Below are 288,358 nucleotides of genomic sequence, written 5' to 3' on the forward strand. Positions count from 1 at the left end.
TGCCACAGCTGTAGCAATGCAATATCCTTACCCCACCACGCCATAGCAGGAACTCTAATTTTTAATTTTTTTGGCTATACTCATGACCTGCAGAAGGTCCTGGGCCAGGGATTGAAACTGTGCCACAGCAATAACCCGAGCCACAGCAGTGACAGTGCTGTGTCCTTAACTAACAGGTCATGAAGGCACTCCGGTATTTTTACTTTTTAAGAAAGTCTGTTTGGCTCTTTTTAAATCCCAGTTTTTTTTTTTTTGAGGGGGTTGACATTTATACAAAGCTTAAAGGAATTAAAAAAAACTAATACTGGATTTTTTATTGTTACTTTTATACAAAATATGAATGTAAAACATTAAATAAAAGTAAACGTGTAGCAACATTAAGGGAAATGATAACCCAGAGTTTCTGGGCAGTGATTGCCTCCTGGGTGGAGGAGGAGGCAGAGATGAGGGAAGGACTCTCCTTAAGTATTCAGCAGTAGTATTACATTGAATTTCTTCAGCCAGATATATGGGTGTTGGTGTAAATAAAGAGATTTTAAAAATATAGTTTTCTACAAACTCCTTTCAATAGTTCTATTTCTGCCTTTTAAAATATGGAGATATGGAGTTCCCACTGTGGCTCAGCAGGTTAAGAATCCCTACTAGCATCCGTGAGGATGTGAGTTTGATCCCTGGCCTAGCTCAGTGGGTTGAGGATCTGGCATTGCCACAAGCTGCCGCTTAAGTCACAGATGTGGCTCAAATCTGGCACTGCTGTGGCTGTGGTGTAGCCTGGGAACTTTCAATTGCTGCAGGTGTGGCTGTAAAAAGAAAAATTAAAAAAAATACTGAGATATGCATTGTTCCAAGACCTTTATTCTTTTTCAAATTTCTGACTTTGCTAGTCTCATCTCACTTAGCAGGTATCCCAGCTTGTTGACCTCACAGAGAAAAATGTGTTCTGACATATGCTAATAACTTCTTTCTCTATTAATAACCTTCAACTTCCAATTTCTTCACCCATTCTTGCCTCTTTTATGTTGGTAGAGATATCCTTATTTCTTTGTAATATGTAATCAACGGACTATATATATTCAACCATGACCTTTTTTTTTCGGATTTCATCTTCTACAACAAGGACTGCCAAACTTTCTGGTAAAGAGCCAGATAGAAAATATTTTTTACTTTGCAGGACACACAGTCTCTGACACAACTGTTCAACTCTGCCACTGCATCACGAAGTCGGCCCAGGATAATACGTAACTGAATGAGTGTAGCTGTGCTGCAGTAAAACTTTATTTACAAAACCAGATGGCGGCCTGGTCTGGCCCATGGGCCATAGCTTGCTGATTCCTATTCTACAACATCCAAAAGGTCACTCTGCTAATTAATGGCTTCTTTTTGCTGTCAGCAGTCTCTTTTCACTGTCCTCAGTCTCTCACTCAATACGTGATTCTATTTCTTCTTGATTTTTCTGCAGGGTTTTACATTGTTGAACACTCCTTATATTCATTTCTGATTAGTTTAAGTTTTTATCTTCATCATCTCTATCTACCCAATTATTTGGATTCTTCTTGGTATTTTTTCCCTTTGTATGGCGTTAAATTTAGAAAATTTCCTGTGGAGATTTAAAAACATATACAAAAGGGGAAAGACTAGTATAATGAATCCCTTTGTATCTATCTCTGTGCTTCAACACTATCAATAAAGAGCCAAGCTTCTTTCACATACTCCTCCATTTTTTTTTTTTTTTGGCTTTAGTATTTTTTAAAGGTGTCATATAGTTAACTTTATCTAACATTTAGCATACATTAAAAATCCCTAATTTTCCCCCAAATATTATTTTATTATTGATTTATTGTCCCACTTTTAGTGATGACTGAGGTGTAGGGAGCATTATCCTGATTCCTCCAATATAAAGTTTCCCCATCAGCTATTCTCCTAGTAGTCTTAGTAGCTATCTATGATTTTTGCCCAAGGCCATTGTTTTATTAAGGGATGCAATATGATGATTTCCTAGTTCTATCATTCCTTCTGTATTTGTTAGGTAGAATTCTTCTCAATGGTCTACAGGAAAAAATACCTGTCTTTCGATTCATATATATTACTACCACCCTCACAACATTTCTGATACCAAATGTGTCATATTCCCCCCCCACCACCAGCCAATTCTCTGACACCAGTTGGATGTCCTATGATTCAATTCCATTCTGACACTATCTACCTGCAATTAAGATCAGATCCCATAGATCAGGGGATCAGTCACACAAGACTGGTCCTACTTCAGATGTCAATTCCAAGTCCCATGTTATCACCTGTGCTTCTGACTGAATGGCTATAAATTATGGTTCCCATGATCCTCCTTGGGTTGGATAATACTTTTTTTTTTTTTTTGGCTTTTTGGGACTGCACCCACAGCATATGGAGGTTCCCAGGCTAGGGGTCGAATTGGAGCTACAGCTGCCAGCCTGCGCCACAGCCACTTGGGATCTGAGCCGAGTCTGTGACCTACACCACAGCTCATGGCAATGCCGGATCCTTAACCCACTGAGCAAGGCAAGGAATCAAACCTGCATTCTCATGGATGCTAGTCAGATTCGTTAACCACTGAGCCATGACAGGAACTCCTGGATAATATTCTAGAATGGCTCACAGAACTCAGGGAAATACTGACAGTTATCAGTTTGTTATATGAGGTTACGATGAAGGATAGAGATGAGCATCCAGACAGAAGTAACATCCAGACAGGGTAAGGTAAGGGAGGGAAGAGGCACCGATACAGAGCTTCCACGGCCTCTTTTGGGGTGCCGCCCTCCCAGGACCTCCATGTACTCAGTATCCCAGAAGCTCTCCAAGCTCCGTACTTACGGAATTTTTATGGAGGCTTCATTATGTAGGCACACTCGGTCATTAACTCAATCTCCAGCCCTTCTTCCTGTCTCTGGGGGAAGCAGCAGATCTCTATGGTCTGTGGTGGCCATCAAAATGCACCATTCTTTCCTCATATCTCTACCAAGTATGAATGCACCAGAAGAAAATATAGGAGGATTAAAAATAAAGAAATCCAGAGTACGGAAAAGCCACATGTGACATGTAACTTTGAAGCCATAAAATAAAAACTGATGAATTCAACTATATAAAACAAATTCCGCATGGAAAAAGGTTTCATACAAGTCAAAAGATAAAAAAAACACACACTGGAACTCATATCACAAAGGTCTGAATTCTTTAATATATGTGAAGAACTCCTAAATCAGTAAGAAAAAATACCAATAGTATCAGTCTTGATGGATAGTGACAAAACGCTCCAAAATCTAAATGGTTTCACCCAGAAAAGTTTATGTCTTATATGTGCTTTGTGTTCATCATGGGTCAGTTGGGTCTCTTTCCCACGTTTTCCTCATTGTAGGACTTATGCTGATGAGCAGCTGTCTCTTGATGTATTTCTGGTAATTGCACAGAAGGAAAGAGACTCTGGAGGGTGTTACACTGGCAACTGAACATGGGCCTGAAAGTGATACTCATCAATTCCTCTCAACAGATCACTGGCCAGAACCAGTCCCAGCCCCACCTAAACCCGACGGGACCAGGCTGTGCCGTAATCCATGGGCCTGGAAGGAGAGGAGTGCCTGGCACTGGTGGGCAGCACTAAGTCGTCCTTACCACTCCAGATTGTCTATGGCTTATTTGGCTTCTCAGTTGAAGGTCTTGTCAAAGAAAGACGATGGCATATTTCATTACATTCCACATGCTGGTTATTAAAAAAGTAAAATATTCCTCTCTTTCCAAAATTGGTAGTGACATCTTTCTGATCAACTGAGTGAATCTGGGGATCTGTGAGGTAGATGAGACCTTTTCCATTACCAGTCACCCAGCCTAAAAAAGAAATCAACATGTCTGGGAATTAAATCCTCTGCAAATATAAGCAAAGTGCTTTATATATATACACTTTAAGAACTGGGTCATCCTGTGGTTTATGATTACTGTATTTCTGTTAAGGGATTCAGTGTTGCATATTCCAATTATTGGCTTAAGAAGAAGAATTGGGAGTTCTCGTTGCAGTGCATCAGGTTAAGAACCTGACATAATGTCCATGAAGATGCAGGTTTGATCCCTGACTTCTCTCTGTGGGCTAAGGATCTGGCATTGCCACAAGCTGCACACAGGTTGCAGATGGGGCTCGGATCCAGTGGTGCTATGGCTGTGGCACAGGCCAGCAGCTGCAGCTCTGATTCGAGCCCTAGCCTGGGAACTTCCATTTGCTGCAGGTGGGGTTGTAAAAAGAAAAAAAAAATAAAAAGAATAACTGAACATTGAGTAGCTAAATTTGCCAAATATGATATACCCAAATCACCAAATTTCAAGGAATTAGAGAGCAATAACATGCATTTAGTATAATTACTAAATAACAATATTTTTCATGATTCAGAAGTTTCTTTAATGTCTTATTCATTTATGTATTCCTCTGTTCATTTAACAAATATTTATTGAGTGTATATACTGTACAAAGCACTATTTTGGGCGCTGAAGATGTAGCAGTGAACAGCCTAGCAAAAAAAAAAAATCTCTGTACTCATTGATGTAACATTCTTGTGAAGGGGACAGATTGATAAACAATATGCATAAGTATCATTTATAATATGAAAGATGATAAATGCCATGGAAGGGGGATAGAAAAGATCTTGGAGGATGCTCATAGAATCATTACTAGAAATAATTATAATAAAACTCACTTATCATTTAAATGAAGTATAGAATAATGGATAGTAATTCCGATAACTAAAACAAACTGAAACAAAATTTAAAAAAATTTTTTAAATTAAAATGTTAATACAGATTTTAAAGGAAGTCAGATTTAAGTACACACAACTTTCTGTTCCCTAATGATTCAAATTATGAAACTCAATATCACACCTGAAATAAAGGTAAAGGGCTGGCGGAAAGAAAGTGTGGAAAGATTAAAATATGCAATCAAATCTATTTGAATGAAATTTAAAAAAAGGTTTCTCTAGAATTAAGCCCAATAGAATGTGAGCCAAATCTTCTCACTAATTATTTGACACCTTAGACACTTGTAGAAGCTTTATACATTTTTTTTCAGGCATCATTTGCTACCTAACAGCAACACTGAGTAATTCTAAATAGTAGTCTAGGCACTGAACAATCTATTAAATAATGATTGGTAGAACCAATTACAAAATCTCACATTTACGTATAAATAATACTAAAAATAAAAGGTGATTTTGAGTTTCACATACCTTGTAAATCGACCACAACATCTCTATGATTGGAAAACTCATAAGAAAAGTGGCCATAAGCCAAGCCATATTCTGTGGCTTTGTACTCTGTTTTCACCACTTTTGTGTTATTTGATAACTTTACAAATTCTCCCAGTATGTAAGGTTCCACACTGATGCATCCTTTTATTGTCTTGCCCTCTAAAATCTGAAAAACCAGAAACAGGAGACGGTATAACATAATGGTGAAGCTGTGGGCTTTGAGATCAGTAGATCTTGTGTTGAACCTGGGCTTTGCCATTTAGCTTTGTAAATTCTCTAGATTTCAGTTTCCTTAGTTGTAAAGTGGGTGTAATAATAGCTACCTTACAGGACTATTAAAAGGATTGTGGTTCAGTGGGTTAAGAACCTGACATAGTGTCCATGAGGATACGGGTTCGATCCCCAGCCTCGCTCACTGGGTTAAGGGTCTGGGATGCGGTGTAGGTCGCAGATGCTGCTAAGAACCTGCGTTGCTGTGGATTGTAAAAGATGATGCATGTAAAGTGCTTAACATGCATGTGGCATATAATAGAAGCTAAAATTTTTACTCTTTTTTAGTTAAAGTGTGCACATAAAAATTAGGCCATGAGGGCACATGGGTAGATTATGCACTGGAACTCTGGGCTGGATTATCAGCTTAAGCATTTCTATACAACACGATCTACTTTGTAGAATTGTTTCAAAGGTTAGAGTTAATGTTCATTTGTTAAATGCTCGGCATAGTGCTTCACATAAAGAAAGTGAAAAATAGAAGAGAGCTATTACTAAATAAGTAATAAAACATGAGTCTAAAAATATCTCTGGCCAAAGTAAAAAAAAATCTCTTAAGTGTGAATGAGCTAAATCCAACATCTTTGGGAAAGCAAGGTATTCTTTTTTTTTTTTAATTTAACTTTACTGATGTATAGTTGACTTGCAATGTTGTATTAGTTTCAGGTGTACAGTAACGTCAATCAGTCATCCATATAAATACATCCATTCTTTTTTCCCATATAGGTTATTACACCATCTTGAGGACATTTTCTTGTGCTATGCAGTAATTCTTGTTGAAACAGCATATTCTTAATCCAAAGAAAAGTCAGTGGGGATGGTTGCCTTTACATATTTAAATAGATAGCCTAGTGAAGACAGATGGGTCTCATGATCCCAGAAGGCAGAGCTATAATCCAGGCAGAAATTAGAAGACAAATTTGGGGCAACTTTCTTTCTTTTTTTTTTTTTTTTTTTGTCTTTCTAGGGCTGCACCCATGGCATATGGAGGTCCCCAGGCTAGGGGTCTAATCAAAGCTATAGCCACCAGCCTACACCACAGCCACAGCAACGTGGGAATCCAAGCCTCGACTGAGACCTACACCACAGCTCACGTCAATGTTGGATCCTTAACCCACTGAGTGAGGCCAGGGATCGAACCTGAAACCTCATGGTTCCTAGTCGGATTTGTTAACCACTGAGCCACGATGGGAACTCCTGGGCAACTTTCTAACAATTAGAATTATTTGAAGATAAAAAAACAATTAACTGTTTTTTTTTCATACTGAATGTGTTTACGCTACGGCTTAGTTATCAGTTGATTCCAAGGGGTGGGGTGGGGTTCAATGGATATAAACCAGGATCTATATATCATGTTGAGAGAATAGTTGATATTAGATATGACCTTTAGGGTCCTTCCCTCTCTCTAAAAGTACAAAGACCACACACACAGGGAAAGTATGCTAAAAATGCTAACCTGACCTTGTGGAACCAGATACTGGGATCAATAGATTTCTAAGTGTGACCTGGAGGACCCAAATGATGCTTTCAGGGTACAGAGGTCATATTTCCTACATATCTTATAAGCAGAAGCAGCTGATGAAGGAGGCTGGTAACTAAGCTTATTGAATTTTACCTGAAAGATGGTGGAGGTAGATGAATGGGAGGTTGGCAATAGAAAACTAACCTAATATATATTTATGGACCTATTTAATCAAACCTTTGATTTCTTTAATCTTACCAGTAATATTGTAGATGGTATGTAGAATATCTGTGTATGAATCTTTTGCTCATAAAGTCTCTTGTTAAATTCTGTCACATAGTGCTGTGCTGTCATCTGCCTCTCCACATCGATGAAGTGGTGCCAGAGCCCCTTCTGCTCCTTATATTCTTTCCCAACATACCTAAGAATGGAGAAAGCCACACAAAGAAATGCAAAGTGACGCTACTATAGAGTGAGGTGCAAAAATGCTTGAAAGATGTTACCCTTTCTCTGTCGTAGACAGCATTAATTATCTTATCTTGCGACTCAAATAATTTTGTAACAGTCACCTGAACAATGGAACACTATTCATTCTAGCTGACTGAAGGTTAATTTATGTGTCATTTTTTTAATTACTCAAATGAATTTATCACATCTGTAGTTGTATAATGATCATAACAATCTGATTTCACAGGATTTCTATCCCACAGTCCAAGCACATCCCCCACCCCCCAAACTGTCTCCTCCAGAGACCATAAGTTTTTCAATGTCTGTGGTCAGTATCTGTTCTCCAAAGAAGTTCATTGTGTCCTTTTTCAGATTCCATATGTCAGTGAAAACATTTGATGTTGGTGTCTCATTGTATGGCTGACTTCACTTAGCATGATCGTTTCTAGGTCCATCCATGTTGCAAAAAATGCTGGTATTTCGTTCTTTTAATGGCTAAGTAATATCCATTGTGTATATATACCACATCTTCTTGATCTACTCCTCTGTCGATGGACATTTAGGTTGTTTCCATGTCCTGGCTATTGTAAATAGTGCTACAATGAACATCGAGTACATGTGTCTTTGCAAGTCATGGATTTCTCTGGATAGATGCCCAGGAGTGGGATTGCTGGATTAAATGGTAGTTCTATGTTTAGTTTTCTGAGGCATCTCCACACTGTTTTCCACAGTGGTTGCACCCATTTACAATCCCACCACCAGTGTATGAGGGTTCCCTTTGCTTCACACCCTCTCTAGCACTTATTGTTTGTAGACTTTTGGATGATGGCCATTCTGGCTGGTGTAAGGTGGTACCTCAGAGTGGTTTTGATTTGCATTTCTCTAAATAATGAGTGATGTTGAACATGTTTTCATGTGTTTTTTTGGCCATCTGTATGTCTTCTTTGGAGAACTGTCTGTTTAGATCTTCTGCCCATTTTGTGATGGGGTTGTTTGTTTTTTTGGTATGGAGCTGTAGAAGGTGTTTATAAATTTTGGAGATGAATCCCTTGCAAAGATTTTCTCCCATTCTGTGGGCTGTCTTTTCATTTTGTTTAGGGTTTCTTTTGCTGTGCAGAAACTTTGAAGTTTGATTAGGTCCCATTTATTTATTTTTGTTTTTGTTGTCATGCTCTGAGAGGTGGATCTGAGAAGATGTTGCTGTCATTTATGTCAGAGAGTGTTTGGCCTATGTTTTCCTCTAAGAGCTTTATAGTGTCTGGTCTTATATCTAGGTCTTTAATCCATTTGGAGTTTATTTTTGTGTATGGTGTTAGGGAGTATTCTGATTTCATTCTTTTCCATGTGGCTGTCCAGTTTTCCCAGCACCACTTATTGAACAAGCTGTCCTTTCTTCATTATATGTTCTTGCCTCCTTTGTCATAGATTAGTTGGCTGTAGGCACGTGGGTTTAATTCTGGGCTTTCTATCCTGTTCCACTGATCTATATTTCTGCTTTGTGCCAGTACCATATGGTTTTGATGATTGTTGCTTTGTAGTATAGTCTGAAGTCCAGGAGCCTGATTCCTCCAGCTCCGTTTTTCTTTTTCAGGATGTCTTTGGCTCTTCTGGGTCTTTTGCGCTTAACAAATGTTCAAATACTTTGTTTGAGTTCTGTGAAAAATGTCCTTGGTAATTTGATAGGGATTGCATTGAATCTGTAGATTGCCTTAGGTAGTATAGTCATTTTGATAATATTAACTCTTCCAATACCAAAGCATGGTATATCTTTCCATCTATTTGTGTCATCTTTGATTTCTTTCATCAGTGGCTTATAGTTTTCAGAATACAGGTCTTTTGTCGCTTTAGGTAGGTTTACTCCTAGGTATTTTATTCTTTTGGATGTGATGGTAAGTGGGATTGCTTCCCTAATTTCTCTTTCTGCTCTTTCATTGTTAGTGTATAGAAATGCTGTTGATTTCTGTGTATTATTTTGTATCTGCAACTTTGCCAAATTCGTGGATGAGCTCTAACAGTTTTCTGGTAGAGTCTTTAGAATTCTCTAGGTATAGTATCATGTCATCTGCAAATAGGAATAGTTTTACTTCTTCCTTTCCAATTTGGATTCCTTTTATTTCTTTTACTTCTCTGACGGCTGTGGCCAGGACTTCCAAAACTATGTTGAAGAGTAGTGGCAAGAGCATACATCCTTGTCTTGTTCCTGATCTCAGTGGGAATTCTTTCAGCTTTTCACCATTGAGAATGATGTTCGCTGTGGGGTTGTCGTATATGGCCTTTATCATGTTGAGGTAGCTTCCTGTTATGCCCACTTTCTGAAGGGTTTTTAATCAGAAATGGGTGTTGGATTTTGTCAAAGGCTTTTTCCGCATCTATTGAGAGGATCATATGGTTTTTATTCTTCAGTTTGTTAACGTGGTGTATCACACTGACGGATTTGTGTATATTGAAGAACTCTTGCATCCCTGGGATAAATCTCACTTGATCATGATGTACAGTCCTTTTAATGTATTGTTGGATGCGGTTTGCTAGTATTTTGTTGAGGATTTTTGCATCGATGTTCATCAGTGAAATTGGTCTGTAATTTTCTTTTTTTGTGGAATCTTTGTCTGGTTTTAGTACCAGGGTGATGGTGGCCTCATAGAATGAGCTTTGGAGTATCCCTTCTCTGCAATCTTTTGAAATAGTTTCAGAAGGAGAGGTGTTAGCTCTTCTCTAAATGTTTGATAGAATTCACCTGTGAAGCCATCTGGTCCTGGACTTTTGTTTGTTGGAAGTTTTTTAATCATAGTTTCAATTTCAGTTCTTGTGATTGGTCCATTCATCTTTTCTGTTTCTTCTTGGTTTAGTCTTGGAAGATTGTATTTTTCTAAGAATTTATCCATTTCTTCTAGGTTTTCCATTTTATTGGCATATAGTTGCAATAGTAGTCTCTTATGATCCTTTGTATTTCTGTGATGTCGTTGTTACTTCTCCTTCTTCATTTCTAATTTTATTGATTTGAGTCCTCTCTCTTTTTTGCTTGATAAGTCTGGCTAGGGGGTTATCAATTTTGTTGATCTTTTCAAAGAACCAGCTTTTCGTTTCATTGAGCTTTTCTATGGTTTTCTTTGTTTCTATTTCATTGATTTCTGCTCTGATCTTTATGATTTCTTTCCTTCTACTAACTTTAGGTCTTGTCTGTTCTCTCTCGAGCTGCTTTAGATGTAAAGTTGGCTTGTTTATTTGAGCTTTTTCTTATTTCCTGAGGTGGCTTGTGTTGCTATAAACTTTCCTCTTAGAATGGCTTTTGCTGCATCCTGTAGGTTTTGGAGTGTCGTATCTTTGTTGTCATTTGCTTCTAGGTATTTTTTAATTCCTCTTTGATTTCTTCAGTGATCATTGGTCTTAATCCCGTCTCCATGAGTATAACTCTTAAATGTTTCTTGGAGTTAGGTGTCAGTAAATACAGAAAAACAAATGTGAAATATTTGAGAATAAATATTTCAGTGACAGGGAGTTCCTTCTTGGCTCAGTGGTTAACAAACCTGACGAGGATTCATGAGGATGCAGGTTCAATCCCTGGCCTTGCTCAGTGGGCCAAGAATCCCGTGGTGCCGTGAGCTGTGGTATAGGTCATAGACTCGGCTCGGATCCCCTTTATGTGTCATTTTGATTTGGCCACAGGGTACCCAGATATTTGGTCGAACATTATTCTGGGTGTTTCTGTGGGCATGTGTCTGGATGTGTTCAATATTTAAACTAATGGACTGAGTAGAGCAGATCTCCCTCCCTAGTGTGGGTGAGTCTTGTGCAATCAGTTGAAGGGCCAAATGGAACAAAAGGCTGAACTTCTTTCAAGTAAAGAATTTTTCTTGCCTGACTGCCTTTGAGCTGGGACATTGGTTTTTTTCCTGCTTTTGGACTTGAGCTGAAACATCATCTCCTCCTGGGTCTTGAAGCCTGCCGGCCTTTGGATGAGAACAACACCATCAGCTCTCTTGGGTCTCCAGCTTGCCAGCTGCAGATGCTGAGACTTGTCAGCCTCCATAATTATGCGAGTTAATTCTTAATAATAAATCTCTGGTTATATGTACATACATCCTACTGGTTCTATTTTTCTGGAGAATCCTAACATACTGACTCAGGATGATACTGTTATAAAGGGAAAATGTCCACTTTACGTAGCAGTTCACCAGACTTCTTTGGTAAGTTAAGGGAACCAGCTCGGATACTGGAAAGTGCATGATTCTGGAACTAGATCTTTTACCAACTGCAGCATGACCTTATACAGGTCAATTATCAATCTGAAGCCTTCCTCTATCCCTTCCTTTTATGATTACTTCATCTCTACTAAATTTGTTTTCAAATTTTGGCACCTATTATACGCACAACATTGTGCTGGTTCTGATTGTTTTAAAGAAAGTGAGAGACATGATTTGTACAGTTCAACAGCTTATGTATAGCTAGAGACAGAGGACACAGATAGTAAATGATTATGTTGAAAGGAGTGAAACAGCAAGTACTACGTTTTACTGTATTTATGTTTGCTATAAACTGGGGTGAATTTCTGAGTGATTCACACATCCAGAATGACCACCAAAAATCAAAGGGAATTATTAGAGTCATAGACTTCAACCAGAGTCAATTCTCTGTAGAAGTTACTTTTTTTTTCCTTTCTGGCTGCACCTACAGCATGCAGAAATTCCAGGGCCAGGGACTGAACCCATGCCACAGCAGTGACCTGAGCCAGAGCAGCGACAATGCTGGATCCTGAACTTGCGGTGCCACCTGGGAACACCTCTCTCCAGAAATTTCTGAGTCCAAAGTGATAACAGAATCCAAGCTGGCTGCAGTTTTGGCCGTTCGGTTTCCTGAGAATCAGAAAGGCAATCTGATGGTGGAGGCTGCAGAGCAGCACACATGGCAACAGAAGGCAGCCTGCAGAGGGGGGGTTGTCATAACAGGGGCATTCTGCTAGTGCTTCAGGCATTTCTGGTATGGAGACACCTCTGCGCCTGCAGAGGCTTTGGACAGGCTTAGAACTGTGGGCAAACTCTGTGATGCTGGCACTGGAGCATTTCCTGAACATTCGGCCAAAGGACCTCCAGCCCAACATAGAGAAGCATCAGTCTGGGAACAGAGACCCATTCCTTCTGGTATCTTAGACCATTTTTGAGGGGATCATTCTTCTTTAGTAAAGATTTGTTAGCAGTAAACTCTCTCTTTTTTTTGCTTTTAAGACTGTTTCTTTGTCCTTGGTGTTCTGAAGTTTGTCACATACTGGAAGTAGACTTATGTTGCCTGTCTGCCTTCTTTCTTTGCTTCCTTTTTCTTTCCTTCTAGTTTCTTTTTTCTGCCCCTTTTTATTCTACTTGGGATTCATTGTGATTCTTGTATTTGAAGATGAATGTATTTTGGCAGTTCTGAAAAACTGTCAGAAATTATCTATTGAAACAGTTAATTCTTTTCTATTTGCTCTGTTATCTTTTTCTGATCAGGTGTATGTTGGACCTTTTCACTCCATCTTCCTTGTCTCTTCTTCTCTCTTTTATTGCCCATCTCAGATCCTCCGATGATATATCCTGGTGTCTTAATTGCTTAGAACAATGATAACAAAGTGCCACAAACTAGGTGGCTTAAACAAGAGAAACAGATTCCCTCACAGTTCTAGAGTCTCTAAGTCTGAGATGAAGGTGTCAGCAGAGCGATGCTCTCTTTGAAGGCACTAGGAAGGGTCTTTTCCAGGCTTCTCTCCTAGCTTCTGATAGTTCCTGCTTTGTGGCAGCATTAACGACAATTTTCACATGCATCTTGTGTGTGTGTCTATCTCCAAATTTCCTCTTTTCATAAAGATACCAGTCATAGTGGATTATGGGCTTACCTTACTCCAATATGATCTCTTCTTAATTAATTCTGCAATGACTCCATTTCTAAAGATCACGGTCTGAGGTGCTTGGGGTTATAACTTCAACTTGAATTTGGGGTGGGGGACACAATTATACCCATAACCCCTGGCTCCACCACTTTGATGTGTGAAGCGGGGGAGGTTTCTTAACATCTCTTGGTTTCAGTTCCCTCATCTGTAAAATGGGGATAATAATAATATCTACCTCATAGGGTTTTGTAAGGATTAATTAAATTACTACATAAATGACTTAAAATAGGGCTTGTCGCAGAGTAAGAAATTTACGTTTACTATTATTATTATCAACAACATTTTCAAGAAATGTACTTCGACTATTTAAGAGTTACCCAATTTCTCTCTTTTTCCTCGTCCTTTTTATTACTTACATTTTTTTGGAACAAGAACAAGGTCTACTTTAAATTAAAAATCTTGCCTTGTAGGCCCTTTAAAATACACATATGGGAGTTCCCGTTGTGGTGCAGCAGAAACGAATCTGACTAGGAACCATGAGGTTGCGGGTTCGATCCATGGCCTCGCTCAGTGGGTTAAGGATCTGGCATTGCTATGAGCTGTGGTGTAGGTTGCAGACGCGGCTTGGATCTGGAGTTGCTGTGGCTGTGGCACAGGCTGGCAGCTACAGCTCTGATTAGATCCCTAGCCTGGGAACCTCCATATGCCATGGGTACGGTCCTTAAAAAATAAAATGAAATAAAATAAAATACACATATGGTGTAAAATTAGGCCTTAAACCCAATGAGAACCACTTATGATCACTAATTTTCTGGTGAGTTTTTGCTTAAAGTGGTCATCAGAAATCAAGGCCCAACAAAAAACTTTCCAGGTTATTTGCCTCAGTGGAGTGAGATTTTTTTTTTTTTTAAAGTAACCTTTTTTGAGGATGTAGCCATTCCTGAGTCCATGCTTTATATCGATGGTCTCTAATCTAAACTCATTCTCTTCCAGTTTTGTCACTGGCTGCTTCCTTACCCCTCCCCGGCCTAAAACTTTTATGGAAGGTGTCTTAAGAATTCAGTATTCACTCACATCCTGGATATGCTTCATCCCTGGCCTCAGATTTTTCTGCCTTTTTACAGGCTTGCCCATTTATTCCAAAGTGTGGCTGTCATAGTTTAGCCTTTTTTTTTTTCCTCCTTTCTCATTTTAGGGCTGCACCTGCGGCACGTGGAAGTTCCCAGGCTAGTAAATGGAGCTACCGCCGCCAGCCTACGCCACAGCCACAACAATGTGGGATCTGAGCCGTGTCTGCAACCTACACCACAGCTCACGGCAATGCCGGACCCTTAATCCACTGAGCAAGGCCAGGGATTGAACCTGCATCCTCATGGATGCTAGTGGTTCATTAACCATTGAGCCACGACAGGAACGCCAGTTTAGCCTTTTTTTTGGCCGGCATTTTTAATGAGAATGTTTAAGACTCTCTGGCTTGTCGTGTGGCCAAGAAGTCTATTTTTCTTATCTGTATTGATGCTCCCTGGTGGGTTGAAAATCATGTATATAAAACACTCAGTCTAGGAGTTCCCTTGTGGCTCAGTGGGTTGAGGACCCAGTGTTGTTACTGTTGGTGTAGGTTTGTTCCCTGGCCTGGGAAATTCCACATGCTGTGAGTGTGGCCAAGCAAACAAACAAATCCAGTCCAATGGCTGAGGTGATGTGGGTAACTGTTATGAATTAACTAATGAGGAGGAAAAAGGAGTTGAATTCTGAAAATAAACTTTTTAGCCATTTTTTCCCAGCCTTTCAAAATCTTATAGTACTTCACAGAAGGGGAAAATTAGCCCATTTTACATGAGTAAAATAGATACTTTTAAGCAATACCTCCCCAGAGTTTCTTCTTGGTGAAGATGATGAACCCAAAATGCATTTCTTTGTCTGCCTTTCTTCTTCACATTCAGATAATCCCCCAAATACACCACAGTTTCCTGGGCTGTCCACAGTCCAGATTTCTTGGAATATTTTAACAAAAGAGCATCTGGAAAAAGAAGATGAATATTATTTTTCAAAAAGATCTTACAATTTAAGCATAAAATTGAAGTAACACAGTTCCCAATCCAGCTCATTTGAAATCTTCAACTTTTTAATGTATTTTCTCAAATTTTATCCTCTTCTATGACTTTTTACTGAAAGGTTACTCAAGTACAAGAAAAAGACAAATCTTGAGAAATCACAGTGAAGAACAGCCTTTGGTTCACAAAATCTCTTCTTTTTGATGGCAAGATATTAAAGCCAGGGCTTCTGTATGAAAGTAATGGAAAATAAAAGGGCTTTTTAAACAGCAAAACCCCAGAGACCATCTTGGAATAAGGGATATGTATGTGCATCTTCTAATTATCTGGGGAACCTCAAACAATAGAGGCTGTGACGTATGTCTGATTACACAGATAGAAAGAAATTGAATAATTTTACCCTAGAGATTCCTGGCAACTCCAGGGATCCTAGATTACACATGAAAGCAAATTCTATTTTTCTCTTACATATTTTAAGTTGGGAAAGTCCAAGAATTACTGAGAAAATACAGTTACTGTACAAAGATGTGAACTCAAATGAAACAGGAAAAGATAAGAGGAAAAGATAAGGGTTGCTCCTACCTTAAAGAAAGGAAGACCAGTGCTAGCAAGAAAGCATCTCTTCTTTTTAGGAGGAAGACCAACATGAACCCTCACGGGGAAACATTTTGGGATCCAAGTTAAAATGAAGTGAATGAGGACCACCTGTGTCTAGGTTGTGATAACAAGTGCCTACGTTGTGAGTCTGTTACGAGTCCTGTTAGGAGACTTGGGAGAGAAAATACTTAAAGTGAGATAAACCCACAGGTCTGGGTTCAGGGGAGGGAGATGACAGGGGTTGGGGGTCATGGTGATCAGGGTTGGGTGACTCAATCAGAGAAGCTGGGGAAGGAAATGGAAGGGGAATTGCTTGCACACACAAGTAGAAAGAGCAGTGAACTGATGGCAGAAGCAAGGAGAGAATGCATAACTTGGTCAGTTTCTACAACTTTGGGCCTTGCTTCCTCCGATGTGTTTTTTTCGCCCATAAATTGACACACAAAGACAATAAAGAGCTACCTAACTCTCAGAAACGTGATTGTGAAACTGCACAATCTCACGGTAAGGAGGGAAACCCTCATAGTATTAGAAAGTGTGCTTCCTTTGGCAACAACCTGATCTGTCGGTGGCAGGCAAAACATTGAAGTGCTCTGGAGCAGAAGTTCTTAACGTTGGCTTTACCCAAGTCACTGGAGAGCTCTTAAAAATATGAATGCCTGGATCCACACCACAGACCCATCAGACTGGAATCTCTGGGGTGAGGCACTGGAAGTTTTCGAAAGCTAAAATGCCCCTCAAGGGATTCTCATGTGGTACCAGTGGTGAGAACTACTAATTTAGTATACAGCATTTAGCAATCCACAGTTTGTTTCCTCTGAAATGCATTTTTTTTGAAATAGTTTTTTTCTCATTCAAGTAATTCTTCAGTACTGTGGAGGGTATTATAATGTGATCCTCTGGGCTAAGAGAATATATTTTTGGTCTTCTTTCCAGCTTCTCCAACCTTTTTTTTTTTTTTTTTTTTTTTTTTTTTGCTTTTTAGGGTGGCACCTGGGCATATGGAGGTTCCCAGGCTAGGGGTTGAATTGGAGCTACAGCTGCTGGCCTATATGGCACACTCACAGCAACACAGGATCTGAGCTGCATCTGTGACCTACACCACAGTTCACAGCAATGCCGGATCCTTAACCCACTGAGCAAGGCCAGGGACTGAAACTGCAACTTCATGGTTCCTAGCAGATTTGTTGTCACTGCGCCACAACGGGAACTCCCATCCAGCTTCTCCGTCACTTCTAAACCGTGTTAGACACGCTGACTTATGAGTGGCCCCAGCCCAGACTCCCTGCTATGGGAAGAGACCTTGGACTGTTCCTTAAGCAGGGACAGCTGCTCATTGCAACAGTGGGCACCTGATCAATCCCTTGGCTAGCAAGAAACCACTGGCATGAAAATCTCTGCCCACTGGAAGGATGTGCAACTGGGTCAAACTCTATCCCACAAGGATCTGAATGAGAATAATAGAGAAAAGTCAGTGGGTAGGTAATAAGAAGATAGATGCTGCATTTATGTAGCATCTGGAGCTTTTTTTTTTAAAAGATTTTAATTTTTTTTGTCTTTTTGCCTTTTCTAGGGCCGCTTCTGAGGCATATGGAGGTTCCCAGGCTAGGGGTCAAATCGGAGCTGTAGCCACCAGCCTATGCCAGAGCCACAGCAACGTGGGATCCGAGCCGCATCTGGGACCCACACCACAGCTCACGGCAATGCCGGATCCTTAACCCATTGAGCAAGGCCAGGGATCGAACCCGCAACCTCATGGTTCCTAGTCGGATTCGTTAACCACTGTGCCATGATGGGAACTCCAAGATTTTAATTTTTTAAATGATAGTAGATTTACAATTTCTGTAAATTTCTGCTGTACAGCAAAGTAACCCAGCCATATATATACACACACACACACACATTATTTTTGTTACATTATCCTTCATCGTGTTCCATCACAAGTGACCAGATATAGTTCCCTATGCTATAGAGCAGGATCTCATTGCTCATCCACTCCAAATGCAATAGTTTGCATCTACTAACCCCACTCCCAGTCTATCCCACTCCCTCCCCCTCCCCTTTGGCAACCACAAAGTCTGTTCCCGGAGCTGTTTTAAATCCTCACTGATGACTGCTCCTGAGTCCTGTAAGATTCTCCTTTACTGCCTGGTGTGTCTTTAGAGCAAACCTGACCCAACGCATGAGGTGGCTTGAGTGAGCCTCTATTCTCTGCAAACTTTAGAGTCCATCACACAAAGAGTAAAGGAGGCTCCTGATCTACCATTTCTCTATATATTCACAAGCATATCAAGGTGCTAGATCTTTCATGAGCTTTAAGTGATCTGTATAACAAGAGCTGCAGAGGGCCCCAACATACAGAGATGTGTACTGAAATGTACTTACTTTGTGCTCCGTGGAGTTGACTAGACTTAAAAACTCCAGTATTCTCCAGCCTCTGGAACAGCCAATCATGCCTCACCCCTGCCAAGAGTTTTTCAAAGTCATCAGGCTTCAGGGTGCGAGCCTCAAGGATCTCCTGCCTCATCATTCCTGGTAATGAAACAAAAGAACTTCCACTGGAATTCAGAAAGGACCATGGGTTTTCACCCTCAGAAGAACCACTGGAAATTGCAGGTGATTTCGACCACCATGCCAAGGATGAGCTGGAGCTCTGGCTGCAGTTTAGCAGCTTTCCAGGTTCATCTGCTTCCTCTGTGGTAGTGCAGTCCTTGATGAGGACAGGGGTGAAAATGTTACAGCTTCCCGAGGAACTGGGGCTCTCGGCCTCCTGGCCACACAGCTGCCCCAAAGCACATGGTCTATGAGAGCCCCATGTGCTAGTGGTGTGAACGTCCTTGATGTCCAGCTGTTGGCTCTCCTCATCGACTGTGGAGGCATCAGGGTCAATGTCCCACTCTTTGACTGAATGACTGCTTTTTCTTGAGTCAGGATTTTGAACAGGGCAATGAGGGGCAAACGAATTATGTGTTATCATGAAACGTTTGCCCAAAGAATCATCCATGGCCATGTGGAAGTCTACAGGCATGTCTTCTGTTCTTTCTGCCGTTTCTCCTTCTGGGTCAACCCAGCACAGGCTATGTTAAATGCAGGGCCTGTGTCTTCTTTGATTTCCTCTCTCTTCTCTTCTTCATGCCTATTTTTGGCATCACAGCCAATTTCTGGAAACTTATCAATTATTTCAAAGGTTTCTTCTTCTTGGATCGAAGGATATGTGGCCATATCCTTGGGCCAACCAGAGACAGAAGACCAAGAAGCAGAACCAAATGAGGGTCTGGGATGAGCAGAAGTGTTTCCAGACCCCATAGTTTTGACTTTCTGAATACTTTCTGGAGCTCCTTTTAACAACCCTCCTCCGGAGACCAACAATGGGCCTGTTGTGTTACGAGGAGAAAAGGTTGTCAAGGGTATGTCTTTGTGGAGTTGGCTTTGAGAACTGTCATCCTTGGACACCTGGAGAGAGAGACCCTGGAGCTCTGAAGACAATGGATGTACAGCTCTGCTTTCCTCATCAATCTCTAGCTCTTCCGACAGGGCAGTAGAACACCGAGTGTCCACAAGATGCTCTTTCTTGCTCGTCTCTCTTTTGGCTGACCTATCATCACCATGATAATTCAATTCTTCCCAGCTTGTAGATGAACTAAATGCTGATAACTTGCTCCAAGAACTGGAGCTCTGGCTGTCACTCAGAGACTTGTTCAAGATAGCTCCCGCTCCATGACTGTGGTCTGGTGACTCGGCCTCAGTCTCTGCATCTTCATCCAAAGAGACTCGAAATGCATCAGAATGGGCCCAGTTCCTCTTTCCTACCCTCCTGAGTTTCTCCAGACCACTCTTAGCCATTTGGGAGGAAGATACTACCATGCCTTTTTTGGAATGTGGTTTGTCTTCAATAATACTCACAGTATCTATGTTTTTTGTTTCTGTTTTTAGATCGGTGATACAGACTCCTGTTTTGGTATCTTTCTGTTTATTTTTGTTGTATCCACAAGTGCTTTCAAATATTTCACACACCGAAGTGTGGTGCTGTGAATAGGTTTCAAGAAGTTTTTGGAAATCTATTTGTCCATGCATGATGAGTTTCTCCAACCCACACTTGAAACCCTCTGGAACATAAGACTTATCGTCTAACTTAAAGAAGCTTTGAACTTGTAAATGTTCCTTCACCCGGCTGATAACAGACATGATTTCCTGAGAGACAGCTTCTCTTTCCTGACTTTTGGAGGAAGTACTGAAAGTGTACAGCTTTCCCATCGCTTCACTACAGAGCTGACTGGCTGCAAGGACCGTCTCCTTCTCCCCATAAAGTCTTTGGTGCACTGTGGTGAGACCGAAAGCAGCTTTGAGAAAACTATGGAGTTCCTGTTTTCCAGTAACTGGTTCATCACATTTCTTGGTGAGGAGACCAATTTCAAAGGCTTCTTTGGCTTCACACAGATACAAATTTTTCATTCCTGGAGGACAGTCATTAGAACTACTATAGGACAACAGGCATGTGCCACGAATATTCTGGGGAAAATACCAAACGCAAAATCAGACACTAAATTAGAAGCTAGAGGTGAATCAGAAAAAACATTTCATTCCTGGAGGACATTAGGAATATCATTTTAAAAAATAAGCGTGTTCCATGGGCATTCTAAAAAAAAAAAAAATACACATTGAGTCAAGGACCTGAGGTCTTTTTGATGACTCAAGAGAAGGGACTATGATATATGCAACTGGTTGCATGAAGGGGTAAGAATTAGTTTTAGCTACCATCCTACTGCAGCCCTGACACTTTTTGATCAAAGATGGTAAGATTTGTTGTTGCTACTGTTAGTTTTTAGCAAACATGGGATGTGGATCTGATAATTTTACTACATACAAACACATCGTTTATGCACTAACAGTCAAAACATTAGTGGCTTCCAAACCCCTCTGTACATGTGAATCACCTGGGCAGTATTTCATAATGGAAGATTTCTGGGTACGAATCCCAGGGATTTTATGAATCTAAGGTAGAGCCCAGGAATATACAGTTTGAACAGGTTTTAGGTAATTCTTTTGTGCTTGGGAACCGTTCTTCTAGAGCAGGTATCATATCCTCCAGCTGCATGAACTTAGCTCCCACCAGGATGTCCCCAATCTGACTGGCAAAACCTTTCCATACGTGAAGTCTGATCACAATTACCTAAGATACACAAATCTATTTTAAGGTTGCATCCTTCCCTCCCACTGGTTAGGTCTATCCCCGGGCAGAGGAGCAGCGAGGGCTGCACTCTGTTTACCATAGCTGTGAGCACGAAGAGTGGCGTGTAAGAAGTGAAGGCAGCAGCCAGCTTGCAGGCTTCCGCGGCTGACAGCAAATGGTGGTCAGACTCCTTCAGCAAGCCCTGTGAGAAAACAGGAGGCCAAGTGTACTGATGACAATTATTTCTCCATTAGCCAAAGCAGGCTTGAAAATTCCTTTGCTTTTCTTCAAGATTCTGAGGGATGCCCTGTGCCTCATCACAACTATTCTGAACAGTGCCAACAAAGAGCAAGTGGGTCAAAAGACCCCAGGGCACTGAAATGTCCTTTCCCCCACACCATCCATTCCCACTCTTTCCACAGAGGAAGTCTAGCATGTGCAAACATTCACAATACCTGCCTATGCAAAGCTATTCACATAAGGTTTTTTTTTTTTTTTTAGGATTGTGCAGCTCTTTGTTCACAGAACTCTGTACATTTTGCAGTCAGGTTCACCGATGATTTTTGCATTTTTCATGGCAAAGAACCCTTTAATATATGATTTCACAGCAATTAAGAGTCATTCATTCTAGAAATATGCACTGAGTATCTCCAAGGGCCAGCCACTGTTCTAGCCATGAAGAAGAGAGCACACAGTGAACCTACAAAGAGCTTGTTTTCTGCTGAGGGGAGAAGATCATTCAATACACAAAACATGTAAAATGGATAGTATCTGAGATGGTGGTAAGTGTTCCAGAGAAAAATAAGGTAGGAAGGGGTCAAGGAGGTTCGGGGTGGAAGGACAGTTTGCAATGTTAAACATCATCAGAGGCAATTTCACTGAACAAGGGACTTAACCTTTTCCTGTGTTTGGTTTGTCTGACAGCAAAAGCAGTATTTTGCTAAGATTCAGATTGCCAGCAGCAAGCTAGATGTGCTCTTATGCTGCACTAATTAAGTACAGTTACTACTGTTGCTTTGGTATTTTTAAAAAAGGCAATATTGATACTATTAAAAATCTCAAATTGCAGTACAGTCAGGAGAGCAGTCAATGTCTGTACAAAGGCGCTGGACTGCTGAGAGACCTGGCTTCTGCTTCCAGTTCTCTTGCTCACTCATTGTACAAACTGCAGAGGTCACTTAGTTTCTCTGGACCTTAGTTTATTTTTCTTTAAAATGGGAGTGATACATTTTGCTCTATCTACATCATAGGTAGTAGATGTGATATATGTGGATCATATACATCTATATACACACTTTTGGAGTCATAAGGCAATATGTAAATATTCATAATCATTATTATTATAGATAAGGCCTGGACAGGTGACTGATGCTCTGATTTGAACAGATGGTAATTAAAGTTTTAAAATGTTACACCTTTACTTGGTCACTGAGAGAGCCCAAGTGTGAAAATTGAATTTTGTGATAATTTGAAGGAAATCATGGGGTTCAAAGCATTTATCAATTTGATTTCATTTATTCATTCACTCCTACATCAGTCACTTTTTTCAGTACCCTCTATAAGTCTGGTCTGTGGTAGGTGCTGGGATAGTAAAGTTAAACAGGACACTGGAGGAACTGTCCCTAGTTCCTACTTTACTCAAACAGAGGAAACACTGTGCTCTCTGATTCCTGGAGAGAGAATTAATTAAGCATCAAAAATAACACTGGCAGGAGTTCCCATTGTGGCTCATTGGGTTAAAGACCCAGTGTAGTCTCTGTGAGGATGTGGCTTCAATTCCTGGCTTCATTCAGTGGGTTAAGGATCTGGCATTGCTGAAAGCTGTGATGTAGGTCACATATGCAGCTTAATTCCCTGTTGCCATGTCTGTAGCATAGGCCACAGTGTAGCTCTGATTCGACCCCTAGCCCAGGAACTTCCATATGCTGCACATTCGGTCATAAAAAGAAAAAAAGTGTTACAGTTTTGTAGGTGATACCACGCTGCACCATGATTTTGATAAGTGACAATTACCAAGTTAATTTCAGGATTGTTTTTAAACTTTTCATAATCTTTCTTGCTCATGGAAACAAAGATATCTGCCAATATACCTAGTGATGTGGAAATGCCCTGTAAAAAAAATAAAAAACACAGATTAGGAACTCACAGTTGATTGCTGCTCTAATCTCAAGGCTTAGAGTTAATGATTAGCCTCCATATGAATTACTACTACTTATTATTATTATTGTTACTGTTATTATGGCCCCATAGATACATCTCAACTGGATGCCACTGGGCTTGTAAGACCATTGTACTGAGGACATGGGCATAACGTATATTCAGCTATTTCTTAGTTGGGCTTCATTGGACTGTCAACACTAACTTGTCCATAGTGCTAGGCGTGAAGAAGTGGCCCAAGCAAGAGTCCCCACACCCTACTCCATTTGTGTTGTTAAAAGGATCGTAGGCAGCAGCACTGTTGACACAGCTCAGGTAAATGTATAACCCAATGCTTTAGTTAAGGAGGAGAATATTCTCACAGAGTCACAGAGAATGAAAACATCAAGTAAACACTGCTTCTCAATTTCTTGAATCAAGACGTTATGTGAACAGTTAAACAAAGTCTTTTCCCACTCAGCTCAAGAAGGTGATTTTACATATAGGTAACTTGACCATCTCAATTTTGCTGAGGAATCAGGTAAAGGATAAATACATAATCAAACAGAAATAAATGGATTGGTAGAAATAAATATACAAATAGAGAGTTAAAATATGTATAGAAACACTCAATATATACCAGGGGTCTAGCTGTGAGTGGGAACAAGAAAGACACAGATGGAAGTTACCAAATGATCCTGGTCTTATGCCCATGTCGAATCACAGATGTGAAAATCTTCAGCAAAATACTAGCAAACCGCATCCAACAATACATTAAAAGGGCTGTACATCATGATCAAGTGGGATTTATCCCAGGGATGCAAGGGTTCTTCAATATACACAAATCCATCAGAGTGATACACCACATTAACAAACTGAAGAATAAAAACCATATATACGATCCTCTCAATAGACGCAGAAAAAGCCTTTGACAAAATCCAACACCCATTTCTGATTAAAAACCCTTCAGAAAGTGGGCATAGAGGAACCTACCTCAACATAATAAAGGCCATATATGACAACCCCACAGCGAACATCATTCTCAATGGTGAAAAGCTGAAAGAATTCCCACTGAGATCAGGAACAAGACAAGGATGTCCGCTCTCACCACTACTCTTCAACATAGTTTTGGAAGTCCTGGCCACAGCAATCAGAGAAGTAAAAGAAATAAAAGGAATCCAAATTGGAAAGGAAGAAGTAAAACTATTCCTATTTGCAGATGACATGATACATACCTAGAGAATCTAAGACTCTACCAGAAAACTGTTAGAGCCCATCCATGAATTTGGCAAAGTCGCAGGATGCAAAATCAATACACAGAAATCGACAGCATTTCTATACACTAACAATGAAAGAGCAGAAAGAGAAATTAGGGAAGCAATCCCACTTACCATCACATCCAAAAGAATAAAATACCTAGCAGTAAACCTACCTAAAGAAACAAAAGACCTGTATTCTGAACACTATGAGACACTGATGAAAGAAATCAAAGATGACACAAATAGATGGAAAGATATACCATGCTTTGGTATTGGAAGAGTTAATATTATCAAAATGACTATACTACCTAAGGCAATCTACAGATTCAATGCAATCCCTATCAAACTACCAAGGACATTTTTCACAGAACTCAAACAAAATATTTGAACATTTGTTTGGAAGCGCAAAAGACCCAGAAGAGCCAAAGACATCCTGAAAAAGAAAAACGGAGCTGGAGGAATCAGGATCCTGGACTTCAGACTATACTACAAAGCAACAATCATCAAAACCATATGGTACTGGCACAAAGCAGAAATATAGATCAGTGGAACAGGATAGAAAGCCCAGAATTAAACCCACATGCCTACAGCAACTAATCTATGACAAAGGAGGCAAGAACATACAATGAAGAAAAGACAACCTATTCAATAAGTGGTGCTGGGAAAACTGGACAGCCACACGTAAAAGAATGAAATCAGAACATTCCCTAACACCATACACAAAAATAAACTCCAAATGGATTAAAGACCTAGATATAAGACCAGGAATTCCTGTCGTGGCTCAGTGGTTAACAAATCCAACTAGGAACCATGAGGTTGTGGGTTTGATCCCTGGCCTTGCTCAGTGGGTTAAGGATCCAGCATTGCCATGAGCTGTGGTGTAGGTTGCAGACTCGGCTCAGATCCCGCATTGCTGTGGCTCTGGCGTAGGCTGGTGGCTATAGCTCCATTCGACCCCTAGCCTGGGAACCTCCATATGCCACGGGAGTGGCCCAAAAAAATGGCAAAAAGACAAAAAAAAAAAAAAAAAAAAAAAACCTAGATATAAGACCAGACACTATAAAACTCTTAGCGGAAAACATAGGCCAAACTCTCTGACATAAACGACAGCAACATCTTCTCAGATCACCTCTTAGAGTCATGACAGTAAAAACAAAAATAACAAGTGGGACTTAATTAAACATAAAAGTTTATGCACAGCAAAAGAAACCCTAAACAAAATGAAAAGACAACCCACAGAATGGGAGAAAATCTTTGCAAGTGAATGATTGACAAGGGGTTAATCTCCAAAATTTATAAACACCTCCGACTGCTCAATACCAAAAAAACAACCCCATCAAAAATGGGCAGAAGATCTAAACAGACAGTTCTCCAAAGAAGACATACAGATGGCCAAAAAACACATGAAAACATGTTCAACATCACTCATTATTTAGAGAAATGCAAATCAAAACCACTATGAGGTACCACCTTACACCAGCCAGAATGGCCATCATCCAAAAGTCTACAAACAGTAAGTGCTAGAGAGGGTGTGGAGCAAAGGGAACCCTCATACACTGGTGGTGGGATTGTAAATTGGTGCAACCACTGTGGAAAGCAGTATGGAGATATCTCAGAAAACTAAACATACAACTACCATTTAATCCAACAATCCCACTCCTGGGCATCTATCCAGAGAAAACCATGACTTGCAAAGACACATGTACTACAATGTTCATTGTAGCACTATTTCAATAGCCAGACATGGAAACAACCTAAATGTCCCTTGACAGAGAAGTGGGTGAAGTAGATGTGGTATATATACACAATGGAATATTACTCAGCCATTAAAAGGAATGAAATACCAGCATTTTTTGCAACATGGATGGACCTAGAAACGATCATGCTAAGTGAAGTCAGCCAGACAATGAGAAACCAACATCAAATGTTACCACTGACATATGGAATCTGAAAAAGGACACAATGAACTTCTTTGCAGACTTTGAAAAACGTATGGTTTCCAAAGAGACAGTTTGGGGCGGGGGGATGTGCTGGGGGTGTGGGATGGAAACCCTATAAAATTGGATTGTGATGATCATTGTATAACTATAAATGTAATAAATTCATTGAGTAATAAAAAATAAAAATAGGACCAATAAAATTGATAAATGTAAACTAATTATGGCATAAGGAAATAATTTTCCAAAGACAAATATAGGAAACAAGAAAATAAGCACAAGACAACCTTTTTATCTGGCTGAGGAAGTGTCAGATATCCTATGATTGATGCCCATATTAACTCTGCTGCTTCGTACCACATCCCTGAAAAAGAAGGGAAATGGGACAAGCTGCCAGTATTGTGCTCTTGTGTCAGAAAGTACTTTTAAAAACTAATACAGAAAAAGATTTGTTAGATTTTGTTAAGAAAATTCATGACTAGATTAGATAGACAGCAATCAGTAGATAGCAATCTGCTGGAAAAACATTAATCTGTTTTTATATAGATACTTTTTCCTTTTCACAGGGGAACAGTAGAATCATAATATATTACATGTATACATATATATATTAATACATAACAAATAACTCCACTATTTATAAGACAATTTCTATGCTCCGTTAAAAATTTTCAAATACATTAGTTTGCATTTTAAAGTATAATTAGGGCACTATAAACTTTGCTTGTAAAACTCAGGAATACCCTCCAAGGAACAACAAATGGGTAAGGTGTTAGGGTGGGTTTAGAATAAGGTGTCACTATATCACTTGGAACCCTGCCGAGCTGAGAGCCAGATGCCAGAAATAATACAGAGAACTCTGCCGTTACGGTCACAATATACAACCATAAATTTCTTTAACAAAACTCAATGGAAAAATATTTTGTTTTGTTAATAACAAAATATTTTATCTTGTTCATAACACTCCTGGCATCTTAAATGTCATTCTCGATGAGGAAATCAAGGGTAGTGAGGAACAACTATATCAACTAGAAACAATGAGAAAAGTCTGCAGTAAAATCTGGTAGCAAGACTTGGTTAAATGAGCCTTGGCAGAGCAAGTGCTTGACGACCATACCCAGCTTCTGCAGAATCTGTCCTCTGATCTGGATGCAGACCGACTGTACGAGGACCTTGTCACTTTCATTTCTGTACAGCCAGGTACCTACAATAAAAGGGGGAAAAAGAAAAGCATTTTTGGCCTTTAATTATTAAAAAGATAGTCTGCTGAAAAAAAATTTTTTTCATAGAAGACTTCATGAACACATAGGATGCAGATCTGGGAGACAATCTCTTCTCCGTATTTAGAATAAGATCCCAACTCCTTGCTTTGGAACTTCACAAGGCTTCACAGGAACTGACCCACAAGGCTTCACAGGAACTGACTCCTGCCTGGTCTCCACCTCTCCCCCCTACCAGCTGGGCTCTGCCATGCAGCTTCATCTGTGTGCCTTATAACAGCAGCCGTCTCTTGCTTCATGGTATCTGCACTTGCCATTCTCTTTACCTGGGATCCACCTCCCTCTGGCTCCTACTTCAGGGTTCATCCTCAATGGTACTGCCTCCAAGGCTTCCCCAGGTTAATTAACTATTGGAAATGTCTGAAAGTTTCAAGGAGCTTGGGATCCTATATCCAATGATATTATATCCTTATATCCAAGCATATTGAGCTTAAAAGTACTGGGAATTGTGTTGAACTTATTGGGAACTTGTTGACTTAAGTACCCAGAAATTCAGATAAGATATCTGAGGTTAAATTATTTATTACCTACCTAGTAGGACTTGCTTCTTTTTATGTATGATCAAATATCAAAAGAAATCCATTTCAAACAAAATTTTTGGGGGGTCTTTTTGTCTTTTTAGGGCCACACCTGCAGCCTATGGAAGTTCCCAGGCCGGGGGTCAAATCAGAGCTGCAGCTGCCAGCCTGCACTATAGCCACAGAAACACAGGATCTGAGCCATGTCTGCGACCTACACCACAGCTCATGGCAATGCTGGAGCCTTAACCCACTGAGCAAGGTCAGGGATCAAACCCTCATCCTCACGAATGCTAGTCAGGTTCACCATGAAGGGAATTCCCAAAATCTTTTTATTAAAGATTCTCAGTAGCAAAATAAAATCTATTTTCCAAGCCATTTAAACATAAAGCCATAAGCGTATTCTTCTGAATTGTCAACTTCCATTGCTAGACATTTCTAGGAAGATATACAGATGCCGACAAGCACATGAAAAAATGCTCGACATCACTGATTAGTAGAGAAATGCAAATCAAAACTACCATGAGGTACCACCTCACACCAGTCAGAATGGCCACAAATAACAAATGCTGGAGGGGGTGTGGAGAAAAGGGAACCTTCCTGCACTGTTGGTGGGAACGTAAATTGGTACAACCACAATGGAGAACAGTACGGAGGTACCTTAGAAAACTATGCATAGAACTACCATATGAACCAGCAATCCCACTCTTGGGCATATATCCGGACAAAACTTTCCTTGAAAAAGACACATGCACCTGCATGTTCATTGCAACACTATTCACAATAGCCAAAACATGGAAACAACCTAAATGTCCATCGACAGATGATTGGATTAAGATGTCGTATGGAGTTCCTGTCGTGGCACAGTGGTTAACGAATCCGACTAGGAACCATGAGGTTGCGGGTTCGATCCCTGGCCTTGCTCAGTGGGTTAAGGACCCGGCGTTGCCGTGAGCTGTGGTGTAGGTTGCAGACGCGGCTCAGATCCTGCATTGCTGTGGCTCTGGCGTAGGCTGGTGGCTACAACTCTGATTTGACCCCTAGCCTGGGAACCTCCATGTGCTACGGGAGCAGCCCTAGAAAAGGCAAAAAGACCCCCCCCAAAAAACCCCAAAAAAACCCAAATCCGACTAGGAACCATGAAGTTGCAGGTTTGATCCCTGGACTCACTCACTGGGTTAAGGATCTGGCGTTGCCATGAGCTGTGGTGTAGGTCGAAGATGTGGCTCGAATCTGGCATTGCTATGGTGATGGCATAGGATGGCACAGCAACAGCTCTGTTTAGACTCCTAGCCTGGGAACCTCCATGTGCCACAGGTGCGGCTCTAAAAGGACAAAAGACAAAAAAATACATATATATATGGCATATATGCACAATGGAATACTACTCAGCCATAAAAAGAACAAAATAATGCCATTTGCAGCAACATGGACGGAACTAGAGACTCTCATACTAAGTGAAGTAGGTCAGAAAGAGAAAGACAAATACCATATGAATATCACTTATATCTGGAATCTAATATAGGGCACAAATGAACCTTTCCACAGAAAAGAAAATCATGGACATGGAGAACAGACTTGTAGTTGCCAAGGGGGAGGAGGAGGGAGTGGAATGGATTGGCAATTTGGGGTTAATAGATGCAAACTATTGCCTTGGAATGGACAAGCAATGAGATCCTGCTGCATAGCACTGGGAACTATGTCTGGCACTTATGATGGAGCATGATAATGTGAGAAAAAAGAATATATACATGTATGTGTAACTGGGTCACCATGCTGTACAGTAGAAAATCAACAGAACACTGTAAACCAGCTATAACGGAAAAAATAAAAATCATTATAAATGAAAAAATAAAATAAAATGGCCAAGTGTGGGAAAAAAATATTTCCACTCACGATTCTTTTCAAAGCTGTGGCTGAGCCCTTTCTGAGGCCCAGGATATTACTTATTTTCAGTTATTATTGATTAGATAACACGCTCTACAATAAAGCAGGGAAATATTAGAAGACTTGGGTGGGTTGCTTTGTTCTTGCTTTTTTCTTTATCGAAAACGGAAACATACAGCAGTAAGCTGCTTAGCCAAACCACTTCATCAGTGGCAGAGCCAGTCCTAGGTGGTTTTGGGAATGTCTAGTGTGTGGTAACTATCAGGTCATTAAGTTGTTTTAAAACTAGACCTGTGGTAGGGAAGGAGGTGAAGGTCATTGTGAAGACAGGAAAGCACCTTACCTGTTGCTCCACTGTTGCTTATGAGACTGCTCAGGATATATTCTGCTTTTAAAAGCTTCCCTGAAAAGAAGCAAAGAAATGCCACATAATTGTTCTGAAGACATGCTTTAAATACTATTGCTCTTCATGCTCTAAGGTTAACATGTTATAACAGTGGCCATAACCCCTCTTGAAAACATTCTGTTTTAAAATTTAAAATCGATAACCCCATCATATATAAAAGTAAAAAGGAAGAGGAAGTTTCAGAAATTGGTAAGGTGAGAAGTTGCAGAGCATCTAAAACTGCAATTAGATTCATATATATATATACACACACACATACTCATGCATTCATTCACATGAATGAATAATATATTCATAGACAGTAAGGCTTGAGAAGTAAAGGAAAACCTCTCTCAAAAGTTGTGCCTCTTTCTGTGAAAACCACGCCTCCAGAAGTGGAGTAGAATTGCCTGTGAATAGGACCATTTACAGAATTATCAGGAAGAGATTTTTTAGGTTGTGGGTAGGGAGGTTCACTTATCTTGTTAACACCACCCAGGAGGGGACTAACCTGTGGACAACTGTTTTTCTTTTAAGTAGGAAATGCAATCATTTAGCCTTTGATCCTTTTCTTCTAGGAGCTTCTATGCCCTATGTCCTGGCCCCTGGGACTTCTTTGACCCAATCTCTAGCATTCTTTTCCTCACCATCACTCCTACTTTGGTTCAGTGGCCTCCTGACTGTCCCTTGAACCTGTCAGGCTTGTTCCCATGTCAAAGTTGTTGTACTTAAAATTATTTCAGTCTGGAATTTATTTATCCCAGATATATCCAAAGCTTGCTCTCTTCTCCTTCAGGTCTTTGCTCAAATGTCACTTCACTGTCTCATAAGGTCTTCCCTGACCACCCTATTTCAAAGCGCACACACAGACATATCCTGCCTGTGGTTGACTGCGTTCCCACGGGAGGTCACAACAATGTCTTCCGTCCCATATGCTCTTCTGCAACGTGACCTTGCCATTCCTCCATCAAAAAGTGGAATCTAGAATTCTTCCCTTCTCCTTGTATCTGAACTGGCCCTATGACCTGCTGTGACCAATGGCAGTGATAGAACTGACACGTGTACCTGTCTAGTCTGGGCATTGAGAGATGCTTCTGGAGTGTGGATGTTTCTCTAGACATAATTTAGTACGTCATCTTTTGCTAGGCCCCAGGAATTTCAGACCTGAATTAGTTTTTCTTAATTACTTGGTGGAGGATTCCCTCTCTTGCAGGTAAATTCAAACTCTTATTTCTTTTGGGAGGTTTTTTTGTTTGTTTGTTTGTTTTTGCCTCCTCCTCAGAGAGAAGCTTCCTCACCACTTTCTCTGGGTTGGTGGAGCTGTTTAGTCCCATTTCACAGGGGTGCAAACATTTCAGAATTCTAGCTTTATGCAAATATTTCACTCCACATAGGTCAAGGCCCTGTCTCTTGTTCCTACACCAGAAATAAAATGGCAGCTCTGGAGTTCCCGTCATGGATCAGTGGTTAGCGAATCCAACTAGGAACCATGAGGTTGTGGGTTCGATCCCTGGCCTTGCTCAGTGGGTTAAGGATCCGGCGTTGCCGTGAGCTGTGGTGTAGGTTGCAGACACGGCTCGGATCCTGAGTTGCTGCGGCTCTGGCGTAGGCCGGTGGCTACAGCTCCGATTAGACCCCTAGCCTGGGAACCTCCATATGCCGTGGAAGTGGCCCAAGACATGGCAAAAAGACAAAAAAAAAAAAAAAAAAAAAAAAAAAAAAGGCAATTCCTTCTCTTAGGACCATATCTAAGTTTAAAACCCCTTTGGCTACAGTGTCAGGAACAGTAGTCTACTGTTCTGACTTTGAACATCTTTAAACATATTTTGGGCATTAAAAATTTTTTTTAATTCACCTTATTTATGTCATGGGAGAAGACTGTACGCTTGCTCAATCCTCCGTGTTGATGGAACTGGAAGTCTGGATCTTTATCTCTAACTGTGGCTTGAAAGGTTTTGTATCCTAATTTTTGGCAAGAGTGAGCTGGGCAGGCCCAGGGCATCCTTTCCTGTCTGTGAAATCCCAGGATACTGAATTCTTGGACCTTTGGAATGGGTTCTGGGTGGATGCCAGGAAGAGCTGGTCACAAGGGCAAGTCCAGAAGACTGTGCTGTCCCCTCGTATTATCCTTAATCCTTTTCCTTACCCCTCATAATTCATATCCACCTCTCCTTTCTCCATCCCAGGAGATTCTCAAATGCTGAGGATCCAGACCCTGTTTCACTGTACCTTCTCTTTCTAGGACACCAGCCCTGCTCTAAGTCCCTTTTCTCTCTGAGAAACCCAGTGTTGGTAGAGGCTCAAAAATGTTTGGGGGCAGAAGTTTACAAATAAGCACTTAACTCTGAGGCTGTTTGTTTTCTTGTGACATTTCCGGTAGCATCTTTGAGGTAAAGACAACCCCAACTGTTGGGGAATATGATCTATGACTTTCACTTCAGACATGAGATGTGTGGGCAAAGGAGCGTGCTGCTCATGATGGTATCAAGGCTCAGTTGTCGTCAGGAGAAAAACTCTACCTTGGTTAGAGGCATGATAGAAACAACCAAGCAAAGAAACAAGTGAAAAGATGATTTCACTTATTGCCTGCTTACCATCTGACCTTGATTCCCAAGTCACACTAGCAGCAAATCCGTTTATAGCAAACTTGCCTTGTTAACTCTGTTCCAAGTTCTACACGATAAGAACCAACATTAGCACGCTCTCTGCGCATGCCCAGCCCCCCACAGGATGCTCTGCTCACACATCACTGCCACCTGATGCCGTCAGAAGGAATATTAGTGACTAGGTTTCTTTCATACACTAAACAATATAAACCCCCAACATTATAAAATGTCCCAAATCATGGACATTTGAAGAAAGAATTTTTTCTTAAGTTCAACTCTGTTGATGCAGTTACTCTAGAAAAATACAAAATAAAACGTGGGTACAATTTATGCACAGCTGCAAGAACCTGAGAGTGCATGAACTTGGGCTTTTGAAAAGTTAACCTCCACAAGCCCATTTCTCTCATGCCCTTTTATCTCTGTCCCTCTCGGTATTCAGCCACTGTCCCATTCAGTGTAGTTTTAGTACAGTTCCTTTGCAAAGGAAATGAAGTAGTGAAAAGATATTTTAACCTCTTCGAGGCCAGAGTTATTAAAACAATAGCAACAGCTAAACCCAATTTAAAAAACGAGCCAGTCCTGTCTCTGGGAGAGGCAACTTGCCTTCTATTTTCATCCTTTGTTCTTTCTCTCTTGGAAATGAGAACAGTAGGCTACGGGTTTCTAAACCTCATGGTTATCAGTAATTTAAATAATTCAAGAATTCTATGGAAGTGAACTTCGCTGGAACACATAGCAGGCCCCTCTCCCCTCCAACCCCCCTCTACATTACAGGCTAAGTTAGAATGTTGGCCTCATTTTTCATTTCACTCAAAGTGACAGAGGGGGAAAAAAAAGATACTTTAAGGCCTAATCAGGTACTGTACCGGTGTTCCCAGCGATAGAAAAAAACTCAAATTACTTCAGTGGGTTTGTCAGCTCCATTGTGAGCATAGTCAAGTGGCCCTACAGAAAGGAGACAGGAGAGCTACGAGAAAATAGGAGAATTCTAATCTGCTTTTTAAAGGCTCTTGGTCAGAAGTATAGCAATTCAGATACCCCTGTTTGAAAGCAGCAGGACAGATTTGTTAGACGACAAAAGCTCCAATTAGTATTTTCCACCCCCTTTCACAATTTTCTCTATTGCTTTTGGCTCTGAAACTCTTTATCCCAGGGCCTTTGTGCTGACAAGCGTGGGCTGGGCGGGAGCACCGGGCGGCTGCAAAAGAAGGCCTGTGGGCCCCTGTGCCCACTGTCCCCTGCAGAAGTCAAGGAGCTGGGAGAGAAGGCGAGCCCCAGCCGGGCCGACTCCAGGACGAGGAGGGCCAGCAGGAGAAAGCCTACCTGAGTGCATCGAGACTCGGGCTTGCCGAATAACCACCTGGGGGGCAATTGGCGTTGCTGGCTGCAGCTTGTGCAGCCCTTTGGCGACCCGCAGGAGCTCACTGGAGACATCAAGCCCGTACAGGAACCGGTCGCTCAGGAACACAATGGCAGAGGCGGTGGCGCAGTCCCGGACCAGGATGGAGGCTTTCAGGGATGCCTGGGGGAACATCAGTGGAACACTGAACTGGACAGAAAGAGCGCCCGGCAGAAAAGAAGGCAGTCTTGGCGCCAGGCTAGCCTTCTACACGTCTTTATCAAAACAAGAACAACAAAACCCAGAGCTGGAAGAAACAAGAGGCGACTGAACCAAAAGACAGCAATAACTGCTGCTGTTGTTATTTAATAAAGAAAACTCTGATTCATTTGCGGAATAAAGTATTTCTTTCATTCCATTTCCCTGTTACATTCTGGCATTGTCACTGCTGTGGCTTGGGTTCCACCCCTGGCCCATGAACTTCAGCATGCTGGGGAGAGGCCAAAAAAAGTGTCCCTTTGTTTTCCAACTCCTTACCTTATCTTTTTCCCTTCCTCTCATCAATTTCATTCTCATTCTTCCTGACGGTGGTTTCCCAGAGAGCCTTCTAGAACTTCCTCCACCCTTTTATGTATATAAACACATAACTGGTTACCTGGCTTGCTCTTCCTTTTCCCTCTCTTTCTCCTTCCCCTCTTTTTCCTTTTCTTCCTTCCTTTCTCTCTCCCTCCCTTTCTTCCTTCCATAAACAAGATCACATTTAGCCAAGTTGTTCCACATCAGTTCATAATACTCTCTGCCTCATTTATTGCCTACTTTTTTTTTTTTTTTAGGGCCGCACCCGTGGCATATGGAGGTTCCCAGGCTAGGGGTCTAATCGGAGCTGTGGCCACTGGAGTACACCACAGCCACAGCAATGCCAGATCTGGGCCACGTCTGGGACCTATACCACAGCTCACGGCAATGCCAGATCCTTAACCCACTGAGTGAGGCCAGGGATCAAACCCGAGTCCTCATGGATTCTAGTCGGATTCATTTCCACTGAGCCACGACGGGAACGTCAATTGCATACATTTTAATTAAGAAATATAGAAATTCATATTTGATTTATGTGTTAAATAAAATGATCAGTAACATTCATATTTATGTTAGTTAATAAATGAAATAGTAATATTCATATTTATGTTAATTAAATAAAATGAATAGTTAATGAATAAAATAAGAAACAGACATTAAAGTATAACATAGAGAGAAGTAGAGATAAATGAGGCAAACTTTTATGGAAAAACATTATCTTTTGGTCTCTTAAGGTATCATATTAAAGACATTCAGGAGTTCCCGTTGTGGCACAGTGGTTAACAAATCCGACTAGGAACCATGAGGTTGAGGGTTTGATCCCAGGCCTTGCTCAGTGGGTTAAGGATCGGGTGTTGCCATGAACTGTGGTGTGGGTATCAGATGCGGCTCAGATCCTTCGTTGCTGTGACTCTGGTGTAGGCCGGTGGCTACAGCTCTGATTAGACCCCTAGCCTGGGAATCTCCATATGCCACAGGAGCAGCTCAAGAAAAGGCAAAAAGATAACAACAACAACAAAAAAAGGCATTCAAAGTCAGCAGCTGATAGCATAAACGAGCTTACCACCCAGTAGTATTTTCTCTATTTGCTAAACTAAATCAAGCAGAATGTTTTCTGGGTGTGCTAACTCACATATGAAGCCTAGAAAGCATTGTAAGCACTGCCCATTTTCCTACCACAATCTTATCACACATACTTTCTTCATCACATTAAATACTAACACTTATTGGGTAAAACTAGGTACCAGACACCTTGCTAAGAGCTTTATATATACTAATTTATTCAATCCTTACAACAATCCTAAGAGGAAGATTCTATTTATTTAAAGGCCAAAACCTACATTCCAATAACATTTTTAAAAATTAAAAGAATTAGGGAGTTCCCGTAGTGGCGCCGCAGAAAAGAATCCCACTAGGAACCATGAAGTTTCTGGTTTGATCCCTGGCCTCACTCAGTGGATTAAGGATCCAGTGTTGCCCTGAACTGTGGTTTAGGTCACAGACAAAGCTGGGATCTGGCATTGCTCTGGCTGTGGTATAGGCCAGCATCTGTAGCTCCGATTAGACCCCTAGCCTGGAAACCTCCATATGCCTCGGGTGCGGCCCTAAAAAGCAAAAAAAAAAAAAAAAAAAAAAAAAAAAAAAAAGAAAAAAAAAGAGAGAGAGAGAGAGAAAGAGAATTATACTACAAAAAAAAAAATAAATAAATAAAGGTCAAAACCAATATTTTAATCATCTAGTTGAGGAATTCCTCTCATTCTGAGTCCTAGAATCCTATTTCTTTGCATGTACACCTTGCCTGCCAAGAACCAGAACAATAATCCTTCGCTTTTCATATTGACACTTTAAGGCTTTAAAACTACCTATCACTGTTTTTTTAGTTTGAAAAGTGATAATGTGCTCTCATATTTATCCTTTTGTTCTGAGTTGGTCACTACTGAGACTGTGATACAGATGCCAACTATCAGGGGGAACGTTTCTTTCCATGGGAAGGGAGCTCAATTACTGCAGCACTCCTGGCCTCTCTGCTCCTTCACCCACTCTGCCCCAGGAGAGGTGGATGACTCTGGGAAATTTGGGAAGAAGAAACTGGGCATGCATGGCTTAGCTCCGCTCTTATTTTCTTGGGGAACAAGGTGTCTAAAGGAAACAGGGATTCTTCTCTGGTCTTCTCTATCATGTCTTATCTAGAAAGTCACACTATATGGGGTTCTGCTTAGCTCAGTAATTTCTCTGACTGCATGGGGGAAGTCAAAAGAATTCTGGGGTTCATCTAGCAGACCCCCATGCTCCAACATCAAGCTAGATATTCCAATGTAGTCTTTGTCAAAATTAAAGGTAATATATAATCTCTTGTCTTCCAAACTCTTTTGCTTCTCGGTTCGCTCAGAATTCAGGAGGGGAAGAGAGGTGTAATTTCTTGGATCCTCCCAAAACCCCAACATTAATCACTGCCTGACACACCATAATCATTTTTTTTTTTTTTTGGTCTTTTTGTCTTTTTGCCTTTTCTAGGGCTACTTCCTGCGGCATATGGAGGTTCCCAGGCTAGGGGTCCAATTGGAGCTGTAGCCGCCAGCCTACACCATCAGTCACAGCAACTTGGGATCCGAGCCGTGTCTGCAACCTACACCACAGCTCATGACAATGCCAGATCCTTAACCCACTGAGCAAGGGCAGGGACCGAACCCGCAACCTCCTGGTTCCTAGTCGGATTCGTTAACCACTGCGCCACGACGGGAACTTCACCATGATCATTTCTAAGGAAACTGCTCTGCTCGCAGTCTCTGTTTTTGAGGCAGCAATGTATTCTGCTACTTGACCTTGATCCCCTCTCCCCATCTTACTACCACCAGCTCAAGGCTAACCCAAGAGTACCCACCTGATACCTGGCCCACGACTCTGTGGCCTGGTTTGAAAAATGACATTATTAATCTGAACCATGAAACACAGAGTTTTCTAGTTGTTGCAGGACTGGAAGAAGCAGAGAGTAGACTGTAGCTAAACTACACTTATGGGCAGCACTAGAGGGAAGATCCAGACACATGACTCTGAATCTAAAGCCACCTTTTCACACAAGTGCTGTTCTTAGAGTTACAGGTTTCCTTTATTATCCCATATGTATCTTTATAAAAATGTTTGCCTCGTTTTGTGAGTTTGCTTGTGTGAACTTCTGTTTCATCCCACCAAAAAAGCCTAACTAAAACTGAGATGCTCAAAACTTATTGAGGTTTGTCAAACCATCAATCTGAAAAACACAAGTTTTAAAATGAGAACAAGGAGTACCCGTTGTGGCACAGTGGTTAACGAATCCACTGCAAGGAACCATGAGGTTGTGGGTTCAATCCCTGGTCTTGCTCAGTGGGTTAAGGATCCAGCTTTGCCGTGAGCTGTGGTGTAGGTTGCAGATGCGGCTAGGATCCCGCGTTGCTGTGGTTCTGGCGTAGGCTGGCCGCTACAGCTCCGATTGGACCCCCAGCCTGGGAACCTCCATATGCCGAAGGAAGTGGCCCTAGAAAAGGCAAAGAGACAAAAAAAAAAGAGAGAGAGAGAGAGAGAGAACAAGTTAGCCATTTGACATTCATAAAATGTAAATTTAAGAGTGGATGAAGAAACTGATGACTTCATGTGTGCACAGTTCCGTCTGATAAGGACAGTCTCTGATCAAGAGTCCTTTCTATGGGGGAGTTCCCATCGTGGCTCAGTGGCAACGAATCTGACTAGCATCCATGAGGATACAGGTTCGATCCCTAGCCTTGTTCAGTAGGTTAAGGATCCGGTGTTGCCGTGAGCTCTGGTGTATGTTGTAGAAGCAGCTTGGATCTGGTGTTGCTATTGCTGTGGTATAGGCCAGCAGCTACAGCTCTGATTCAACCCCTAGCCTGGGAACCTCCAAATCTGCGGGTGTGGCCTTAAAAAAAGACCCCCCACCCCCAAAAATGGAGTCCTTTCTATGCTAGGAACACATTAATATAGTCCTTTGGTTTGCAACCTCAGATGCTATCTGCACAACTTGCAGCTTTTGCCACTGCCAGCCTCCTTTAAACTTTTGCTTTAAAACAGAAGCTCTACTCCTGACACCCTGCCCATGACTATGTACCTGTGGAGGGGACTCAGTAAGACACAGAGAGTCCCCTCTCTTTGAGGGCACACTTAATGTTTAGTTCTGCTCTCCATTCTCAGAGGTGCCTCAATTCAGTTTTGGGGTAACTGAGTACCTACTTAGGATGCAATGTTTAGAGGCAGATTTATTCTCCAGGGGGGATTCTCTACTCTTTCCTCCTTGATGGTTTCCACCTGTGTGGTACCATCTAGTTTATCAAAAATGTTTACACAAATGATCTCATTTAAATTTACAGTAACTATAAAATCTAAGTAAGACAAGGAAACCAAGACGTTCCCTTGTAGCTTGGCAGGTTGCAGATCCGGCTTTGTCACTGCCGTGGCTTGGGTTTGATGCCTGGTCCTGGAACTTCCACATGCTGTGGGTGTGGTAAAAAAAACAAACAAACAAACAAAAACCAAAAAAACAAAAAACAAAAAACCGCTGAGGCTGAGAGGTTGGCTTTCCAAAGTTACTAAGTCAAAAGGGTCAGGGGCAGGTAAGAACTCAAATTTCTTTTTTTTCTTCTTTTTTATCGTGGTAAAAAGCTCAGAACATAAATTTCACCATCTTAGCTTTTTTTAAAGCATGGTGTTCAGTAGTGTTAAATACATTCACATTGTTATGAATTAGATCTTCCGAACTTTTTTATCCTGCAAATGCAAAACTCTATACCCACCGAACAACAAACCTGTCTTTCTCCCTTCTCCCTAGCCCCTGTTAACTACCATTTTACTTTCTGTTTCTATGAATTTGACTATTCTATGTACCTCATGTAAGTGGAATCGTACAGTTTTTGTCTTTTTGTGACTGGCTTATATGGCTTAGCATAAAGTTCTTGAGGTTCATCCATGTTGCAGCATGTGACAAAACTTCTCCTTTTTAAAGGGTAATATTCCACTGCATGTACAAATGTTGTTTATCCATTCATCTGTCAATTGACATTTGGATGGCTTCAATGGCTTGGCTATTGTGAACAGTGCTGCTATGAACGTGGGTGTGCAAATATCTCTTTGAGGCCCTGCTTTCAATTCTTTTGGATATATAAATGCAGAAGGAGAATGGCTAGATTAAATGGTAGTTACAGTTTTAATTTTTTGAGGAACCTCTATACTATTTTCCATAGAGTTTACACCATTTTATAATACTACCAGCAGCGCACAGAGTTTTAGTTCTCCACATCCTCAGCTAACACTTGAGCAACTCAGGTCTCTTGAGTCTCAGTTTTCCTTCTGCTTTCCTCTGTGTCTGATCAAGGTGATTTTGAGAGGGGCCTAATCTGGGCATAGGAATTTGGCTCTTTGGAATGAGGACTGAATTCACCACTCACTGAGTTCAAACAGTGGCTTTAAGGAAACTGTACCCTTTATCATGATGAGAAAATACTAAGAAAAAAAAAAAAAAAACCCAAAACAAAACAGGGACAACTAAAAATAAATACAATTGCAAAGAGTGTCCTGATTATGTATTTAAAAATAAGAGAAATAAAATTTTATGGGACATGGCCTTTCATTTCAATAATGTGAAATTCTCAAGTGAAAGTTTGTGGCCATGAGAACAAATGCTAATTTGGTGATTACCTGGGGATAACTCCCACTGGGCATCTCTCGCACAGAGCTGAAAGGATGCTCTACAAGTCCAGTGGGTTCCTCCGTGAGCTGGTCTTCCTGAGTGGAGGAGACGGAGCTTCTAGAAGTCTACAGAGGCCAAGGTGGCCAGAGTTCACAAGGTGGAGTAACCAGAAGGAGAGAGCTGCACAAAGCGTGAAATCCAGAGCTCTGCAGAGGGTCCCCGTGGAGTCTTCAGCAGAACACTACCGACCAGCTCATGTACAGAAAGACACCACCCAACACTGAGGAAAGAATCACCTGGAGCAGAGGAAGCAATCCCCAGGCTTCAGGCAGCTGTTTACACCAGCCAGAGTAGGCAATCAACTGTTGTTCACGGGTATGGGATAGAGTATTTAGAAAGTATTGCTTCAGTAGTGAGATGAAATGAACCTCAGAGGGAGAAGGCTCTTGGCCCACTCTGAAAGTTTAGGAGCAAGCCTGGAATAGATCAAACTATTTCCTAACTTGGTGTTTCAGAACAAAGTTCAAGGATATTTATAGGCACAAAAATTGCCTGCCATCTTAAAAGGTGAAATTTATGTCTGTCATCCAGTCAAAAATTACGAGGCAGAAAGAAGCCCACACTAAAGAGAAAAAGAAATCAACAGAAATCGAACCCCAAATGACAGTTATTATAACTGTATTTCATAAGTTCAAGAAGGTAGGGTAAAACTCAGGTAGAATCGGGGACACTGGAGATATTAAAAATCATCCAAATCAAACATCTAGAGATTAAAGAAAAATGTCTGTGGAGTTCCCATCGTGGCACAGTGGAAAAGAATCCAACTAGGAACCATGAGGTTTCGGGTTCAATCCCTGGCCTCGCTCAGTGGGTTAAGGATCCGGTGTTGCCGTGAGCTGTGGTGTAGGTTGCAGACTCGGCTCAGATCTGGAGTTGCTGTGGCTGTGGCGTAGGCCAGCAGCTACAGCTCTGATTAGACCCCTAGCCTGGGAACCTCCATATGCTGTGGATGTGGCCCTAAAAGGACAAAAAGACAAAAACAAACATGGAAACAAAACTCTTACATTTGCTTGCCCCAAGTTACTTAATCTCTCCAAGACTCAATTTCCTCATCTGTGAAATATGGATAATACCTTTTTCAGTGCTGTTTTAGAGTTAGAGGAAAAGGTCAAATGCTCAGCGGTAACGAATCCGACTAGTATCCATGAGGATGAAGGTTTGATCTCGGGCCTCGCTCAGTGGGTTAAGGATCTGGCATTGCCATGAGCTGTGGTGTGGGTTGCAGACACAGATCGGATCTAGCATTGCTGTGGCTCTGGTGTAGGCTGGCAGCTGCAGCTCCAATTCTATCCCTCGCCTGAAACTTCCACAGGCCACATCTGCAGCCCTAAAAAGCAAACTAAAATAAACAAATAAGAAAAAAAAAAAAAACCAATATAAATGCTCTGCACAGAGCCTGGTACATTGTGGGTGTTTAATAAATGAAGGGCAACACTATGGAAAAAATAGGAAAAAGAACTCAGTTCACGTGCTCCCATTCTCCTGTATGACAAAATCCCAACAACCAAAGAAGGCTCCCAAATAGACGTCGGTGGAATAGTCAATAGAGTAAAAAGGAAACAACAGATCATGCACATAACATCTGGAAGGCTTATCTCAGAAAATGGCAAAACATCTCATTGAACTTCTTTCTTCTCTTTGCCAAATCTAAGGAGCGATGTTCCTGGAAACTGAAAGGGTGAAAAAAAAAAAAAAAAAAAAAAAAAGGGGAAGTGAGCAGGCTCTATGGCAGTTGGTGAAGGAAAGCTGGTTCTTGAAAGGCAGCCTTCCCGGCATGCACGTGCGGGTTGCTTTCGGCTGTTGCCAATGGAGGAATCCCTCCCGAGCACCTGTAAACGGATGCTGCAAACACTCCATTCTGCATCACTCATGAGCACGCCGTATATTTGAGCAGAGAACATTGTCTCATCTATTTTTCCCCCTTCTACTCTTAATAGTTTGGAGCACAAAAGCCTGAGAGAGGGTGACCTGCCAGACAAAGGCCCTTTGAGTTCCTTGGAAAAGGAGACTTGGAGGAGGATGGAAGGAATCCAAGTGGCCCTATTATTTCCACTTGCACTAATTAGACATTTTTCTGTCAGCTATTGAGCACTGCTGAGAGGCCAAACTCACTGAATTCATTTCTAAAGTGTTTACAGAAGTTTGCATCTGTTTGTGTCTCTTCAGGAGGAAAATAAGCACTTCAATAGCATTGTGGAACATCTAAACGAAGCATCCTATTCTGGGGGACCTGGCATCCCCGCAGCCGCATAATTTAACTCTCTTCGGGGCCTGAACCTCTTGCATCTCTCTCCAAAACCTGACGACACAAAATGCAGAGAAGTCAACTCAGGAGAATCTGTTCTTTCTTGTCATTGTCTTTTCTCTCCTGCTTTTGAAACGGCGACACGCTGTGCATTACATACAGATTTGGGTGGGTCTCATTCTTGCGGCCCCGCTCTCGTGCTTCTACCAGCACTCTGAGAAATTAATACCCACTTTCATTTGCTGCCAAGGGAGGGGATAGTAAATTCCTCAGCAGCAAAGCAGAATACATCACCACCCTGGGAATCTTCCCCCAAATGTACGCCGAGGGAGCGCTCTGACTTCAGAAGTAGAGGAATGAAAGGAGGCCCGAGTGTGTGGTAGGGAAGGACACGAAAGAGAAAGTTTCCCTACATGTGCCTGGGTTCGGCACAATTAGATTAACATGAAAGAGAGTCCCCTTCCCTCCCCCACTCCTCCAAAAAAGAAAGAAAAAGAAAACAACACAAAAACCCTAACCCTCGGACGACGTGGCAGCGCCTTTGAAATGCATATTGGTCTACGAGGAATTTGATTCAGGATGCTTTTTGTTTGGGTTTTTAGGCCCACAACTGACCTGCCATCACAGAGGACTCGAAGATGCAATCTTTCTAGATGGTGTCACAGTCACTGAATTTTAGGGATGGAGCTGACACAGGATAACTCGAGATAAAAAATAAACGGGAATTCTGTTCTTTAAATCTTTCCTCAGAGGCTGACTTAAGAGGAAGCTTGTCCAAACAGCTACCAAATTGTGATTTTCTTGTTGAGAGAGCCTGTTTAAATAAAAGTATATGGATGTAGATAAGGGAGTGTGCATGCTGGATTTCTAAAGAGACAGGCTCATAAATGCATGCACGTGAACACACACACACACACACACACACACACACACCCTACAGTTCTTTCACATCTGTTTTCAGGATGGGAAATATGGGGTTCTAATTGAGTTTACAGCACAAAGGGAACTTCATGGCGAGGAGGCTGAGTCAGGTGGTAAAGGAATTAAATTCCACAATGAGATTTCAATACACTGATGATTGAGAAAATGCTAAAGAGCCTTTTCTAAGGGCTTTTGCTGAACAGCAGCAAGGAAAAGTGTGTGCTGTTTTCATGGTTCCGTGCATTAGCACTAGCCCCTCCCAATGCTGAGCAGCAAGTTTGGGTCCCAGCTACGGGTTCAAAGCCACGATGTGTTCACAGCAATGACAATGGCAGCTGTTCTCAAGGGGGGCTGGGTGAGGGGACTCAGAACCGAAGCCATCTGGCATTGCAATTGGCAGGAGCAGCGTAAAGGGAAATTATTGCTGCATAGCAAATTGGGAGACAGGAAAAAGGCAGGGGAAAGGGAGGGGGGGAAATGTCCCGAGGTGAGGAATTAGCAGAATAAACAAATGAAAAGTGATTGACGCCTGCATAGTTATGCATCAACAATAAAAGCAGCGTAAGAGTCAACTGCTCCAACTGGACTACTCAAGGTCAAGGGGAGACCAGGCGCGGCATGCTCCATGTTTTTCCTCCCACTGAAATGGGACAAGGAGGAGGAGAGAAAAAAACTGAACTTCCTTACAGTTTATGCCCAGGGCCTGTTAACATTGTATCAGCCTTTCCTTGTTTTACCAGTGGAACATAAAGATTCAAGCCCTTTTGGGAAATAGCTATAATCGTCTCCTCAGTCTCCATACCTAAAGATAACATTTCAGATCATCTATCCCTGCTTTCTTACCCTCCCCCTGGCAAATCGACTGTGAATGGAGATGGCTGTCTGTTAAAAGAAAAAGCCAGCAGTATCAGAACAGACACCACTTAACCAAGATGCTGGGGAATCTCACAGCCCCCAGGGAGGGGACCTTTGTACCTTACCTCTCTTCTGGACTCCAGGTTGCTACAGCCACCAAGACTCCAGTTATCCTTCTTGGTGATTTCAACATCCACATTCACGATTCACCCAGCACACTGGTCTTTCTTGTCATGGCCTCTTTAGCTCCAATGATCCTGTTCTGCACTCAGCCTTAGTCACATACGCCCGTGATCAGTCATACCCTAGAAACTGCCATTGTGGCAGCATCAGTCAGAAGCCGAACTCAAGCATTTGATTTTCTGATCTTCATCTCCTTTTCTCCCAGCTCCCAGCTCCAGTAATTCTGCAACCCTTCAAGACATCCACACTCTCTGCTGACCCTACTGCTTTTTTGTTATTTGTTTTTGGCTATACTGTCAATCCGTCATGTCCTCACCTAACTCTTAAATTCCATGGTGCATCAATGAAACAGGTTTTTTTTTTTTTTTTTTTTTAAATAAGCATTCTCGATTCCTTTGCTGCTATTTCTATCATATTTGTCTGGCAATTCTAACCATGTTTCTTGTTAACGGAAAAATGTTGGCCTTCTATTAGAATCACCTGGGGAAGCTTTTAAAAAGCCAGATGCCCAGAAGGTGCCCCAGCCCTGTTAAATCAGAATCTTTGGAAGTGTACCCAGGCATCAGTGACTCTTAACAATGCCCAGGTGATACCAATGATCTCCAGGTAATTCCAATGATTTCAGAGTCTCCAGCCCCCCAGAGCCAGCCTGACCCCCACCTCTTCCCCCACCCCACACTCCCTCCTCCCTGCTGGAGGTGGAATGAGTTTTCTTTTTTTGTCTTTTGTCTTTTCAGGGCCACACTCATAGCATATGGAGGTTCCCAGACTAGGGGTCTAATTGAAGCTGTTGCTGTTTGCTGGTCTACACCACAGCCACAGCAATGCCAGATCGAGCTTTATCTGCGACCTACACCACAGCTCAAGGCAACCCACTGAGCAGGGCCAGGGATCGAACCCACAACCCCATGGTTCCTAGGCGGATTTGTTTCCTCTGCACCACAACGGGAATTCCTGGAATGAGTTTTCTGATAGAAATGGCATACCTGACTCAGATCTTCCTCTTCTCTTTCTTCAAATCTTCCTCTCTATTCTACTGTAAGGGAAGGGGCCTGCCAGCAACAAGATGACTCCGGAGGAGAGAATTTTCCAAACCGCTTGTCTGAAAACCTAACTGCACTCTCCTGTTTTAGAATAATAAAGGTTCTTTTTTTTTTTTTTTTTTTTTTTTTTTAATGGCTGCACCCACAGCACATAGAAGTTCCTGACCTGGGGATTGAGTCAGATCTGCAGCTGCTCCCTACGCCACAGCAGGAACTCCAAAGGTTGCTCTTTTGCGTCTTTCAGTTGGTTCTGAACACAGGAGGGAAGATGAATACTATTGTCACTTCATGTTTTCAAAGTCTATCTAATTCTCTGCCTAACCTGAGCTTCTACCCAAGCAAGTGAATGTGGCTGGAGAAAACACACAACCATAACACTCTACATTTATGATCCTAACCTGAAGTTGGCCCTCAGCATGGCCTGCCAATCCAGCTACACTTACACCTTTGCTTTCCGCTCAAGCTGTCACTGCCCTTTGAACCTCCTCGCACTCCACTGATGATGACCCGGCTTCTTATTTTACTAAGAAAATAGTCAGCAAGACAAGATCTTCCTTACCCTCTTACCCAAATTTGCTAGCCCTCTTGTGCTGTAACCCATGTGCTCTGCCTACTTCTCTATTGGCATGGATAAGACCAACCCCCACCTCCCCACTTAGATGCTCAATTCTATCCTGCCTTCTTTACCCTAGGACATTTGGCCATAAACACCTTCTTTCACTTCTGCATCATTAATTTCCTCATCTCTACTGGGTCGTTCTCAGCAGCATACAAACACATCATAATATCTTCTATCTGAAAGCATCCTCTTTTAACCATGTATCTCTTAGTCCTCTGAGGCTGCCTTAACAAACATGCTATAAACTGGGCGGCTTACAAGCAACAGAAAGTTCTCTCTAGGGGCTGGGAAGTCCAAGCTGAAGGGATCTATTGACTTGACGTCTGGTGAGGGCCTGCTTCCCAGTTCACAGATGGCCTCTTTTCTCTGCATCTCTCTGGCACCTCCATTATAAGGGCAGGAATCCCATTCATGAGGACTCTGTCTTCAAGGCCTAATCACCTTATCCGCAAATGCCCTCTCCAAAACCAGCACCTGGAGGGTGAGGATTTTAACATGAATTTGGGGGTTAGGGCACAAATTTTCCATCTACAGCATTTTTCCTTCAGCACCTGTCCCATTTCTCAGTCCCTCTTTACAGCCAATCTCAGAAGAGTTGTCCAAACCACCGTCTTTGCTTCCTCACCTCCCACTCTTTCTTAAATCTATAGCTCTCATCTCCAACCCTCCGTTGAACTCACTCTTTTCAAGACAACCTCCAAACCCAATGACCATTTATTAATCTTCATCTTATTCAAACTCCTAGAAACACGTGGCTGTGAAAATCACTTCCTCCTTTTTCATGCCGGGGACTTCCGGCATTTCACAATTTCTGGTTTTCTTTCTACTTCACTGGCTACTTTTCCTCACTTCACTATACTTCCTTTCCAGCCTCTAAATGTCGAAGGCCCTAGGGCTCAGTCCAAACACTGCTTCCCTTCTCTAGCTACACTGAGACTGTCTCATGGCCTCAAATATCACGTCTGTTGATAATCCTAAATTTAAATATCATCTTGAGTCTCTTTCCTTCACGGCTGCCTGGTGTACGAAATTGCCCAGACAATAAATAGTCCATTGTGGATGTCAGTTAGGTACCTCAAACCTAACGTGTTTAAAAGAAAACTTTATTTTCTCTTCTATGCTTGCTTCTCCAATACAGTAATGATAACTTGTCCATTCATTTGCTGAGGACAAAACTTTAGAGGGTTTTTTAAAAAATTATTATTATTATTTTTTGTCTTTTGCCTTTTTAGGGCCACACCTGCGGCATATGGAGGTTCCCAGGCTAGGGGTCGAATTGAGCTACAGCTGCCAGCCTACACCACAGCCACAGCAACATGGGATCCGAGCCGCATCTGTGACCTATCCCACAGCTCACGGCAAGGCTGGATCCTTAACCCACTGAGCGAGGCCAGGGATCAAACCCGCAACCTCATGGTTACTAATCCGGTTTGTCAACCATTGAGCCACGATGGGAACTCCAAAACTTTAGAGTTTTGACTCTCAGTTTGTGATTCTTATTTTCTCATAATCCACATCTAATCCATCGCCAATGTTGTTGGCTCTACCTTTAAAATAGGCACAAGATCTGACCACGTTTCATCTCCTCTAGAGCAACCACTTTAGTTGAACCTATTATTGTAAACTTGCTTGGATACAAGCAACAGCTTCCTACCTAGAATCCCTCCATTTGCCATCCAAGTTCTCACTCTCTTCTCCCCACATTCCTCACACAGTGACCAGAGTGAAACTTTTAAAATGTAAATCAAAGAATAACGTTGATTCTTTACTCAGCGTCAACATGACTTCCCATGACACTTAAAATCAAATTTAAAACTGTTTTCTTGGTCAACAAGGCCCTATATGATAGTGCCTCTAGTTCACTGACCTAGTTCCTCTCACTCTTATTACTTCTCAGTGTTCTGCAGCCTCCCTGCTCACCCTCCAAGTCAAGCATGTGCCTCTGGGCCTTTGAACTTCTCGTCCCCTCTGGAATGCTCTTCCCTCGGCTATCTGCAAGGCTCCCCCAGTCAGATCTGGACTCCAGTTATCCTTTCAAAGATGCGTCTCTGTCCATTACTCTAAAATAACAGTATCTATATTTACTTGCCATTCTTTCCTTGAATCAGCTTTGTTTTCAAAGCACTTACCCTCCAATATTAAATTATATGTATTTTTATGTTTAGCTGTATATTTCCTATCTTCCCACCAAAATGTAAGCTTTCCATTTACATTGAATGTCAATCCCCGGGCACTTTGTCTTGCTTACTGCTGTAGACTCAGTGTCTTGAAAAGTGGCTCAGTAAGTAATTAGTTCATGGCTCTCTAGTTGTTTCCCTGATTCCTTTGTTTTTTATATGCATGCAGAGCTGCCTTAGTGCTACTTCAGATTTTAGATCATGATTTATTTGCTATATGAGGCATAAGTGAAAATACCGATAGAGCAAAGTTGGTTTTTTTTCTCTTTTTTTTCAGGGAGTAAAACACCAAATAATTAGAGAAGATCAAAACATGCAAAAGGAATACAAAGAGGTTTTATTTTACAAGCTAGATGGCCTCAAAAATATAATTTTATCTCTGGGTATAAAGTCCTTTTTTTTTTTTTTTTCCTTCCCTTTTCTTTTTCTGCTACACCTGCAGCATATGGAAGTTCCCAGGCCAGGCCTCAAATCTGAGCTGCAGCTGAGACCTATACCACAGCTGCAGCAGTGCGGTGATCCTTAACCCACTGTGCCTGGCAATGCCACAGAGACAAGCTGGATCATTAACCCACTGTGCCACAACAGGAACTCCTGTAAAGTCCAGATTTTTATGAAAATATTTATTGGTGATGCCAGTGTCATGATTATATGCAGTGATAAAGAAACGTTAGAGAAGCCTGAGAAATTGAGATTCTTCTTTCTTTTCTAACTATGAAAATGCCTATAAAACCACAGTAAAACTATACTCTCTCAAAGGGCCCTTTCACTAGAAATAACCATAAAATGAAAATCAGAATCACAAGTCCAAATTAGGTGACAGAACACTTTACTGTGGACAGAACTAACTGATTTGGGGCCCCTGAACTTAATCTCAAAAAACAAGAGAAAACTCATCACTGCAATACGCTCTATTAATAGGGGAAAACTTTGCACCTGCAGCTTTATAGTGTAGAAAATGATTCTTGGCATATGGTTTAGGGGGATTTATTTAGTCAACAAAATATTTATTGAGTATCTCATAGATGCATCTGAGAGACACTGGAAAAACAATAATGAGAAAGACAGACATGGTGTTAGCTGATCTGTGAATATTTCGAAGACGAAAATTCCTACTTAAGTGGATTGGGTGGGGTGACTTATAGAAAATATAGAACAAATGAATATCAGAATTGGAGATTAAAACTTAATATTTAGACTACAACTTAGGATTCTGAGTTAATGCATTAACTGCAAGCTCCCCAAAATAAGGGCCCCCAGAGGAAGAGTTATCTGATGAAAAGGAGGATGCATTCTTCTCCTAAACTACTGGGATTCTGGGGACATGCCCCTCCTCCCCGAAGAGTACAAGTCAGGTCAAATGTCAAAGTCTTTCTTAACTGAGATGGAATTGGAAGACCTTTGTATCTGATGGTGAGGTGGTACTTTGTTTCCTGGAACCATATATTAGAATAGCGGCAGATACATAGTGCAAAGAGAATGGTTTAGACCCCACTGTCCCTAGGGCTTTTTACTTGTGCTTAAAGTAATAATTACCACTGAAAGGTTTGAGAGCTTAATTGTGCCTGTTGCAAATTTAACAGCTATGCATGAGTAGAGAAAGAAATAGACTGATTTGTCACTTTAGAATCCTATTACCCAAGAGAATCACATTTACATAAGCAAATCAGAAATAAATGTTTTAACAATAAGGGTTAGCCTTGCTGTAATAAAACCTCATTAATCTCAAACTATTAAACTAGGAAGTGTTAATTTAAGGAATGGTTATTCACTAAATCAGAATCTCTGGGTAGTAGGACTTGTGCATATGTATATATAAATCTATGTGTGTACATATATATGCATATGTGTGTGTGCATATATATATATACGTATGTATATATACATTTATTTAGGGCCACAGCCATGGCATATGGAGGTTCCCAGGTTAGGGGTTGAATCAGAGCTGTGGCTGCTGGCCTACACCACAGCCACAGCAATGCCAAATCCAAGCTGCGTCTGTGACCTACACCACAGCTCATAGCAACACCAGATCCTTAACCCACTGAGCAAGGCCAGGGGTCAAACCTGCATCCTCATGGATACTAGTCAGACTCGTTTCTGCTGAGCCACACGGGAACTCCAGGAATATATATTTTTAAGGAGTCTTACTTTTCCCCAGTCTTCCTCTCCCACTCCAACTAATGTACATGCGTGTACACACACACACACACACACACACACACACACACACACGCACACCAGGTAATCCTGATTCAGTCCCCCCTGAGCAGTTTTTGGATTCTCAAACATAAATCATTAAAGTCATGAGCAAGACTAAATTACGTGCATGTTAAGTATACAGGGCAAAGATTTGGCCTTATACAAAGAGTGAGTAGAAGCTGCCATAGTCTTCTATTCAAAGTAATAAAATGGGAGAGTTTCTGAGAAAGAATGGTAGGAGTCTGATCCCCAAGCCCTTTTAACTTTCTACCTGGCAATGACTCCAGAGGCCCAGAGATTTCGATTTCATATACAATGACAGTGAAAATAATTTATGCCTACTATGATAGGAGGATTTCAATACCAATGAAAGAAACTTATTTTGCTTTCCGTCTTTACATGGTGAAGAAATATAAAAAGTCCTAGAATTAAGTTAGTAATACTTTCAAAATGTGGTAGATTATACCTATGTATGGAAAAGAAGCCAATCTGTTTGAGACTATTATCAGGAGGAAGTGAGTCCAATCAGTTACTAGAGGGAGATACTGTGAGAAAGTGCAAAAAAAATGGGGCTCGAATTGCACTGAGGCATTGCTTGATTAGGGGTAAGTTACTTAACTTTTAAATTTTAACTTCTTTATATTTAAAAATCAGTCCCTGAGATACCAAAATATAAAGAAAAATTTAAAAGTTTCCACCAAAGTTTACCAACGAGAAAGAAATCAAGCTTTACTAACATTGAAAAAACTGGGCAGACCCCAGCCCCTTACTTTGCCTCTGTCAGATGGTGACTCATCACAGATGGTACACGAGGAATTCCTCATCTTGGAGAGGCTGATGATGAGGACGTGCCCATGGACTGTTTTCAGCTTACTGTACCACAGTTTATTTACACCAGGTTAAGTAGATTTATAGGTTATATTATCACAAATCATAGATACTTTAGAATAATTCATAACGAGAGGGAGAAAGACGACAAAGCTATCAAGGCGAAGTTCTTTAAAGAACAGTCAAATGTTAAAAAGAGTCTGGACATTTTTCTTTTGTAAACAGACAAGTGCTAGTTTTGTGCTTTGGTAGTATCATAGCCAATAAGTTTTATCCAAGGTATGATTACCGCTAATTGAAACAGACAAGTGCTCCATATTTGCCAACCTTTTCTTTGGTGACAAGTAGCTGACAATAGTATGTTATATCCAAAAAGTATTCTGAAAATATTTTTCAGACGATGAAACTGGAAGTGTTTTCATCATTGAGATTTTCATACTAAAGTATCATGTACCAAAAAAACCCTTACACAAATGGGAAACTCAATCTGTTGAAAAATCTTCCACATGAAGAGTTTGAATGGGTTGTGACATCTTTGCTAAGACAAAATGTCTTCTCATACAGATGGCCAAAAGGCACATGAAAAAGATGTTCAACATTGTTAATTATAGGAGAAATGCAAATAAAAACAACAATGAAGTATCATCTCACTGGTCAGAATGGATATCATCAAAAAATCTACAAATAATGAATGCTGGAGAGGGTGTAGAGAAAAAGGAACCCTGAGAATGTAAACTGGTACAGCCAATTTACATGAAGAATAGTACGGAGGTTCCTTAAAAAACTAAAAATAGAAGTTGCATATGATCCTGCAATCCCACTCCTGGGCATCTATCTGGAGAAAACCATAATTCAAAAAGATAAACACACCCCCAACGTTCATTGCAGTGCTATTTACAATAGTCAAGACATTGAAACAACCTAAATGTCCATCAACAGACAAATGGATAAAGAAGATACAGTATATATACATAAAGAAATACTACTCAGCCATAAAAAAGAATGAAATAATGCCATTTGCAGCAATATAGACAGTCCTAGAGATTATCATATTAAGTGAAGTAAGCCAGAGAAAGAAAAATATAATAGGGTATCACTTACATGTGGAATCTAAAAAGAAATGAAGCAAATGAACTTATTTACAAAACAGAAATAGACCCACAAACATAGAAAACAACTTATGGTTACCAAAGGGGGAAGGGATAAATTAGGAGTTTAGGATTAACATATATACGATATTATGTATAACCAATATTTTATAATAATCTATAAGGGAAAAGAATCTGAAAAAAAAAGATACATCTGTATGCATTACTGAATCACTTTGAAACTCTGAAACTAATACAATACTGTAAATCAACTATACTTCAATAAAAATAAAACACAATAAATGTAACATCTGATTACCCTGTAGAAACACACAACTGACAGTAAGGAAAGAGGAAATTTGCTAGCTGAATTTCAAAAAATGATTTTTCATAATCAGTGGCTGGACTGAAATAGAAGTAGCATGAGTTAATCTCAGTCTACCTCTTTCATTTGGATCTACATTTCTTTGAGACAAAATTTTTTCAACTATTACAGTCATTTGAAGTGCTGAAATAAACTGTGCTAGCCATATCTTCAAAGCACAGTGCTAAGCCAAGATTTTAAAACATAAACATATTCAACTACAATTTTAACAAAACAAGTTAAATGCAATAATGCAATTTCAAAAATTATTTTAAAAGATGCATTTAACCTTTGTTCTTAAATTTCTACCCTACAGAAATATATACATACAACATAGTAATGCATAACATACTTACAGATAAATAAATAAATAAATAAATGCATATCTGGGTACCTGCTCAAAAGTTTTTACTGATAAGCAATAAAAAATTAAAGACAACTGATTCAGAATTCATTATCAGTGGGATAACGAAAATCTTTCTTTTTTCTTTACAAACAGGTGATGAAAGAAAGAACCAATCCAAATATCTATGAATTCGTTGAACTTAAAAATGTTTGGTTTCTGCCCTCTGAGGCAAATTGTTTTAATAATCAGGACAGGTGTTTCCACATCATGGAAGGATGGTGGCAAGTAGAGAAGGTGGCACACAGGGGCGGCCTGGGGTCACATCCCAGCTTACCCACACCTTGTCGTGTGGATTGGGAACATCGCTCAAGCTCTCTGAGCCAATCACCTTTTCTGAAAAATGGGCACAATCAGTTCTTTTTTGCAGGCTTGTCGTCAAGATTATGTCAAGAGCATATTATAAGGAAGCATGTGAAATTGTCAGTATTTAGTGTTCACTGACAACAGCACTGTGGTTCAGCTAATATAAAGTGTCAGATTTGTGTGTGTGTATATAGATATATAGACATATATATAGAGAGATTATTTAAGCTCCTTATTTACTTAACATGTAAAACATGGGAGGTGATGCTCTTCTTGATAAGACTTATTGAATAAGCACATCCCCAGGATTGATCTTTTCTGCAGGTCATCTCTTTCTTCTTCCTGCCCAACACTTCAATCTGTTCATTTTCTGCATTTCAATTTGGAGCTGGGCTGCCCAGCCCACTTGTCTAAGTTTGAACAACTCTTCGGAGACTTGGCTTAGCTTTTGGGCCTCATTATGGTAAGACATGAAATCCATGCCACAGGGTTAGTCTTCATCAAAGGGATAACTCGCATGCCTGATTCTGTGGCAACCGAAGTTTCATTGGTAGAATTTTAAGGACAGGTCACCATTTTAATTTATCTTCCATTGAAACTTGAAAGTACTGTATTAAAAGGGGCAGTGTTTTGGCACAGTTTTAGAGCAGGGTTTAAATCCTTGGTGATTTTAATCATACTCTATCTTTAAGTCTGAATACACATAGGCCCTGGAGCTAATATTTATCCTCCGAAGGCTCCATTCTCTTGGTGTCTAATTTTTACTTATTAGATGCAGTTTGGTTTTGATGGATCTGAACCTTTTGTCTGGCTTCTTTTCAAAAGAAGACATATAATGTTCAGCTAAGGAAACAAGTTTTAAATGTTGATAATTGGAAACTGCATAATTTCTGTCTGCCTTAATTCTGCTCTGAGTTATAAACTCAAATCATATTAACAGCGCAGAGGGCAGGTTACAGGACAGCAGAAAAGACAGGAATGCACCAGAGAAAGGCTGCCCCAGTTCTACAACAGCCCTGTGTGAAGAATGGGGTTGTACAGACTCAGGGAGGACACCCCAGGCTCAGGCTAGGAAACCTAGGTGCTGCTGCTCCCACTGATGGGCTGTGCAACTTACAGCAAGTCACTTCTCATTCTCTCTGGCTCCCCCTCTATCAAATGATGGGCTTGAAACAGACAATCTCCAAATTTCCCTCCAGGTGTGGTTTTCTATCACTTGATACAGAAATAAATGAATAACTTGTATTCATGAATATCAATTATATAGATGTACATGTATGTATGTATATTCCATAGGTGTGTGTATATGTGTGCTAAAATGATCTCCAAAATCTTAACAGGAGAATAATGATACTTAGCTAAGAGGAAGGTATCAAATGGAAAAAAAAAAGATTCAGCAACAAGACCACTGTGTTTTGAATCCTCACTTTATCAGTGAAAGATGCATGGTTAAAATCATTTGATTAATGACATTAGCTCCTCCATTAGCATATGAGCAGTTCAGTATTTGTCCTCGCTCTTAGAGAAGTGATGCTGCATAACCTTACTATCCTCACTTAGGTTTTTGAACATTTGACCTATTTAGACTTAAGGGCAACTGAACAACAGATGCTCCTCTCTTTTTCTCAACCCTCTTCCTTTTTAAAAAATAAGGCTAAGAGATGTTTATTACAGAATCAAAGAACTATAAAGAATAAAAGCGACTTGTAATCCTACCACTTTAATAAAAATGTTCAAATTTATTTAGATATTTAAGAGGAAAATTAGTAGGGCTTGATAACCAATAAGATATGAGGGTTGAGGCGGAAGACAGAATTGAAGATGATTCCCATGTCTCCATTTGGGTAACTGGGTGATTCATGATACCATTTAATGACACTATGATCACTGGAAGAGGACAAAGTGTGACTGGTGGAGGGGCAAGGAACTGGGAGATGATGAGTTCAGGTTTGGACCCAATGGACTTGAGATGTTCTGGGACCCCCAAAGGGAGGTGTTTAGTGGGCTGTGGTTTCACAGCTCAAAAGTGAATAAAGTAGGAAGAGTGATATGTTTTCTCCAATCTACTTTCTCTAGTTATGTGTAAGGACAAACTAATACATTAGATACTAGAACCTGTAAGCAAGCAACCTTTAGAGAGCAACCTTTAGTGGTCCTTCTCAGCCACCAGTCAGCACTGCAGTGGGTCCTTCCCCCAAGCAAGTGACAGTGAGTGAGTGACTGCTGGCCCCTCCACTCCCCTTCCTCTTATAAAAGGAGCTGAACTTGGACTGAGGAAGATAGCTTTTTGAGACACTAGCCTGCCATCTTCTCCGTCTGCTAGCTTTCCTATTAAAGTCCTTGCCCCAACAACTCTTCTCTGAATTGACTGGCCTGTTGTGCAGTGAGAAGAGCAAACTTGGGTTTGGATCAATTGTACCAACTTTTTTTTCCCTTGTAGAAACTGTTTTTGTTGAAAGGTTCTTTGGAACAAATTCTGTTCTTGACTGGACTTGGTTTAATCTGCCTTCCTCTCTGTAAGGGAATAGGACCACAGGCAAAGAATCATTTGAGAGCTTTCTTGCTTATTCCACATGAGCATAATCCAGCTTTCACTTGGTGTTAGTTTCCTGTGGCTGACATAATGAAGTACCACAAATGGGGTGGCTGGAAACATAGAAAGATATTGTTTCAAAGTTCTGGAGGCTGGAAATCTGAAATCAAAGTGTCAGTAGGTCGTGCTCTCTTTAAGGTTCCATGCCATTCTCTTAGCTTCTAGTGTTGCCAGAAATTGTTGCTGTTTCTTGGCCCATAGCTGCGTGATTTCAGCCTCTACCACATGGCCTTCTCTCTGTGTCTTCACATGGCCCTCCTCCTATAAGGCCCTCAGATTGGACTAAGGGTTCACCCTGCTTCAGTATGACTTCATCTTAACGAACGTCTGCAATGGTCCTATTTTCAGATAAAGTCACATTCTGAGGCACTGAGGGTTAGGACGTCAATGTATTTTGATGAGGGAACAAATCAACCCATAACACTTGGTAAAACTATGATAACCCCCAAATTGCAGTGCCTTTAATGACAGAGTTTTTGGTGGTTGTTCATATTTCCCACTGGGTGCAGTTTAGATGCAATTCTGAGGCTCTGCTCCATGTATGGTGCCCTTTCCAGGATCCAGGCTGGAATCTTATTCATGAGGCAAAAGAAAACTTCCAATTGCTTAACTATGCAATGGTTTATAAAGCTTCTGCTTGGGACTGACATGTGCGACTTCTAATCACCTTTCACTTGGTTGTGTGGCCAAGTCTGTAGGAATTAGAAAAGTTCCTATGTATTGAGTACCTGCCACATATGAGGTGGTCAAGAAGTGGAAGGAACCATTTGAATAAGCAGGCCTTTGACAAAGGGTTGCCCCAGCTCTTCATTTTGGTAGTTTTTCTGGAACATGAAGTAGGCCTTCTATAACTCTTGCATTTCTCTCAGTGCTCCGTAACAAATGCCTGGCACAAGGTAACACTCAATAGTTTTGCTGAATGAATGAATAAATACAGTTTGTACTCACTTTGCTTTTGCATCCTGATGAAAAAGATTTCAATTGTTAAAGCCCCAAAGGGCATAAAGATGAAAACCTCATTTGAGAAAATCAGTTGCTGAACAAATCAAAATCCCCAAAGCATCTATTACTGCTTTTTTTTTTTTTTTTTTTTTTTTTTTTTTTAACAGCCAAACCTGTGGCATATGGAAGTTCCTGGGCCAGGGCTTGAATCACAGCTGCAGCTGAGGCCTACACCACAGCTCACGGCAATGCCAGATCCTTGACCCACTGAGCAAGGCCAGGGATTGAACCCGCATCCTCATGAATACTAGTCAGATTCGTTTCCACTGTGCCACAATGGGAACTCTCCAACTCTCCTCCCATATTTTTCTTTGACCTGACATTTCATTTCCTGATAAATTCATGTTAGTTATCTTTTGCTAAAAGCTCTTTCCTCCTCTCTGTCCCCAGGTTACTCGCATTAGACATTTAAAAATATTATTTGCCTGCGCTCTTGCAGTAAGCAATTCTTATACTTATTATTTTTTTTGTTTAAATTCTTGATCCTTTAATATTTTAAGTAGTTCAAAAATAAAAATAACAACAATTTAAAGGTACCTGGATTATCTAAAAGAGATATATTAGAAAAAATATTCTAAAAGCTAAATTTATCAAACTCCATTCATAAACATTTTAAAACATATTAGCATAAGAAAACAACAAATTATCCTTTCGCTATCTCTTGAAATCATTGCAAGTTAGCACAGGTTCTCACCCAAAAGTATGCTGAATAAAGGTTATCAGCAGATTACTTTTTTTTTTACTTTTTAGGGCTGCACTCTCAGCATATGGAAATTCCCAGGCTAGGGGTTGAATCAGAGCAGGCCAGGGATTGAACCTGCATCCTCATGGGTACTAGTTGGGTTCATAACCCGCTTAGCCACAACAGGAACTCCTAGATTACCTATTATCAAGGCTGAAAAGTTAAAAAGGAAATGGGAAAAAAAATCTTCATTCTGAGTCTGCTTCATATCCTTGTACTATAGTTAGCCAACCTATAAAGATTACAGTATTATCTCTTTACAGAGGTACCACACAAATTCAGATTTCTTGCCCCCTTATAAACAGGGTTGGGGAGAGGCCGGTTCCTCCCAGCATCAGGACCCCTCAATCTGCAGGGAATGCTCAAAACCACTGTCTATGAAACAATTCTTGGCCTTGCAACCCTGTCTGCTACTGACATGCAAATTCAAACATGCCCTTTATCTCCCTTTCAAAAGTTCCCATTTTTTTCTCTTCCCTCCCTTCCCTCCCTCCTTTCTTTCTCTCCTTCCCTCCCTTCCTTCCTCCCTCCCTCCTTCTCAGCTGCACTCATGGAATATGGAAATTCCCGGGCCAGGGATCAAATTTGAGCTGCATCTGTGATCTACACCAGATCCTTAACCTACTGCATCAACACCAGATCCTTAACCTACTGCTCCAGGCCTGGGGATTGAACTGGTAGTGCCACAGAGACAAGCCAGATCATTAACCCCCTGCACCACAGTGGGAAGTCCTCATATTTTCTTTTCATCATGTAGAAATCACACTTTTCAGGAGAGTGAAAGTTACTGAAGAAATCACAAAAGTTGGCAATCACACTGAGGCCAATGCCTTCGTGTCCACACCTCACAAGCAAGGACAATTTTACTGTTAGAACTCTACTGCGTCTGCCCCGAACCAAGCTAAACAGAAAGCTAACGCTAAACGCTTTCAATACTTTTTGAAAAATCCATCAAAGGTTTTGCTGAATGATATTTATAAGGGCCTTACTGTTCTCTTTCAAAACTGAAATGCCCTTCTCCCACACTTGAAAAAAATTGCTTGTGCTTTTCATCTTTCCCTCTCAGAGTGTAAACATTGTTTTGAGTGAAAAGAGCTCAAGGAGCGCTTACTTTCCCTTGAAATTTTATTTTTAAATAAGAGAGGGGGAAAATCCTTTTTCTGACTAATACTAATAATATGGGTCAAAGTGTCAGGCGATATACAATTAAATGGAAAACAAAAAAGTTCCCCCTCTTTTTCCCACAGTACAATGGCACTGGAATATAAATTACCGATGAAGATGAAATAATACTTCAAAGCTTGTAGGGCAGGGCAGGGCAGTGTTTACAAAGTATTTTCTACGGCACGCCGAGACTTTCAAGATGATGGTAACCCATGGACTTGAGGGTGTTGCTGAATAGTCTAAAACTAGCATGAGGCAGGATTTTAGGTCCCTATAGCCTGTGACCCCATGATACGCTTTGTTTCACAAGGGCAGCTGCAGTTATCAACAGATGTTTCAGCAATAAATAATTGGTATCATCTCGGAAAAGACTCATCTACCTGGGGAGAGGGCATAATACCCAAAACACTGCCCAGCTATTACAGCCACATTAATCTCCCATCTCTCCGGGTTTCTTGGGGAGCATACTGCAGGTGTTTTTTCTGGGAGAGAGCGGACAAACTCTCTCAAGTCAGCAAGCTTTGTGTGGAGTGTAAAGGAGGTTGGCCCCTGCCATAAATTTCTGTCTGTGGCCACACACCAAAAGAGAAAAGATTGGGGGGCGGGGGCAGGAGGAAAGGAGGAGAGGGAGAAAACGGGGGAGGCTGCGGAGAACAGAAAGCAAAGCACAAAACACGTATGATGTTTAGAATCAGCCTAAGAGAGTAACATTAGAAAGGACCCTTCATTTTACCAACTCAGGCACTCAGCACAATTCTATGCTTGCATTTGCTCTGTTACATGTGGAATTAACCTAAAGACAGTGTTTATACTGCAAGTATAATGCTAGTTTTTACAATGGAGGGGAACCTTTTTCATGGGAAGGATTCATTTTAAGGTGAAAAAAATCATGGAAATTTAAATTAGGAAAAACACCTATAAGAAGAGATAACTGAAATGACAAACTCAGCAGCCTTTAACTATTTTTATGTAAGGAGGGAATTTCACAATTAATTGTTTATTAAAACATGGCTATCCGGCTTCAGTAAAGTATAATACTGAAACCAATGGATAATGAAACAGAAACAAATCATGGAATTTCCTGACAAGCTAAGATATTAAAAGTAGCACGAGTTCATAGGAAGCTGTAGTTCTCTGTACTTATAAAACACAGTGGTTTGCAATTGTGCACTTGGGGTCTGACACAATGGAAAAGCATCCCAAGAGTCTTTAGGAGGTGTGGTTGGTTAATTTACAGCTTGCTGGGAAAGCTAAAGAAAATGATGCTCAGAGTTCAAAAAGCTCCCAGGTTAAACACATTACAGGCTAAAGTAGCCTAATGCACTGATTCTTAGAGCTGCCTCTGAGTGATTTTGTGAGCTGGGCACAAACTTCTTAAATTCTCTATGCCTGTGCTTCCCCTCAACTGAGACATCTGTGACATACGAGGGAAAAATAGAAGGAATAATGAATAGGCTCCTGAAACAGTCTCAAAATTATGATCAGTTTGTCTCTCAACTCATCTTAACCCCCAAATGCAGCAAGACCTGAAGTTTTTGTTGTTTTGTTTTGTTCTTTGTCTTTTTAGGGCCGTACCAGCAGCATATGGAGGTTCGCAGGCCACGGGCTGAATCGGAGCTACAGCTACCGGCCTACGCCACAGCCACAGCAACGCAAGATCTGAGATGCAACTGCGACCTACACCATAGCTCACAGCAACGCCGGATCCTTAACCCACTGAGCGAGGCCAGGGATCGAACTCGAGTCCTCATGGATGCTAGTCGGGTTCATTAACCACTGAGCCACGATGGGAACTCCTTTGGCTGTTGTTGTTTTGTTTTTTAAGACCTGAAGTTTTTAAAACACCATTTTAAGTTTTTCAGCCTATGTCGCTATCAGCTTTGAATGCAGTGCGGGGGATCTAGTAAATGAGGGATGAACTGAAAGGAGTGAAACCCTGGTTATAGTGACCGTGCTGCACCTCAGTTTCTCAGCCTATATTGGAAATTCAGAGGAGCTTTCTAAGCCCCAAAGGTCAAAGCAGGGGTCACTCTCTCTGTGAGGCCATCCTGCTCTCACCTTCCTTGGAAGCCATATAAAGCTCTTATAAGCCACCGGCTGAATCACGCAGAGCTTTCCAAGCCCTTCTCCACGCACATCCCTGTTCAGGTTCTCCACCTTTCCCCTTCAATCGCCACCCTAGGTTTTTTGCAACAGTGGTTCTCAAAATCTAACATGCATCAGAATCATCTGGAGGGCTTGTTAATGCTAATTCCTAGGCTCTCACTCCCAGAGTTTCTGATTTCGGTAAAACTAATGTGGGGCCCAAAAACCCGAGTCAGTTTCCAGGTGATGCTAGTGCTATTGCTGGGAGGTCTAACGTTAAGCACCACTACTTTAGAGTTGAACTGGCCAATTAAATGGTAGCCCTAGCTACCTGTGACTATTTACATAGAAATTAATTTTATTATTATTTTGGCTACACCTGCAGCATGTGGCAGTTTCCAGGCCAGCGGTGGAACCCATGCCACAGTTCTGCGCCATAGCTGCAGCAAAAGATCCTTTTTTTTTTTGTCTTTTCTAGGGCCACACCCATGGCATATGGAGGTTCCCAGGCTAGGGATTGAATGAGAGCTACAGCTGCTGGCCACAGCCACAGCAATGCGGGATCTGAGCCTTGTCTGCAACCTACATCACAGCTCACGACAATACCGGATCCTTAACCCACTGAGCAAGACCAGGGATCGAACCTGCAACCTCATGGTTCCTAGTAGGACTCATTAACCACTGAGCCACAACAGGAACTCCAAAACTGGATCCTTAAGCTGATGTGCCACAAGGGAACTTCCAGAAGTTCATTTTAAAAATTCAATGAAACTGAAATTCAGTTCTTCGGTCAAGCTAGACACATTTTTAGGTACTTAAGAGCCATGTACATAGCCAGGGCCTAATGTATTGGGCAACGGAGATAGAGGACATTTCCATCACTGCAGAAAGTTCTACTGGACAGCCTACGGGTTGCATTAAACAAGTCTCAGGCTTCTACTTTCTCAAGTTCATCCCTTGGGGCTTCTAGAGGGAGAACTGGAGCAGGATGGAGGAAGGGGCTGTGAGTCTTAGCTCCACCACTCACTGGTCTGTTCCCCTGGGCAAGTTAATCTCCCTGCACCTTAATTTTGTCATCTGCAAAATGGGGATTATGATGGTAATCATCACTGAGGGCTATTTTGAAAATCAAATGAGACGACACATGTGTGAGCATTTTGTAAACCCTGTAGTTTTTGTTCCATTCCACTTCTCCACTAATAACAAGCGTGCTTATTTTAAACATGCTCTACACCGAATGTCTTCTAAGTCATCCCTTTCCTTTGCCTATAGTCCCCAGTCTGCCTAACCTCAGTCTGGTTTTTTTTTTTTTTTTTTGGAAGGTGGGAAAGGTGTGGGAGGGATTACTATTTCTATTACGTCTCCAACAATGCTGTTATGTGTCTATAGATTTTTGCTTTGCTAGGTAAAGACAATGTCCATGTAATTATTTGGGAATGACCCCAAAGCATATTTCCATGTAAACCAATAAAATAAAATTTTTAGGATACTATCATTGCTTGTAATTCCTGGTCTCCAGACAAATGTATGTATTTTATGTGAGAAAAATACAAGCTAATAGACTTTCATCTTTGATAATTATCTAAGAGAATATGGGGCGCGGGGGGGAGGCAACTACAAAAAAGGAAAATGGCACACCTAGTAGCATCCCCAGTATCTCAAGCTGAAATCTGAGCTCAAACTTAAGTTCATGTGTTCTTCTTGAGGCGCTCTCCTATTTGGGGTGGAGGTATCTGTTTGCCTCATTTCCAATAACTGAGCTGAAGAATGGACATGTCAATGACTTTGGCCCCAAACTACTTGAATAGCCTGAAGCATGAGGAGATAAGGGAGTGAATTTATCCTGGGTGGGGCTCAGGAAAGAGACCTGCCAGACCAACAGCTTATGACAGCAAGTCACATGGATGGAATAGAGGTGAATTTATTTCTTTAAGCTACCCAACTTTTAGAAAAATGCTATGAGGCATGGTAGAATCAAAACTACTGCTTCTGGCCCACCAAGGATATGCAAATATTTTGGCAGGACAGGGTCTCATTGGGCCCACTAGCTACCCTTCACTTTTACTTGATGTGGCTTTCCAACAGAAGATCTTACAGGCAAGTGAAGCTTTTCTAAAAGCTCCCCCCCGCCCCCGCCGCAATAGTCAGTCTGGCAGAGCTGACCATAACAGTAGGGGCTGTCTTACGCTTCTAAGAAATTTAATCTATTGGCCCACTTAGAGGCTAAATGCCTCACTTGGGGCTGGGGTGTTAGAGGAACAGGTGGTGTGGTTCTTCCTACCAGTAACTGCTGCAACCCGGCGCCAATCACATCCTGCAGGTTTGTTTTGTCCTCTGGGCCCACGGCTTGTTTGTACTGCCACTTTTCAGGCACGAAGGGCCACTTCATTTCCTTTGCCTCCTGGATCAGGGTTCTTAACTCGCTGGGGAGTGAAGCTGAAAAGGTCAGAGTTCAGGTAAGGAAATTGCAGTCAAAGAAAAGGCTGTTGAGTTACCAATGTTATGATGAAGCACCTCAGTGGCAAACTTCTTTTCTTCCCCCCTCTTGCTGGCTGGCCTAAGCTGGTGGTTCTGACTCAAAGAATAATAGCAAAAAGCTATCTGTCAGGGGTGGCCCTGGTGTACTTTGCCCTACAGGTAAACTGGGGTAGTCAGGCATTAAGAAAGGTTTTTAGCAGGAAGTGAAGCACTTCAGTGACTATCTCTGCATGAAGAATCAGAGAAAGGAATGAAGGAAATATTATTTTCTCTGTAAAGTGAGAAAGGGACTGAGATGGAATGGCCTTTGGGGCTTGTGGCAGCTGGGTAATGCAAAGAATCAGTTTGTACGACATCTTTCTTACTTCTCTGAGACCTCACCTCAACTCAGACTTTCACTGTGGACGACATTTGAATATAGACAATGAATACAAAAAATACCAATTTAATATGAAATGGCTTTGTTTCCCATTGGGGATATATTTAATCTCTTAATAGACATCAAACCTAATTAATTACAGAAGTCAACAATCTCCTGTACAAATTTGGGAAACCCAGAAAGCTCTGGAAACCAGAAGGTGTTTTGTTTTGTTTAAGTTCAGTACCCAAACCAGACTTGACTTGACCAGAGGCTACTTATAATCCTACTTAGTGAGATTAGTTATTTTGCTCTGAAAATTTTAATGTTTGACTGTAGATTCTAGCCCAGCTTCTACTGGAGGGTTGATATAACACAGTATATGCACTATACTACCCTTTCCAACTTTTGAAAAAAAATTCTCAATTGTGAAGCACAATTCTCAATTTTGAAAAAAATTCTCAATTTTGGGAGTTCCTGTCGTGGCGCAGTGGTTAACGAATCCGACTAGGAACCATGAGGTTGCAGGCTCGGTCCCTGGCCTTGCTCAGTGGGTTAAGGATCCAGCGTTGCTGTGAGCTATGGTGTAGGTTGCAGACGCGGCTCGGATTCCTCATTGCTGTGGCTCTGGCTTAGGCCGGTGGCTACAGCTCCGATTCGACTCCTGGCCTGGGAACTTCCATATGCCGAGGGAGTGGCCCTAGAAAAGGAAAAAAGACTGGGAAAAAAAAAAAAAGCTTCTCAATTCTGAAGCACACGTGACCCCCCCAGGACTCTGAATAAGGGATCATGGACTTGTATATGTGACTGCCAGCTCTAAATCTCTATGTGCTTGTCTTGCAGACATCTCAGACTCAACATATCTAAAACTAAACTCCTCACCTTTCCCTCCCTCTCTATTCTCTCTTTTGAGGAATGCTACTACCACTCACTGAGGTGCCCATGTCTGAAACCCAGAAGTTAGTACTTTTTGTCCTCTGTTCCTCCCTGAATCTAACTGGTTATGAAATTCTGTGGATCCTAAGATAGATTTCCTCTTTTTTACTATCAGTAATTCTTGCCTGAATCACTTCGTCTGTTTCATCTTTCCTACTGTCCATCCCTGCTTTGCTAAAAACAAGATGGACCAGGCCACTGCCCTGGAGAAAATTCTTGAATGCTTATGCACATCCTGTCCTCACTGTTTGCATTGCTCTCCCTCAATTATTTCATGACTAAGCCAGGCCCACTGACCTCATTCAGCATTCAGTGCAAACACTGCCACTTCTCATCAGCCCACCATGATCTCCTAGTGGAATAGAGCTGCCCTTCATAAGTGCTCCCAAACCCACCTTGCTCTCTAGCCACATCTGTCCTCTCATTGGACAGTGGATCGTGAGCTCCCTGAACACAGGCATCATGTCCTATCACTTCTATACATCACACCATGATGGTTAAAAGAAAGATTTGTTTACATGAGACACGCTAAATAGGACAAAAGAGATACAACACAGAAAGGGGGGTGGGGGAGAAGAGGAAGAGAAAGAACACCACCTAACTCTGACGTCATGTTCATGACGTCCTTGCCACCAGCTGGGCAAATGTAAGGAAGTCTCTCGATGGGGAAGGACTGCTTGCTTTTAAGGGGATAACGCACGGACCATGACAAGGGATGATTGATCTGGACCAGCTACTAGGGATGACTTACAAATATCACACTAAAACCATTGTTCCTCACCTCCTTCCCCATCCAGTAATCCAGAACTACTGAGCACCCTCTGTGCAATGGAACTCCCCCAGCGAAAGCAAAACCACGAAGCTGGGAACCTATGTGGTCACAATCTCCTCCTACCACCACCGACATCACTTCAACCTCTGAAAATGTTTTCAATATACATGTAGAGAAAATTCTTTCTTTCTTTTTTTGGGGGGAGGGGTCTTTTTAGGGCCACACCTGTGGCATATGGAAGTTCCTAGCTAGAGGTGGAATCGGAATTGCCGGCCCACACCACAGCCACTACAGGATCCAAGCCCCGTTTGTGACCTACACCACAGCTCATGGCAGTGCCAGATCTTTAACCCACTGAGCGAGGCCAGGGATTGAACCTGCATCCTCATGGATACTAGTCGGGTTCATCACTGTGGAGCCATGATGGGAGTTCTGAGAAAATCTCTTAAAAGATACTTCTAAATAGTCATGAATAGGATGACTATACAGTTCTGTTTGCTTAGGACAGTCCTACGTAATCACAGAGTACTTCTTAGCAGCACCTGCTCACTCTCAGAAGTATTTCGGGTTGGGAGTTCCCATTGTGGTGCAGCAGAAATGAATCCCACTAGTATCCATGAGGATGCAGGTTCAATCCCTGCCTCACCCAGTGGGTTGGGGATGCAGCATTGTCGCAAGCTCTGGTGTTGCTGTGGCTCTGGCATAGGCTGGCGGCTACAGTTCCAAATTGACCCCTGGCCTGGGAATTTCCACAGGCCGTGGGTGTGGCCCTTAAAAAAAGGGAAGTATTTCAATTTGACTGATAAATTATTTGGACACTCTATCCATGAGCATTGAGCTCAGGCATCAAAGGAGCAGTTAAATGACAAGAGAAATGTCATTTTTGGATTCACAGAACTGCACTCTATTTTGGTACTAAATAGCTTTAAATATTTTCAACCTTTCTTCATGAGGATAATCTTTTTTTTTTTTTTTTTTCTTTTTTGGCCATATCCATTGCATATGGAAGTTCCTGGGCCGGGGATCAAATCTAAGCCACAGCTGCCACAACATGGATCCTTAACCCACTGAGCCAGGCTCAAACCCGTGCCTCAGCAGCAACCTGGGCCTCTACAGAGATGATGCTGGATCCTTAACCCACTGTGCCATAGCAGGAACTCTGAGCAAATCTATTTTTCACAAGTCATTTTTGCCTCCTCTTACCAGCCTTTCCCTACAGATCATGCCAAACATGGACAGTCCAGTGGGACTACTGAAATAAAAGATGCCTCTGAAATATGTTTTAAAAATATATAAAATAGATCTCGTTTGGATTTCAGTTCTTTCTCTATCTCAGTGTGGTTGCTGGGGCTAGTCACTCATGTTGATTAGGACAATTTCGAAGGGAAAAGGATGCTGCTGAGAGGAGGAGGGAAAAGAATAAAACCCACAGTGTTCATGTTCGAGTCCGCCGGCTGGCCCTGTCGCCTGAAGTGACCCTGTATTAATGCCTTTCTCTGGGAGCACATGCGGGTGACGACATCAGTGGTGGTGGGGCAGCCTGACCCACGAGCTAAAGCTGCTCAGAAACCACCTGCCTAGGGACGGGCTCTGTGTTCAGACTGCAGCCAACCATGTGGATGGTGCTCGGTGGACCCCGCAGCAGCAGTGGCCATCAGCAAATGCTGAGTTTGGCACAACTCGGCACACAGTGCCCCCCCCCTCCCACATTGGTTTATCAGATTCAACCCACCCCAGCAGTCAGCCCCTGACGGAGCAGTAGCCTGCCTCTCTGATCACTTACTTCCCCAAGCAGCTTCCCTGAAGGGCCATGGCTAATTAAGTGATTTTGCAGTCATGATGTGCCTTATCTGGAATTAAAGTGATTTTTTCTTTTTCTCCTATTCTGAGGTACTTGGGAAGAAAAAGAAACAGAAAATGTTTCCCAATTGGGGGCTCACTAGGAAGCTTAAAGGAATGTGGGCTGAAGAAACAAAGGGCACGATGTAGTAAAAGGACAAGAGAAAAAAACTGAGGAGAAAGAACAGAACACACTGTCTCTGCGGAGAACTAGCACCAACCCTGCAGCAAGCCAAGCCAGACACTGATGTATCTGGCGAGCAAAGAAAGAGAACACAAACTAAGGTTGTGAAACAACTGGACACGAGGCATTTGGTCTTGAAAAGAGCACGGATGACAGGTTACAAAAAAAATCAGACTTCTAAAGGCACCCCAAAGCTCCCCTGTAAAAATGCATGTGCCTATACAGGAAAATGTGGAGAAGAGATGCTTCTAGAACCTTTCCCCATTACATAATCAACAACAACAAGAGATGGGGAATTATGGGAATCTTATTTCTGTAAGGAAGAGCACATCACTAAAAAAAAAGAAAACTATTAAAAGCAAAAAGGGACACAATTGACAGAAATGAAGGAAAATTTATGTGAATGCTAAAGAGAAATCCAAGGTAAGTAGGCTGCCACTCCAAAACAGGGTAAAGAAAAAATTAGAGTTGCTTTAACATTGTGATTGAAACTTCCCAAATAAAGACTCATCTAAAACTATGAATGGCATAAACTATGAATGAGCAGAAAAGCCAAATGCGTAAATCCTGATAATGATACAGTACGTACTTAGTGTGAGTGGATTTATTTTACAAATGACATGTAAATAAAACAAGAGAAATGTACTGATGATCAAAAAAGGGAGATGGAACTTAAGAGATGACATATTTGTGGAAACTGTAGAAGTCTATGGAAACTGATGAGGCACAAAAGCCTAGTTTGAAAAAAAGTATGTGCCACCATTCAGAAGTTGCTTCAATTTTTTAATAAGTGAAATTTACGTGCATCAGCCCACTTGGACCCTTTGTTCTTCTTGAACTAAACTGTTTCTTGTAGCCTCATGTTTACTGAAGCTTAAAATTAGAACTGACAGCAATTCACTGCAACAAAGTGGGCTTCCTCCCCTGCCCGTCCACCCGCAGCCCATGTCCCATTCATGCCCTAGAAATCCACTCATCTCTCGGTGGTCATCTGCCAAGAGAAGAAAAATAGGGCAGAGATGAGAACGTGTCATTCAGGCAGGGGAAAGGAGAGCAAACCTGCTGCTCCCTCCTCCCCCCAGCGCCTCCCGTCAGGACCTCACCTCTGCACCGCTGGTCCTCCCTCTTGTCCTCCTCCGACACATCTGACGCCTCCAACAAGAGCTGGTCCAGCACTTGCTTGCACTCCTGCAGTAGCGCAGCTACAGCTTTTTGATTATTCATGATGATCACCCTCCCTCAATGATGAGTCGAGTGTCCCTGGGCCTACAGTGATCAATTACCCAGGAGAAGACATCGATCCTCAATAAAAGAGCCCCTTCAAGGCTGAGGTACCTGGTGAACAAAAGAGGGGGAAAGATGATTAACTGAAGCATCATCAATTATCTGTAAGACTCAAGCAGGGAGGGATAATAGAGCAAACACATGAAAATACATGACAGCCCCTGAGGACTTTATTAGGGGTGTGTGTGAAATTACTGCAGGGCCTGGTCTAGATGGGCAGCACCTCGAAGGCATCAGAGAACAGAAGGGAGAGGGTCCTGGTGCAGACCCCAGTTACCCACCATGAAGTCAGTGGAATCACACGGAGCCAAATGAAATGAATATAGCCTGTGATTTATGGATCTTCTGCACATGTACCATCGGTGCCTCTGGATCCCAATGGCACCACACTTTCTGCCTCTCTGGAAGTCTACAGGAAGCATCTGGCTAACAGCTCTAATATTCAGACGTAAGCACAGGGTAATATGAAGTTTACCACTCTCATAACCCACTGCTGATTTCCCCTGTGCAGTATTCTTTATGGTATTTAGGATCATATAATTTAGACCAAAATAAGCAATGACAGATGCCAAATTTAAAGCTCTTCACTGCCAGGCACATTGCCAAATAAAACCGGGAAATTAAATCTCAGAACACCCAATTTCCTAGACCCATCATATGGACGGATGGATCTACTTATATCCCATTTAACACACAGAGAGTTGAGAGATTTCTTATGTAAATATATCATAATGAGTTACCGCAGTCTAGGTAATTTCAAGAACAAAACAACTCGCTGACAGTACAAAAATGTCTGATAAATAAATACTAAAAAAAAAAAATCACTTAATTAGCAACATTTTAAAGTTTGAGAATAGCTGATTTACAACGCTGTGTTAGTTTCTGGTGTGCAGCAAAGTCCTTTTCCATTATGATTTCTTACAGGATACTGAATATAGTTCCCTGGGCTATACAGTAGGAACTATATATATGTTTATTTTATGTATAGTGCCCTAACAAATCTTTTTGTTTGTTCTCCTTTCATTAGCGAGTATACACTGTATACAAAACCAAGGAAGTTATTCTCTTTCTGGGTTTGCCAGATCAGATAGTAGAGCCGCTGTCTGCTGTCTGGCTTAGACACTCTTACATGGGGTCAAAGGAAGAGAATGTGGAAAGGAAAAAAATGCAACAGATATGTGGATGATGCTACTCCCTCTGTTGCCTAGCAAATCATGCAACACAATAATTTACTGCTTTAGTAATCATTGAGAATATTAAAACGTGAATTATTGTGTTGGTGTTAGGGAAAATGTACTCCACTACCCCATGGCTTCACTTTAAGAAGATGGTTTCGAAGTTGAAATAGCAAGAAAATATTTTTCTATCTTCTTTCTATTCTATGACTTTATAGGAACAAAAAAATGAGGGATGAGCTGTGTAATCTAAATTTTGTAATTCTCATTCTATCCTAACTAATATACTCTCCATGTTTTAGGTTTTAAAATATACACACACACACACCACAGACAGAATTGCCAAAGCAAAGTTTTAGGATGTGACAGACTTGTTTCACTGAAACAGTCATGTATTTGTTAATGAAGAACATGAGTTCTTCACACAACATTCTTGTTACTTGACAGAGCATCACATAAGTGAATCATGAAATAAGTGAGGTCATGAAATTAGTTACTGGAAGTATTGAAACATAAAATTTTTTTGGTCTTTTGTCTTTTTAGGGCTGCACCCACGGCATATGGAGGTTCGCAGGCTAGGGGTTGAATTGGAGCTGTAGCTGCCAGCCTACACCACAGCCACAGCAACTCGGGACCCGAGCCAGGTCTGCGACCCACGTCACAGCTCATGGCAACAATGGATCCTTAACCCACTGAGCAAGGCCAGGGATTGAATGTGCATCCTCATGGATACCAGTCAGGTTCGTTAACCACTGAGCCATGACGGGAACTCCCATAAATATAAATTTAATCTCTTCTGTTTAAGATGTTTCAGAAAATATTCCTGCATAGACTGGGTTGTTGGACTAAATGGTTGTCAATGTTCCCTTTAGCTCAAGTGTTTATAAGCCAATGTTTTATGGTATTAGCTGGCCATTAGTGCTCCTTTTTTTTTTGTCTTTTTGCCATTCTCTTGGGCTGCTCTCGTGGCATATGGAGGTTCCCAGGCTAGGGGTCGAATCGGAGCTGTAGCCACCAGCCTATGCCAGAGCCACAACAACGCTGGATCCGAGCTGCGTCTGTGACCTACACCACATCTCGCGGCAACGCCGGATCGTTAACCCACTGAGCAAGGGCAGGGATCGAACCTGCAACCTCATGGTTCTAGTCGGATTCGTTAACCACTGCGCCACGAGGGGAACTCCTAGTGCTCCTTTTTATGAAAAGAACTAAACAGTAAAGCTGGTTAAAGAGTTAATTAGTAGGCTAGAGGGAACAACAGGCCATAGCAATGATATCCCCCATTCCCACCATTCTCTGAAAAAGGGATATGGTGGTTATAAGAGGAGGTTAGTATGGAGTCTGAGAAATGCAGTTGGTGGATGAGAAGGTTAAGAACAAACTTTCCTGGGAATGAGTTATGGGTGAGTAGGGCACTTGACTTTCTTCAAGTCTTAAATTAAATCAAGAAGGGGGTTCTCTTTCCCAGGATCCTTTTTTAGGATTTCAGGTAGAAAGAGAGTGCAATGAGAAAATATCAAGAGCTCATGCACAAGAAAATAAAACTGCACTATAATATAACTTCAATAGCATATCACCCCTTTGTCTAAAGGCTTCTAGGAATGTTTTACTGGTGCTATATCATCCTCTTAGGATAGACAGTCTTCCACTAGATTAGCCAACTCAAATGAATTTAATTGCTTTGTTTCTATTAGTATTTTAAGCAGAGAGGGTATGTATTAAAAAAAAAAATAGGAGAACTAGTATACATGATGTTGTTCAATGACTAATTCCACCCCATTCTCTACCATTAACTATTTGTGAGACCTCTGAGAGTCACTTTTGAGATTCATTTTTCTCATCTGTATTTTGAGGTGATTGGTTGGGAACAACTGTTAAAAATCTTTCTAGGTCTTAAATTACATACTTAGCAGGCGTCTAGACAGACCAGATTGTCTATTGCTAAAGAATATCTGATATTTATTTACTGAAAAGTTCCCAGCCCTTTTCAGAACCCTTAAGTATAATATTTTTATGTATACTTTTCTCTGTGGTTTAGAAGTATTGCCTTGAGTCTTAGAAGAGGATTATTAAATAGTCTGCTTTGCTTTGGTTTCCTCACTTGAAACCCTAATTCCTGATACACAGGATCATAAATCTCTTCCTTTTGTCTAAGTGCTATGAAAGAGAGATAAGATACATGGTTTTGTGACGGCAAACAACAGGACTTGACCTAATCATCGGGGTAAAGCTGGTTTAGGTCAAGGGGGGCTTCCTCGAGGATGTGATGCCTGAATTCAGCTCTGAAAGAGGATCAGGGCTTAATGAAGTTAGAGGGTAGGAAACAGCCCTAACATAGAAGGAACTATGGAGGGAATGAAAGAAGGCCAGGTTGGCTGAACTAGACATAAAAGGAGAAAGTTGATATGAAGTGATGCTAAGAGAGGTAAGCAGGGACTGTGCAGGTAGGCCCTTGTGCACCAGGTAAGGAATTTTTGTTTACTCTAAGAATCACAGAAAATTACTGGTAGCAGTAGGAACACAACTGGATTTGCATTTGGAAAAGGTCATTCTGTTTTGACCATTGTCTATTAAGGTCAGGGAGGAAGAGGGTGACTGAAGGTAGATCAGTTATGTACTTATTGCAATAATCCAGGTCAGAGATATATCAGGACTTTGGACCAGAGCGATGGTATCAGACATATAGAAAATTGGACAGATCCAAGACCTGTTTAGGGAGTAGATCCAGTACTGATGTTGGATGGATATGAATGGTCTTAAGGATGAGTCCCAAATGTCTGCCTCACTGACTGGACAATATTACCATACTTTGAAACAGGGAGCATGGAAGAGACAAGACATAAATACACCTTCTATTTCTAATAATAAAGATAGTAAGGAAGATAAATCATACTGTCCAATATAAGCAATCAGATTTTAACCAAGAAAGAATCTCTAAAAAGGAATAAGAGATTTCCAAGATAATATTTATTATGTGTTACTTCTCAAAATGTACTGAAGATTTTCTTTATACTTTTTGAAAGTTATAGCATTTCCCCTTTCTTCTGTGGAATTCAGGAGAGACAATAGGAAGAAAATACTGTAACATGAGAAATACTTTGGAATCCAACCATCTGTCTAGGCTTGTATGGTTCATTGTTAGGCATAACAGAGGTTGGAGCCCAGGAACTTTTCCTTCAGGCAACAGTCCTGCTGGAAATTTTGGTCAGCTTCATTTATAAAAGAATCGTTTTCAATTTAAACACATTAATTTTGCCCCCCTGAACTCTGGTACTATGTGAGCTATACATTATTTCTGAATTGGAAAATAGATGGTTCCTAATATTTTTTGTTATCTGTGGATTATTTTTTCTATTTTAATGTCACCCATATATTTTTCCTTCAAAATCAAACAGAAAGAGGCCATAAAAAGCAATCAAATATGCAAACAGATAATTCTAGAATAACACCAGATACCCAACAAAGTTAGAATCATACACCCTAAGTCACACATGCACACACATAACCGAAAGGTCATGTATTCATATATTCTGTGTTTGATTTTGGCATATAGGTAGATACTTTAGTTCTTTTGATGACTAATAATTTAGCTGAGTGGTTGAGTTATATTATAGAATAATTGGCAAGTCAGCCATCATTAAAAAGATGCAAATCAGTGGATTAGTCAAAGCCCCACTTCTTTTGCAATTGTGTTTGAGTCTTTTCTGCTGCTCAATCGGTATCTTTCTTAGAGGATAAATTAAGGAAAATAAAAGAACTTCAAAGGTATTCCATGGTTTACTGGTTGCCACCTCCGTAATAATCCACCAGCGAGTTAGTGAGAATCCTTAGGTCTGAACATGTGGGAAAGCATAAAGAAATAAAAAGGGATGATCTCTACAGTCAGGGAGTTTATAATATAATTAGAGGAATAAGACATAAATACATAAAAAATGAACTATACAAAGCATATCACACATGATTATATTCCCAATACGTAACTTAAATTATCTTTGTTGGAATTCAACTGATGGGTGGTTAAATTTATAAGGAAGCTAACAGAGCTCATTTAATTTATATGCACATGAATTATTATACTACAAATACTTTTTCATCTCCAAATTATTTATCGTATTGTTTTTACGAGGAAACGTACTTTGGTTTCCAACATAGAACAACAAGAATAAGTTTCTCCAATCAAGCACCAATAATGATAATCCAGCCTTTCCCACTCTTTCACTCTCTTCTGAGCAACCCCACACATCAACTCTGACCATATTACCTCTCATACTGATTAGTGGTGAAAATGCCTAAATAAAAGGAGAGAAAGAAATCTGATTGGATCACAACTGTGGGGCTTGGTTAGATATGTTTGTTTGCATTCTATTGTATTATTATTATTATTTTGCCTTTTTTTTTTTTTAAGGGCCTCATCTGTGGCATATGAAAGTTCCCAGGCTAGGGGTCGAATTGGAGTTGCAGCTGCCAGCCTATGCCACAACCACAGCAATGTGGGATCCGAGCTGCGTCTGAGACCTATACCACAGCTCACAACAATGCTGGATCCTTAACCCACTGAGTAAAGCCAGGGATCCAACTCACATCCTCATGGACACCAGTCAGCTATTTAACCCTAGGAGCCACAACAGGAACTCCTGATATGTTAGCATTTTAAAACTGCATAAAAAAGGAGAAGGCAACTTCTAAACCACTAAAAATCTAAAGAGTAGACTTTTATTTATGCTCTGACCAACATTCCTGCTGAAAACTAAAAATGCTGGAAAACCAAGTTAAAAAAAATGGCAAGAAAGGAAGGACTACTCAGAAGACAAAAATCAAGTAAAAGCTGTAACCCAGAAAGTTATCATAGAAGCTAGTCTTTGCTTTGAGTGCATTTGCCAAACACTGAGCTGAAACTGGTTTTCACTGTCTTGGACCATGAAGAATAGGAAATAAAACCAAAAACCTACCCAAGTGGAAAGTATAAGAGAAAACTGCCCCCTGCATAAAACTGACATCCTAAGATGTTGCACCTTTAGGGTAAGGGTGAGCTAAATATACATTCTCATCTTCATCCCCTACTTCCCAGGAAAATTGTCTGTTGCAAAACATGCTGCTTCATGGAAAAGAACAAAAATTTTTCCTTTGAGAATTTGAAGCCACAGATCCACAAAACCTCTAGCTGATACTTATTTTTAAATAAGTTATATAAAAATGATCCTAGATTGGTGGTTTTCTCAGAGAAGGCAACTTCTGGAATGAAATATAATCTTCTCTAGAGGAATCTGATTTCAATCCAAGTTTCAAAGAATTCTCACCTATAAAATGCCAAGGAATACAAGCTCCTGGTCAAAGTTCACAAAATGCATAAAATAAAAAAGAAACAATGACTGAAAGCAGAAACAACAGACAGTAAAATTAGACCCACAAAGACTTCAGAAAATAGAATTATCAGATAAGGACTACAAAATACATGTTTAAAGAACTGAAAGAGTATGCTGAGTGTATGAGTAAAAAAGAAACTATAAAAAGGTACAAGCAGATTCAAAAAGCATCAAATAAAATTTCTAGAAACAATAATTAAAAATTTTAAACTCAATGAACTGGATATATTTGATAAAATATTAGCTATGGCTGAAGATAGACTGTTTAACTGAATGATTCGCCAGAACATATCACCTAGATTGCAACAGGAAAAGACAAAGGAATGGAAAATACGAGGTTAAGAAACACTTAGGATTGATGGAAAATCTGTAATATGTCTATTCAGAGTCCTAGATGGGAAGAAGCAGAAGAAGCAGAGACATTTGGAGAGATAATGACTAACAACTTTTAGACCAGGAGAAAGAAAATAATCAAAATGTCCACAATTCTCAAGCAGACTAAATAAACAAAAATTCACACCAAGAAATATCACAGCGAAACTAGGTAACACAAAAGACATAGAGAAGATCTTTAAAATGGCCAGAGAGAAAAGACAGATATCTTCAAAGAAATCAAAATGAATTTATAGATGCCTATCTAAAATCAACAATGAAAACTAGAAGACAGTGAAAGGATAGATTTAATATGCCAGGAAGCATATTAAAATATTTAAAAGTAAACATCAACAGTTCCTTACCAAACATACCACTAGAGTATGTAGTTTAGATAGAAACAAAGTGATCACTTATGAAGGGCCTGAGATTCAATAATAAGCATAAAAGTGCTAAGTTATTGGCTAAGTACAAAGAAACATTCATTAAGTTTCTGTCATGGCTCAACGGTTAATGAACCTGATTAGTACCCAGGAGGACGAGGGTTCAATCGCTGGGTTAAGGATCCAGTGTTCCTGTGAGCTGCAGTGTATAGGCTGCAGAAGTGGCTCAGATCTGATGTTGCTGTGGCTGTGGTGTAGGCCAGCAGCTACAGCTCTGATTACACCCCTAGCCTGAGAACTTCCATATGCCTTGGGTGTGGCCCTCAAAAGACAAAAAAAAAAAAAAAAAAAAGAAAGAAAGAAAAGAAAGAAACACTGATTTTATAAAGCTACAACAATGTCTTGTGGGTGAAAAAATAGAAAAATACACATATAAACACAAATAGTGTATATGTTAGGAAGAGAGTTTGTTCAGGAAGAGTGGAGACATTAACTTTAGACTCTGATTAAAATTACTAAGATAAACCCCCAAAGTTAAAATAAAACACAGGGAATTCCCATTGTGGTTCAACAGTAACAAACCGACTAGTATCCTTGAGGATGTGAGTTCGATCCTTTGTTGCTGCAGCTGTGGCACAGGCCAGCAGCTATAGCTCCAATTTGACTCCTAGCCTAGGTACTTTCATATGCCCCAAGTGCAGTCCTAAAAAGACAAATAAAATAAAATAAAACAAAACATATAATTTTGAAACTAGTAGAAGGAAAAAATTGAAAGAAAATCTAAAAGATGGTAAGAAATAAAGAAAATTAAGAAATATACTTCTAAATGACTCACAGGTCAAAGAAGTCATTATTATGGAAATTAGAAAATACTATAATAGAATGATAAATACTACATAACAAACTGTGTGGAATTCAGTCAGAATGGGATGTAACCATGTCAATGCCTCCAATAAATATAAATGAACTAAATATTGCAGTAAAATGATAAACACATTTAGACTAGATTAAAAAATAGCTACATGGATTTATTTAAAGCATAAGAATATAGAAATGTTAAAAGTAATAAGATGGGAAAAGATATACTAGAAAAATACTAACTAAAAGAAAGTTGATATACCTATATTAATATCAGATAAAATAGACTTTAAGGCAAAAAGCATTAGTAGAGATAAAAAGGTCACTTCACAATGATACATAGTACAGTTCACAAAAAAGATATAACACTTCTAACCTTATATATATCCAGTACCATAAGTTCAATATACATGAAATAAAAATTGAAAGAACATAAAGAAAAATATGCAAATACATAACCGATAGTGGGAAAATACAGCACACTTCTCTTAGAAACTAATATATTAAGCAGATGAAAGTCAGTGATGGTATAACTGATTTGATTAACACAATTAACAACTGATCTAATAGATATTTATGAAACAATATATCCAACAACAATAACAGAATACACATTATTTTGAAGCATATCTGGAACATTTACAAGAATTTAACACCTACTGTGTTGTAAAAGAAATCTCAACACATTTCAAAGGATTAATGTCATGCAGATGACCAAAATGCAATTAAGTTGGTAATCAATAACAAAAAGATGATTAGATAAAAACCTTTATATAGAAGAAAACTAAGAAATATGCTTCTAAATAACTCACATATGTCTAGATAAGAACCTTTATACAGATGAAAATTAGAAACATGCTTCTAAATAACTCACAGTTCAAAGAAGCCACCATTATGAAAATTAGAAAATATTATAATGGAATGATAAACTCTTCAATCAAAATATGTGGCATTCAGTCAAAGTTGAATGTAGATGGAAATTTATAGCCTAAATACTTATAACAGAAAAAAAAGAACTATGGAAAATTAAAGAGTTAAGCTTACATAACCAAAAAAAAAAAAAAAAAAAAAGGAAATGGATAGAAAAGATAAAAAGAAAGTAGAAGAAAAAATATCAGAACAGAAATTAATGAAATAAAAAAAACACCCATAGGAAATTCAACAAAACAGAATTATTTCAAAAGACTACTACTGGCAAACTTAATTGGACCAATAAATCTAATCTTATGCAAAGTATACTTTAAGTCAGCAACAAATGGTTAGAAAAGGTAAATTAATAAAAATATACTATTTACAGAAGTTCCTTCTTGGCACAGCAGGTTAAGGATCTGGCATTGCCGCTGCAGCTGTGGCACAGGCTTGCAAGTGTGCTGTGGGTCCCTGGCCTAGGAACTTCCACAGGCTGTGTGTGTGGCCCCAAAAAAATAAATAAATAAAAATACACCATTTACAATGACATAAAAATATGTAAGTTATAATAGAAATAATACATGTGTGTATATAAAGTACCTAAGAATAATTCTAACAGTAAATATGCCAAGACTTTTAGAGAGAAATTATAAAACTTACTTCACTAAAAGACATTAATGAAAATCTAAACACATGAGGATATCCCATATTACTGATGTAGAAAACTCAATATTATCAAGACATCGATTTCAGCAAATTAATCTAAATATCTAAATGCCAAACAAAACAACTCTGTGTGTGTTTGTGTGCAACTTCACAAGATGGTTCTAAAATTTATGTGGGAGAACAAAGTTCAAGAATAATCAAGATACTCAATGAAAAATAACAAGGGAGGAGAGGGTGTGTCATACAGATGTCAATAACTAATATAAAATTACATTAAATGATACAAAAATTACTGGCAGTAGGACAAATTGATCTAAATAAAATCGGAAGTCTGACAAAAGAACCACATGCATATGAAAACTTGATTTATCAAAGAGCTCAATACATCACACTGAGCTAACTGGTTTCTTAAATCAAGCCAGATTAAAGACCTAAATGGGAAAGACAAAACCAAGCAACCTCTAAAAGAAAATACCTAAGAGAGAAAATATCTTTCTAACTGTTGCTTAGGAAAGAATTTCTTAAACACTTGCCAAAAAAAACAAATAATAAAGGAAAAGATAGATACATTAATTTATTGGAAAGACGAACATCTGACTAGTAAAAAGACATCACAAAGAAAGTGAAAAGACAAGGCACAAACTGGGAGAAAGTAATTATAATACAGGTAACTGACAAGGATTTCCACCCAGAATACATAAAGACTTCCCATAAATCAATGAGAAATGGACCAACCACATAGTATCAAAAGAATGAGCAAAAAAGCAACAGATACTTCACACAAGGAAACATGAATGGCCAATGAACTTATGAAAAGTATCCAACTTCATTAGTAAGTAGGAAATATAAATTCCAAACTACAATGAAAAAACATTCACAACTCCTTGACTGAAAAAAAATTTAGGCTGAACATGAGTTGTCAGTTATTCCTATCCACCACTGTTTGATGTTATCCAGTAAAATCAAAGATGTACACACATTGTGACCCAATATTCTCTCTTAGTGTCCACTCGTTTAGGGAAGCTCTTGGACCTGTGTCTAGGAAACAGGTATAAGAATGTTCACCGTGACACAGTTTATAATAGCAGACAAACAAAGGAAACATATGTCCATCAACATAAGAATGAATTAGAAAACTGAAGTATATTTATACACTGGAATGTAATAAGCAAATGAATGAATTACAGTTACAACATGCATGGGGCTTAGAAATATAAACAGGAAATCACAGATGAATACACACAGAAAATCTATCAACACAGCAAAATAATATATTAATATATAGATACAAATATGTAAGGTAAAATGACAAAAAAAAAAAAAGCCAGCCAAAGAAGAAAAGTGATTTTTAGTAAACTAGAAATTCAGAACAGTGGATTTACTGAGGGGAGAGTGAAGGTGGGAAGTAAGTGTACAAACCCAGGCGATTTCAAACAAAGTAACTGGTTCTTTTACTTAAATTGGTTGTTTCACCCATAGGTATTCATTGTGTTCGGTGTATATTGCACCTATTTTATAATTTTTGATACCTATTTGACATTTAATGAAAAAGTTAAAAATAATAAAATGGAAATCCAAATCTAGGAAAATTGCATAGGCAATAAATCAGTTCCTGCCCTTAGGGCTAGAGCCTGTGTTTCCACTGAAAGACTGTGAAGACACAGCCTTTCAGAGCAAGGAGGGGCACCTGCACAGGGATTTCTCAAGGGTAGGATTTGGAATAGCTGAAGACAGAAGAGAAGAAAAGAAATGTAGTTGGGGAATGAAATGAACAGAGACTTCAGGGGAGGGATCCTCATCTTGGGGTGGGATGCCGCGAGTAAGCACAGGCTATTGAAATAACTGATGAGGCAGGCAGGTTGAACCACTAGTTTAACAAACACTGCGGTGCCAAGAAATTCAATTTATCTGTCATTCCATCTATAAAGAAAATGAGGGGTGTGCTGTGATTTTTTTTTTTTTTTAAGAAGTAAGATAGATTTTAGAAAATTCTGTAAGTGGAAAATGCTATGGCTCTTTTATAGCAAGATTTCTAGCCTGAGAGCCATACCTTCTTAAAATGGGAGACTAGAGGCCAAGGCTGCCTCTTCCTTCTTTCTCCCTTGCTCTTGTGCCCCACCTTCTCCAAGTTCCCTGCAGCTGAATGTGTTTATCAAACTTGACTGCGCAGGAAAGTGCAATAAGAGTGTTCCGGGTCACAAACTGGTTACCTGCCAGCCTCAGGAAGAAAGAAGAGGAAAAAGAAAAGGCCATTGTTGCAAGGTCTGCGGCTCATACTCTTGGGCTACAGTTACCCACTCCATCAGCCACAGTGACACCAGACTAACTATTAGCCTAGCCCCCACGGCTAGAAGAGCGACATTCCAGGTCAAGGTAAGTCAGGCCTGCCATCTGGTTCTGCTCAGGGCCCCTGTGCTTATGACTTCCAAATGGTCCTGCTAGGATAGTTTTCTTTGTATTTCTGCTCCCCAAATAAGAGAAGACCACTCCCCTATACTGATTCTGTGTCTTCCCAAATCCAGAGCTGCCATGATACTGGGAGCTATTCACAGAGTAGGAAGAATTATTTTATAAATTTTCAAGGGCCTTCAATCTGAGGCATATCCTCTAGGAAGCAGATATTGTCTGCTCAAACTCTTGGTAAAGAATTTGATCCATGAGAGGGGTGAAGAGGCAGAAGGAAGTCAAGTAACTTGCCCAAAGCCCCAATCAAAGATCAGCATAAGAATCTAGAAGGCTGACAGGTACATGAACAGATGCTCAATACAGTTAATTATTATAGAAATGCAAATCAAAACCACAATAAGGAATCACCTCACACCAGTCAGAATGGCTCCCTTAAAAAGTCTATAAATTGGAATTCCTGCTGTGGTGCAGTGCGTAAATGATCCAGCTTGTTTCTGTGGCATTGCCAGTTCGATCCCTAGCCCAGAGCAGTGGGTTAAGGATCTGGTATTATCATAGCTGTGGCATAGGTTGCAGATGCAGTTCAGATTCGATCCCTGGCCCAGGGACTTACATGTGCCACGGGTGTGGCTGAAAAAAGAAAAAAGTCTGTAAATAATAAATGTTGGAAAGGGTGTGGAGAAAAAGAATCCCTTGTACACTGTTGGTGGGAATGTAAACTGGTACAACCACTATGGAAAACAGTATGGAGGTTCCTTAAAAAACTAAAAATAGGCGTTCCCATCTTGGCTCAGTGGGTTAAGAACCCACATAGTATCCATAAGGATGTGGGTTCGATCCCTGGCCTCACTCAGTGGGTTAATGATTCAGCACTGCCACAAGCTGCAGCATAGGTTGCAGCTGCGGCTTGGATCCTGATGTGGCGTAGGCTGGCAGCTGCAGCTCTGATTCAGCTCCTAGCCTGGGAACTTCCATATGCCATAGATGCAGCCCTAGAAAGAAAAAAAAAACACAAAAATAAAGTTATCATATGATCCTATAGTCCCACTCCTGGGCATATATCTGGAAAAAACTCTAATTTGAAAAGATACATATACCTCAATGTTCACAGCAATACTATTCACAATATCCAAGACATGGAAAAAAACCTAAATGTCCATCAACAGATGTATGGATAAAGATGTGGCATATATACACAATGCAATATTACTCAGCCATAAAAAGAGTGAAATAATGCCATTTGCAACAACATGGATGAACCTAGAGATTATCATACTAAGAGAAGGAGACCAAAGACAAATATCACACGATATTGCTTATAGGAGGAATCTAAAAAAAATGATAAATGAACTTATTTACAAAACAAACAGCCCCGCAGACATAGAAAACAAATTTATGGTTAACAAAGAGGAAGGGGGGATAAATGAGATTAGGAGTTTGGGATTAACATATACACACAATTATATACAAAATAGGTAGACAACAATGACCTACCATATAGCATGGGAAACTATATTCGATGTCTTATCATAACCTATAATGGAAAAGACTCTGAAAAAGAACACATATATATATACACAACACACATATATATATACACACACATACACAACACATATATTTAAGTCATTTTGCTATAAACCTGAAACTAACACACATTGTAAATTAACTATCCTTTGATTAAAAAAAATTCAGGAGTTTTAGATTGTCTTCGAAACATACTTTGCCTCCCTTTAAAGAGATATTAGCGTTCTGGAGAAAAAAGAAGCAAATGTAATTTGCTAGAAGGGAAACAGTTCTCTTTTGAAAGAGAAATTTCCTTGAAAGAAGAAATGGAGTGTCTGCTGAGGTAAATGAGGCAACTGAAATGATCTGTTTACTCCTACAGCATCCGAATGGCAAAGTCTCCAGGGAAGGAACAGGCGCAAAGTCCAAGTGACGGTGTGGTATGCATGTGGAAATGGCATGAGGCAGACTATGATGTACCACTGCAAGGGCTGCGAAGCTTATATACTTTTAATGAGGCCAGCAAATGCAGGGATTAAGGTTAATCGTGCAACAAAGTATTTTCAAATCTGTGTAATTCTCATAGCCAAGAGAATTATTTTGCAAAGAACCATGTGGATTCTGAAGTTAGAGATAGCTCACAAAGGAGCAGTCTGTATTGAAGAAAAGAGATGAGGGGGCTCTGAAATTGTTGGAGCAGAAACATGAAGGTAATGAAATGAACTGCAGTTGCACTGCGTTAAGTCATCAATAGGCAGCCAAATGAAGCACTTGCACTTTGCAGTCAGGGTTCTTGGGTTTAAATTTCAGCTCTGCCACTTGCTACCTAAGCAGCCTTAGGCAAATCATGTCTCAGTTTCCTCATCTCTGAAAACAGGGTAATAGCAGGCCAAACAATTGGGTTAACACGTTGTAAAACACAAAGAACATCGCCTAGCACGTAACAAGTGCTTTGTTGGTATCAGTCATCATTGTCCATAAAATTTTCAAGAAATAAAGTTTCATTTTTTTAAAAGGTCACCCAATTTCTCCTTACTTTACCTTTTCTTAGATTTGGTTTCCTTTTTGGCTTCATCAGCATTTATGGTTTTGAAATAGAAAATTGCTTTGACTATGCAAAGTCTTTAGGTTCTCGATATTTTTCCCAGTATAAAGCCACGTAACAATGGGGTTATCCCCCAAATAATTTTCTTTTCTTTTTTTTTTTTTTTGTCTTTTTGCTATTTCTTGGGCCGCTCCTGCGGCATATGGAGGTTCCAAGGCTAGGGGTCAAATCGGAGCTGTAGCCACCGGCCTACGCCAGAGCCACAGCAACGCGGGATCCGAGCCACGTCTGCAACCTACACCGTAGCTCACAGCAATGCCGGATCGTTAACCCACTGAGCAAGGGCAGGGACCGAACCCGCAACCTCATGGTTCCTAGTCGGATTCGTTAACCACTGCGCCACGACGGGAACTCCCCCAAAATAATTTTCAAATCCATGTTCAATTACAAATAGAAATTCTGTTAGAGAACTGAAATGTTAAAGACCAGACATCTTTAGGAAGAAAGATACAAGTTTCATTTGCTTAAAAAAAAAAAAAAAAAAAAAAACCAAAACCCTAAACCCAGCCCACTTGGTTTAATCAGCTGTTTGCCTCCATCCCTGAACTGCTCCTCAGTTTGGGGTGTCGAAAAAGTGAGTTCTGAAGTGGCTAAGGGAAAGAGTGTCCATCAGATTACAGATCAGACAGATACACTCCTAGCCTCTCATCTTCTTCTTCGTTCTGACATATGCAAAGCTTTTTATTTTACACTTGAAATGTCAAAGGCGCCTGGGGGTGGGCCTCTGGACTGGAGATTGGTGGACCACACTCCTGGGCAGATATAAAAAAAGTCTACCATACAGCTGCGTGATTCACACAGCTTGTGCACATCACCAGCAACCAATGGGGCTTGGCAGAGAGCTTCCTACTGGCCTGGAAACAAGTATGGACTTGCATTTCCTCCAGTGGCAAGAGACTGGGATGGAAAGCCACTCGGATATACACACACTTTGAGGGCCCAAAGGCAAAAGCATTGCTCAGTGGAGCAAACATCCACAGGCCAAATACTTCCACACAGTGACAATCAAGCAGAGCCCAGAAGCAAGGGGGTCTGTAGGGCAAGGAGTTTACAGCAGGATTTTACTACTCTTGTGCGATGGTATAGGAAAAAGAAGTGTCTAAAAAGGAAAGACAGCATGTTTAATTTTTTTGTTTATTTGCCTCCTGTGGCAGGCATCCCACTGCATATGCAAAAGTTACACAGAGTCCTCAGCGTGGCTCATCTTAGCCAAAAAGGCTCAAGAAGAAAACCAGGCCTGCTCTGCTCTCTCTGCAGCTGCAGAGAACCCCTAGGCCCTCCCTTTATCAGACTGACTTGGAAAATGAGTACAGTCTTAGAATTTCAGGATTCTATGCTTTCTATAAGAGTTCTGCTACCAAGCAAAATGCAGCTCAGTCACAAAACAAATGTGCTCAGTGCGTCAATCACCTGATTTGGGGGGACAACTTGATTGTTTTTGAGCCACTCCACTCACTTTCTTTGGTAGCTCCTCAAGCGGAAGAACTCTCATTTTCTCTTTTCTCTCATAAAGAGGACAGAGATCTGAGAGTGTTCATTCTATTCTTTGCTTTTGGCTAATGAAGGAATATTTGCAAGTACAGAATTAATATCGATACAGAAAATTCTTTTAAAAATGAGTAAATCAAAGAAGGCAAGTGAAACGAAACACATCAGCTTTTTACATAATCTATTACTGGCAAAAAAATTTTGTTTCCTACTGTTTCCTTAATGCTTGGTTTTAATAGCTAATTTAGAGGTTTAAAACATAAAATAATACACACTGACTGTATTTGCAAACCCCTGAATGGTAGTTAAACATTTATTGAGTATCCATTCTCTAATATACTTCAAATTTTTGAAGGGTACCAAGAAATAGAATAAACATTTCCAACCCTCAAAGACAACCTCATTGGGGAAGTAAAATGAATACATATAATTCAACTTATGAAAAATCCCAAAGCAATGTTCTGACCCACAGGATGTATTTACTTTAATTTAGACAAGTTGGAGAATTCTTTCTATCTTTCCCACTATTATAGAAGAAAAGGCATTTCATATTAAATCTTGACATAAGGAAAGACAAGAATTGGGCTGATTATTTTACTTTTATAAGATTACAAAGAGGTAGGTAACAAGTAACATGTGCCGGTCTGAAGATAAAGTCAGAAGTTCAGTGATTTGCCCAAGGTCTAGTGGCAACTCACTGGGATTATGTGCAGGAGTTAGACACAAACTTTTAAACATCCAATCCACTTTGCTTTTACATGAGACTACTCTGTGTCCTGGCTTTTGCGGGGAAGAAAACAATAAACATACTGAAAAAAGGGTGTATTATTTTGGTAGATTGTTGATTCTATGACCAATACATATAAGGCATTCTGTTTAAAGAAAGAGGCTTGATCCTTAAATCGTAAAGCACTGACCTAACAACCGCTGTGTTTTTTTCTTGGGAAAAAGTATTCTAATTTGGCCTTATTCAGACAGTTATATAACTCCAAGGGGACCAATGAAGAGAAAGGAAAGAACTGATGAGGTCTAAGTGGTGACTGCATTTATAGATTAATCCTGACAGGGAGCAAATGCGTCTCCTCCCAGGAGGCCCCAATATAGCCAACTGAGAAGTGGGGTCATTATTTACAAGCACAGTGGATTTTCTGATTACAATAAACATTTTAATTACTTTAAGTGAAACTTAAAAATTAAGCACTTTTATTGTCTTTTTTTTTTTTTTTTTTTTGGTCATATTGGCTACACAGGCAATCCTCTCTTATTCTTTACACTGCTTCACATAGCAATTCATCTGCTCTGAAAACAAAATGGGAAAATGGTAATATATTTGTTTAAAAAAGCACTCATGTACCAAAACCTGCAAGATCTCACACGGGGAAAGAATGGGCCAAATGAGTGGTAAGCAGCATAGCCCCAGAGCAGTTTTATTTCCATTCATGTTCCGCAGTGGCCTTTCTCACGTAATTTCGTTTGAAGTTAATAAATTTGGAAAATACTTACCCAAATGAATTAACGAAGGTGGGGTAGGAGTAGAATAATGATTCAATTTTTATTTTTCAATAAGATGATAAATGCTAGGAAGATACTACCACATACTGGAGAACACACCAACTACACATCCACAATGAAAGTCATTATGAAAGAGTATTCATGAAACCGTGGTATCATAGAAACAAAACAACTAATTTGGAACATGAGAGCCAAATAATCAAATTCCTTTGGGGGGAGGTGTTTTCTGACTGGTAATATTGTCACAGGAAGTGATATTACAGAATTGGTATTAACTTTTAAGGTGAGACAATAGTACTGTGGTTGTGTTAAAAAGAAGTTCATATCTTTTAAGGAAACACTCTGAAATATTTACAGATGAAGCTGTATGAAGTCTGAGATGGAGGGCACAGTATTTAAATTAGGCAAGATGGGCTACAGGTTATTAAATGTTGAGGCAGAATCAAGGCACATCGGATTTCATATACTGCCCCCGCCACTTTGGTACGCATTTGAAATTTTTCATAATGAAATTTTTAAAACATTCTGTTTTGTGGAGTATAAGCAGGAAGGAATGATTCTGATGAACTCTGAGAAACAGCAAAAGATCTTTCTGAAATTATCTTAATTCCTCCTAGACCCTGCTTTAGGAGCCAACAAAATTGGGCTTTAACCTCCTTAATGTGAAGTAAGGCTCTGTAAAGTGAGGCTAAAGTTTCATCCAATTCTATAATTAAGCCCAGACTGGGACTATGTACACTTGGAGTGTCTGCCTAATGAGTTACCAACAACACATTTGTTTTTTTGTTTTTTTTTAATCAAGGCTCCATTCCACCTACACACCCATCATATAATATTTCTAGGATACTCTGTTGCATTTCCCTCTTAGTTTGTGCTTGGAAATCACACCTAAATTTTAATAGTATCTTAAGCAAAATATAAACAAAAAGTTAAATGTGGTGCAAAAATAATCATACCAAGTACTTCAAAGCCGTCAGCACGGGTAAATGAGCTCTGTCTACAAAAACACAAGAAGCACGCCCCTTATTAACACTGTCTTGGGAAATCAGAGGCTACGAGACTATGAATGAGTAGAGAGGACATGCCTGCTTTTACCAAAACTAGGTGACACGCTTCTATTCAAAAATCAAAAAGTTATATAACTTAAAACAGAAACTTGCCATTTTTTTTAAATATGAAAAATTAGTCTGATGATTCGACTGTTTAGAGTATTTGAACTAGTATTTTTAGTCCACAGTTTGCAGTCACAGATTCCAGCAAAAGGCAGGGTGGAGAGGGAATTTTTCAATGGTTGAATCCTTTCTATCCTTTAGGTCCTGTGTACCTCAGACACAGATCCTTATGATGTAGGCTTTATTATTCCCACTTTAGAGATGAGAAAGTTGAGGGTCATGGAGGTTAAGTCACATACTGAAGAAGGGGTATATTCAAACGTTCCAGAAGATTTTGACCCCAGGAGCATTTTTAAAACTATTTGCCTTCTAGCTTACTGACATAGTCCTGAATATTTCTAAATGTTTTCAGTACATAGAAAGATAGAATTAGTCTTTCTCAGGACTCTTATTAGACTTCCAATAAAATAATTCTATAAATCGATATGTCTATCACATGTGTATTCTTCATTTTACTAATGAATCAATCTCTACCCAGCCTGGTCCAAAGAAAGTTAATCTAATTCCACAATTTCCTCTAAACATCCTAGAGACAGCTGAAAAGCCAGAGGCTCATTCAACTGGTCACTCCTACTATTTTCACATTGGAAAGACAATTGCTTACAACTGAATTTGCTCTAGACTTCAACCAGCAGTAATTCAGGCCAGAACACGCTCTCCTGTCACACTCTATCTTCTCCAAGTCCAGGGAGTTTTGTCTCATAAAGATAATTAAAGACAGGGCAGTGCCATTTGCTAGGATTTCTCGCTTTCTCTTTTACCTATTATAAAAGAAGAAACTTTAAAGATTAGATTTTGCTTTTGCTTTTTCTAAAGCTGGGTATACCAACTGGCATGGGCTGTATTAAAATCAGGGAAACCTCAATCAAAAAGCCCCTCTAGGAAGGCAGGCTTTCTTGTTAATATGCACCAACATGAAAGGCTTTCTTTTCATCCTATACAACTACAGTGTGTGTAAATTGCAGGGGGCTCATTGGCATAAATCTCGGCTGCGACCTCTGAGGTAAACTGGATTTACATTACTTTCTGACAAGAATTAAATGAAGGCCTTGTGGATATATGAACAGCCTTCTAGGCTGCAACAGATGGGCATGAATGTGCTCCCTAGGAAAACTATCAGTGACATCTGTGTCCTCCAAATTCTGGTGGTCTCAGCCAATTAACAGGGGGGAAGAAAAGGTGGGGGTTGGGAGGCCACTGCACAGCCCCCAGCCAAAACCCAGGCAGAAGTGTTTGTGTTTGGAGATGGGATCAGGCTGGCCCGAAGCAGCGAGGTTAGCACTTTATTGTTATCATTCAAATGGAGAATGTGGCTTACAAGCTATTTGTATACCACAGTGAGGATAATATGATTTTTCTCATTTGACCGGAGGAGATGGCCCTCTCTTGCAGCTGATATCATATTTCAGTGCAATCTCTTTGAGATGGGTGTTTACTTTTGTCTCTTCCGAGGCAAGCTGATGGTCTTGCTGTCTGCCAGTTTATGCGGTGCGTTCACGTGTCACAAAGCAGGTGAACTCTAAGACAAAACAGAGATCTTTCCCCAAAACACTCTTCCTCAAGACCTATTTTTTTTCTTCCTCCAAAGGAGCATTTATTGATTTCACAAGGAAGTCAAAAATCAGGGTTTTCTGGTTAAAACAAAGTCAAGAGAAATTATATGAGAGAACTTTAATGAAGTGATTGAGGATTCCTTGAAAAGATAGCAAAATGAACCATGAAGGCTACTGTCTGGATTTATCAGCTTTTGGCATGCCAATCCCCCTGTGTTTAACATGCGGGTTAAAGAAAAAATAGGTGAACCTAGGCAGAGGATGTTTCCTCTTGCGTACTCTCATCTCATTTCTTTGGATTGCATGGAGCCAATGACCAGGACTAAAGGGATGGCAGGGGAGATGAAAACTTAACATTTACTTGTTCAAACCAGAAGGAATTAGGAGACAATTATTTCGATATTCCAGGTCCTGTGTACTCTAGGCCCAAGCATTAAGAGCTCTGGACCCAAACTACCCACATCTGGCTCCATCACTTCCTGGATATGACCCAATGGGCAAGTTACTTTTGTGCCTCTGTTTCCTCATTTGTAAAATCAAGCTAATAATCATATCTGCCTCTTAATGAGGATAAAATAACCTAACACAAGGAAAATGCTTCTGATGTTGTTTGAGGGCTATTTTTATCCTTACTTTTTGGAGAATACTGATGACCCATGGTAGAGTCCTTAACCTCTAAACTAGTTTTTCAAAATGAAGGCATTATGTTCTACTTGTTTTTAGAAATTCTGAAAACTGACTTACCAAAAGAAACAATTTATATTGCTTTTAGAATTTAAGGTCATGCTTTAAAATTACACATTGCCTTTAGTGTATAAGATTTTGAAATTATGATTTTCTAAAATGAACTTACTAATTATCAGTAGCATACAGATATTGCTAAATTATAAAATAGTTTGTCAAGAGGCTAATAAAATAATGTATTTACCCCCCACACAAATTTAAGCCATTTGTTTTAATTCTCTTTTCCTAGTTGTCGAAATGGAAGTGAGTAGCTTGTGCTGCCATAAATTGAGGTTATTGTAAGTGAAGTTTTAGAAGACAATAATGGTTGTGATAGTTTGGATTTAAATTATTTACCCCTTTGTCATAGTGTTACTCAAAATAATAATTCCAGGGAGTTCCCGTTGTGGTTCAGTGCTAACGAATCCTACTAGAATCCAAGAGGACGCAGGGTTTGATCCCTGGCCTCGTTCGGTGGGTTAAGGATCTGGCATTGCCATGAGCTGTGGTGAAGACTGCAGATATTACTCAGATCTGGCGTTGCTGTGGCTGTGGCACAGGTCGGCAGCTGTAGCTCCAATGCAACCCCAAGCCTGGGAACTTCCCTATGCCACAGGTGCAGCCCTAAAAAAGACAAAAAAAAAAAAAAATTCCGTATCATAATTATTAAGAACAGCAACAAAAAAAGGAGGGCACAAAGGGTAAGTGGACCTTCCAAACCACAATCTAGCTGCTCATAGTGCTGTGTTTCTATAGTAAACTTTCACTTGCGAATTCTTAGCCTCTTATTTTCTGCTCTGGATGACTTTCTAATTGATCCAGTTATGAGAATCTGAGCAAGCGAAGCCTCTCAGCATAATGTAGGGTTACTTTTAGCGGAAGCCAAATTATTGGTCCACAAAGAAGTTACTTGCTCTTTCTCCATTACTCACTTGCTGGCTTTCAAAACCCATGGACTCGATGGTGAGGATGAAGACAATTGTGGACACAATTTTTATACAAATTGAGAAGTTTCAAAAATCTTTATTAGGCTGCAATGCCAAAGATAATTTTATTCTGTTGGTATAATATCTTCATGTTTATCTATAGACAGCAGAGGGGCCTTTGTCTGCAGAGAGATTCAGACGAGAATTGACACTAAACAAAAGCACCTGTTGTTTCGTTCTTATAATGGCCTCAGAAGTGACCAGTTGGCTACATTTTCCCTGCACTCCTCCTTAGGCTTTCCCCAACACTACCATCTCACACATCATTACTGGACGTAAAAGGAGAATAATTGAGGAGAAGATCAATAAATTTAAAAGCTCTTTAAGGAAAGACATAATGAATTTGGTACAGCACATATTTTTAGATCAAAGATGCCTTTGAAGTGACAAAACCCTAATCCATAAACTACTGAAGCACTTCCTTTCTCTCCCAAACTGCTTGTTGTCAAATAAAATGGAAGTTAAGGAAATTATCTTTATCTGAAAATGGCCAAAAGAAGCCATCACCTAATGACAGCCTTGTCACAAATGACAATTGGGGAAATTGTCAGGAAGGCAAGGCCTAACAAGCAGAGGAGTGGGCTTGCTGTTTGCACTAATCTGGCCATGCAGCCCCCCCACACAATCCCAGTCAGCTTGCTGTGTGAAACAGCTAAGGCTTTGTCAGTGGTGGCAAGGACTGGAAAGAGTGCTCTTTCATGAATATGTATTACCATCCCTCCATGTCTACAGAGACAAACCCTTCAAAACTGAGATATAAAACACACACACGCACCTCCCACCAACAAAAACCAAGAAAACCTAAGCTACTTGGTTGAGTGTAGTGAAATGCTAGTAACTAATGAAAGATCACGCATTGGAAATCGAGCCACAGGCACTCAGTTCCATGCGTTTGCAGGATCTTTGTTTCCCAGCAATTGAGATGAAATCTTTTGGGGGCTTTCAATCTTTGGGAACCATGTGTATGGATTCCAAGATGCTACACAGAGTTACATGGTTTGCAAATCATACGTCTTAAAATAAATTCACCTTTCCAATGACAAATGTGTTCTGAAATTCTAAACATGTGAAAATAACTTTCATATTAATTGAGTACATGTGCTGTTTTAAGAAGCTGATCAAATCTCACATTTACTTCCTATTAAGTAGTAGAAACACGACATGGCCAATCGTGATAAAGATACATTTGTCCAATATTAAGCAGAAAGATATTGTGCAGCAAAAAGTAAAAACGGCAAATGAGAAATTTAAAGTAAAATGGGGAAAGACCCACTCTGCAACTCCTCTATGTTAAAATGTTTTTTAAAATTTAGATTATATGTATATCGTATATCTTTTTCTACAAGGGAATTATTTTGCATTCATCTCTGGACATAGATCTAGTAGTATGTTTTTGAATGACTGAACACTGGTTTTTCTACTGACGTCAATTTAATTTAAATATGAATAAATATGAATATATATTTAAATTCACTTTTCATAGCAGCAGATGCATAAGGCAGAAAAGTATAAGGTTGTTTCTCTTTTACTTTTTCTTCTGATATGATAAAGTTTGGTTTCCCACTGTGCAAGAAACAAAGCTCAGTTTTGAAGGTTTTCAATATTACGCAATGTTTGCCATAGACATTTACATTTCATTAGCATATTCTACTCTACATGAAATCCAGTGTTGAATGCTCCCAGCACACTAAAGCTAATCCTCTTTAAAGAGCTACAGGCTATATTACATGTGGCCACAGCAGCAGCCGTGCCATCACTGCATCACTTTGAAGACGATGAACAGAGTTCTCTTGTGCGTCTGTCTGTACCCAGCCTCATAAACCACTGCTTTCTGTGCTGTGAAATCCCTCTGTTTTCATCAAGAAGAATTACAAGGAGGCCAAAATCCACGTTACCACTCTGAAAGCTGGACTGTACTTGAAGACGAGATAGTATGCTGATTTCACTTTTCCCTAAGTGTCTATCCACAATCTTTTCAAGTAAGATTAAAATGAACTATATCCAAGTATTTTTGGTCCTTTGATTAGGATCAAGTGCTAACCACCACATCTTCTATCTAGGGAATCTGATCCTGGAAAACCAGAGGAAAGAGACTCAGTGATGCCACAGGTTTTTGTGGGGTTTTTTTTTACCCTTATTTTTAGAGGATAACATTAAAAATTTGCAGTAATTTGTAGTAGCCCACTTTCCTACAAAGATGAATTAGCTGGCATTATCTATGCAGCAGATAGAAAATCCAGTATCCAATTTGAACAAATATAACAAAAATTGTACAATATTGCAGAAAATGTAATTTTTTAGCTAAAAACTAAGTGAATATATACTTCTATTGGTGATATTCCCTTACTAATGCTTAGATTATGTTATAAATAAAATTGACCTTATTTATTATTTATTATAATTAATTTGTTTAAAAAGTGGTTTATAAATTGTAATTTTGAAAATAATTATTTGGTAAAAATTGCCATTGAAGATGCCCATTATACTGCTTAATGTTATTTTACTTCATATCCCACATGGTAAATTCTCCTATGATTAAAACAGGAGACACTTCGATTTTCATGCAAAATCAAATGTCTTTTTATTAATTATGAGTATCTAAACCTCATCAGATTGTCCCTTTTCACCTTTACTCCCAGGAAACTCCAGTTTTGTGATCAGTTTCATGTTGTCCTTCACTTAGATAATCTTGTATAAACCATCTAACTCAGATCTTTTGCTACTTGGTTCCACACTCTTTACCAATGGCTTAGTAGTTCTATACATAGTATGTGTCTCTTTATAGGTAATAGCAAATATTTTTGAACATGTGTGCAAGTTAAAATATATTTCACAACAGTATTCCTTATTTAATTTGGCCATTTTCTTCAAAAGCATTTGCCAGAAAGGCTTTATGGAACAAGAGAAAGAACTCAGCATTTGGAGTGAAACAGCCCTGAATTTGCTGTATATCTTCAATGTGGCAGGAATTATTTGCTTGCTCTTCTGGGGTGACTGAACTGAGGTAGTTGACCAATTATTTCTCTTCCTGTGGGCAACTTTGGCAGTAAAGAAAACTTTGCTATGAGTTTTCATGCTGTACCCCTCTTTAATCCTAGCAATACCTAAATTCAGACTGAAGTCTCATTTATAATTAGTATACTTCTTTGCTTATTCTTATATTCCAGAATATGACACGATTATATTGCAGTCTAGACATTTGCAAATACCTTTCCTAGGTGTGTGCCTCCTTCTGTGTCTGTACTACTTTATTTATTTTTATTTTTATTTATTTATTTTTTGTCTTTTTGCTATTTCTTTGGGCCACTCCCGCGGCATATGGAGGTTCCCAGGCTAGGGGTTGAATCGGAGCTGTAGCCACTGGCCTACGCCAGAGCCACAGCAACACAGGATCCGAGCCGCATCTGCAACCTACACCACAGCTCAGGGCAACGCCGGATCGTTAACCCACTGAGCAAGGTCAGGGACCGAACCCGCAACCCCATGGTTCCTAGTCAGATTCATTAACCACTGCGCCACGACGGGAACTCCTGTACCACTTTAAAGTTCAAGGAATCTCTTCCCTGTGATTTTCCTATTCTCTCTTACATCTCTTCCTGAGTGTCACCATCTTCCAACACTTCTAATTTAGACAAAGGAGGAAAAGAAGTGGAAAACTGGTATATTTAAAATTGTTTGATATTTCCTCAAAAACTACCTTCTTAGAAAAAACCACTAAGTATGAAAGCACTTAAAAATAAACAAAATGACAGGCATTCCCATCGTGGCTCAGTGGTTAACAAACCTGACTAGTATCCATGAGGATGCTGGTTCGATCCCTGGCCTTGCTCAGTGGGTTAAGGATCCGGCATTGCCATGAGCTTTGGTGTAGATCACAGACATGGCTTGGATCCAGCATTGCTGTGGCTGTGGCACAGGCCAGCAGCTGTAGCTCCTATTCAACCCCTAGCCTGGGAACCTCCATAAATCCATGGGTGCAGCCCTAAAAAGACAAAAGATAAAACAATAAAATAAAATAAATTTTAAAATGACATAAAATAGTTTATTAAAATGATTTAAAGAATGTAATAAACCCTTCCCTATTATTAAAATGTCTGTATTTAAATGTGTTACTGCTGAACATTTATAAAAATTGATAATATAGTAGGCTCAAAAAGAAACTTCATAAATCCCCAAAAGGAAAAATATATTTGACCACAATTCATAAAAGGTCTAAATTATTAACAAAAATTTAAATTTATAATTGGCTTACTTGGAAACTTCACAAGTCATCTCACTCTCATTTTCTGATACATTTTCAAACTCAAGGGATGCAACCAAAATTTACTCAAAATAAAGTCAATAGCTTGATAATCTTTTAAAATAAAAATGAAGAAACAAACTGTGTTTTCATCTTAAAGTAAAGGAATAACAAACGAAGCCTTAGGGAAGCAGGAGGAATGAACAAATATAAAATGTTTTAAAATAATTATATATAAGAGTAAGTGAATCAAAATAGTGGTTATTTGAAAAGCCAGTAAGTTGGCTTTCAGGAAAATCTAATGAAAAAAAGAAGAGAGAATCTTTTCAGATTGAGAAAAGCAGAACAAACTTTAGAAGTATATGAGACTATTATGTACAAATCCACTTAAAATACGTGAACATGTGCATACAGTATATATTTTCTAGGACAATTTTGATATACTATTAGAGAAAAAGATCCAAGATCTAATTAGGACTAATAATAAGTGAAAAAATTCTCTTACTTCCAAGAAAGGTGTCAGGTTCAGATGATATCAATTTCCACCAAATCTTTCAGATTTTATAAATGATTTCCAGCATATTTACATTATTACAGAGGACAGAAAAGTATAAAACACATTTCCAGTTCATTTCATGAGGCTGATTGAACACTTATCAACATCGGACCAATGCAATGAAAAAAATAAAAAGATAACTATAGTAGACAAAGCTGTTGCCCATCTATACCTCCAAAATATAAACTGCCAAATATAAATTTAATACGAAGTGAATTTGAGCCCTGAGAGGAAAGAAAGCTTTGCTGAGGTGAAGAGAAGAACAACAACCAAGTAATATTTGAGGATTCAAAGCCTAGTATTTTAAAGGTGTCATATTCTCCAAAATCATCTATACTTTTAATAATTTAAAAATCTTCAACAGGATAAATTTAGAGCCAGTAAATATTTAACTGTTTTCACAGTTAACCAATTATTTGGGGCACAGGGGGGAATCCCTCTGATTTGCAGCATTTGCTGATCTCTATGGTGTAAATATTTTGACCATGGCTGATTTTATGCTCTCAATATGAGATCACTGAAAACAGAGTTGGGAAGAAATATGCAGTAGCTCACCTTTATGTAGTGTGTCCATCATGTAAGTGCAACAGACACAAGTGACCTTGAAAGCATAAATAACAGTAAAACAACAGGAAAATAACTAGGAAATACCTTTTGCCTTTAAGAAATTTATTAAGTTTATAAGTTTAATTTGTAATGATGGTATGTTTAACAAATGGCTGATCAAATTTGTTAAAATTTAATAATTGGCTCTCTTGAGACAGTAGCATAAGACCTCCAGTAGGCCACTGAGAGGGATTATGAAAAGTTCTAATAGAAGAGGGCCTAAAAATATTGAGCTTTAGGAAGACTAATATGATGGCAGTGAATTAGTTTTTGCTTCAAGTTTTTTAAATCCATTCCAAAATTTTTTTATGACCCCAGTCATATCTTAGCTGTCAGCATTTTATTGGTGATGAAGCTGGTGTATATAAACACAAGTGATTGTTTTTTCTTCATAAAATTACTTCACTATAGTCAAGAAAGGCAGAAAATGACAAAATGTGTCAAGAATACAGGAAAACGTATCCTTATAATATAAAGAAACTTGATAATTTCTTTAAAAATTAAAAAATTTAACATAAAAACCCGTAATTCAACTTACCCAAGAGAAATTAAAGGTATTTACCTAAGATAAATGAAAACACATCCACCTTAAGACTTGCCCACGAATATTCATAGCAGCATTACTCATAATAGCCAAAAAGTAGAAATAACCCCAATGTCCAATAGCTGATGAAAAGATAAACAAAATCTAGTATAACCATATGACAGAATATTATTCAGCAGTAAAAAGGATCTTGCTACAATATAGATGAACCTCAAAAATATACTACATGAAAGAAGTCAGACACAAAAGACCACATATTTTGTGATTCCACTTATAAGAAATTTTAAGAGAAGGCAAATCAAGAGATATAGAAAGCAAATTGATGGGGTAGAACAAGGGCTGGGATGGGAACAAGGATTAAATGTAAATGAGCATGAGGGATCTTATTTGGGTGATTAAAATGTTCTAAGACTGGATTTTAGCGATATTTGCATAACTTGTTAAATTTACTAAGAAAAATTTAAATGTACTGTTACAATGAGTAAATTGCATGGTATATACATTACATCTGAATAAAAATGTTAAAAATTGCATTTAGCTAGGTTTCATTCATTAATTTTGGGTCAAGTCTACAAAAGAGGCAAACGAGACTCAAGGAAATTAAGTAACTTGATGGCTGTTAAAGCTTTTTGTTTTACACATTAGAATCCACACCTTAAATTGTAATTTTTGTCTGTCCTCCCCTGATTGAATGCCAGAAGACGTCTATCTGAACCTCATTCTACTCTATTAGTGAATCTATTTTCCATTATGCAGGGCACTTCCTTATCTATCCTCACTGTATGCTGGTTACAATGATCTATATATGTATTAAAATTATAAAATAAAGACCAAACTAAGGGTCAACTGTACTGTATGTTAAAAAATAAAACAAAAGAAAATAAAGTCAATTTAAGTTGTTTTCCAAAAGAAGTAGGAAAGGAAGGAAGGAAAAAGAAAAGAAAGGAAAGAGGAAGGGAACGGAAGGAAAAATAATGTTTTACCTTTTGAAACTGAAAGGCTTAACAGTATAGAGGTTCCTCTGAAAACTACAGAACTACTATATGACCCAACAATCCCACTCTTGGGCATATATCTGGACAAAACTATAATTCAAAAAGATACGTGCACCCCTATGTTCATAGTATCACTATTCACAATAACTAAGACACAGAAACAACCTAAATGTCCATTCACAGATAAATGAATTAAGAAGTTGTGGTACTTATATACAATGGAATACTACTCAGCCATAAAAAGAAGGAAATGATGCCATTTGCAGTGACATGGATGCAACTAGAGATTCTCATCCTAAGTGAAGTAAGTCAGAAAGAGAAAGAGAAATACCGTATGATATCACTTATATGTGGAATCTAAAATATGGCACAAATGAACCTATCTACAAAACAGAAACAGACTCACAGACATGAAGAACAAACTTGTGGCTGCCCAGGGGGTGGACAGTGGGTAGGGATGGACTAGGAGTTTGGGGTTAGTGGATGCAAGCCATTACATTTAGAATGGATAAGCAATAAGGCCCTACTGTACAGCACAGAGAACTGTATCTAATCTCTTAGGATAGAACATGCTGGAATATGAGAAAAGGAAAAAAATATATTTCTGTACAGCAGAAATTGACACTTCGTCATAAATCAACTAAAATTTTTTTTTTTTTTTTTTTTTTTTTTTTTTTTTGTTGTTTTTTTTCCTCGCATATAGTTCCAGCTATTGAATCGAGTTGTAGCACCAGCTACGCAAGCCAAGCAACGTGGATGTGAGCCGCGTCTGCAACCTACACCACAGCTCACGCACCCGAATCGTTAACCACTGACAAGGCAGACCGAACCGCAACCTCATGTTCTATTGATCGTTAACCACTGCGCACACGGAATCTAAAATTTTTTTAAAAGAAATAAAAAAGAGACAGCAGAGCTGAGGAAAGACAGTCTGACCAAGTTACATCTGGAAGAGTGGGCTTACAAACCAAAAAAAAAAAAAAAAATTGTATGATTTTTTTCTAATTTAATTCAGCAGAAACCAGGGGCATATGTGTGAAAATAAATTCTATCATGCTACACTAAGGACGAAGGAAGAAACATAGCTTCCTTGGGTCAAAATGTTAACATGGGTACATGTATCAGAGATTCCAGATTCATTGTGCTATTCCAAAAGGTGGCATTGGTTAGCACAACTTAGAAAGTAGAAAATACATGAGACACATATATAACTGAGGATAAGAGATAAATTCCATGAGAGTTCAGAGATCTACTAATTCACTGATGTTTCTGGAAGCCTAGGGATCTGGGATATACTGAGATATCCCTTCCAAACTAAAAGACAATTTATTGCACACTGTATCCAGTTGCACAAAGAGGCACACACATTTGGTGGGATGTTAGTATAAAAGAGGAAAAATAATATTACCTTGCTGTTGCTTCTTCCTACTTACTGAATAAACCATAAGGCTTTACTTAGGGAAGGCCCAAAGCAAAAAATATTCTTCAGCCAGTTCGGTTTTGTTTATTTGCTTTTTGCCACACTTAAGGCATATAGAAATTACTGTGCCAGGGACAGAAACCAAGCTACAGCAGTGACAATGTGCCAGATCCTTAACTGTCAGGCTATCAGGGAATTTCCAGCCAGTTTAAAGAATAGCAACTCTTGCCCCTTGATCTTGTGATCCAGGAAATCTAATGTACACAACATTCTGGGGCAGACCACTGAGTCAATGGAATTTCCAAATAAGACAATAGTAGCACAGCCCCTGGAATTGAGAGCAGTACCTCCTTGACAAACAACACTTTCCTTGAGAAATACCTCCTGGTTTTTGCTGCTAGGTTCTGATAGAGACTGGCCATGGGAAATGAACTGATTGTGAGTCCTGAGCTGTGCCTCCAAATTAGATGTTTTTGGTGGACCTGCTGTTAAATTTGGATGTGCAGAGCAGCTCTCCATCATCAAGCTGAAGTGACATGTACAAAATCACCTGCAACCAAGTTCAAGAGACACTGGAAACTTTCACCAGCAAGTGGCTCCAACTCTCGTGGCACTGAATCCTGCCACAATGCCACCTCTCCTTGAACCCACACCTATAGGGGGTTTCCCCATGGACAGGGAAGAAATGGTTCAAGACTAATTTACTAATGATTCTACACAATATACTGGCACCACCCATAAATAAATTGATGCAGCATTAGAGTTCTCCACACTGTGGGCCATGAAGGACAAGTAGGATAAATCTTCACAATAACCAGAACTTTGAGAAGTACATCTAATCGCACATTTTGCTGAGAAAGGAAGATCACCATAGTGAATATTTATACATGGATCCTAAGGGTTTGTGTTGATGATGAGCAAGCTGGCAGGAACAAGACTGGATAACGAGGAGATTTAGGGTGGAGGTACTTGCATGGGCCTCTCAAAATAGGCTCATGGTGTGAGAGTACTGTGCCCCATGGGAATGCTCAGCAAAGGGCTCTCACTACAGAGGAGACTCAACAATCAGAGGCTTGGGAAGATCAGTACTACAAATGTCAGCTGTCCTCCTTCTCCAGAATCACTGCTATTCCTCAGGAGGTTCAAAAACAAAGTGGCCATGGTGACAGAGATGGAGGTTATCCTTGGGCTCCACCATAAATCTCCTTAACAAGACAGATCTGGCTACTACCAAAACTGAATACTTAAAATGCCAGCGGCAGAGACCCCTGCCAAGCCGTCCACGCAGCTCCAAGTGTGGGGAGTGGGAGTGGCGTGGCCAGCCTCCTGTTTACTGATCATACTGAACCTATTTCACGGTGGGCTTGGTAGCACTTTTTCTCACTAGCATGGATAGATCTTCCACATACAGATTTCACTTCCCTGCTATGTTTCTACTAGCAATACCTTCTGTGGACTTACTGAAAGCTTATTTCACCCACAGCAATCCATATAACATTGCTTCTGGCCAAGGACCTTACTGGATCCCACAGGATTCATTGTTTTACCATAACCCAGGAGCAGCTGGCCTTGTAGAGTAGTGCAACAGTCCATTGAAGACTCAGTTGCAGAGCCAACCGGAGGACATCTTATGAAGTGCGGGTACTGGTCTAGAGAAAATGGTCTATGCTCCAAGTCAATAACCAACATACAGTGTGTTTCGGTCCAGGACAGATCACCAGTGTCCAGAGATTATTGGGAAGAAGCTGCGGTAGAACCTCTGTCTACCCTCCTCCCCACCCTCGCCTCCTTACTGAAACTACATTAAGGAAGTTATACACCCAGCCTCATAATCAGATGTAAAAACAGGGGTGTGGTCAACATGTATATTTTCTTGCTTGTGTGGGAGCGTATATGTTCATAATTACTCTATTTTTCCCCCCTCTCCTTTTCACATAGAGTATTGTGGTAGTGGTTACCTTTATAGATTAGTCCACAAATAAGATGTGCGTAGCTTTTACAAAACTCATCAAACATCCTCTTCTTTCTCTTATTTAAGTGTCTACATGATAAATTATTTCTAGGATTAAGTTCTAAGAATGAGTTTGCATTTCCAGATGAATTTAAACACTTTCCTTTACTGGCTGATGAGAACTATACAGTCGAGCATGTTTCTCTTTTAAACTGGCTGTCTGAAAGCTCAGAGCTTCCTATAAGCTCCACTGCACTAATCCACTCATTTCAGGTTTCCAGACGTCGTGTCCTTCCTTTTTTCTAAATAGTTTCTGATCAGTGCTTTTCACTTTAATTTTTCCTGCACTGGTATACACCCATTTTAATGCTGCATGTCACTTCAATTTTTTTCTTTATGTGTTTTTTTGTTTTTTGTTTTTTTTTGCCATTTCTTGGGCTGCTCCAGCGGCATATGGAGGTTCCCAGGCTAGGGGTTGAATTGGAGCTGTAGCCGCCGGCCTACGCCAGAGCCACAGTGACGCGGGATCAGAGCTGCATCTGCAACCTACACCACAGCTCATGGTAATGTGGGATCCTCAATCCACTGAGCAAGGCCAGGGATTGAACCCACAACCTCATGGTTCCTAGCCAGATTCATTAACCACTGAGCCACGACGGGAACTCCCAATTCTTTTTTATGTTGTATATTTTAATTTTTTTTTTTTTTTGGTCTTTTAAGGGCCGCACCCGTGGCATATGGAGGTTCCCAGGCTAGTGGTGGAATTGGAGCTGTAGCTGCCAGCCTACACCACAGCCACAGCAACACAGGATCCGAGCTGTGTCCGCAACCCATACCACAGCTCATGGCACTGAGTGAGGCCAGGGATTGAACCCTCATCCTCATGGATGCTAGCTGGGTTCGTTAACCACAGAGCCACAACAGGAACTCCCATCAATTCTTTTTTATATGTACTTAAGTAAAAACATAAGTAGATAAACCCTGTCTGCAGTTACCTCAGTAAAGCTCGGCCACACAACAGCCTGTTCATCCAACCAGCATTTTCTGAGTGCTTACCATGTGCAGATGTGACAGTCCTATGCTTTCCACCACTGTGCACAGCCCTCATATGTCCTCGACTATCCTTATTATTTCATGTCAGATGCCCACTGTCAATTCCATGGGCAACACTTGGGTGATGAGTGGCTCCTTTTGTTTGGGCTGTCCTTCAGAGTCTATTTCTTTCTTTCTTTCTGCTTTTTAGGGTTGCAAATGCAGCATATGGATGTTCTCAGGCTAGGGGTTGAATCAGAGCTACAGCTGCAGCCTACGCCACAGCCACAGCAATGCCAGATCTGAGCTGCATCTGTGACCTACATCACAGTTCACAGCAGCACTGGACGCTTAACCTACTGAGTGAGGCCAGGGATTGAACTGCATCCTCGTGGATACCAGTCAGGTTCATTAACCGCTGAGCCATGAAGGGAACTCCCCACAGTCTGTTTGATTGTTCCTCACTCCCACTCTCTAAGGGTCTTTTACCAGTGGGTGCCTTTAGCTCCAAATCCACTCTTAGATAAGATCTTACGAGCCTGAATTTTCTTTCTCTTTTTTTTAAGGACCACACTTAGAGGCACATGGAAGTTCCCAGGCTAGGGGCTGAACAGGAGCTGCTGCAGCTGCCGGCCTATGCCACAGCCACAGCAATGCCAGATCTGACCTGTGTTCTGTGATCTACACTGTAGTTCTGAGCAACACTGGATCCTTAACCCACTGAGCAGAACCAAGGATCAAACCTATGGCCTCAGAGTTACTAGCTAGGTTCGTTACTGCTGAGCCACAATGGGAACTCCTTATAAATCTGTATTTTTGGATAACTTCTCTATTTACCATGGCTTATATTAACTGCAACCTTTTAGAGCTTTCAGAAGCTACCTGAAAACCAGAATGGCCTCATCCTGAGATGGACTTTCTTCCTTTTGAAGTAAATGAAGATGTAAAATGACATCAAATGACACAAACACTACAGTCTCTGGAGAGATGTGTTCTCCACTGGAAAGTGTGAACTGGGACATTAGCATCTAAGTCAATCTCTTGAGGGTTTGTTTAGTAAAAATAAATGGATTAGGCTGCATGCACTCTGCTGCTCTTTTCTCTTTTTCTATTCTTTAGAAATAATATTTGCCTAACATAGGTAAAATCCTCATGGGAAGGTGGTCTATTTCCCCTTTTTTTCCCCTCTAAATTGACCTTTCCTCCTCCTTGCTCCTTGTTCCTCCCCCAGCACACATATTTATTCTTTAATTCATTCGAAATTTTCATAAGTACCTACTATGTGCCAGACACAAACTATTTAAGGATAAAGAGATGAATATGGTACTGTTTCTGGACTCCATATGAACATAGTTGTGCAGACAATAACGCAGCCTCATGATAAACGACAGTGCAGAGGCACTACAGAAGTCTACAGCTGTCCTTTCACCTGACCCGCAAGCTGAGAGGCGCTTTGGGGACAGTGACCCTGCTTTATAATGCAGAAAAATGTCATCAATCTGTCATGTTGGGTGAGTTGCTGAGCTTTTCACAACTGAACGAACCAACAAAACAGCTCAGGCCACGGCAGGAGCAGACAGTTTTGGAAAGTCACACTAATTTTCCCACAAACTAACATGTCACATATAGTTGTAATCTGGGATAGTAAAACATGTACCCTAAAGCAGAATTTTGAGGGGAACATAAACCCCAGGTTTCTCCAGCAGGAAGGGCCCATGGATTGTACAAAGCTACAGAGCTCCATTAGGAGTCCTGAAAGCCCAGCGTGGTACTCTAGAAATCTCCTTCGGCCAGTGAAATGATGTCAATAAAGGATGGTAATTGGTCCCTAAAGGACTGCCTTGGGGAGGGTACAAAACCAATGCCCGACAGTGGCAATAAACGGAGCAAGGGAGGATATCATTATTTATACAGATCAAAAGATATGGATACTTTGGACATGTACAGTGGGTTCAGATAATTAAATAGTGTTACATTGGATATTCTGAGAGGGTAGCATTTCTGTCCACCCTATTCATGCTCCCTCCTTGATACTCCTTTTCCTTGTATCAGTGACAAGTAACTGCATGAATATTCAACCAAAATATTTCTATCAGAAGCAAATGCAGTCTTGTCCTTCAACAGCACATACGACTGAGGGTGGACTCACCCTGACAGACGGACTGATGGTCCCCTTGGAAGAAGGAACCCAATGTGCCAGCAAAGGATGCTCTGGGCTCAGTTTCAGCTTACAGCCTTCACTAATGTATCCACTTTACTTAGTCCTCCCTTCAACAAAACAAAAACTACTGCTTTCTTTTCCGGTAGGCGCTGCTTAAGATTCACCCTATCCAAGTTCGCCATCTACAGGTCATACAGTTTACAATTGCTTTTAGGATCTTGAGAAGATTGTATGTGAGGATTCACATGTGCCTTTGCGGGGGGGGGGGGGTAGTTTATACTGCTGTTGATTGACACCACAACTGATGGCTATTTACTGCATAACTAGTGTGTTGTCAGGTACTTCCTAGACCTTACAACTGTCTACCACTCAAGGATTTATGGGAGTTCCTGTTGTGGCTCAGCAGTTATGAATCTGACTAGTAGTATCCACGAGGATGCGGGCTTGATCCCTGGCCTCGCTCAGTGGGTTAAGGAATTGGCATTGCCATGAGCTGTGGTGTAGGTCACAGATGTGGCTTGGATCCGGTGTTGCTGTGGCTGCGGCACAGACCAGCAGCTGCAGTTCCCATTTGACCCCTAGCCTGGGAATTCCCATATGTTGCAAGTGCGGTCCTAAAATGCAAAAAAAAAAAAAAAAAAAAAAAAAAAAAGTAACTATGAAATACATGTTCCAGTGTCATATTTCTCACCTTTAAAGAGAGCAATCTCCCTTGTGGGTAACATAAAAAGAGCACACTTTCCTTAATGCTTATATCACAGACCACTAACAATCCTAATCATCCACGCCATCACTGAGCACTTAGCTTGGTACTGCTGCCCTAGGAACTTACATTATCAAATTTAATACTTACAGCATGTTTATGAAGTATTTCCGTTCTCATTTTGTAGGTGAGAAATCTGAGGCTCTAAGAGGTTAGGCAGCTTAGCCAAAGACAAAGAGTTACTTAATAAGTTGGAGAATTGGTTTTGGATATCTGCCTCACTTCAAACCTGTGCCCTTGAAATACCCACCATATTGCCTCTAAGTATTTCCTTTTTCTGTTTCAAGCCTACAATGATCACCTATGAATTTTTCTTTTTTTTTTTTTTTTTTTTTGTCTTTTTGCCTTTTCTAGGGCCACTCCCGCGGCATATGGAGGTTCCCAGGCTACGGGTCTAATTGGAGCTGCAGCTGCCAGCCTGCACCAGAGCCACAGCAACACGGGATCCAAGCCACATCTGCAACCTACACCACAGCTCATGGCAATGCCGGATCCTTAACCCACTGATCAAGGCCAGGGATGGAACCTGCAACCTCGTGGTCCTAGTCTGATTCATTAACCACTGTGCCATGACGGGAACTCCGCCTATGGATTTTTCAACTACTCCTCCATCTCTGAGGTTTACATTTGTCCTCCCAGGTAGGGAGCAGGAAAGAATAACTGTTTCCCTCAGCGTGTGGCAAAATAGCAACAATACCACCAGAAACTGCAAAGCCTCCTGCATCACCACGTTAGTCCAGGAGCATTCTAGAAGCCTGGGGTGAACCTCTGACCTCACTCTTCTTTCTCCTTCTAGGGTTGGCAAGCGTGTCCTGATCATGTCTGACCGTCCCCACTGACTTTATTTTTTTTTAATTTTTTTGTTTTTGTTTCAGGCCATGTCTGTGGCATGTAGAAGTTCCCAGGCCAGGTATCAAACCTGTGCCACAGCAGTAACCTGAGCCACAGCACAACAACGGCAGATCCTTAACTTGCTGAGCCACCAGGGAACTCTCTCAGACCTCAAATAAAGTTCAAGTTCAATCAACTTTCAATTGAACAATCAACTTTTAATCAACAATGCCTAAGGCCTGACTCTCTCTCCAAAAGGATTCTCAACTTGGAGTTTCTGCCATATCTTTCTTCAGAAGTTGCCTTTTAAGAAGATCAACAAGCTTTATTTTGTAAGGTATTTTCTTTATTTTCAGTTGAATTTGGGTTTCTACTCTTTTCTGTCTCCAAAAGGTGAGGTTCACTTAGGCAAAGTGGAGGCATACCCACTCCTGGGATTCAGTTATTTCTGGACAGATCACTGAAATTTTGGTTTGCATGAGGAACCACAGTTTCTTGGGAATGAGAAGACCTAAAGACTGAATGATGAGGAGTTCCCGTCATGGCACAGTGGTTAACGAATCCGACTAGGAACCATGAGGTTGCGGGTTTGGTCCCTGCCCTTGCTCAGTGGGTTAAACGATCCGGCGTTGCCGTGACCTGTGGTGTAGGTTGCAGACGCGGCTCGGATCCCGCATTGCTGTGGCTCTGGCATAGGCTGGTGGCTACAGCTCCGATTAGACCCATAGCCTGGGAACCTCCATATGCCGCGGAAGCGGTCCAAGAAATAGCGAATAGACAAAAAAAAAAAAAAAAAAAAAAAAAAAAGACTGAATGATGAGATTCTTAGGTTTAATTTAGCTGCAAGGAACAGAATACACCCAAACTAGCTATAATATTAAGGGGAAATTATTGGACATAGGGATATTTTATGGACATAAAGACAGAAAAATACAGATAGTTGGAGTTCCCGTCATTGCTCAGCAGTAACGAACCTGACTAGCATCCATGAGGATGCATGTTGGATCCCCTCTGTGGGTTAAGGTTCTGGCGTTGCTGTGAGCTGTGGTGTAGGTCACAGATGTGGCTCAGATCCCGAGTTGCTGTGACTATGGTGTACACTGGCAGCTGTAGCTCTGGTTCGACCCCTAGCCTGGCAACTTGCATATGCCATGGGTGTGGCCCTAAAAAGGCCAAAAGAAAAAAAAATGCAGGTAATCTTCATGAGGAATTAGAATCCGGAAATGGAAAGCTGTTGGGGGCAGACACAATCTCTCTCTCTTTTGCTCTCTCTGTCCCTTTCTCATGCTCCCACAGTCTGTTTTATTCATTCCACCAAAACTTACTGAAAGCCCACCATGTCAGGCACCATTCTAGGTGGTAAGGGCACAGTGGTGAACAGAACGGACAAGGCCTGCTTTATTCCTCTCTGTAGTCCATCCTTTTTTCCCTTTTCTTTTTTGGCTGCACTCATGGCCTATGGAAGTTCCCAGGCCAGGGACTGAATCCCAGCTGCAGCTGTGACCCAAGCTGCTCCAGAGACAATGACAGATCTTTAACCCACTGTGCCACAGTGGGAACTCCTGTAGTCCATCCTTATCTGATGCAATTTCCCTGGCTTTGCAAGGCCTCCCGATTCAAGCCCTCAACAGAAACTGACTCATTCTCAGCATCCTCAGGGCAAAGGCAAAATCTTAGTGCAACATGGCTGTTACCTTAGCATCAGCTGTCCACCCCTGGTCCAAACGGGGCAGAGCAACAACGACTCTGGTAGGGAGGAGGGGGTTGCATGGGACAATCTCGGCAGTCGGGGAAGAACAGAGCAAAGTGTGTGAAAGTGGGGTGTGGGTAAGGAGGATGTGCCTCTACCATCTCTACTGCAGAGATTTTCAAAGGCAAAAGGATGATGAAAATTTCTATCAACTTGAGGAAAGAAAAAGAAAGACTGAAAACTTGCCGTGAGGTATGGAAGGGTTCCCAGACACAAGTTTGAGTTTGAGTGGAAGGCTCTGCGTGAAGAATGGGCTACTCAAAAGCTCTCTAACCCCACCTTAGGGGGAACCTGGGGACTTTCCTTGGGAGGGAAGAGGAAAGAGGAGGGGAATTACTGATCTTAAAAACAAGGCCTTCCTTGAAAAGTCTGAAAAACTTGTGGTTGCTTCGAAGTTCAAATTATCTAAGGTTGCCTGAAACATGTGTGAACCCTGGAGGCAGGCAATCTCCAATTTTGAGAGCAGCAGATGAAGAACAGGGACACTGCCGCAGTAGCTTCTGAAGATTAGAAAGCAAACAAAATGGGGAGTGGGGAGGCTAAAAGTGGAAATTGCAAGAAAAAAAAAATTCTGTGACTGTAGCTGGAGTGTTTTAGTCACTGCAGACAATATGGCCTCAGGAAAGAAGTTAAACCATCGGTGTAAACACCAACTCCCCTCATACATCTGGTTGCCAGCTTGCATGTCTCAAAGACCTCACTTCTATATGCTGACAAGTATTTCCAGTTAATTTCTTTGCTTCAAGAGAATCTTGAGAGGACAAGAGAGTTCACTTGCTCAGCTACAAATTTCTGAGGAAGTATTTAAAGTCTGTTGAAACTTACTGGACTCCTCTACTTGGACCTGTAGCCAACTTACCGTTTTGAGAAAGTAAAAATCATGTCTGGCGGATGTTCCCAAATGAGTAAAGTCTCTATACTAGTCCTTTAAATCTACTACTGAAATTCAGTGTATGGAAAAATGCTGCAGATGTAAAGAACTATAGTTGCTGCAATACTAACAGCAAGCTATAGATACTGCCTTAGTTTGCTGGGACTTAATCAATGGGTATTTTGTATATAAGCCATTGACTCACTTCCTATGAGGTAAGGTGTTTAGAAATTTTATTTATTATACAACCAGGTAGTTCTCAAAGCCTTATTCTCATTAGCCTCTGATTTTGTTCCTTCTAATCAGGTCTGAAATCTAGAGATGTTTTCTCAAAGGAGGTTCATTCGAAATAGGGCACTCTATTTGCTTTTTTTTAGTTCCTTGGTGGTTCCCCTTCTTCTCATTAATTTGATTCAACAAAATTTTATTAAGCCCCTCTGATGTGACAGGATAACCACAATCTTTATTATCACAGAATGATCTGGGGAGAGGCAATCCACTATAGACTGTGGATATGTCTGCAAGTTCTGGCTGGGTATGTTAAGAATGCCAGACCAATTTCTCCTTGCCTGGGCTACTTCTCAGGATTGTTTTTGTAGCAGCCTTGAAGGATGAGGTAATGTCTCCCTCTGAACCAAAAAGTAGGCTTGCTACAAAATCAGTGGATTTCCCAAGCTCAATGTTCCTTGGCTGCTACACAAACCCACCTCCATGCACCTGATACTCAGTAATCACTGCTTTGGGACTAGGAGGACATGAGCAACTGATGTCAACATGATGCTTATGCTGCTTGCTGTGCTCTGACTGGTAAAGTCCTTTGTCTTTGACCCAAGAGTCTCATTTCTTTTGCTAGCATCCATGGAACAGTGGCAGGCTAAATTAGTAACTGTAGGGAGAATAAAATAAAATCCCAGACCCTGAAACATAATCTTAATTTCCAAGAATTTTATCATCCCTAAGTAAGCCTCTTGCAGGGTAAAATGCCCTAAAAATCTATCTTAACCTGACATAGGACAAAGGCCAAAATGTCAACTTTATTCAATATAAATTTGCTTTCATATTTCCTACATTCTCCCAAATTTGTAGCCTGAATATTACAAATTCCATGTTCTTTAAAAACAACAATTCTTAAAATTTAAGATGTGTGGTACTTTTCTTCAAATAGTATAAACGAACCAAAATTTCTGGGGTTTCTGCTATGTGCCAGGGTCTGCATGGGATATAAGGATGAATAAGACACAATCCCGGTTCTTTTAGGGTCAGGGTTTAAGAGACACAGCAGACACAAATGTGGATCTCAAATACAAAACTGATATGATTAGAGTCGAATTCTAAGCAAAGAATGGGGAAGAGCAAATTTACTTAAGTTATTGCTTACTATTATTATTTGGATGGCCAAACATGAACTAAATACGGACAGATGGGGAATCCAAGGGGAAACATGGGGATGGGGAAAGGTACAGGAAACAAGGGAAATGCTGTGAAGAGATGCATTATAGACAGACGGCCTGAGATGCAGAACGGCAAGAGCAAAGGTGCAGAGGGATCTTGCTGATCATGACTGGAACCAGCAGGCAGTTCAGGGCGCCCTACACCTCTGAGAGATGACAGCTCCAGACCAGTTCTGTTTGCAGTGCCCATGAAACCTGGTATAGAAATGGAGCTCTCTACAAGAGGTGGGAAATGTGAGTTAAACTCAGGAGAGAGATTAGAACAGGAGATGAATTTGGGAGTCATTCACATGCAATAACTGAAGCCACTACACAAGATTAAAGGAGGCAAAGTAGGATATGAGGAAGACGTGGACATCTAGAGAATGCCTCTACCCAGGACCAAATAGTGAAAGAGTGGCCTGCAAAGGGAGCAGATAAAAATGTAAGAACCAGGACAGCGTGGAGACATGATACTGTGCAACAAGTTCTATAGGAAGCCTCGGGGTAACAACCAGGAAGAGGCCACTAGACTGGATGATTGGGAAATTCTCACTGATCTTGCAAATGGATGTTTCAGATGAGGATGGACCAGAAGAAGCTGATGGATGAGTGTTAAACAAGGGAGTGAAAGGGTTAATATAGACTACTAGTTTGAGAAGCAATGCTGTTAAGGGAAGGAAAAAGATGGGCTAGCGTCTCAAGGGAAATGAACATTTCATAAGAATCATTAGATTTGAACATGTGTGTAGGCTAAGGAGATGTTAGAAAACAAAAAAAATTAAAATGAGATCAAAAAGGACTGTGAGTAATGAGAAAAATCACAAAAGAGGTAAAAAGATGTTGGTTTAAGACAACAGCAGTGGGAGTTCTCTGATGGTCTAGTGTTTAGGATTTGGGGTTGGAGCTTCATGCTGCGGCCGGGGTTCGATCCCCGGTCTGGGAACTGAGATCCCACATTAAGGTGCTGCCCACTGCAGCCAAAAAAAAAAAGAAAAGAAAGAAAAAGAAAACAGAAGAAGCAGGCCTGGATACAAAGTAGAATAGTGTTTTTTTCTGAGGCAGAACAGAAATAGAAACCAGGGGCTAATGATTTAGAGACAATCTGAGAGTTCACCATAGATAACTGGTAACCTAAAAATACGTGGAAATCTGGCAGGAGTGAGTTCAGCTTGAAAAGAGAGATCCTGAATGGAGAGAAGTGCTGTGGAGAATTGGAAAGACAATCAATTAAGGATGGCTAAAAGAATCATGAGCATCTTTGAGAGCCCAGCTATGGCTCCTGGTAGTGAATCCCATTAGATCAGCTGGGGATTGTCTTAGCTCTGGCCTAGAGAGCTGAGCCAACACAGGTATGGGAAGTGTATACAATGGGGCTCTAAGAAACAAAACAGAAGCTTACAGTGCTTGTAAAAATATAAGATACCTTTTTGGCCAAGGAGTCTAGACTCAGAGGTAAACTGGAAATTGGGGATGTGGACAATGCCAACGAAGATGAATGAAAAAGAGGAGAGAGAGGATTATGCTTACACACACATCTTTCAGGTTTGAGAGGGATTTGAGATTTAGAGTGGATCCAGCAAGGACCGATTCTCAGCTGCAGCTCAGGCCAGCCTGATGACCTGTGGAGCTAAATCTAAAGTTCACGTGGCCAGACAGGCATGGGGCATTTTACAGCACTTCAAATGGGCAACGTGTTCTATTGCTGCATGTCATCTACCCAAATACTTTCTTGTAACGCTATTTTCACAAACCTGTAAATTTTACCTTAGCCGTTGTATTTACCGTTAAAAGACATAAATAATATAAATGGTACTAAAAACTTCAGACAAGTTGTTCTTGGATCCTTTTTAAAATGTCATTTAACTTCCAATTTGGGGGTTGAGCCCAAACTTATCTATCTAGGGCTCTGTGGTAGACTGCTTTCCTTTTTTTCTTTCGCTGTAACTAATGAATTAATTGTGAGGTTTTGTGTAAAGTCCATCTTCCCCACTGTAATATACACTCCAGTGGAGCAGGGAATGTGTCTGTTTTGCTTTGTTGTATAGCTTGGAATATTTAGCAACTGGAATAATTCCTAGCACATAAGAGATACACAAAGATATCTGTTGTTAAATGTTTTTAAAAGGAGATACTAGCTAAATCTGGGCAATTTCTCTTAGCTGATGAGTCCTATGTATTACTGCATATTCGATAAGTTGGAAATATTTATTTTTATTTCAGGGATGTCTGTAATGTTCCAAGAAGATGCTTTTTGTTGTCTCTACAAACTATTACATTCTCTGCCTACCTACACTGTTGAAATGAAAAGAAACAACATGCTTTTAATTCGCCTCCAATCTTCTTTCAAACTGGGTGTAAAATTCTCAGAACATTTCTTAGTACTGACCCTCACTAATCCTAACAGTCATTTCCACAAATTGCCTTACTGCATTGTAAGATCATCACCAGATTTCTGAAAATGCTGTGACAATGTTTATGCCATAGTCTCTGGCTCAGAAAATGAGTCAGTTAATTAGGATGTCAGCCAGGACAAACGTTTTATCATTCACATCATGGTCTTAATTCTTTGCAACTTAAGAGCCAGTAAATTTGTTCTTATAACGCCTCACTGCCTCCCTCTTCTGGTGGCATTAACACTACAGGCATATGAGACCACTTTTCAACTAGATGTATATTTTTACGTGTTAATGAAAACAAATGTGGCATTTCACAGAAAAAAAGACCTAAATAAATTACAAGCATTAGTAATGATGTAGAAAAAGGAAAACTTTTTTTCTTGGGTGCACCCCGGCATGTGGAAGTTCCCAGGCCAGGGATCGAACCTGTACCACAGTAACAACCCTGAGCCACTCCAGCAACAACACGGGATCCTTAACATGCTGCACCACAAGGGAACTCTTGGAAAACTTTTTTTAAACATTAAAATAGTGATGCATATTATTTAACCTTACCAATAGTCTTCTTTTAATTCCATTTCAGAAAAAAAAGTCATTAAACTTTCAGAATTTTATTACAGAAAAAATCATTATCCTTGTCTCAAAATCTATGATGTTTTAATATAACGACAATAAAAAGTACACTTGTACTATGGAGAAAGAGTATGATAACCAAATTAACAGTGTAAAAGCATTGTAGGGCATGTTTACACCATCTGAGAGAAAAAAAATTATTAAAACCTTAGAGTATTTTAGAATGACTAAATATATGAAAGAAACACTGATAACTCAAAAGAGCATGATCTACTTATGAAATGCTCCATAGGTCCTTCATGTGCCAAAAAAAAAAAAAAAAAGCAGGTGTTCTGAATCTACACATGACCTGAAACCTTTGTTCATGCCTATCTGTTCACTCCCACCTTATCACTACGCATCCTACAGTCTACACAGTCTGCCAACTTCTCCTCATAAATATGGTCTCTGCTCTCGCAATCTCGCCTGCTGCTGCCTATACTGGGGCCTCTCCAGTTCAGACCGTTAGCCTTTATTGTAGTTTTCCTGCCACCTGTTTCTTTCCCTATCTGAGCACACTGCCCTTCACGCACTGCCAGATAACTTCTTAAAAACAGAACCAACTGTAGCCCTTATCTACTTAAAACATCTGTTGGCTTGCTGTTGCCTATCAGATGAAGTCCAAGCCTCTGATCTGGCATGGAGGGTCCAACCTGCCATGCTCAGCACCATCTATAATACAGCATAGTTTCTGCCACTGGGCACCTGTGCTTAGTACCTTGGAATAGCATCCCAGAGTACTCTGTTTAGACCATGTGGCAGAGCGTGGCACAAGGCTTTGTCATGTATCAGTTACCTAACGGTCTCCCAAGAGACTGTGACTCCTGAGAGTAGCCAGTGTCTCACTGGTTCTCTTTCGAATCTCCAGCACACAGCTGGAGCTAGCTGTGTGACTAACACAGGGGAGAAGCTCAGTGCAGGTTTGTGAATAAAGTGAATGAATGAATGGATCAATGTTGCTCTCCCATCTTTATCTAATAAAATCCTCAGGTTTCAAGTCTTACATTATGATGACTCTTCTCTAAAGCCCTTCTTGACTTTTATCTAGCAGAATTAATTGCTATCACAGTTCATGTACAGTCAGCTGTATATACTCCTGTCTCCTGTGCCAGGTCATAATCGCTGAAAGGCAACTTGGGAGAGTGAAAAGGCCATGAGCTGTGGAGGCAGACAATGCTGAGCTTGTATCCTAGCCCTACTGTTCACTCTCTGTGTCACCTTTGACAGGGAGCTCAGCCTTTATGAAATGAATGTTATTTTCCTCAACTCTAAATGGGACTAACACCACTTCCTCATAGGTTTAAAGCAAAGACTAAAAGTGAAAGCTCATGGCACATACTAGACTTCCATGACATTTTAGTACTTATTCCCTTTCCCTGAGAGTTAAGACCACATCTAATTTATATTTAGGTTTCTAGGGCTTCGAAAACACAGAGACACAATAGTGTTTGCTGAGTAAATAAATGGATTTCTGAGTTGTATCTTGTCAGAAGTAATACATGTTTAAACAGTCCTTTTAAACTAATACATTGGTTGTCATTCCTCCTAATCATGTACTATCTTACTATAAATATTGCATTTGAATGCCCTGACATATTGTGAATCAAATTTTTTCTCATTTTTTTGTCTACAGTATCTAAAGTATACAGAGGCTACATAATTTGAGGCACAACTATTTTCTAATCTTTCAGTTATACTTCCATTTGTATGTTTACACTTATGTTGTCATTGTAAAGTATATTTATGAAGAATTTGAATAAAAAGAACTAATGCTTATTTTTTAATAGGATAACTATATTATAATGTTAAGAAAAAGGAGAATATAAAATTGTGTGATAGCGATTATATTTTAAAAAGTCATTGAGGACCAATGTTTTTTTTCCCCCAGAAATAGCAAAAATTCACCTTGAAATTCATATAAAATCTCAAGGGATCCTAAATAATCAAAACAATGTTTAAAAAGAAAAACAAAATTGGAGGTCTCCCAATTTTATGATTTCAAAACTTATTACAAAGCTGCAGTAGTGAAAACACTGTGGTACTGGTATAATTACAGACATAAAGACCAATGGAATAGAACAGAAAGCCCAGAAATAAATCCTCGTATATATAGTCAAATGATTTTTGAGGAGGGTGTCAAGACCATTCAACTGGGAAAAGAGTCCTTTCAATAAAAGGTTTTGGGAAAACAGAATATCCTGTGCAAAGAATAGAGTTGGACCCTTTATACCACAAACAAAAATTAACTCAAAAACATAAGAGCTAGAAAACTCTCAGAAGAAAACACAGGGGGAAATCTTCATGACTTTGGATTTTGCAATGATTTCTTGGATATGACATAAAAAGCATAGGCAGCAAAAGAACAAACAGATAAATTGGACTACATCAAAATTAAAAAATTCTGTGAATCAAAGGACATAATGAACTGAGTGAAAAGGAAATTCATGGAACGGGGAAAATATGCGCAAATCATTATGGCTGACAAAGAGTTAACAGTCAGAATATACAAATAATTCCTACCACCCAACAATCAAACCACAAAAAAAAAAACCCAATTAAAGAAGTAGTCAAAGGACTTGAACATTTCTCTAAAGAAGATATGCAAATGGCCAAAAAGCGTATGAAAATATGCTCAACATCACTAATCAGTAAGAGAATGAAAATTAAAATCACAATGAGATACCACCTCAGAGCTATTTGAATGGCTGCTATGTGTAGAAAGTAACATAATGTCTTTTCTGTCAAAGGAAATCTTGGTTACTCCATTTTGCTCTGGCTCCCCCTCCAGATCAATCAACTCTGCGACCCCCATACCTCTTTTCCCAGTAACAATTTGTTTCAATTAGCCAACCAGAAGATTGTGCACCTGACCCGACCAATGGGAAGGGGACAGGTAAATCACCTGCCCTGGGGATAAATAGGGGAGGGTCCTTGTTCCGTGTGCACACTTCTTGGGAGTGCCCACACCTTTCTGTGAAGTAAAGAGTCTTGTCGAGATTTCTCCTTGTCCACGTGTCTCACTTCTGACACTGACGACCTGAGCCAGAGTTATTGTAATTTCCAACATATGGGAAAAAAAAAAAAAAAAAAAGGAACAGAAAAAGTATTGGCCAGGAAGTGAAGAAATTGGAACCCTAGCATGCTGTTGGTAGGAATATAAAATGATACAACTGCTACCAAAGCAGTATGGTGGTTCCTCAAAAAATTAAATAGGATAATCATATGATCCACTTCGCAATACAAATAACTGAATAATTATTTATAATAATTGAAAGCAGATCCTTGAAGAGATATCTGTATACCATAGTGTAACAGCACTATTTATAATAGCCAAAAAAGGTGAAAGTAACTGACTTGTCCATCAACAGATAAATGGATAAACAAATGTGGTATATACATACAATGGAATATTATTCAGCCTTAAAAAGGAAATTCTGGCAATTGCTACAACATAGACAAACTTGAGGACATTATACTAAGTGAAATAAGCCAGTCACAAGAGGTCAACTATTGCATGATTCTACTCACGTGAGGTACCTAAGTTGTCAAACTCATAAGAGACAGAGAGGAGAAGGGCAGTTGCCAGGGGGTGGGTGGAGGGGGGAATGATTGTTTAATGGTATGGAGTTTCAGTAGTGCAAGATGAAAAGAATTCTGTGAATGTATAGAAGTGATGGTAGCACAACAGTGTGAATGTAAATTAATACCACTAAACTATACCCAAAAATAGTTACAAAAGTAAATTTTACCACAATTTAAGAAAATAATTAAAAAATAATCAGGGAGTTCGCTGGTGGCACAGCAGGTGAAGGATCTGGTATTGTCACTGCAACGGCTTGGGTTGCTGCTGTGGCTCAGGTTTGATCCCTAGCCCTAGAACTTCCACATGCACAGATGTAGCCAAAAACATTTTTTTTTAATTAAAAAAAAATCAGAAGGAAATCACCAAAATATTAAGTCTTTGCCTCTAAATAATACATTTTGATTATTTTCCTGCTCTTTTCATATTTTCTATATATAGAAAATATTCTGGAGTTCCTGTCATGGCTCAGAGGTTAACGAATCCGACTAGGAACCATGAGGTTGTGGGTTCGATCCCTGGCCTTGCCTAGTCGGTTGAGGATCCAGTTTTGCCGTGAGCTGTGGTGTAGGTTGCAGATACAGCTCGGATCCTGCATTGCCATGGTCTGGCGTAGGCCAGTGGCTACAGCTCCAATTAGACCCCTAGCCTGGAACCTCCATATGCCGCAGGATTGGCCCTAGAAAAGGCAAAAAGACGATGACAACAACAACAAAATTCTATATTACTATTTTCTATCTAATCATATATATAGACTAGAAATATATTAATATATATGACTATATATAGCTACATCATTGGGAAAAAATCATTTAATTCAAAAGTTTCATATGAAAACTTACTCAAAATTTGTGTTTATTAAGAGTTCAATCCATTTCTGATTTAGAACTTTGTAGTTAAGGGGGAAAAAAAAGTTAAACCCAGAGGCCCTTATGATAACCAAAAATAGATTAAGAAATAATCTCTACTCTTTATTTCCTGCATTATGTCATAGGCATTGCTACATGCTTGCTATTTGAAACATCCGGGTAAAAGAAAAGAGGAAATTCATATGTCCCAGCAATAGTGGAGAAGTTATAAATCAGTCATCACTGTTTCTCACTTTAGACACAGAAGGAAGATGAATATCATTATCAAGGAAGACCAGATTCTGTCCAAAGTGCTTGGCAGGGAACAAGTCTCTTTTTGCTCTTTCCTCCCCACCCCCTTAAACAGAGAAGGGGTTTCAAATCTCTCCTTACACTTTTGAAATAGAACAACCATAAGGGAGAGAAATCTTATTATTGGAGGTCTCAACTATGTGTGGGGGGTACTATCTGATAATTTTGTTATGCAGGAAATAAAGAACCTTTGCTGAAAATCCTGCTGGGTCACATCTTGTCTTGCAAAGTTATGAAACTTTGATTCACTGATTTAAAAAAATCAATTTATTACTTTTGGGGCTTGCCAGAGAGGGAATCATCCTGGTTATTTACGGAAAAATTTGGCTAAAAGAGTTTGTAATTATAACCACTACTTGTTCATACGTTAAAAATGACAATACATACATTTCACAATGCTTTACATTTTCCAACCACCTTGAAAAACCTCTCGAGTGGCAGCTTAGGCTCCTATCACCCTTGAACCACCAGTTCTGGATCAGCACCTCCTCTCCTTTATTGCCATTCTGGACCTTGCTTTTTCCTCCCTTGTTTAATCTGCATACCCCTCAGCTTTGAATCTCCTGTCATTGCCCACTGCCCCTCAATGTGGCTGTCAACTGCCAACCTCCAGCATTTAATTCCTGGATCATTGCTACTCTCTCTAAACCACTCCTATTCTTGGAGATTTCAATTATATGGTGATCAGGGACTCTTGGTTCTTCAATCTTTTCTTCAAACATCTTGTCCTTTACCCAACCTTAGGCATTCAATCCTGAAGTCACACAGCCAGATTTTGTTATTACCAAAAAATAGCAACTCCTCTGTACTTTCAAATTCATATATCCCATTCTCCCTCCACTATCATCCATCTTGTCCCTTTTGAGTCTCCCAAATACAATAATCCTAAAATTCCACCAGGTCAATTCTAATCCACTGACACTGATCCACCTTTCCACCAACCTTCACTCCCCTTGAGGTACTCATTTGTCTCCTTATTCAGCTTAATTTCCATGATCAATATGATAATCACCATCCACATACATCTTTGATTCCCTTGTTTTTAATACTTGTATGTTAAAATCACAACTTTAGTTAAATTCAACTTTTACACAGCCAAGTGATGCTGGGGGGAAAAAACCATAACTTTTGACTCAGAACCTCAATCATTCATGCTACCAGGCAATCACATTGGTTCCATTCACTTCTGATCTCTTAGATTCCTATTTCACACTTCCTACTCTACCCTCATTCTCAGCAATCAAAAGAGGAGTTCCACAGACTCCCACCACCCCTCTACCAATCTAACAGCAGCTGCATCCCATACTCTACTTTCCCAACTGCTGTCAGAGATGAATCAACCACTCTCTTATCTAAAACCAATCACTTCATTCACACAATAATTCCACTCCTCTCTCTACTCAAGCACAACAATGCATATTTTCTCTCTTCTTTCCCTACCTCTTACATCATCAAGTTTTTGCTCTCCATTGGTTCATTCCTATCAGTTTACAAACATGCCATTATTTCTTCCATCTCAGAAGTCTCTTGACCTCACTTCCATCAATAGCTACTGAACTTTGCCGGCAAAATTCCTGAAAGAATTATTCCTGCTTGAGCTTTCAACCTGCCCTGGTCAAAGTCGCTGATAAACTCCACATACCTAAACCCAATGGTCAGTTCTCATTCTTCATCTTAGGTGGCCCACCAAAAGTATGTGACATGGACCCTTCTTCATCTATGGCCCTCTCAGACACTACAAGCTCTTCTGGTTTTCCTCCTTCCTCAATGATCACTCCTTCTCAGCCTTTTTGGTTGGTTCTTCCTCCTCTCCTGGACCCCATCATGTAGAAATGTGCAAAGACTCAGTCTCTGGTCCACCCCCCCCGCCCCCGCCCAACTAAATCCACTCCTTAGTGATTTCATTCAGTTCATGGTTTTAAATACCATGTGTTGGTTCACAATCATCTAATTTTTATCTTCAGTCCCAATCTCTCTTTCGAACTTTTAGAAGCATATTTTTCACTGTTTATTTGATATATGCACTTGGATATCCAATAAGCATCACACTTGCCACATGTCCACAGTGAACTCCTGATCTGCCTCAGTTAATGATTCCACCTTTCCAGGAGAGTGAAATGAAGGCAAGCTCTTAGACTTGTGCATTCAGAAAAGACTGAGTGGGAGCACATGGGGTGACTTGAAAGGATACATCTCTGGGGAAAATTTGGCCAGGGGAACTCTTTGGTTCCCTCATGTCCATCCGTTCTTTCCCTTAGTGTGTGTTCAAGTGTAATTAAAAAGTTTTTTTCTCTGATAACCATGAATTAGGGGAATTACCGTGTCGAGATGCTTTGGGACTTCTGAAACCTATCTGTTGCACAATAAGTAATGTTTTTCTTTTCTTTCATTCTGACTTCCTTTCTCCATACAGGGTGGCTACCGTTTCCAAGTGAGAGAGGTATTGCCAGCCTAGTTGATGCTTCTCAGTAACCTGGATCAAGAAGTAGTTAAATCATAAAAGTCTTAAAGATTGTGCCATAGTAATCTCTGATATATATTTTAAGAACTTAGATTTTGAAGTCTACGCAAAATCCTTGAGAAAAAGGAACACTCCTACACTCTTGGTGGGAATGTAAGCTGGTATAGTCACTATAGAGAACAGTATGGAGTTAAAAAACTAAAAATAGAGTTACTATATGATCCAGTAATCTCACCCCTAGGATATATCCAGAAAAGATGAAAATTCTAATTCAAAAAAGTTTGTGTACCCCAATGTTACCATATGATCCAGGGATCTCCTTCTGGGCATATATCTGGAGAAAGTTCTAATGAAAAGATACATGCACCCCAATGTTCACAGAAGCACTATTTATAACAGCCAAGACATGGAAGCAACCTAAACAGATGAATCTATAAAGATGAATCTAAAAGACATGGTACATGCGCCACACACACACACACACACACACACACACACACACACCCGAGGAATACTACTCGGCCATAAAAAAGAATGAAATAATGCAACATGGCTGGACCTAAAGATTATCGTACTAAGTGAAGTAAGCCAGACAGAGATATTGCTTATTCATAGAATATTAAAAAAAAAAGGATACAAATTAACTTACTTAAAAAATAAAAAGACCCACAAACACAGAAAATAAACTTATAGTTATCAAAGCAGAAGGGAGAGGAGGTGGGATAAATTTGGAGTTTGGGATTAACATACACACACTATTGCATATAAAATAGATGATGAACAAGGACCTACTGTATAGCACAAGGAATAACCTATAAGGGAAAATAATCTGAAAAAGAATTACATATATATAACTAAATCACTTTGCTATACATCTGAAATTGACACATTCTAAGTCAACTATACTTCAATTAAGAAAATCTAAATTTTATTATTATTTTTTAATAGTTATTTCCCCAATACATTTTTTTCTACTGTACAGCATGGTGACCCAGTTACACATACATGTACACATTCTATTTTCTCACATTATCATGCTCCATCATAAGTGACTAGACATAGTTGCCAGTGCTACACAGCAGGATCTCATTGCTAATCCATTCCAAAGGCAATAGTTTTATCTATTAACCTCAAGCTCCCAACCACCCCACTCCCTCCCCATCCCCCTTGGCAACCACAAATCTATTCTGCAAGTCCATGATAAGAAAATCTAGATTTTTGATGTTTTATTATTATGAGAGAAAAAATTATAGAAATTTAGGAGAAAAAATATAATAAAAAAGAAAATAAGAATTACCCATGGTCCCACTAATAAATAAGCACTATAAATAATTTGATATTATTGTTTCTATGTATAGTTACAATATTTATAGTGAAGTTTTTAAAAGTGTTTACGTTTCAAAATTTAAGTATTCTCTGACTATAGCTGAGAAGTCTTATTTTTGCCTTTCAATTGCAATGCCTCCACATATTCAGAAGTGATTTAACAAAACATTGTGACACTATATGTATTTTGGTGGCACTTCCTTCCATGCATGTCCTACAGTTAACTTGGGATGGTTTGAGCATGTGTTATCCTCTGTTTTTTCTTTCAGCCTATTTGAGAACTAGACATCTCATCACTCTGCCTGGCCTCCACAACCCATCTATCGCAAATGCCTAATCCCAACAGACAACCCTCATTAGTGAGTGTTAACCTTTATCAAACTTCTTCCTAAGAAAAGATCTCGCATATCATGTATAAGGCAGGCATGGTGCACTTAAGAGCAGGATGCAGGAGCCTAGGGTGAAGTCAGGACCTCCTTTGGATGTTTATCTGTTCAAGTCAGGAAGGCCCTTTGAAGGACAGACACAGCTGCCAGTACTGGGGAAAGTCTGATCTGGCAGCTTTGTTATCTCACTGAAAGGAGATGTGAAGAGGTGATTGGCACAGTTCCAGTAAGTGGTTGGAATTAGAGGTGGAGGAAGTACATTGCATGAGGTAGAGTAATGGTCATGCTAATAGTTTAGCACAACAAAAAGGTGGAAATAATAATTACCAACATCTAGTAAGCAAATACGACAAATAACAGTACCTGACTCACAAAACTATAGTGAGTGTTAAATAAGATAATGTATCTAAGCCTTGGAGCAAAAAGACTGACATACAGTAGTTTCCCCGCCCCCCCATCCACAGGGGATGTGTTTTAAGACACCCCAGTGGATGCCTGAAACCGTGGATATTCTGATGAAATAAAGTTTATATTTTAAGGCAGGACAAGAAAATTTAACCATAAAATCCTCTGTGTCCACTTGGGCCTCCTCTCTTCCCTTTTAGTGTGCAATGTTCATCTGCGTTACACATTAACAGACCTCTTCAAAGGTGGGAACACCTGCTCCACCGCAAAGATCCATTTTTCCGCCCTTTTCTTCCAATGCTAACAACGTTTTCTACTTAACTTGATTGTTAATTAAATTTTCACTGACAGTACCGCACCCTCCACATACATACCCTACACACATATCTATGGTAAAGTTTTCATTTATAAATGAAGCACAGGAAGAGACGAACAACAATCACTGTTAATAAAACAATTATAAAAATATACTGTAATAAAAGTTATGTGAATGTGGCCACTCTCTCTCAAATAGCTTACTGTGCAAATCTGATGACTTTCTATTTTTCAACCAAGCACAAATCAGGCACTGTGGCCACAACACGTGCTGTTTGGGTGCGACAGCAAAACTAGCACGGATTTCCTTTTCTTTCTTCAAAAGTTCGGGAACAAAAGTTGCTTTCTTACCTGAGATCTTAGCAGACTCAGTTACAATTTTTTCTTTCCTTAAGTGGAGAACTTTCTCTTCTTCATTAGGAGGAAGTACTTTACGGTTCCTCTTTGGCGTATCCGACTGCCAGTATCACTACTCTGGCTTTTTGGGGCCATTATTAAGGAAAATAAGGGTGACTTGAACGCAGGCCCTGCAAGAGGGGAACAGTCCACCTGACAACCAAGGGGCTACTGGGTGGCTAATGGGCGCTGCCCTGGAGGAGGAGACGAGTCACAAGCAGCCAGACATCGCGAGATTTCCTCAGGCCACTCTGAAGGGCGGCCCACTTAAAGTCATTGTTTGTGTCTGGAATTTTCATTTAACATTTGGGATGGAGAGTAACTAACACCACAGAAAGCAGATCATAGATAAGGGGGAACTACTATATGGAATATGCACAATAAATATACATTAATGAATATTTATATTAACTATTTTTGTTTAGCTTTGGTGAAGAGATTGAACGTCATTTACAGCGGGGAGAGAGTCCTGCTTCCTTGGCTTCTTAGATCTTTAGAAACCACCTGCTCTTGAATTCCCGGAACTCTGTGATCTAGTCACTTCATGTTGGATCCCAACCACACAGTGGTAAGTCTCTGGCTCCCAGGCACCAGCTCTTTCCATTCATCACACAATAGGAGACCTGGGTTCTCAATCTGGCTCTGTCACAAGTCAGTTGGGTGAATATAGGCAAGTCACCTCTCCCTGCCAGATCTCAATTTCCACACCTCTCAAATCAGGGGGCTTTGCTAAGGTCTCTAAACTCCTTTCCAACTCTAAAATTCTGTAATGCTTTTCCACCTGCTCAAAATTCAGCAGCAAGTAACTGAAGATCAGTGTCAGCCTGATCTGCTGGCATAGAATTCACATGGTCTCCACAAGATTTAATAACAGCTGGCATTTGTTAACCTCATGATACCAGTACTGTTATAAGGGACTTAATGTACTAACTCATTTCACTCTCGTAAAGTAAAGTGTAAAGGATAATTAACATAATTAGTTTCATATTGGGGATGAGAAAATTGAGGCCTATCATTATTAGGTAACTTAGTCATGGCTGCAGAATAAAGAAGGGACAAACTGATTCTTACAGGGGGAGTCAATTCATCATATCAAAAGCATCCTGCTACAATAAGGTACCACCTCTTACCTGTCAGAACAGCCATTATTAATAAGTCTACAAATAGCAAATGCTGGAGAGGGTGTGGAGAAAAGGAAACCCTCCTACACTGTTGGTGGGAATGTAAATTGGTACAACCACTATGGAAAACAGTATAGAGCTTCCTCAGAAACCTAAATATAGAACTACCATATGATCCAGCAAGTCCACTCCTGGGCATAGAACTGGACAAAACTTTGTGGCTCAGTGGTAACAAACCCGGCTAGTATCTATGAGGATGCGGGTTCGATCCCTGACCTCGATCAGTGGGTTAAGGATCCAGCATTGCCATGAGCTATGGTATAGGTCACAGACTCCACTTGGATCTAGTATTGCTGTGGCTGTGGCTGTGGCTGGCAGCTGCTGCTCTGATTTGACCCCTAGCCTGGGAACTTCCATATGCTATGGGTTTGGACCTAAAAACACACACATACAAAAAAGATACATGCACCCTAGGTTCATAGCAGCACTATTCACAATAGCCAAGACAGGGAAACAGCCTAAATGTCCACTGACAGAAGAATGGTTAAGACGATGTGGTACATACATACAATGGAATACTACTCAGCCACAAAAAGAATGAAATAATGCCATCTGCAGCAACATGGATGCAACTAGAGATTCTCATCCTAAGTGATGTACGTCAGAAAAAGAAAGAGAAATACCCTATGATATCACTTATATGTGGAATCTAAAATATGGCAGGAGTTCCTGCTATGGTGCAACATGTTAAGAATGTGACTTCAAGAGTTCCTGTTGTGGCTCAATGGTTAACGAATTTGACTAGGAACCATGAGGTTTCAGGTTCGATCCCTGGCCTTGCTCAGTGGGTTAACGATCTGGCGTTGCCGTGAGCTGTGGTGTAGGTTGCAGAGGCAGCTCGGATCTGGTGTTGCTGGGGCTTTGGCGTAGGCCGGCGGCTACAGCTCCAATCTGACCCCTAGCCTGGGAACCTCCATATGCCATGGGAGTGGCCCTAGAAAAGGCAAAAAGACAAAAACAAAACAAAAACGAATCTGACTTCAGCAGCTGTGCAGATACAGGTTCAGTCCCGGTCTGGGAACTTCCATATGCTGTGGGTGTGGCCATAAAGAATTAATTATGGCACAAATGAACCTATCTACAAAACAGAAACACTCACAGACATAGAGAATGGACTTGTGGTTGCCAAGCAGGAGGTGGAGGGAGTGGATGGACTGGGAGTTTGGGGTTAGTAGATGCAAACTACTACATTTAGAATGGATAAACAACAAAATCCTACTGTACAGCATGGGGAACTATAATATATATATGACAGAATCACTTTGCTGTACAGCAGAAATTGGCACAACATTGTAAATCAACTACAATTTTTAAAAAAGCATCCTCTATCATAGGATCTCACTCACATATGGTAAGTGTAGCCTAGAACAGATGTTATTTTGGAAAGACAGTAAAATCTTTAAAAAAAATATTTTAAAGCAGCTTGTCCATAGTATGGCAGGTTTGGACAGGCTGCATTAAAATGTGAGCCTGCTTTGGGGATCTTTAAATATATATGTGGGGGGGGGGGAGAAAATTGCTTTCTTGCCTTGCCAGGCAAAGGAAGACACAGTGAATTAATGCCTTCAAGAACTATGTGTCATCTAAATATATGTAAATGGAGAAAAAATTCAGGATATGTGTTTTATTAAGCGATAGCAAGTCAGAGGAGGCATTTGGCAGGTTCCAAAACCTCTCAAATGTCACCACCCTTTACTATCTCAGTTGTTTGACATCACTGTGTATGTGTGGGGAAAAAAAGATGTAATTCTTCAAGTGTTGAGTTGATGGATTTCTTTTTTATTTACTCCTTGGGAAAAATTATATCCAAGTATTTGTGAGCTAAGAAGCTTTGAGTAGTGGTAGGTCTCATTTAAGGAAGAGAGATAGCACGGAAGAGAGCCAGGAAACTTTATTTAGCAAATCCACACTGGGCACTTATATGTGTCATGTGCTGGGCTAGGTACTAGGAATTTAGACGTAAAAGATACAACCTCAGTCCTTAAAAGAGTTCATCATGGGCAGAGAGAAAAAAGAAGTAATTATAGCTTGTTGCAGTAAGTTCGGGTGTAAAGAAATGCTCTAGGTTCTAAGAAATGTCTAATCCAACAGGACAAGTGGCTACATGCTTAGAGATGTCAGTCAGATTTACCGGAGGAAGTGATGCTTGAGCTTGATCTTTCAAAAAGCAGTTCGCAAAAGAAGGAAATGGTCTTCTGGGCAGGGGAAGTAGGAATGGTGAAAGAACACAGCACATTTGTTTCAGAAAGAATAACAGTGTTACTGCAGCTTAGATTTATCTGGAATATTGAAAAAGTATACAGAGGGCAGATCATGAAGGCTATTCAAATACATGCTAAGGAAATGAGAAGCCTCTGACCAATAGGATCTGATACAAACTATTCGAACACCATCCAGCAGGCAGACGAGAGGCCAAGGAGATGAAGAGATGAGGGTAGGGTACAAGATGTTGGGGGGCCTGAAGCAAGAATAGACAGATACGGGTAGTTTCCAAAGAATATTTACGGAATGGAATCCATGTGACTTCAAAATTGATTAGATATTGTTGGTAAAGAAATAGGAGGTCTAGGGTAGCTCCCAAGTGTTTAGCTTGAGCAACTTAGAATTAGTGCCAGATGTCAATATTAAAAAATACCGAAGGAGGTAGTCAATGTGAGCCCAATGTTGAAAATGTTGGCATGAGATGCCTGTGGGATGCAGAATAGAGATGTTTGGTTGCAGATGGTATTTGGATACAAGAATTGCCAACTTAGGGAGAGGAGCCAAGGCACCCTCATTATTCTGGCGTGAACTGGTATAAGTGGAGCAACAGGCATTCACCCAAGGTGAACACACAACACGAGCGAGAGAAAGGAGGCAGAACACAGAACTCAGTGCATGAAGTGGGCGGAGAGAGTGTAAAAGGGAAGTGCAGCCAGAGATGCCAGAGAAAAGTCAGAAGGCTTGCTGATATGGAAATCAAAGGAGAGACTTTGGAGAAAAAGAGTCAACTGTGCCGAAAAGAAAGATGAAGTTTATAAAGTGGCTTCTGTATTTAGAGAAGCTAACCAGAGGTCATTTTACCGAGTGGAAACATATTCAAAGAGTGTGTCCCAAAAAGTTCCTGAGGAGAGCTAGAAAGACAAGGTGCTCTGCTTCATTTGCATAAAGAGGCTGGAGCCTGCAGGGCCCAGAATTAGAGGTGTAAGGGTGTTTCTGACCACTTCTCAGCTGCCTGGCAAGCTGTGCCCTTAGAAGCCTCAACCCATTTCCCAGTGTCTGCCTACCAGTCTTTCTTGCCCACTGGGGAAGAGCAGGAGTGTGGGGTGGCAGAGACCTTCAGCTCAAAGGGCTTCTGATATTTCTTATTAAATAACCTACAGCTTTTGGAAGTGTACATCAGACATCAGAAACATGATGAGAGTCTAAATATTTTTTAATAGAAAAGAAAGACAATTATAAACAGACAAGTCTTGGTTGGTAATTTTGTATATTTTTTGGTGCTTATTATGCACCCATAGAAAATATAGTAACTAGGTGTCCTGGGGTTAAGATTTCAATGAGTGCTTCCTGCACAAGCCAATGACACAATACAATCTGAGGTGCAATAGGAATCTATACAAAGAGAGAATGAATCATTTTGGTCAGTGAATATAAAGAGTTGACTTGCTATTTGTTTAGGTCTAGTGTATCTTCCAAGTGGTAAATCAACCAACGCCCACCCCTACCCAAAATAATGCACATGTTATAGTCACGTAATCTGCTGACACACCAGCCAGACCCAAGGGCACACAGCGTCTGTGATGCAATTATTATAAGCTCTTTTTATTTGAATTTCAGATCAGGGAGGAAAGAGGAGAAACAAAAAGAATATGAGGACTACGCTGAAACATCACGTATAGACTTGAACAGCAACAGTGATTACATGCAAGGAATTCAAAACATTCTTAACAATGAAGTATCAGCCAACCAAAAGCAAGTGTTGTTTCTCCTAGGAGTTCTAGCTACAGTAAAAGACAAGGCAGGAGACAAGCAAGTTTTACAAGCAGAGGTGCCATAATGTTGTGACATAAAGTCTCCCGATTTCTGATCCTGCCTCTCTTTGCATCCTCATCCACCTGCAAATGTCAAAGGTTTCAATCTGCGGCTTTCAAAGTCATTATTTTTTTAAAAAGTCTAAAATTGGTTAATGAAAGGACTCTTTTGAACAGAAACACGAAGGAATTTAATTTTTCTAGATATTTTCTCTCTACATCATGCTTTTCCATATCCAGAATTCCCTTCAGTTCTTCTCAAATGAAAAGAGTCATTTTCAAGCCTTATCTATCTGTTTTCTGGCAAAATTATTGAGGCCATCATAAAAGTGATATTTCTGTTAGCAATACCTAGGTACTCTAGGCAAACGTCCCAGGATTAATTTGCAAATAAGTAATACCAACTCTTTAATCAAACATCTGGAGCCAATGATAAAACCAGATGCCCACTAGCAGTTCTAGTAAGGCCCATGACTTCAGGACTTATTATTATTAAAACCTTTTAAAAACCGGGTTTCTTTTCTCTTCTTCCTAATAACATAACTTCCCTGCTCAAAGGGGTCTTTCCTCTCCCCCTCCCTTTCTGGGGAGTTTTTAGAAATGCAAATGTCCTCAGAGTTTCAGTGTTATTTAAAACATAGACAAGACCAGGAGGTGGAAACAAGGTCACAGTTTAAGAAAACACTTCCTTAAAATTTATGCCGTCTTTTGTACCCACACCTACTGCGTTTTGTCATTAAAAGACCGATACTCACCTTTATCTCGTAGAAGAGGAAAAGCACTTTAAAACCAGCCAATGTAACTCGGGGGAAAAAAAAGTTAATTATAGCACAACCTTCCTGAAACATACTGTTTCTCATAAACAGCCTCCGTTTCAGGAAGTAGGAATTTGAAAGAAAATATAGCCTGTCTTAGAACAGGGTTGTGTAATTTAACCCCGGGACTTTCGGCAGCTCTGCGCGTAAGACACGCCCCTTTAGGAATAGCTTTGGCGAAAGGCATTCTGGGATTTGTATTACTACAGAAAAGTTTCCACTTCTAAAAAAGTGCAAGAAAACTCCTTATTTGGATTGAAGTAGAATGAGAGACCGTCCCTGAGAGCCAAGGAAAGAAAACAACGAACATGACATTACTTTTGATCTATTATCAAAAGACAAACTCATGTTACAGCTCCTTTCAATGCTCCATCTATTTTAGAATTAGTTTGCAGAACTGAGTTTGTTGTCACCAGGATACCTTTATTATTACCACGTTGTTTTTTCAAATCGAAAAATGAAGTTAGAATTTAGCTCATAGAAAATTTCACTGGGCTGATTGGTTTGACAGCGAGGACCGTCGAATCATGTTGCATAGTGGATATTGTCTTCAATCTAAATCTGTGACTCTAAATTTTGACACAAAAAATCGAACGTACATGAAAGATGTTTAAATGGTTAACAACATTTTATTGGAAAAGTTTTTGAAGTCAACAATATTTTAATTTTCTCAGTCCTTTCTGAGTCTGCTGGGTTAAAGAAGTTATCCTTCCTGGTGAAGGAGTGAGAGATTCATTAGCAGTAATTTGATAAATCTCGGTAAACCCGTTTTGATATATTCCCCCAACTAAGAAAGTGAATGATTAATAGCTGGGTAACAAATCTGGGGCAAGTTGGATGGTTTCCAACTCTGCTTTCCAACAAAAGAGAAAAAGGAAATACTTAAGTATTCAGCTATTTTTAAAGTACTAAATACTCAGTATTTAGATCACTTAAAATTTTTGATGATAGGAGTTCTCTTGTGGCACAGCAGGTTAAATATCTGGTGTTGTCACTGTGGCGACTCAAGGCTCTGCTCTGGCGCGGGTTTGATCTCTGGCCCAGGAACCCCAAACCTTCTCTTCTTGAATATTACAGTATTTACATTTCATTTGTTAGTGCTTTTTCTTTTTTTTTTTTTTTTTTTTGGGCCACCCCCAAGGAAGTTCCCAGGTTACGGGTTGAATTGGAGCTACAGCTGCCCCCCCACGCCACAGCCACAGCCACGCCAGATCCAAGCCAAGTCTGTGATCTACACCACAGCACAGCAACAGCCGGATCCTTAACCCACTGAGTGAGGCCAGAGATTAACCCTCCTCCTCATGGATACCAGTCGGATTTGTTTCTACTGCGCCACAACAGGAACTCTTCCATTAATTTTTAAAATCTAATGAATTACAAGCATTCCAACAAACAACGATTTTGATACCATGCCTGAGGGATTAGAAAATATACATTATTTAATTTATAACACAATAATTTCGTTTTCTCATAAAATAAAAAAGAAAAGTCTCTCCTCGGAAGAAATACCATACCTGGAATAAGTTCTCCTTTTGTCCTCTCTCTTTTTTTCTATGTTTGCCATCATTATGCTGACAACGAACGCTGAGGAGAAAGTTCCAGGATGACATTCTGGCCGTTATCCTCATAGAAATTTCACTATTCCCTGCTGTTTGTGGCTTTCAAGTTTATTATGTAATTTGTCATATAATAAAACGATTAAATTGGTTTTGAGATCATCTTGCTCCAACACCGAAGACCTTTGCAAGGCATGTAACCCCTTCCAAAATAGGATCCACCTGGATATCTCAGTTAATCTAGGTTTAGATGGAAGGATTCTCTTTCTGCTCTACATATTTCTCTTAGTAGGATTTAAAAATATTTCATCTGTTCCATCACTGCTCCACTGAATTTATTCTTCTTAAAGCTATCCTTGACTACTTGCCATGCCAATGGACACTTTGCGATCTTCATCCTTCTTCACGTCTCTGCATCATTTAGTACTGTTGACCCCTCCCACTTCATTGAACTATGACCCAACCACTCCATCACGCTCACCTACCTGGCTTTTAGGAAGAACTGGCTTTCTGAGGGTGTACCTGTGCAGTGGCTCCAGTTATGCTATCATTTTTAGACATTTAAAACGCATCTTCATTTATAAATATTTTACATTTAGTCCATAGAAGAGATAATTTAATGGACGCTATTTTAAGCTACTAAATTTGTGGTCACTCTTATGGGGTTTTTATTTTCTTTTTTTCTAAAAATTACATTGATAGGCAGTACTACATGACTAAGTTTAGAATAAACAAGGCAAAGATTAAGTTACATGGTTTGGAGGATATGTGACACATAGAAATAGTGCACACCCCAAAAATGGCCCTTCTTTTCCTGCTTACATAGCTTCTGGCTCTCATAAATAGTTACTGGGTGTTCCAGGGTCATGATCCACTGGGGACTCTCCTAATCCCCTGGGCTCCTCTAACCAAAAAACCATTTTAGTGGTCCACCGTTGCATAAAAATGACCTGGCCAGGATAGATTTTCTAAGTAGTTAAGAGTTTAGAGGACAAGGAATAAAGGTTCTATAATATAAAAAAAAAAAAAAAAAAAACCCACACCCATTTATTCTTTCAAGTTTTCCTCAGTCGGAAATCTGGGCCCATTATGGCTAAGATCAACGTAGTCCTTGTCTGAGGCGTCGGGGGCTCCTTCAAGGCCCACTCAGGTTGTTGGCAGAATTCCAGATATAGGACCAGGGTTCCCATTTTCTTGGTAGCTGTTGGCCAGGGACCACCCTCGTCTCCCAGATGCCAACCACAGTTTCTTGCCATGTGGGCTCCGCAGGCAGTGCCTGATATGGCTGTTTGCTCCAGGCCAGCAGGAGCGTGTATCTCGGAAGGGCTCAGCCTCTTTAAGGATTCATTTGTTTTGGTCCAGCGCAATCTGATCATCTCCCTTTAATTTTTTTTGTCTTTTTTTTTTTTTTTTTTTTTTGCTATTTCTTGGGCCGCTCCCGCGGCATATGGAGGTTCCTAGGCTAGGGGTCTAATCAGAGCTGTAGCCACCAGCCTACGCCAGAGCCACAGCAACGCAGGATCCGAGCCTCGTCTGCAACCTACACCACAGCTCATGGCAACTGAGCAAGGGCAGGGACCGAACCTGCAACCTCATGGTTCTAGTCAGATTCGTTAACCACTGCGCCATGATGGGAACTCCCATCTCCCTTTAGATTCAAAGATAACTGGTTAGGAACCTGATCACAGCTTTTTTTACAAATTGAGGAGATATTACACATTGAGGACAGCTGGGGGTGGAATCTTGGCGGCCATCTTAGCCTTCCGTCTGCTGCAGCAACACAGCCTGCAACTGCCCCCAGAGGGGCAGGAGCGATGGCCCAGGACGGCGGACCACGCCTCTCCTCCATCCCCCAGGTACCTCTGGGGGCTCCAGTTTTCTCTCTCACTTAACGGCTTGAATTTTTTTGCCCTTCTCCATCATGTGAAAAATACTGAGGCATCAAAGCATTAAGTGAGACCTTTCTCTCAGGGGACTCATTTCACTTGGCGCATCTTAAAAAAGCTGTTTAGGTAACCACAGTGCATGCAAAATGAGACAAAAATCCAGACAGTTAGAAAGAGTACACAATGAAAAATCTCTCCCACCTCCGTCTTCTGCCCTGTCTCCCAAATTCTTTTTCTCAGATTAACCAACATTACAGGGTTGGTTGGTTTGTTTGTTTGTTTTTGGCCTTGCCTGAGGCATTTGGAAATTCCTAGGCCACCAGGGCCAGGGAACGAACCTGGGCCACAGCAGTGACAACCGCCAGATCCTTAACTGCTAGGCCACCAGGGAACACCTCCAGCTGCACTTCTTGAACCTCTTTATACATCGTTCATGCATTTACAGATGTTGTTTTCCCCACAAGTATAGCATTCTCATTGTGCACTTTGTTTTTTTGCTTTAGTGGTACATCCAGCAGATCTTTCCGCATAGATCTAAACTGTTTTAACTTCAGTCACTTGATCCTAAGAATAGGGAGAAAGAGAAGTGCCGACTAGCTTTTTTTCATTTCCATCCCAACACTTTGGGCTTTCTCCTGTCCCTCATTTAGGGGATAATGGGCAAAAAGCCAAGTGACTGATCTCAGTTGATTCCAAATGTTTTCACAGGTTGCCACAAATCTTCAGGCCTGAGCCGGGGCCCTTGGAATCAGACCATCTGAGCTGGACCAGGGAGCGTTGAGATGTGTCTGTAACCAAGGTGTGCAGAGTAGGTTGAGCAGAGAGCAAATTTTTTATAACCCAGTTGCTGCCAGGCAACACAAACAAGCAACTTTTCAGGGTTTTCTATAGTGTGCCATTGTATCACTCTAAATCAGCTTCCTCTGTTTTTGATTTGAAGTGCAATACAATAGGCTTTAGGCACATCAGCTTAATTATGGGATAGTGAAAGTAACTAAAAACTATTTTTAAGATTCTTTCCTTGGGGCAAATATTTTTGTAGTTCCAAACAACAAGGTTACTGAAGTAGAAATTATGTTGCAACTCATATCATGGAGGTTGGGGGGTGGCGACAGTAGGGGGAACAGCATCTGAAGGGAACACCATCAACTGAATATGAAAGTTGAGACCAAATTTTACTCTATTGGTAAACGAGAACAAAATGTGGAAATTTTAAATTGTTCAAAGCTAGCTAGAAATATATTTGATTGTAGAGATTTTATTCTATATTTTTTTTAATACTTTTTTTTTTTTTTTTTTTTTTTGCTTTTTAGGGCCACACCCACAGCATATGGAGGTTCCCAGGCTAGGGATGGACGGACACCACAGCCACAGCAATGCCAGATCCAAGCCTCGCCTGCGACCTACACCACAGCTCACAGCAGCACCATATCCCCTGCATCCTCCTGTATACTAGGCGGATTCCTTTCCACTGAGCCACAACGGGAACTCCCATTTTATTCTATTTTCAAATTTGATTCATCACTGATAATTCAAACATTACATCTTCTTTTTTGCATCAACAATATACACGCCTTATGTTTTCTTCTGTTTTGCTTTGATAAAGAGTTCTGGCCTGACTTTCGGGGTCCCTTTATAATCTCCTTAAGTAGGGGTACTTAAGTGCTCCAGAAAGCATTTCGCTTCCGCCATACATTCCCCAGCAACACTCACAGCATTTGGCTGTATCAAGTGAAACTAACCAAGCTTTAAAGCCACCCAAAACCTTCCTTCGTTAAATTCACAGGAAAGGAGTTGAACCACACTCTAATTTCAACGATGTTGACATCCTATTAGCAGTTCTGAGTGTAAGAGAAAATTCTCGAAACTTCAAAGGATGAGTTTTGTCAAAATGACACAACCACACCAAAGTAACAAAAATTGTTTTTTTTTCTCTCCAAAAAAGAAACCTGCAAAGAAGAAGGACTCAAAAGTGTTTACCAGCAAGTTTGTTCTCATCAGCACACGTGTGCTGGTAGCACACGTTGAAATCCTCACATTTCTTCAGACTGATGTTACTTTGGCTGAAGTATTTTTACATGGACTTTTAGTAAGTCAATTGTTTTCAGCGAAATCATAGACTGAGATGGGGATGTATTATACAAACCTCTTCCTGCTGCAGTTCCCCCTGTGGCTGAGCGTAACAAACCTGATTTGTATCCACAAGATGTGGGTTTGATCCCTGGCCTCTGTCAGTGGGTTAAGGATCCAGCATTGCCGTGAGCTGCAGGTCACAGACTCCACTCAGATCTGGTGTGGCTATGGCTGTTGGTGGAGGCCGGGAGCGGCAGCTCAGCTCGACCCCTGGCCTGGGAACTTGCATATGCCTACTCCACAGCCACAGCAATGTGGGAGCCAACCTGCGTCTGTGACGTAGACCACAGCTCACAGCAACACCTGATCCTTAATCCACTGGGTGGGGCCGGGGATTGAACCCAAATCCTCATGGCTCCTAGTTGGGTTCATTACCACTGAGCCACAAAAGGAACTCCCTACTTTTAATTTTTTAAGGCAATTCCATACTGTTTTCCATAGCAGCTGCATCACTTTACATTTCCTCCAAAAGGGCATGCAGGTTCCCTTTTCTCCATGGCCTTTCCAATACTTGTTATTTGTTGTCTTTTTGAGAATAGCCTTTCTGACAGGTGTAGGGTGGTATCCTGTAATTTTGATTTGCAGTTCCCTGATGATTAGTGATGTTGAGCATCTTTTCATGTGTGTTTGGCCCTCTGTATGTCTTCTTTGGAAAAATGTCTTTTGGGGTCCTCCGCCCACTTTTTTTTTCTTTGTTTGTTTTTTGTCTTTTCTACGGCCACTCCCGTGGCATAGGGAGATTCCCAGGCTAGCGGTCTAATTGGAGCTGTAGCCACCGGCCTACACCATGGCCACAGCAACGTGGGGTCCGAGCTGCATCTTCAGCCTACGCCACAGCTCATGGCAACGCCAGATCCTTACCCCACTGAGCAAGGCCAGGGATTGAACACGCAACCTCATGGTGCCTAGTGGGATTCGTTAACCACTGAGCCATGACAGGAACTCCTCTGCCCACTTTTTCAAGTTGGATTTTTTAATGTTAATGTATTCTAGTGAATTCTTTGTGTATATTGGATATAAACTCCACATCAGATAGATCATTTGCAAATATCTTCTCTCATTCAGTCTGTTTCTCTTTTGTTTTGTGATGGTTTCCTACACTGTGTAAAAGCTATTTAGTTTGATATACTTCCCATTTGTTTACTTTTGCTATTGTTGGCCTTGCTTGAGGAGACCGGCCCCTTCAGAATAATGCTAAGACCAGTGTCAAAGCGTGTATTACCTATGTTTTCTTCCAGGAGTTTTATGGTTTCAGGTCTTATATTTAAGTCCTTAATCCATTCTGAGTTTATTTATTTACTTATTTTTTGTCTTTTTTTGCCATTTCTTGGGCTGATTCCCACGGCATATGGAGGTTCCCGGGCTAGCGGTCTAATCGGAGCCATAGCCACCGGCCTACGCCACAGCCACAGCAACGAGGGATCCGAGCTGCGTCTGCAACCTACACCACAGCTCACGGCAATGCTGGATTGTCAATCTACTGAGCAAGGGCAGGGACTGAACCTGCAACTTCATGGTTCCTAGTCGGATTCGTTAACCACTGCGCCACGATGGGAACTTCCGTTCTGAGTTTATTTTTGATAAAATAAAATTTATCACTTTATTTTAAAGTGATCTAGTTTCATTCTTTTGCCTATAGCGGTCTAGTTTTCCATCAAAATTTATTAAGGAAACTCTTTCTCCATCACATATTTTTTTTTAGTTTAAATGCATTTTATTTTAGACCACTTACATGACATTTTTTTTCCCTCTCAAAACCAATGCCCCTGCTCAAACAAAACAAAAAACCGAAAAACAAAATCAATGTCAAAATAACCAACTCAAGATTCCATCAGTCCCATTTGTCTACGTCCTGGTGTTGTGTGGATGAAACACAGCAGCCAGCCAGTTATGACGATAGGTGATAGATCCAAAGTAACAGCCAAATTTGCTAACAGTTTTCCATTTCTAAGCCATCCTTAAAGAAAATCATACATGGAATCACTCTATTCTCATGGTAGTCCCACCAAGCAGCCATGCCATCTGGATGCATGTTTTCACCAATAACACATGGATCATTTTGTGAAATTAGCAAGGATGTGCTTGATTTGTTCTGTGGCTCCAGTCATAAAAGGTTTTACTCTTTCTGGCCTCTGTTCTTTATGTTTTCCTTTGATTGACTTCATGTAATCTTTGATGTATTTCTCGCAGGCTTCTTTTGTGAAGCTGGTTTCCTGCAAGTGATGGTTCTTGACAATATCAACACCCGTGATTACTGTGCTTTCCGGTACCTTCACCCTTGGGCCCTTCAGTGGAGGCATTTCTACCAATGATGGAGTCATCAGTGTTACCCTCTGTCCTACTGACCGTCATCCCCTCCACCTCCAACACAGCCCAACTGTGATCTCCTGGATTTTGTAGATGTCAGAGAGCATCTCATCATGGCTTATGAGGTTCTGGTAGATGATCAAGATGGCAGCTGGAGGGAGATGACAGCAGTGCTAGGTTAGCAGGAACTTGGAGCAAACTCCATGCAGCCTAAGCAGTGCTGGGGGAGGGGAAGGAGGAAGCCCATTGTATATTCTTGCTTCCTTTGTCTAGATTAATTGACCATAAGTGCCATGGGTTTATTTCTGCACTCTGCTATGCCATTGATCTATGTGTGGGGTTTTTTTTGTGTGTGTGCTAGTACCATACTCTTTTGATTACCATAGACTTTTAGTATAGTTTGAAATCAGGAGAATTAGCCACTACCAACTGTCTCCTCAAACCTTTAAGAACAGAAACTTTTCAAGTGTGCACTCTTGGCTGTTGCTCAACTCCCATTAGCCATTTTCAGTTTTAAGGCCCATTATTTTTCACCAGTTCTCAGGGGGAGAAAATCATTACTGAGATTTGATTCTGATCTGGAATTGAAGGTTTATTCAAAGTCTCATTTTGGGACATTAAGTCAATCAGGTAAGTCATCTTCAAGGAAACAGTAAAATGGAATAATGTTCAGCATCATGAATTTTAGCTGTTGTTGCATTTTCTCTATTAATGTTATTAATGACACCTACTTAGTCGTTTGCAGTTTATAAAGCAGTTTCACATCTCATTTAATTTTAAAGGTCAGATATCAGAAACTCAAATTCTGATATTATTTTATAGTAAGAATTTATTGCTGTGCTCAACTTGCATGTCTTTTTCTTTTTTTTAAACTTCCACGCCTGCAGCACATGGAAGTTCCCAGGCTAGAGGTCCAGTCCAAGCTGCCGCTGCCCTTCCTAAGCCACAGCCATAGCAATGCCGGATACTTAACCCACTGAGCGAGGCCAGAGATGGAACCTGTCTCCTCACGGATCCTAGGCATGTTCGTTAATCAGGGACCACGAAGTGAACTCCTCAAATTGCACATCTTATCTTCCACCTGCTCTAATGTTCCCCTGAAAAAAGATCCTGTGGCTATCGCTCAGAGAAGAAATAACAAGTGTTGATGATTAACGACCAAAATTATAGCCTTAGAAGAATCTGCCTGAGATAGGGGCACACTTCCTTCCTCATGCTTATGGTTCTTGACTATATCTAACTCTGAGAGTTCAATACTTAACCCTTCCTCACAACTCTTTATCAGGTGGTAAAGCAGCAAGCGTCACTGTCATTTTATTGCCAGTGAAACAGACCCATAAACAAGCACTCTTGAAGTCAAGGACAGAACCCAGACAAATGATTGGCTTCCATCAGACATTTACCAGAATTGGTAGGTGGTTTCCCAAGCCTTGAATTAAGTAGGCCAGTGTGACCTCATAATGGCAAGCTTTGTTCTCCCACCGCTGCTTCAATCCTTTTTCTCCTCCCACCGTTTCCCGTGACACAAAGTACCAGTCCTTACTTTTGGAACCCGAGACTCTGGATGTTGAGTGAGGAGTCCCTTAAAATGAATGGAGAGAGAGGAAGTGCCTGGACTGGTCGCCCGGATGTACGGTGAGGACACCAGGGGCAGCAGGAGGCCAATGACCTTTGGCGCAAGTTGAGATCCTGTTCCTCGCCCCGAAACTTAACCACTCTCTGGGCTTCCGTTCACTCCTTTATGAGGGAGACCTACTCTCCCGACTGTGAGGATTAGATAAGAATAATGTGTGCCACGCACATGGCTTGCTTGGTAGGTTAATTCAACTCCGCACTTCTCCTCACCCTGGTCCCAGGCTAACCCTTGCAGTGTGTGATGTGGGGAAGTCTGAATGTCAAAGTGATTCCCTTCCCTTTTCAAAATCCAGCTCGCAAGTCGCACCCTCTTTGGAGGGGCCCTTGTTTTGGGGGTGGGGGTGGGGGCGCGTGGGGCCCCGGTGGGTTTACCGCGCATCGCACCCGGTCTGGAGGCTGGGCTTCTAGTCTGAAAGGGCGGCCGCGGACGTGACCATCTGGCGGGAAAGGGGCGGGGGCCGGGCGGAGTCTGAAAACGGCACTTTCGGTCTTCATAAGGGCTCGGAGGAGGGGGTGCGCTCGGCCTGCCAGTGGAAGGAGTTGCCGCGCGCGCGAGAGGGTCTGGACCCCGCAGTCTCCCGGGCGCCCGCTGGGTTGCGTCTGCGCCCCTCTTTCCCCGCTCGGCCCTGTCCCCCCGCTTGGGCTCACACCTGCTTCCCCCACCTCCACCTCAGAAGCCACGGCTCAGCCCGCCGGCAACTTGCGGTCCGTAGTCCAGTGCGGACACGAGGCGGTGAGCCGTGTCCATCCCGGATCCGAGGGCCTCCGCCAGATCAAGTCCCTTAACCTCGTGCCGAGCCCGGGAAAGCGAAGAGGAAATTTACGGACTCTAGGACCCCAAGGTACCTGCCAGGAGGGACTCCGCCAGATCACGTCCCATAACCTCGTGCCGAGCCCGGGAAAGCGAAGAGGAAATTTACGGACTCTGGGACCCCAAGGTACCTGCCAGGTGGAGGTCTGAGGGGTGAAGTGGGGCCTGTGTCTTTTCTGTTTATCACGGGAGAGGGAACCATTGTCTAGGAGTCTTCCGGGCCGTTGTGTAGAAAGTCATCACCTGCTCCTCTTGCAGGCTCAGCTACCGGCAGACGCTCTAGCAATTTACTGCGAGCTCCCAGCTTCCCAAAATAGATGTTTATAAATGGAGCGGGGGAACTATTGGAGATGGGGTGTGTTTTCCTTGTACTTTTCTGTGCTTTGCAAAGGTTTTGTTTTGTTTTGTTTTCCTAACCAGTAAAAAGAATTCCATTTAAGAAGCGTAGGTCATAGAGGGGTTGCGTGTAGACCTGCCTTCTTTGCTTCAGCCGGCTAGTTTAGGAAAATAACGCCATCCCTTGCTTTCTGAGACTTTCTCCAGCTTTCAGATTTAACGGGGGAATTTCCCAAATCTTCTAGAGCCAGAATCCGCACTGAGCCTCGCAGCGGAAGCCCGCGCAGCCACAGGGAATCGGTCTCTGCCTTTTGACTAGTTATTGGCCAATCAGGCAGAGTTGGAGAAAGGAGACATCTTCCCTGAAAAAAACCCCTGAGCTTTCCTAAGGGTTTCCTCCGGCTCCTTGTAGTTTTCATGACTCCTTTAGCGAGACCTGTAACTTCAGTAAGTATGAATTCTGCTGAATAGTTGCGTTCATGCATCTCTTTAAAGCCACGCTGCGGATGATGATCTGGTGACAGGGGTAGGGGTTGGGTTGTCGGGATCGCTGTCTTTTGCTTTGCTTCCAAGTTTCTCTTCCTTTCCTATTCTGTTCCCTTCCAGTGCCAGCAGAAGTTATTGTCGTTCATTTGTTGACACAGATATTACAGTAAGTCAGACATCATCTCAGTGTTTTACAACTTTTTGGTGTCAGAGATCATGATTTTCCATTTTGGGGATAATCTCCAACTCCATTTAGTTTCATAAAAATCAGAGTTTGATTTTGTAAAGAAAATATTTGTTAGATGTCTGAAGAGCTATTAGATGGCCTGAAATTGCAAAGGTACAGAGCATGCAGTGAAAAGTCTCTTGTCCACCCCCAACCCATTTCCCTCTGCAGAAGTAACCCTTACCGCTACATAAGCTCATTGTTCTTGTTTCTTTGATAACTTTAGCCAAACATTTGAAAAAGCTGCTTTTGAGCACCTACACACTAGTGACTTTTAATTTATTTTTTGCCTTTTGCCTTTTTAGGGCCGCACCTGCGGCATATGGAGGTTCCCAGGCTAGGGGTCCAGTCCCAGCTACAGCTGCCACCTATTCCAGAGCCACAGCAACACCAGATCGGAGCTGTGTCTGCGAACTACAACCACAGCTCAGGGCAACGCCACTGAGCAAGGCCAGGGATTGAACCCACAACCTCATGGTTCCTAGTTGGATTCGTTTCCGCTGAGCCAGGATAGGAACTCCGTGTTTGTTTTTTGTTGTCACTAGTAACTTTTAAAATAAAGATCCACCAATTTTATTATTTTATTTATTTATTTTTTTAATTTTGTTAGTTTCTGACTTTTCTGTTTTCCTACTGTCCACTCTGAAAATGTCAGAGATTTAGGCCACTTTGTAGAGGGAACTTGCAGCTCTGGAGATTAGTGAATAGGTTAGTTTCTAAGTTCCTCGAAGTCAGAGACCATAATTTACTCGACTTCAGGGCTAACAACCTACCAGAATTATTAGTGACATACAGCATCCACACACCCAGGTTTAAGAATAACTGGTAACTTGTGGGAACCTGGTGCTTCATAGATTCTTGCTCTTATAGAGGAGGCAGAAATAGTGTATTTTCATCCCCAACACTAGATGCTAGCTTGGTGTCTTGCTGGTTCTAGTGCACACACCTCTGTGGACCTCTTCTCTACAGGTTATCTGCTATAGTTTGTGAAGTAACTGGTAATAGGAAGTAATGTTTGTAGTGGGCAAGAGAGAGGGTGCATTTCTGTTCTGTTTGAATCCTGCCTTGGACACTGGCTCTGTGAGCTGGACTACTTAGCTAAACCCTCTGAGACTCATCTCCCTCATCTGTGAAGTGGTGATTCTTAGGATTGTTTTGAAAATTAGATAAGACAATATGTATAAAAGTCTAGCACGGTGCCTGGCGCATGAAAGCATACAGTAAGTAATAGCCTTTCTTACTGTCAGGCTTGCTAATTGTTTCATACTGGAGGTGAGTGCACTTGATGGCTCAGTGTTAGGTAACTTACAAGAAGGGTTTGATTCCTTGCTCATATTACAAGTCTTTTATGGCTCTGTCTTTGGCCCTTCCCTCCAGGACCCATGCTGAGCTGCTCCTTTTGGGGACTGCTGATGTGGGACAGAAAGAACAAAGGCACATATACCCACACAGTGGTTTTTAAGACTTATGCTTGGAAATAAGCTTCCGTGTAACTTCCATTCACATTTCATTGATACGGTTGTTAGTGGAGTGGGAAAAACCCATTAAAGGGGCAGAGCCAATAGACGTAGGCCTGGTAATGAGGGGCAGCAGTACTGGACAGTAATATAGTCTACCTCCATGTTTGTTGGAGGGTCACAATTGTGAACCCAGAGATTCATCAAATGCTGAGAATTGATTCAGCCCAAGACACTCATAGCCACTGGTTTACAAATCAGAATGCAAATTTTTTCCTTTGCGGTGGATAATACATCTCCCTGGGTTCTAGGCAAAATTTTCTTGAGGGTGGGTTTGCTAAAAAAGACTGAATTCTAAGCTACTAGAACAAAAGTAGTGTTAGCAAAAGACAACATCCAGAATACACCATGTTTTAAAACTCAGCTCTCCTTTTGGAAATGTCGTCTGAAGTCCAGGAATGAATTAGGGTGATAGCAGTGTATCCTAGACAAGGCAGAGATCATGACAGATTCTTGCTCTTTCTTTTTAGGCGCTGTATGTCTTAACAGCTATTTCCTTATCAACCACTAATTGCATCATCTGATGATTTGTTGTACTTATTTTCTTTTAAACTGTCCGCTTCTTGAATAATGACTTATTATCATAATTAAAGTATCTGCAAATCACAGTGTAGGATAGATTAACCAATTTTACCCATTGTATGTTAATTCTTGCTGCCTTTTGGGTTATTATTATTATTTCTTTTTGCCACCCCTGCACCTACCAGGCCAGGGATCAGATCCCAGCCACAGCCTAGAACTAAGCTGCAGCTGTGGCAACACCAGATCCTTAACCCACTGTGCCAGGACAGGGATTGAACCCTCATGCTAGTGCTTTCAAGATACTGCTGATCCCGTTGCATCACAGCAGGGGCTCCTGTCTTTGGTTTTAATTTTTACCACATTTGCCCCAAGATTTTGACTGTTCCTCTCTTTTTCTGCTTATACCTGGACATTTTTTGTCTGCCTGGGTAAGGCAATCTGATATAATAATGTCCGAAAAGAATCTGTTGCGGAAGTAATTTTTTTCTTTTTATGGCCACACTTGTAGCACATGGAAGTTCCTGGGCTAGGGGTTGAATCAGAGCTGCAGCTGCCAGCCTCCACCACAGCCACACCAGATCTGAGCTGCAGGAATGCTGGGTCCTTAACCCACTGAGTGAGGCCAGGGATCAAACGCACATACTCATAGACACCATGTTGGGTTCTTAACCCACTGAGCCACAATGGGAACTCCAAACAGAATGCCTTATTTTATTTTTATTGGCCATGCCCACGACATGTGGGAAGTTCCCCAGGCCAGGGATTGAACCCGTACTGCAACAGTGACAACAATGGATCCTTAACCACTAGGCCAGAAGAGAACTATGAAAGTAAATTTAAAATTAAAGATATATTTCCAAGTCAGTAAAAAAGAAATTTTGCTGAGTTATGTCATTTGTTGAGTAACTGAATAAATTGAGTTGATTTTTAGCAGCACAACTTTTCAAAACAGAAGAAAAGATTGTATTTTAAAAGTAAATAGCAAGCATAGAAAGAAAAGGAAAACATTCTTTTCCTTTATAACCAGTATAATTTTGATACTAATATCTAATATAGATGGCAAACAAAAAACAGTAAAACTACCAATCTTCACTTAAGGCTATTGCTCCTCAAACTCCACTATAAATACTATACAGTATTTAAGGAATGCAGGGAGCATTCAGCAACATCTAAATTTTGGTATAATTTACCATCACACTAGATTAAAGGCATTATATACAGCTGCTCAAGATTGAGGTGTATTTATATATAGATATGGAAAAAAATCATCCATTTGTATTAATTGAAAAATGCAAGGTCTAGAACTAAAGACAGTATGTTCTTTATTTGTGTAAGGAATTTTTTTTTCTCTGTGTGTAGAAATGTCTACCTTTGAGCACATAGTTAAGCTTCTGTAAAGAAGACTTCAGTGAGGATAAAAGCAACTTTTCCAGTGGCTGACTTGAGAAGAGTCAAAAAAGGATTAGGGTGGAGGGAAGATAAGTTAAAAAAGATCCTTTCTTAACGTTTGAATTTTAAAATAATGTGCATGTAATTACTTTAAAATAAATTCATTTTGAAGTTCCTGTAGTGGCACAGCGGAAATGGATTTGACTGGTATCCATGAGGATGCAGGTTCAATCCCTGGCCTTGCTCAGTGGATGGGGGATCCGTCATTGCCCTGAGCTATGGTGTAGGTCACAGATGTGGTTGGGATCCCACATTGCTGTGGCTGCGGTGTAGGCCAGTGGCTACAGCTCTGATTTGATCTCTAGCCTGGGAATTTCCATACGTCATAGGTGTGGCCCTAAAAAAAGAAAAATTTCATTTTAAGGTGGGAGTTTTGTGTCAAATTAACTTCTCATATATTTTAGTAATTGTTTTTTCTGTCCTGTTTTACCACTTAAAGTTCTCCACTGATTATTAAAGGCACATAGAGTGAGGTGGAGGTGGAGGGCACCATGGGGTCATACATGCTAGAGGGTTGTGGTTCATAGCAGTTGGATTGTGCTGTTTGTGGTTAATGATGGTTTGTTTGTCCAGTCATTAGGAACCAATGACAAAAATAAATAATTCTGGAACAAGTACAGGCTATGATATTTAGAACTACCTTGTGGAGATTTTTTAAAAAATAAAAAGTATGGGAGTTCCCGTGGTGGCACAGTGGTTAACAAGTCCGACTAGGAATCATGAGGTTGCGGGTTCGATCCCTGGCCTTGCTCAGTGGGTTAAGGATCTGGCGTTGCCGTGAGCTGTGGTGTAGGTTACAGACATGGCTCTGATCCTGCGTTGCTGGCCCATGGCTACAGCTGCGATTAGACCCCTAGCCTGGAAGCCTCCATATGCCGTGGGAACGGCCCTAGAATAGGCAAAAAGACAAAAAAAAAAAAAAGTATGTAATGTCTACATTTTAAAATTATAGAATAAAGTAAACTTTTAAAGCATTTACTATTTTAACCCTTTTATCTGCTAGAAATCTAAGGATATAAAGGATAAATGTTGCAATTATTTGAGTATAATTTTTAAATGTCTTTAATCAGACATTCTGTAATTCATAATACATCAAATTATAATTAAGTTAATAAACTGTAGGGTTTCTTTATTTGTATATCCTCTAAGAATATTCAAGCCAAAAGGATTTTTTATTGCTAATTCTTTTTATTATTTATTTATTTATGTATTTTTGAATTCTCTTTTTAAAGTATAGCTGTCATTTTTTTTGCCCGGGCCAGAGTCACTCTATTTAAATGAGAAAGGAATGGAAGTTTCTCTATGCTCCCCTCAAATCACTTTATCAGTAATCATTCCTTGTTATTGTCCAGATTATATCAAATTAGAAATGAAAAATAGAAAGGAAAAAGTCACACACCAGTTTCTTATGGGGGCTTGGTATAAGATTTCGTGAATCTCCTAGTTCATTGAAAGGATTCTAGTTGTTGTTTTCTGAAGTCTAAGTGTTAATCACCTATGAGTATTTTCATGAAAATATTAGACTCAAAGATCTCAGTGCCTGACATATGGAACTGAACTAATGTGCTGATTTGATTGTTGCAGGCAGGTCTGATTCTGGTGCACATCATGTCCAGTTTTGAAGATGCTGACACAGAAGAGACATTAACTTGTCTCCAGATGACTGTTTACCATCCAGGCCACCAGCAAAATGGAATATTCCAATCAAGAAGGTTTTTTAGCCGAGAGAAACTCCCTTCCAGCGAAGTGGTAAAATTTGGCCGAAATTCCATCTGTCAGTATACCTTTCAGGACAAACATGCTTCTCGAGTTCAGTTTTCTCTGCACCTATTTAAAAAGTTTGATAGCTCAGTTCTCTCTTTTGAGATTAAAAATATGAGTAAGAAGACCAGTCTGATTGTGGACAACCAGGAATTGGGCTACCTAAATAAAATGGACCTGCCCCCTAAGTGCATGGTTAGGTTTGGTGACTATCAGTTCCTGATAGAGAAGGAAGATGGAGAGTCATTAGAATTCTTTGAGATTCAGTTTATTTTATCTACAAGATCGCTCTTGCAAGAAAACAACTGGCTACCACAGAAGCCCATACCTGAGTGTGGCAACTATTTATCCTGTTCCACCCAAGGCAATTCTCCTATAGAAATGGGTGAAAATGAATGGTGACCACAGAGGGCTAAGAGAATCATGAAGGACCAACTCTGTAGACACTCTACAGACAATCCACTTATTAAAAGAGTTTCTGAGTGCGGTATATTACTGTCATTTGCTGTGTTGCCAACTTTGAGATCTGGTGTTATGTGAAGTCTGTAAATTGCGTTAGTCATTGATTTAGTCACCTGCTGCATTGCTGGATATATGAAGAAATTACTATAATTGTGTATCTGTGAGCATTAATGTATGAAAAGCAACCTTCATGATGAAGGAATAGTGTTCTCAAAATAAGGTTATTTTCTTTTTATGCCCAATTTTGGTCCCATGTTTTATACTGCTTCACTTTGATTTATAAGTTACCATCTCTTGGTTTGGTCATATTATTTCACAGCAGCCATTTGTTCCTAGGTCAAGGTTACAAGCATGTTATTACAGGTGAGGTAACTTGTTGTTACTTGTCATACCAGAGTACTGGAACAAAAAGCATAATGTGTTTTGGTGTCTGTGTGTCATTGTGGTTTTATAGTAAGACTTCTTTGTGCAATAATACCTTAATTTTTGTTTTTTTCTCTATAGAATTAGTGTTTATTCCCAAGAATAGTTTTCCTTTTCTATATTCAGCATCTAAAACCAATACTTTAAACATTGTTAATAAACTATGATGTTAAATTTAAAATTTTCATATTTCTTACCAGTTTTTTATTGTACTACATATTTTTAAATTCCATGAATTCAAATTTGAATAGATCCATGTACACAATAGAGTCAAAGTTTAATTCTCTAACCATTTTCTCTGAAACTCTTTCAGAGGTTGTGGCTGGATTCAGAAACATCCACTGATGCCCTTGAGACACATTCTTCATTTGTTCTTCACTCCACATGGTGGCATAAGTTGTACATGTTATTGATCAGCCAAAGAAAACCTTATTTCTCAATTCCAGTGCAAGGGGAGGCTCAGCTTGAGTCAGGTGCCCACCCTTCCCCCAGTCAGCTCTCCGCAATGAATGTTAAATGATGGCTGCTGAACTCGGTGACCCTGTGGATAGGATAAAGCATTTTCTCAAAAGAATGGCCACAGTGGAGTGGGACTGAGGGCAAACAAAACATTGGTGTTTGATACAAAGCACCACGGCTGAGTTGTGAACCTTTCAATTCACCTCTTTCGGACTCATCTGTGCCATGAAATTGATTTGGGGTGGAGGTGGGGCTCTTTAAGTAGATGCATGTATTAATTGGTGCTAGTGTTAGTCATAGTTTTTCTCTCTCTAGCTCTCTCACTTTTTTTTTTTTTTTTTTTTTTTACGCCACACTTGTGGCCAGAGGAAGTTCCTGGGCCAGGGATTAATCCCTGCTGCACAGCAGCGACCGGAGCCATTGCAGTGACAACACTGGATCCTTAACCTGCTCTGCCACAAGATAACTCCCTAGTCAGTCTCTTCTTGACCCTGCGACCTGGTGACAAGGGGGTGCTTTCCAATGGTGGAATCTCATATGCCATATGACCATATCCTAGGAGATTGTGTCCCTACTATCTACTGCACTGACTTAGCTAAAGAAGCATTACTTTTAGGCACTAACATGAGGGTAGTATTTGTTTTAATATGCTTTGAAGAAAGATTGGCTATAATCTTACTACCAGGAGATAACAATTATTAATATTTTTTGTGTTATGTATTTGGTAGCTGCTTCCATGTTATCTCATGGCTCTTTTTACTTTTTCAGTTCTGACACTTATTTCCTTATAATGACTGTTATCCAAGCAACCATTTTCAAGTGTAGTTTCAACCTGCTTTACTAATTCTGTTCTTTTTGTCTTCACAGCAGATTTTAAAAAATAATCATTTTATAAGTCAGGAGTCAAAATTATTGCATGTTTGTGGAATAAAACTAGTAACAAATAACTTACTATTTTTAAATGTAAAAATGTGTTTATTCACAATCTTTGAGAACCATTCCTTCAAAAAGTTCTTTATGAACAAAATGCCAAGAAAAATTACAATAGTAGCTTATGCCAAACCAAAAATATACATCTGATGTATATAAACTTTAAAAAGCATAACACAGGCAATGTGAATATAGATTCTTTAAAATATTTCCAATGACATAGCTACAACTTAAATTAAGATAGACATAAATAACAGCGTTACCTAATATATTTACATATTTAAAGTGTCATTTATTTCTATCAGATAAAAAAGGAGACAAAACTACAGATGTCATTGCCTAGCAATTCAAATATTGAAAGGGCCACATGATTTTTTTTTTTTAAAGTACAGCAAAAACTTTAACTTACTATTTATATCTGGACCTTCCTATATTTTTGAGAACATGCACTAGAAAAAGAAAAACACTAAGGAAAAATGGAAAAAGTTTGCTTGCTAAAATCATATTCAATCCTCAGCAAAATCAAGACAAGCAATTAGGGAGTGTCTTATATCCTTGGCCTTTTAGGTTGATACATAAACTTTAGAGGAAAGATAATTGTGTATCATAAAATGCAATTACATATATTGAGTTACTTAATTATATCCCATTAAAGTACCTCGTTTTACAAGGCAAAGGAAAGCTTAATAAAATCAATGGATCCTTTCATACCAGAATGGATTTTATTTTTATATACTTTAAAATACCCGTATTACATATTTTAGGTTTTCCTTCCTTAATAAATCGTGCACAGAGCATATGTTCTGTGTGAAATCTTTCCAAGGCCATTCATTGGAAATATAGAATTTTTAAAAATGACACCTAGAAATTTAACATATCAGTTAACTTAAAGTCCATATTCATTTATAATGGCATGTAAAAGGATGTGAAAAACCTAAGTATATATATTTTCTTAAATATTAAACTTCTGGTTACCAACTTTAAGAGTCCAAACTTTGAAAGCTTATTTTAACATAACATACCCTTTTTCAGAGTCAGCATTATTATACCAGGATATGCAGTAAGTGTAGAAAGAAACTGGTATTGCAGCTTTCCTTAGGATCATCTACTCAAATTAATTGTGCTTACTATTAGATAATAAAATTTAAATAAGTCATAGGAATAAATAATGCTGGAAAAGGGAACACTGTGCTAAATTTGAATCTGGCAGTCCTTCTTCATGCTCCCTTCACATCTGCTGAGAAGTAACACAAAATGCCTTGGTATTTCCACAGCTACTGAAAGAGGGCTAAGAAAGCATTCAAAGTGAAATAAAACTATTTTAAAAAGTGAAAATCTACAAATAGTAAATAGTGCTATAAAGAAAAGAGTGTAATAACATGACAGAAACATTGTTTTTGAAAAGCAGAAGGCAGATGATGAAATTGCACTTAATTCTGAAGCAATTCAGATACAGCCTATCATTTCTATTCCTTTCTAAGAAGCATTTACAACACGGTTTCTTACCTCCCCCCTTACAAAAAGGCTCAGCACAACTATTTATACATTCTAGTTGGTTTTTAACATTTGGTGATAACTGATAAACAAGTTCGTACAATTTTACCCTATCGTTTTTGTTGATCTGTGTCATATTGCTTTAGGCCAGAATCAGACAGTTCTAACACAGGATTTACAAATCCCGAATACTCGGAATTGCCATTATCATCCATTTCGGCACTAACAAAGTCATTTTCCCACTCCAGCCCATTGGAATCATCAGAGGCTGACGTAGGATTACTTCCAGTCTTCTTGCTGCTGTACTTAAGTGCTGCCCGGAGAATGTCTTCCTCTGTTTTGGACCGTTCTCTCATGGGTAGCATTCTATTCATTCCTATTATTTGGGCAGAATCATTAGAAATCTCAGTGAAGATTAAAAAACTATGTTAAAAAGACTTAAATATCAGACTTGACTTGTGAATTAACTTTGAGCCAGTCCTATGTAGGTCTTTTTAAGGGAAATGTAAGGACCTAATCTGAGAGTGAATATTACTCACCAAAGGACAGTTTTGATGCAACACTGATCATCTAATAAGGTGAAATTTCTAAAGAGCCATAAATAAAGCAGAATGGATGGCAGACTTCAACTGCTAGTAGTCTTCTATGGCCAAATCAGAGTGTCTGCCAAAGTCCTTTCTACCTAGATGACAACTTCATTTCCCAGAGATAATACCTCTAATGACAACAATACAATATATGTATTTCTAGCACTTACTAGGTTCTAGTTAACACTGTTTGCACTTGACAGATATTAACTGATATGATGCTCAACAGCTCTATGAAATTATAGGACTAAAGATATAGTAAAGTACTACCACTATCCCCCATCCTGCAGTTGAGGAAACAAGAGCAGAAAGAGGAAGAAATCTGCCCAAGGTCACACAGCTCTAGCTAACATAACAGAGTAGAGACAGAGATGTTTCTAGGGAAAACTGTTCTAGATCTAATAAAAGAAGTTAGTAAAGTGAAAGTGTCAAAAACCTTGGAAGAAAAAGACTTCATTTTGGCAGGAGGGAGGATAGAAAAGAAATGTGAATTTGCAAGTGCAGAATCAACACTAGTAACAATTAAAATCTAGGAAAAGAGATTATAAGAGAATATCCCTACACACACTGAATAATTTTGTTTTCTGAGCTTAAAGAATCAGATCCTACAATAATAATGGAAAGTTAAATCTATCACTGTTGTCTATTACTCCCCCAAAATTGCAAACTCAATCTAGCAAAGCAAGTCATCCTTATACATGCAATAAAAATATGAGCTGGATACTGATACAGTTTTATGGATCTGTATTTAATTGAATAAAACACTGTAAAGGAAGCTGGATTGTACATTACATGGTTTCTAATGGGCTCTGTCCTCTACTGAGTCTAGTTTAAAAATTCTGTTATAATGACCTGAATAATAACCTAAAAAGTCATGTTAGGTACAAATCTGATTAACGTACAGCAAGGATGACCGAATCAGAAATTAAAAGACCTAAAAAGCTTTAGATCAAATTGAACCAGATGCTAAAATAAAAATAAATTTTAAAATCTGCTGATTGGGCTCAAAACAATAACAAAACTATAGAATTGGGGAACAGTGTTTAGCCAAGAAGACTTAAGTAAATTAATGCAACTTTGGTCAAGTTATTCAAGTCCTCTGTGTATTAGTTTCTTTGTTGATAAAACAAATGGCTTAACTAAAGGATATGTAAGGCCTATTCCATCACAAAATTCTATGAAATATTTAATGCTTACTATTTTTCTTAAAGTCCTATATTCTATAATCAGTTCTTCCCTTTTAGATTACTTAGTTCTTAAAACGAAAATAAAGACTTGGGCCTTATTCAATGAAAAAGCCTTAAAAAAAAATCCATATTTAAGCCAAAATTTGAGTACATGCCATGGGTGCCACACTGTTGTACTGGGTATTTTTATATAAATTTTACTTAATCCCCATAATATTTAAAATCTCACTTGTTTCAAATATTTATTGACTGCCTATTACATGCCAAGAAGCATTTTTAGATCCCCAGTATATAACAGTGACTCTTTAAAGTAAGTTTATAGTCCCTTTTTATGATGAACAAACTGCAGCTTAGAGAGATTAAGAAACCTATCTAAAGTACTATAGCTAGAAAAACATACCAGCTAAAATCAAACTCATGTCTGTAATGGTTTTTGTATTACCAAAAAAACTAACAAATCACTTATTTATTATGAACCTTTATATATGAACCAAAAGTTAATTAAATTTTGAAGTTAGGTTGCCCACAAGGGGGCAGTAATTCTTCTTGAGTAAAATGGGTTGGATTACAAAAATCTCAAAATGATAAATAACATTTTTTTCTAAATCTCAAGAAACATTAAGAATTAAGCAACTTTCTAAACAATTTATCAACAAATAGAAATCACTAATACAGTAAGAGTCTAAGAAATTTTTTACACTGATTTTTCAAGGTCTTGCATTCATGTCAGTTCAAATAAGGTAAAATATAAGGTAGATTTCTATAAATTAACATAAATTAAAATAAAAATTTTGGGGTAAAACTGTGAATATAAAATACCTTCTTCATCTTCCCATTCTAGATCTAAAGATGTACTGTCATCATTTCCACTAGTTGATTTAGTTTTGGTCATTAAATCACAACTGCTTTCTGTATTTGGTGTCAAAACTGTGGCATCTGATGAGAGTCCTAGAATGCACATCAAATACAATTAAATGTGGTCATCTATACTCCTTAACTACAACCATTTATTTTGAAATAATTATCTCCTTTCAAATAGTCCTACTCCTTTTACCATCATAAGAAACAATTTTGATATCATTATATCAGCATGTTTCTGTTACAAACAGTATAAAGGGCTTTTTCTCCTTTCTTGGTACTTTTTTTCTCAAATTTAAATTAATTATGAACTCTTCAAATATGATGAACTCTAAGTAATATTTTAACAGTTAATTACAAAAAGAGGCAAAAACAAATAAAAAAATGATAAATGAAAAGCAGTCTATATTTTCAAAAGGAACCACTATTATGTTCACATTCCTGGGGAGCATAGGAGTTCTGACTTTTGAAACTTGGGGAAACAATTTTAATTTTATAAATCAATTTGTAATAAGTAAGATAAGTACACTTTCCTGTACTTACCCCACTCTTCTGGGAGGAGAAGAGGTAAGATCAGAGTAGAAATGGAAAAAGGAATGCTTGACTCCCTATACAGAACTATAGAAACAGCCTGAGATTTTTCTTTGCTCTCTTTTTAAAAGAAGGAAAGTGAGGAGTTCCCTGGTGGCTCAGCAGGTTAAGGATCTGGTGTTGCCACTGCTGCCACTCAGGTCACCATGTGGCGTGGGTTTGATCCCCACCCTGGGAACCTCTGCTGCCATGGGCATGGCCAAAAATAAAAAATAAAAAAAGGAAAGAGAAAATTGTACAATTAAGGACAAGTTAACTGACCTATCTGGGCAACACAAACTGAAGAGTGAAGTTCTAGAAAACCAGAGCGAGGATCTCTATCTGTTTAATGTGGCATAAAGTAACCTTAAAATATATGCAGATATTTTAAGAGACTTACTACTACTTCGGAAAACTTCATATTGTGACTTTATATTTCTCAAACAAGATTCAAAGTCATCTTCTGGTCCTGAACTGTAATAAAAGTGAATTTTAAAAAATATATTCATAATAGATACAACATAATGCATGCTTAAGTTAATAGTGGCACTTTGAAGATCTATCCCACACCAATTCATAATTACTGTAAAATTAAAATAACCTAATCAAACAGGTCTTAATCTTCTCAATGCCAGCAATAAACTGAAAATTAAGATTTTGGTTAATGTGGAAGTCAAAATTCAAAGCTTAGCCCAAAGTCTAACTTTATAATTTCTAATAATGAAGTATGAACACGGTTCTCTGAATGAGTAGAAAACACTCTTGGAAATGTGACACTGAAATGTGTCTTTTAAAAAATGATCACACATAAACTCTATTTTAAGAAAAGAAAGGGGCTAAGGAAAACTTAAAACAACCAAGGCATATACAATTTATCCAAAGGCATGTGGTGTGCTATTTCATATTCTATGTTAAAGATGTGACCACTCTTAAGAATGCAATAAAGTCAATTTAAATACATGGTCAGTTTCCAACATAAAGAAAGCAAATGTTCTTAGTGTTCTTACAAGACAGTGTCTTCAAGAAGCAATAATTTTTGGAGTTCCTGTTGTGGCTCAGTGGAAATGAACCCAACTAGTATCCATGAAGATGTGGATTTGATCCCTGGCCTTGCTCAGTGGGTTACGGTTCTGGCATTGCTGCGAGCTGTTGGTGTAGGTCGTTGGGGACCCTGCTTGGATCTGGCATTGCTGTGGCTGTGGCATAGGCCAGCAGCTGCAACTCCGATTCAGCCCCTAGACTGGGAGCATCCATATGCCACAGGGGTAACCACAAAAAGCTAAATTAAAAATAAATAAATAAAAGAAGCAATAATTTTTTTACAGAATACACACACATGAACATGTATACAAACTTTTGGAGGTGAACTGTGTTCTCTTCGGAAATGACACTTCTACCACAAAGGGAAGAAGTATGTTTCACTATTTACCTTTGATATTCTCCATTGTTTGAAGGATGGTATCGCTGCACAACTCTCTGTCTTTCTTGCTTTGGAAACATAATGCAATACAAAATCACTCTGTTATAAAATTATACTTTTAAAAACCATTCATACAATACCAAAAAGTCTTTTTTTCCTAGTATTTTTTTGGGGAAAAAAACCCACAAAAAGTTATTCTATTGATGTCTTTTTCTTTAAACTCACCATTGTTCACATTTATATCCTGTTATTTATGGGTAGAATTTTTCTCATTTTTTTTCAGTATATAATCCTTAAGTGGTTAAAATATTCAGCGTTATTAAAAATAGCTTTTAAAATATATACGGTGTTATTTCCTTATTACACCTAAGAACTTCTAATAACTGGACAGATGCGGGTCAAGGAAGGAATGGTTAAAACTGTATATGCAGTTCTTTTCTGGGTGAAATAAATAGTAATAAAACAGAAGATCTAAAAGACCTGGCTGAGTTGACTTAGAAATAATTAAAACAAAGGATTCAGAAGACTTATTAGAGTTGTAGCTCTGACAGTTATTAGCTGTGTCCCCCTCAGATCCTTTACTTTCTATTTCTTCCTGTGTAAATTACAGATGGCTGTAATATTGCCCTAGCAAACACATAGGCCTACTGTGAAAATCAAATGAATTTGCATGTATCTGTGCATCTTTGTGTGTTAGTATATGTTGTATAGACTGCTCTCTGTTCCTGTATCAGTATTTAGTCAGGAATGAAAAAACTCAAATAGAGTACGCATATGGAATGTTTTTAGTCTTTAAAAGGCAAGCACTAGAGAATTTACTATAGTGAAAAGAGTTGTCTAAATTATAACCAGAAAAATTTTATTTTTCAGTAGGTGAGTTAACTTTTATATCTCCCCACTCCTTAGACCTTACTAAAAAATACTTTTTTACTGAAAGATTTAATTCACATCTTTCTTAAATATGGCAATAGTTTTTTTTTTGTTTGTTTTGAACATAATACAACTGTAGGTTTAGTAGGAGAAAAAATTTAGTAGAAAAAAATCAATTTCGTAAGGCTGATCATCTCATAGATAAAATGAAAGTTAGATTGCATGTAGACGACAGACTTGAGTATTTCACAGATATGAGTAGACTGATACACATTACCTTTCTGAGCCTTGCCAAATGAATTCACATATGATTTCCATTTATAATTTTGAAATATGCTAAGATAAATACTGAAATAAAATTGCTAGTGTCTAAAAAATTAATTAAAAAGATACTTCGTATAATCTAATCTGCTGAAACACCAAAAAAAAAAAAAAAAAGCAAGAGATATACAGTACAAGTCATACAGAAATAACATAGAAACATGACACATGATTTTTCACTTTCTCTAAGTTACGATAATTATGTGACATAATCCATGTACTACTCCAGTTAACACTGCAGTAGAGTTCGCACAGGCAAAAGATGGAAGAATATACTAATTAGAAAACTGGCTAAGCAGGGCTTGAACCCTGGCTTTGCGATTTACTACCTGCGGGATCCTAAGCAAGTTACTTAGCATCTGTCCTTTTGGTTTCATTATCTATAAAACAGGAATTAAAAACACCACCTTTCTCTTAGGATTGTTGTGAGGATTAAATGTTTTAAGGTAAAACATGTAAATTAACCAGAATGGTTCCTGATACTTAGCCAGGGCTGCATAAATGTCTGTTATTAATAGCAGTCTGGCATTATAATGCCATATTCAAATACAGGATGGTAAGATATGATAAATCTATTGTTTTCTGACAATATGCCAAAGATTTCTCAAGACCCAAACTTTCAATCTCCCAAAGATACAAGTATAAGGATGAGAAATACACAAACATTCCTATGGGCAAAATTACCCAGCTGACCCAATTCTAGGAAGCACAAGAAAGCCTAGCAGGTTAAGAAATTGTTAAAAAGAAAAAAATAAACTCACAAAAATAACTAAAAATTACTGTGGAAATTACATTTAAAGGCTAGTTATGCAATGTTCCATCAAAGAGTATATTTATTTTTCCAAAAGAATACTGAATTTTGGAAAAGTAAATTTCATCTTTGGGATAAATAAAAATTAGCTTCTGCTATTTTATTTTATTTTATTTGTCTTTTTCTAGGGCCACACTTGCGGCACATGGAGATTCCCAGGCTAGGGGTCTCATCAGAGCTGTAGCTGCCGGCCTATACCAGAGACACAGCAATGCTGGATCCAAGCCACGTCTGCAACCTACACCACAGCTCTCAGCAACGCCAGATCCTTAACCCACTGAGCAAGGCCAGGGATCGAACCCACAACCTCATGGTTCCTAGTCGGATTCGTTAACCACTGTGCCACGATGGGAACTCCGCTTCTGCTATTTTAAAGCTAAACAGCATTCAGTGTCCAGCATATAACTTGATGTTCTTTCTAGTCATTAAAAACCAACTAATTTGCCTTTAAAATTCCTGAAAGTGTAAGAATAAATACATTTGTGGTTAAACAAGAAGCCCTTGACTCTAGGGGAAAAAAAGTCCCAACTAAAATTTGTCAGAGAAAATCAGGAGAAAAGCAGCCCTAATATATGTTGGGGTCTTTTCCCCTCACCTCCAAGAGCTTTCGCTGCTTTGCTGCCCTGGCTGCTTCACGCTGTGCAGCGTATAAAGCTTCTTCTTCTAGTCTTAACTTCTCTTCTTGTAAGGCTAACTGTACATGAACAAAACAATAAGGATTAACAAAAATCAGAACCTGTCTAACTGCTCTAAAAATAAAATGTTTCTGTTTATAAAATAAAAAATAAATTATTAAAAAAATTGAGTTCTACAAAGCATAACAGAATTGAAATTTTTGTGATTTTGTTTCAATTTCTTTTTTTATAAAATAATTCAAATGGTTATCAGATATATTACAGAATTCTTTAGAAGTTGAATTACAAAGTAGAGCATCTAGTTTGCATAGACACAAAACCGTTTCTTTAGAATATGCAGTGACCTTTATTCTCAACAATTGTTCCAATGCTATCACCCTGAATAGTTTAATGGTTTGAGCCCTTGTAAGTCCAAGGTCTTCAAAACTAAGGTCAACCATATCACTGTCTACCAAAGTGAAGTAAGCTTTCATAAAGTTCATGTTGCATTGATATACATGTCCTGAATTTTATCAGTGACAAGTTATTAAAAAATTACTTCCAAATATAAATTCCTGCCACTCACAACAGCACACAAATTCCTTTAGTGATAATCTGTTGCATGTCAAATCAAATTTAAAAGCCAAATTTCAATACAAATTTTTTTAGCCTAATGTTAGCATCTATTGTGTAGCTTAAATTAATGCTGTTGAAAATCACTACTTGGTACTAAATGGATTATTATTATTATTATTATTGTCTTTTTTGTCTTTTTAGGGCCGCACCAGCAGCAATATGAAGGTTCCCAGGCTAGGGGTCAAAACGGAGCTGTAGCTGACAGCCTACACCATAGCCACAGCAACGAAGGATCTGAGCCACGTTTTCAACCCACACCATAGCTCATGGCAACACCAGATCCCTAACCTACTGAGCAAGGCCAGAGACTGAACCGGCATCCTCATGGATACTAGTTGGGTTCCGGGTTCATTATCTACTGAGCCACGATGGGAACTCCTCAACAGATTATTTTTAAATGTACAATGTTCTAAGACCAATTCCATGTAGTTTAGTGAATAGCAAAACTAGAATTAACAGGCCTTTTTTGTAAACACATTGAAGTTGAATAAGTATAACATTTATGATCATTAGAAGTATTTAGTTCACTTACTAAGAATAAAAAAAATCTAAGATGAACAAAAAGAGTTTTTTAATCCACTTGTGAAACAGAATAATTTTTTTTATAAAATTAGTTTTTAAACACAAAGGTGCATGCATCTTGCCAGAATCCTGATTTGTAAAATCAGAAATCTTTACAAGAATATATTCTCTTCACTTATTGGCAGCATATGATTTCTAATCAATTAAACCAAATCCAAACAAATTATTACAGGCTGGAATAATTTAACTTTTAAATCATTTTTGTCTCTATACATCCTAAATATAGGTCCAATGATTGTTCATATGCAATATACTATTTAATGACAGCTTTCTCCTATAAACAGAGACTTTATGATAACACTTACTCAAGCAACTTAAGACTATTTACCTCCTTTTGGATTTTCATATCAAGATCTTTCTGTTTTTCAACAATAGAATCATAATGCTTCTCTCTTAGGTCAACAATTTCTTCTTCAGTAAGAGGCCTAGAGAGAAAAATCAGGGAGACAAAGAAAGAAAAGGTGAAAAAACGTGCTGATGAGTCCATGTTTAAATAAAACACTAATAAAACCAATCAAATTCTGAAATCTTATTGTCAAAAATGTATTAAAGCAATCTGATGCGATGATTTCAATTGTTAGAGTAAAAAAATCATACATTCTAATATTTGTTATAATTTGGTATATAAATTGAATAAGATGATACACCATCAGAGTACTGTTTTTAGCACTACAATTAACACACACACTTAAGAAACATGTACTTCATTTACCTTTACTTTGGCTCTGCTTCAGCCATTGGACCACACATCCCAAAATGCGCATCATAAAATAACAACTTCGGTACACTACTCTCTGATCTCAACCCTCTTCATGCTGGAACTCTCAACTCTCATACCCGCCACCTTCCTATTTATCAGGCTCAATCCCTCTGGCCACCCCAGACCCTTGATCTTTCCCTCTTCTCCCAGATTTCCTACCCTGATCATTTTCTGGTCTCACTTCACTTACAAGGAACGTGGACTCCATGGCAAATTTGAAGTTCTTCCTTAACCACATACTCCTCTTCCTGTACACCTATCATCATGCCTTATTCACTCAGATTATTCATTCTCTGACCTTGACTGTTAGCCCCTCTGTTGAGAGCTGCTAGAGAGAATCCAACTCTATTTGGCCCTTAGCCCCTTGCAATAACCCTTTACTTATACATGGCCAACTCCGTCTCACATCCTATGCTAACTCCTTGAAAACTTTCACATACCTCCTTGAGTTCCTCATTCAAACTTTTTTTCTCTTAAAAGTCACTTTCACCCCACTCTGACACATGAGGAGCCTATCTCCAACCATCAAATCCCTCAACTTTCTGCCAAGTATATCCTTCCTACTCTTCCCTCCTTCCTCTAAAGAGGTAGCATTGCTTAACTTGTTCAGGGTCACCTGTTACACTTATTATCCGTGATTCATTCATCACTGATGCCATCCTATGCCATCCCCACTCCAGAGAATTATGTGTGAGTGTAATATTGCTCCAGCAATTAGCACCCCCTCTTTCATCTTTATTCTTTTTGTCTGTTTTCACCTCTCTTCTTTGTGAGGAAAGGAAGAAAGGAAAGAAAGAAGGAAAAACTTTCATATGACCTACATCTATCTCTAACTGCTCCCTTCCCATGTCAGCTAAAATTCCTGAAATTAAAAGTTTTTGATAGCACATCTAGCACTTCCTATGTGTTTAGTTTCTCTTTTGTATGCTTTACATACATTGACTAATTTTAGTTCTCACAACAACCCTACAAGGTAGACAGAGACAGTATATATGAGAGAAATAAGATGAAGAAAGATTATGTCCAAGTCACAGTATGTAGCAAAGTTAGAATTTGAACCCAAGTAGTTTAGCTCCTTGTTCATAACTACTGTGTTCTTACCTTGTATATTCTTCCAATTTTCTCATCAACTTATGGCAGTCTGCCTCTACTTTCATTAATCTAGTAACTCTAACAAAAGTAATCAATGATTTATATGTTGCCAAATATAACAGACAGTTTTAACGCCTTATCTTATTACTTTAGTTTCCTGTGGCAATGCTGACCATTCCCTCCATTCCATCTGTCTGTCAGTCTGTCTCTACTTCCTCCCTTGGCTTTCCATGCTCTCCTCGTTCTTCTTCTTCTTTTTTTTATATAATGATTTTTATTTTTTTCCATTATAGCTGGTTTACAGTGTTCTGTCAATTTTCCACTGTACAGCATGGTGACCCAGTTACACATACATGTATACATTCTTTTTTCTCACATTATCATGCTCCACCATAAGCGACCAGACATAGTTCCCAGTGCTATACAGCAGGATCTCATTGCTAATCCACTCCAAGGGCAAGAGTCTGCATCTATCAACTCCAAGCACCCCATCCATCCCAATCCCTCCTCCTCCTCCCCCTCGGCAACCACAAGTCTATTCTCCAAGTCCATGATTTTCTTTTCTGTGCAAAGGTTCATTTGTGCCGTATATTAGATTCCATATATAAGTGATATCATATGGTATTTGTCTTTTTCTGACTTACTTAACAACCCAAATGTCCATCAACAGATGATTGGATTAAGAAGATGTGTGCAATGGAATACTACTCAGCCATAAAAAGAACAAAATAATTCCATTTGTAGCAACATGGATGGAACTAGAGACTCTCATACTGAGTGAAGTAAGTCTCCTAGTTCTTCTTTTTGCCCACAGCTCCTTGGATGTCTTCTGAATCTTCTTCAATTGTCTGCTTATTCAATCTTCAGACCACTGCTCTCTCTCCATGCTCCAACTACTCCGCTTCTTCCTCTTTCCCAACCTCAGGTCTTGATAATTATCATGGTTTTAACCAGCCAAGTATAAGGTAATACCTCCTACTATTGTTCCTCTAGTCCTAACTTCTGCCTAGGGCTTTTTTTGGTGTGTGTTTTAAGTTTTTTTGGGTATTACTTACACAAAGTAAAAAATATGATTAGTAAACAAGTTTTAGAATGTTATAAGGAAAGAAAAGAGGGATAAAGTTAAAAAAATTCAAAGAAATGTGTTTACCAATATTAATATAGTTTTTAAAAATGAAAATATACATAACAGGTTCAATAGGAAAGCACTTAGGCACTTATGTACATCAAATTCTCTAATGTTCAAGACAATCTTGATATATGTTATTATTTACCTCAACTTTACAGAAAGAGTAAATCAAGGCCCTGCAATATAAATTGTTTAATGCCTCAAAGCAAACAAATGACAGAGCCTAGATTCTTAGAGAGTTTCTTACAGTTCACATAAAAGTCTTTTTATTAAAAACAGAAATACCTTACCTATGGCTGCTTCCTGGGCTTTCTCCCTGTACGAAAATTAATTAAACAAATTTCACTAGCTGAATTCTATTTAAGGCAAGCCAATAAAATTTTTATTTAATAAAAAAATGTTCTGCTTATCTATTTTATCATGGTAACAAATTCCATTATTAAAAGCATTTTAAACAAAAAGCTTTAATATTTTACTATTTCTCAAAAGCAAAATCAAGTTTAATATCTACCTTGATTACATACCAACTGCCGGACATTTCCTAATTTTTTATAACAAATGTTTACTCTATACCAAAGGAACTTCTGGGGTCAAGATGGTACTAAACAACATATTCTCTATGTTCTCATCATTTACAACTGATCTTCATTATTCGCAGATTCCTTATTAGCAAATTCACCTATGAGCTAAAATTTATTTGCGACATCAGAACCAAGGCATGGAGCAGCAAAAGAAAATCTGAGTTGTCTGATATGCGCATTCTCAGCACTTCTTTTGGGCACGCTTCACAGCCTATGCGGTGTCACTTTTTTGCATTTTTGTGCTTTTTCAATGATGATTTTGTTGTTTCAAATGACCCACATGTGCAGTGCTGAAGTGCAATCTACTGGTCCTAATCACCAGGAGCTATCACATGCCTTATAGAGAAAACATGTGTGTTAGATAAGCTTTATCCAGGCATGAATTATTAGTGCCATTTGTACTGAGTTCAAAGTTAATGAATCAATAATATACATTAAAATAAGGTGTTAATCGAGTTCCTGCTGTGGTACAGCAGGTTAAGGATCGAGCACTGTCTCTGCAGCAGTGTGGGTTCGATCCCTGGCCTGCGCAGTGGGTTAGGATCTGGCATTGCTGCAGCTGTGGTGTAGGTCGCAGCTGTGGCTCAGATTTGATCCCTGCCAGAGTCGAGGCCAAAAACAAAAATTAAGTGTCAAGGAGAAACAAAAAACAAGGTTATATATTGATCAGTTAATGAAAATGTGACCAGAAGCTTGTAGCAACCTAATTATGTATTTCCCTTAGGAGAAACGTTCTGCTATTCACTAATTCAGCATTCACGGCAACTCTATAGAATGTAACTACCACAAGTAATGAGAATCAGTTGTTTTTTCCTCCTCTTTCAGAGGGTTATGAAATTACCTACAGTTTTTTCCTCCAAAAAAAAAAAACTATAACTACTTTCAAGAATGATTTGGATTTATGCATTTCTTACACATTTGAGTTATTCATATCTCACAATTAAAATACATGACTAAGTAACAGCAGAAATAAAATTCCAAATGGTCCAAATTAACTTACAAAAAAGTACTACAAAGCAGGATATAACATTCAACTAAAGCAAACACTAACTATGACATGAGAAGGAAAAGACAGGAAACAAACAAAGACCTCAAATCAAATGCACCTTAGGGAAACTCATGGAACCACAAATTCTTTTAAAAAGCAGTATGATGAAGGGGTGAACTATACTGAAGGTTGTAAGAACTCTTACACTTAGTATTTGTCAGAGACTTTAAAAACAACATGTTAATGTTTGTTTAAAAAACAAAAAAAATTAAAGTTTAAAAAGGGAAAGAAACTAGATGGTATGAAACATAAAAATATTTGGGAGAAATTTTACTGGGAAAACAAAAGGCTAAGGTAGTTTCTCAAATATATTCTACTAGATGATAATAAACATGTATTACTATTTTTAAAATGAATTTATACCCAAATTTATTTGGAAATGCTAAATTGGACAAGTTTAAATAACTTTCTTTAACAGTTCTCAGAACCTTTAATATGGTAATTTATACTCTGAGACTGGTATTCTGTACATACACTGGGGAATGTGGGGGTTAAAGAATAATTTAAATTTGGTTTGATTCATTTCTCTCTTTCCTTAAAAAGTCAAAAATAATGAAAAAAAAAAAAAGCTTGCAACGCTCTTCTAATCTAATTCACTTTGGAAATGTGGAAAGTAGGCCTAAGGCACGTTAATTTGCATGAACTCAAATAATTAGTTTAGTGAAGCTGGAAATTAACACAAACTCTTCTAACTAAACCAGTGCATAAGAAATACACACAGAGTTCTTGTGGCTCAGTGTATTAAGGACCCAACATTGCCTCTACAAAGATGCGGGTTCGATCCCTGGCCTAGCTTAGTGGGTTAAGGATCTGGCATCGTTGCATGCTGTGGCACAGGCCGCAGCTGCAGCTCTGATTCGATCACTGGCCCAGAAATTTCCTTATGCCACAGGTGCAGCTGTAAAAAGAAAAAATATATACACCGTATTTCACGAATTCTAAAATGTACTCTTTATTTTTTTCCCATTTTAACATTTCTGTACTTGGGATGCATCTTAAAACTGATTTTTAGATGAGGTGAAATGCAAAAATCAATAAAAAGAATAACTAATAAAAAAAAAGATAATGGCTAAAGTCAGAAAGTGACTGTAAAACAAACGTGTAATTCCACCTTAAGAAATCTATGAAAACTGTGGTTAAAGAATGGGTCTGCTCTGGATCATTGAGGAATTTTACCTGCCTAATGGCAAGAGGTTAGAAATATCTTTTTTTAAAGTTCCTCAAGTTCTACAGAACACTTTAAAAACCTATTTCTCATTTACATATATATAACATAACATGTGAAATTACGTGTAGTTTACATATTATAATAGAGAATTCTGCAATTTGCTAATATAAACTAATAAAAGAAGGAAATAAGGGACTAAAGAGTAAAAAAGAGTAAAAATTCTAAAATAGAATACAATAAAAACTTTTAAAAAATAATTGTCAGAACTAATGAGATGACTAGTGAGAACAAATATGTATTTTTTACTGCTGTGAAAATACTTACTTCATCGCTTTCTACTAGATTCTCAAACTGAAACAAGAAGAAAGTAAGAATTAGGATAAATATTTGTCTTAAGGTACATATCTCACAATAAATTATAAGTCACTTTTTCATTTCAAAAATAATATGCCTTTATATTTTTAAGATAAAATATGTCCTGTGTCTTTTTATATACCAGTTCATTCGATATATTCAGCAGTCCTACAAGACAACATAGACAAGAATATATTACAAGAATATATTACAAGAATTTATTACTTTCTATGAAAAAGAAAAAAGGAGAATTATAGCAATTTTCTACACAAATCAGAAACTTATAAACCAAAACTTTCACCTGAATTGACAATTTCATGGGTATTTTAAGCCCACACTGCCAGAATTTTCTACTTTACTTGAGTTCAGAACTATTTACTATCATAATGGTCCTTCAAGAAAGAGACTTAAAAGATGCTTAAGAAGTTCTATTTTATATTTATTCATCTATTCATTCATATAACTATTTACTGAAAGTCTACTAGATGGTAGTCACTACTTCCAAATACCACATCTTTTTAGAGATAGGAATGTAAAAAATTTGATCATAATGATCATAATGTGATGAAAGCTGCCATGTCAAATGACCAAATGAAAGTCATTATTTACTATGAAATTATACTATTAGAATATTTATACTTTAAGTGGAAATAATTTAACAAACAACATTTGAAAGAAAGGAAAAAGTGTTTCACTGTTAATGTCATTTTATTGTTTGAAGATGAAGAAAACAATGAATTCCAAAGGTTTAGAAAATAAAGGAATTTAAAGTGATGACTTAAATGTATTTAAAATTATTATCTTGAACTTATATATTGTGCTGGTTTGTAATTTGTTAAAAAAAAAAAAAACTAATTCCTGATATACATGCTTCTTTATGTAGAAGACAGTTTCGACTGGCTGTCGGCTCCGCCACTTTAAGTTGTGTAATATATTTCTTCACCTGTCTAGGCCTCTGATTCTTACCCATAAAGTGGGGTGACTGCCACCTGTTCAACAGAATTGTAGTAAGAATGTGCAATGACATTCATAAACTGTATGGCAAAATAGCAGGCACATACTAGGACTGAGTAAATGGTAGATTCTATTACTTTAGAGTTTTTTATACAAAAAAGCAATGCAGTGACTCATATGGTGGAGTTACTTAAAATCACCTTGCTGCTTTGACTCTGCCACACCTCCACTAGGGCAGGACAATGATCTGTCTCTAGAATCACTACCTAGTAGGCTACTCTAACTGATTCAAGAGTACCCTTTTCCTCAGTTGTGGAGGGCAGAAAAAGACAAAACACCACTTCTTTTTTTTTTTTTTTAAACTAGACTACAGATTGTATTCAAATGTCACCCGCCACCTCTTCAGTAGAAGTAGAAACTCTTGGAGAACAGGACCTTAATCTTTCACAAACTTGTTCTCCCTATTCACGCTCCCCCACCACTCCAATTCTTTCCCTCTTCACTAGCATCGATAATGTTAAAATATAAACAGTCGATGCTAAATTCAGGTTCAGATCCTTTCCCCTTAACTAAAAAAAAAAAAAGTCCCTCCTGCCCTTCTGAAGATACTTTTATCCAATCAGATTTATGATTCTACTTACCTCTATAGTTAAGTGCTCACCTCTTGAGCATGTTCTAAAATACTTGGATCTGGGAAGAAAAACAGAAAAACTACTTTAAAATTACAATCACATTACTCCTAAAAGTGAGTTAATATAGTGGCATAAAAACATTTCCTCAAGAGCAATTTTAAATTTCTAATATACAGTATCTTATGTTTACAAAAAGGAACCACCAAACTTACCTAATGATATAAAATAGCTCAGATTTTTTAAACTTGGTTATGGATTTAAAAACATTTGGGGAGTTCCCATTATGGCGCAATGGTTAATGAATCCGACTAGGAACCATGAGGTTGCGGGTTCGGTCCCTGACCTTGCTCAGTGGGTTAATGATCCGGCGTTGCCGTGAGCTGTGGTGTAGGTTGCAGATGTGGCTCGGATCCCGCGTTGCTGTGGCTCTGGTGTAGGCTGGTGGCTACAGCTCCGATTCGACCCCTAGCCTGGGAACCTCCATATGCCGTGGGAGCGGCCCAAGAAATGGCAAAAAAAAAGACAAAAAAAAAAAAAAATTTGGTTAACCAATGTTTTTGTATTGGTCCTAATATTTACTAAGCCCGTAATAATAAATTAATTTACCATATTTACTACATAGAGCAGAATACAATTAAATTTAAAGTTTTATCTCATTTTTACTGTATCAAAAAAGTACTGGTGCGTAAATGTATAAGAGTGTGTTCCCAATTTTGTGAAACACTGGAAAAACAACAAAAATCTACAAAGGTATATACAATATTCTAAGAGTGGTTATTTCTAGGTGGTGGGATCATATGTTTATACAAAGCTTAGGCATTTTTCTTACCTCATGCATGCACAAATAAAAGAAAAAGAAAAGTAACATACTTCACATATATACACCAACCGAATAATCCATTACATTAATTTTTTTTAACCAGGGCCAAATACTGACTTTGTTTTTTAAATTTTACTGGAGGAGTTCCCATCGTGGCTCAGTGGTTAATGAACTCGAATGGTAACCATGAGGTTGCAAGTTCGATCCCTGGCCTCGCTCAGTGGGTTAAAGATCTGGCATTGCCATGAGCTGTGGTGTAGGTCGCAGACGCAGCTCGGATCCTGCATTGCTGTGTCTGTGGCACAGGCCAGCAGCTAAAGCTCCGATTCAGCCCCTAGCCTGGGAACCTCCATATGCCACGGGTGCAGGTGCGGTCCTCAAGAGACAAAAGACAAAAAAAAAAAAAAAGAAAAAAAAATTTTTACTGGAGGAGTTCCTACTGTGACACAATGGGTTAAGGATATGGCTTTGTCTCTGCGGTGGTATAGGTTTGATCCCTGGCACAGCACACTGAGTTAAGGAGGATCAAATGTTGCTGCAGCTGTGGAATAGCCTGAAGTTGCAGCCTGGATTTGATCCCTGGCCTGGGAACTTCCATATGACATGGCTAAGGTTAAAAAAAAATAAAAATTTTATTGGAGTATAGTTGACTGACAATGTTGTGTCAGTTTCAGGTGTATAGCAAAGTGAATCAGTTATACATATAAATATATCCATTCCTTTTTGAATTATTTTCCCATATAGGTTATTAAACAATACTGAGTAGATTTCCCCATGTTATACTGTTGGTCCTTGCTATTTCTCTTTATATTTAGTAGTGTGTATATGTTAATCTCAACTTCCTAATTTATGCCTCCCCTGCAACATTTCTCCTTTGGGAACCATAAGTTTGGTTTTAAATTTTTGAGTCTGTTTTGTGAACAAGTTCTTTTGTATAATTTTTTAATTAAATTCCACATATTAGTGATCTCATATGATATTTGTCTCTCTATGTCTGACCTACTTCACTTTGTATAATTTCTAGGTCCATCCATGTTGCTGCAAATGACATTATTTTGTTCTTTTTTGTGGCTGAGTAATATTCCATTGTATATATGTACCACATCTTCTTTATCCATTCTTATGTTGATGGACATTTAGGTTGCTTCCATGTCTTGGCTACTGTACATAGTGCTGCAATGAACACTGGGTGCATCTATCTTTTTGAATTATGATTTTCTCTAGATATTTGCCCCGAAGTAGGATCCCTGGATCATATGATAATTCTATATTTAGTTTTTCAAGTAATCTCCACACTGTTCTCCATAGTAGTTGCACCAATTTACATTGCCACCAACAGTGTAGGAGGGTTCCCTTTTCTCCATACTCTCTCTAGTATTTCAAATGTCGCTTTTAATTTTAATTTCACCTCACAATGTATAAATATATCAAATCATCATGATGTACACTTTAAATATCTTACAATTTTGCCAAAAATACCTCAGTAAAGTTGAAATTTAAAAATTCTAGCCATTCTCATCTGCTCCTATTAGTGAAACTTACATGTAGTCAAATAGGCCTCTTCTTTGTCATATCTGACTATACTTCTATCAACTACATATACATTATCAACTATTATGGCGTGGTTGATACAGGACAGAGGCACTCAAATGCCTTTACTACTGAAGGTGCCAGGACATTTTAAGATTTTTCACTTACAGTGTGGATACTCTTACTGCTGCCTAAATTGATGGTAGAGATTTCCCATCCTACTATGGAGATCCAAAATCACACTGTGGGTTCCTAATGTGTCAGCATTTTTTTAATATAAAGCATCTCTTTGAGAGATGGGAAGAATCCCGGGGTTAGGACAGGTCAGAATGTTTTGTATTATGTGTGTGTGTGTGTGCAGAGGAGGTAGACAGTTTTAAAAGATAATGGTATATTATCAAGATTAAATTTTTATTATTATAAGGAATAAAAAAAGTAATTTTTGCTGGTACAATCTTTATTTGCTAACAGATGCAAAGTAGTTTTATTGTCCATTAAGAGATCATTGATTAAAAAACCAGAACCTCTGGTACTACCCCATACATCTAATAATTCATGGGAACATAGCCAGTATAAATAAAATACCCTAATTTTCTAGGCATCTAGTGCTCCCATTCTTCCACCTTCTCCATTTCTCAAATAAAAACAGGAATGTTGAGCTTTCCAGTAGCACTGTGTTCTGGCATTAGGATTCATGCTTAAAATGCTAAAAACTCTTTCTCAGCAACCATCACGCTCTTCCCTAAATGAAGAATTTGTCTCTGACTAATCTATTTCCTCTTCCAGGCTTACTGAGTAACATAACTGAACAGTAAAATAAAGTTCAGTAGTACTAAGTACCTCAGTGTAAGCAGTGTGACTTCATTACTGAGGCAAAGCCTAAACCTAAGACTGTACAAATTAAGGGAAGTAATTGCACTATTTACGTTAGATGGCAGAGACCTCTGCTCTGTTCCAAATATACATAGATATATAGCCAATTTCAGTAGAAGCCCAAGGTGTTGGCTGTTACAAATGACTCTCTTTTCTGTCTGCCTACCACAACCCCGTCCACATCTAACCACAGTGAGGATGATCATGACTCTGACGCCCTGATTATCTGATCAACCTAAACCAGAGTCATCCCCAGATCTCATGTGATTGGTTCAGGGTTAAATGGAAACTGAGCAGAGAGAGACAATACCCTCCTGAGAGCTCTAGGAAGCGCTAGGGGTTGTGCTTCTGACAGTCTGCAAAAAGGAAGGAAATCAACTAAAAGAGTGTTCTGACTGCACTAAAGTCACCCCCAAGGCCCAGGGGCATCCCTGTCTTGCCCACAGTTTACTTAGTACTTGAGAAACCAAGTATCCTTATAAGAAATTCCCCTTTTTGTCTAAGATAGTTTCATCTGGGTTTCTACCCCTACAACCAAATTCCTGACTAATAAATAAACATAAGTCTAAGGGATAGAATGGCAAAAAAGCAAATTAAGAAATAGCCAAAAAAAAAAATTGTTGGTTTTTTTTTTTTTTTTAATGGAAGGAAAGCAGAAAAGCAAAGTAAGTTTGGGGGAAAAAAATCGAGCTTTCCTCTATCCTCTGTACTTCCTATGTTCTGGTAATTTGATATAAAAGCTTGATTATATTGAATGCAATTTTTTAAGGCAAGAACCCTTCATATGTGTACTACTGAATCAGATTATGAGGAACTTTGTTTTTGTTTGCCCAATTTTTATTGACACTAAGAATGACTTGCGAGTTCAGGTATTACCAGCCTAATCCATCCATTACAAAGCTTTACAGCAACCTTTTACGGAATGGTTTTAGCATCCACTGATAAAATCATTTTCAGCTCCATTATATCATTAAAGGGTACAAAAAAAATCATGATTTTTCATTTCTATAATTTCTTAGGAGTTTATTAACTATATAAAATTCACTGGAAGACCCTGAAACAGACAATCTGACATAAGCTTTAGGACACCTAATTAGGGGAGTTCCCTGGTTGTCTAGCGATTAGGATGCAGCACTTTCAATGCTGCAGCCCAGGTTCAACCTCTGGTTTGGGAACTGAGATTCCATATCAAGCCGTGGCATGCTGTGGCCATATACTGGAGTTCCCTGGTGGCCAAGTGGTTAAGGACTTGGTACTGTCACTGCTTTGGCTTGGGTTTGATCCCTGGCCCAGGAACTTCTGCATTCTGTGTAAGTGTCCCCAATCCCCAAAGAGGCCTAAATAGGAAGTTATCATAATAGTACAGCAAAGAAATGATACTGGCTTGGATCACCAAACTGAGGTACTGAGAAGCTGTTCTAAAGAAAAGGCTGACAGAATTCCCTAATATATTAACTATAAGAGTATATGTAAAAAGGAAGAATCAAGGATGCTCCTAAGTTTACAGCCCGAACAACTAGAATGGAGTTGCCATTTACTGAGATAAAGAATTCTGGGAAAGGAGTGGATTTGTGGTTTTAGATGTCTTGAGCTTGATAACCATACATGGTTAAGAGTCTAGATGAGAGAGTCTTTTATTCAAATGTCAAGCCTAGAACATTAACGTCAGTCCCCAAGCCCCTTTAGAATACCTTCTCTAACTAACCCTGGAGCTACATCTCAATCTCAGATCAGTAAGAACATGATTCTTCTCTTTCTTGCTTTAAACCTAGGAAATTAAATCTTGTTTCCTTTTCCTATCCTAAGGAAGATTCTCTGTAGACAAAGATGCAACATGAGCAATCTCTCCCGCTTCCTTACATATGTTTCATGTTATCACCAATATATACACATGCCTATCATTTTTAACGATTTTACTTCTAATCACTATGGAAAAACAGAAGTGTAGCCTATTCTTGGGAGAGAGTGGAAGAGTGTATTCTCTCTCAATAAGATGGAAATATAGGAAACAGAAATTAAAACTACAAAAGCAAGGAGTTCCCGTCATGGCGCAGTGGAAACGAATCCGACTAGGAGCCATGAAGTTGCGGGTTCAATCCCTGGCCTTGCTCAGTGGGTTAAGGATCTGGCGTTGCTGTGACCTGTGGTGTAGGTTGCAGACGCGGCTGGGATCCTGTGTTGCTGTGGCTCTGGTGTAGGCAGGCAGCAACAGTTCCGATTCGACCCCCAGCCTGGGAACCTCCGTATGCCTAGGGTGCAGCCTTAAAAAGGACAGAAAGACAAAACAAACAAAAACTACAAAAGCAATACAGGATAAATGAGTTACCTCAACAAGCTGGGTCACCTTTGGAAAGAGAATGGCTCCTGGGTTTTAAAACTTAAAGGAAAGAGAGTACGATGACATCTAAAAGAAGATATTAAGTAGAGTAAATGGAAGACCAGAACAAAGAGAAACAGGTATTAGCAGGGTTCATTCAAAGCCTATCTGTAGGAGAGTCCCTGATTCAAGAAACTGAACCGTTTCTGGCCTCAGCAGTAGGCAGTTCTCCAAGGTAATGAGTTATTTGAATGAATCTATACTAGCTCTCCTTGAATCTATACTCAATAAGCACCTTATCCCATTATTCTTTGCTTATAATGAAAGAATGTCTTTATCCAAAGATACAAGTACTACACAGTTCCTAGACAATCATATTTCTCATTTTAATTACTAAGTTTGCCTTTGGTTTTCTATATCTGACCCAGTAAGGGTGAGAGCAATGTGGCTGTTCAAACAAATTACCATGTATTAATGAGACAACAAAACTAGCTATGGAAAAATAAAATGGTTAAAGTCACATCATGTGTGCATTTAACATTTATGAATTCGTATGCTCTGGACAGAAGGGCGAGGCGAAATCTCTAAATGAAGTACTCTAAGTTTCTGTATAACCATTCTACCATCACTGAACATGTGAACATGGACCCAAATATGTTAAGGTTGTTACAAGACGTTGAAAAGATGGAGTTCCCTTTGTGGCTCAGAGGAAATGAATCTGATTAGCATCCATGAGGACACAGGTTCGATCCCTGGCCTTGCTCACTGGGTTAAGGATCTGGCATTGCTGTGAGCTATGGTGTAGGTTGCAGATGCAGCTCAGATCCGGAGTTGCTGTGGCTGTGGTAGGCCAGTGGCTACAGCTCCCATTTGATACCTAGCTTGGGAACCCTCCGTATGTTGTGGGTGTGGCCTTAAAAAGACCAAAAAAAAAAAAAAAAAAAAAAAGGGAGAGAGAGATTAAAAAAATAGATTATCATACTCTGTATGATGGTGTCATGTAAAGGAATTTGGAAGAGTTTGAAAGTAATGATTCTTGCATATACTTTATCCATGTTATTAAGACAGGTATCAAGACAACCTTTTAAGGATAAAATCAGTATCATCAAGAATACACTGATAAGCAATGAGATCCTGCAGTATAGCACTGGGAACTATATCTAGTCACTTACGATGGTGCATGATAATGTGAGACAAAAGAATGTATGTATGTACGTGTGACTGGGTCACCTTGTTGTACAGTAGAAAACTGACGGAACACTGTAAACCAGCTATAATGGAAAAAAATAAAAATCATTAAAAAAAAAGAACAGATTGAAAATACAGTTTTTTATGTTATTTTGCAAAGCAGGCAAATACTCTTTTCTATCAAAATAACCTAAGTAAAAGATAACTAAAAAATTCTCACAAATCCTACATTGGTATTGTTTCTTTTCTTCACATTCTCCTGTATAATATCTGTTAAAGTCTCTCCTTATATCTTCTATTTCACATTATAAATAAATAATGAAGAACTATGGAAAATTGTTCCATAGTCTATTAAAAATTAAATGCTTCCCAAGACTCTTTTTTTTTTTTTTTTTCCTGACAAAAGATTGGAAAGGTTATAAATAGAAGTCTGGCAAAAACTATTACATTGAAGATGATGGGCACATCATTTTTCAATTAGTATCAAATATTTCAATGAAGGTTAAACTATTCAACTCTCAAGGGATGCTCCATCAACAGATTTTCCAGGCAGGGACAGCATCAACACAGGTGGTAATGATAAAGTAATAATGTTTACTGTTAAATAAGCCTCTCCCTAACAAAGGCAATTTAGGAAGAATGGATGTTTAAAAAATTTATTGTGTTCCTTGGAAGAGAAGAGACATATCTTCCTGCTAAACATGATGAAGACAGAAAATATAGGTTAAAAAAAAAGTCATTGTCCTTCAAGAGGTGCCTGATTCAGAAAAAAACTAATAACTAGAAGGGAACTTTGAGGTCTTTTAGTTCCTTTTTCACTCATCCTCTGCAATCTGTGAGTAGTATCTGAAGTTGCTGCCTATCTTCTTTTCGAAACTGTTGCCACTGTCTATGATTTTAACCTTCTCATTTTTCTTACTTTCCTGGATAACTGAATGATGGGACATAACTATGCACTTATATTTAAAATACAAAACTGAGTAAAAATTGACTCACATACCCAGGAGGTTTACAGTCCAATGCGACAGACATACAGGTAAATTAACAGCTACCATACTCTGAAAGGGATATGTTCAGATGAGGAGTACTGACAATCAGCTGAAGAATGAATTAGCCAGGCCCAAGAGCAAAGGAAATGTTTCAGGGAACAGCAGCTACCAAAGGCAAAGGAGAATGAAAAGATCAGGACTGTATATATTAATTCTGTCAAGGGTTTACCAAATATCTACTACATACTAGGCACATAACTTGGAGCCGGGCATTCAATGATAAGCAACCTATTTAGGCATGAACTTTTTTCTTTACAATGAGACAGACATTAACCAAATAATCAATCACACTATTTCAGGTATAATTATAACCTAAGTGCTAAGAAGAAATGGAAGACGGTTCCATCGTGGTGTGAGAACTTATCCCCTGACGGTAGGAAACAGATTGGGAAGGCTTCTGTGAGAAATAATCCTTCAGCTGGCATCTAAAAGATGAGTGAATGGGCATTATCTAGTACAAAGGGAAGAAACATTCAAGGAGGAGTGTGACACAAATGAGGCCAGAAAAAAAAAAAAAAAAAACCGCAAGACATAGATAACGCAAGGTCTTGAACTTGAAATCTACATTAAAGATTTCAGACTTTATCCTAGAAGTACGGTAAACTACTGAAGAATTTTAATCAGCATTTGCATCATGGATTTGCACTTATGATCACTTTTAACTACAGACTGCAGGATAAACTGAAAAAGATCAGGAATAGATGTGGGTAGACAAGCTGGTAGTCTAGCCACTCAGTCAACAAGTATTTATTGAGTCCCTACCAAATGCAAGCACTATTTGTGTACTGGATATACAGAAATAAGCAAATCAAAGTCCTTGATTCCATGAAATTTATACTCTATTAAGGTTGAACAGAACAACAGACAAACGAATACTCAGAATCTACAAGACCATGCAGTGGTAAGTGCTATGAAGGAAAACAGTGTCAGAAAATGACAAATGAGGAAAAGTGCTATTTAACACAGGGTATTGGATACCTAGGTAAGAAATAATGCCACTAAGGTGGCCGTAGTGAGATAAGTGGGTGGAATGAAAAGTTATTTAGGGGGTTAAAAAAAATCTGATTTTGGGGATGGAATAGATGCAGGATGATGAGAAAGTGTCAGAGACACTCCTAGGTTTGAGACTCTATGTATGCTCTTCCTTAAGAAAAGTATTGTAGGAGAAGGGTCAAGTTTTGAAGGACTTCAACATTTAATAACTGCGGTGAAGAAAATGAACATTCATAAGAAATAAGGATGAAGTGATTCATTTAAGATTCATGGAGGAGATGAAAAAACAGTGAATGTGGAATTACAGACGTTAACGGAGAACTCAACAGCATTGAATGGTGCTAAAGGATCGAGTAAGTAAGCATTAATAATACTTACTGGATTGTGATGGTTATTGGACATTATGATAGTAGGGGGCAGGAAGGGGACTAGTGGCAGGGAGTGAATGTTAGCTCGTCTTGAAGACTGAGTGAAAAGTGAGGGAATGGAGATATCAAGACTGGACAATTCTTTAAAGTGTTAAAGAGAAATGATAGGAGATAGGGTAATAGCTGGAAGGAGATGTGGGAGCCTAAGCAAGGTTTACTGCTTCTTTCTTTCTGGTTTTTAGATTAGAGAGGCACCAGATCTAAGGTACTGGAAAGAGGGTAGAGCTACAAATACTGAAGATCAAAGGGTCTGTACTAAGGAAGGGAGGATTTAGAGGTTGGAGAGAAGTAGGGGACATACAAAGTGAATCTCAGGTTATGTTTGATACCCAAAGGAAAATAACTCCGCAGACAATTAAGATATTCAGGGCTCAGACTGAGATGACTAAGCTTATTAGTAAGAAAGTCATAGGTAAAGCCATGTGTTTTCATGCCCTCACCCAGGGAAAGCATATTAAGAAAGGAAAATATATTAAGGAAGAGCACAGTGAGATTCAGGACAGAGCCCTGGGGAGTCTTCAAGGTATAACACAGAACTTCAAGAAATTCATATCCATTTAAGTCTATTACTGTTTTCCCTCCTACCTTTTAAAATTTCAAGAAAAACAAAGGTAACAAACATGCAGAAAACCAAACTGAATCTCTTAATATGAATACTGGTTACTATATTTCAGCAATATACGTTTTGATAAAATATTAAAAAAATCTCACTGGTGCTCTATATGGTCTCTTAAAGAAATAAGTCGACATAAAATTGGTAGGAAATATGTTTAACTATGTGAGTTAGTGATGGTTTTGCCAAGTTAGGGAATTATCTTGAGACAAAAAAAAAAAAAAGAAGAGATAATACTGTTTCTTAATTCTGAAAGATAATACTAGATCTTATAAGTTCATAAATAATATTCTCTGGCTATTCATTTGACAAACCTGAGATACTTGGAGTTCCCATGTGGTGCAGCAGGTTAAGGATCTGGCACTGCCTCTGTGGTGGTTTAAGTTCGATCCTTGCTCGACATAGTGAATTAAGGATCCAGCATTGCTGCAGATTCCATCCCTGGCTCAGAAACTTATATTTGCTGTGAGTATGGCCATAAAACTCACAAACATGAGATACTAGTAACAAAGAAAGATAAAGTATAGTCCATGACCTTGAGGGGCTCTCAACCTATACCTTGGCATAAGCCAGGAGACAGCACTCTATAGTCCCTGGGCTAAATCTAGCCTAATGCCTGTTTCTGTAAATCAATTTTTACTGAAACACAGTCACATTCATTTATTTACATTTTGTCTGTGTCTGCTTCTGTGCTAAAACAGCAACAGTGAGCAGCTAAGACAGAGACCTTATGGCTTGCAAAGCCTAAAATATGTATTATTTGGTCCTTTTCAGAAAGTTCACAATCCCTGATACACAGCAGATTTAAGCCTGTAGAAATTATTATTTCCTCAGGGAAATAATAGTATCTCAGGGGGTTAGAGCAGGTTTCACAGGGAAGGTGATATTTAAGGATAAGAAAAAGCTCACCAAGAAGAGGAAAAGAAGGCGTTCCCATTGTGGCTCAGCAGTAACGAACCCTACTAGCATCCATGAGGATTTGGGTTCAATCCCTGGCCCCACTCAGTGGGCAAAGGATCCGGGGTTTGCTGCAGCTGGGGCCCTAAAGAAACAAAAGAACAAACAAACAAAAAAGAACAGGAAAAGAAAAAAATACTACATACAAAAGTATAGGATGAGAGAACACTGTATTTTAGGAAACCAGAAACAAGTATAGCCCATCGGGCACATTAAGATATTGGGGTGTGGCTAGCAAAAGAATGGCAGAGAATGCTTTCACTGATTCCCCCTTGCCTGTGCTGCCAAGCTCATGTGTATAAGAAGCAAAGCCTCCCACTTTCATGTTAAACTCTATGGAAAATATAATTAGAAAATGTAATCAGGCTGGTAAAATAGATTAAGGCTAAATTATCTTGTCAGGAGTTTGAAGTTAATACTACTCTGAACTGGAAGGTTATCATTTATTGCAAAAGGTAAAATACCAAGGTCCATGAATGAGTTAAGTTTTTGGAAACTAGAATAGATTCAATGTTTTCCTTTTGTTGTTATTCTGATTTGTATTCATGATTTTTCTGAATGAGAGAAGGAATGAGATCGTATTTTTTACCCAAATGCAGAACTGCCTATAATTCTGAGTATTTAAATGGACATGGTGTTGTCGCACATTTGAATGCCATGTAACTCATCTTCTGTCAGAAGGAAAAAAAAAAAAAAAGGCTGAGCAACTTAGCTGGAGGAAGGAAAGAGTCTGCAGATGGAAATCGTTAAGCAATGGAATAGCATAATTTAGCATGGGTTTTACTTTTTAAAATTTTTAAAAATTTTATCCAAGTTCCCAGGCTAGGGATCGAATTGAAACTGCAGCTACCAGCCTCACCAGATCCGAGTCTTGTGGATACTAGTCTGATTTTTAACCCTCTGAGCCACAACAAGAACTCCTGTATGGGTTTTAGAAAGCTTAACTCCACTGACAGGAAGGGAAGATGGCCTGAAGTGCAGGGAGAGCAGTCTAGAAGTCAGGGTGACCAGGTGATTTTAAAGACAAAGTTTAAGGCAGAAGCACAGAGGAAGGAAACAGGTTTCATACGTATTAAGGAAAGACTGAACAGCTGATTAGAGTGGCAGAGGACTATCAAGGTTGTAGCACAGAGACTGTGAATGTAGCTGTGAAGGGAGACCCTAATCCCTGATTAGGGAATACATGAAGCAGAGAAAGAAGAAACCCAGGGGAAAAGAAAATGCATTATTTCAGAAATTTGTTGGAACACAAATATTAGATACTTTAGATAAGTTGATTTGAGAAGCATTGATACATCCAAGTGTATCTCTTCAGTAGGCAACTGAAAACATAGTGCTGAACCCTGGAAGAGAGGTCTACTCAGAAGATGTGATTTGGAAGTGGTGGTGGTTGAACCCACAGGAATGGATGAAATTAAGGGAACTGAACAGAGGAAAGATAGAGGAAATTTTAATGGACAGATAAAAGTAAGAAAGGAAAATAAAAGTAATATTGTAAAGATCAAATGCATAATTTCAGGAAAAGGAAAATAGCTCATTACATAGAACAAGGAGCCAAGTTGTTGAGATCTGCATAAGATCTTCCAGTGACAAAGTACAAGATAATGCGCTGGGAGATAAGCAACTAAATGTTTATAATGTTTATATGTTTAGTAAAATGTTTATAATGGTCAATACAAAACCCTGAGATATGGTTTAGGGTAAAGGCTCTCAATTCAGAGGGACGTGGGCTGCAATCCCAGCTCTGCCATCCTGGGCAAGTTAAACCTTCCAGCTTCAACTTTCAATCTATAATGTATATAACAGTACTCACCTTTCTCACAGGATGTGGTGGGGATAAATGAGATAATGTAAAATACTTAAGAACAGTGTTTGGAACACAGGAAATAATCAAATGTTGGCAGCTATTATTAAAATCAATTTTATCAGGAAAGAAAACAGCAAATCATTGGAAACTGTTGTTTGAAGGCAATTTCGCTGCTGGAGCTAAAACAGCCAACAAATGCTTAATACCAAGAAGGATATAAAACATGACCATACCTTTACATAAAACTATAGTGCATCTTAACTGGAGCCACTGTGTGGAACTTTACGGTAAGATAAAAATGTGAATTAAAATACAACCCAACAAAACATAATTGAATCTTCAGTTAGAGAAAGAAAAAACTAAGACCACAGTGTCTATAACACGATGGCTAGTACCACTTAAGAAAAAAGAACTGACCAGCAGATGGAGCCCTCTAGAAAGTGTGGGTAGGCAAAACTCCCTATAGCGAAAAAAGATGACTCATTAGGATATGATAATGTTATTCCTTAAGATATTTAACTTCTTTTGCTTTTTTTTTCCCCTCCCTACACACGTGGCATGTGGAAGTTCCTGGGCCAAGGACTGAACCCTGGCCACAGCAGTGACAATGCCTGATTCTGTTTTGTTGACCCATTAGGCCACCAGGAAACTCTTAATTACCTTTGCTTTAATCACCAAAAAACTTATCAGTAGCAAGGTTTCTGACAGACCTTAATGCTGACACTGATATTTTGCCTAGTTGACAGACACTCTAGAATATAAAATACTAGAACTCTCTAGTATTTTATAAATTAAAAAAAATGGTAATTCTGGTTTTGAAACTGGATAGTGAAAAGTGCATGATGTGGCTCTGAAATACTCTGGAAAATCTACAAGGCTAAGAAACCAGGCCCTGGATTATAAACTACCCTTGTGATGCCCAGTTTAAAGCAGCCTAAGCAGGACCTGGATTCTTGCACGTATGGCCACTACATTGACAAATACAAATCAAATTAAGTTTTTGTGATTGCTCCCAAACATTTTTGCCCTTAGATGAACTACTAGTTAACTATCTAAATCTATATCCAAAAGAAAATCAGAACTACTAGGTGATTAAAAACAAAAAAAGCAATTACTAAAACCAGAGGAAAAGCTTAATCTTATTCTGTAAATAACAATTAACTAATTCACCTGTCTGTTTATTAGATGCTCCTAAAATAATGTCAAAATGAATATAAAACAATAGGTTAATCAGAAATTCAAGGAAGGGGACGGCTTAAATCTACATTTACGGATTAAAAAAGAGGATGGATATCACTATTATACTGTTTTAGATGGCTATGTCCACAACCCACAGACTCTCATTGCCTCAACAAGACTTTGTTCAAGTTTTGCCCACAACCAGAAGAGTATAGATCCAACTATTATGATTTTATGGTACACCTACAGACAATTAACACTCGCAATGATTCAGTAATTTCCCCCTGACCCCACCCTATGCTGTGAGTTCATGTGCTCAGGGAGTAAGACCTGTAATTTTAATGCTATGCTCTAAGGAAAGCATTTTCAGTTTAAAAAATCACCATGAAAGAACAAAACAAAAATCCCAGACATTACACAGTGCAGTCCAAAGTGAAATATAAGTAACTTTTGCTTTTCTAATTTGAGTATAAGACCCTATTTTTACAGTTATCCTACAACCCAACTATAAACAAACAAACAAAAATGTTACAGAGCCAAAGATTGTGTGGCATCTAGTCCTTAGGCAAGCCTTGAGTATATGAGAGCATCCACACACACAAATTACAAGAAACTTAGATGACTCTGGCTGACAACATAAAACAGCTGCTATGATCCCCTTTGGGAAACCAAAACATTAAACTAGGCACAAAGTCTTTAAGTCCTTACTTTTCCATTCCAGGAACACTTAAGAGTGCACACAACCTCAGCTAATCTGTATCAAAGAGGTGACACAACGCCTGACGGACGAATGAGTGACTCATATAAGATCTACATCACCAAAGATCCAAATGACAAATTATCTGGCTTCAGTATGTGTATGCTGAACACCTTATTACCTAAAGATGTTGGTCAGATGGGACAGATCCTGAAAATTTAGCAATCTGTTCCAGAAAGTGCCAAATTAATGTCTTACTTCTTAACATAAAGTGGCTTGAGATTTTCAATTCTTAGTTTGAATTCCTGGGAGATACTTAAAAACAACAAAGCCAATTTCAAAGGAATTTATGCTTTTCAATAATTCATGAAATAAAACACACAAAAATGGAATAATTACGAAATTCTATTATTCTATGGATTCTGTGAGTAGAAAAATCTATGCATATCTCAGATTTAATCAAGAGATCTCAGGTTCAGAAGGGCTGTGATTTCCCTTGTGCTACAGAGAGCAATCAAGGTAACACATTCCTCTCGAAATTCCAAAAAATTAATATGAAAAAGCTACACTCTGCCCCTCTTGTTATCAGCACCAAGAATCCAAACGCCCGCTGGAAACCCAGCAATTCGTGTCTTTGTACTTATCAAAGAACTGCTCAAGGTCTGGAATCTTATGTTATTCCAGCATCCAAACGACTTCTAAAAAAAAAAAAAAAAATCTGAGACATCAACTTTTTGGAAGCAGATTCTCCACCTGCTCTGTCAGAGTCAAGAGAGAATCAAAAACGGAAGCTACCACCACCTCTGGCACTAAACCCAAGCCCAACGTAGAGTGTCCTCGGGTTGCTGTGGATCCTGTTCTACCGTCCATTCGTGGGAAGGTGCCCCTTGCTTCCTAGAGACGATGCCTCCCATGACTCTTTTATCGCGTGACAGTGCGCGCCCGGAGGAATCTCGCTCGGAGGTGGCAGGAGCGACACTCCGCCCTCACCTCTAGCTGTTTCCCTGGGAGGCCCCTCCAGGTCAGGGCCTCCACTACGACCACCCTCTTCACGCCAGTACAGCGGTGAAGGGAGCGGGCTCCCAGCCTTTTCAAGCCAGTGGGGGAGTGAAAGGGGTTCCCCGGCAGAGGTTGAATAGGAGGAGCCAGCGGGCGCCGGGCCCCTCCCCCAGTGGGCTTACCCTCCGCCGCCTCCTACACGCTGCAGCCGCCCGGCTTCCCTGCGGAGGAGCCCGAAGCACTGCGTCCAGCAGCAGTTCCCCATTGCATGCCGCCCAGGCGCCGCCGCTCCTCCGCCTCCTCCCGCTCAAAGCCCAAACCCAGGTCCGGCAGCCGCATCCGCGCAGCACGAGCCGAATAGGTGTTCGGGGACCGAGGGCGGGCCGGCCGGAGCGCGGCGGCGTGAGGGGCTGGGGCGACGGAAGGGACAGGCGCTCGGAACAAAAGCAGTGGTTACTCGAGCGGCCGTCGAGTCGTCGCCGTGCGAGGGAGGAGGGCCGGGCAGCGGGCTGTAGACTCGCTCGCCATCCGCATGGCCCCTCACTCGCCTCAGGCCCCAAACCCAGCTCGAATGACCGCCTCCTGCCGCCGAAGAAGGCCAGTCCCCGCGAGCCTCGCGCCCAGGCCCCTCCCTCCGGTGCGCCCAGGCCCGCGCCTCGCCACCGACGCCGCCACACCTCCGGCCTCTCCCGGGCCCCAATAGGCTGCTCCTTTGGCCGCCCCGCCTCCTCGGGCGACTAGCGGTTACGTCACTTCCGCCAGCTACTGGGTACGCAGTTCAATTTGTGGGTGTGGGTATCTGTTGGACCTTGACCTAACCAGGAAATCTTTACTTTTCGCGCCTTCCCTACTGTGGGTCCCGAGCCTTTCCGGGCGTCTCAAGTTCTAGGCTCAGTTTTCGAACTTTGTGCCAAAACCTTGTGAGCAGCTTCCCTAGAGCCCCAGCCTGGGAGTCATCAGGTGTGAAGGGGTCACTTGTCTGTGAGGTGTGTGCTTAGGTTTTGTTTATATTACACCATACATAGCTAACAGAGTCAGGGAATTGATTGTGGTTGTTTGGAAGCACCAAGAATTTTTTTTCTCTCAGGCTTCCAGTTTGCGTTTCAATCGCCATACTGTCAACATTGCAGGGAAATTTACTAACCGTGCCCTACTGGCCTTATTTGTTTTGTCTAAAATCAAATCTGGAGTCCAGAGGAAATAAGCTAGAGGACCGTGGTTTTTCAGGGACACCAGACTTGTCCAAGAGTGTTTCTCGAACTGTGGTAGATGGGAAGAGACAGCTACTCCGATGCGACTTGGTTTTCTTTAAAACTGAGTTTTTGTCTGGTTGGCTTTAAAATCGGTTATAAGGCGTAGCTTAGCAAACACCTGGTCTAAGTAGATAGGAAGCTTTAATTACTAACAAATCAGTCACATCAATTTTTAGCCTGTTTTAATTTAATTGAAAATTTTATTAATGATAAAATGTTCTTTGACATACTCATTTTCTTGCTTCCTGAATTCTAGACCCACCTGGGTTTCAGTCTTAGCCCTAATTTTGACCTTGTTTGGATCTCAGTAATTTTTTTGATCAAGTGCCCAGGGATATATTTGGCCCAGTAGTCTGCCATTGGATATTGGTAGAATGACTGAATAACTTATGAATAATGGCTATTTCTTTCCCCATTGCAGCCCCTGAAATCAAGCAGATATATTTGCAAAATAGTCTTGAAAATTCAACCCCCAATGTTTATTATTTTATTTTATTTTATTTTGTCTTTTTGCCTTTTCTAGTGCCGCTCCTGCGGCATAAGGAGGTTCCCGGGTTAGGGGTCAAATCAGAGTTACAGCTGCCAGCCTATGCCACAGCCACAGCAATGCCAGATCTGATTCGCATCTGTGACCTACACCACAGCTCACAGCAACGCAGGATCCTTAACCCATGGATTGAGCCAGGGATCAAACCCACAACCTCATGGTTCCTAGTCGGATTCATTAACCACTGAGCCATGACGGGAACTCCAATCCGGAATGTTTAAAAGAAACTGGTATATCCATTACGTAGAATACTACTCAGCAACAAAAAGGAACATATTGTCAATATGCACACCTTAAACTAACCTGCAGGAAATTATATTGGCTCAATACAGTATTGCTTTTCTAACCCTAATTTTGGGCATGGGTAGGAAATCAATAAAGACAATAGACAGGTGTATTCTGATAAAATTTATGTGTTTATCTTGTCACAGCTAAGGAATTCATTTATATGGCACTTGTTCAGGCAGAATATTCAGTTTACCAGTAAGAGACACAAATAGGTTATTTACAGTGATGGCTACTTAATGTCAGCCTTCTAGAGAGACCTGCTGGTTGTAGGTCTCTAGAGAGACCTTCCAAGTAGTAGGACCTTTCTCCAACTGTCCCATCCCTTTCAAAGTTCCTTTCTCTCTTGTAATTTGTCCTGAAGTTAAAGCAAGAGTTCTTTAAATAGGTTCCCTGGCGTCAGTCAGGATGCATTCTGTACCTTGAACTGTCTTCCAGATTATATGGTTCCAAATGTGAATCTCTTTTTGCTTAGAACTCCTCTATTGACTATTAATTACTTTGTGTTGTTTTGAGATCATTTGCTACAGTGATGTTGTTCTGGTGGTTAGATGTTATGGACATAAACTCATCCTTTTAATTCATAGTTTGAATTACCTATGTTTACACATGACAGTAGATATGACCACTACAGCATGGAGATATGAGATGATAAAGTATACCTTGTTGTCAGTATAAATGATTAAGCATTCATCAAATGCTTAGTAAGTAAGTGCTTATGTAGCGTAATCACACCATAATTCCTATTATGAACTATATATATTATGCTGTAATTATCTGTAATGCCATAAATGTAATATAAATATTAGCAGTTATTATTATCCAGAGACCAAAGGTGATTTTCACCAAGTTTTTCTTTCCTTTGTAGCTACATCCTTGGCATCTCATGCAAAAAGTTAACTTTTTCAAAATTCTACCTCTTAGACATGCACTCAGGCATACCCCCCATTACTACTTGAAATCAAGCTCTAAGAAAGTTTAGCCTCTTTAGGAATAAGTTCTCCAACTCTCACGCCTTGTCTCATGATCTGCCTCTTTCTAGGAGGACTGAGAATAAAACTGTCCACTGACTTATGGGGAGACTTCATTCCCTACCAACTAGGAGTGTTTTTGTTGGGAACCCACAGTTTCATCATAGCACAATAACCCAGGATCATTATGCTTTCTAAAGTCTTGTTATTCATTCTTAACTATGTGAAAAGTAAAGATATTAAGTGAGTTCTATTGTGGCTCAGTGGGTTAAGGACCCAATGTTGTCTCTGTGAGTATGTGTTTTCAATTACTGCCCTCGCTCAGTGGGTTAAGGATCTGGTGTTGCTGCGAGCTGCTGCATAGGTCACAGATGCATCTTGGATTTGGTGTTGCTGTGGCATAAGCCTTAGCTGCAGTTCCAGTTCAACCCCAGGCTGGAACTTTCATCTGCTGTGGATGCGACCTTTAAAAAAAAAAGATATTAAAATTAAGCACTAATGGAGGGAATTCTGCTTTTAGTTAAGATGTAGAGGGATATAAAAGAGGAGTGGTAAATAAGAATCCCAACAAAATTAAAATCAGATTTTTCCATGAGGTAAGCAAGGAGTGAAGAATGAAAGAAAGCCCTGAAGAATTTCTTTTCAAAGAGAAATGAGGCATTCACAAATGAACAGAAAGCCTCAGCAGTTTCCCACTTGGAAGCAGGCACCTGGTCTAAATATGAACAGATGGAGAATTGGCTTGTCAAAGATAGAGAGGAGAAAAAGCCAACCAAGATTTAGATAGCACTGTGGGTTTGTGGGCTGCATAGGAATTGTGAAGAAGCCTATAGTAGACTGAGTTTTCCAAAAATGTTCTCAGCAGTATCTTCCATCCTACAGAATCTTTCCTACAGTGTGACAATGATGTTTCTTCCATGAAGTGGTAGTGTTCATGGTCCCTGCCTTGAATCTGGTCAAGTTTGTGACAATGGTGAAAATAATGATCTGTGAATTATGAGGCTAGTATTAAAAGATGTCATACCTTCTAGCTGGCCCTCTTGGAATATATGACTTTGCAACCCCAATTATAATGTAGAGAGCCCACAGTTGTAAAGAGGTCTACAGTGATGTGAGGAAAGGTCATGTGGAGGTGTTCTGGATCATCTCAAGCTGAGTTCTCAGCCAGCAGTCGGGATCAACTAGCAGGCATGCAATTGGAGCCATCGCTAGAAGATTCCTGCTCACTGGAGGCTGGTTACCTCCAGCCTGATTCACAGTACCCCTGAACATAATAAAAAGAATTTATTTTAAATTGTATTGTTTTATTTCCGTTCAGATGTCTTCATTTCAAATGTTTATACTGCTAAAACTGGAGTAATATGTGATAGAGCAATAGATAGCCAGAATAAGCTCCAGATTTTAAAATAAATTATCTACCTTGACATTTCTCCTCTCCCCACACACTGCTTACACACAATTGTTGCCAAGAAAGCAGGGATCAGAGTAAAGGTTGGAAAATAGCTATAAAATACATACTCCTGTACAATGTTTGGATTCTGGGCCTTATCAGAGTTGAATCTAAAAATCAGACAAAATTATCTGAAAATACCCAACCTCCTCCCAGCTCAAATTTTGAAAAAATAAAAGACAGAGTTAATGTGTTGGGAGTTAGGTTAATTAGGGTGACCTAAAGCTAAAAATAAAGGGTGGCTTGATTCTACTCAACATAACTCTTGGAATAATCTGAATAATCATCCTCCTAATTGAGGAAAGGGATTGCACCCTCTAGGAATAATCAAATTATATATTTTTTTATTTTTTACATAATATCTATAATTTTTAATTACATGAAAACAAGTAGAGAAATGGGACCATAATCAATAAAAATATAGTCAATAAAAGTAGACCTAGAGATGACCCACATATTTGACTCTGTCGACGAGAACTTTAACACAACTATTATACATATATGAAAGCATACACAAGAAAACATGGATATAATAGGTGAAGATATGTAGTATTTAAGGAAAGAAAAACATCAAAAAAAATTTTAGTTATTGTATCTAAAAAATTTAGTTATTGTATCTAAGAAAATTTTAGATATTGTATTGAAACATACAATATCAAAAAAAATTTTTAAGTATCAGTTGGTCTTAATAGCAGATCTGATAGTGCAGAAGAAAGGATTAATGAACTTCAAAAGAGTTAACTGTAAATTAATGTGAAGCAAAAAAAAAGACTAGGAAGAAAAGTCAGATTGTCAACCTATGAGATGATATCAAGTGGTCAACTTATTACTTCTTGAGTTATAAAAGAGGGGCCAAGAGAGGATTGGGTAGGAAAAAGTATTTGAAGAAGATATAATAGCAAAAAATTATTTATGTCTAATGAAAAAAGTCAAACCACATATCCAGAAAAACTTAAAACCTACACAGTAAAAATATAAAGAATCCACACTTAAGCTTATCATATTTAAATTGCTGAAAATCAAAGATGAAAAGAAAATCTCAAAAAAAAAAAAAAGCATACGATGGGGGAAGACTCATTATAGGAGAACAACAGTAAGGACTTCATCTGACTTCTTATCAGAACAAATGCAAACCACAACTGAATATCTTTAAAAGACTGAAAAAGAGAAAAACTGTCAACTTAGAATTCTGTATTTAGGGGACATGTCCTTCAAAAACGAAGGCAAAATAAAGACTTTTTTTTTTTTTGGCTTTTTTGGTTTTTAGGGCCACACCTATGGCTTATGGAGTTTCCCAGGAGAGGGGTTGAATCGGAGCTGCAGCCGCGGGCCTATGCCACAGCCATAGCAATGCGAGATCTGAGCCATGTCTGTGACCTACACCACAGCTCACGGCAATGCGAAATCCTGAACACACTGAGCGAGGCCAGGGGTTGAACCTGCGTCCCCATGGATGCTAGTCAGGTTCGTTAACCGCTGAGCCATGATGGGAACTCTGACATTTTCTGATAAACAATCTGAGAGAATTTTTAATGCGACAGATTTTTACTACAAACATTTCTGAAGGAAGCTCATCAGGCTTCTTGAAAATGATACCAGATGGACATGCAGATTTCTAAGAGAGAATAAGGAGTGCTAGAAATGTGGATAAATATAAGCCACCCTTTTTTTTTCTTTAAATTTTTAAAAGGAAAATTAACTGTATAAAGCAAAAAGAACAACAATGTATTGTGGAAGTCGTAGCATGTACAAGGAACAATAAAACAGTAGCATAAAGGAATGGAGAGGTTAAGTGGAAATAGGCAATCGTGGTATCCTTCTTATAGCAGAGAAGTGGTTTAATAAAATTTCAATTGCTGTGGTAAATTAAGGATGCATATAATAATTCCTAAAGCAAGATTTCTTAATCTCAGCATTTTTGACATATTGGACCAGGTAATTCTTTGTTATGGGGGTCTATCCTATGCATTACTGGATGTTTAGCGGCAGCATTGGCCTCTATGCACCAGATGCCTTGTATCCATGTTCCTCAGTGTGACAACCAAGAACTTGTTCAGATATTGCCAATGTCCCCTGGGAAACAATATTGCCCCCAGTTAAGAACAATTGCCCTAAGGTGATCATTAGAAGACACACGATAAAGGAAACATACACCTACCCGCCCCTGTCCCTGCAATGTTATAGCTATAAAGCCAATGGAAGAGGTAAAAGGGAATATTAAAAGCAAGGAAATGGAGAGTTCTCTTAGGGTGCAGCAGGTTAAGGATCTGGCGTCATAGCAGCAATGAAAGCAATGGCTTGGGTTGCTGCTGCAGTGTGAGTTCAATCCCTGGCCCAGGAACTTCCACTTGCCACTGTGCAGCCAAAAAAATAGAAAGAAAGAAAGAAAAGAAGTCAAGGAAATAAATGACCTCAATCCAAAAGAGTGCTATAAACAAGAAAAAAAGGAAGAATTGATGGGACAAATGAAAGACAAATTACAAGGTGGTAGCACCAACCGTATTAATGATTACCGTAAACACGCTAAACACATCAATTAAAAGGAAATATTTTTTTTCTAGACTAGATTTTAAAAAAGATCCCATTATATGTTGTTCATAAGAGATTCTCTTTTAATATGAAAACACAGATTAAAGGCATGAATGAAATAAGATACAACAACTTTACAACTGCTAGTTTAGTCTTAGAGCTGGTATGATTATATTAATATGAGACAAATTGGATATCAGTACAAGGAACATTATTGGACATTATTGGTGGTAAAGTGGGATATTTTATTACGTCAAATTAATCAAAAAGACATAACAATCCTAACTTGTGCATGTACTAAAAAATTGCGTCTAATTCAGCTACCATGTTAGACCACGTAAAGAAGAGCTAAAGTGCTCTGGCCCACAGCTCCAGCTGAGCTCCCAACTGGCAGTCAGGACAAACTGCCAGCTACGTGAGGTCATCTAAGCCTTCTAGTTGTCCAGCATCTTAGCTGATGTCATATGAAGCAGAAGAATCACTCTGTCACCATACAGAATTGTGAGATAATAAGTTGTTTTAGCCACTACATTTTGGGGATGGTTTTTTATGCAACAGTAGATTAAAGATATAATACCTAAATCTGAAAAATCAAGAGCTAACAATAAAATTATGGTATTTAGTGCTATGAAAGTTATAACTAAAGGAATTAGTAAAAAAAAAATTACAGTGGTTACTACTTTTTTACTTTCAAGTATTACCTTGGTAAAAATAAAAGTTTTTTTAAAAAGAGAACTTACGAACTAATAAAATATTCTGAGGAAGTTGCCCAGGATTTAGCACTATATGGCTATATGAAAGAGAGAATAACAGAGCAGGATATGGAATGGAAAAGTGTAGGAGGAGTTCCAGAAGGAGACGCAGGAAAGAATAGGGTTTGGAAATACTCAAAGAGATAATGTCTGAGGTACCATCAATACTTGATCAGATGTGAATCCTCGGATTCAGAAAATACAAATTCCTGAAGAAAATAAAGTAAAAGAATCCATATCTAGACACATTATATGAACACTGAAAAATATCCAAGCTATGAAGCTCTTAAAATGAACCCCAAGGAAGGGGTTCCCGTTGTGACTCAGTGGTTTATGAACCCAACTAATATCCATGAGGATGCAGGTTCGATCCCTGGACTCGATCAGCGGGTTAAGGATCTGGCATTGTTGTGAGCTGCAGCGTAGGTTGCAGACGTGGCTCTGATCCCGCATGGCTGTGGTGTAAGCCAGAGAAAGAACTGCAAGGAAGAAACATATTATATTTAAGGGAAAGATGACCTTCAAAGGATTTCTTAAGGCAAAACTATAAAAAACAGAAGACCATGGAGTAATATACTCAAAGCGCTGAGGGAAAATAAACAAATACCCAGCTAAAACATTATTCAGCAGTGAAAGCAGAATAAAGGTATCTGTTATGTCTGCTGGGTAAAAAGTCATACAAACTATGGGGTTTACTGTTGTCCAGTTTAATCAAATCCCAGGTTGGGGAGACAGATTTGAGCCCCGCCTCCTGTCTTGCTGGTCGACCTCATAGTAAAGATCTTTCTTTTCTCAAAGGTCAGTGCAATAGTATTGGCTTCTGTAGTTTGCTCGGTAACAGTATTAAGAGAACTTTATATATTAAGACTATAAGTCACCTAGTTACTCTCAATTTAGTGTAGAAACTGTTTATTGAAACAGTTTGATACAGTTTCCTAGATCAAGTCATGGCTAAAAGAGGAGCATGATTCAGTGAGAGACACCTATATACAATAAAAGACTGTAACGGCAATTTGTAAAATTCAGTAAATGATCTGGAAATGACTAGAATGATTTGAGGAATGATACGCATTATAGTTTATACCACTGGCAAGCAGTTTTACATCATTTTATAGTATAGTTTATTTAGAGGACAAAAGTGGGATACATTTCTAATCTTTGAATCTGTAGACTGATTTCTAAATTAATTTAGACTATCATATCAGTTGTAAAATTTTTTAATAGCACCTTGGAAATTCCCAGAAAAAGGGATAGGGGAGCCAGTGGTGCCAGAGTCCACCTTCAGAGATTTGATGTAACCAATCTGTTCTCAGTGCCTAGCATGGGTATTTTTAGGAGGCTTCCCAGGTAATGCTAATATATTGCCAAGGTTGAGAACTACTGCTCGGCAGCTGAGGTTGACAAACTACAGCCTACAGCCGCCTGTTTTTGTAGATGGTGTTTTATTGGAACCTGGCCATCTTCATTTTTTATTTGTCGTGTATGTCTATTTCTGTGCCACAACATAGAATAGTTGCTACAAAGACCATCTGGCCCACAAAGCCTGAAATATTTTCTATCTCACCCTTTACAGAAAAAGTTTGCCAATCCTTTCTCTAAAGCACTGAAAATGAATGAACCAGTAATACAATAATTTGTTTTTTATCTCCAATGAACTGTTTTTTTTTTTTTGTTTTTTTTTTTTCTTTTTACAGCTTCCCTGTGGCATGTGGAGCCTTTATAGGCTAGAGGCTGAAGCAGAGCTGCAGCTGCCGGCTTACACCGCAGCCATAGGGGCTCCAGATCTGAGTTACATCTGCAACCTATGCTGCAGCTTGTGACAATACTGGATCCTTAACCAAGTGAGGCCAGGAACATGAATCCTTGTGGAGACTATGTTGGGTCCTTAACCCACTGAGCCACAATGGGAACACCTCCAATAAAACTTTTAATTTAAAAAAAGCAAGCTGGCAAATGATATGTTCAGTGTAATACAATTTATATGAAATTCTACAATACTACTACTGTAAGGCTCTAATTGATGTAGTAAATGTTTTTTAAAAACCATATAGAGATGTTAAGCACAGCATTCAGGATAGTAGCTACACATAGGAAAGAAGGAAGGGAAATAAGATTGGGAAAAAGGAGGGAAGAGCTAAACCAACCAAACACGACAAGGCCAAATGGCAAGATTAACTAGAGCTGGAAGCTAGCTGCATATAGGTTTATGTTATTCTCTTTACTTTTCTAAGTCCTCGAAAAAATAGGATGGCTGCTTAGAAGGGGGATTGGTTTAGTGTACAAATTCAATGTTAATATTATTTCTAATGTAATTGCCTTTGCCAGTCACTTATTGAATGGAGAGAAAGCCTGCCCTCCTAGCTGCCTCTCATGCTGCCATTGTAACATTTTCTTCTAATGGCTTGATTCTATTGATTATGGATACGGTGGTGACACCGTCAACCCTCACCATTCACACCAACCCCCCCATGAGCAGAAATACAGAATCCTAAAGTAGTTTCAATAACTTATTTCATTTTTGTTTCTTAATGAGGAGGTTAGATTTACAAATGAGAAAGTGGAAGTTAAAAGAATTATGGATCGTCTTCCGAGTTCACAAAACCAACATGTGGCAAAGCTATGATTTCTGCCCCGATAGATTTTAAAACCATTTTTTCCTTTATGGTTCTAGGAGTCTAACATCAAGCTGGACATGAGAAACTAAAGAGCACATCTAAAATAGTACTTTCCCTGATCTTTAGGAGGTAGGTTGGTTGGTTTGTCTTTCAATTGGGTTTTTAGGCTTTGGATTTGTTATTTTCAATTCAGAGTACCTACTGAGTTCTCAGATTGCGTTGGGGCTTTAGGCCAAGACTAGATTTCCAGATAAAATATCTGTCACATATCCTACATATCCTACACTATGCATGCTGATAAATGAGTGTTTATTCCACAGTGGACTTCTTTCCAATCTGTGAGCCCATGGTGATTTAGATCTATGCTGCTAGGGCTAGCTTCAAATCAAATGGCTCAGTGACTGCGGGGAACATCTGTCTATGCTTGCCAGTATTTTCCCTGGCCTTAGAAATCCTCACTTGGCTGGAGAGATTATAGCTGTATGTAGCACAGAATATTTTATATACTATTCCTAATGATATAACAGACATGGTACTATTCTAAAACAGATCATGACATGAATATATACATCCATTCTAGAGCTGCAAAACAATATTAATATTCTAAGTGGAGTAAAAGATAAGGAGATATATTGAGTTAATCTTTTTTAGTTATGTTATATTTGAAATTTACACAATGTAAAAATATGAAAGTCAGGACCCATTCAGATTTTTGTCAGTAGGAAGGAAACTTTTCACATGAAGATTTTGAATTATGACTGACCCTCTTTGGGAGGCTAGACTTTTCCATACTTTTGTCTTTAGAGCACGGGAACCATGTTGATCATCTATGAGCCAGCAGAACAAAAAATTCAGCAGTTTTTCCCAAAGTCAAGTTGTTTGGTTTACATCTGTTCTCATTTTTCAGCTCTTCTAATTGGTATAAATACTATTTTGTGACAGGATTAAAAGGGTTTTGGAACTATTTAGACTAGAGATTAGCAGCCAATTATCTCATTTCACAGCAAGAAAACCACAACTCAAAAAAGTTAAAAAGCAGAGTTACAATTGAATCCCAAAGTGCAAATTAAGAGCGTTAACCCTGACCTCCCTGAGTAGTTCAGTTGCTAATCCTTGTTGAAAGTTATTTTGAAATGTTGGATTTATCTAATTATTTTGAAATCCACTGCTAATTCCTCAATCCAAGCATTTACTAGGTATCTAGATGTCTTTAGGATTTTAAATAGGACTTTGTGCTTTCAGTTTCTTTTTACTCCAGTTCATCTTGTTTTTGTTTCTGAATTTATTTACTCCCCACTAATGTCCTAAGTAGTCTTTGACATTTTTAAAAGATCATGAATTTTTTTTTTCTTTTTACAGCTGCATCTGTAGCATATGGAAGTTCCCTCTCTAGGGTTCAAATCAGAGCTGCAGCTGCAGGCCTGCACCACAGCCCCAGCAACACCAGATCTGAGCCACCTCTGTAACTGACACTACAGCTTGTGGCACGGTGGGATCCTTAACCCACTGAGTGAGGCCAGGGATCAAACCTGCATTGTCACAGAGACAATGTTGGGTCTTTTACCCACTGAGCCACAGTGGGAACTCCAGAAAGATCATGAAATAGTTTATTTTTATAAAATATTATCTTAGATCAGGAAACATACTTTGAGAGGAGGAGTTATGCTCAAGGAGTTTACTGGGACATGCTCATGAGTTCAGTGCCTATAAAGGGAGGGAAGAAAGCAAAATTGGGCAGAAGGAGTGGTTGAGCAGCTCCGGAGGCCAGGCCTTTATATTCCTATATCTGCTGCTTCAGAGGAAGAGGAAAACCTTGGATGAGGTGCCTCTCTTTCGCTAAGGGCAGCTCCTAGAGGGGGACTCAACTAACGGCACGGTCAGCTGCCAGTTTCCCCAGGGGCTAGGGGAATGAGTACTTTAGGTCTGGATGGAAACCCGAGTGGTGTACCACAGCATCCACTATGAATATATCTGATGTATGAATATGACATAAGAAATAAAACAAACACTCATTGGGTTGGAAATGATAACCCCCACCCTCCACACCACAGCCCCCCACCCCTGCCGCCAAGATGTTCATGTCCTAATCCCTGGAGCATGTGAATATTTTACCTTATTTGGAAAAAGAGACTTCGCAGGTGTGATTAAGGTATAGATCTTGAGATGGGGAGATTATCCTGGATTATCTGTGTGGCCCCACTATAATCACAAGGGTCCTTATAAGCAGGAGGTAGAAAGAGAAGGAGATGTGATGACCGAAGCAGAGATTGGAGCCATATGGCCAGAAATCAAGGAAAGCAGCAGCCTCTGAACACTGGAAGAGCCCAAACGTATATTCTCTTCTAGGTCCTCCAGGAAGTTCTCAGTCCTGCCAACATTTTGCTTTATGCCCCCAAGACTCATTTCAGACTTCTGAACTTCAAAACTCTAAGGTAATACATTTTTATTGTTTTAAGCTACCAAGTTTGCAATCATTTGTTACAGTAGCAATAGGAACCCATACATCTATGTGCTCTCACCCAAGATTAAGCAACAGAACATTAACCATATCTTTGAGAACCTCTGTTGGCCCCTCCCCAATCACATCCCTCTCCATTCCTACCAAAGGTAACTACTATTCTGAAGATTAATCTTATCATTTCTTCACTTTTATTGTAGTTTTACTCTCTCCACACACACACACATATCTAGTGGTACATTGTTAAGTTTATGTTTTTATAGTATTTTGAAATTGTTTTGTCACTCAATATTGTGTCTGAGAGTCATCAATGTAATGTGAGGACCTGTAATCCATTTATTTTACTGCTATTGTATTCTCGTTTTATGAGTATGTGGCAACTGAGTTATCCTCCTATTGGACATTATTCTACATTCTCATACTTGATTCAGTCTGGTAAAATGACTGCAGATTGTCCTCTGAATGGATAAGGGCAAAGTCTAAGGAAAAGTACATCAGAGTGATCAGTACAGTATCGGAATCTTTCCCTCTTTATTTACTTCCCCTTCCTTCCTAGCAAATGAATATCCTTCTCATTTTCATGACCTAATTTCAATGATAAATTCCTAGATGATGGGAATGGTGATGCTAAACTTGTTTTATACTGTGCAATACTTTGTATGATAGATAGCTTGTGCTGAATGGATTTCATAATAGTAGTAAATGTTAGGTGCCAACAGCATGTATTATGGGTCAGGACTGTTTGGTTGCAAACAGTAGAAACTTAACTCACACAAGCTTAAGTAGAAAATGTATCATTTGGTTTGCATACGTGGAAATTTCAGTGGGAGGAGCTAGAGCTTTAAGGCACAGCTCAATACAAGAGTTAAAAAGATGTCCTTGGGACTCTATTTCTCTCCATCACTCAGGTTGCCCATCTTTGTATGATCTCATTCTCAGAAAGAGTATATCATCAAGGAAAGATGTCTACTGTTGGATCTAAATTTACTTCATTTAACGAGTCATTTTTCCAGAAAAAAAAATCACACTTCCTCCCAGTGACCAGATACGAAATCTCTTAATGATCTGGAGATGTTTTGATTGGCTTTGTTTGAGTCATGGCAATCCTACTTGATTTACATAGATTGAAAATATTAATATGGAAAGGATGAACTTCCATATTATTCCAAAGGAAAGGGTGCTGAGCAGAAAAGAAATGTCCTCTACCACCTATATCAGAAAGCCTTTCCAGGTTTAATGTATTTAGCACTGTGTTTAATGTAAAGATTCTGGGATCTTAATCTAAACAAAAATAATCATTGTAAGCACAAAAAAGGATTGTTCATGAAAATTCAACTAGAATTTAGGTTTATAGCCTATTATCTGGTTACATTTTCTCTGTGGGATCCAGCGTGTTCCTAAAGTAAAAGGAAAAACCTATGAGGCATATGACACTATATTGAATTTTGAAACCCCAAAAGTTTTCGGCTCGAATGCCGATTTTCACAGTGTTCATACTGCAAAAATCCCCATAAGACCCATTTTACTTTCAATTCGGTGCTTCTCTAATTTGGAATATGTGTTTGTGTGTGTGTATCACATTATATGAAGACAAAATGATTGAGTGGAAAGAGCATGGAGTCTGAGTAATAAGAGTTGAATTCCCACAGCACTTTTAAAATAATGCTTTGATACTTAACTATGTTGTGATTATTCCCCACATAGTAATCTAGCCTTTCACTTATTTAGTTATCGGAAGAATATGAACACATTAACCTCAAAAAAAGGATTGTGTTTTAGTTCTTTTTATATGCCAAGCCTAGAACGATATCTGACATATAGAACTCACTGGATAAACATCTATTGAATTCTTATCATTAACATAATATTTATCAAAAATAGCAATATTAATCACAATACTAATAAATACTACTTTTATTATTTTTGAGGGACTCTTTTATATTTATTGAGTGACTAATGTGTTCTGTGTTCTACCAGAGGTTATTTTATTGTTTATTAAGTAAATTAATTAACTTTATTGCTTGGATGCATTTCTCCATTTATGAAAAAGAACGTGGCTGCAAATTATCTCTTCCAAGTTAAATGATGTAGGAATTTATTTTCCCACTGACTTCTATTTTAAGATTGGAGATGAGTTCTTATGGAAGGTATTTAGACCACGTATACAATAAAATTTCACTTGGCACACAATATATATATAAATATATATAGTGAAAAATATATACTCACTAGGGCATATATTCTGTATTCTTCTACCACTTTCTCTGTGGGAGAAAGCTGTCAGCTCTCCTGCATATAGAGCCTAATTTAAAAAATTCTGACTGGAGTGGGCAGGACATTAGCAGTCTCCTTTAGGCTTCCCCGTACCACAGCTCTGGAGTTTTTATCTCTGCCATCACCTTGAGAGCTCCTCAGTGGATTTGAAGGAGAAGATAGATGGGTCCCAGGTTAAGCAATTGTAATCTGCTCCCCGTGAACACATACTTCAAGATAAAGATTGTGGCAGGAGCAAGGAGGAGTTGCATCCTGCTTGGATAAAAGATAGAGACCAAATATTTCTCATTCTTGAGGTCAAAGAGACCTCTGGAACTACACACTTGCAGAAAGATGCCTCATGGGTCAGAGAAAGGAGGGGTATCGGGCCATAGTACATTTCTAGGGTTTCCTAGAAACCCTGACAGTAGACTCCATCCTGGCTAAAACATGCTCACACATATAGAGGAGGGTCCTGAGTCAGGCCAATTGTGGGCTCGAGGCCAGACGAAGCAAGATGATTGGCCAGCAGAAGCCCGGAAGGATTCCCCCACAGGAGTGATTTCAAGGACTTCCAAAGCAGGTGTTGCTTTTCCTCCTCTGTTGCTCTTTCTGTCTCTTTCTCTATCCTCTTCCACCCCCGACCCCAGCCTGCCTGTGTCTCTATTTTCTCTGCACCCATCTTCTCTCTCTTATCTCTCAATAAACCTTGCCTGTGCTTTCTTCACACCTATCTTCTCTCTCCTCTCTTTAAATAAACACTTACTTGCCTCACTACCCTCAGTCTCTTTGCCACATTCTTTCTCCAAAAGGACAAAGTTCTGGGGACCTACATCGAGTGGTTAGGGTTCAGCAATCTAACCCGACAGCCACCTGAGAACACATCCACACTGGCCTTATTTGACTCCCTCATATTCACCAAGCCTACAGGATATTTTCATATATTGTTTCATCTGCTTGTAGTTCTTTCTCTTCCCTCTTCATTTGTTAATTTCATAGTTAAGGGTGTGGACTCTTGAACCAGATTACTTTGGTTTGTAACCCCAGCTCTACTACCTACTGGCTGTGTGACCTCAGGCAGGATACCTAACTATTCTGTGCCCTAGTTTCCTCATTTGTAAACTAGGGGGTCTTTTTAGTTCTGCATGCCCAATTCTAAGTAGAGGCAGGGGTTATCCCCACAACTCTGTCGACTTAAAAAAAATTGCACAACCTGAAAGATGAGAGTTAAGTTGTATTGGGAGAAAATTAGGACTCAAACCTGAGAAACAGCATCTCAGGTAGCCCTGAGAAAACTGCTCCAAGAAGGTGATGGAGGGGGCTATGATTGTAGGAGTTTTTGCAACAAAGGGAAGGTAGTAGGAAAAAAAATGTTTACAGAAAACCAGGTATCTCATGGAATTCAGCACATTTCTATGTGCGGACATAAAGGTCTAGGCTTACTGGAATCACTCCTTTGATAGGCACCTCAGTTACAGGGCCAGTCTTCTTTGTTTCTTTCCTGAGTTTCCTCAGGGCTCACTGGCTCACCCTTGGGAGTGGCTGCATTCACAGATGACTGTGTCATCCTTTGTTTTGCCTGCTTAACTACAGCCCAGGCGGCAGTGTTTCAGACAGCTCTGAAATACCCCCCAAATAGGAAAGGAGAAATATCAAGATATGAGTGATAAAGGGGAAGGGGAAGGTGGATACAGCCACGCATGCATTTTACAGAAGTTTGCTCCTGGTCTTGTGAAGGTGACTACTAGTCAAGAGGAGCAGACATCACCATGAAGGATTGTTTTGTTTTTTTTTTTTGTCTCTTTTAGGGCTGCACCTACAGCATATGGAAGTCCCCAGGATAGGGGTCTAATTGGAGCTATTGCTGCCGGCCTACGCCAGGGCCACAGCAACGACAGATCCGAGCTGTGTCTTCGACCTACACCACAGGTCATGGCAATGTCAGATCCTTAACCCACTGAGCGAGGCCAGGGATCGAACCCGAATCCTCATGGTTCCTAGTTGGATTTATTTCCCTTGTGCCACGATGGGAAATCCACAATGAAGAATTTTAGTGTTTTTCTAGGTATGAGGACATGTAATAAGTGGGCTTATAAAATCTAAAGTAGCTAACCAACTTAAGACCTGTTCTTCCAGTTTTCCTGGAGCACAGACTGCTTCACTCCTGGTCTCTACCCTGAGCTCTGCTCAAGCGGTGTTGCAGGTCAGCAGCTGCAGAGGCACATGGTTTAATTCATGTAGAGGCTGATGGCAAGAGCCAAACTCCAGGTCACAGGCTATACAGATGTTTCCTTTATTCTTTTACTTTATATTGTACATATACATTTAAATTTTTTTCTTTCAAATATTTGCCAGTTTTACAGAAGGATAATTGACCTACATATTCTGTACATATTTAAAGTACAATTTTATGGTTTGGTTTTTTTTTTTTTTTTTGCTTTTTAGGGCCGCACTTGTGGCATATGGAGTTTCCCAGGCAAGGGGTCAAATCAGAGCTACAGCTGCCAGCCTACGCCAAGTCATAGCAACACAGGATCCCACCTGCATCTACAACCTACACCACAACTCATGGCAATGCCAGATCCTTAACCCAATGAATGAGGCTAGGGATTGAACCAGCAACCTCATGGTTACTAGTTGGATTCATTTCTGCTGTGCCACAGTGTGAATTCTGAATTTTATGTTTTGACATATGTATATATAGCTATAAAATATCATCACAATCATGCCTATCAAAATTTTAAGTAGACCTACTTCACATAGATCTCAAAGCCTCCAGAGGTTTTAGGTTTTTTTTTTTTTTGTCTTTTTGCCTCTTCTAGGGCCGCTCCTGCGGCATATGGAGGTTCCCAGGCTAGGGGTCGAATCGGAGCTGTAGCCACCAGCCTATGCCAGAGCCACAGCAACGCAGGATCCGAGCCATATCTGCGACCTACACCACAGCTCACCCCAATACCTGATCCTTAACCCACTGAGCAAGGCCAGGGATTGAACCTGCAACCTCATGGTTCCTAGTAGGATTTGTTAACCACTGAACCACGACGGGAACTCCTTAGGTTTTTTCCTTGATAGAGCACTTCTAGAAATGTTTTCAAAGGTGGTCTTCTTTTTTTAAGGCCTAACTTGCGGCATAGGGAAGTTCCCAGGATAGGGGATGAATCAGAGTTGCAGCTGTCAGCCTACACTATAGCCACGGCAATGTACCAGATCCAGGCTGCTTTTGTGACCTATCCCAAAGCTCATGCAATGCTAGATTCTTAATTCACATAGTGGGGCCAGGGTTAGAACCTGCAACCTTATGGATACTAGTTGGGTTCATTACTGCTGAGCCACAAAGGGAACTTCTCAAAGGTGGTCTTTTTTTTTTTTTTTTTTTTTTTGTCTTTTGTCTTTTGTTGTTGTTGTTGTTGTTGTTGCTGTTTCTTGGGCCGCTCCTGCGGCATATGGAGGTTCCCAGGCTAGGGGTTGAATCGGAGCTGTAGCCACCGGCCTACGCCAGAGCCACAGCAACGCGGGATCCGAGCCGCGTCTGCAACCTACACCACAGCTCATGGCAATGCCGGATCGTTAACCCACTGAGCAAGGGCAGGGACCGAACCCACGACCTCATGGTTCCTAGTCGGATTCGTTAACCACTGCGCCACAACGGGAACTCCTCAAAGGTGGTCTTTATGTGATGAATGTTCTGATGCCTTATATGCATGAAAGAACCATTATTTCGGCCACACAGGTCATAGTTTTGTTTTATGTCAAATCCTAGATTTGAAGTTATGTTCTTTCAATGCTTGGAAAAGAGTGTTTCTTGTGACTTTTATGTGATTATTTGACTCATGTCTTTTCCCGTAACTATCCTGTAAATGCTATGAAGGCATAGGTCACATCGTTTCTGCTCATCATTGTATCCTGTTGCATATCCAGCACAGTGCTCCTTCATATTTGTCAAATGAATGAACAAAGGCTTAGGGTGAAGCAAGACTAGAAAGATATTTGGAATGCTTTGTATGGCATTGAAAGCTAATTGAAGAGTTTGTATTCAATTTGGCAAGCAATAGAGTTACACAGAGTTTTAAAATAGTATTCTGAAGGGACGTAATTAGAGCAGCACTTTTCGAAAGCTTATTCTGACAGCAATATATTAGATACATTGGAGTACAGGATAGTAGAGCCATGGAAACCAATTATAGTGCTAGAACAACCGTGTAGGCTAAATAATGAAGGTTGAACTCAGATGCTGGATGTTGGAATTGCAAACTGAAGACATATTTGGGACAGGGCAGGACTTGACAAGGGTAATAAATGATTTTTAAACTTTAGGTCTGGATGACTGGGAGACAGTGTTCTATGAACAGAGAAAAAAAATTCATGAGTTCCCTTCGTGGTTCAGCAGAAATAAATCTGACTAGCATCCATGAGGACGCAGGTTTGATCCTTGACCTCGCTCAGGATGCGGTGTTGCTGCGAGCTGTGGTTTAGGTTGCAAACACGGATTGGATCTGGTGTGGCTGTGGCTGTGGTGTAGGCCAGTGGCTGCAGCTCCGATTTAACCCCTAGCCCGGGAACCTCCATATGGTGTGGGCGAGGCCCTAAGGGGGGAAAAAAAAGAAGAAAGAAATTTCAGACCAGGAGGTAGTTTAGATGGGGCACATATTCTGAGTTAGGTTTTAAATGGTTTTGGTTTGAGGTGCTGATGGTGATGTTCAGATCGGGATGAACAGGAAAAAAGTTGAAAATGTGGCTCTGGAGCTCAGGACAAAAGTTAAACTAGAGATGAGATAAAGTCTTAAACAGGGCTGGCCATCTGTGACCCATGGATATCCAGCCTGCTACCCACTTTTGTATGGCTCACAAGCCAAGATTGTATTTTACATTTTTAAATGCTGAAAAAAAGCAAAAGAAGAGTAATATTTTGTGATACATGAAGATTATATGAAATTCAGATCTTTGTATTCACAGTTTTACTGGAATAGAATCATGTGCCCTTTCATATCTCTGTGGTTGCGTTTGTGCTACAGAAGCAGAGTCAAATAGTTCTATGAGACTCTATGGCCTTCAAAGCTTAAAATATTTACTGTCTGGCCTTTTCCTGGGAAAAAAAAATTGCCATTGTATACATACATTGCTGAGTTGTCAACTGTTGTCACTCTTTTGTAAAGCAATTTGACGAAAAGAACAAAAATCATAATAGCTGTATTAAAATAACAGAATTATGGATTTTTTCCTCTCCTTTTATAAATTATTTCAAGTATTTCAGTAGGACATTGAATTTTATAAAAAACTTATTCAATTATCTCAGGAAAAAGAAAGAAGAACAAAGTTCCAGGCCTGTAATAAAAATGAGACCACTTCATTAGGTCATGCCAAGCAGAATTTTACACAACTGACGCTAACTGTAAGATGTGGCGGGGAAAATGGGAAACCTGATACTGCTTGTTCAACCATAGGGAGGGATGGTGTGGTAAATGGGTCAGTCACCTCTGATTAAAGGCCCAGGTCTTAGCTTTGAAGCATAGGAATTCAATTTCTCAGTTATCTCAAAGTTGGTTTTTGAGTGCATTTCTTCCCAACATGAAATACCACTTGGTGCAGCAAAAAGCAAAAGTGGCTGGGTGGGCCTGTGAAGAGTTGTCATCAAAACTAGAAGAGCTTCTTACTATTATATAAAGACAGAGTGAAGTCTGACCAGATGCTTGAATTGGATAAAGTGGGTAAATTTTGACCAATCCTTGTTCTTTGACTCTCTTATTATTTTAGATCTGATAACAACCATTACTCTTCAGTTACAGAGCATGACTCCGTTGTAGACAATAATAAAAAAATACCCAAAGCTTTCTTGGTATTTATTCTCTCTGATAAAATCAAGAAGGCTTTAATTTGTGGGAACATGCTAACATTGTGAAAGTTAACTCAGAGAATGATGTTTATTAATCTCTTCCTCCAAATTCTTGGGAGTTCATCCTTTTGAGGAATTACCTCTAAATATTTTCAGCTTATAGTGGGTACTTAATGTATTTTGTGATCATTCTTCAGCTGTTTTGTCAAAAGGTAAGAGTTTTTCCCCTCTTAGCATGGGCCAAGACACAGCTAAGAAATGTCACATCATTAAAAAATACAGCTTTATAAGGTTTGAGGTATATAGAATTTTATCAATATGTGGTGTGACTTGAAATATGTTATAATATTTTCCGTGGTAATTATTAGCACCTATTTTCTGACATGATAAAAAATGGCAGCGGAATGACGTAAGTGTTTCTATGTCAGACATATCTAGTTTAAGGGACAAGAGCGGACAATCTGAAGACGTCCAGAGGGCAATTCAAAATGTGGCCACAGACCTGTGGACAAAGGTCAGGCCTGGAGATACTAGAATTGAGAATCAGGGCAGAGCAGCACGTGAGGTCAACAGGAGAACCTGCGGAAATGGAGGAGATGCTGTGTGATGTGAAGGTAACATGTACAAAAGCATCTGCCACAGTGCACCTTATAGGTCAATGCTTTAGAGTGGGCTGGCAATCATGGAGCACTGGGGTTATGCAAAGAAAAAGAGGCTAGAGAGAGTGGTTTAAGAAATACCAGAATCAGAGATTCCCTTGTGGCTCAGTGGGTTAAGAACCCAGCACAGTGTCTGTGAGGATGAGGGTTCAATCCCTGGCCTTGCTCATTGGGTAAAGCCAGTAGATTAAGGGTCCAGTGTTGCCACAAGCTGTGGCATAGGTCGCAGACACAGCTGGGATCTGGTGTTGCTGTGGCTGTGGTGGAGGCTGGCAGCTGTGGCTCCAATTCAATCCCTAGCCTGGGAACTTCCATATGGCACAGGTGAGGCCCTCAAAAAAGAAAGAAGGAAAGGAAGGAAGGAAGGAAGAAAAGAAATAGGAGAATCTTTTTTATCAAAGGCCAGAGTATTTCATAAAATTTCTTCATCATTGGGGTCCTTTCTCCCAGGATTGAAATCTATACAAGTATCTGTAATAGCTGGTAATGAAAAGACTCAAAGTTCATTTGACAAGAAAATTAACTTCTCTACTGTTACTGAAGTTAAAAACATTGGCAAACAAGAAGACTGCTAAATGCCAAGGTCATGGGATGGAAATGCAATAGTCATACTTATGGGTTAATTATTAGGGCAAACTCCTTAATACTCTTTCTAACATTCTTCTATTTTCAGGGGTGAAATCCTTTAATATAATTATGTATTAATTCTTTAATATAATAATATTAATCCTGTAATATAGTGATATCTATAATATATATAATATATAAACAGAGTTTATCAAAGACTATTCTATGTAAGAATACATATTAATTATACAGCAATTTCTAGACTATGGGGCCTAATCTCTAAAGTGTTCAATCTTTAGGCAATTATTGAAAAACTTTACTTTGGGAGTTCCCTCATGGTGCAGCAGAAACTAGTCTGACTAGGAACCATGAGGTTGTGGGTTCGATCCCTGGCCTCACTCAGTGGGTTGAGGATCCGGTGTTGCAGTGAGTGGTGGTGTAGGCTTCAGACATGGCTCAGACCTGCCATTGCTGTGGCTGTGGTGCAGGCTGTCAGCTGTAGATCCAATTCGACCCCTGGCCTTGGAACCTGCATATGCCGCAGGAGCAGCCCTAAAAAGTAAAAGAAAAAGAAAAACTTCACTTTGGAAATTTTCGAACATATATAGGACTAGAAGAAAAAAGAATATTAATCTCTATCTGCTATCACTCACACTGAACAATTATCAACATTTTGCCAGTCTTGTTTCATCTATCTTTTTCACATCTCCTCACACCAAAGTGTCACTCTTACTCTAACAATGAGAAAAAGCCACGTCATTTACAAAATCATAGCTCTTATCAAGCCCATCAGAGAGCTGGGTTGCAAGGAAAGCATATAAATTCTAAAGGATGACAAGTCCCTTTAAGGAGAAATGACATACACAGTCTGTTTCATCTTTTGCAGAACACAGAAGGAAGATGCTGCTGTCATAAAAACAGGAAAAAGAAAATAGCTAAAGTTGTAAAAAATCTTTAACGTCTGAGTCTGGGCCACTGTGACAGTTCAGGGTTTGGGGGAATTTGGGAGTCATCCATTGGCTAGGTCTTTCCCATTGGTTTCCACCTGGTGTTCATAATACCGACTCGGCACAGGCCAGGAGATCTGAGAGCATACGTTCGGTGAAAATCTGTCCTCTTTCTCGACTTTTCTCACATGCAAAGGAAAAGCTGTAGACCTCTGGGAGAAGTGCAGGAAATCATTCTATTCCCGGGGCCCTAGCAAAGGTACAATGCTATGAGTAACAAGAGCAGTATGATGCTGGAGGAAGGGCAAAACACTGGGAAAGCTGCACCTAAGGCCCCAGGCATGCATGGCCTGCCTAAAGCTGGGGATGAACAGGAGAAGTAAGAACCTCTCCACCCCTCCATAAATTCCCCATTAAGTTACAAATGATGACAGCCTATTCCTGGGGAGAAAGGGAAAAAAAATTAAGGTGGGAGATTTAAATTCAATCATAAACATATGCACATTAAATATAAGTGCTTCAAACTCCCTGTGTGGACAGCAGACATTGTTAGACTGAATTGAATTTATAGTTAAAGACCTTCCCACAGAGAAAACACTGCTCAGATGCGTTCACCGGTAAATTCTATCAAACATTTACGGAAGAAATATACCAATTTTACTCAAACACTTTTGGAAAATAAGAGAAAAGTACACTTCCCAACTCATTTTATGAAACTAGAATTACTCTGATTCCAAGATCAAAGACATTTCAAGAAAAGACAATTTAAGACTAACACATGGAGTTCCCGTCGTGGCGCAGTGGTTAACGAATCCGACTAGGAACCATGAGGTTGCGGGTTCGATCCCTGCCCTTGCTCAGTGGGTTAACGATCCGGCGTTGCCGTGAGCTGTGGTGTAGGTTGCAGACGCGGCTCGGATCCTGCGTTGCTGTGGCTCTGGCGTAGGCCGGTGGCTACAGCTCCGATTCGACCCCTAGCCTGGGAACCTCCATATGCCGAGGGAGCGGCCCAAGAAATAGCAACAACAACAACAACAACAACAAAAAAGACAAAAAAAAAAAAAAAAAAAAAAAAAAAAGACTAACACATGACATAAACATAGATGCATATATCTTCAGCAAAATATTAACTAAGTCCAAAAATATTAAAAGGATTTTACATCATAACCAAATCGGATTATCCCAGGAAGATAAGTTTGTTTCATGTTCAATAATGTATCAGTGTAATTCTGTATATTAATAGACTAAAATGGAAAAACCATATGATCCTCTCAACAGGTGCAGAAAAAAGTTTTTGACAAAATTTAACATCCGGGCATGATAAAATTTTCAGCAAAGTAGGAAAAGAAGGTAACATTCTCAACTTGATAAAGGGACTCACTAAAGTACCCATAGCTATCTATCATCATAAGGATAAAAAAAGTGAATACTTTCTTGCTAAGATCAAGAAACCAGGCAAGGATGTCAGCTCTCACCATTTCTATTAAACTGGAAGTACTAGACAGGGACATAGAAAGAAAGGAAGGAAAAAAGAAACAGATGTGTGCAGATTGGAAAGAGGTATTCCTTTTCTTTATTCAAGAATGGCATGATCACGAAGGTAGAAAATCCCAATGAACCTACAAAAAATATAATAATGTCAATAAAGGAATTTAGCAAAATTTCAGGATACGAGGTCAATATACAAAAATCAACCATATGTCTATATGTACTAATGACAAGCAAGTGGAAACTGAAATGAAAATACTATGCTAGTTACCAAAATGAATAAACCATCAGATACTTAGGGATAAATCTAAATATTTTTTTTCTTCTTTTATCTTCTATTCTCAATCCATTCTCTCTTCTCCATAGACCCTAGAATTAATGTGTGTAATATATGCCTTTTCAGTACACCTTCCTGATGCTTTTAATAAGTATATTCTTTAAAAAATACACAATGGTCCTTGTGTATAGTGAACATTTTTATACAGTGAGTAGAGTGCTCTGTCCCATCCACTCAATCCTGGCATTTCATGTTCTGGCCGAGAGTACACCAGTGAGTTTTGACAATTCAAAATTTACAAAACCAACAAAACAAAACAAGAAGCAACCTCAAGAAGCTCAAGAAGTAACTAAGCGTTGCTATATTGGAAGAAATATACCTATATTTGTTGTTTCTATTATGCCCTTGGAAGGTATTTGTCCTATATTTTTCTTAGAATTAAACTGTTTTGAAAAATTGCTATTTTAATACAGTCTTAAGAAGTGACTGAGGTACAATTTTGGCTTTTTTTTTTTTTTTTTCCTTTTTAAAGTCAGAGCCTGGGTTCAGTTCTCAGGATTACCTACGTGAGGATAGTGCAGAACTACTCAGGGACACTCCCCTTATATAAATTTATCAGGAGCTGCCATCTGCAGGCAAAAAAATAAAATAGCAAATTTACTGAGCTTTTTTTTTTTTCCTGTTTGAATGAGATTGAATTCATTATGAGTACTTTTTCTTTATTTAAAATAATCCGGCTTCCCTCATTCTCTTGCCAGTTTACTAGTCTTACCTGCTTTTCTTTTGTTAGTTTTCTCTATTCCTATTGTTTTTACTTGTTCTTTTGACAACATCATCTCGTCACCTCCCTTATTCAACTATCTTCTATTGTACCAAAAGATGTGACAAGATTTCTAAACAATAATGACTGGATTTGGATTTAGGAATTCACTTTTATTTTATTTAGTATGTACATAATCCTAGGGCTTGTCATAAGTAAAACATTATTTATTTCAGATTTTAGCCTCCAAAGATTAGGAATGTGCCTATGTAACTGATTTTTTCTCATGAATTATTTTCCAGTCTTAGACTTAACTTTAAGAAATATCTGTTTAGAGTGAATTCCACATAAAAGCCATGGATTTCTTTTATCATTTCTCTTAAGCGCTGTTTTTCTGAGATTGAAATTTTTGTGTGTGCCTTTCAAGGCTGCTCTACTTTGGGTCTACCATTAGGTCATAGTTAACTGGAATTCAGTATAAGGCTCTATTTACTAGATTTAAATATTCTAGTGTCAGTTGCTATTATTTGTTCTTGAAAGGGACTACCTTAATTTCTAATAAGGATAAAAACATTTGTTTCAGACATGAAAAATTGTGCTTTTAAATATTTAAGAGTTAGCAGTGTGAATTAGTCATTTTATGCTATGGTAGATAAAAAAAATTAAACCCCATATTTTAGTGGCTTAACACAATAAATGTTTACTTTCCACTCACAATGTAGTTCAATAATGATTGGGATATCTTTCTGAAGATCCGTCAGCTGAAACCTGTGCCATTCAAAGAGAACTAGAAAAGGCAGCTTAGCTCAACTGTCTTGGCATGAATGTGACATTCACCACTTCTACTTAAAATTTATTGGTTAGAAACTTGATATGTGGCTCCAAACTAACTATACGGAAGCCTATGACATATTTAGAAGTACATGCATATTTAATGAGAATTAATAGACTGTCACCTTGCTTTTATTGTTAATCCTATCACAGAACTTCCAAAATTAGTCAAGTGAAATTAGGAGACAAATTAATACATACATGAGGTTTATTTTTAGGGCTGATCAATTGATTTCGAAGAAATTTGTGGAGATTTAAAAATATGTCCACAAATTCTTTGCCATTTTCTCTTCTAAATGTAAGGTCTAATTTCCCTCTCTCTGAGTGGGCTGAACTTAGAAACCCCCTCCTAATGAATAAAATATGGTGGAAATGGTGGAATGTGTAACTTCTAAGACTAGAGCATAAAAGCCGTCATGGTTTCCTCCATGCTCTCTCTTTTGGGTCACTTTGCTTTGGGTAAAGCCAGTTGACAGGTTTTGAGAATACATCAGACAGGGCCATTTACAATGAGGAACTGAGGCCTCCTGCCAACAGCCCATGTAGGTGAACTCTTATAGAAATGGATTCTGCAGTCATGATCAAGCCTTCAGATTGATGCAGCTCCAGCAAACTCGGGAGAGCTCCTGAGCTAGCCTCCCCACGCCCCCCAGCTAAGCTACTCTAATTTCAGAGCCACGAAAAAGTGGGATGATAAATGTTTATCTTCTGAGTCACTATGATTTGGGGTAATTTGTTATGCAGTAGTAGATAACTCATTCAGTATTACAAGATAAAGTCGACTTTCCTGGCACAAAACATTTCCTAATGATTGATAAATAAAAACATTTTAATGAACACTAACATTTTAAAATAAAACTGTGAGTACTTCAGGTGAGTAGTTGAGGAAGAGGGAAATGAGGGGTGGAGAACTGTTATTCAGCAATTTTATTGCCCTCTTACAATATTATATTAACAAATAACTACGGAGAAAAACCAAGATAATTTAGATGTTTTCATTGAACTATGTCAATAATACATAGAAATTTAATAACTGGTGTATACTCTCAACATTAAAAAAAGGATTATAACTTAAAATTAGTTGTCACAATGTTTAGTTTATAGTGATTAAGATACAGATTGCATAATCCATGTGTAAAACATGCAAGGAGATATATTGATGGATACTAGAAGTCAGGCTATGGTCATATACATTTATGCTGCTGAACACTTGCTGTAATGAGTCTAATTGATATTTGAGACTATGTTGTTGTCATTTTCACTGTTCTTGGTGATAAGAACTCTAAAAATAACCAGAATACACATACACAAATGTTTTAAATTCCTCTTTATGGTATTTATTGACGAAAATTAGAAATAATGGATGGTTTAAGATCACGAGTCCCTTTTCTGATCCAATATGGTTTCCTTTTCTTTCTGTTTGTTCCACTTCTATCGATCCTATTCTTTGCCCATTATTTTACAGAATTATCAGTCTCTTTATGTATGCTCCAATTTCACTTTAAGTACTGAGTTTTTAGTAAATGGTATTCCTAAGACAGTATACTTCTACAGTATGCCCTGCAAAATGCCTTTAAGTAATTAAGGAAAACTTTTACCTTTCATGGTTCTCTTAAACTGAGGGCTCTAATTTAGGACTTTAAAGGGATTGGAGAAGGCATTTTATTTATTATTTTTATTTATGTATTTGGCTGTGCCTGTGGCACATGGAAATTCCAGGGCCAGGGAACGAACCTATGCCACAGCAGTGACAATGCCAGATCTTTAACCCACGGAACCTCCAGTAAACTCTGAAGGCATTTCAAATTCTGTTCCTTTTGGCAGAAAAAGTAATTTTTTTTTTTTTTTGTCTTTTCTAGGGCCGCTCCTGTGGCATATGGAGATTCCCAGGCTAGGGGTCGAATCGGAGCTGCAGCTGCTGGCCTATACCAGAGCCACAGCAACGCGGGATCCGAGCTGCATCTGTGACCTACACCACAACTCACGGCAACGCCGGATCCATAACCCACGGACCAAGGGCAGGGATCGAACCCGCAACCTCATGGTTCCTAGTCGGATTCGTTAACCACTGCACCATGATGGGAACTCCAGAAAAAGTAATTTTCTTTTTTTTTTAGTAATTTTATTATTTACTTATTTATTTATTTATTTTTTGGCTTTTTGCCATTTCTTGGGCCGCTCCCGCAGCATATGGAGGTTCCCAGGCTAGGGGTTGAATCGGAGCTGTAGCCACTGGCCTACACCAGAGCCACAGCAACTCAGGATCCGAGCTGCGTCTGCGACCTACACCACAGCTCACGGCAACGCCGGATCCTTAACCCACTGAGCAAGGGCAGGGATCGAACCCGCAACCTCATGGTTCCTAGTCGGATTCGTTAACCACTGCGCCACGACGGGAACTCCCAGAAAAAGTAATTTTCTTTATTGATCCTTAACTAATAATGGATTTCTCCATTGGGCAGAAGTGTGGGCATTATTATTCTATCAAATACCATGAACACTTCTAGGGGCATAAGGTTTAACTATTTTACCCTCAATATCATGTATCCTACAAATATACAGAGACACTAGGAATATTTCTGGGTTTTGGTTTGAATTGGTAATAAGTTTGGCTTTCTAGAATTTGTTGCTGAAATTGTGAAATCTTTCTGAAATAGAGTTAAACCATTTCTGAAATAAGCATCTTCTACTACTTTTTCTTTCTCCCATTCTTTCTCTCTGTTTTTATTTCCCTCTTCCTTCCTCCTTCCCTTCCTTCTTTTCTTCTTCCTTCTGCTATTGACTACTTCATTCTTCCTTTCATAAGAGAAGAAATTTTACACACAATGTCTCCACGGTACTGTTTCCCTTACCTGTAGTTTAGTTCTGTAATATCTGACCATCTGTGATGGTGTCAGAGAAAATGTAATTTCTTGAGTAAATTACTAGATATTTGTTCTCTGGACTTAAAAAAAAACCCCACATTATTTAAATACTTATTGCAGTTTTGAAAACTTCACATTGGCGGTCTGTCTTATTAACAAAACATTCCCTTAGAATGTGTAAAGACAATCATACTTATTCTATCTTTAATCTTTATCATGCATGTTAAGAAATTTAAAAAAATTTAAGTGAACCTCCAAAGCATACCATTGAATTGTAGACTTTTTTCTTCGGTGATTTTTACCTCAGTTGTAATATGAGAGCATGGAACAGGCATGTGACCAGAAACCTTGAGACTTCAGTGGTTATCCCAGGTCCAGAACAGAGAAGCTGGGTTCACTTGGGCAAATTACTCATCTGAGCCATACTTTTCCCACTTCTAAAATGACACAGCTGGACTTAGTCTTCAATGTCCCTCTCAACCTGTTAGGTCACGATTTTAGTTTGAAAAAGACTGATAGAATGAGAACGATCCCTGGGGGAGAGATAGCATGACTAATGCCAAAGTGAAGCAAATTTAAAGAAGGAGGATGGGAGACAAGCACTGAAGACAAATTCCAGTTCATCATATTTCTTTGTCTACCTTTGTTGACTCAGTCGCATGTAGCTCAATAATACTGCCTATTGGGTTTCTATTTGTGACTGTGAAGTGGAAGGATTTGTTCTTAATCTCCTCCCTGGCAGGCTCAGTTCAGGACTGGTTGGTAGGGAATCAAGACTGAGTCCTACTGAGCTTTAAGGAGCTAGCAGATGTCAAATCTGTATGAATTCTGGTAATACAGACATAAGCAAATAAGTCAAGGATTGAGAAAATAGTAACTATCCTATTGGGTATTTTATAAGGAGCCAGACTCATTATCCCTAGTCGCCAGAACATCTCAACAAGGTACAACTGAGAAAATTGAGAGCTCAGAAATTAGGAGCTAGGGAAGCTGAGATTTAGACCCAAGTCTATTTTGTTCTAGAGTCCATGCTCTACCCTGGTTTATGCAGCTCTCTGAATATGAATGGTTCTGGGCTCACATAAACCTGGATGCAGGAATCCTGCACCCTGAATCTCCAGTCTAAGTGAGTAGAGCAATAGTTCTTGGTTCCAGAAGTACATAAGAGAGCAGCTAAAACTGTAATTTCTAATAGTAGGGGAAGAAAGTCAGATTAGCGTCTCCAAGGAGGATAAGGAGCACTTCCTAGTGGAGGGAGCCAGACTGGAATCTAAATTTAGAGAGTCTAGCCTGGTGCTGGAGTGGGCTGGGGGACTGGGGCGTGGGGCCTGGGGAGCCAGCCTAGTGCTAGAGTAGGTTGAAAGTCTGGGTCTTTGGTAGCTGGCCTAGCCCTGGACCTTGTTGGGAGCCTGGCTTTCTGTAGAAGCAACGCCGAGTAGTTATGTTGTGAGCCACACGGGAAGTCCAAGGGAGCCTGGCTTTCTGATGCCACCAGTATCCTGGGTTTGTGGGGGCTGATTGGGAGCCAGGGGGTTGGGAGCTGGCCAGCGCTGAGGTCGATCCTAGTGGGGAGCAGCCAGAAGGAAAAACTTGGTCTTTGTCTTCTTTGAAGGGAGAATTCAGCAAAGAGATCAAGATTGTGAAAGAGAAATAGCATTTATTAGAAGCAAAGTACTTGTAGAAGAACACACAGGTGAACTCGGAGTGAGCTGTGTGCAATAGGGGCAGCTTAGGTTTCACAGGTGGAGACAGTTTTCTGGTTTGCCTCTGGCCAATTATCTCAATTGTAAACCAGTTGCAGCTGCTTAGCCTGGGGCCTATATATCTCCTACCTCCTCAAGAGCCAAGTGAATACTGCTGCAGGAGCTGCCTGGGGCCTCAGGAGTCTCCTGGGGGGCTGTTGGATCCAGCAGAAACTGGGGTAAGTAGGGGGCCTGGGTTCACGGGAGCCACCTAGGGCTGTGGGAGTTAGCCTGGGGCTGGGGCAGGCTGGCACCGAGGTCTGTGGTAAATTCGGCCTTCACTCTCTCCTTCCAAGGGGAAAGTGCTTCTCTCCAGGCTTGGTTTCCCAGGCTTTGGGAAGGAGTGGTGGGGATTATGTGACTGTATCTCTACTTCCGCCGTGCATCTTTTCTTATTTCTGTGCTTTACGCAAGTGTTATAATCTCTTGCGTGGAATCCTTGGCTCTGGGAAGGTATTTTCATGCACGGATAATTGTTCAATTTGATGGGTTTTTTTTTTTTTTTTTTTTTTTGCTGGGCAGGGGTGGGGGGAGTGGAGGCAAGCACTAGAAATTCCTATGCCATGATTTTGCTGATGTCAGTCCCCTATCTAATAGTATTCTTAACTTTATCATATTCAACCACAGAATTGGGTTTAGAGCCTATTTTTATATCTTGTTGCTATTAAAATTTCCACATTTATTTCTTTTAGATTATAAACTCTGTAACAGTAAGTGCTAGGCTTTATAACTTGTATTTCTCACAGCATGTAATGCCTGCGTTGCTTTGTAGACTAGGTGTTTCATAAGTGTTTGCAGATGGAGTGAATTCAACAGAAAAAGCAAACCTACAAAATTTTTCCAAAAAAACAAAATGAAACAAAAAAATCCCCAAATCTCAGTACAGAAAGCAAATGCCAAGTGAGGCACAAATTGCTTCCAAAGGGTTCTCTTCCCTATGCAAATGTCTGGATAACATTATAGACAAGAAATTTTTACTTTGACCATTGTTTTGAGAAAATATTGAAAAAGTAAGAAAATATTCTAAAAATCTGTATTTGAACTTTTTGCTTTTGCAGTGTTTAAATAAGTTCTGCACAAGTTTACATGAAAGGAAATGAGGAAAGCAGTCATTGGGCTTGGTGGATAGACATTCAACCCTTATACTTGAGCAAATCACCTGAGAGCCAGGCCATGTTATTTCGTTTCGGCTGCTATACCTAAGTCCCAGACTATCTAGAATGTGGCAAAGCCTGGATGAGCAGATCTGCAGGACACTTTGATCACAAAGGGAAGAATTTAAGATTTAAATATAAGAATTTTGGACTTGCTATTTATTTGAGTTAGCTTAAAATAGGCATTATTGCCAATTTGAGGGGGGGAAAACAGGACTGCTCCAGCGGATGACCCAAGAGGGCCTCCAAAAGAACTTAGCTTGGCTTTGTTTGGAATTATTCCTCTTTTCCTAGCATTATGTTATGATGGGCCTGGAAGAGTAGCAGAGGTAGGGAACTTCCTAACAAATGTTTTCGGATATTCCAGAATTTAAATTTTCACTATTGGTCCTGGGTATGCCAACAGTTGAACAAAATAACTATAAAAATGAGGTTCAGGAGTTCCCGTTTCTGCTCAGTTGTTACTAACCCAACTAGTACCCATTAGTGGCGGGTCCCATCCCTGGCCTTGCTCAGTGGGTTAACGACCTGGCGTTGCCTTACGCTATGGTGTAGGGTGCAGATGCTGCTTGGATCTGGTAGCTCTGATTCGACCCCTAGCCCAGGAACTTCCATAAGCTGCACCTGTCGCCCTAAAAAAAATAAATAAAAATAATTCAAAAAGTACAGTGATAAGAACATCTCAGTTCAAATGGTTTTTAGTGTTACCACTAACATTTCTGTGACTTTAAGTTCATTTTTCCAACAACCAATTAGGACATCTCCTTTGGAGAATTTTGGGCCCTCAAAGACCAGGTGCAGTGTGAAGAAAACAAGTTAGCATCTGGGCCTTATTTATTATCCTTCTGGTCATCTAGGCATCACCAAGTTTCTACATCTGTGTTCGGGCCTGACCACTCATGCAGTTTTATAGTAGCAAGTGAAAATGGTTTGGAAATTTCCATCTCGACGGCCAATACCTCATGGAAAACTTTGAGAAGCATTTTATTTACAAATAGAAACTCGGTTTGTTCACATTCTTAGGATGTATTTTTGCAGCTTTTCCATTCCATTACCTAGATTATCCTTTAAAGAATCACTTTTCTGCCAGGCAGGGGCAGATAGAAGGTAGAGAAATTTAACGCACTGAATGCATAAAGTAGCATAGATAAAAAATAACCTTTTATCAATAAGTGTACATGAACTGCATTGTAGTAAATAAATTACACAAAAATGATTAAATAAAAAATATCCACCACTCAAGAGCACCACAGTTAACACCTTACTATATCATCTGGAAAATGTATATAAATTCAATAAATAGAATATTCATAATATGTATATAATATATAACCATAATCCAGTTAACTTAAATGTGATATTTAACCAAGTCAAGGTGTTTTTTAAACATTATCTGATGATGTTTTACTCCTTTGCCAGATTAAATTGACATTTACGAACAGGAAAACCAAGACACAGCCTGCTTCTTAGAGGGCAGCAATCAAGAATAGATTGCAAGTGAAATTCCTTTTTCTCTATTATGTCACCTGTTCAATGTACAGATAGTCTTCATAATCACCATCGGACAGCTAGAGTGGCCAACTTTCAAAAAATAGAGCATATGCTATTCAGATATCCAGGCAGCAATAGTTTCAAATTCTTAGTACAAGATCCCTTAATGAGAAGGAAACGTGTGTCTGCACTACAGAGTATCCAGCATTCTTCCCTGGGAGGGCCTCTTTGTGACATGCAGATGGACTGAGGGTTCCCTGTGTGCCAAGGGAGGTTGCCAGGCTGCAGGACCCATCCCTGCATGCTTCCTCTCCAGGGTCTTTAAGGCCACAGGGCCGTGGTGATAGGAATGTCGGAGGCTGCCTTGGAAAGACGTCTCAAGATATTTCCAGCCCAGAAACTCTCTGAGTAGGCTCTGAGATTAATACTTCTTTGGGGGTGGGTGGGGGTAGAAGATGGTGTTCCAGCTTGGCGTGTCCTCAGCAGGTCAGAATACTCAACAGTGGCGAGGCTCTTTGCGACCTCTGAGCCAGCAGACTGTTGTACTTGCAGCGTGTCCACTTCAGGGCATTGGTGGCACACCCCACACCCAGAAGGAACCTTCAGAAGAATAGGAGTATATGTCAAACCCGAAGGCTCTCTTGGGTATGAGCTAATTGCTTTGGGTTAAGACCTTTAGATTCCTATTCTTTCCCCCTCCCCTGGAAGTTTATTAAACATTAATCAAACGCTCATATGGAAAGTTACAGGTCAATACTTTTTCGGGAGTTCCAGTATTTGTGGCGCAGTGGAAAAGAATCTGACTAGGAACCGTGAGGTTGCCTTGCTCTCAGTGAGTTAAGGATCTGTCATTGCCATGAGCTGTGGTATAGGTCGCAGACATGGCTTGGATCCCATGTTGCTGTGTAGGCTGGCAGCTGTAGATCTGATTTGACCCTAGCCTGGGAACCTCTATATGCCGCGGGTGCAGCCCTAAGAAGCAAAATAAATAAGTAAATAAATGAAAAAAATAAAACAATTTTTTTCAAAGAAGAGCGAATTAATGCGAATTTTATTTTGGTGCTATAAAATAATATATAAAAAGATGAAAAGAGCAGGAATCATTAGAAACTCATGTCTGATAACTCAAATTCTATTTACAGTAAATGGGATAATACAGTTATTGACACGATTAAGGGTTCAGGTGGAATTTGTTAAAATTGCTTTTTTTAAAATAAACTTTTAATTATTTTTTGTCTTTTGTCTTTTTAGGGCCGCACCCATGGCAGATGGAGGTTCCCAGGCTAGGGGCCCAAGGGGAGCTATAGTCACTGGCCTACACCACAGCCACAGCAATACAGGATCCAAGCCGTGTCTGCAACCTACACCACAGCTCACAGCCACGTCAGATCCTTAACCCACTGAACCAGGCAAGGGATCGAACCTGCGTCCTCATGGATGCTAGTCACTGAGCCATGATGGGAACTCCTCAAATAAACTTATAGTTTTAGAGTAGTATAATGTTTATGGAAAAGTTGAAAAGATTGTTCATAGAGCTTCTATACATCTGGTATCCAGTTTCTCCTATTTAACATCTTACTACATCAACATCTCCTATTAATATGTGTGCTACTTACTACATCTTACTACAAATATACAATATAGTACCTTTGTCACAACTAATGAATGTCACAACCAATGTTGACGCATTATTAACTAAGTCCATATTTCATTCAGAATGCCTTAGTTTTCCCTCATGTACTCTTTTTGTACCGGAAGGCTTTCCAAGATACCATATTACGTATAATCATCATGTTTCCTTAGTTTCCACTTGTCTGGAACAGTTTTCTCACAGTTTTCTCGTTCTCGATGACCTTAACAGCTTTGAGGAGTACCAGTCAGATAGTTTATAGAGTGACCCTTAATTTGGATTTATCAGATGTTTTCCCCATAATTAAGAGAGATACGGTTTCTTGAGAGGAAGACTCCATATCAAGGTTATGTGCTATTAACATGACTTAATCACTGATGATACTAAACTTGATAACCAAGTTGAAGGTCAGGCTTGTCCACTATAAAGTTACTCCTCCTGCTCCACTTCTACAGAGTGCTCTGGAAAGTAAAAGCCCATATTAAGGGGTGAGGAGTTGTGAGGAGTTAGGCTCCACCTTCTTTTGAGGAGGCAGTATCTACATGAATTATTTGGAATTCTTCTGTGTAAGATATTTATTCTCATTTACTTATGTGATCTTGTAAAAATATTAGGATAAGCTCATGGATATTTTATACCTTGGGCTATAATACAGTATCACATACGTTCTTGCTCAAATTTTTCCAGTTTTGGATACTGGGAACTCTTTCAATCGAGTTTGATACCACTTCAGTGTATATGGGTGTGTGGGTTGGGGGAAGGGAAAGGGAAGGAAGGAAAGAAAGGCAGATAGATTTTTTTTTAGCTCTTCGTACTTTCTGGCACTCTAAGATGTCCCAGGCTCATCTTGTATGTTTCCTGCCCAGCCCTAGAATTGGCCATTTCTTCAGGAAGCCTGGTTCCTTTTAATGGAGAAAGGTGTTAGAAACAAAGATATGGGGTCTAGTGTACTGGTTACCAGTGGGATGTTGTTACTTCTAGGTGCTCTCAGTTTGGAAATACATAGGTGTATACTGTAGGGGAGCAAAGACTCTCCTTCTATTTTCCTGGGTTCGGTAGCTAGGTTTATGAAATAAAGTGACAACAGGCAGATTAATAAAAAAAGTGTATATAAATTCATGGAATTCTAATACTTCATGCGCTCAAGCATCACAGGAAAAAAAGTGAACTCCCTCCCCAAAATCAGTGTGATTTGAGAACTTTGATATACAATCTTAACAGGGGAGGGGGAGTGGTGATGTATGCAACTTAGGAAATGATTTTTAGTAAAGATGAATAGGCTCTTAGAAGAATATATGGGAGGTATGATGGTTTGTGACAAAGTTTGTCTGGCTGTGGCGTCCACTAGTCTTGTCTCATGTGATAGGAGTCAACCTGGCCCGGTTGATGAAACTCCTTGGGAGGGGATTTATGACAACCGAGTACCTTTTGGAGGGTCTAGCTTTAGGCAGATAAGGGGCAATCAGAACACCTCTCTCTCTGCGTTTTCTGTTTTCCAAGTGCTTTCTGTTCAATAGAATCATTGTACCAAAGCAGTATATTTGGGAGTGTCATGTCCCGAAGTCTTTCGATACTAACCCCTGAAAACATATCTATACCTATTTCTGTATTTAGTAACCTGTATCTATATTAGGCTAAACATGAATTCATACTGATGTTCTTTGCTTCGTAAAGAAAAAAATTGGTAGCAGATGGTATCTCCCAGCGAGTTTCATTTCAGGCTTGCTATGATTATATGTGACAAATCTACTAAAAAAAAAATCATTGTTCATGCTCTAGGCCTCTGAAGATTAGATTGCATTGAAAAACATGATTCTACGAGGCACTAAGCCTGCATAGAACTGGAGGTGCGATAAACATTAGAGGAAGTAGAAGAGAGAGGCAGGTGGACAGTAACTTTGCTCATAGACTAGATGGCAATGAAGAGATAAAATACGAAGTTTAGATATACTTTGGGCTTTCACTAGGGCCTCTTTCCTGGTATGACCATTTCTGACAGGTATTGATGAAGTGACTCATCTAGTGAAGAGGTAGTTTTAGAATTTGTCTTGCTGGATTTTGCAGAGATGAAGCCGTGGTACCTGGCACTAGTAAATGATATCAGTAAAGCACCTGTGATTTAAAACCAGTATTGAAGTTCAGGTTCTTTTGTGTCTAAATCTTTCTACATTACAAAAATAATGTTGTCTTTGTTAGCCTAGGTCTTTTGCAAGCCAGGCCAGTGGAAAAAAATCTGTATCATCGACTTGAGTGTCAGTGATGTGATAAGGGCAGGAAAAGCAGAGTATGTTTCCATTACAGAGGGAGGAGGTTGTGATGATCAGGTACCTAGGCATGGGGCTCTCAAGAAATGTCTCTTATAACTTGAAAAAGGAGGAAATGCCCGAGGAAAGCTGTATTTTGCCAACATTAGCTCTATCTGAGCATCTTGTAAAAATAGCTGAAAGCATAAACTGACAGTTAAGGAAAATGTGGGAGAACCAGTTTTGAAATGCGCTAAGAGATGGCACTAAAGATATGCTGTAGCCTATTATAAAACACTCATATCTGTAAGCATCTGATTTGAGAAAATTTCACTTTTCAGGTGGGGAGAATTATCTGAAAGAGAGACCCAGGATGGAACAAAGTAATTGAGGATGATAAAATAAAGATTAATTAGGATCTTAATATGCTTTTAGCATGTTTTTATAGACTAAAAAGATAAGACTTTATGAATAAATTAGTAATATTGTTTTAAACATAGATATACAAATAATCTTTACTGCTTATACTGTATACCTGCATATAGAATTGGCGAGCACTGGATTTTTTTATGTGAGAGTACTAGTGTGCAATTTTACTAAGTGAAACATTTCTGGTATGTTATGCTATGAAAACATAACATAAGCCAATAGATTATCCTGAAATTTCACTTTGGAATCAAAGCAAGATACTTTTTGTGATTGTGTAAACATAACATAATAGTTTTGGTCTATGCAATGGAATAAAACTTAGAAAAATATTTTCATAATTGATTTCATTTAAAAAATTTTTCAAATCCGTGGCAAAATTGTGTATACGTTGGTAAGTGTGATTCTGCAGCTAAGTTTATTAAGGACCAACAGAAAATACATGGTATTGGGGTGATTAGGTGTTTAGAGAAAACAACATTTCATTAAAGAAGATGTGGCTGCCCAGAGCTCATTTCATTTCTATTCAAGTTTTTAGGTCCTTTGTTCCTTATTTTTATGATCATTTTGATTCATGAAGCACTAATAGTTGAAATCAATAAGATAATTCACAAAAGATTTCAATCATGAAGAACTGGGAATTGTAACAGAGTTCCTTGTATTTATCTATCCTTTTGCAACAATAAAATAACCATCTTTTATGGTTCTGGAAGTACTTATGGATAGTGAAGAATGTCCTTATGTGTGAATGTTAATAATTATATAATTATATATATGTAATTTTTTTATGGCCCCTCCTGTGGCATATGGAACTTGCCAGGCTAGTGATTGAATCCAAGCTGCAGCTGCAACCTATGCCACAGCTGTAGTAATGCTGGATCCATTAACTTACTTGTGTCAGGCAGGGACTTGAACCCACTGTGCCACAGTAGAAATTCCTATATTTAATGACTAGCATTTACTGAAAGCTTACTGTGTGTAAGGCATTGTGATAAGACATGCAATAATTTATTGTCTTTCACAGATGAGAATCTTACAGTTTAAAGAGATGTGAGTTAGTAGATGCAAACTATTGCATTTGGAGTGGATAAGCAATGAGGTCCTGCTGTGTAGCACAGGGAACTATATCCAGTCACTTGTGATGGAACATGATGGAAGATAATATAAGAAAAAGTATGTGTGTATATATATATACACATATATGTATAACTGGGTCACTTTGCTGTACAGCAGAAACTGACAGAACATTGTGAATCAACTATAATTAAAAAAAATAGATGTGGGTATGACTTAATAAAAATTGTACAGCTAGTAAAATGGCAAAACCAAGTCTTAAATTCAGGTCTAATAAGAGTTTTGTCTGCAAGTTTGTACGTTGTCCTAATTTTTTTCTATAACCAAAAGGGGAAATCATGCCGAAACAATGTTATAGTTTTAGTATGTGATTTGGCTTGAGGCCACTGTCTTGCTTGATCTTGCTCACTCCTAAAATCCCAGGGATAAAAATAGCTAAAATTACTCCTGGGGCCTCCAAAATATTCTGCACCAAGATTGGAGAAAATTCGAGTGTCTACTGAATTGTCAAATTTGGCCGCTGTGACCCTTTGTGCTAAAAGAAGAGCCATGATCTCCAATTCATAAATCAGTTGCAGCAGTGTGTTGGGGGCAAGAGGAATATGGTTTCTTTACCAGTGAGATTTGCTCTGTTACTGAAAATCTTTATTTTATTTTTTATTTTCGGCTGTACCTGCAGCATATGGTAGTTCCCCAGCTAGGGATCGAATCTGAGCCACAGCTGTGACATAACACTACAGTTGTGGCAACACCAGAGCCTTACTCCACTGCACCTTAGCAGGAACTCCTGGTAATCTTATTTGAAACATGCTCCGAAAGTTTGAGGATTAAAACCGCTTTGGACTTGGGAAAGGGTCTAGAAAGCACATAGCACTTACATCTAGGCTTGAAGCTACCCAGCTCCTAAGGCATGCCTTGATGGTTTGTCCTGATGTCTTGTGAGGCCCTATCTGAGGGACAAAATTTAGTAGCATAAATTTTGGTGTAAGTAGTTTACATATATAAAATTTCATGGATGTCCTACTCAATTTTAAGTAAGGGCTTTTCTGTCAATATTTGTTCACCTGTTCGTAATAACTTCAAGCCTTGTGAACTCTGGGCACACTCTTTTTCAGGACTGCACCCCTAGCATATGGAAGTTCCCAGGCTAGGGGTTGAATTGGAGTTACAGCTGCTGGCTATGCTACAGCCACAGCAATGTGGGACCCTTAACCCACTGAGCAGGGCCAGGGATCAAATCCACATCCTTATGGATACTAGTTGTATTCATTACTGCTGAGCCACAGTGGGAACTCCTGGACATACTGTTCAGTTAGCTAAAACTTTATTATAATTGAAGACTTGAATCTCATAATGGAAACAGGCAACATAGCAGGCTAAAGGCTGTACCCCTGTTTTTAAATTAAAATTTTCTTACGTATTCTGACCAATAAGTTTGGTTTAAATTAGTCCTCTTCATACTGTACTCGGAAGCGTAGGGTTCTTGGAAGTGACTCAAGGGTCATGGAAGGCGAGGTGAGAAAAGAATAGAGTCTACAGTGGATGCTGTGTTGTGCTGCTCAGGTTTTCCTTTCAAGAACAAAAGGCTTTTCTGAGAGCTGCTGGAATACTGCTAGGTGACAGCCCCTGGCCCTCTCAGGCAATTGCTTTTCGCAGAAGAGAGGTTCCTTGTCCTATAAGTTGGTTGTTAAGGCTACCCCTGTTGGAGAGCAAACTGTGGAGTCGCTGGGACATTGCTGTGACTGTGCTGAACTACCCAATTCTGCTTGTTTTACTTCTTTCCAAGTGCTGACCCCAGAGCATTCCCTCATAAATTTCCTGCATGTTAATTTCTTCTGGAAAGAGCTGCTTTGCTGAATTTGTTGATCAGTTTGAGACGTTTTTGTGTGGAGTCCTTAGGGTTTTCTATATATAGTATCATATCATCAGCATAGTGTGACAATTTTACTTCTCTTCCAATTTGGATACATCTTATTTCTTTTGTTTGTCTGATTGCTGTGGCTAGGACTTCCAATACTATGTTGAATAAAAGTGGTGAGAGTAGGTGGGCCTCCTTGTCTTGTTCCTGATTTTATTGGGAAGGCTTTCAGGTTTTCTCTGCTGAGTATTATATTGGCTGTGGGTTTGTCATACATGGTTTTATTATGTTAAGGTATGGTCCCTCTATACCCACTTTCATAAGTGTTTTTATCATGAATGGGTGTTGGACTTTGTCAAATGCTTTTTCTGCAGCGATTGAGATGATCATGTGGTTTTAAACTTTTCTTTTGTTAACGTGGTGTATGATGTTGGTTGATTTGAGTATGTTGAACCATCCTTGTTAAGGATGAGTCCCACTTGGTCATGGTGTATGATCTTTTTTATGTGCTGAATTCTGTTGGCTAAAATTTTGATGAGAATTTTTGCATCTATATTCATTAAATATATTGGCCTATAATTTTCTTTTTTGGTAGTATGTTTGGTTTTGATATTGGGTGATGGTGGCTTCATAGAGTGTCTTTGGGGTTATTCCTTCTTCAACCTTTTTGAAAAGTTTTAAGAATATGGGTATAAGTTATTCTTTATATGCTTGGTAGAATTCTGTGAAGCCTTCTGGTCCTGGACCTTTGTTGGTAGTGAGTGTTTTTATTACACATTCAATTTCATTTCTAGTGATGGGTTTGGTCAAATGACCTATTTCTTCTTGATTGAGTTTTGGTGGGCTATATAGCTCTAGAAAGTTGTCCATTTCTTCTAGGCTGTCAAATTTGTTGGCATATAGCTTTTTTATAGTGGATTTTTTTTTTTTTTTTTTTTGGTATTTTCTGCAGTATCCATTGAGATTTTTCCTTTTTCATTTCTTATTTTATTTATTTGGGTTTTTTCTGTCCTCTTCTTGGTGAGTCTGGCCAGAGATTCGTCAATTTCATTTACCCTTTCAAAAAACCAGCTCTTTGTTTACTGATTTTTTTTTTCTACTGTTTTTTTAATCTCTATTTGATTTCCTCTCTGATCTTTGATTTCCTTCCTTTTGCTGACTTTAGGTTTTGTTCTTCTTTTCCTAATTATTTTAGGTGGTAGGGTAAGTTATTTGAGATTTTTCTTTTTTGAGGAAGGCCTGTATCGCTATGAGCTTCCCTCTAAGTACTGCTGTTGTGGCATTCCATAGATTTTCTATGGTTTGTGTTTTCAACCATTATCATTTATCTCAAGGTATTTTTTTAATTTACCTTTTGATTTCCTCATTGACTCATTGGTTTTTTAGTAGGGTGTTGTTTAAATCTGTATGTAGTCAGTTTTTTCTCACTTCTTTTCCTACAGTTAATTTCTAGTTTCATGCCATTGTGGTCAGAGAAGATACTTGAAATAATTTTTTTTTTTTTTTTTTTTTTTTTTTTTTTTTTTTTTTTTTTTTTTTTTTTTTTTGTTGTTGTTTTTTTCGCTGGCATATGGGTTCCAGGCTAGGGTTGATCGGAGCTGCCACCGCTACGCCACAGCAACGCGGGATCGAGCCGTCTGCACCACACAGCTCACGGACGTTAACTGAGCAAGGCAGGACGAAGGATATGGTTCTAGTCGATTCGTTACCACTCGCCACGAATATACTTGAAATAATTTCTATACTCTCAAATGTGTTGAGGTTAGTTTTGTGCCCCAGTATGTGGTCAGTCCTTGAGAATGTTCCATGTGCACTTGGAAAGAACATATATTCTAATTCTTTTGGGTGTAATGTCCTGAAAATATCGATTAAGTCTAACTGTTCTATTGCTTCATTTAGGATCTCTATTCTCATATTGATGTTCTGTTTAGAGGATCTGTCCATTGATGTGAGTGGGGTGTTAAAATCTTCTAATGTTGTATACCCATCAGTTTCTCTTATGTCTGATAGTATTTGTTGTATGTATTTGGGGCATATATGTTGGTGAATGTAATATCCTCTTCTTGATCCTTTTAAATAGTGTCCTTGTCTTTCTTTAAGGCCTTTGTTTTAAAGTCTATTTTGTCTGATATGAGTTTTACAACTCCTCCTTTCCTGTCTTTTCCATTTGCATGAAATATCTTTTTTTCCATCCCTTCATTTTCAATTTATAGGTGTCCTTTGCCCTAAGGTAGTCTCTTGTAGGCAGCATATTGTAGGCTCTTGTTTTTCTAGCCAGTTTGCCATTCTGTCTTTTGAATCTTTCAGTCCATTTACATTTAAGGTAATTATCAATAAATATGTATTTAATGTCATTTTAAACCTTGTTTTCTAGCTGAATCTATGTTTCTCCTTTGTTCCTTTCTTTTTTGGTTGGATGATTTACTTTATGCTTGTGTCCTCTTTTTAGTTTTTGTTGAATGTATTTTTTGGTTTTGATTTGTGCTTGCCCTGTTTTTCAAGTATGTTAACCCCTTACTATCGCTGCTTGCTTCTTTAGTCTGATAGTCATATAGGCTCAAACATTCTAGAGTCTAGATTTTATTTTCCTTTACCAAATTTTATGATTTTAATGTCATTTTTTTACATCTTAATGTCTATCCTTTTGCTGTTCCTTGTGTTTATCATCATTTTTACAAATAGTTTTTTTTTTTTCTTTTAGATCTGTATACTGGCTTATTTAAAGTGATTACTTTCCAATTTTTATTTCCTCCATCCTATATATCTTCTTATTTCTTTCCTATTTGGAGGAGACCTTTCAGTATTTCTTTTAGAATGGGTTTAGTATTGCTGTATTCTTTTATATTTTGTTTGTAAATGATAATATTTTGGGGTAGTGTATTCTAGGAAGCAGATTTTTCCCTTTTAAAACTGAGTATATCTTGCCACTCTCTTCTGGCCTGTAGTGTTCTGTAGAGAAATCAGCTGATAGCCTTATGGGGGGCTCCCTTATATTTTTTGTATGTGGAAAGTTATGTTTCTCAGGTTTAGAGAAGTGGCTTTCCCAGGGGAGTGAGAGCAACAACAGGTGGCATTTGATTGCAGTGCCCTCCTCTGTGATGACCCCTGAGAGGTGACTGGAGCTGTAGGTGGTGCCTATTCATGGACCCCTAATGGTGCTGGGCCACTCCCACCTCTGGAGTCTGAAATGGCTGTGGTGGTTTGCCCTTGCTGCCCACAGCTGGTGCAAGGGGTACCCCACTGCTCAAGTGCCTGTGCAGAGAAAGATACTTTTAGGGGGTCCTTCCCCTCTTCCTCTAGCCCCCCCACCAAATGGCACCTTGGCTCTCCTGTGGGCTGAGGCCTCCTCCTGTGCTCCCTTGGCTATGGTGCTGTGCTCCCCAGCCCATGGTACACTGCTCCGTAGCCCCTCAGGCTGTCTCCACACAGCCAACCCTAGCCCTTTCCCTGGAACCGACCTCTGGAGCCTGAGTCTCAGTGCCCAGCCCCTGTCTGAGTATCTCAGGCTGTGGTGGTACCAATGGTTTGTGTGGCTGCCTCTCTGCTTTTCCCTCCTCAGTCCAGCTGGTGCACTTTTCTCTGTGGCTTTGAGGTTCCCTGTCTCCACTGATACCCTCCAGGCTGTGGATTCCTTTTCTCTGTCACTGCTCCCTCTCAGGAGTGCTGATCCCATCCTGATTCCTTTTATCCTCTTCTCTCTCTCTTTTCTCCCTTCTTTTCTTCTACCCAATTATGTGGAGGGTTTCTTGCCCTTCTTGGAGGTTTAAGGTCTTCTGCCAGTGTTCAGTAGATGTTCTATGTGAATTTTATACAGGTAGATTTTTTTTTTAAATGTGTTTGTGGGAGAAGGTGAGCGCCATGTCTTACTACTCTGCCATCTTGATCCTGCCCCCTCTAGGCATGAATATTTTTGATAGTATATATGTAAAACCAGAAGAATATATAACAGAAGCAATCATGACAGACCAGAGAAAGGCACTCATTAAATGATATAAAGTATTGAAAGTGTTCACATATCCCATTCCCCACCTGCCATGAGACAGGAGGAAAGGGGGCAGGGCACAACCTAAAAGAATGTTGAGGATACAGCAGAAACTAGTTAAAACCACCTAGGCCCAAGATGGCAGAAGATCTGACTTCCTGTAGACTGAGCCTTATTATACGTTCCTTGTAATACATGCTAAATGACACGCCCACCAGCATCATGAGAGTTCCAAGGCTAACTATAAAAGGCCAAAAGTGGGCAGTGGCCCAATTCCTGGAAATCCCTACCCTTTCCCCCAAATAATTGGAATAATCCTCCCACTTGTTAGCCTGTGAAATTACCCAGCCCATACAAACTAACAACCTTGGACCTGGGGTCCTCTTGTTTTCTGAGATGGCCCACATTCTGTCTGTGAAGTGTGTACCTGCCTGAATAAATCTGCTTTCGCTCTACTTTGGCTCACTCTTGAATTCTTTGTGAAGCCAAAGACCCTCACTTGGTAGCCTGTCCCAAGGACTCAACTGAGACCTGGGATGTGGCCATTCTCTCGGCCCTCTTCTCTTGCAACACCCACAAAAAACATTAAAGATTTTGTCTTAAACCAACTATGCCATAAAAAAGTATACTGTATACAGAATTTTCATTCTTTGATAAAAAAATCACATTAAAATATATACCGTCAATTAGCCTCTTGTAACATAGGAGTAAACCTGTAACAAAAAATGTCCATGACTTTATGATAAAAAGTCAATGTATTCTGTGGTGCTTTGGAAAAATAACAAGGTCATTTCCAACTAATTAGGTTGATGAAAGGTTAAATGACAATTTTAACTGCTGAAAAGATAATTCAAATTTAATAAGCAAATGACCAAGTTCTGGATCTTAGACTTCTGCAGAACTCATCAATAATTCTAATTTATACAATAGTCAACAGAAAGTAGAATACAGCTGGGATGCCCACGTTAATCTTGATCTGGATTTTCCCACTATTTTATTGCCTAGGAAGGCATACACACATCAGGCCTGGATTTTCTGCTCCAGCAATAGGAATGAGGGGAAAAAAAACTCCTTTCACTCGCAGGTGACAATTTCTAAACTTGATATGGCAACAATTAACTGATAATTAGAACATAAGGACAACATAAGGAGTCAGAAGGGAGACTCAGAATGCAAGGTTGTGAAAGAGTATTATTTATTAGAATAACAAAGTATTTTAAATACATGTTATTTAACATATATGATGGGGGCTACTAGGACATCCTAGTAGTGAATTTATTCTGGAGCCTAATATGCCAAGCTTAGATACTTGGGGATTCCTGCTTATGTTCTTGGATTTTTAGAAAATTAAAATTTTGTCGACAAAGGCCTATTGAAAAATACTAGAAAAACATGAACTGCAGGTAGCGTGAGTGACCATAATCTTTCTGGACAAAGTGATTCCACCAAGTACAACACTGAAAATACTACATTTGCTCCTAAAAAATGCAATCATATAGTAGCAATACTGTGTGTGTGTGTATATGCAGATAACAGCAATATTCTTCCATCAAAAGTGAATAAAATTTATATATGAAAATGTATACATCTAATCCACTCTCTATGCACCGTAAGTATATTTTTGGAGTCAAAATACTGAACAACTGACTCTTTGTTAATGTACTATAAGGGAAGCATTAATAAATGAAGCTGATTTATTACTTTGACAAAAATTTTGAGAACATGTTTTATGCCAGGCATTGTGTTAGGTAATGCAATTATGAACATGATAGACATGTTTTTTGCTCTGAGAAAGCTTTTGTTTAGTGGAAGAAACTGACCTTAAGCTTCTACAATATAGCATGACAGAAGCTGATAGGGGAAATAAAGGGTTCTTGGAAAGCACATGAAGTACCAAAACTGGACTTAAAGGAGTCAGAGAAATTTTCCCAGGAGACATGATATCTAAATTGAGGCCTTAAACTATGGACGTGTTGGTCAGTTTGGTGGTAGAGAGGCAATTCTGCAAGGGAGAAACATGTCTCTTTCAGCCGAAAACAAAATCAGTATAGTAGCCTTGGAAAGGGAAGGTGGTTGTAAAGGGAGGTGAGATGTGTAAGAACCAGTTCATGAGGGCCTTATAAAACATATTATGGAGTAAGGGAACAGGAAGCCACTGAAAAAAGATTTAGGCCAAGGAGATCTTTATATTATTCTGACTATACAGTAGAAAAATGAAGGCAGGCAGACCAATGTGGATTGTCAGCAATGTAGGTATGGATGAAGTTAGTGATAGTGGGTGTGGAGAAAGGAGAAAGATTAAAGATATTTTTAAGAAGTAAAAGAGCAGGGCTTGGTGACTAGCTACATATGAGCAGTGTAGGAGAGGGTTCTGTCATTTGCTGAGACTGGAAACACAGGAAGAAGCAAAGGTTTGGGAGAAGGAGGTTGAGTTCCTTTTTTGGATATATTGAATTTGGCGTATTAAGGGATAAGCAAGTACAAAGGTTGGGCAAGCAATGGAATGTATGAATCTTATATTCTGAACAGAACCCTCTAAACTGGAGATGTAGACTGGAGAGCTGTTAGTATGAAATGGTAACTGAAGCTGTGAGAGTGTGATATTGCCCAAGGCGATGTGCAGAATGAGGAAGGAACCACCTGGAACACCAAAAATTAAGGTTTGGGCTGAGAAATAGGACTTATAAAATATCAAGTCCAGCAATGATCCTGAAGCCATAATTTGTACATTACTTTATATTCTCCCTGGTCAAATATAGTACTAGACGTATTAACAGGTATGAAAGCGATTTTTTAAATTCTTTTTTTTTTTTACCTTGTAAAGCCATTAACTGGCAATGAAAACATTTCAAAAAACTGAAATCAATAAACCTTTGTAAAATAATTGTTAAAATATAATCTATAAACCAAACCACCCTTGATTGCTCAATACCTAACTTTATTTGGAGCTTTCTGCTTTACGACAGAACTTTAATTACGCTGTAACTTGCCCTCCATCAGTTCTGTGACTGCTTCTTATTTTCTGATCAACTGGATAATCTTTAATGGATGTGCAGCTCAGTAATAGCTCAGAGCTATTTCTCTGATAAAGAAAGAGGTATACATTGGGTAGAAGACAACCATGGTCCCTAATTCCCACGTGGAAAAACTCAAATACAGTTTTGGATGGAGCAATGGAGATTTGCCTTAATATGCTTCCTTTATATTTGTAGGAGTAGAAATGGAAATGTGACCTCTGGAGTGGCTAATCGGGGGTGTGGTCAAGTATGTTTAACAACTAGCTTGCCAGGAAAAAAGAGCTCTGATTTGCTGCGTTTGCCAATGTTTATAGTGTAAATACTACCCCCAACTTCAGCTTCAAGCTACCAACTTGATGTCATTAAAGGTGGAGTAGGGATAAAATGTATACATTGGCTCTTGCCAGCCAGTGGGGCTTCAGCACACTACTGGGCCAAGAATGAGCTAACTGATGGCCAGGGATGGAAAACAGATTTTACACAGACAACTGAATTCTACAAAACACTGAGTTTTTACTTTAATGAAAACTGATTTATTCATCTATTTGTTTATTTGTAGGTCTTGACCTTTTCCCTTTTGAATTGAGGGCTGGTGGTATGAGTGATAGACACTAATAATCTAATATAGTATTTTAACTTTTATGTCTTTATTCATAGCAATAATGGTTTCTAAAGTTGGCTTGAATCTGAGATTGAAGTGATTGAGAATGATTTTCAATCGAATTCCTTATACCATGAACTGAAAAAAAAAAATGACCAGGTTCTTTTCACTTCAGGATATCAGTATAATTTGCATTCTAATATTTCATAAAATAAAATATTTCCATCAAATAAGCAAAGTTTTTTTTTCCCTCTAAAAGCAAATAATGTGATGGTATACCGCATTAAAAATATATGCAGAAAGAATTGCAGCAAAATAGCTCATTTCTTTATAGAATTTAATATATATCCTATTAACATCAATTTGCAGATGCATAGTATTTAACACTATACTAAATAATTACAATTAAAACTTACTTTTAAAATATTTTCAATATTAGATACTGGTAGGACCAGAGCTGTTACTACGCATACTATATATTTTTTACATTCCAAAAGAAATTCAAATTTCTAGTAGTATTAGAAAAGAATACACTTTTTAATATTTAGTGAAGATATACAAAATCTCATGACTTCTATTAAAAACCTCACAATTCTACCGTATGCAAATAAAGACACCTCTTAAATAACTTGCAGTTATGCCAAGTCCATAAAGGTTACTATAAAAATATTGGGAAACCCAATAAAAACACAATGATATAGTACAAAGTCTTTTTTAAGTTAAACTTTAAAAGGTCTGTATTTATACAAATGCACAATACTTTTTAGTGCCCTCTGACTGGTACTGTTGTTCAGGATTATCTAATTTTAGAAATCTAAATTGTACATTTTCATCAATTGTCTGCTTCAGAATGGAAGACACTGAGAACTTATATAATAAATTTTAAAAACAGGATTGGGTAAAAACTTTATAAAGTAGAACAGTAAACACTTTACACACTTTAGTTATTGCCCTGCCAAAGATAAAAATGCCCCAATTTTTCATTTTCCTTTTATTGAACTTAAATTTCTAGGTAATTATCTTAACTACCTCTCCTTTGTCCAAGTAAGAAAGTCTTTGAGACAAAAGTGTAAAGATTTTAGGTTCCTTAACAAAATCCAAAATATCAGTAAGCCATTTTTCATTTCCTAAGTATATTTAAAGAAATGCTCATTTCAATATAAAACCCCAAAAGTGCCAAGTTAAGACATTAATAACATGTCTGGCCAATTACTGACTTGGCTTTAGCCTTAGAGGAATATTATACAATGACTGTTGAGTTCTAATTTTAAGCATTTGGTTTTTATACTGTAATACTGTGCTTTCTAATACAGATATCAAAGAAAAGAGCTGATTTTTTTTTAAAAAAAAGGAATAGTAAAGAATTTCAACCACAATACAAATCAGGTTTTTTTTTTTTTTTTTTTTTTTTTTTTTTTTGGTAGTGGGGGGAAACCTATGTCAAGGTAGTAAATAAATTTTTTTAAATCCTAAGAATAATTGCTATAAAAGAACTACAAAATGTAAATTTCTGAAAAAAATACACTGAAAATGTCTCTCTAGGAAAAAAATACACAACTGGTTGGATACAAGAAAATATAACATTATCATGGGATGCAGCCAACTATGGGCCTGGCTTATGAGACTTTAAAAATTCACAAAAAGTAATTAGCACCAAAATTGTCTAAAACATCAAATGATACACTAAAGTGATTCCAAGCCCAAGTACTACTTTATAAAAAAGTTACATTTAACTTGGGAAGCTTTCCCAACAGTAATAAATATATTTCTTTTCAATCTTCAGAAAATGTGCTAGCTTTACTGATTTTCATCAAAATATTAAGGTAGTGTATAGCAGTTAGCATTTATATGGGCTTGTGCTAAGCAGGGACAGTAGAAATCCAAAATATTTCCCAGATAATATGGGTTCATTTGGTGGAAGATGGGGAGCAATTCTCCAAGTAAAACTTTTTTTTTTTTTAAGCTCCTTGTTTTGTCCTTTTGCTTCTAAAATGTTTTAATGGAGCTCTTTACAAGACCTATCTTGCCCAACTTGAATTTTTTCTTTTTTTGGTCTTTTTAGGGCCACACCTGCAGCATATGGAGGTTCCCAAGCTAGGGGTCGAATCAGAGCTGTAGCTGCTGGCCTGCACCACAGCCACAGCAACCTGGGATCCGAGCCATGTCTGTGACCTATTTCACAGGTCACGGCAACGCTGGATCCTTAACCCACTGAGCAAGGCCAGGGATGGAACCTGCATCCTCATGGATGCTAGTCAGATTTGTTTCTTCTGAGCCACGATGGGAACCCTCGGACTTGAATTTCATATTCCTATTTTGCCTGATCACTGTTTGGTGGTGGTTAAGATCTGGCATGGTAATAGGGGTGCTTAAAATTGGGCACAGGTCACAGTAATTAAACAAGAATTATGAATAAGCTACAATATATATATTTAACCCTGTTATAATCAACAGTTGAGTTTAATTTTAAACAATATCAACTTATGAATTTAATTACTAAAACAGCACACAATTCGAAACAAGGCAAACTTTTCAGCCTTCATGTAGTGAAATATTAACTTCACTAAATACACATATGGCTACTAAATGTTAAACAATAGTTCATTCTGCCACATTTCACTGTTGCACATAAATAATGACAAGGCAAAGAATAGCAACTAGTCCAAGGGCTGGTAGGCCAAGGAACCACAGCATAACCCAGAAGAAAATGACTACCACTGGTTCTACAATTTGTTCTCCAAAATACATTCTTGTGAAGCCCATGCTGATGAGGCTTTTGTTCAGTTCACCAAAAAGTGTTCCCATCTTTTTGTAGTCATCTCCAACAGGCTCACCAGTGTTATTTTGTGATTCTTCAATATCCTTAAAAAAAAACAAAACAAAACATAAACATAAAATCAGAAATAGGTGCATGTCTTTAAGAATAATGACTAACTCATAGTTCTTTTTAATCTTCCAAAGTATGTACTGGGCATACTTCTGATAATCATTCAGTAATATTTGGGAATGTTCCTTTTGATTGTCATATAGTAACAACTGTCTGTGCCCATCTTTCAAGAATATGGAAAGCACTGATTTATTGATTTGTGTGGAATCAACATTGACTGGACCCTCAACTACCAGAACACCGATTTATAAGATGAAGAATTCATTTCCATTCATTTTCTACTTTCCCAGAATTGCACAAAGACAACTTCTCAGATGAAGAGTCATGCTCATATTACTCTTATTAGTGACTATGATTTCAGAACAGCCTTTTTCTACTAATCTCCTATTTTGTGGTAGAGCCCTGGATTTCTCTGTTCTGGTAGGTAAGCTCTTTTTAGTCCATTCCACTGACTCCAAGACTTTAAGGAACCTCGCTTCAGCTGACTGGAGCAGGGCTTGGTGCTAATGTTGAGCAATCCTCAGCCATTGCTGCTGTGATGTGTCAGTTTTAGCTGGAGAGCTAAGACTTCAGTGTAGGCCCTGGCATAGTTTTCTGTAATTTAACACATGTCCTAAATGCCCCTTATGAATCCCACCAGAAGCAACATACAGTTTCCAAGTAGGAATCATTTTGAACAATATTCCCCAAAGTCCACCTAGACATGAGCTCCCCAGAAGATGTCCATCTGTACCCAATTATACATAGCAAAAATTATTTACTATTTCTAGTACATCTCAGTCTTACTACAATTTAGGCCTTCATGTTTTTGTTATTAAGCTACTATCTCTCAGCTTCAACCACACCCTTTGGAATTCTGCAAGACATAGCTGGCTCCTTGTTGGGCTCTGCCCACAGAGGAACGAGAGAGACTTTGTGCAGTTAGAGGAGGAAGGGATTTACTCTTTCCTTGTTTGCCTTGCTGGGGTTTCTCAATACTATCTACTTTAGTGATAATTCACTCTGGCAGTAGAAGGTCTGTCTGGTAGCAGTCACTGATTTCAATTTAGTGGCTTCCCAACCCTTGTAGAACCAATCTCAATGAGCCTTCTTGAGATATCAGATCAAACTCCTGGGTTCCTCTTCCTCAGATATCTGCTTCCCAGATCTATGGTGTCCCTCTTCTGAACTCAGAAACACCAGCACCAGGTGAGCAGTGATCAGTTCTTGGAAGTCTGAGTCCCAGCTCTATGGGACGGGGCCTTCCCCAGTCTTCTCGGTTTTAGTAATTCTACCTCTTTTCTTTGCTTCCCCTGGCCCAGGAGTGGTAGCTGCTTCCTGCTGTTATTGTCTGTGGCACTTAGCCTGTTGTAGTGCTGTGGTTTTTAAACTTTAGCATAAGTTAGACTCTCTCAGAGGGCTTTTAAAGCCCAGAATGCTGGCCAACTGACAGGGTTTCTGACCCAGTAAGCCATGAGTGGGACTTGGTGTCTGAGAATTTGCACTTCTAACAAGTTTCCAGGTGATTCGTAATGATGCTGATTTTTCTACCATCCTTTGAGTATCAGTGTGTTAATGTTCTCTTTTTTGCCTTTTCTGTTTTTCAGTGCCTACTTAACAATTCTTTCTATTAGATTATTCTTGATAAAATAATTGGTATAGTTTCTGTCCCCTCACTAGACCCTAGTACAGTCACAAAAGAAAATCTATGACATGTTGAAGATATAGTTGTAATTATAATTTATTAAACCTAATTTTTTAGGAGTGATGATTCAAACTGGTAATTATTTACTGAATTTATACTTGCTTATAGTAGATAAAAGATGGAAAATTTCTCATATATTAAAAAAAAAGCTTTGGGTACAGCAGGGTTTCACATAATAAGTATTAAATGCCATTAACTATGCTGTCTGAGAGTTCCCGTCGTGGCGCAATGGTTAATGAATCCAACTAGGAACCATGAGGTTGTGGGTTTGATCCCTGGCCTTACTCAATTACTTTCTACCAAAAAGAAAGGAGTTCCCGTCGTGGCGCAGTGGTTAACGAATCTGACTAGGAACCATGAGGTTGCAGGTTCGATCCCTGGCCTTGTTCAGTGGGCTAAGGATCCAGCGTTGCCGTGAGCTGTGGTGTAGGTTGCAGACGTGGCTCGGATCCCGCGTTGCTGTGGCTCTGGTGTAGGCCGGCGGCTACAGCTCCAATTGGACCCCTAGCCTGGGAACCTCCATATGCCGCGGGAGCAGCTCAAGAAATGGCAAAGAAAAAGACAGAAAACCAAAAAATCTTGTTCTTGCCTGAGATTAAGGCTTTTTTTTTTTTTTTTTTTTTTTTTAGGACAGAGTTTGAAAAGTTCTTGATTTAGAGTTTGTAATTTTTTCTGGTCCCTCAACTTTCTCTTCTACTCCAGTGTCTTGTTGGTATCATTTTTAGCCTCTTTTTTTTTAATTAAAGTTTTTCTGCTTCTTTCCTTTTTTTTTAAACCACCTCTAATTTCTTTTAATCTATGCACTTATTGTACTTTGGGGTTTTCTGTTTTTAACAAAGCTTTTTAAGACTTTTTTGGTATTTTTGTGGTTTTAGTATAAAGTACCCGAATCTGATATGGTTCTTTCTGAAGATTTAAATTCTTCTGCCAACTGCTTGTGGGTTTTTCAGGGGAAGAAGTAGGTGTTGCAAGACTTAAATCAAAATAGGGAATTAGTTAACTCCTGGAGGCCAGGTGGAGAGGCAACAGTGAGTCACATCTCAGATCCTGGCACTAGCTGGTGGGATTGAGGCTGGAAGCAGTGGCCCTGTAAGGACTAGTCTGGATATATGCTGTGGCTGTGGTAGCCAGCTTCTCTTTTTTTTTTTTTTGGTCTTTTTGCCATTTCTTTGGGCCGCTCCCACGGCATATGGAGGTTCCCAGGCTAGGGGTCGAATCGGAGCTGTAGCCACTGGCCTACGCCAGAGCCACAGCAACACGGGATCTGAGCCACGTCTGCAACCTACACCACAGCTCACGGCAACGCCGGATCGTTAACCCACTGAGCAAGGGCAGGGACCGAACCCGCAACCTTGTGGTTCCTAGTCGGATTCGTTAACCACTGCGCCACGACGGGAACTCCAAGCTCCTCTTTTTAACGGGAAAAATTGCAAACACAAAATTAGATAAAATAGTACAATCAACCCTTAAATATCTAACAACCAGATTAAATAACCACTACAAAACTGCCACTTTACAAAGCACTACTTAATTTGGGCAATCTACAGGAGAGGAAAAAAGTAAAATCACTAGAAGTATGCCTAAAAGGGGCATATCTTCACAAAAGAAGTTCTGCAGGAACATCAAAGCTATCCAGCAATGAATTGGAGGGAGGGGTTCAAATAATCCTAAAGAAAAGACACTTGAAAATATGAAAAAGAAAATTGGCAGCATTCTTAAATCACTGATGTTACAATCATTACAGTATTTTTGGTATCAGTAAATATTTGTAGACTAAATGGAGAGAATTTGTCACGTGTCTGGCAAGCATTAGGACAGTATCTTGATAGGTTTTCTTCCTGCTTCACTTCTTGCCAAGGAAAAGATAGTCCTAATTTTAAAAAAGCATTAACTACAATAACCTCAAAACAATGTACAGATTTTTATGGATTAGCAGTATTTTTTCTTGGTGGATATTATTAAGCATCCCTTCACCTCACCTCTTTCCTATTAGAACCTTAATCCAGTCTACATTCTTCAGGTGAGAAAAATTCCATCTACAGCTTCAGAAATGATAGGCCTAAGCGTAATCCCCATCCCTTTCCTAGAAGCTGGCTTTGGAAGGGACATGTGATCTACTTTGGAATGATGACTTTTTGGGTCTTCTGGGAAAAATTCTTCCTAGCTCTTCTGATACAACTTTGGAAAGTGATCTTTATCTTCTTAAGTAAAGAACACGTATTATATTTGTATTAGTTTTCTATTGCTGCTGTAATGAATTACTACAAACTTAGTGGCTTGAAACACAAATTCATCATCTTAATAGTTCTGCAGGTGAGAAGTCATGTCAGCAGGATTGTGTTTCTTCAGGCTCTAGGAAAGAATCTGTTTTTCTACCTTTTCTAGCTGCAAGAGGTGTTCATACTGCTTGGCTCTTAGTTCCCCTCCTCCATCTTCAGAGTCAGCATAGTTGCAGCTCTCAGACCATAGTTAACTCTTCCCTCTGATCACAGCAGGGAAAGGTTCTCTGCTTTTAAAGACCCATGTGATTAGGCCTAACCTACTTGGATAATCCAGGATAATCTCCCCATCTCAAAGTCCTTAAATTTTATCACAACTACATGACCTGTAAGGTATCATATTAATAGATACTAAGAATTGAGATGGTGGACATCTTTGTGGGGGTGCCATTATTCTACCCACCACAATATTTAATTTTAAAATTATTTCTTTGTAGATCTTTTTCCTGTCACTATCTTTGATTAGAAAGGCGAAGCCATTAAAGGCAAGAACCTTATCTTAGAAGTTTTAACGTTAGTATTTAGTATACTGCACTGTGCCCAGCCCACTGTAAGCTGATAATAAATCTGTTGAATGAACAATAGAAATATCCTATAATAAGAACATACTAGGCAAAAGACTCCTTGAAAAATAAAAACAAACAGTATTTACATTTAGCATCAATTCTTTAATTTTCCCATGAGTACTGTTGTGAATTTGTTCAAATATTTATAAATAAATTCTAGATTAAAGATATGGTAGCTGCTAGCTAAAATTTATATGCTCAGCTCAATTCCTAAACCATTTAAGAGAAGAGGCTAATTGAAAAGGTGACTTCTTGAGTCCTTGACTCACTCACAGATGTCTGTAATTTTCAGAGTAATGGTAGCAGTGGTAGTATTATCAATAGAACAGCTAACACTCAGTGCCTACTATGTGGCAGGCACCGTGTTGCACATGCAGTATCTTGTTTGACCTTACCAACAGGCTGTGAAGGAAGCTCTATGTGGTGCTTCCCCCGCTTCTAACATTGATCACTTTATGTTCTTTCCAAATTTTATTCTTTGTATGTGAGGGCCCAAAGGAAGAACTTTTGTCAAATGCAGTTTCCTTCATGATCATATAATAGCACTGTATACCTTAAAATGTATTCTCACCAAAATAGAGAAATTATTACTTTTGTAATTGACTGAAAATCTTTTTTAAAAGATACACAAAATTAGTGATGAGAAATGAAAGGTGACCCCTTAAATAATCATAGGCTATTTAAGAGCAAAGGATCCTTAAAGATAATTAAATCAAAGTCTCTTATTTCAGAAACAAAAAATAAGAGGTTAGGTCACACAGTCTATTAAAAACAAAAAACACAGGCTTTGGAAACAAATGGAACAAATTCACATCTTTCCCTCATGTATAAAGGGCAAATTACTTAGCCACTGACACTCAGTTTCTCCATGTATTAATATTTACTCTCATAGAGTTGTGATAATAAAATGAGGAAATAGATTTTAAAAAAGCTTTTAGAATACATACATTAATCACTCAATATATAGTAATTACTACATTTTCGGTAGAATTTTTGTCTTGTGATTTTTACTTCTTTCTATTGTCACATGCTGCCTGAGATAATTAATACCTTAGTGATTATCTTTCTCAGGATAATTAAATTCAGTTGTATTTTTCTTCAAGTGTTATGACAATTTAATTATATAGAAGTTGAGGTGGGATGTTTTCTACAGCACATTTTTACCTATGGAACAATCTGTGCACGTTAGTATGGCAGAACCTGCTTATTCACTGTACAGGCTACATTCTATAAACAGGCTTTAACTGAGTGGGTGACAATTTAAGATTCACTTTTAACTGTTTTCCCATGTGCAGTATTGGAAATCTGCTGTTTTTGCCTCTCTGGTTTTCATTCTACTTTCTTCTACTGGTATGACCTTGGTTTAATTTTGGGGAAACCTACTCCCACCCACACTTGGTCCATGTGTTTTGGTTAACTGTCTCCATTCCCTAGTTCTGGTCAATCAGAACATTTCATTTCCATGGGCATATGATTAGTTAAGGAATAAGCATGTAACCTAAGACAGGCCAGTGAAAGCTCTGAGGCTTTTGCTGCAACTATTGAAAAAAGAGACACCCCCCACCCGCCCCTGCTGCTATTGATTAGCCGGTAATATGTAGGGCATCCTATTACAATGAGGAGAAAACTTGCTATGAACGAAGCCAATAGAACGTAAAGCCAAGAAATGACATAGTTGAATTTGTCTGAATACCTGAATTCAGCTAGTGCATCTACCTCTTTTTATTTTGTTACAAGAGCCAATAAATTCCTATTTTGCAAAAATCTAGTAAAAGTTGAATTTTTGTCACTTGGAACCAAGAGTTTTGACTACAGATGGTGATGATGATGATAAAAAGTAGTAGTAGCTACCATTAACTGAATGTTTACTATATGCTGGATAGCGTGTTAAGCACTTTACATTCATTATGCCATTTAGTTATCTTTTATAAAATATTGTTCATTTCAAAGCCTGTGTTCTTAACTATAATGCTCAAAAATATCCTCATTAATTTGGTTTTATTGCTACTAGCAATAAATGACATGAAGAATGTATTAATAATATTAAAGATAATGGGATTATGTAAGCAGAAATTTTTAGATAAAACTTTCAAAAAATTATGAGGGGGAGTTCCTGTCGTGGCGCAGTGGTTAACGAATCCGACTAGGAACCATGAGGTTGCGGGTTAGGTCCCTGCCCTTGCTCAGTGGGTTAAGGATCCAGCATTGCCCTGAGCTGTGGTGTAGGTTGCAGATGCAGCTCGGATCCCGAGTTGCTGTGGCTCTGGCATAGGACGGTGACTACAGCTCTGATTGGACCCCTAGCCTGGGAATCTCCATATGCCTCAGGAGCAGCCCAAGAAATAGCAAAAAGAGAAATAAATAAATAAATAAACTATGAGGGATGTACTGATGGTTTGGGATGGAAATGCTGTAAAATTTGGTTGTGATGATTGTTGTTCATCTATAAATATAATAAAATTAAGTAATTAACAAACCCAAAAAAACTATGTAATAATACATGGATAAATGGTTATTGTATTTAGATAACACAGAAGAATACAAAGTAAAAACTAAGATGCTGATTTCTCTTTGCCACTTTAGGTGTTAACCTTTCCTAGCTATCAAGCAGAGCCAGCTTCAATAACCCAAGCCCACAGAAATCATAACTGGGAAGGCAAATTTATTCTGGTATACATATTAAGATGCATACTGAAAAAAAAGATGCATACTGAGCAAAAGAGAAATAATTTTTGGATAGAACATAGTAGTCTGTGAATTGAGGTTTATTAAATGAATGAAGAAATGAATGAATGAACAACTCCTGAACCTTTCTGCTGCAACCTCTTTTTTCAGTTTGTTTATTCAACTGTAGGTTTCCCCCACTATCTGGAAATAGGTTCCTATAAAACCTTTTGTAAGCTGAAATGGTGTAGCAAAGAAGCAATTATTTTAGGGCACATCTTGCTAATGGATACACAAACTGAGAAGAAAGTACAGATGCTCACAGACACGGTTCAAAGCTCTGGAATAGTTCTAAGTTGCTGAGTGGAGTTCCTGGGGAAGGAGATTGGTCGGGCCACTCTAGTTACTTGTGGGGGGGGGGGTGCTGCCTCTCTAACAGCTTGCTGCAAAACAAAGGTTGAATGCTATTTTTGTTTTACCCTTTTTTTTTCTTAAAAGCAAAAATCCTCTTTGGATTTCTTTTGCTTATCGAAAACAGGTACAAACTACATTAGGTCTTTTGTAAAAGTGAAGTGGAATGCAAATTTTTGAAAAGCAGGTAATACCTGTATCCTCAATGACTAGTTTTTAGCTTCACTGGGATTGTAGTCCAATCTCTAAACTTCGCTCAATCCACTAGCCCTCTCTTCTTCACTTTCCTCATTTAGCTTGAGTTCTATGACCCAAATTTTAATAAAATTTTAAATTCCTTTGTCTCATAGGGAAAAACCTAATCTTAGAGTAACCTAGCTATTTTCTATGTCTACACCTGAGCACCTGTGGTGGCAGAGAAAGTCATACCATAGGGTACCAATAGTTTACTGCAATCCTAAACAGATCTTCAAATACATTCCTACTTAATTTCTCTGCTCAACTCTTTTTTTTTTTTTTCCTGCCCTCTATACAGGTGATTTCAAATCTTTAAAAAATCTCGAACTGTCTCCTTCTCTTTATCCCTCTGCTCCAGCAAATTACCTGACCTTGCATTTCTCAAGAAAGAGAAGCAGTCAGAAAAAGAGCTTCCTTAGCTTTTGTGATTTTAAATGTACCGTTAAAGTTTATGTCCATCTTTCCTGAATTCTCTTTTGTTACAAATAAATAAGTATCCTTCCTTCTATGTCCAGTTTCTCTCACCTATGCTTAAGCTCACATCCTTCCCTCCTTATATCATCCTTTCCCATTATCCCTCTGTCTTATATATATTCAATCTTTTCCTCTCAATCAGCTCCTTCTCTTAGAATTTATATATGCTTAGACCTTTCCCCTTTAATAAAACACTCTCCGTGCCACATCCTCCACTCGTTCTGCCTTTCCTTTTCCTCTCCTTCATAACCAAACTATTTGAAACCATCCACTCTGCCTGCTTCCATCTCTTCCTGTCAGGAACTGTGGAAGGGCTGAGGTTTTATCCTACTTGCAAGTTAACAAGTTAGTCTGCCACAGTATCAGGGATATTGGCAGAGGACACAAGCCTCCTGGTCAGAGACAAAGGACTTTATTACTCATGCCACAGAAAGCAACCTGAGGTTCATGTTGACACTGGTTCTCCTTTTCTCCAAATTTCTGCAGGGAGATGGGCACAGGTAGATGCTGCATGCAGTGGGTTTGTGTCACCGCTGAGGAACTCTGACCTTAGGGAACTCTCATCTTTTATAACGGGTTATAAGCAAATCTGCCTGACCTTTTCCCAGAGGGAGACATCATGTTTATTACACTGGGTAGCAAACAAATCTGCCCTCTGCTCCTAAAGGAGGCACTATTCCTATCTTCTAAGTCTGTTCACGTAACAAAAATCTTTGAAAAACAGCCCTGAAAAAGAGTTTTCAGTATAAGAGATCCATGGAGAATTGCTCTCAACATCTTCCAATCAGACCTCAACCTACTGAGTCTGGCTTTTGTCTGCGTTACACCACAAAAACAGCTCTTGTAAAAGTGACCAATAAACTGCCGCAACAACAAATTAGTTTTTCAGTTCTCATTTTATTCAACCTCTAAGTAGCATTAATGAGAACCATTTTTTCTTTCTTTTTCATTACATGGTATTATAGTCTCCTGGTTCTATTTTCATCCCTCTGGTTATGCCTTTCTCATTGTGCTCTGTGGGTTCATCATCCTCAACTTAGCTATTAAATGCTGACCCTCCCTCAATCTCTGGTTAGGCTCTCAACTCTATTCAACTACTCTTCAACCTTTCTTTTCTCAAATAAGCTCATTCAAACCTTACAGTTTCGGTTACCACCAATAAATTGGTTATTTAAATATTATATCCAGCTCAGACCTTTCTCCTGTGCTGTAGACCAATATATTCAAACTGCCATCTTGACATCTCCACTGAAATATCTTGCATGTACTGTAATATTCAATATATCCAGGCCAAACTCAACTTTTCCCCCTCAAAACTGGTCTTCATTCAATGACCAGATTCTCAGGAATGAAATCTAAGCCTTAATTTCTACAAGCCAGAAACTCAGAATGATCTGTAGAACCTTCTTTTTCCTAAATTCCTATGTCCAATTTATCAGTGAGTTCTGTTGATTTTTAACACCTATATCCTAAATATCACCAGAGTCTACATCATTCTTCCTATATGACTCTATCTACCTGTCTCACTTGGTTCCAACTTACACTTTGATCCCTCTTTTACTTTCACTACTGTAGCCTCCCAGTCTTAATCTGAGTTTCTCAAACTCACCTACTTTTTATGTTATTCCTATTCCCTCTGCCTGGTGTTTTCTACCCTCTTCTTTTCAACTGCTAACTCCTATTTCTTTTGATCTTGAGAAAGCTTGTCCTGACCCCTCTTCAATAAAAATCTCCTTATTAAATGCTCTCATCACACCACATAGCTGTCCTTATCTCAGAAGAATTTTGTGTTTTGTTTGTGTGATTATCTGATTTGTCTTTATCTTCTTCACTGGCTGTAAGCAGCAAAAAAGCAGAAATTGTTTCTTCCCTTTAACTTTTGGCTAACATATATGTAAAATGGAGGAATCCATCATCTCATATGGAATATAATAAAGCAATAAAGGAAAAAAAAATTCTTAACAACCTTCATTTATATCATAGAGCAGTGTTAACTATAGTCATCATTCTGCCCATTATGTCCTTAGTACTTATTTATCTTGTAATTGGAAGTTTGTGGCTTTTCATTACCTTTCTTCGATTTCTTCTCCCCCTTAAAAGTTTTAAATAGTTTTTGTTTTTCTTTTTTGTCCCCATCTTAACTCTTATATTCTCAGGGCTTGTCATAGTTTAGGTACTTCCAGATTACAATATCTTACAAGGTGGGCCATGCAACCATTCTACTAATTCAGCCTACTTTCTAACTGTCCCCTAACACGAGCTCTATTCTAGTCACATCCCCTGCTCTCTGCATCCTCCTTACATATAAGGCATAAGGTAACAAAGATGGTATTAAACATCTACTATGCTTGTTTCCTATGTATCCTTTTTAAAATTCAAAAAAACCTCATGAGTATATTTTGAGTCTGAGACTACTTGCTCAAACAGATATATTTGGAAGAACCAAGATTGAATTTTGGATGGATTCCACAACTATGGCACTATACAAGTGAGGTAATATTATTCCCATTTTTAAACTCAGTATGTAAAAAGTTCTTGATAGCTTAGTCATAAAATACGAGTTGAGCATTTATTTATAAATCCAAGCCCTAAATTTTCAGGTAAGATGAAAATTCTGAGTCAGGGCAAGAAAAGCCTTTTAAATGGAGGACACTTAGTCTCCATGGGTAGTTAATGCATGAATACTGAAATTCAGCAAGATGTAACCAAACGATTAGCAGTGAAGATCTCAATTACTGGGTGCCGGGAAAATCAGTATGTGAAAAACACAAATAAAGAGAGTGACATCAATTAAAACACTAAATCCCAGAGTAATATTTTCATTATTGAATTAACCATAGGACCTGGCAAGACTACTATAATGGTTCAAGAAGCTTATTTGTTTTCCCTGCTTCCTCTCCCCAAACTCCCTCACCACCCCCCCACACTTGTTTTTTGTTCTAAATCCTGCCCTTTGTACTTATAAGTAGATTCTTATAAGCAGGAAAATGGTATTGGTTCCTATTCATAAGCAATTGTGAGGAAGTGTCTCAGAAGAAGATAATAGGCATTTACAGTTTTCCAATCTCTCTTGCTTCTTGGCTGAGAAGACACCTCCTTTTCTAATTCTTTTTATTCCTTCCCGTGGATTTAAGTAATTATTTAGTATAATTTACTTACTCTGATATAACTTTGTGCTGATATTATCAAACATATTTCAGTATATTATAGACTCAACAATAAAATTACATACCTATTGTTTTATGCAACTGATTTTAAATCAAGGGAAGATGTGCAATTACACTATATTATGTAATTATCTACATAATAACCTTTACCAGTGCTTTTTGTGTGTGTGTGGGGTTTCAAAGTACTACCTGGTATCACATGCTTTCTCCTTATAATTGCCTTCAATAGTTCTTAATAAGCAGCTCTGTTGGTTAAAAAAATTCTGTTTTCTGTTTATTTGGGAATGTATTTCGCCTTCATTTTTGAAAGACAGTTTTGCTGGATATAAGAATATGGACAGGTTTTTACCTTCAGCACTTTCAATGCTGTCCTATTGCCTTTTCTCCTCCAAGTTTCTGATGAGAAATCTATTGATCTTACTGAGGTTTCCTTGTATGTGATAAGTTGTTTTTCCATTGCTACTTTCAAGATTTTCTCTTTCAACATTTTAACCATGACGTGTCTAGATGTGGATCACTTTGTTTATTCTGCTTGGATTTCACTGAATTTCTTATATGTGTAGCTTAACACTTTTCATTAAATTTGAAAAAAGAAAATTCCGCCATTATATCTTATAGAGTGTTGCTCCTATTCCTTTCTCTTTTTGCTGATATTCCCACTATTTATATGTTGATGTGTTTAATCATGTCCTATAATTCTCTAAGGCTCTGTTCATTTTTTTTTCCTCCTTTTTTCTCTCTATTCTCCAGGTTGCATAATCTGTTTCTCTATCTTCAAGTTCGCTGATTTTTTTAATCTTCTGCCCACAGAAATACTTTTCATTTTGGTTACTCTACTTTCAACTCTAGAATTTCCATTTAATTAAAAAGAAAAACAATTTCTATTAATATTCTCTATTTGATGTGACACTGTCATCATACTTTCATTCTTCAAGCGTGTTTCCTTCAGTTCTTTGAATATATTTATAATAGCTGTTTTGAAGTCTTTTTCTGCTAAGTATATCATCTGGGCCCCACCAAGACATTTTTTCTTGTCTGCTCCCCCCCCATTTATGGATCACATCTTCCTGTTTTTCCCCCCCCAGGTTTCATAATTTTTTGTCAATAACTTGACATTTTAGACATATTTGAGCAACACTAGATACTGATCCCCTATTACTACTCTGGGGGTTGTTGTTGTTTGCTTGTTTATTTGTTTAGTGACTTGGCTCAACTAATTCTACAGTCTATTCTTCTGCAGTGTACAGCCTGTGATATTCCTATTCATATTTTTTCCCCTTGTTTTCATCTTTTAGTTTCATTACTTAGGGGTTGCCTCTGGGCTAGTATAGCCATTTATTAGTTAGAGGCTGTGCTTAAGTCCCCTTAGTCACTTTTATTCTTTACCATCGGCTGTATCTGTAGCTTGGATACTTCTGTCACAGTCCAGAGATTTTACTTCTTTGCCCTACATTCAGCCAGGGACAGGTAAGCTTTGAGGTTCCCACACAGCTTTTGAGAGGGTACAGCCTTGGGCATGTATACAGTTTTCCAGATTGTCAGAAGTGATGGTGATTATTTTTGAGTCTTGCTTTCTAGAAGTTGTCCCTGGGGGTATTGTTCCATCAGTATTTGGTCACAGGTGGTATTTAAGCCCCTTATTTTTTGTGAGGTTTCTGCCCTCTGTTGCTTGGTTTGTGTGCAGTTTAGGGAATGCTTTTAAGTCTGCCCCACATCCTGCTACAATTGTTCCTGAGTGGGTGCAGCCTAGCACATGCACACTTGCCTGCCTGATCCTCGCAGCTGACTATGATCCCAGGAGGGTTCTTCATGGCTGACTCTATTCCTGGTTCTTTCTTTAAAACCTCTGGCTGCTCTGTTGTTTTGATGTATTATGGAGCTATCAGACCCCTCTTTAATTCCTGTTCATCAAGATCTGTACTGTTTCAACAACATCCTTTAGGCATGGAGCTCTCCACTCCTTCCCAATGAAGTCAGTCCTTTCAGGCAGATCTAAGGATCTCTTTTCTTTTATAGTCTGCCTTTTCCCCTGTGCAGAACACCTGTACCATTGACTGGAAGTGGGGGGAAGAACCCTATTTTCTTAGAGTGACAATCCTATTCTACAAGTAGGACAGGGGTAGGAAACAGCTCTTGGTCTTGGCTTGCCTTCTTGGTGTGGAACCTCTATCCTATAGTGAGTTGGGGCAGGGTGATTTGGCCTCTGTGTTCTTAGCTTGCTGTGCCTAGGGTGGGGGTTGCTTGGAGGAAGAGAGACTTGGTCCTTTTGGCCATGTCTAGCTAGAACAGACATCCTGTAACAAGGAGCTGAGATGGGGAGAAGGGAAAGGGATGAGAAGGCTGGGAGTTGGGGCGAGGGGAACCTCATCTTGGCTACCCATGCTGGGGTGGGAGATTTTACAACACAGCTCTGTGATGGGGAGGCAATGGATTAGTTTGTGGCTCAGATGCCACATATACTCATTGTTCTTACCTAGATTTAGTAGATTTTCTTTAATGAATGCTTTTTCATTTGCTGTATGATCTTGTGATGATTCCCAAAGATTTTAAATGATTATTTTGTTTTTAAATACTTTTCATTAATTAAATTGTTATTTTGCTGGAATAAAGTTGCTGAGTCCCTTACTTCATGATTCTGGAAGTCCTGCCATGGTTGTATCTGGACATTAATTAACTTTTGATGATGAATTGAAGGATAATTCCTGTAAGGATGATTCTGGGTAGTACATTCAGCTAGTTTTATGGAATCAGCCCTAGGACTTTAAGCATTTTGAAGAGTATTTATTTTTCATATTTGCTACAACAGTTAAATTCTGGTATCAAAGTTCAACTTTTGAGGTTCCATCCTCCCATACAAACCATTAAAGAGGCAACCATAGTTCTTTGCTCAGCAGAGTCTAACAAATACTTTAACTAGTAATTAACTCATTTTTAAAAGTTAAGCCTAAGGAAAGTTAACTGGAAATTTAAACTTCAGAATAGTCCTGTTTTTCCCTTTAGTTGCTTTCAGTACATTGTTTTATGCCCAAACCTGTTTTTTTTTTTTTTAATTTTTAGCATAGTAAAATACTTTCTAATCTGTATTTATAACCCTCTGGAAAAGTTTGAGATGCAGAAATGTCAGAAGTAAATCAAGAATGTTCTTTGGGGTTAGCAGATGCAAACTATTATATATAGAATAGATAAACAACAAGATTCTACTATATAGCATAGGGAACTATATTAAGTATCCTGCGATAAACCATAATGGAAAAGAATATTTAAAAATGTACATCTGTATATAATTGAATCACTTTGTTGTACAGCAAAAATTAACATGACAGTGTAAATTAACTATGCTTCAATTAGAAAAAAAAAGAATGCTCTATATTCAAATTTATCTCTTCCTCCCTAACTCCCCATATTAAACCTTGGCAGCACAGCAAGAAAAAATAAAAATAAACACATTATACATATAAGAGCAAATAAAACTACCTTAAGCTATCATGTATATTCAGTAAAACATTATAATTATTTTGCTGTAAAAACACTTCTACTTTATAGAACTGATTCAATTAAACAAAACTTTCCTGGTGCCTATAATGTATTAGATAAGACTATATCCTTAGTTTTAAGAAGCTAACAAGTTTAGTAAAAAGGTTAACATTTACATAAAAATAAGTAATTTTAAGGTAAAATATGTGTTTAAGAGTTGCAAAATGCTTAGCATTTAGTTTAAAAAAGGTCAATTTAGGCAAAAAATTAGATCAGGAGAGCTGACCAAAAAAATTAATGCAGTGCTTTCAAATATTTAGATGTTTTTAAAAAATGTGTTTGTTTAACTGCTTTTGCCTTATATAACAGAATAACTGTTTCTAGCACTAATGTACTACAAAACTAATTCTGTGGTTTAAACATCTTTACTCCAGTATTTGGTTACCTGCAAAGACTCATTTTTTGCTTTTTATTCCTCTTCATCTCAAAGGCTGGCCCTTTGTAGAGATGTTCTGGTACATAAGCCTTAAACCAACAACTAAGTAATGTTTAAGTGAAGTTTTTAATGGATTTCACAACATATTTACTAATTTTTAAGGCCCTAATATTTACTGAATACTATATATGCTGGGCAGTATTTTAAGTACTTTGATCTTAACAAAACATAAACTGAGTGAGATATCACATTATTTAGTCAAGATCACCTATTAACTGGTGGAATGAGGACTCATATTCAGACATTCTGTTCTAATCTGTGTTCCAAAGCCCTTATGAATACAAAACAATCTTGTAATCATTCACATTCTATTTGTTTTAATATATCAGTTTTTAACAGCAGTTCAAATAGTCACACATCTTGATTCATTTATATTTAGCAAAAGTAATAAATCATTTAAAAGTGGTTTTGTGGTGTTTCCATTTGGCTCATTGTAAGCAACTGGCATCAATTGTGATAAAATTTGTCCAGGATTTAAAATTATTCTTTCTTTAAAAATAAAAACCAGGAATTCCTGTCGTGGCGCAGTGGTTAACGAATCCGACTAGGAACCATGAGGTTGCGGGTTAGGTCCGTGCCCTTGCTCAGTGGGTTAACGATCCGGCGTTGCCATGAGCTGTGGTGTAGGTTGCAGACGCGGCTCGGTCCCGTGTTGCTGTGGCTCTGGTGTAGGCTGGTGGCTACAGCTCCGATTCGACCCCTAGCCTGGGAACCTCCATATGCCGTGGGAGCGGCCCAAGAAATAGCTAAAAAGACAAAAAAATAAAAAATTAAAAAATTAAAAAAACCAGGCATTCCTGTCACAGTGCAGCAGAAATGAATCCAACTAGGAACCATGACCTTATGGGTTCAATCCCGGCCTTGCTCAGTGGGTTAAGGATCCAGCGTTGCTGTGAGCTGTGGTGTAGGTCACAGACTCATCTCGGATCTGGCATTGCTGTGGTGTAGGCCAGGAGCTGCAGCTTCAATTAGACCCCAAGCCCGGGAACCTCCATATACCACAGGTGCAGCCCTAAAGACAAAAAAAAAAAAAAAAAAAAAAAAAAAGCCAAACCAACATCTAATTCTTAATCCCACCACTACTGGCAGAAGAAAAGCAACTTAATTTGTATAAAGACTTGGTATAAAGTACACAGAACACCATGAGGCAGATATTTGGTTTCATTTTTCTAATTATATCCAGTTGAGAGAGAAATACGTATCTTATTTGGACAGAAAATAAACACCCTTTCCCCCACCCTTGAAATCTTGCCTTTGTAGTCTAAACAATGACCTTCTAACATAGAAGAATGTGCTCCAGTGATCATTTAAAGTCTGCCTTGATAAATAACATGATTTTTGGTTGAATGTAGCTATGGAGAGGCAAAAATGAAGGAAGAAGAACAATGGTAGAAACCAGCTGAGATTCAGTTTCAGAGGGATTTTAGACTGACAAGTGGTCCCTCTAAAAATACTGGATTTTGTTTCTCTCACTCTACCTCATCACCCCTTCTCAAAAGAAAGACCTGTTTTGAAGAAGATCTTGTTGCTTTTAAAAGGGCAGGAGTCTCACACTTGTAAAACATCAAGACAGTATCATACTGAGATGAAGAAACACATGAAAATAGGCATTAAGAAAGGAGAAGTTACAAATTTTAAAAGCCTCTGGATTAGTTATAGATTTAGCCCTTTATTTTCTCCTTGCAGTTTGGAACACACAATCCCCCATTTCAATTATGAATTCATAGCCGCATGTTTTCTCTCTGACTTTCAGCAGCCTCCAATTTCCCTGCTTCCTCTAGGATGCTTAGTGTTGTGGTTGGTAAAAACTGTGCTCAGATGCCTCCTTATAAAATCATGTTGTCTTAGCATTCTTGGTACACCTACACTTACCAAGTGGAGCAAGTCACCTCTTGGTAACTATCCATCCAATTCCTTACATTTATTGTTCCAAATCTTGCCTTCTCTCTCTTCTCCTTAGAGATATTTATATTTATTGTTATAACCAATGTTCATAAATCCAAATGAACATCTATACATCTAACTACAAAAATAGATTTTATACTGTAATGTACTTTCACTTCTGAAGCAAAATAGAGGTCCTTATTGGAACTGGAACATTTGTGCATTAGGTAAGTTACACTTCCTTTTAAGACAAAATCAAGAAAGGCAAAGATATAAAATCAAAGGCACTTGTTAGAATCTGAAGCACTAAGTACATGAGGACTGATTCTTCAAAGCACTGTTATCTATCACTGCTGTTCTAGCTGCTTGACCTTATCTATTGGAAGAGTCATCAACATTTATGACTTTGTGAATGCCTTTTTTTTTTGCTTTAGGTTTGCACCGGAGGCATATGGAGGTTCCCAGATGAGGGGTCAAATCGGAGCTATAGCCACTGGCCTACACCACAGCCATAGCAACACAGGATCTGAGCTGCATCTGTGACCTACACCACAGCTCATAGCAACACCAGATCGTTAACCCACTGAGCGAGGCCAGGGGTCGAACCCGAAACCTCAGGGTTGCTAGTCGGATTCATTTCTGCTGGGCCACAACGGGAACTCCAGTGAATGCCTCTTTTAAACTTAAATTTTAGTATAGGAGTTTTAACTTAGCACCTGGGCTAAGAAAGTATATAGCTTTATGAAAATTTGAAAATTCTATTTCCTTATGCTATTATGTATCTTTTCTATATTATATTTGGAGAGTTAAAGATAAATATGGCTGGTACATCTAATAGAACTGGGCAAATATATGAACCATCATTATTAGAATTAAATTGCCTTTTAAGTTAGCTTTTTTTTTTTCATTCATTTCTCCCTAAGATCTATAATGGCATTTTTGTCTCGTGGCAAATTTAACAGTACTTATGAATGGGACAATTTTTTAAAAGCTATGAAAATGCCACTCACATAACAATGTTTTGGAGTTGTTTATTGTGTGCTGTACAATAACAGCTTGTTTTATATATGGTACTTTTTTGTCTAATCTGGTGACTTGGCTGATCTTTTTCTTTGTATTCTGAAAATAACCACTGTGGTGCAATTCGTATGAAATGAAATGCCTACTGAGTTATCAGTCAACCATTTGGACTAGGTGGGGGAAAAATATAATTGCTTCTTTTTATTTATGGCACTAAAGGATCAATAGGAATCTAGTCTTATAAATAAAAGTATGTGGGTTTATGAAATTTCTTATGGAAGAAATTCTTTGGAAAACATTACATCTACATAAAGCCACCTTATTTTATAGTAGAGTATATTAGTTGTTTTAATTTGGGGTGAATGGTGACACAGTGAAGTTTTCCGCCTACTGTAGTAATGTCTATAGTCACATCTAAAGTTATGATCCTCTCTTCTCAGCATGTTTTGCACCTGCACTTTATGCAAGACTTGTGTTGTGCCCTATTTGTGGCAAGCCTGCACAGACCTGATTGATTTTGCCGGGCCGACAGCTGGTTATTTTCAGGAAACCACACTTTGGTTCTTGGTGTGTTCACGTCCTTCTTCAGTACCACTCATCTCTAACACTAGACTCCAACTCTGATACTTCAGTCCTTGACTCACAGAACAGCTTGGCTTACAAACTAAATCCTTTAGTCAGTTAAGTTCAATTCAATAAATGAAAATTGGATGCCTACCATGAGCAAGGTAAGTGCTGTGAGGTACATAAAGCAAATAATCTATTCTCCTTACCATTAAGCTACTTAATATATAAGCAAAAATACAAACTCCAAGCACCAGTTGAAACACTGCTACATTTTCCCTTAACAATGAAAATGACCAGTACTTTTATAAAAGATTCATAGTTTTCATCTCAGCTCAGTCAACTTTTCAGATTTCTAGGTTTGTATACTCAAGTGCATATTCAGCATTTCCGTGCTGCTGTCTTACAGGATCTCAAATTCAACATGCCCTATACCAAACTCATAATCGCCTGCCTCAATTGGTCTTGGGTCCCCTACCTCAGTGAACGGCACAACCCAGGAGAATGAGCAAAAAGCCTGCTAGTCATTCTAGATGGCTTCACCTCTTTTGTCCTTGTTGGTCTACTTGTGCTGCCTCATTGCCCTCTGAGTGTGTGTTAGAACCTCTCAGGGAATTATCTACAGTCCCTGAGAGGGATTTATCTGCAGCCTGTCTTCTTATTCTATACTCTCTCTTGGTAGAAGTTTCATATACTCTAATGATTGTACTAATTGTTATATGGTTTACATGCTTAAGAATCTCACTTTTTATTTTTATTTATATTTTTTTATTACTCAGTAAGACTCACTTTTTAAATCACACCTTGGCTAAGAGAAAATTATTAGTGAAATATTTTTTATTTCTTCAGAAAATAATTCCTGTAGTTTTGATTCTTTTCCCCATTTTTATTTTTATTTATTTAGTCTTTTTGCCTTTTCTAGGGCTGCTCCGCAGCACATGGAGGTTCCCAGGCTAGGGGTCTAATCGGAGCTGTAGCCGCCAGCCTGTGCCAGAGCCACAGCAACTCAGGATCCAAGCTGCATCTGCAACCTACACCACAGCTCATGGCAACACGGGATCCTTAACCCACTGAGCAAGGCCAGGGATCCAACCCACAATCTCATGGTTCCTTGTCGGATTTGTTAACCACTGAGCCATGATGGGAACTCCACTTTCCCCATTTTTAAATGGAATCCTTTCCTCATGTTATTTGCTTTATTAGCCATTTGTTGAATTGTTACTGTTCAAACTTTATTAAACACACATATTCCAGGCACTTACCCCTCACAAAACACCATGAAGTGGGCATTATAAGAACTCTAGAGGTCAAGTAACTTCTCCAGAATCAGACAACCAGCCAGAATTTGAACACAGGAATCCTCAGACCAAAAATTCTAAGGTCTTTCCAATAAACTGCATTGCAAACATCCAAATCCTTCAGTGCAAAGGAACTGAACCAGGTATTAAAAAGAAACCAAAATGTTTAAACCAATTTATTAAAAGGTATATCATACCTTTTAGGAAATGTACTTTTTAAAAGACGAAATCTTTAATTAAGTCCATAATTTTTCCTCTCCTCCTTCCACATGGGATTTGAATTTGCTTACAATAGGAACAAATGAATAAAATAGTAATAAAATGTAGAAAACTGGAAGGGGGGGATGGATCAGAAAGAACAGAGTCCAGACTGGGGAAAGATATGTTACCCTGATTATAAAACACAGCCTCAAATTTGGCTCTACCCTCCAGGGAGTCACGTAAGAGAAGAGGCATAGCCAAGCAAGCAATTCTAACTTCCTTAAGTCTCTGCTCAAATATTACCTTAGCCCTTCCAAGACCATCTTATTTAAAATAGCACCCCTACCCCATACACATACTCCCTATCCACCTTCTGTACTTTTTTTTTCCCCATACCGTTTATAACCCAGTGATGTATTTGTTCATTTAGTCATTGTCTCTCTCCCTACTACAATGCAAGATTAATGGGATTAATAATCATGAATTTCCACATGTGCAATGAATGTATGTATACAGTATTACCATGGAAGAAGATTAGAACAGAATCTTTCTAGCAGCAGGAGACAGCATAAAGGGAGAATACCCTTACTATGCACAAATTAATCACTTGTGTAGCAAATTTTAGGAATGTATTACTACAAGAAAATTAAGAATAAGCCAAAAAAAAAAAAAAAACCCTTATAGGTGTTTCCATGGAAAACTATGCATTATTAGAATGCTATTTGGTTTTTATGATATTTACAAGTCTATAAATTATTGATAACCAAGAGTGATGCAAAAATCTTATCTATATACAAGAAAAACAAATTCTGTTCCAGTGGATGTTCAATTGTCTTCCCTCCCCACCTAGGAAAAAGCCAGTCTTAGGCCATTTGATTCATTTCAACATACTTTCTCTCCATACACATTTTTGACTCTTTGATTTTTCCTTTGAAATGGTTGTAACATTTGCCTGGTTCCCTCATTAATGATGAGTTAAGTAAAAATACTTAAACATGTGTTCATTTTATGAGCACTATAATTTTACCTCTTCTTAAAACTTAGCCTATAATACTGCCATTATTAAAATGGCTGATCTCATTTTTTTATTTCCCCAATACATAGTTTTTTTTCCTACTGTACAGCATGATGACCAAGTTACATACATGTATGATGATCTGAATTTTAATCTGTATTACACTGGGTTTCATTTACTGTCTTTCCTATGTTTACTTCCAGAGAAAACAAAATTGCCTATTTTTACCAACTACATAAATTAATGCCAGTGTTCCAAGATCTTATGTTTGTTAGCCTTTCATCTCCTTGATATTATGCTGGTGTTTAAATACAGCACAGCAAGGCACACAATCCCTGACAAAATTCTTACAAATGTTTTACAGGGATCTTTATCTCAGTGTTCGGCTAACATCACTTTTTTTTTTTTTTTTCTTCTTCCTATTGATTCTGACAATAGAGTATGTTCCTGTTATACACAAAATCCTCTCTCTTCAAAACTAATTTTTGTCATGAAAGTTTCCTTGGGAAGATGCACTGCTTCAGCAAAAACATCAACTGAGTTTTTATTAGCAGTGTCATTTTAGATAGACATTTTTAGAGACTCATCTACTTCAAAGATGCCAAAATAACTGTCCAAAGCATTTGTATATTCAGTCTTTGCTCTCATGGAGATGATTTAGTGTGAGCCTGTGGAAGGGAAAGCAGAAAGTGGGAGGTGGCAGAGAATAAATATGTTAAATAACAAATAAAATAATTTCAAATAGCATAAGAGCTATGAGGGAATCAGTCATGGAAGAGAGGAGGATGGGGTGGATTGGGGGTTCTTTCTATACATTAATTAGGCAGAGCTGGGATCTCTGAGAGGTTATAGCTAAGCTAATGCTATGAAGATCTGCCAGGGGATGATCTGGGGACAAGAGTGCAGGCAGAGGCCCTGAGACAGAGTTGAGCAGGCTGGGTTAGTGCTGTTACCTTGATTGTGATCCACAGTAAGAGTAATATTTTATTTCTTGACCTAGTACATATAAACTAATGTTCCATAAAATGACATTCATACCATCTGTGATGTATTCTAACAATTTGTATACTATTTTATCTGGTTCACAATCCACTGAATTCATTTTATGTATCAACACTAGCGTGGTGGTTAAGAACTCAGGCTTTAAGCATGGGTTTGAATCTCACCTCTGGAACTTACTAGCTGTAATACTTTCAATATTTTACTTTACCTCTCTGCGCAGTTTTTATATCTTTAAAGTGAGGCGCAATAGTAGTCTCTACCCATGAGGTGTGATACCAGATTTTCCTCTAGAAAGACTGAACCAATTTTACTTGTTTTAGATTTTTAAAAATTAGAATATAATTGATTTACAATGTTGTACCAATTTCTGCTGTACAGCAAAATGACCCAGGCATATATATATATACACACACATTCTTTTTCTTATATTATCTTCCATCATGGTCTATCCCAAGAGCCTGGATATAGTTCCCTGTGCTGTAGAAATAGTTTGCATCTACCAACCCCAAACTCCTACTCCATCCCACTCCCTCCCCTTCCCCTTGAAATCTTCAGGTCTGTTCTGTTTTGAGGATAAAACAAATTTTACTTCTAACTTTAGTGTATTCTTATTTCATACAATGTTTCCTTAAACCCATACCATTCATCTTTTTAATCTTTATCAACTTGATAGGTGAAATATTATTACTAGTAGTTTTACTTTGCATTTCTTTTATTTCTAGTGAGACTGGATGTTTTCCTCCTCACTGGATACTACATGTTGCAGTTTTTTATTTCCTAACACAATGTTCAAAAATAATATAAATATAAAATTTTACTATGATATAACACTTCACCTAACCACAGCATATATAATTTATAAAATGTTTTTTTATATTTATAACTTGTCATTTTTAAATGAAATGCAAAGTTATAACATTTATTTATACTTCTTTTTCACTAAGCCACATATTTCCCCAAAAGGAAAAAAAACTTTTGGGGGGATGGATGCAAATCAATGAGAATATCAGCTAGTTCTTGAATCAGTCTTTGAAGTTATTTTTTACAGATAAATACTAAAGTTTGTATTCATTTTCATTTTAACCAATGGAATTCAATATTTTAAAATCACAGTTGCAGATTTAGACAAGTTAAACTGCAAGTATTCAAAAATATAATTTCAGCTATATTTATCAAACTTATTAAAAAGAGTTGCCCATTGTAATGGAAGAGAATGGTTCCATAATGAAAAAATAAAAGAAGGGCAGTGTATGAACTAATGACAATAGTGGGCCATGAAGTACAGAAAATGATTAATTCAAGTTACAGGTTAAAAATTTCTACACTTCATACTTAAAATCTATTTTTTTGTTTAAAGTTTCTGGTGACATTGTTGAGTACCTTGTACAGAGCAATATGCTAGCTGCTGCCACAAGATGGGACAGCATGTTTATTTAAAACAGCCAAAATAAAACACCTTTCCTTAAAAATGTCTTTTCACTTCTCAATTTGTGGCAATGATAGTAGCTTCTGTTATATTTTATTACATCTGAAAGCCATGGAATAAGGAATTCAATTAAACTAATGAAATTTGCCAGCCATGGGAAATCAAACTTAAATTCCCTGTCTCTGTAGATGGCATACATCTGAGTAAAATTTTGATCAAGAGGTAAAATACAAAAATCAATTTTGGGGGATTAATTGGAGAGAATTAAAGAAAATCTCAAACACTGATGTTAGCAAAAATTGGGGGAAATTTCAAAGGGAATATAGGCGTTCTCTTGTGGCACAGGGGGTTAAGGATCCAGCATTGTCACTGCAGCAGTTCAGGCTGTGGTGCAGGTTCGATCCCTGGCCTGGGAAATTCCACATTCTGTAGGGCCAAAACAAAGGGGGGGAATACAGTAAAACCATAAATGAGAATTTAACTTTCTTAATACTGTGTTTAGATACTAAGTATTTTATCCTTCATTTTCCATGATGTTCAAAACATTTGCACCATACCTTTTCTTTGATGAGAAATCTGATAAGCTATAGTTGTTGCCATAAAAAATAGCAAAAACAAAGCCAACCACTTCCACTTCCTAAGGCAAGATAAGGCATAGCTGCCAATGATGTTAAATAGAGAAAAAAAAAAAACCCAAAACCAAAACCAGTTATGGGGAAAATTACATAAGAAGAAAGTGTCTTTTTCTTTTTCATTAAGTTAACTAGAAATTTAATTTCTCTGGAGTTCCTGTTGTGGTGCAGCGGAAACAAATCTGACTAGGAACCATGAGATTGCGGGTTTGATCCCTTGGCCTCACTCAGTGAGTTAAGGATCTGGCATTGCCTTGAGCTATGGCATAGGTTGCAGATGTGGCTCGGATCCTGTGTTGCTGTGGTGTAGGCTGGCAGCTATAGCTCCAATTTGATCCCTAGCCTGGGAACCTCCATATGTCACAGGTGTGGCCCTAAAAAGCAAAAAAAATAATTCAATTTCTCTGCTCAAATGAAACTACCATTGATTAAATTATCTATTCCCTTGAAAACACACACACACACACAGGAACACACTACATACCTAATGAACCAAAAACATGGTTAGCAGGGACTCTTAAGGTTTTTTTTGAGGACATGTTGCTGCTACGGCAAGATGAGACTGCAACTCTAGAGAAGATAGTGTGGCTAAGGATTAAAGAAGGTATGAAAAAAGATAGAGTTTCTGCTTAGGCCTCTTAGGGCAATGTTAATTTCATGATACTGCCATTTGGGTTTTCCCTGTAAGCTTGCTTTACCACGTCTCTTAAAAAGAACGTTGAGAACAACTTGTAGGGAGGAGGGTGGGTATTTTTCCTATCAAAGATCAGTGATCCACAACAACAACAACAAAAACTGGAGAGCTATATAAAAAGCAGCACAACTTAGGTTGGTGGGTTTTTTAAAAGAAATACGATATACTTCTCTGATTTTTAGATTAGGAAATACTTTATTCAATAATACTCTACGAATCTGAAAACTAGATTTAGTAAACATACAGTTTTATGATGTGGTTAGTTAAGAATAAGAAGGGAACCAAAGATGAGAGAGAAGATGAGGGTAAAATAGGGAGCTAGTATTCACTTGAGGACCTACCATATGCTAGGTATTTCATATACAAAATGTCACTGAATACGCATAACTTTAAGTGGATAGCATTATACTCATTACAATGAGGAAATTCAGTCTTTAAGATTAGGTTATTAGGATAAGGCTAATGAAGTAGTAAAGCCAAAATTCAAACTGAGAACTGTCATACTCCAAAATCTTTTTCATTGTTTAATACTCAGCCTCTACAGAAGAGAGGAGGTAGCGGGGTAGAGAAGATGTATGAAAAAAGAAAGTGGCCAAGATGAGGGGGGAGAATAAAAGATGATGGAGAATGAGACAATAAGGAGAGAGAAAAGAAATGGGTAGTAGGACAGATGGACAGAAAAAGAATGCAAGAGTATTTGGCTGTTAGTATAACTGACACCATCTTGGGCCCATACGGTCCTTGTCCTTCTGCTGACCCTACTCAGGGCTGTACTGTGTGGTAAATCACTTGTTTTCAAGCGCTTTGCAGCTAACAGATATTGTTTAATAATCATTAGGACTAGGTTTGCCTTTTTATCTGTTCCCAACATTGATGAAACCCTTCACTGACTTATTGTATCCATAAGACTGATTACCCATTCATAAATCAAGACCTGTACCCCCATACCCTAGGTTGACTATAAAATTGTCCCAGTGGCTTTTCAGTGGTGCGGAGTGCAGCTACAAATGCTTCTGGATGACTGTCTGTCTGTTCCCACCCTGTAAGTAAGTTATCCTATAACAAATGGATCCATGGATTGTATGGAACTGCAATCAATGTTTTTCAGTCTCAAGATACCTTGTCAGTTTGGCAGATACTTTTTGTTCCCTCCATCTTCCAACACAGAGGGAAATAAAAATGGAGAAAGCTGCATATAAGGAGTTGCTAGAAGAAGAGATACAAGAAAAGATCAGTTGGGAGAGTACTTGTTTGGACTGTAGGCTTCAAGAAAATAAACTATTATCTATGCATTGGATTGTCTATCAGCAGAGTAATTAATCTTGACAATTCAAACCACTGTAACCCTAATGCATTTTAAGCAGTTTCTCAGCTTTAGCACTAATGACATTTTGGGTCAGACAATGCTTTGCTGTAGGTGACTGTTCTGTGCATTATAGGATGTTTAGCAGTATCCCTGGACTCTTCCTATCAGATGCCAATAGAACCATACCCCCTTAGTCTTAACATTCAAAAATGTCTCCAAACATTGTCAAATATCCCCTGTGAGCAAAATTGCCCCCAGTTAAGAACCACTGATTTAGAGATTCCATTTTTGAATAATGATTAAAAAATGAACAAAAGATGTCTACCATATACAAAATTATTCCGAGTTACTCCGAGTGACTAGATAACCATTGGAAAAAAATTAGATTAAGCTTAGGGCTGAGTTTACCTAAACTCATAGCACTTGCTACAGTATTGCTTGCAAACTGCTTTTAAAAGATGTGAAAGGAAGTGGGTATAAACAAATATCTATTTTTGAACTACACATTCTAAGGGGGTGGGACAGGAGATTTATCAGTCTGTTCTCCCATCATGAGGGAGGACTCTTTGTACTTCTGGGGGAAAAACAAAAAACAAAAAAACCCACAAAAAACAGCTTTGGAGTTTGAAGACCTGCGTTCTGGTCTGCTCTAGCACTAGTTATAAAACCTATATAGCAAATCACTTGGCCTGGGGAACCTAGGCTTGTTGGCTGCTTACACTTAACCAAGAGTTCAGAAAATATACCCTTCTAGGGACAGAGTTAAATAACTTACATATATATTAAGTAACTTACGTAGTTAAATTCATATCTATATTACATATAGATATATTACTGATACTATGTTGAAAGGCAAGTATGGTCAATTTGTGAATTGGCTTGCTTATTATTCCCTTGCCACTCAAAGTATGGTTCATGGGCATAGCATTAGCATCACTTTAGGAGCGTGCAGAGAACAGAAATCTTAGGTCTCACCTCATAACAAAATCACAATATGCATTTAACAAGGAAAGACTCATCTGCACGTTAAAGCTTAGGAACATTGTTCTCTTCCACGTTCCTCCTAGGGTGGCTTTCTAAATGGCTGAGTTTGGTAAACTTAAAAATAACATTTCTCAGATTTCTTTTCACTTAGGGGTCTGGTTGAAAATTAGGTCCAAAAGCTAAACGCTAACCCTTATATGCATATTATGTGCTAGGTACTTACGCCCCAACACTTTACATATATTACATACATATTACAATCCTATGAGGTCGATACAACTATTATTCCCTTTATACAGATGAAGAAACTGAAAGCCAAAGAGGTTAATTACTTGCACAAAGTTATAGTTAGTAAGTGCAGAGTAAGGATTCAAACCTGGGTGTTCTGGATCTAGAATATGTACTGCTCATCATATCTTTATTCATAGGTCAAAGAGCTGATATAAGGTTTCCTTCTGCCACCATTTTTTTTTAAACAGATGATCTCGTGGAATATACTTTGATAAATGCTGTTATATAGGTTCCTTCATTTATTTACTTAAATATCTATAAGCAAGCATTTATCCAATAGTTCCCCATCGCAAGAGGCAAGAAATAGAAATGAAGTATTACCATCTGAAAGGAAGCAAAACCAACCTTATCTTTAGAGTGGATAATTATATCCACTAGAAGATGCAAAATAATCAAGTCTCACAGGTACTAATATATATTGATATTAGAATTAATAAAAGAATTCACAAAGGTCTTGTTTAAAATTAAATATACAAAAACCAAGAGCTAGAAACCAGCAGTTAAAAAATGATGTGGAAAAAGAAATCCCTTTCACAATGCCAACAGAAATATAAAAGCTTAATATAGACTTCAGCATTTTTGGGTTTTTTTTTTTTTTTTTTTTTTTGCTTTTTTAGGGCCACACCCACAGCATACAGAGGTTCCCAGGCTAGGGGTCGAATTAGAGCTACAGCTGCCAGCCACAGGCAAAGCAACACAGGATCTGAGCTGCATCTGCAACCTACACCACAGCTCACAGCAATGCCGGATCCTTAACCCATTGAGTGAGGCCAGGGATTGAACCCGCAAGCTCATGGTTCCTAGTTGGATTTGTTTCTGCTGCGTCATGATGGGAACGCCTAGAATTCAGTATTTATAACTATCATAAAGGTTTGTACAGCCAGGTAGAAAACAGATTATTCAGTGATTAGGAAAAAAACATAAATCACTCTATAGAGATTAAATATATAGAGTAAAAATAAAACTATAAACACACACAAGAAAATATTGGTGGATATTTTAACTGATTGTAGGATTAGAATGTTCTAAACAGATACATTCAGATATAGATATATGTATTGTGTATGTCAGGTGTGTGTGCATGTGTGTGTGAGATGTACGTATGAAATTATCAAAAAATTCCTTTGGCTAAAAAGCATTTCTAAATCAAAAAATCACAAAATCATAAGGTAAACAGCAAGCAGAGAAAATAATTATAATCTATGGACAATGTGGGTTTAATATCATGATGCCAAAAGAAAAAAATGGTCAAAGAACATGATTAAAAAGAAATGCAAATACTCAATATATACATGAATGGTTTAGTAAACCTCTCCAGCAATATCTTACAACAAGATAATTTGTACCTACTAAATTGGAAAAGGTTAATCTATAAATTATACTATTCATTGCTGGCAGGGATGGTTTCCAATCGGCATTGTTACATCCTAATGCCAAAAGTACACATTGTGCGACTTTCCCAAATGCATTTAAGATGTTTGAAGAGGCTTCAAAGAATTTGACTTATTGACCTAATTTTTCCACTTCTAGGAATTTATTCCAAGGTAGAACTGTGAGAGCTGTGAGAACAAGGAAGAACTTTATAAGCAAAGATTTTCATTACAGCATTATTTATAAAAAAAAGTCTGAAGCAACTTAAATATGCAGCATTAAGAGAATGACTATTAATTAGGCAGCCGTAAAAATAATTTTTACGAAGAATTTTTGATAACATGAGAAAAATGACACAACATGCTAAGTAGTTAAAACAAGATACCAAATGTAAGTATTACACTAAAACATGTTGAAAATGTGTGTTATATATGCACATACACACAGAGGTATATGAATGTAATGTTTCATATTTTATAGCACAGTATCACTAGGAGCATACAAACATTTTTTTCTTTAGATTGTTCTAAATTTCTACATTTTCTGAAGTACACATACTTTTATAAGTGTGAAGAAAGAGCTAAAAACTAAAAATAATGATTCTAAAGCCCATCCAAGGATAAGTGGGGCCTTTTTATGCTCTGAGATGGCAGGGCCATTTTACGTTATTCAGGTTGTAAAGTGCTACACTGAGGCGTATCCATTCACGTTACACACAGAAACGCAACAAAAGGACTGGAGATATTTAACCTTCCAGATATGCAGCAGGGTAGAGACTCTTACATAGAGGGACCTGGCATTCAGTCATGAACATACTTGGATCATCTTTTATGCACACAACTACCAACACACAGGTAGGATAGCTGTGCCTTGTCCCTCAGGTTTCCTGGGTATTTTACCTCTCACCCTTGCTTATCTCTCTCAGAGGCCAAACTCCTACTTCAAACTTGACACAGTTCCTTCATCTAGGGGACCCGGTCCAGTCTTTGAAGTCCTCCTCCCCTGGGATACAGGCTGCCTTGTCAATCATCCTACCTGGAAAGATTTAGGCCAAAAGGACAGAGGAATCTTAGTTTTCTCTCTGATAAGCAATGAAAAAAGCAGGAATGCAAAGTGATGGAGTAGTGTTTAAGGATCAATTATAAAAAGTGATGCTGACAGTCTCTTCGTTATTAAGAAAACACCTACATAAATACCATGTATTTTGGTACTACATGAAATAAATCCTAAAATCCAGATACATTTTGATGTATCATAACAACAATGAGCCAAAGATACCTTCTGTATAGTCAAATCTGATGCAAGAGCCCTCCAAGTTGAGGGAAGGCATGAGCTTTTCAGACAGGAGTGGAAAGAAAAGTCAGTGAAGGGAAAGATGCATGTAGAGGAGACTTGAGCCTGAGGAATGGCCTAAGGAAGAAACCTGCTTCATCAAATTATCAGCTAAGGGCAAACTGGAAGGAACCCAGAAATAGACAGGGATTTAATACAGAAAATTGGAGGCTGACACAAATCACTGAAAGAGCTGGAGGAGCAAGAGTGAGGAGCCTTCTGGACCTATGGGGTTCAAGAGCACACCACCCAGAGCCCTGATCCAGATATAAGGGAGCCTCTGCTATTACTGTCACCACTGCCACTGCTACCAATTCTCTCTTAACATTCACGAGGCTACTCAGATTCTGGAACACTGAGTGCTAAGCAGAAAGGACAGCAGGGAGATGGCCTCTGTCTCATTTACAGCTAATTAGTTTTGCTTCTGTTTATATCATTGTTTCTATAGAAAAATTCGCTTTAAGTTCTAAATAACAAGTTTACAAACCAAGTTCTTGAAAATATTCCATCCATAATTTGGAGTCCATGTCTCCTTAAAACAACAAAACAGGGAGTTCCCGTCGTGGCCCAGTGGGTAACGAATCCGACTAGGAACCATGAGGTTGTGGGTTCGATCCCTGCCCTTGCTCAGTGGGCTAACGATGCGGCGTTGCCATGAGCTGTGGTGTAGGTCGCAGATGCAGCTCGGATCCCGTGTTGCTGTGGCTCTGGTGTAGGCTGGCAGCTACAGCTCCGATTAGACCCCTAGCTGGGAACCTCCATATGCCGCAGGAGCGGCCCAAGAAATGGCAAAAAGAAAAAAAAAAAAAAAAACACACCATCTGCCTAAACAAACAAAAAATTTCTTATCTTTTAGAGTTATTAAATTTCATTTACCTCTCCGAATATTTTTATATCTCTATCATCACTGCAAGGCAATGCATGCAAATTTTAAATTTCATTTTCAGGACTTGAAAAAACTACATTCATTACCAAGAAATGATTTATCACAAAAGTTTACTAACACCAATGGATTGGGTTGTAACAGTTTTTTATTTTTGACTTCTTGATAAGAAGTTCTTCTTTGGTTGCTGATACAGGAGGAAATGCGTATCTGAGGTGTAATTTTCAAGTACTATGTATGTAGACTTAGAGTACAGAAATAAATCGTGGGAAAAATAACATTTTCAAAGGAGTCCAGGAAAATAAATTTCATGATATGCAGTTAAAAGATCAGGTATACAAAGTGTACCTGTTTTCTAGAACATACGTGTCATTCTTGTTTTATTTCATCCCTTTTCTTTGTTCCATAAGCAATTTTGTTAAGACCAGAGCTACGAATGATGAAAAATCCACAGGAGCTTAAATAAAGTATTTTACATGCTTCCTTACAACCACTTCAAAATGTACTTTGGGACTTTCAGCTCAAATGTATACGCCACCCCCTCTCCCCCGAAGTTCCTGTTGCTGTTTTCTTCACTTTTCCAGTTGAACAAACTAAAGTAAGAGGAAAGAGCTCTTTAGCTACTGAGTCATGGTACAGCTAATGGGGGGAAAACCACCAGGAAAGTAATCAGGAAGATCTCCTAGCTACCAATTATTTGCTTCAGTCACCATCTCTTATATTGTCAAAAGAATGAAAAACTACACTTCCACATGGTAAGCAAGCCAAATGCTAAGGCATATTTTGTGTGTGCCACACAGTTATTTCTTTCCTAAATATAAGGCTGAGATACTAGAAGTTATACTTTATCTATTAGTACATTTACTGATGATATTGGAGTTTGAGAACGTGACCGAAAGGGATGGAGAAGGATAACAAGAGACCTCAACTGAGCTCAACAGTATAGGCTGTAATAAAGGCAGTAATAAAGGCAATCATTAGAATTCCTGCTCCTTAATGTGATTCTGAAGGTTAGCTTATCTCGGGTATTTTTGAAGGTCTAATTACTATAATATTTGCTGGTGAAAATTCATCCCACACACAGTTCAATCTCTCTCAAACTTCTTGCCTAATCTTGAAGGTAAATGATGTGTTATAAGCGCTGTACTTAAGTGAAAGCAAATTCAGAGAGTTTCAAAAATTACCTAACTTCTCTTTTCCCTTATTATGGCTAGCCTCATACTTTTTTCCCCCTTTGGTACCAACTGAAAGCAATTTTCTTGCTTTTTCAGTTTTAAAATGAAGTCTAGATCTCATCTGTGTTCATGTGAAAAGCCTGCTATCGGAGAGTCCCTGTCAAGACATCTATTGTAATACTGGCTCCCACACATGCCTTCAGATACTGATAGCGTGTCTGGAGAAATACACCCACACCTTTCAGAGGTGCTGGATGTGGGTTCAGAAACCCAAGATGGAGGGTGGGGGGAGCAGCTGTCCCCTGGAACACTCCTAGGGGTGCGGACTTGGAGTGTTTACAAGGAAGGCTTTTAGGTAAATGACGGTTAAGAAGGGCCGTCCACAGAGCTCTGAGCGCCGGCTTGAGAACCCTCTTCCCCTTGGGTGGGTAAGGGTGGCGCTGATCCCCCGGCGCACGCGACTCCGGGCCCGCACTTCTCAGCGCACAGGCGCGACCCCGCGGCTCGGCCCCGAGCGCAGCGCGCCGTCCAACCGCTCCTCGCGGCGGCTTCCCCGAACGCCGCGGCGAGCAGCAGCGCCCCACGCGGAACAGAGCTTGGCGCCGCCAACCCGCCGGGTCACTTCCCTCCGCCGCCGGGTGGGGCTCGGGAAACCGGCCGTACCGCACCGTCCCTCCTCGCTCACCTGCTCCAGCTCCTCCTTTGGCCGCCGCCCGCGCCGCCGCGGGGTCGCCCCGGGCTCCGGCTCCGACTCCGTCCCCGCCGCCGCCCGCTCAGCCAGCGCGTCCCCGTTCTCGTCATGCTCCCCGCCGCCGCCGCCGCCGCCGCCGCCGCCACCACCACGCAGCTCTCCGGCCGAGCACATCCCGCAGCCAACTCCCGCTGCCCGGGACGGCTGCCCGAGGGGCCAAGCCGCGAAGCGGGAGGCAGCGACCGCCGCCCGTGGGCCGCCCTGGACCGGCCGCACTCGCCGCTGTCAGGCGTCTCCAGAGCGCGCTCGGCTGGCCAGGTCGCCAGAAGTACCAGCCCGGCCCCGGCCCGGCCCCTCCTGTCACCGGCTGGCCCCGCCCTCGGCTGCTGGGGCGGAGCCCACGCGGGGGAGGGGCCGGGGCGGGGCGGGGCGGGGCCAACGAGAGAGAGAGAGAGAGAGAGAGAGAGAGAGAGAGAGAGAGAGAGAGATTGTGTGTGTGTGTGAGAGCTTTAGCACAGGGAATGTGTATTTTCGCGCGCACGTTTGTGAGAGAGACTGAGAGAAACTATGCGAGGGAGGTTGTGTATGACTCTGTACGACTGTGAGAGATTGTGTATAAGATATTGTAGGTGCATAGGAGAGACTGTGTGTGTAAGACAGTGATAAAAACTGGAAGAAAGACCTGGTATATGTAAGAGAGTGTGTTTGTGAGGGAGGGAGGAGAGCGTGTGTAGGTGTGAGAGAGGGGAACACACACAGACACAGAGTTCCACACTTCAGCGGGGCCCTCTGTGCTTGCCTGGCGCAGGCGGTGTGCCCGGCTGTGCTGCTGGCTGCCTGTCCCGAGTGCTGTCCATCCTTTGCAAGTAATCCACATTCTCTGTTTTGTTCCCTTTACCTCCTGTGTCTCTCTGAAGGTCTCTCTCTGTTGAGTGCCTCCCTGCTGTGTGTTGGCTGTTGGAGCCTTGGGAGCATTTGGTGGTGTATCTGCATTTGTGTGTATTTCTTTAAATGGGTAAGAATATGTCACTCTCAGTGTGTGGTAAGGAAGACACATCTAATTAGTAATTATTTTCTTACTATTGTGATTTATCATATGAAATATATATTTTGCCTTTGTCTCCATTCCTGGCACAGAGCTCCTAAAACCTTGGAGTTTGGTGAGAGGGATAAAGATATCTTTTTTTTATCTTAATGAAGTGACTTTTGGATAACCTCTAGGTAACAAAGATGGGGTCTGGTTGCCAGAAGACCAGCCTTGTGATTAGAGGATTGGAACTTCAGTCTCACACCCTGATCTCCAGGGAGGGGAGTGGGGCTGAAGGTTGAATCCATCACCAGCGGTCAACAGTTTAGTCAATCATGCCTGTGTAATGAAGCCTCCATAGAAACCCAAAGGACAGGGATTTAGAGAGCTCCCAGGTTGGTGAACACATGGAGATGGGGGAGGGGGAGTGGCAGCTTAGCGAGGGCATGGAGGCTCTGCACCCCTTCCCACATACCTTGCCCTATGTACCTCTTCATCTGGCTGTTCACCTATATCCTTTGTAATATCCTTTATGATAAGCTGGTAAAAGTAAGCAAATGTTTCTATGAGTTCAGTGAGCAGCTCTAGCAAGTTGATAGAACCCAAAGAGGGGATGGTGGGAACCTTCAATATAGAGCTGCTTGGTAGAAGCACAGGTAACAACTTGGATTCACGATTGGCATCTGAAGTGTGTGTGGTGAGGTGAAGTTGGAGCGAGGTGGCAGGGATTCAGTCTTGTGGAACTGAGTCCTTAGCCTATGAGATCTCTGATCTTATCTCCAGGTAGGTAGTGTCAGAACTCAGTTAATTACTTAGTGGTGCTGGGAGAGACACATCAGACTAGCCTACCCATTTTGTTAAAGGGAAGTTGAAGGCACGTAAATATCAAATTTTGTATATCTCTTATCTGTACTGTGAGAAAATGATAGACAATTGTATAGATAAAATATCAGGCTATCTTTCAGTGGAAAGTAAATATTCCTAGGTATGGAGAAGAATGAGTTGTGTGAGATCTTCTATTAATATGTCTTTAAGCCCAGAGAGGGAATTAAAATAGTCAGGAATCTAAAGGCTTGTTTTAAAGACCTTTTTCCTGTTTTTAGTAGTTAGGACTGTAGAAACTAGAAAATATGCCTTTGGATATCACAAATTAGGAAGAAAATGAATCTGGTTTATTTCCTTTTTAAAAAGCCTTTAAAACTCCAGAGGAAAGTATTTAATATTTTATATAAAATCAGAAACAAATGTCACCATGGGAACACAAATGCATTCCCTGATGGGCCTCATTGCTTTCCTCTAATGACATTTTCATTCTTGAAGATTTTCTTTGGCTCTTAGTAGTGTTTTTAATAAAAAGCAACCTTATATATTTTTAAGATAAAACTTTAGGATTATATATAGTAGCACAGAGAAGATCAACTTTTTATTGCCAACCCTGTGGAGCTAAAGGCACATTTACCCTCTTTTGGCTTTCGTATCTTAATTTGGTAAGTCGAGCAGATAGGCACTCTTCAGTCAGGCTAAAGAGTGAACAGAATATTCCTTGCACATGTGAGGACTCAGAAGGTATATAATATATACATCTGGCTAGGGAACATAAAGAATAATACTGTTTAGCTTTGTTCAACTTAGGAAACAAGTCTTACTGATGTCCTTAGACTATGCTTGTCTGTCCTTGTGGAGATTCAGGCTTCTCCTTTGATTCTTTGGCAAGTATATTCATTCAGTCACTTAGTAGATATTTATTGAATACCTCTAGGCATTAGGCCCAAGTCTAGGTCTTTACTCTTATGAAGCTTCCATTTTATTTTATTTTTTTGAATTCTATTCTGCTTTTCCTGGCAAAAGCCAGGACCTTTAACCAAAAGGTGGCCGGAATCCTCTGATTCCTGCCTAGGATAGATGTCAGAATCTTTTCTTTTTCTTATTGTTGTCTTTTATTTAGTGCATGAGTTTCTCTTTGAACTGTTATTTATTTGTTCATAGAGACTTTAGTCTTTCCTAAAGATTTAGAGAATCATCTCTTTTATTTTATTTTAATTCATTTTTTGGCCATGCTCATGGCATGCGTAAGTTCTTGGGCCAGGGACCAAACCCATGCCATAGCAGTGACAACACTGGATCCTTAACCGGCTAGGCCACCAGCAAACTCCTAAGAATCATCTCTTTTTTTAAAAAAAGAGGTTATTCAGATAACATCACAGATAACATACTTTCAAGCCATTTGTATGGAAGGGGAGGGTTTTTTCACTCTGTTGCATGATATGAATAATATCTACATAAAGCTATTACTGCCAGTTTCCCATGGGAAATATAAGATTGTTATTACCTAGGCAACCATAACATGTTGGTCTCAAATTGTATGTAGTTTAGTGATGATTTTGTTAGTGTATTTACCTTGTGTTTTCCCAGGAATTAATAAGTGGCAAAAGCAGATTCATCTCTAAGGAGTGTCCTGTGTAGTGCAAATGTGTCTTGCGCAGTTGCTGTAGGAACAAGGACTTTGAATCTCTCACTCTCATCTTTAATATCTTATTTTGAATGTTCTTCCACTCTTATGTGTACATCTTTCCTGGAGAGAAAAACAAACAAATCAGAGTGACCTGTACTCATTTAGTAATATATTAGGAACAAATGCAGTTATTTGTAGAAACTACGCCAAGCTTCATTTTTCAGTTTAGTTTTTGACATGCTGTGATGTTATTATATGCTTCCTATGCTTAAATTTTTGCCCTTTATGCTATTTTTTAACTTCTTCTTTCCTGTTTAGTAAAGCCTTTGGTATGGCAAATAATTTTTGAGCTATTTGGAATCTTAACCAAAAGTCCCAGGAAAAACTATGGTTTCTGGACAACATGAATTTAAAGGAAAAGAAGCTTATTGGAGAATACTCATTTCCTTTATTAAAAAGGAAGCTATGTCAGAAACATGCTGAACCAGTGCTTTCTTAATGTTCTGTAGCCTTCTCAGAAAGTCAGTTCTGATTGGGAGAAGGAAAAATTTGCCCTTCTCTTTGGAATTAATTTCTATACTCTATCTGTTAAAAACAAAATTCGACTGAGTAAACTGTAAAGATCTTATTGGCTTTATTAAGCCATTTATGAATCAGGCAGCATCCAACCCAGCAGATAGAAAGGATCTCCAAAGAATTATACAATTCAAGAGGGTTTTGTAGACCAAAGTGAGCAGAAACAAGAAAGTTGGGCATTTGCTGATTAGTTAATGCAGGATTATTCCCTTATATGGTGCAAAGGGAAGTCTTGAGGCCTCATGAAGTGACTTGTGCTGGGTGGGCAATCGCTGATCAGGTGACCTAGGTCTGCCTTTTCTGAGCATTGAAACTTAGTTCTAAATTTTGGTTTGCTGATGTGGAGTTTAGTGTGAGTGACTCCGTCTTAGGCTTAATCTGGTTACCTCAACTGTTTTATTCCCTTTCTCTGGTGTGACTTCTTTGCATCCTCACATATTGCTGAGTTTTCTCCTTACAGTAGAATTAAGAGTTGTGTTTTTATTTAAAAAAAAAAAAAAGAGTTCAGAAGTCCATTCAAACTTACTAGTAGAGAAAAAAAGGAAATGTAAACATTTATAAAGTACCACTTAATATATGTTAGCAATTTTTAGAATGTTGAATAAAACCTAACGTGACTGCTTAAGTCTAATGCATTAAGGGAAATGGTTAAAATCAATTACTACTAGTAGCACTGCTGGCATTCTTTTGGCAGTACATGTTCAGAAGTATAAAAATATCCATACCCTTTGGCCCACTAACTACAGACCTAGGAAAAAGTTCAGAAGTAAAAAAACTGTTTGATGTTTAAGGCAGAACTGTAGTGAAATGTTGAAAGACACCTAAATGCCCTTCCCTAGGGACATGGCAGAGTGAAGTATGATATGCCAACACAATTAAATGTATACAGCCTTAAAACAGTAATGATGAAGATTTTATATCCGTGTGATAAACGTTTAACAATAAGTGAAAAAGTACAGCCTGAGAGTAGCCAACCCACTTAGTTATCCTGTAACTCAGGATCTGGGAAGGTAAAAAGAGTAATAGGGAACTTAACCTTGTTCAGTTTAAGGAATAAACCTGACAGAAGTGAAATTATGTGAACATGTAGATCAAATTCGGAAGAGAAATTTTTGAAATGTTTGGGTTGTGTGTTTCACTGTGAAATTAATTTTAATGTTGTAACTTTAAAAAATCATTTTAAAAGATCTGTTTCTGTTTTCTTTGTAAAATTGGATGGCTGGCATGCAGAGAATGGTTGATTCAACTTCATAGCTGAAAGTTCTATTACCTTCGTTGAATAATTTAGTTCTTGAATGGGTTTGGATCTTTTATTCATGCTAGTCTCAATAATTTAGAATCTTAGAGTTGGAAAGACTCTAAGAGGCAGTTTAGAACAACATCCCACCCAGTGCAGGGATCCCTCCCATAACATTGCCAACAGATGGTCACCGTCCTTCTGTTTGAAGGCTTCCAACTATGGGAGACTCATGACTTCATGATGCCACCTGTTCAATTATTGGAGATGTCTAGTTGTTAGAAAGTTCTTTATATCTACTGAATTAAATCTGTATCCTTATTTCCTCTGCCTATTGGTTCTAATTCTTTCCTGAAGTACAAGAGAACTGATTAATTTTTTTCCCTTATAAAACAGTCTTTTGGATGTTTTTTAGAAGCAGTTTTTATCTTTTCTTAGCCTTTATTCTTTCAACTGTTGTTTATGGACAGACGTAAAATTTGTAGGTTTTGCCATTTGTTATCTGTACCTACTTCTTATATTAACAGTACCCCAGCTTTTTTTTTTTTAATTGATCCAACTCTCTCCCACTCTCAATCTGTGATTTCAGTGAAGATGATGGACCCAGGAGTAGAGAATATAAACTTTACTAAGTAAATCAAACGCAGTTCACACTTCCTACCTTTCATGGCCACAGTGACTAGTTTAAGGATGGGCACATGACCCAAATCAGGTCAATTGGGGCCAATGAAATGCAATTCTGGGATTTTTTGGTTTGTATTGTAGGAAAAGCAAAGTCTTGTCTGCAGAATTGGTGTATAATGATATGAGCTTGGAACTATAGCCGAACCACCTTATAGGACCTAAGAATGAAGTCTGTCCAGCAGAATGCATGCCTGAGAGATGAGCTTTTTAAAGGCAGCTCTTAACTACTCCAAAAGTTAAGCTACCCCTGTATGCCTTTTCCAACTATGTTAGCCAATGAATGTATCACCGTAATGCTGCTCTCCCTCCTTTTTTCCCCCTCATATACCATCTTGGGTTGGCTTTTCATTACTTATTAAAGAAGTTAGATGAATAAGCTCTAATCTAGGATACAGAAGAAATGAGTAGTTCTACTACTGTCAGACTGCAGAAATGTGGGCAGCTCATTTAAAGTCTCTGGTACTGAATTTCATCATCAGTAAAATGAGCAAGTTTAACTAGACAATTTGAAAAACCTCTTCCTGCTTTAAAATGTGATGATTTCTGTATGACTCTGCCGCCAGATCTAACCTGGGTGTCTTGGCTGCTTGTCCTTTGCCTTTATTCCAGTTGGTCAGGTTGTTCTTATTGGAAAGGTTAATTCTCAAAAGCAAAAGGATAGAAGGAAGTTTCTATGCCACGTCTATATCAATCATATTTAAATTACTTAAGGTTATTTTCCTTACCCCCTAATCTTTTAAAATGTTTTAACTAACACATAAATTGTCCTAATATGATTCTAAGGCATCTATAATTTTAAGACTTTGTCATGAAATAATTCCCTTTGCTCAGTGAAAAGTAAATCTATTGTTCTTTTGTCTCCAAACTTTTTATTTTGAAAAATTTCAAAACTTCAGAAAAATTGCAAGAATATTACAATGCATACCTGCAGAGCTTTCATCCAGATTGGCTTCTTGTGGGTATTTTTCTGTATTTGCTTTCCTGTGTGTTTTCCTGAATAAATGCATTCCTCTTAATGTGTGTTTAAAATAGCATATATTAATAAAACTAAGGATTTCTAAATGGAGTGCTACCTTTACCTGGGAACATTTAGAAGGGTCTGGGGAAGAGGAGGTGGTACAGGGTAGGGGTTAACAATTCTGAGTCTTAACTTTGCCTGAATTTCAATCCTGGCTCTCTCTCTAATCCTCAGTTTTCATATTTGCAAAATATGGGGATTATTGGTACCTAAGTTCATACTCAGAACATCTTAATTAGTGTTATTATGTGAATAGCGCTCCCATGCACTGTGCATGATTTTTCATTGTATGTGGGAAACCCTAGTTATCTGTGCTCTGCAAATGAAGTTGGACCTTGAGTTGCCTCACATGGGAAATAAATCTGTGGTCGGCCCAAAAGGGAATGCAAAAAGCTGAAACAGACATTAAGAATATGTGTTTTTGGATGGGCAAGAAATTAGACCCCATGCTGAAAATTTCAAACAGCATCTGCCAATACAGTACTAGTGGAAGTAAAGCTAGTTAAGGAAAGCAGATGGGTTCCATCTCATGTGCCAGTTACTCGTTGTGGCCACCTGGTACACTGAATATGATAGCTTGTGAGAGCTTTTTGGGAAAGAATGACTGACTGCGTGGCATGGAAGATATGAGTGATGGCACAAGTGCCATGTGTTTGCCTCTGTGATCTAGGTCTAAAAGACACAGAAGGCTAATTTCAGGAGTAGGGAAGGAACTTGACACCTGGCTAGTAAATACCGTTAAGACTGGGGAGAGAGAAAAATTAGTAGATTGAAATAAAATATCCGTCAAAAATTAGTAGATTGAAATAAAATATTCTGTCAAAATATTCTGTCAAAAATTAGTAGATTGAAATAAAATATTCTGTTAGTAAATCAGTAATATTTGTATATGTCTATCCTAGCATTTACCACATTATAGTAACTCCTTTGTCTATGTGTTCCTCTCTCCAATTGGAATATACGTTTCCAGAAGGAAGAGCCACTATTATCATTTGTGGCTTTACGAAGTGTAGTTATGCAGCAGTTACATAATCAGTGTTTGACCTGATTTTGTTATATCCAAATTTTGATTAGGTTTGGGTTGAAAGTCCTTACCCTGTAAAACTCACTCCTTTGCTCTGCTCTGTTTTTCTGTTTGAAGCCTCCTGCTCTGCTTAGTTTCCTATTAAAGTATATTTGGAAAATTCCCAACTTCTATCAAGTAAACTAAGAGTGAAAAGATGTTTGCCAAATTTTAATCCGAATAGAACAAGATGCTGCGGTTGCGGCTCAAAAAAAAAAAAAAAAAAAAAAGAAAAAAAGAATAGGAGTTCTTGTGGCGCAGTGGAAACAAATCCAACTAGGAACCATGAGGTTGCAGGTTCGTTCCCTGGCCTCGCTTGGTGGATTAAGGATCCGGCGTTGCCATGATCTGTGGTGTAGGTCACAGACGTGGCTTGGATCTGGTGTGGCTGTGGCTGTGGTGTAGGCTGGTGGCTACAGCTCCGATTAGACCCCTAGCCTGGGAACCTCCATACGCTGCAGGTGCAGCCCTAAAAAGAAGAAAGACAAAAAAAAAAAAAAAAAAAAAAAAAGAGAGAGAGAGAGAGAAGAGAACAATAAGCCTCTGATTGCTAACCTTTTTCAGAGTTCATGTAGTACAGAATTCAGGTAGAGAAGAGATGTGGAAGACCCTGGAGATGCAAATTTTAGGCCTTCTGTGAATACTACTTTCTACTCCTTTCTACTTTTATTATTTTTATCTTTTTAGGGGGAACTCCTCCTTTCTACTTCTGCAACCCGTTAAAATATCTATTAAAAACAAAAAAAAAATCAAAATTCTCTGATTCCTTAACTATTCAAATTGTAGGTAGGTAATCCTTAAGTCATAATTTCTGAGATTCTGTCCAACTTGTAATTTCTGCATCTTTGACACTCATAAATAAATTAGATGCTATTATATTCAGCAGCTGGAGAATGATTATTCTGAAGCATTAGAGGAAGAAGACCAATAGCTCAGTTTTGGCCCCATTGCCTATTTTTCTGAAGAATACTGACAATTTAACTATTCAGTTGATTTTTTTTTTTTTTTTTTTTGGCTGTGCCTGTGGCATATGGAAGTTCCTATGCCAGGGATCTAATCCGAGCCACAGCTGCGACCAATGCCATGGCAACACCGTGTCCTTAACCTGCTACACCACAGTGGGAACTCCTACTCAGTTGAATTTTGACATAACATTTTAATAGATATGAAGCAGTGTGCTATAAAAATGAAAGTTCTATTGAAACCTACGTAAAAGGTATAGGCCTCATAAACTTGGTTACAGCTGAGCAAAGGTAAACAGGCATGTCTCTAATGGTGTAATTTTGGCATTAACAATACACCGTCTAGCTTTGGCTTTTTCAGTTTATCTGGGAGGTTCATTTGTCATGGAGGGTGAAAGTAGAGTTGGTACAAATTGTTAGACATATCTTTTCAAATGGCACCAATAAGATATACCTAAAGAATTTTTATGGTTCTTAGTCTTCTGAGAATATATATACACATTTAACTTTCATATGGATTTTCAGAAACCCATTCTATGCCAAAGTTGAGGACTGCCTATGTTTATTTTCTTTGATAGGTGCCTCTTTTTTCAAGTTGTAATAGAATATCTTCAGTTTTTCTTGATTTAATGCTGTTTTCTATTTCTGCTTTTTTTTTTTTGGTCTTTTTAAGACCCCCCGTGCGGCATATGGAATTTCCAGGCTAGGGGTCGAATTGGAGCTGCAGCTTCCAGCCACAGCCACAGCCACAGCAAAGTGGGAACCGAGCTGTGTTTGTGACCTACACCACAGCTCACAGCAACACCGGATCCTTAACCCACTGAGTGATGCTGGGGTTGAACGCACATCCTCATGGATACTCGTTGGGTTTGTTAACCATTAAGCCACACCGGGAACTCCCTATTTCTGCCTTTTAATAACCTTATCTATCTAGAATACAGTTGAGAACAAGGAACTAAACAAAAGGCCTTCTGAAAAATTGCTAAGCCTCCTAAGCACTTTAGTTCTTCTACTCAAACAAACAAACATACTGCTTAGGTCCTTGGCATCTGGTTTATTCGCATTCGACCAGTCTTGTTGCAAAAAGACACCTACATATTGTTTAAATTCTGTATGCAAGGTGGCTGTATATGGAATGATTTATGTGAAGGGGCACAAAGAATATTGAGACCCTTCTTATTCTCAGGTGCTTAAACCATATAAAGCATTTATTCAACCAAGAGTAAAGCAGTGTAGAATGAGGAAAGTGTCATAAGGAATTAAAAATGAAGTGCTATGTAGTTCAGGAGAGAGGGAGATTACTTAATTACCTAACTTCCATACCTACAGTGTACATCTGAATGACCAAATTTAGAAGAGGGAAGAACTGGAGTTCTGTCATAGCGCAGTGGTTAATGAATCCGACTAGGAAACATGAAAGCTGAGGGTTCGATCCTTGGCCTTGCTTAGTGGGTTAAGATCTGGCGTTGCCGTGAGCTGTGGTGTAGGTTGCAGACTCGACTCGGATTCCACATTGTGGTGGCTGTGGCGTAGGCCGGTGGCTACAATTCTGATTAGACCCCTGGCCTGGGAACCTCCGTATGCCATGGGAGCAGCCCTGGAAAAGGCAAAAAGACAAAAAACGAAGAAGAGGGAAGAACTGCTATAGGCAGGCATGATGTCAATAATTTAGCAATATTTAACCAGCTATAATGGAAAAAAAATAATTTTAAAAAATTAGCGATATTCTAGAAAGTAGGTGTGTAAACTTAAAATGTCCAGGAGTCACTTAGTGTAAGGTCAACTTTAAGAGGCTTTGAGGACATCATTGAATAATGCAGTAATCAGTGTTGCAAAATGATTCCTAGATTTTAGCATTAGATCTAGGCTCCACATTTTATGACATTTGGGAAGGGGAAGTGACTTGCCTCAGTCTGGTGGGTGTGAGGGGCTCATCCTTGACTCTTTTTTACTCTTTTCCTCACTTTTTCCATCCTTCCCACATGCCATCTCCATCTAATCCATCACCTTATCTTTTTGCCTCCATTTTCTTCAAATTTATATTCCCTTTTCCATCTCAGTGTTCAGTGCCTTGTATCGGACCTTTAGTACCTTTTGCCCGGAATTCTTTCATGGATTCCTGACTCATCTTTCTCCTTCCATTTCTTATCCTTACATCTACATACCGCTTATCCAGCCAGTGGCGACATCTGGCTGAAATGCAAATCTGATGGTGACATTCACCGACTTTATTGCAACACTTTTCATTGCCTTCAGGATGAACTTTGAGCTCCTATCCAGTTCTTTTCTACCACTCCTTATGCTATAATGTTGGGGACTTGACACATTGCCCCCTACTCCCTCCTCATTCTCCCTTAACCTTTAGGAATCACTTCAGACACCATCCCCTTCAGGAAGCTCAGACTAAGACAGGACGTCTTTCACTGTCCATTGATGGATTTTCATTGCATCCTATTGTTGGATTGACTTGCACTATAATTATGTATTTGGCTACCCTGTTTGAATGTGAGGACTTTGACAGACTTTGTTTTATTCGTCTTTGTACACCGCAGACCACATTAGGTGCTCCATTTTAGGGCATATTAGATGTCCAATCAATGTGTGTTGAATGCATACACAGCTATTAGAAATAAAGCTACCTGAACACTAATGGTCAGACAAGGGTTATTCCTCTTAAACTCTTGGTTAGAGAAACTGCCCGTGCATCAGAATCACTTGGGAAGGTTTTAAAAAGCACAGATTTCTTCTGGGCTTCACTCCTGCCCAAATAAATCAGAATATCTTTCTCATATTTTTATGGGGTTTTCCTGGGTGATTCTTACAAGTCAACCTACAAGCTAATCTTAGACTGGAGTTTGTAAATTGTTGCAGTGTTTCTTATCATAGCCTTATCATTAATCTAAGAAGTCAAAGTAACAGATAATAACAGATAATAAAATAATAGATTTTAGAAAGATTTGCCTTCAAGATGGTTAAATTTGTTTTAGTTGTGTTAGTTAAAGGAGTAAATGTTCAGCTCTCCAGAAATCTTTACACAAAGTTCATTCACTAGGATTCTGGAGAGACTTCAATTTTTAATTTTTATTTACATTACTCAAAGTATTTTTTCCTTTTCTAATTTCTTTGAAATGGATTTTATTTTTCATATTAGTTTTCTTTATGTGGCCACTTACTGTCTTTTGCTCCTTTTTTCCATTTATAATTAGGAAAACTCCATTCCTTCATGCCTCAAGTTTCCATTTCTAATGAAATGCATCTCTTCAGCTTTTGCTTGTGAAAGCTCTGGATACCTCCTCATTCCTCTGCTCTGTGGGCTGGTTGAGTCTCTGCAATGTACCTAAACATTTCCATTTACAAGAGAATGGGTCCTGCTTTCATGTCATCATCACATTGAGCCAACTGGTTTCTGTGGGTTGTTAGGGTGCTGTTGAGAAGAGGAACTGGTGTGGGTGGGAATTTGGCTGACTCCACAGTTTTCCATGTGCACCGTGTGCTCCTCATGCTTGAGCTGGAAGCTGGTCTCCATGGGCAGACCTGGGAGCAGGAAGACAGCCACTCTGTGGGTGGTTTTGAAGAAACCTCTTTCGGTTTTTTCGGTACCCAGCTGGTTTTAAGTTTCTGGATCGTTGTGCTAAAACAACCTTCAAGTGTTGCCTTTGATTTAGTAAGATTTCAGGACCGTGTTAAAGATGGCCCTTGGTTTGGAACCTATATTTTGATACCTTTTACACGACAGTTTATCTTCAGCTTTGGTTTTCCAGTAGATACGTTTTATGCACATATTTATTATTTCGGTTTTAATTATGTAATTTGATCTCCCAAGGAAAATTTACACCATTCTCACCCTAATTGTGTGTTTGAGGGAAACAAATCGGTAATCATTTTTGTTCATATTGTGTTTAGAGGGACTTAAGTTACATTCTGGACGAAGGCATGAAATTTTTAAATTTTTTCTAAAATAACTTCCTAAAGTTTATGGCTTTGGGTCACCAAGAATATAGACTAATTTAACATTTATATCTTCTGATACTATTTTTTCTTGTTGTTTTGCTGGCTAGCAACACATACTTGCTTAGGAGATCGTCCTTGTTGTCAGGTGCTTAAAATCTAATAGAGACTATAAAGCATTTACACAACTAAGAACAAGTGTTTTAGAGTTGAGAAAATGTCAAAAAAAATTTAGTAGAACATCTATAGGATCTTCAAAGATTTCTATTCTGATAAAGTATCTTCATTTTGTCTTGTTCTAGATTCATGTAAGGAGAAGAAGGTACTTAGATGTAGAAACTGTATGATTGTTTGTTAACTGGTTACTGTATAGTCCTGAGCATATAAAATGGCACAGTTCTCAGCAATTTTTATGTTAAGTGTTGGTGAAGTGGTTCACTTAGGTTTGGTTTTAAATGAAACATCCTTTACTAAATTTTGCTTGACTTTTTAATTTATCTCCAGGAAAATCTGCATTAAAATCTTGCATTTTAACTTATAACATTAGGTTTCAAGGTTGAAACATTAAACATGTCATTAGTTCAGTTTAAAAATTAAATAAAAAATCAGCTAGGTTTAAAAATACTTTCTCCAAAGTAGTACATATTTAGGTAATATAAAGTAATACCTTTTAAAGTGGCAGTGAGAGCAGCCTTATGGTGTGCTAATATATGTTCCCAATGCTGAAAAAAATTGACAGTTTTACATATATTTAAATTATTTTTTAACATAAAAAATCTTGATAGAAGTTCATTTTAACTATCACATGTAAAAATACAGAGTGAGGTTCACAGGTTGTCATTTAAAAAATTCCTTCAGGTGGAATGATATCCCTCATCATTGTAGCTATTTTGTATTCAAGGACATGGTCCATTATAAACCATTTCTTAGATAATTGGTCTCAACAGACTTCATATTTTTAATATGTACTAACAAATTTTGAATATACTTTTCCTCCCATCAGAACCAAGAGCATGACTATTATCACTTGTGACAATGAGCAGTTAAGTGAGGATGCAAGAGATATCTGTTATGAAGTTAGGGAATATGATATTTTTATATATGCCAGGGCTACACGTAGAATGACAGCTAAGTTCAAAGCTGGGACATTACTTGGTAAAATCATTAGATTTAGTTCATGGGTGAAGAGATGAGGCTCTGCAGTCAGACTGGGTTTTAACCTTGATTCTCTCATTCACTAACAATGTAACCTCAGTCAAGTTTCTAAGTTCTCATTTCCTTGTCTGTAGAGGGGACTAAGGTACCTACATCATTGTGGTAATTACACGAGAAAATACATGATGTCCTTAACATGGTGCTTGGCACACAATAAACACTCTGTGAAAGTTAGTGATATGGTTATCAATAATAAGACATTTTAACAATTTACACTTCAAAATTACAGACCAGTTATTTATATGATATATCTATAGATAGATGATAGACTGTACGTTTGTAAGCTACGAGTGACTTTTTATCAAGTTTCTTTGCTTTTTAAAAATATACTGTGATTTTAAATGTTTTTTTTCCTAAGCAGAAGGCTTAAAAATCTTTTTACTTGGAAACATTCTGATAAAAACCCTTCTTTTACAAAAAAACAAAAAACAAAAAACTAACTTTATTTTACAATTGGATTTATAGGATGGTAGAGCTGCACTTGAGAACATGTCTTCCATCTATTAATTTGCTGATGAGGAGACAGAGTCCTGTAGAATTTAAAGGACTTACTCTAGATTAAAAAAAAAGGGGAAGGAAAATCCATGAATTTGGTCATTGTCTTTTATGGTGGTAGACACGAACCCTTGTGGAAAGAGGAGAAATGAGATGATCATCTGGATAAGAGAGGTCTGATACATTTTCAAAATAAGCTTTACAAATATTTAGCAATGACATTTTCTTTTTATAAATCATGGTTCTTTTGTCTTGGTGTAATTATTAGTGCTCCTTTCACCCTCAGAAGTATCTCATTTGAACAATATATCATATCCTCTTCTAATTTAGCTGTGTTTATACAGGCCAGGCAAGAGTAGCAACCATCTGGTAATTTGTGGATTGGGTAAAAATCAACTTTTTTTTTTCCTTGTTCTAAAACTGGGAAATGGTTGAAATCACTGGACAGTTACTCAACATTTCTCTATCTTGTGCATATAGTCCTGTAGAAAAGAAGTTATTACTTGATGGCTTGGTGTGGATGGAAAGATCTGTTATCCCCGGGAATTATATGCAAAATGGTATGTGTACATTTTTCTGGGAAGTGTGTCCCTATTTTCTAACAGAGTCTGGAGGGCTCTATAATGCTTCAAAAAACTAAGAAACATTGTTTCACCTTATGTTCCATTCTTACTGGCCATTTTGGCCCTGCTACACTTCTTAAATACCAAATCTGTGAAATATAAGAGGAGATTAATTTCAAATGGTGGCCTTTATCATTAAAATGCTTCTGTAAATTTAAAATGACTTAGTGAAAATTGTTAAATTGAGTACTAATTTAATGTAATGTAATTTTCATAATGTTGACAAAAATCACTTGAAGGTGAGGTACCTGATAGGACAGCCCATTTATAGGGAGGGAGGAAAATAATGCTAAACAATGAGTTTCTGAAAATCATTTGCAACCAGAGTAATAGAATTCTTGCCAGTTTTTAACCCAAGATGGCCATCTGATAAGCTTAACTGAATGATTTCACAGGTGAATTTAGTTCAACAAAGTGTATATTGAGATCCACTTTGTGAAATCATTGTATAAGGAGCTATTCAAGGAACATAAATATCCATCGTCCCCATTTTAGGAGAATTTGGTGAGCTTTAAACTGGCGAATGACTAGCTTTTTCTTCACTGTGACTCGACCGTATTCGGACACAATACTTAAAGAAAAATAATTCTGATGGAGGAGGCAAACAGTTAACTAACGTAATGGAATATACAACAAAATAAAGTAAGCGTCAACTGGAGTCTCAAGTAGCATCTGTGGGTCCACGGAGGAGAGGCGGGGTTAGTTGTGACTTCAGGGATCGTGGAGAGTTTCCTGAGCAGACAATGATTTCTTGTGGAGAGCACATGGGTGTACATAACAGACGCAAGCAAATTAATTTGCTATAATTTTTTTTGTTTTTTGTCTTACCGCTTGTCCTCTTTTCTTGCTCTTAATCAAATGATTTTTTTATAGCCCCACTTTTTTTTTTTTTTTGAAGTTGGAAAGGAAAACAATACTGGTTTCTTAAGATGACTAACAACAGAAGAGAACATGCTTTCGGACTGCAGAGCACTCAGCTCCCGAGGATAAAGCGTCTAAATATATACTTAAATCCAAATATAGATGGATAGAAGAGTATCTGTTGTGTTTCAAGGGAACACACTGACCAGTTGAAGAAGGTTTGCTTTTTTCTCTGTTTTTAAAAAAGCCCTGTCAGTTTTTCAAATGATAGCTATTAGGAAAAAAAAAAAAAAAAAAAAAAAAGACAGTTCAATTGCTCAATTTTAAATAACTGCCTAACTTGGGAACAGAATCCCAGGAGAGGACTGGCAGAAATAGCTCGTGCTTTTTTTAGCTGTCTGAATTTTAACTACACAGTCGAAAATGTAATCTATGTAAAATATTCACTCATGTATAGAATTAGAAGACCTAAGTTGTTAAGTCTTCAAAGAATATTTAAATATTCAAACATTAATAATATTACACACAAACACAGGGTTAGAATTATCTAGTTTAGCCAAGTAAATAAAGAGACACAGGCCCCTTCAGGAGAAAAAGAAAAGCTTAATATATACTTCTACCCACATTTAATAAGAAATTTTTTTTTTAGGAAATAATCCTTATTACTATTTATTTAATTCATAAATATTATAAATCTTAAAAAATTTGATCCTAAAGCTAATTTTCTAGTACAAATGATGAAAGCATGTCCGTGCCGGAACTCATCTGTCCAAACTTTCCCATTTCACAGTAGTGGCCCAGGCTTGCTCAAGTCTTTCTTCCATGGGTTATTCAGCCCAGTAGCCTCTCCACTACCTCCCTTTTTTTCATGAATTTTCAGGATTCATGGCAAACCAATAACAACCTGAAATCACCGATGATTATATTCCAAGAAAAGAAGGAGAAATTTTATTTTTTCAGTACATATTCTTCGGCTGTAACTCTGTTAAGTTACAACTCTTTGGATGTACTTGGAAAGGAAAGACAAAAATGGAAATTAATATCAAAATCGTAGTTCTCAAAATAAAGAACAGCTTTATGAAGATGTAATTTACCTACCATAAAATTCATGCTAAAGTGTACAATCCAGTGGTTTTTAGTATGCTCGTTATGTTTTGCGTACATCACTGTTATCTAATTCCAGAACTCTTTCATCTCTTCCTGACAAAACCACATATCTTTCAGCAGTTATTCCCCATCCCTGCCCCCCAACCCTTGCCCAGCCCCTGAAAACCACTAACCTACTCTCTGTCTCTATGGTTTTTCCTCTTCTGAACATTTGATGTAAATAGAACCATATGTACCTTGTGTTTGTGACTTCTTTCACTTAGAATAGTTTTCAAGGTTTGTTCACGTCGAAGAATGGATCCATGCTTCTCTCCTTTTATGGTAGTGTTAGTATTCCATTGCATGGACACAGTATACTTTGTTTAGCCATTAATGGACATCTGAGTTGTTTCATTTTTGGCTATTATGAATGCTATAAAATATTTGTGTACTGCTTTTCATTGTGGATATGTGTTTTAAGTTTTCTTGTTGTATATGCCTAGGAGTGAAATTGATGATCATATGGTAACTCTATGTTTAACATCTTGAGAAACTATCAAACTATTTTCCAAGGTGACTGCATCATTTTACATTCCCACCAGCAATGCATGGGGCTTCCAATTTCTCCACATCTTCCCCAAATTTACTAGTCTTTTTGATTATAGCCTTTCCTGGTAAGTGTGAGGTAAATAGATAGATCACTGTGGCTTTAATGTGCATTTCCGTAATGACTGTTGACATTGAGTTTCCTTTCATGTGCTTATTGGCCATTTATATATCTTCTTTGGAAAAATATTCTTTTTTGCCTGTTTTTAAATATTGGATCATTATTTTTTAACTGTTGATTTGTAAAAGTTCTTGATGTTTTCTGGATATAAGACCTTTATCAGATACATGATTTGCAATTATTTTCTCCCATTTTGTGGGCTGTCTTTTACTTCCTTGGTGATGTGCTTTGAAACACAAAGGTTTTGAATTTTGATGAAATCCACAATCTATTTTTAATTTTGTTGGTTGTGTTTTTGATGTCATATCCAAGAAACCATTGCATTACCCAAAGTCATGACAATTTACTCCTCTCTCGAGAGTTTTTTGTTTTATTTCTTCCATTTAGATATATCATCTACTTACAGTGAACTTTTGTGTATGATTTGGGGTAGGAGTCCAGATTAATTCTTTTTTTTTCCTTTATTTTTAAAAAATTTTTTTGAGGGGTGTGCACATATTCCATAATTATTTTTAATTACAGCAATAATAAAAACTCCATTAATTAAGCAAATCAGATTAATTCTTTTGCAGGTGGATATTCAGTGGTCTCAGTATCATTTATTGAAAAAATATTCTTTCACCACTGAATGATCTTGGTACCAATGTTAAAAATAAACTTATTATGAATTTCATAGTTTATTTCTGGGCTTTCAATTCTTTTTCATTGATATATATATTTCTATACTTTTTTTTTCTTTTTGGCCACAACTGTAGCATGTGGAAGTTCCCAGGCCAGGGACCGAACCCACACATAGCAGCCACCTGAGCTGCTACAGTGACAATGCCATATCCTTAACCTGCTGGGCCACAAGGAAACTCCGTATATTTCTATCCTTGTGCTATTGCCACATTGTCTTGATTACCATAGCTTTGTGGTAATTTTTGAAATCAGAAAGTGTGAGTCCTCCAGCTTTTTCTTTTTCCAGGTTGTTTTGGCTATTCTGGGCCACTCACATTTCCATATGAATTTTAGGATCAGCTTGCCAATTTCTGCAACAAGAGCAAAAGACAGCTAAGAATTCTCAATATTACTGAGGAATAGTTTGTTATAAAAACTAGGCAACAAAGAGACTACAAAGAGGAAAACCAGCCATTAATCTTAATCAACAATCTAGGAAGTATACAAATACATCAATTATCAACTTATTGCCTCTCAGCTCCAAATTTGTTCCTCAGGAGTTCCCTGGTGGCCCAGTGGTTAAGGATCCTCGGTTGTCACTGCTGTGGCATGGATTCAATACTTCCCCCGGGAACTTCTGCATTCCATGGACAGAGCACCTCCCCAAAGAAACAATTTTGTTCCTCACTATATGCTCTTTGATAATGGACAGAATTCCTTTAAGTCCCTCCTCTTTACAGTGAGCATGATGCCATGCTTTCTCAGTAGAGGCTGTTGGAAGAATGGTTCTGGCTGTTTCTAGTGATTGCATGGTGAGTAGGTAGAGTGGGTGTGAGGACATCTGGTGGAGCTCTGCTTTAGCCACCTGCCTAGAACGTGTGGTCACTGGTGACCTTGTAGCCTCAGTCTAGCCTGGCAGTAAGCTTCCCACAGCACTCCCTTCTTTGACCTGGACGTTAGATTTTCACAGGTTTACCTGCCCATATGAGTGCCTTCATGCCCCATGCAGTACCACCTGTGGATTGCTGGGACCCTGGAGCTTTCACTGAGCCATTGCTTCCTCTTCCTGCCCCTGTGGCCTGGCTGCCCCAAGGCACCCATTCCCTCTACTTAACCACTTCTCTGGTTGCTACTTAGCCATCCTTGGCCTACACTCTGGAGGGATGCCTTCTGCTGTCCTATGGAACCCAATCAGCTCCGTCTAGAGCAAATCTGTACCTTCTTTAGTGAGGTCTGAACCTTGGGGAGGGGAACCCCTCCAACTTTGTTCTTCCTTGGCTTGCGCTCCCTCAGTCCTAGAGTACTACAAAGTTTCCTCATACCTGTTCCTACACATCAGAATTCATTCATTCATTATATTACATATCCTCTGTTTAACCCACTGTGTGATTGGGCCAACACCAAAGCAACAAATAGCATTTGTAAGTCGGAATACAATTAAGTAGTATCTTAAGAGATCTGAATGTGAGATAAATATTTGTAACTCACAGTCTTGATGGGATCAGGAATGATTTAATGAGGGAGAACAATTAGAGATGAATTTTGCAGGATGGATGAGGATTTTCTCTGAATTTGCTATTACAGAGCTTGTATTTTTAAGGTGGTTGCCTCAGATCTCCATTTCAAGGGTAAAAGCATCTAAAGACTGAATTGTACTGTTTGTCGCAAACAGCTGTCCTTTACTCCTAACTGACAAGCCTGCCAGGTTTTACTGCTGGTCTGGGTGGAGTTTTACTGCTAATGGAGGTATTAGAGATAATCAGAAGAGATGCTTGGGCCTGCGTAGGTAAACTGTCTCCCTACCCCCAGGAGGTTTTTAAATGGCATCATCTCATTAAAATTACTTAACCAAATGTTTAAAAGAAAGGCTTTGGTGGAATCTTCAGTATGATTAGAAATGAACACTCACCGTCAAATGTACCAATGGATTTCTTCTCCAAATGTTTTTATACTGTTGGGTAGATGTGGCCTATGTTTTGGAAGGATCCTTTCCTTTGAAGTAGTCATAACACTGTTTATTTCCTATATGAGTGCCAAGTACACATTGCTTTTCATTTCCCTTTTTGCTTGCCAAAGCCTTTTAATTTCCCTTCCTCTCCTCACAAATATCTAATAAATAATTATGATTTGTAGAGCCATTCAAAGCATGGTCTCTGCACCTGCAGAATCACCATCATTTGGAGACTTACTAGAAAAACAAATTCTTAGGCCCCACCTTGAATCAGAATCTCAGAGGTGGAGGGCCCGAATATGTTTTAACTAGCTCTCTAGGTGATTTTTATAGACACTGAAATTGAAGAAGATCCAATTAAAATTTTACTGATTACCTTTCACTTGAGACACATTCTAGAGTTTAAAAAGGATCTGGACTATTAAGAGTCATTTGATCAATTCAAATCAGGTGTGTCTCCAACATCCCTGATAGATTGGCATCCAACTTCTGCTTGAAAAATTTTTGAGTGCTTACCACCACATAAGGTAATGACATTTGGGGACAGTTCTAATTATTGGAAATTGCTCTTAATTATGCATTTAACCCACACTGAATTAATTATATCTTTTGCTCACTGTTCCCGATCTTCCTCCTGAGGCACATGAAATGGTTTCTTTTATACAGCCCAGATGTTTAGATATTCGAGACAGCTGTTGGCTTTCTCCTAAGGGTTTTCTTCCCAAGAGGGAACACCTTTAGTCCCTTTACTTTCTGCACTTGATAATACCTTTTGGATCCTTCCCTCTTAGAATGACATATTAATATGCTGCTTAAAATATCACCTCCAGAATCAAATATAATGTGCTCCATGGACTCTGTCAAAGGAAAGCTATTACAAGACTGTTCTGTATCCTGTAGAAAGTAAACCATCCTTTCAGGCTTTAGAAAGTTGAATACCAAGCCTGATTTTATCACTATGGATATACATAGGTTACTCAGTTTCTGTGGATTTAGTTTTATTTAACCGCAAATAGTGATTACTATGTGGCACTTAAACTTGAGGAAATGCTAATGTTTTGGGAATAAGCATGTCTAGTAGAGTTATTGAAAATAATTGAAATGGAGTTGTTAAAAAGGCAGGAAGGGGAGTTCCCGTCGTGGCGCAGTGGTTAACGAATCCGACTAGGAACCATGAGGTTGCGGGTTCGGTCCCTGCCCTTGCTCAGTGGGTTAACGATCCGGCATTGCCGTGAGCTGTGGTGTAGGTTGCAGACGCGGCTCGGATCCCACGTTGCT

At 39.1% G+C, this 288,358-nt stretch overlaps 4 protein-coding genes, 1 long non-coding RNA gene and 1 pseudogene across 21 annotated transcripts in view; 2 read left to right on the forward strand and 4 right to left on the reverse strand.

The window, feature by feature from the left end:
• ALPK1 (alpha kinase 1) lies at positions 3,184–129,965 on the reverse strand. The gene is given in 15 exon segments (XM_003129245.6): positions 3,184–3,855; positions 5,238–5,424; positions 7,249–7,411; positions 15,158–15,311; positions 18,328–19,023; positions 19,026–20,451; positions 21,210–21,314; positions 23,126–23,221; positions 26,732–26,808; positions 27,562–27,648; positions 30,473–30,532; positions 34,444–34,642; positions 63,871–64,025; positions 69,260–69,491; positions 129,757–129,965. Coding segments are annotated over 14 exon segments (3,726 nt in total). The 5' UTR covers positions 69,381–69,491; positions 129,757–129,965; the 3' UTR covers positions 3,184–3,655.
• On the reverse strand, positions 137,109–141,080 carry LOC100514667 (annotated as a pseudogene).
• TIFA (TRAF interacting protein with forkhead associated domain) lies at positions 139,781–156,154 on the forward strand. Of its 2 annotated transcripts, XM_013978948.2 has the most exons (3): positions 139,781–140,271; positions 141,087–141,132; positions 146,265–156,154. In XM_013978948.2, the coding sequence occupies exon 3, from the start codon at positions 146,289–146,291 to the stop codon at positions 146,841–146,843; it is 555 nt and encodes a 184-aa protein (XP_013834402.1). In that variant the 5' UTR covers positions 139,781–140,271; positions 141,087–141,132; positions 146,265–146,288; the 3' UTR covers positions 146,844–156,154. The 2 variants fall into 2 exon arrangements, with proteins under 2 accessions (XP_013834402.1, XP_013834401.1); XM_013978947.2 differs by lacking the exon at positions 141,087–141,132 and having other exon boundaries at positions 139,786–140,271.
• On the reverse strand, positions 148,109–182,512 carry AP1AR (adaptor related protein complex 1 associated regulatory protein). Of its 3 annotated transcripts, XM_003482454.4 has the most exons (10): positions 182,016–182,512; positions 166,393–166,441; positions 164,768–164,794; positions 161,937–161,962; positions 158,994–159,090; positions 157,429–157,527; positions 154,841–154,899; positions 153,812–153,885; positions 152,803–152,931; positions 148,109–150,585 (listed from the first exon to the last, which is right to left on the reverse strand). In XM_003482454.4, exons 1-10 carry the CDS (start codon positions 182,096–182,098, stop codon positions 150,320–150,322), a joined length of 909 nt encoding a protein of 302 aa, XP_003482502.1. In that variant the 5' UTR covers positions 182,099–182,512; the 3' UTR covers positions 148,109–150,319. The 3 variants fall into 3 exon arrangements, with proteins under 3 accessions (XP_003482502.1, XP_003129292.1, XP_013834399.1); XM_003129244.5 differs by lacking the exon at positions 157,429–157,527 and having other exon boundaries at positions 148,738–150,585; positions 182,016–182,506; XM_013978945.2 differs by lacking the exon at positions 152,803–152,931 and having other exon boundaries at positions 148,738–150,585; positions 182,016–182,494.
• Positions 212,635–288,358, forward strand: part of LOC102158976 — a 977,225-nt gene continuing 901,501 nt past the window's right edge. For 10 of the 14 annotated variants that reach the window (XR_002346443.1, XR_002346448.1, XR_002346451.1 and 7 more), the window contains exon 1: positions 266,956–267,361. This is a non-coding gene — a long non-coding RNA (uncharacterized LOC102158976). Of the gene's footprint in view, positions 213,091–266,955; positions 267,362–277,081; positions 281,733–288,358 lie in introns of those variants that run through there. The other 4 variants (XR_002346444.1, XR_002346445.1, XR_002346446.1 and 1 more) reach the window with 3 other exon arrangements.
• C8H4orf32 (chromosome 8 C4orf32 homolog) lies at positions 230,414–266,792 on the reverse strand. Its single transcript, XM_013978951.2, has 2 exons — positions 266,490–266,792; positions 230,414–233,249 (listed from the first exon to the last, which is right to left on the reverse strand). Exons 1-2 carry the CDS (start codon positions 266,667–266,669, stop codon positions 233,004–233,006), a joined length of 426 nt encoding a protein of 141 aa, XP_013834405.2. The 5' UTR covers positions 266,670–266,792; the 3' UTR covers positions 230,414–233,003.

Source organism: Sus scrofa, chromosome 8 (assembly GCF_000003025.6).
Source record: "Sus scrofa isolate TJ Tabasco breed Duroc chromosome 8, Sscrofa11.1, whole genome shotgun sequence".
Taxonomy (NCBI): Eukaryota; Metazoa; Chordata; class Mammalia; order Artiodactyla; family Suidae; genus Sus; species Sus scrofa.

What these genes read in the sequence shown, in the direction of transcription:
- TIFA (XM_013978948.2), top strand. Translation starts at nt 146,289, where the DNA reads ATGTCCAGTTTTGAAGATGCTGACACAGAAGAGACATTAACTTGTCTC.
- AP1AR (XM_003482454.4), bottom strand. Translation starts at nt 182,098, where the DNA reads ATGGGGAACTGCTGCTGGACGCAGTGCTTCGGGCTCCTCCGCAGGGAA. An exon ending in AGCCCAGGAAGCAGCCATAG is followed by an intron (nt 159,091 to 161,936) that starts GTAAGGTATTTC and finishes TTTTCTCTCTAG; the next exon opens with GCCTCTTACTGAAGAAGAAA. An exon ending in AGAATGGGAAGATGAAGAAG is followed by an intron (nt 150,586 to 152,802) that starts GTATTTTATATT and finishes CCCAAATAATAG; the next exon opens with GAATGAATAGAATGCTACCC.
- C8H4orf32 (XM_013978951.2), bottom strand. Translation starts at nt 266,669, where the DNA reads ATGTGCTCGGCCGGAGAGCTGCGTGGTGGTGGCGGCGGCGGCGGCGGC. An exon ending in CAAAGGAGGAGCTGGAGCAG is followed by an intron (nt 233,250 to 266,489) that starts GTGAGCGAGGAG and finishes TTTTTTTTTAAG; the next exon opens with GATATTGAAGAATCACAAAA.